The sequence below is a fragment of the Chiloscyllium punctatum genome, chromosome 5 (assembly GCF_047496795.1).
Source record: "Chiloscyllium punctatum isolate Juve2018m chromosome 5, sChiPun1.3, whole genome shotgun sequence".
NCBI classification, from domain to species: Eukaryota; Metazoa; Chordata; class Chondrichthyes; order Orectolobiformes; family Hemiscylliidae; genus Chiloscyllium; species Chiloscyllium punctatum.
The window spans coordinates 69716380-70004737 of NC_092743.1; the positions used below are offsets into that span (position 1 = coordinate 69716380).

Genomic DNA, 288358 nt, shown 5'->3' on the forward strand with positions numbered 1-288358 from the left:
CTGGGCAAACCTAAAGCTGGACTTAACTACTAAAGGGAATTGACAGAGTACTTTGTGCTCTGTTTCAGAGAAATGGCTCATTTCTGCTTCAGCTGACTGTGTTTTGCAACCTGTGGAATGCTCAGTCTACTGGATGGACTGCATGGCGTACTCTGGTAAGGCAAAGGATGGAAGGGTCTGCCTCCTGGTCAACAGTTCTTGGTGCTTGATGACCTGACAGTTACTGCTTTGAGGACATAGACTATCTAAAGGTGAAGTGCTGTCCCTTTTACCTGCCACAGAGTTTACTCCTATCCTGACAGTTTACATCCCACCCCATGCAAATTGAAGAGCACATTTGATAAAATATATACCACTACACATATCCTTGAGACTTAATATTCTGAAGCCTTGTTCATCATAGCTGGTGACTTCAATCAGGCCAACCTGTGCTACCAAGATGGCACCAAGATGTCTTCTGTCCCATCTGAGGCCCAAACACGCTGGACTATTGCTACGCAACCAAAGACATCTACTGCTCCATTCCCTGCCTGCACTTTGGTAAATCAGACAGTAAGGCTGTGTTCCAACTCCCAGCTCACAAGCAGAAACTGAAGCATGAAGATCCACTACAGAATGTCATTCAATGCTGGAGTTAATGGACAAGCTCCTACCTGACTTGGAGTTGGTAGAATAGTGCATATTCAGGTACTCAGGCGCCAACCTAAATGAGTGGGCGTCTACCATCACAGACTACAACAATAAACATGTAGAGGACTGCGAGCCAAAGACATTAACCCCAGTATTCCCCAAACAGAAACCATAGATGAATCAGAAGATCTAATCCCTAGTGAAGTCCAGGTCTAAGGTGTTCAAGTCAGGTGGCTCTGATCTATACAGGAAATCTAAGTACAATTTCATAAAACCATCAAGGACACCAACAGACAAGATTAGACCAGAGTCCCAGAATAACCACATGAACACAAATTGACTGGGGCAAGGCTTACATGATTTAATGGGCTACAAAGAATCATTGACAATAATACATCCCCCTTCCTGCTGAGCTTGATGCATTATATGCTCATTTTGAACAGAACATCAGTGAAATACAGTCATAGAGTCACAGAGATGTACAGCTTGGATACAAACCCTTCGGTCCAATTCGTCCATACCTACCCCAATCTAGTCCCATCTGCCAGCATTCAGCCAATATACCTTCAAATCCTTTTTATTCATATACCCATCCAGATGCCTTTTAAATGATGTAATTGTACCAACCTCCATGACTTCCTCTGGCAACTCATTCCATACACACATCACCCTCTGTGTGAAAAAGTTGCCCCTTAGGTCTCTTATATATCTTTCCTCTCTCACCCTAAACCTATGCCCTATAGTTCTGAACTCCCCCAACGCAGGAAATAGACCTTGTCAATTTATCCTATTAATGTCCCTCATGATTTTATAAACATCTATGAGGTCACCTCTCAGCCTCCGACGCTCTAAGGAAAACAACCCCAGACAATTCAACCTCTCCCAATAGCTCAAATCCTCCAACCCTAGTAGCACCCTTGTAAGTCTTTTCTAAACCCTTTCATGCTTCACAACATCCTTCCATTAGGAAGGAGACCACAATATTCCAAAAGTGGCCTAACCAATTTCCTGTACAGCTGCAACAAGGCCTCGCAACTCCTATACTCAATGCTCTGACCAATAAAGGAAAACATACCAAATGGCTTCTTCATTATCCTATCTACCTATGACTTCACTTTCAAGGAGCTATGAACCTGCACTCCAAGGTCTCTTTGTTCAGCAACACTCCCTAGAACCTTACCATTAAGTGTATAAGTCCTGCTAAAATTTGCTTTCCCAAAATGCAGCACCTCGCCTTTATCTAAATTAAACTCCACCTGCCACTCCTCAGCCCATTGGCCCATCTGATCAAGACCCCATTGTAATCTGAGATAACTTCTTTGCTTTCCACTACACCTCCAGTTTTGGTGTCATCTGCAAACTTACTAATTATACCTCTTATACTCACATCCAAATCATTTATATAAATGACGAAAAGTGGTAGACCCAGCACTGATCTTTGTGGCACTCCACTGGTCACAGGCCTCCAGTGTGAAAAATGACCTTCCACCACCACCCTCTGTCTTCTACCTTTGAGCCAGTTCTGTATCCAAATGGCTAGTTCCCCCTGTATTCCATGAGATCTAACCTTCCTAACCAGTCTCCCATGGTGAAACTTCTCAAATACCTTACTGAAGTCCATATCGATCACGTTTATCGCTCTGCCCTCATCAATCCTCTTTGTTACTTCTTCAAAAAATGTTACCTCCCCCAATAGCCTTGGATGCACCTGTACCCACAGTCACTGGCCTAGACATCTGACTGGCCTTCTTGAGGGTGAACCCATGGAAAGCAATTGGCCCAGATGGAATCTCTGGCCATGCACTTAGATCATGCATGGACCAGTGAGTGGAAGTATTTACAGACATTTTTATGATATGAGGTTTCCACCTGCTTCAAGAAGATCGCTATCATCCCAGTCCCAAAGAAAAACAGGCAACATGCCATAATGACTACTGCCTATTCATTATGAAGTGCTTTGAGAAGTTAATAATGGCAAACAACATCTCCAGCCTTACAGATTGCCTTGGTCTACTGCAATTTACTCATAGGCACAATAGGTCCAAGTCGGATGCCATCTATATGGCATTACATTCATCCTTGGAGCATCTGGCTAATAAGGACACCTACGTCAGATTCCTATTCATTGACTTTAGGTCTGTCTTCAACACAATAATTCTAACAAAACTCATCTACAAACTTAGAGACCTTTTCCCTGTTCTACACTCTGTAACTGGATTCTTAATTTCCTGACCAGCAGAATGCAATCAGCAAGGATACATGACAACTCCTTCTCCACAATAATCCTCAATCCACACTGATGCCTCGCAAGGCTGTGCACTCATTTGTATCCTGGAACATTAAGCTGCCAGTCTTGTCCGTCCCTGAACCATGTTTCTGTAATTGCTATGATATCCCAGTCCCAAGTTCCTAACCATGCTCTGAGTTCATCTGCCTTCCCTATTAAGCCTCTTGCATTGAAATAAATACAGTTTAATTTATCAGTCCTACCTTGTTCTCTGCTTTGTCCCTGCCTGCCCTGAGTGTTTGACTTGCCTTTTTCTCAACTGTACCAGTCTCAGATTGAAATCTTTCCTCACTAACTCCCTGGGTCCCACCCCTCCCCCTGGACCTTATTAGTTTAAATCCTCCTGAGCAGCTCTAACAAATCTCCCTGCCAGTATATTAATCCCCTTCCAATTTAGGTGCAATCTGTCCTTCTTGTGCAGGTCACTTCTACCCCAAAACAGGTTCCAATGATCCAAAAATGTGAATCCTTCTCCCATTTAACTAGCTTTTCAGCTATGCATTCATCTGTTCTATCCTTCTATTGCTGCCCTCACTAGCTCGTCGTACCAAGAGTAATCCAGATATTACTGCTCTCGAAGACCTCCTTTTTAAATTCCTGCTAACTCTCTGTAATCACCCTTCAGAATCTCAACCTTTTCCCTTCTTATGTCATTGGTTCCAATGTATACAATGACCTTCTTGCAGTCTTGGGCACAGCAGTTGACATACTAAACAGTGATTGATCTGAATAGGATGCTTTCCATGGTACATCTATAAAAATTGGTAAGGGTCATTGTAAACATGCCAAATTTCCTTATCTTTCTGAGGAAGTAGAGATGTTGTGTTTTTTCTTGTATACACTTAACAAGTTCCTCTCCATCTAAACCCTTCACACTGTGTCAGTCCCAGTCTATGTTTAGCAAGTTAAAATCCCGTACCATAACCACCCTATTATTCTTACAGGTAACTGAGATCTCCTTACAAATGTGTTTCTCAATTTCCCTCTGACTATTAGGGGATCTATAATACAATCCCAATAAGATGATCATCCCTTTCTTATATCTCAGTTCCACCCAAATAACTTCCATAGAAATATTTCCGGGAATATCCTCCCTCAGTACAGCTGTAATGTTATCCATTACCAAAAGTGCCACTCCGCCTCCTCTCTTACTTCCCTTTCTATCTTTCCTGTAGCATTTGTATCCTGGAACATTTTCTGATTCAGTACGTGGATGTACCTACTAGAGAAAGTGCAAAACTTGACCTACTCTTGGGAAATAAGGCAGGGCAGGTGACTGAGATGTCAGTGGGGGAGCACTTTGGGGCCAGCGACCATAATTCTATTAGTTTTTAAATAGTGATGGAAAAGGATAGACCAGATCTAAAAGTTGAAGTTCTAAGTTGGAGAAAGACCAATTTTGATGCTATTAGGCAAGAACTTTTAAAAGCTGATTGGGCACAGATGTTCGCAAGTAAAGGGACAGCTGGAAAATGGAAAGCCTTCAGAAATGTGATAACGAGAGTCCAGAGAAAGTATATTCCTGTCAGAGTGAAAGGAAAGGCTGGTAGGTATAGGGAATGCTGGATGACTAAAGAAATTGAGAGTTTGGTTAAGAAAAAGAAGGAAGCATATGTAAGGTATAGACAGGATAGATCGAACGAATCCTTAGAAGAATATAAAGACAATAGGAGTATACTTAAGAGAGAAATCAGGAGAGCAAAAAGGGAACATGAGATAGCTTTGGCAAATAGTGTTAAGGAGAATCTAAAGGGTTTTTACAAATACATTATTGACGAAAAGGTAATTAGGGAGAGAATAGGGCCCCTCAAAGATCAATTAGGTGACCTTTGTGTGGAGCCACAGGAGATGGGGGAGATTCTAAATGAGTATCTTAGGTATTTGCTGTGGAAAAGGACATGGAGATATAGAATGTAGGGAAATAGTTGGTCCATATTACAGAGAAGGAAGTGCTGGATATCTTGAAATGCATAAAAGTGGATAAATCCCCAGGACCTGATCATTTGTACCCTAGATCTCTGTGGGAAGCTAGGAAAGTGATTTCTGGCCCTCTTACTGAGATATTTGTATCATTGATAGTCACAGGTGAGGTGCCGGAAGACTGGAGGTTGGCTAACGTGGTGCAACTGTTTAAGAAGGGTGGTAAGGACAAGCCAGGGAACTATAGACTAGTGAGCCTGACATCGGTGGTGGGCAAGTTGTTGGAGGGAATCCTGAGGGATAGAATGTACATGTGTTTGGAAAGGCAAGGACTGATTCGGGATAGTCAACATGGCTTTGAGCATGGGAATCAAGTCTCACAAACTTGATTGAATTTTTTGAAGAAGTAACAAAGAAGATTGATGAGGGCAGAATGGTGGACGTGATCTATATGGACTTCAGTCAGGCATTCAACAAGGTTCCCCATGGGAGACTGGTTAGCAAGGTTAGATCTCTTGGAATACAGGGAGAACTAGCCATTTGGATACAGAACTGGCTCAAAGGTAGAAGGTGGTGGTGGAGGATTGTTTTTCAGAGTGGTGACCTGTGACCAATGAAGTGTCAGAAGGATCGGTGCTGGGTCCACTACTTTTCATCATTTATATGAATGATTTGGATGTGAGCATAAGAGGTATAGTTAGTAAGTTTGCAGATGACACAAAAATTGGAGGTGTGGTGGACAGCAAAGAAGATTATCTCAGATTACAGCGGGATCTTGATCAGATGGGCCAATGGGCTGAGAAGTGGCAGATGGAGTTTAATTCAGATAAATGTGAGGTTCTGTATTTTGGGAAAGCAAACCTTAGCATGACTTATACACTTAATGGTAAGGTCCTGGGGAGTGTTGCTGAGCAAAGAGACCTTGGAGTGCAGATTCATTGCTCCTTGAAAGTGGAGTCGCAGGTAGATAGGGTAGTAACGAAGGCGTTTGGTATGTTTTCCTTTATTTGCCAGAATATTGAGTACAGGAGCTGGGAAGTCATGTTGCGGCTGTACAGGATATTGGTTAGGCCACTGTTGGAATATTGCATTCAATTCTGGTCTCCTTCCTTTTGGGAAAGATGTTGTGAAACTTGAAAGGGTTCAGGAACGATTTACAAGGATGTTGCCAGGGTTGGAGGATTTGAGCCATTGGGAGAGTTTGAGTAGGTTAAGGCTGTTTTCCCAGAGTGTTAGAGACTGAGGGGGACTTTATAGAGGTTTACAAAATCATGAGGGACATGGATAGGGTAAATAGACAAGGTCTTTTCCCTGGGGTGGAGGAGTCCAGACTAGAGGGCAAAGGTTTAGGGTGAGGGGAAAGATTTAAAAGAGACCTAAGGGGCAGCTTTTTCACGCAGAGGGTGGTACATGTATGGAATGAGCTGCCGGAGGAAGTGGTGGAGGCTGGTACAATTGCAACATTTAAAAGGCATCTGGATGGGTATATGAATAGGAAGCGTTTGGAGGGCTATGGGCCAGGTGCTGGCAGTTGGGACTAGATTGGGTTGGGATATCTGGTTGGCATGGACGAGTTGGACCGAAGGGTCTGTTTCATGCTGTACATCTCTATGACTCTATGACTCTAAATTACAGAGGGTTGTGAGTGCAGTCCAGCCCATCCCCAAATCCACTACACACTTTAAAACTTTGTCAATCATGTTATAGTGAATGAAATGATGTCCCAGCAGAATGACCTCTATTATACCTAACTCCATTTAAAATTAATTCAATGTACAGGAAATGTTTCAGAGCTTGATGTCAGGCAATTTGTTGTAAGCAATCTTTATTTTATTTCTTAAAATTTTTCAGCAAAGTCAGGAGAGGTGAAGTAAGTGGTTAAGACATCACTTAATACTTAATACTCAATTATAGATTTTTTTTACATTTCCTTTATTTGGTTCAATCTAAGTTTTCAATCTTTAATAGTTTTGTAAGAACTTTTAGTATTTTGATTTAGTGCTATGTTTTCTAGCTTTTAATTGTTAACTTGTCATGAGTGTTCAAATTCCATCCCACAACGGAATGTTTTTAACATTCTAGGGATCAAATAATATTTTTCCAAAAATTTCCATGAATTATGAATCTCAGTTTGTTCATGTGTGAACACGTGTTAACCTCAGAGCTAGTTGTAAATTCAAAGATTTCATTTCAAACTAGTTTTTAACCATTGTTACAACTACTGCTAGAAGTAACAAGCATTTGTAAGTTAGAAATAAGCAAGAAAATTAGATGGGAATGTGCATGATCACAAATGTGGCTAAACGTCTGAAATTGTTTTTGAATTTATCATCTCAGTACAAAGCTTCAAATGCTTGAAGCATGTTTCATGAATTGGTATAGGAAATCAACTTCCACAGCATTTTCTATACTAGGTGTATCTTAACCTAATTTGATTTATGTGAAGTCAAGAAAGCCAAGGTAGATCTTTTCTCAAATATCCAGAAGAATGTTTTGGGCTAGTGTGTGTGGTGGCCTAGATGGGGAAAAGGACTTTCAGAACTGCATGGTCCATTACATATTTTCCCTTCTTTTAATCTGGGAAGACCATTCTGAATTTTGAAAGAATCTGGTGACGTAACCAGAACTAGAAATTAAAGTTTTGTCATGGAGAAAGTAAGACCTAAATAGAAACAGAAGATAATGCATCCATCAAAATGCAAGGTAGATGAAAATAAGATAAGAAACAGGAATAGGCCATTTGGCTCCCAGCCATTCATTAACATGATGGATGATCTTTCCCAGGCCTCAACTCTTTAAGTCAGATCATTATGGTGGTCACCACTCCTAAATTTCAAAAAAGCTATCTATCCCCTCTTGAAGTTCCAGTGGTCTAGCCTCACAACTCTCAGGAATTGAGAATTCCAGACATTCATTACCCTTTTTGATTATTAATTTGAGATTCCTGACCAGTGGAAACACATGGGTAGCATGGTGGCTCAGTGGTTAGCACTGCTGCCATGGAGAAAGTGAGGACTGCAGATGCTGGAGATCAGAGTTGAAAGTGGGGTGCTGGAAAAGCACAACAGGTCAGGCAGCATCTGAGAAGCAGGAGAAGCCCTAAATTAATTAATTCCTGATGAAGGGCTCTTGCCCGAAATGTTGATTCTCCTGCTCCTAGGCCGTTGCTTGACCTGCTGTGCTTTTCCAGAACCCGACTTACAGTACCATGGACCCAGATTGAATTCCAGTCTTTAGCAACTATCTCCAAGTATCTCTGTGGATTTCCTCCAGGTGGTCTGATGTCCTGTCACAGTCTGAAGATGTGCATGTTGGCCATGCTAAATTGTGTAGAGTGTCCAGGTGTATGCAGGCTAAGTGGATTACTCAATGGAAATGCAGAGTTACAAGGATAGGGTAGTGGGAGGAGATGCTCTTCGGAGGGTCGGCGTGGATTTGAGGGGCCAAATAACCTTTAGATTAGATTAGATTAGATTATTTACAGTGTGGAAACAGCCCTTCAGCCCAACAAGTCCACACCGACACGCCGAAGCGCAACCCACCCAGACCAATTGCCCTACATTTACCCCTGCACTTAACACTACGGGCAATTTAGCATGGCCAGTTCACCTGACCTGCACATTTTTGGACTGTGGGAGGAAACTGGAGCACCCAGAGGAAACCCATGCAGGCACGGGGAGAATGTGCAAACTCCACACAGTCAGTCGCCTGAGGTGTCTCTGGTGCTGTGAGGCAGCAGTGCTAACCATGTTGCCACCGTGCCGCCCTTCCACACTGTATGGATTCTATGATCATCTCAACATCTACCTGTCAGCCCCTTGAAATTTTGTAGGCTTTAATAAAATCATTCTTCATTCTAAACTAATAATGAATAAAGGCCACACAGTTTAATCATTCCTGAGATAAAGAGGTTAACTTATCTCAGGAATGAACTTAGTAAATTTCTTTTGAACTGCCTCTAATGAACCCATTGTAACAGCATGTGACTGCTCAAGTAAGATAAAATGGTTAAAATAAAAGCCAGAAATACAAGCACAGCAGCTGAAATAAACAGGGCAGAGATCTTGGCAAAAAGCAAGATATGCTGGGAATACCTCGGCCAAGAGGCACAAACAAAGACAATTCTACCTGGAGACAGGTCCTTGCAAAATTCAAGCCCAAACATTTGGAAACCACAAAGGCTCCAGAACACAATAGCAAGTGTAAAAGGGCAACTCAACACTTCTGAGCAAACAAATCACCACTAGATACAGTGGACAGACGTGCTTCAGTAAAACAAAAGAATAGGTGCATATTCTGGGCCAAAAACCAGACACCCAGTCCCCAAAGCAATCACATCAAGGTTCACTGTTAGCAAGTCATTCACAACATTTCAAGGTGATAAAACTAATTTACTTTATGTCCTGTTAGTTAAGTCCTTGGAAGATTCGAGAAGGTCAGCAGGAAAGTATAAGATACTGGATTAGTGGTGCTGGAAGAGCACAGCAGTTCAGGCAGCATCCAACGAGCAGCGAAATCAACGTTTCGGGCAAAAGCCCTTCATCAGGAATAAAGGAAGTGAGCCTGCAGCATGGAGAGATAAGCTAGAGGAGGGTGGGGGTGGGGAGAGAGTAGCATAGAGTACAATGGGTGAGTGGGGGAGGAGATGAAGGTGATAGGTCAAAGAGAAGAGGGTGGAGTGGATAGGTGGAAAAGAAGATAGGCAGGTCGGACAAGTCAAGGAGACAGTAACTGAGCTGCAAGTTTGAAACTAGGATGAGGTGGGGGAAGGGGAAATGAGGAAGCTGTTGAAGTCCACATTGATGCCCTGGGGTTGAAGTGTTCCGAGGCGGAAGATGAGGCGTTCTTCCTCCAGGCGTCTGGTGGTGAGGGAGCGGCGGTGAAGGAGGCCCAGGACCTCCATGTCCTCGGCAGAGTGGGAGGGGGAGTTGAAATGTTGGGCCACGGGGCGGTTTGGTTGATTGGTGCGGGTGTCTCGGAGATGTTCCCTAAAGCGCTCTGCTAGGAGGCGCCCAGTCTCCCCAATGTAGAGGAGACCACATCGGGAGCAACGGATACAATAAATGATATTGGTGGATGTGCAGGTGAAACTTTGATGGATGTGGAAGGCTCCTTTAGGGCCTTGGATAGAGGTGAGGGAGGAGGTGTGGGCACAGGTTTTACAGTTCATCTGCAGTCATTGTTTTTACCTAGGAAAGTATAAGAACCTGGCCCTGGCAGGACTCAAGATGGTAAAAACAATGACTCGAGGTGGCCTGCCTGGGGCTGGGAAACACAACGAAGACTAGAACAACTTGCTGTCCCACCAGAGTGAATAAAAAGGAGCAGACCAAGGAATTCAACGAACTGGCAAAAGCTCTGCGTCTCTGGGAAGTATTAGAAACAATTGAATGGTTCAAAGTAGAGTTTTTAAAAGTTTAATGGTTACCTTTGTTGTCTTCGAATAAAGTTATGACCTACTTCACTTACTGGTGACTCATGATATACAGACCTTTCCTTGATACACACACAGGTACCTCAGTAAATTAATTTAGTTTTTACTGGTCGAGGAGTCCATGGGGTCCTACAGGCACCCTGTCCTGGACTTCACCAGTATATCCTTTCTTAAATCTGGGGACAAAAATTGTCTACAGTTACAGTACTCCACGTGCAGTCTCTCAGAAATTCATTCACATTTAAATTGAGCAATAAACGCTAGAATTCTTTTTGACTTCTTAATTACTGTATATTCATGCTAAATTCTTGTGTTTTGTGCACAGGAATACCAAGATCCCACTGTGCTGCACTGTATTGAAGTTTCTCCATTTAAATAATGTTTGGATTTTGATTATTCATTTCGAAGTGTATGATCTGACACTTCACTGCATTAACTCCATTCGCCAGGCTTTTGCAAACTCAATCAACCTATCTATACAGAAAACAAAAAGAGAAAACGCTGAAAAATCTCAGCCGGTCTGGCAGCATCTGTAAGGAGAGAAAAGAGCTGACATTTTGAGTCTAACCTTTTGTCACAGCTTTGACAAAGGGTCAGTTAGACTTGAAAGCTCTTTTCTCTCCTTACAGATGCTGCCAGACCTGCTGAGATTTTCCAGCATTTTCTCTTTATGTTTTCGGATTCCAGCATCCACAGTAATTTGCTTTTATCTATCTGTACAGAATCTCATTACAACATGTCCTCTCACCTATTTTTGTATTGTACCAGCAAACTTGGATACTTAAAACTTCATCTGCCCCTCTAAATCATTAATTTTGAACATAAATAATTGAGCCTTGTGCACTCCAGGAGTTATATCTTTCCAATGTAAAAAAGGTCTATAAATTCTGATTCTTCTGAGTGTTATGAAAGTTAAAAAAATATATAGTGACATTTACCTGTAAAATCACTCTATTTCCCACGGCTGCACCATCACATTTATATGCATTGCATCAACTTATCTGTTGCTAGAATCCTCATTACTTTCTTCATCACCTCTAGACTTAATTAGATTAGAATCCGCACAGTATGAAAAAATGCCCTCCGGCCCAACAAGTCCACACCTACCCTCATGAAGAGCAACCCACCCTACATTTGCCCCTAACTAATGCATTTGACACTATGGGCAATTTAGAATGGCCATGGGCAGCATGGTGACTTTGTGGTTAGCACTGCTGCCTCGCAGCACCAGGGGGCCCAGGTTTGATTCCTACCTCAGGTGACTATCTGTGTGGAGTTTGCACATTCTCCCTGTGTCTGAGTGGGTTTCCTCCCACAATCCAAGGATGTGCTAATCAGGTGAATTGGCCATGTTAAATTGCCCATAGTGTTAGGTGCATTAGTCAGGGGTGAATATAGGGGTCAGGATGGGTTACTGTTCGGAGGGTTGGTGTAGACTTGTTGGGCTGAAGGGCCTGTTTCCATACTGGAGGGAAATCTAATCTAATTCACCCGACCTGCACATCTTTGGACTGTGGGAGGAAACCAGAATACCCAGAGGAAACCCACAGAAACACATGGAGAATGTGCAAACTCCACACTGGCAGTCACCTAAGGTAGGAATTGAACATGGGCCCCGGTGCTGTGAGGCAGCAGTGCTAACCACTGAACCACCATGCTGCCACAATTAATTCAATATACTCCTGGCTACCTCCTGCATTTGCTAGAAATATGCTTAAATATATATGTACCACTGCCTAATCAACTTCAGGTTTGTAATTAATAGATTTTTGTTGTCATTTGAAATTCACTGGAGGCTGCTGGACATTTCGATTTTCCAAAACAAATTTGTAATGATCGTTCTTGTGATATAATACATCACCTTGCTCCAAAAATGGTCTATGGACAGATGCAGCTTAGTGGGAGCACAACTGTAAGATGCTAAAATAACCACATAACAGAGCCAGTGTGATCTTGCTTAAATAAAATACTTGCTACCTATATTAGCTAATTAATGAGTAGAAGTACAACCAAAGTAACTTACGTGAACAACTCTATGCTTCAGTTCTCTGAGATGAACAAGCTGGATAGCAATTACATAAAGTTCATTCTTTAGGTTTATGAATAGCTTTAGGCATAAGTAAATGATCATAGACGGTTACCAAAAAAGAAAACTCTGTAAGTTAGTTTTGAAGTCCAACACTGAAATCTTTCTTGGGTGACAGAAACTGATCAGAGAAGGCAGCATGTGATGCAACAAGGAAAAGATGGTGAATGGTTAAGAGCATGAGGCATTTCAAAAGCTCAAGAGATTTGGGTAGGTGAATGACATGAAAAATAGCCTCTCCCAACCAATGAATCCTCAATTTTAATCATTTTTCCCTGGGTGACCATTCGATCAACTGCCTAAACCTTGAACTCTGGAATTCTGTCCCTAAATATTTCTGGTTCTCTGGATGTCTCTGTTCCTTTAAAGCACTCCATGAAAATGACCTGTTGAACAGTGATTTTGGTCAACTGTCCCAAGGTCACCATGTGTGGCTCAGAGGAAACTTTTACTTTATTTTCACTCCTGTGAATTTCTGTGAAATGTTTCCCTATGTAAGAGATGTTACTATAAAGGCAACTTATTGTTCAAAGAATCATATTTTCTAGTAAAATGTTACAATGTTAAAAATGAAAAGGTTTAATAAAGTGATACAGGATTGACTGAAGTGATACAGGATTAACACACTATTATGGTGCATATTGCACTTGGTTAAACAATTACCAATCTATGGAATGATATTTAGAGAAAAAATAGTGCATTAGAGTTGGCATTTCCATTTGGGAAGATTCAAGTAAACCGCCAGAATTTCAGGAGATCCAACAATGAATAATTAACATCTATTCTTTTTGATTTTAGTTTCATTGTAAAAGTGTATTGCAAAAAAAATGAAAATACATTAACTTCTTATAAACTATTGTTATATAATGCAAAATGTTTGGTTTTGTTCAATAATATTTGAAGATGTATATCAGTACCTGACTGTGAAAAGAAAAATGCACCCCAATACTGTGTCAAGAGCAAGATCACAAACTGGTATGCATTTAAAATCCCAGCAAAGAATAATGGGTTATGATATGTGATTAGCTATCACCCTGATTGAAATGCAAACAACACAACGTATTTCAGTGATCTCTGTATCCTGTCTTACGTATCGTTTTTATTCATATAGCATTCCAAAGATCAATAATTGTTTAAATAAAAGACTATGATAAACAAATTACAATATTTAACTTAGTGCCCTACAAATACCCTATGACTACTAGAATTGTATGTGTTGTGAGTGTTGCCAGCATTATGACACCATGCATTGCAATGTTACACCAAAAGCATGTGCCAGCATCATACATGATAAACACACCTGCATGTGTTTGAACCTAAGGCTTCTTTGAAAGACCAAGTGAAGTAGTCTAGTTAAAGCAGAAGCTGAAACTGGAGGATCTTTCACAGAAAATAATACAATGCTGGTCTGAGGCACTGGTACAGCATCTCTGCGACTGCTTGGAATCAATGGACTGGACCGTATTCAAGTACACAGTAAAAAACCTAAATGAGAACACCATCATACACTTCATTAGGAGATGTGTGGAGGACTGTGTGCCAAAGAAGTCAATCCAGGTGTTCCCCAACCAGAAAACTTGGATGGACCGGGAAATCCACAGCCTCACTGAAGCCAAGGCACGCAGCATTCATTTTGGACAACCTAGACTTATACAAAAAATCCAGATATGACCTCCTCAAAGCCATCAGAGATGCCAAGAGGCTGTACTGGACCAAGTTAGAGGACCAAACCAACGATACGGACACCCACTGCCTGTGGCAAGGCCTAAACAACATAATGGAATACAAAATCAAGCAGAGCGGACAAAAACCATCCCTCCCTGATGTGCTCAATGCTTTCTATACTCAGTTTGAGCAAAATGCCAGTGGCATGGTGTCACCTGGCACGACAGCCCCAGGCATACCTGTTACTTCAGTCACCGCTGCAGTTGTCAGATTGGTCTTCCTGGGAGTCAACCCAAGGAAAGTGACGGGTCCAGACAGAGTCCCCACCCATGCATTTAGGCCCTGTGCAGACCAGCTGTCAGACGTATTCACTGGCACCTTCAACCTCTCCACCCTACAAGCTGAGCTCCCGACCTGCTTCAAGAAGACTACATCATCTCAGTATCAAAGAAAGCACATGCAATGTGCCTTAATAACTACCGCCCAGTGTCTCTGACCTCCATAATCATGAAGAGCTTCGGCTAGAGGCCGCATCAACTTGAGCCTCCCAGTCTGCCTCAATGTTGTCTACTGATGTAACAAGTCCACAGTGGATGCCATTTTCTTAGCCCTGCATTCATCCCTAAAACATCTGGACAAGAACGTCAGACTCCTACTCATCGACTACAGCTCCGCCTTCAACAACATAATCCCCTCCAGACTGATCTCAAAACTTCGCGAATTATATCTTGGGCCAGCCCTCTGTAACTGGATCTTCAGCTTCCTGACCAATAGACCGCAATCAGTGAAAATAAACAACTACACCTCCTCCACAATAACCCTCAACACTGAAGCCTCCAAGGATGCATTCTCAGCCTCCTATTGTACTCCCTGTACATCCATGACTGTGTAGCCAAATTCTGAAAGAATGCCATCAACAAGTCGGATGACACCAACATTGTAGAATAGATTCCAAACAATGATGATTCAGAATACAAAAAGGAGAGAGAGGGCTTGATGTCATGGTGCAATGGTAACAACCACTCTCTCAGTGTTGACAAAACAAAATAACTGATTATTACTTTAGAAAGAGAGGAGGAGAATACACTGCCATTTACATCAATGGAGCAGAGGTTGAGAGAGTTGAGAGCGTCAAGTTCCTAGGATGACAATAACCGACAACCTGTTCTGGACTTCCCATATAATTGCAATGTCAAGAAGGCCCAACAATGCCTCTTCTTCCTCAGGAAATTTGTCATGTCCATATGGACCCTCACCAGATTTTACAGATGCGCCACAAAAAGCATACTATCTGAGTGCACAACAGCCTGGTACAGCAACTGCTCTGCCCAGGTCCATAAGAAATTACAGAAGGTAGTATGCATAACTCAGACCATCACAGAAGCCAACCTCCATCCATGGACTCCAACTACACTTCTCGCTGCCATGGAAAGGCTATCAATATCATCAAAGACACTTCTCACCCCAGTAATGATCTCCTACAACATCTTCAGTCAAGCAGAAGATACAGAGGCTTGAACATACACATCAGCAGGGTCAGGAACAACTTCTTCACTGCCATTATTAAACTGATGAATAGATCTCTCTAATTTCAAATAAATTTGGTCTTGTTAATGTTGATCTTCCTTTGCACATCTCCTGCACAGTGTAACCCATATGTGTCACTCTGTCCAAGCACCTTATGATCTGTATATCCTTGCTTACTATGAACTGCCTGTACTGCTTATAAATAAAGTTTTCATTGTACTTATTCAAATGAAAGACATTGGGTACTGTCTTCAGTCAGGTCACCACCCAACACCTGGAGGAAGAACGCCTAATCTTCCGCCTCTGAATCCTTCAACCCGAGGGCATCAATGTGGACTTCACCAGTTTCCTCATTTCCCTTCCCCCCCTCCATTATCCCAGTTCCAAACTTCCAGCTCAGCACCGCCCTCATGACCTGTTCCACCTGTGAATCTTCCTTCCCACCTGTCTGCTCCAAGCTCATCTCTGACCTATCACCTTTACCCCAACCTCCATCCACCTATTTCACTTTCAGCTACCTTCTCCCCAGCGCCACCCCTTGCCATTTATATCTCCACCCCTGACACTCCAAGCCTCATTCCTGATGAAGAGCTCTGGCCCTAACCGTCGATTTTCCTGCTCCTTGGATGCTGACTGATCTGCTGTGCTTTTCCAGCACCACACTCTCAACTCTGATCTCCAGCATCTGTAGACCTCACTGTCTCCTGGCTGGCACAGTCGGTCAAGAACAATGTCTGAAACCAATCCAGAGGCTTGGATGCAGTAATTCTGACACTTAGAACATAGAACATAGAACAATACAGCACAGTACAGTCTCTTCAGCCCATAATGCTGTGCTAAGCATTTATCTTAATCTAAGATCAACCTAACCTACACACCCCTCAATTTACTGCTGTCCATGTACTTGTCCAGCAGTCGCTTAAATGTCTCTAATGTCTCTGATCCTACTGAAGAGGGAGATGGCATGAGCAAGGTGACACTAGGCACATGGATACACAGGTTGGCTGCCGGATTATAATATGGAGAGAAACAGCAGAGCAGATACAGACACTGCCTGAGGCCATCAAAATGCCAGCATAATGCACTTGATTAGTTTAATGCGGGTGGGGGAGTGAATACACATGAGTAATGAACACTGTCCGCTGAAGTGTCTCAGTTCAGCCAACACGTTTGATAGAAATGCTAACAGCTTGATATAGACTCAATACGAAATGCTAATAGCCAGGACTGCAGTAATCATCCTTCTCAGGTGTAGCGATTAGCACCAATTACTACAGCAATGGATTTTCACGCAGACATTGAAACTGACAATATCTACACTAATACTGACAATGACCATGCGGAAATTAACAAAGGCTGCGCTGGGACTGACAAAGACTGTATCAAAACTATCAATGATTCTGCAATGATTGCCATAAAAAAAAAGTTACAAAGACAATAATCACATCACTGACCTATTATATCACAAGATGTATAAAAGTATCTTGACATGTGCTCCGGGTCGAGAGAAGACTTGCAGCTGACCCTTATGCTGTTGGTCTCTTTCTCTCCCCGGAGCTCTGGTATTTCCTTGTGCAATAAAATCTGTCGTTGAACCCCGACTCTGACTCCGAGACTGGTCATTTTTCCCAAAACAATCGGCACTGCGAGCAGGGTTCTTATTACTGGCTACAAAGGCTACGATCGGGGGGCAGGGTAAGAACCAATTTGTACCTGCAAATGTGAAGAGTCAGACCGGACCAGAGACACAGTTTAAAAGGTATACCGATTGTAATGTCTAATTTTTTATAGTACTGAGTTTAAATTTTTTTTAAGTGCACGTCTGTGGAGAATAAGTGCAACTGTATTAACTGCTGTAAGAATCTGCTGCTTGTGCTGAAACAGCCAGAGGACAAGGTAGTGCCTGTCTCAAAAGCCCTGCCCCAAACCAGTTGTTAAGAGGGGTGGCCCCCTCATTATGCGAAAGTTGGGGATTTGAAGTGGGAATTGAGGTGCCAAGGGCACCTGGACCTGTAAACCACAAGTGGCAAACTCAGGTATTACTGGACTCTGTAGGGGCGAACAATGTAGAGTCCAGTTAGAGTTTAAGTTAAAAATTGGGTGCTGTTTGAACTTATAACTTCGAATGTGGTGAGGAAGAGGAGCTGATCACTCTGACCAAGAGCCAAACCTCAGTGGAGCGCACGTTACCGAGTTCGGGAATGTGGACATTGTGAGTAACCATGATACTCTATCAGTCTGCAGTTGAACGACAGAGCTTGAATAGTCGCAGTGGCTGGGAGGGTAAAAAGTCCCATGGTAGAGAGCACACCAGGCTAGAGATACATTTCTCGAGCCTGTCAGAAGTTGTTGGGTCAAGTAGAGGTGGCCAGGAGGGTAGAGAAGTCCCACCAGTAGAGAGCACACCCTATTGAGCCAGCATTCCCAGCCGACTGATAGGTGTCGACTAGTACTGCTGGCCGGGAAGGTAGACAAGTCGCACCGGTAGAGAGTACACCTTGCTAGGAGTCTGCGACGGCTGTATGGATTGTGCTGGGGCAATATTATTGGCTGGTGGTAGAGAAGTCCCCATTGGTTAGGAACACTTTACTGTTGGTGGTATCCGGGGGTACACAATCTGCCAAATGGCAGACCAAAGTTTTAAAGGAGATACTGCAGGTTCCCTTGTTGAGAAATACAAAGCAGATAGAGAAGGGCTGACAAAGCAAATAAAGAAGAGTGGTTGGGATCCATCCCAGACATTTGCACAACCAAGAGAGTGTAGATGGATAAACAGTAATGAAATAAAGCTAAAAAGATAGGAATAATGTTAGTATACCAAATAGCAGGCCTAATTGAACAAGTGAGTGCCTCCACTAGTAGGTGAAGAAAGAAGAAAGTAGGTGAACAAGTTAAAGAGCTGGAAAACAGAATATAAGAGGTAGAGCAGGGAACAATGTAAAATACTGCAGCCACTGCAAAAGAACAGGATACATAGAAACAGTGTTCGAGAAAAGCATGGGGCACCCCCAAACACCACCCAGAATACCACGGAACCTCAAGGACCCCGAGGTCAGCAGAGCTGACAACCAGCTGCCCCCATTCGTGAGGGTAAGGGAGAGGGGAAAATTTGCGTGTCCGCAGTATTTGGAGGGAGGAAATGTGAAATGCAAGTGGACACAGGAGCTGCTATATTCATCACAAACCTACCCTTACCCCACACAAACAAAACGATTCACTTAACTGGGATAGGAGGGGATAAAACACCAGCTTACCTAAGCAAAACTACCCTCATAGAAATAAACAATATATATAAAACCCCATGAGATTTTATGTATGCCAAAATAACAAGGACACCATAATGGGCAATGATCTCATGAAAGAATATAATGTTTTAATTGACTGTTCAAAAGGGAAAGTGATTTGGCCTAAACAGATGGTTGGAAGACTGAGATTGGGAAACTTACACATCACCTTGAAACTGTTAAAGTGGCTACAGTCACCAGTAGGGATTGGAACCTTGAAAAGGGGGGATTCGGAGCCATCTGCACCTTCGTTTCCAGAGCATGGGCAGAAACAAGGTTGGACACAGGTCTAGTTAACATAGACCCGATAAAGGTACCCGTACCGGAGCATAAGCCCCATCAGCAATACCCAATAAAACCTAAAGCAGAAAAAACAGTTGTGGAAGTAGTGCAAGGACTAGTGAAACAGGAAATCCTGAAAGAAACCACAAGTACAACTAATTCCCCAACGTGGCCAGTAATAAAGCCTGATGGGAGCTACAGGCTCACCATGGATTATACAAGACTATATAAGGTCACCCCCAAATTGCATCGCATTGTAGTAGACCCCTCCACTATTTTAAATTGTTTGGCCCCTGAGCACGAGATTTTTACTGTTTTAGACATAGCCAACGGGTTCTGGTCTATCCCGTTACACCCTGAGTCCCAGAATAAATTCGCTTTTACAGTAAGGGACAGACTCGCCTGCCACAAGGGTTCCACAACAGCCCCACTATTTTTCACAGGGTGATGAGTGACATTCTGTAGAGAATAGATTTACCAGAGGGCAGCACTGCCTTCCAATATGTAGATGATATCCTAATTGCCTCAGGGTCTGAGTCAGGACACCAGGAAGCTTTATGTATAGTATTACAAGGATTGGCAACTGCAGGGTAAAAAGTTAGCCCCACAAAGGCACAGATTGGCAAAACACAAGTCTTAAACTGGGACACCTTATATTTCAGGGACTCAAAGAAATGCCAATGATCGCAAGAAGACAATCCAACAGATGCCACAACCTGCTACTGTCAGGGGAGTTGGAAAGGTTATAGGGCTATTCAACTACCGTCAGAGCTTTAGACCTGAGTTCGCAAAATTGGCTGAACTGATCCAGAGATTAAGTAAAGGAGGCAAGCCCACCTTGGAACCTGTAACCTGGGGGCCAGAACAGGAGGAGGCATACGTTGAGCATAAACCTCGACTCATATCGGCCCCCGAGCTAGGGTTGCTAGATCCCAACAAGGATTTCCACATCCACTTTAATAATGAGGGAGGATTTTACTCCGCAGTGGTCACCTAAGAGGTAGCAGGAGAACACCCATAGTAGGACTTATACACTTAATGATAAGGTCCTCGGGAGTGTTGCTGAACAAAGAGACCTTGGAGTGCAGGTTCATAGCTCCTTGAAAGTGAAGTCGCAGGTAGATAGGATAGTGAAGAAGGCGTTTGGTATGCTTTCCTTTATTGGTCAGAGTATTGAGCACAGGAGTTGGGAGGTCATGTTGCAGCTGTACAGGACATTGGTTAGGCCACTGTTGGAATATTGTGTACAATTCTGATCTCCTTGCTATTGGAAAGATGTTGTGAAACCTGAAAGGGTTCAGAAAAGATTTACAAGGATGTTGCCAGGGTTGGAGGATTTGAGCTATAGGGAGAGTCTGAATAGGCTGGGGCTGTTTTCCCTGGAGCGTCGGAGGCTGAGGGGTGACCTTATAGATGTTTACAAAATTATGAGGGGCATGGATAGGATAAATAGACAAAGTCTTTTCATTGGGGTTGGGGAATCCAGAACTAGAGGGCACAGGTTGAGGGTGAGAGGGGAAAGATATAAAAGAGATCTAAGGAGCAACTTTTTCACACAGAGGGTGGTGTGTTTATGGAATGAAATGCCAGAGGAAGTGGTGGAGGCTGATACAATTTCAACATTTAAGAGGTATTTGGATGGGTATATGAATAGGAAGGTTTGGAGGAATATGGGTCGGGTGCTGGCAGGTGGGACGAGATTGGATTGGGATATCTGGTCAGCATGGACGGGTTGGACCAAAGTGTCTGTTTCCATGCTGTACATCTCTATGACTCTATGACTGTCAGGAGCATGTCAGGATCTGTAATGTGATCTGCGCATCTTAGGCAATAATACCTCATAAGCTCTGAAAGCAATTAACACAGAACTGGCTGAACTCAGACTCTACACACAGCAGACACATTATGCGGCGGACTATCAATTAGCACAGCAAGGGGGAGTTTGCACAATTATTGGTGACAATTATATTACCCATGTTATTGATGCCTCTTATAATATTACAAAAGACATCAAAAATATCCGAGACCTGCTGAACAGTTCTCTACAGAGAGCTACAATTATAGACGACTGGCTAAATTGGTTGCGAGGTAAATTTTGGGAACCCTATTTGGTACATGGGAAAGTTCTCCTCATTGCACTCATGCTGGTATTCTGTGTGGGCCTTGGGTGTTTAGAGCCCTCCTGCATGACGCTACTGACAAGGACTGTGCCAGCAGCGAGTATCACCATGGAAAAGCCCCCAACAAAATTGGCATTCCATGATACGACTTGGGAGGAGGAGTTCCTAGAGAGACCTACCTCTACATGTAAATTAAGTGGTCTGCAGGAGAGCTCCAAAGTCACCTTGTTGACCAAAAAGGGGGGAGTGAAGAGGGAGATGGCACGGGGCAAGATGACACTAAGCATACGGACACACAAGATGGCTACTGAGCTATCACATAAGTTGGCTGCAGTATCACAATATAGAGAGAAACAGCAGAGCAGATACAGACACTATCTATGCCAGCACAATGCACTTGATTAGTTTAATGCAGGTGGGGGAAAGAATACACATGAATAATGAACACTGTCCGCTGAAGTGTCTAGGTCCAGCCAACACCTCTTATAGAAATGCTAACAGCTTGATACCGACTCAATACAAAATGCTGCAACAATCGTTCTTCCTGAGGCTCAGGGTCAAGAGAAGACTCACAGCTGACCTCTGTGCTGTTGGTGTCTTTCTCACCCCGGAGCTTCGGAATTTCTTTGTACAATAAACTCTGTCATTGAACCCCGGCTCTGACTCCAAGACTGGTGATTTTCCCCACAGCACTGCTACCACTGCTGGCAGTGCATTTTATGCACCCACCTCTCTCTGCACAAAGAACCTACCTCTAACATCTCCCTGATACCTTATGACACCTACTGACAGCCATTTCTGCCCTGGGGAAAAGTCTCTGGGTACCTACTCTATCTATGCCTTTCATTATCTTGTACGTCTCTATCAAGTCATCCCTCATTCCTGAAGAAGGGCTAATGCCCGAAACATCAATTCTCCTGCTCCTTGGATGCTGCCTGATCTGCTGTGCTTTTCCAGCAACACATTTTTCAGCTCTGATCTCCAGCATCTGCAGTCCTCATTTCCTCCATCTCTATCAAGTGACCTCTCTTCCTTCTTCTCTCCAGTGTTAAAAACCCAAGCTCACTCACCTTCTCTTCATAAGACAAGCCCTACAATCCAGGCCGCATCCTGCTAAATCTCCTCTACACCCTCTCTAAAACACTTAGATCCTTTCTATAATGAGGCAACATGAATTGAACGCAATATTCCAAGTGTGGCCTAACCAGGATTTGATAGAGCTGCAGCAAAACCTCACGGCTCTTAAACTCAATTCCCCCTGTTCATGAAAGCCTTCTTAACAACCCTATCAACTTGGCTGGCAACTTTGAGGGATCCATGTACGTGGATCCCAAGAACCCTGCTGTTCCTCCACACTGCCAAGAATTGTGCATTTAATTCTGTATTTAGCATTCAAATTCGACCTTCCAAAATGAATCACTTCATATTTATCCAGGTTGAACGCCATTTGCCACTTCTCAGCTCAGCTCTGCATCCTGTCAATATCTTGTTGTAGCCTGCAACAGCCCTCAACACTATCTACCATACCATCAACCTTTGTGTCACCGGTAAACTTACTAACCCATCCTTTGACTTCTTCATCCGAGTCATTTATAAAATCTACAAAGAGCAGAGGCCCAAGAACAGATCCCTGCAGGACACCACAGGTCACTGACCTCCAGGCAGAATACTTTCTATCCACTACCAATCGCTGACAGCCAATTCTGCATCCAGACAGCCAAATCTCCCTGCATTCCATAGTTCCTAACTTTTTGAATGAACCTACCATGGGGAACATCATCAAATGCCTAACTAAAATCCATATACAGCACATCCACCTTTCGACCTTCATCAACTTGTCACATGCTCAAAGAATTCAGTAAGGCTTGTGAGGCATGACCTGCCTCTCACAAAGCCATGCTGACTCTCGTTAATTAAACTATGTTTTTCCAAATCCTATCTCTCAGAATCCTTTCCAGTACCTTACTGACCACAGATGTAAGACTGACTGGTCTGTAATTTCCAGGTATTTCCCTATCCCTTTCTTGAACAGAGGAACAACATTCGCCTCCCTCCACTCATCTGGTATTACTCCTGAGGAGAGTGAGGATGTAAAGATCATCACCAGACACACAGCAATCTCATTCCTCACTTCCCGCAGTAACCTCAGATATATCTCGTCTGGCCCTGGGGACTTACCTATCTTGATGCTTCCCAGAATTTTCAACACATCCACTTTCTTAATATTTAATTCAAGCCTATTAACTTGGACCACAGTGTTTTCACGATCAACAAGATCCCTCGCTTTAGTGAATACTGAAACAAAATACTCATTTTGGGCCTCCCCTACCTTTTCAGACTCCAGGCACAAGTTCCCTCCACCACCACTGATTGGCCCAACCATCCGTCACTTACTCTTCATGTAAGTGTAGAATGCCTTTGGGTTTTCCTTAATCCTTTCCACCAAGGCTTTCTTGTGCCCTCCTTCACTCTCCTCAGTCCATTTTTGAGTTCTTTCCTAGCTACCCTGTAGTCCTCTAAAGCTGTGCCAGATACTTGCTATCTCAACCTTAAGTAAGCTTCCTTCTTCCTCAAGACAAGAAGGTCCTCTTTTCTTGTCATCCAAGGCTCCTTCACCTTACCGTTCCCTGCCTGCCTCAGTGAGACAAAGATATCCAAAGCTCACAATGAATGCTCCTTTAACAGCCTCTAGATTTCTGTTGTGCATTTCCCATAGAACAATTGTTCCCAATTTATATTCCATAGTTCCTGTCTAATAGCAGTATAAAATCCTCTCCCCAATTAAATACCTTCCCATACTCTCTGTTCCCATCCCTCTCCATGGCTATGGTAAAGATGAGACAGCTGTGGTCACTGTCACCAAAATGTTCTTCCACCGAGAGATCTGACACCTGGCTTGGCTTGTTGCCTAGCACCAAATCCAATATGGCCTCCCCCACGTCAGCTTATTTACATATTGAGTCAGGAATCCTTCCTTAACACACCTGATAAATTTGGCTCTATCCAAACCATCTGCACTAAGGAGTACCTGAGATGAGACTGCCTCCCTGTAATACCCCTCTATTACTCCTTCTGCCTCCCAAATGAGCCAAAGTTCATCCAGCTCCAGCTCCAGTTCCCTAAAGCTGTTTCCGAAGAGCTGGAGTTGTATGCACTTCCCACAGATGAAATCAATCAGAACTCTAGTGGTGACCCTTACCTCCCACATCCTACAGGAGGAGCATGCAACTGTCCTGACATCCATTCCCGTTGTATTGAATTCCCAGAGAGACTACTGAAAAAAAACTAATAATCTTACTGAATCAGTGCACAGAACCTTTTTTTTGGTTAGAGGAGGAGGATGGGTGGGCGACACTATCTAAGTAGTGTTTAGGGTAAAGCAACCAACAAAATGTATTACCTTACTTAGTCAGCAGCCCTATTTTTAAAGGACCAATTTACCTTGCTGTCAGCCCCCTGGTCCTTGCTGTCACTGCTCCCACTGCTGCTGCAAAAATGGAGGACCAATCAAGGTCAGGGTTCCATATTGTTACTGTTCAGGGAGTGAAAGTTGAGTTCATGTTGAGTCCTACAGATTCATTGAAACCAGATAAGAGATTAGTGGTAAGTCAATCAAGAGCTACATTGAGATCAATAAGGTGCCTAATTATGCAACAGTTGGGGCTGTCCTTTCAAGTTGGTCAGGAGTAGGCCATGGTCAGTCCTGAACAGTGAGAAGTGGCTGGATCTTAACTTTCTTTTGACAAAGTCTGAGTTGCATCAAATAATTTGAGAGATTTCAATATGAGGTCTAGTGGATTTTCTCACTATCTTGCCAAAGATGTCTCAGGGCTTATGCTCTGCCACTCCTGCTATTACATGCAACACCTTCACTTATTCACCCTCATTCTCCCAATCTCCCACAGCACTAACCCTTAATGTCCTCTGTGCTGTCTTGTACAGCTATGCAGTAGGCAATGTACACACTTGGATGAGCCTGTGACCAATGTTTTTCCCTTTAAAATCCCTAAAATTGGTGGTTGCTGCGGCCCCCTCCCCTACAGGGTGAGTGCTCACAGCCATTCTCATCCTCATTGTGCATTTTTGATTTGCATCATGATGGAAGGCAACAGTAACTACCCTCTGCCAGGGGTTTCCAGCACCAGCCTGGCTTACGAGGAAGCCCCCAAATATCCACATCCTCTTCCTAGTAGTTCATCTGCAAACTGCACTGGCCTCACACATCCCTAAGTCCTGTTGAGCACCTGTATCTGCCTGTCTTTCCCACCTAGCCCCTTGCAGACATGACCATGACCCATGTGGTTATACACTGATCACTCCTTGAAGCCAGGGTGCTACTACCTGCAGAAAATCCCACATTCAGCATTGCAACCTTCCTAGCCATGCTTTACCATATCTGTTGCTTGCAGGTCCTGCACCCCCTTCATAATTGTATATACGATTTCTGCTGAAAGGCTTAAATCCTGAGGAATGACCTCCCAAGGTTTAGGCCCATGTCAACAGTCACCATTTCCCCTTAACTAGAAGAAAGTGAGGTCTGCAGGTGCTGGAGATCAGAGTCGAGAATGTGTGGTGCTGGAAAAGCACAGCAGGTCATGCAACATCCGAGGAGCACAAGAATCGATGCTTCGGGCAGGAGCCCTTCATCAGGAATGAGGCTGGGAGTCTCCGGGGTGGAGAGATAAATGGGAGGGGGGTGGTGCTGGGGGGAAGGTAGCTGAGAATGCAATAGGTGGATGGAGATGGGGATAAAGATGATCGGTCGGAGAGGAGGGTGGAGTGAATAGGTGGGAAGGACGATTAGCAGGTAGGACAGGCCATGAGGATGGTGCTGAACTGGCAGGTTGGAACTGGGGTAAGATGGAGGGAGGGGAAATGAGGAAACTGGTGAAATCCACATTGATGCCCCGAGGCGGAAGATGAGGCATTCAACCCTTCAACCCCAGGGCATCAATGTAGACTTCAACAGTTTCTTCATTTCCCTTCCCTCCACCTTACCCTCGTTCCAAATTCCAGCTCAGCACCATCCTCATGACCTGTCCCACATGTCAATCTTCCTTTCCACCCATCCACTCCACCCTCCTCTTTGATCTATCACCTTTATCCCCACCTCCATCCACCTATTGCGCTCTCAGTGACTTTCCCCCCAGCCCCCCACTCCTTCCCATTTATCTCTCCCCCCTGAGACTCCCAGCCTCATTCCTGATGAAGGGCTCCTGCCCGAAACATCGATTCTCCTGCTCCTCAGATGCTGCCTGACCTGTTGTGCTTTTCCAAGACCACATATTTCCCCCTAACTGCCCACTCTTCCCTTTTTGCCTTGTTTTCTGTGAATGCACACATGGTTTGACCATGGTTCACTCCCTCGACTGATATGACTGGAAACCTCAGACAAGATACGCCCTAGTCCCCTAAAACTTTCTGACTGCATAAGGCCTACTCCCCCAGATTAGTTCCTTTTGGAATGAAATAGTTGATATTGATCCACATCCTGGCCTGTAGAGGCATTGATTCCCTGCCCAATAAAACTCTGACTCCCATGCTTGACTGTGATGAATCTCCTGAACTGTTATCAGAAACTGCCCTTTACTTACTTTGCTGGAACCCCCTTATTGACTGGCGCCTCCAAGAACTTCAGTGAGGACAACTCCCCTAAGGTTTTGGAATGTGGGTGCTTGCTCGATACAGCTACAATATGTTAATCACTTAAGCTTCTGACAATTGGAGCAGTTGTAAGATTGACGTAGTACACGGCCATTCAACAAGATGTGTGCTCCCTTGACTGAAGACTGCTTAGCAACAAAGCTATTGCCTAATGGTAGCATGGCACTAATCGGCAAGGCAAAGCCTGGATGCAGTCAGCATGCAAATAGGTGCTGAGTGCACAATGTGAAGGGCTGTGGAATGCAGCCTAGTCCAGTCCTTGAGCAGGGTGTCTGTAGGTGTGTGCAAAGAGGATGATCATGAGGGGTTACCAGATGATGGATGCTGATGGACAAGAAGGAGTGGTACGTGCGGCTTGTTCATGATGATCATGCCCTGGGTTTCTGTTTAGCCATAGGCAACATGGAAGTTGTTCAAACAATTGGCAAGCTGAATTTGCCAGGTGCACCCTGGTTTCCATGTTGGGTTTATCCCATTGTCCAGCATCTTTGCTGAGTTTAATGAGATGAGAGGCTAAATAATAATGAGGCAGTTGGTCTGTTTATAAGGTGTTTAATAAGCAATTATTAATTTCATTTGGCGACTTGCCTCTGCCTAGTGAGAAAAAGCATCTGCAAAAAGCATAAAAGTTGGCACTATTTGCTCCTAATGTGAATATGAACCTTGCCAGATTTCACATCTGATTCAGCCACTCAGGCCCCTATAAGATTCTGCCCAAGATATTATGTTATGGTGGTTGTTAGGAAAACAGTAGAAGAACTTTCATAGGCAGAATTCTAACATGGTATGGAGCCAAGGACAGATGGCCAATGTAACTTGTTTCTTTTAGCTGTGGTTACAATAGAAATCAAACAGTTAAGCGATAATGCAGAAGGGCAGTGCTTTTGTGAATGCAAGCTTCTACTTGCTTTGAAGTGTTAACCTTGCCACTTGTGTGTCCTCAGAAGCTTTCCATTTTGTTTTCACGTATGTTGAGGATAATTTATGGCTGGCAGTGATTGATCTAGTGCACAATTGGGTTTTTAAGTATAGTGCTGGCATCCCGTAGGGTCCTGGCAATGGTGAATACTTCCACTGCTGGCAAGTGCAAAACAGCATGGTGCCATACATATTGATATGAATAGAAGAGAATTGATTGAGAGAAGGTACCTGAGCTCACAGAATGAAAAATAACTCCATGATATTTCCTGAAATTGACACTCAGCTGATTTTTGGTAAAGTTCAGCCAGATGTGTCTTTTCCTTCATTCTATTATCTGTTAACTGCTTAAAATAGAGACATTGATAAACAAAGTACAACATATATCAACAGCAAAACTCTTGTGACCACTGAGAATGATATGCTCACAATTAACTTACTAGTCATGGATCTGCTGTGTAACATTCTAATTTATTTTGTTCCTGCCATGGTAATATTTTTGCTTACTGAAAAATTAGATTATCTCAATAGTGAATTGTTTTTATATAACATCTCTTGTATGATCAATGCGCTGTTTTTGGAAAAGCCTATCATTTTCATTGGTGTTGTTGGTGCTTTTAAGAGCCATGTCTCTGTGGAAAATCATCAAATCTGTGGGAAGAGAAACAGTATTAAGATGTCAGTGATTTTGTTGTAAGCTGCATGCTTACACATTCATGCACTAAAAGATCAAAACCCACACATGTCCCATTGTCCTCACACCAAATGATCACTCATGGACAGCCAATGAAGGACCTTCATGCAGCATGTTTCCAATGCCTGTACCCAAACTGCCAGTGAATCCCAGAAACTTCCATGGGCCCACACAAAGCCTAGGCCTTCTGAACTCACTGCTTGATCAAGCAATTGGTTCCACCTCCAGGCAAACTCTGAAAACTTGTGATATTGAAGTAGGCTCTGGGAAGGGGAAGCAGACATGTCACATCACCTCTAGTCAGGGACTCAAGTCAAAAGCTGTAGGAACAGGCTTGGAAGACCTGGGGAGTTTACAATCTTCTTAGCAGAGATCAGGAGGATTAGGCACAAGGTCCAGGAAGCAGGTAAGTAAAAACAATGATTGCAGATGCTGGAAACCAGATTCTGGATTAGTGGTGCTGGAAGAGCACAGCAGTTCAGGCAGCATCCAAGGAGCAGTAAAATCGACGTTTCGGGCAAAAGCCCTTCAACAGGAATAAAAGCAGAGATCCTGAAGGGTGGAGAGATAAGCTAGAAGAGGGTGGGGGTGGGGAGAACGTAGCATAGAGTACAATAGGTGAGTGGGGGAGGGGATGAAGGTGATAGGCCAGGGAGGAGGGTGGAGTGGATAGGTGGAAAAGAAGATAGGCAGGTAGGACAAGTCATGGGGACAGTGCTAAGCTGGAAGTTTGGAAATAGAGTGAGGTGGGGGAAGGGGAAATGAGGAAACTGATGAAGTCCACATTGATGCCCTGGGGTTGAAGTGTTCTGAGGCGGAAGATGAGACGTTCTTCCTCCAGGTGTCTGGTGGTGAGGGAGCGGTGGTGATGGAGGCCCAGGACCTCAGTGTCCTCGGCAGAGTGGGAGGGGCAGTTGAAATGTTGGGCTACAGGGCGGTTTGGTTGATTGGTGCAGGTGTTCCGGAGATGTTCCCTAAATAGCTCTGCTAGGAGGCATCTAATCTCCCCAATGCAGAGGAGACCGCATCAGGAGCAACGGATACAATAAATGATATTGATAGATGTGCAGGTAAAACTTGGATGGATGTGGAAGGCTCCTTTAGGGCCTTGGATGGAGGTGAGGGAGGAGGTGTGGGCGCAGGTTTTGCAATTCCTGCAGTGGCAGGGGAAGGTGCCAGGATGGGAGGGTGGGTTGTAGGGGGGCGTGGACCCGACCAGGTATCACGAGGGAATGGTCTTTGCGGAAAGCGGAAAGGGGTGGGGAGGGAAATATATCCCTGGTGAATGGGTCTTTTTGGAGGTGGCGGAAATGTCGGCGGATGATTTGGTTTATACGAAGGTTGGTAGGGTGTAAGGTGAGCACCAGCGGCGTTCTGTCCTTGTTACAGTTGGAGGGGTGGGGTCTGAGGGCGGAGGTGAGGGATGTGGATGAGATGCGTTGGAGGGCATCTTTAACCACGTGGGAAGGGAAATTGCGGTCTATAAAGAAGGAGGCTATCTGGTGTGTTCTGTTGGGTACAAAATACAGGAATCTGAAGTGCAAAGCAACTTGGGAGTTTCTTAAGGTTTCTCTTACAGTAAACCTGCAGGTTGAATTGGTAGTTAGGAAGGCAAATACAATGTTGTCATTCGAGGCTTTATAAGGCTCTGGTCAGACCACATCGAGTCATAGAGTCATAGAGATGTACAGCATGGAAACAGACCATTCGGTCCAAATCATCCATGCCGTCCAGATATTCTAAATTAATTTAGTCCCATTTGCCAGCATTTGGCCCATATCCCTCTAAACCCTTCCTATTCATATTACCCATCCAGATGCTTTTTAAATGTTGTAACTGTACCAGCCTGCACCACTTTCTTTGGAAGCTCATTCCATACATACACCACCCTCTGTGAGAAAAAGTTGCCCCTTAGGTCCTTTTAATTTTTTCCCCTCTCACCCTAAGTCTATGTCATCTAGTTCTACACTCCCCCACCCAGGAATAACAACTTGGCTATCTACCGTATCCATGCTCCTCATGATTTTATAAACCTCTATAAGGGCAGTCCTCAGCCTCTGACATTCCAGAGAAAACAGCCCTAGCCTATTCAGCATCTCCCAATAGCTCAAAACCTCCAACCCAGGCAACATCCTTGTAAATCCTTTCTGAACATTTATTATGAGCAATTTTGGGTTCAAGAGTGATGCATTGGCCTGGCAGCGTGTCCTGAGGGGGTTCACAAGAATGATCCCAGGAATGAAAGGCTTAACGTATGAGGAATGTTTGAAGACTTTGGGATTATACTTGATGGAGTTTAGAAGGATGAGGGGTCATCTGATTGAAACTTACAGAATTCTGAACAGCCTGGACAGAGTGGACATTGGGAATGTGTTTCCATTGGTAGGACAGATAAGGACCTGAGGCCACAGGCTTAGAATAAAAACCTTGTAGAACAGAGATAAGGAGGAACCTCTTTAGCCAAAGAGTAGTGAATCTGTGAAATTCATTGCCATAGAAAGTTATGGAGGCCGGGACATTGAGTATATTTAAAACAGGGAAGTTCTTCATTGCTAAGCAGATTAAAGGTTATGGGGAGAAAGCGGGAAAATGGAGTTGAGAAACCCATCAGCCATGATTGAATGGGGGAGCAGACTTGCTGGGCAAAATGGCCTAATTTCTGCTCCTATGCCTTATGGTCTTATGGTCTGTTTGGAAGATGTAAAGATTGCATTGCAATTTAAGTAACCAGTTAGTGCTGCAAGTTGGTATAACCATGAGTACTGGGTTCCAGCAATTGAGGCGAACAACGCAAAAGTAATGTAAGATTCTTTTATTTTCCTTTGTGTAAAGGGACAGAGATTAGATTACTTAGAGTGTGGAAACAGGCCCTTCGGCCCAACAAGTCCACACCGCCCCATACCCCTAACCTAACACTATGGGAAATTTTAGTATGGCCAATTCACCTGACCTGCACATCTTTGGATGTGTGGGAGGAAACCCACGCAGACACGGGGAGAATGTGCAAACTCCACACAGAGAGTCGCCTGAGGCAGGAATTGAACCCGGGTCTCTGGCGCTGTGAGGCAGCAGTGCTAACCACTGTGCCACCGTGCCGCCTGCCACATTTGAGGGATCATGGAGTAGTCTAGTGTTCCTGACATCTAGATCTGCAGGAAGTGTGACTGGCTGCAGCTCCTCACAGAATGTGTGGTTCTGTGGAGAAGCAGCTGCACACACCAAGGAGTGTACAGGGGCCAGAAGGTGTGATAGACAGTAGTTACAGGAAGGTAGTCAAACCACAGATTCAGTCAGGTAGATAAGTGACTGCTAGGAGAGGCAGGCAGGTAGTACAGGAATCTGATGTGGCTATTTCCCTTTTGAACAGTATACTGTTTGGATACTGTTGGAGGGGATAGTCTCTCGGGGGAGTGTAGCAGCAGCTGCCAGACCTGTGGCACCACAACTGGCTCTGCTGTAGAGTAGGGTTGGGCAAAATCCAAGTGAGCGATAATGATAGGAGACACGCTAGGGGTATAGTCAGACATTTCTGTGGCTATATTCTACCTGGTGCCATGGTCAAGGATGCCTCTGGCGGTTGCATGAAATTTTTAAGAGTGAGGGTGAGGAGCCAGAGGTTATTGTGCACATTGGTACCAATGACACAGTTAGAAAGAGGGATGTCATCCATGGAGTTAGTACAGGAAAGAAGCTGAAAAGCAGAAACTCAAGGGTAGTAATCTCTGAGTTACTACCAATGCCATATGCAGTGAGGCAAGGAATAGAAAAACAGAATAGACGTATGCGTGACTAAGGAGTTGGTGCAGGGTTTCAGGTTCATGGATCATTGGGACATCATCTGGGGCAGACATGACCTGTATAATAGTGACGGGTTGCATCTAAAGTGGAGATTAACTAATATCCTCACAGGGAGGTTTGCTAGTACCACTTTTGAGGGTTTAAACTGGAGTGGCAAAAAGCAGCAGGTCATCAAGTGGAGGGATTGAGAGGAAGGTAGACAATAGGACCAGTAAATCAGAAAGCAAGGACAGGCAAAGACACGTCAAGAACAGACACTAATGGGCTGAAGTGTGTTTATTTCAATGCAAGGCATATTATGGGTAAGGCAGATGAACTTAGAGCCTGGATCAGCACATGGGACTATGATGTTGTGGCCATCACAGAGACTTGATTGAGAGAGGGACAGGACTGGCTGTTCAACATTCCAGAGTTTTGTTGTTTTAGATGAGATAGAGAGGAAGCTAAAAGATGTGGAGGATTTGCATTACCGGTCAGGGACAGTGTCGCATCTGCACACAGAGACGACATACTGGAGGGCTCAACCACTGAAAGTAATATGGGTAAAGCTCAAAACTAAGATGGCACAATCACTCTGATAGGATTAAACTGTTGGCTCCCCAACAACCATTGAAATATTGAGGAGCAAATATGTTGTCAGATTATGGAGAGATGCAATAATAATAGGATTGGCACATCCCCAATATTGATTGAGACTCCCTTACAGCAAGAGGTTTAGATGGGACAGAATTTGTTCTATGCATCCACAAGAGTTATAGGCCAGTGAGCCTGACTTCTGTTGTGGGTAAAGTGTTGGAAAAGGTTGTAAGAGATAGGATTTATAATCATCTAGAGAGGAATAAGTTGAATTAGCGATAATCAACATGATTTTGTGAAGGGTAGGCTGTGCCTCACAAACCTTATTGAGTTCTTTGAGATGGTAACCAAAGAGGTGGATGAGGGTAAAGCAGTTGATGTGGTGTATGTGGATTTCAATAAGGCGTTTGATAAGGTTCTCCATGGTAGACTATTGCACAAAATATTAAGGCATGGGATTGAGGGTGATTTAATGGATTGGATCAGAAATTGGCTAGTTGAAAGAAGATAGTAGGTGGTGGTTGATGGGAAATGTTCATCCTAGAGTTCAGTTACTAGTGGTGAACCGCAAGGATCTGTTCTGGGACCACTGCTGTTTGTCATTTTTATAAATGACCTAGATGAGGGCATACAAGGATGGGTAGGTAAATTTGCAGATGACACTAAGATCGATAGAGTTGTGGATAGTGCTGAAGGATGTTGCAGGTTACAGGGACATGGATAAGCTGCAGACCTGGGCTGAGGAGTGAAAAATGGAGTTTAATGTGGAAAAGTGTGAGGTGATTCACTTTGACAGGAGCAACAGGAATGCAGAGTACTGGACTAATGGTAAGATTCTTGGTAGCGTAGATGAACAGAGAGATCTTGGTGTCCATGTACATACATTCCTCAAAGTTGTCACCCAGGTTGATAAGATTGTTAAGAAGGCATATGGTGTGTTAGCTTTTATTGGTAGAGAAATTGAGTTTTGGAGCCACGAGGTCATGCTGCAGCTGTACAAAATTCTGGTGTGGCCACACTTGGAGTATTGCATTAATTCCGGTCACCGCATTATAAGAAGGATGCGGAAGCTTTAGAAAGGGTGCAGATGAGATTTATTAGGATGTTGATCTTCTGAGAAAACGCTGAGGGACTTGAGGCTGTTCTCAGTCGAGAGAAGAACATTGAAAGGTGACTTAATTGAAACATATAAAATAATCAGCGGGTTAGATAAGGCAGACCGAGAGAACCTTTTTCCTTGGATGGTAATGGCTAGCATGAAGGGACATAGCTTTAAATTGAAGGGTGATGTATATAGGACAAATGTCAGAGCTAGTATCTTTACTCAGAGGATAGTAGGGGCATGGAATGCCCTGTCTGCAACAGTAGTAGACTTGCCAATTTTAAGGTCATTTAAATGGCCATTGGATAGACATGTGGATGAGAATGGAATAATGTAGGTTAGATGGACTTCAAATTGGTTCCGCAGGTCAGCGCAACATCGAGGGCTGAAGGGCCTGCAGTTGTCTACAGTGTTCTATGTTCTATGTTCCGTAAGGTTTAGAAAGCTAAAATTGTACAGGCCCTTTAAGGAATGTAAAGAAAGCAGGGAAGAATTCAATCAGTGAATTTGGAGAGCAAGAAGTGGCCATGAAATGTCCTTGGCAAGAGGGTTAAAGAGAATCCCAAGGCATCCTGTAGATGTGTTAATAACAAGTGGATAACTAGGGAGAAGGTAGGACTAGTCAAGGATAAAGGAAGAAACTTATGTTTGGAAGCAGACGATGTGGGTGAGACCCTAAATGAGTACTTTGAGTTGGTATTCGTGCAAGAGAAGGATATGGATGACAGTGAGGTTTGTGAGGAACATGCTAATACACTAGGTCATTTTGAGATCGAGAAAAAAGTGATGTTGAAACTCTTGAAGAGCATGAGATGGATAAGTCCCCAGGGTCAATGATATGTATCCCAGGTTATTGAGAGAGGCAAGAGAGGAGATTGCTGGGGCCTTAACAAACACCTTTGAATTTTAATTAGCTGCTGGAGACATCCCGGAGGTCTGACAAGTAACTAATATTGTTCCTCTATTCAAGAAGGGGAATAGGGATAATCGAGTAAACTATCAACCGGTGAGTCTCACATGAGTGGTTGGGAAGCTATTGGAGAGAATTCTTAGGGATAAGATTTATGGACATTTAGAACAGCATGGCCTAATTAGGGATAGTCAGCATGGCTTTCTGCAGGCCAGGTCATGCCTTAGTAACGTGATTGATTTTTGTTTTAAAGAGGTGAAGAAGGTGATCAATGAAGGTAGAGCAATGAATATTGTCTACATGGATTTTAGTAAGGCTTTCGAGAAGATCCTTCATAGTAGGTTCATCCAGAAGATTAAGACAATGGAATCCATGGTGTCTTGGCCATGTGGTTTCAGAATTGGCTTGCCCGTAGAAGGCAGAGTTTAGTTTTTCTCTGGCTGGGGTCTGTGAATAATGATGTTACACAGGGATCCGTACTTGGATCTCTGCTGTTTGGGACTTATATATATGATTGGATGAAAATGTAGGTAGATGGGTGAGTAAGTTTGCAAATGGTACAAAGAACGATGAAGTTGTGGATAGTGTAGAAGGTTGTCAAAAGATACAGCGGGATATAGATCTGTTGCAGATATGTCGGGGGGGCGGTGCAAGAAATGACATATACAGTTTAATCTGGGTAGGTGTGAGGTGCTGCATTTTGGGAGATTAAATGTTAAGGAAAAGTAAGCAGTTAATGACAGGACCCTGAACAGTATTGAGGTACAGAAGGATCTTGAGTTTCAAGCCAATAGCTCAAGTGGTTAGTGTGTTAAGGAAGGTATAAGGCATGCTTGTTTTTATTGGTTGGGGAATTAAGTACATTTAAGGTGAGAGAGAGAAATTTTAAAGATGTGATTGGCAAGTTTTTTACACAGAGAATGGTGGAATGCACTGCCCCAGGAATGGTAGTCGAAGTAGATGCATTAGGGGCATTTAAAAGACTTTCAGATAAGCACATGAGTATGCAAGGAATGAAGGGAAATGGAACAAGGGCAGACAGAAGGGATTACTTTAATTCGGCATCATATTCAGTGCAACATCGTGGGTTGATGGCCCATTCCTGTACTGTACAGTTGTATGTTCTACATTTTTCTGTGTTGTGATGCAGAATCAAACATTTATCAGAACAACAGTGGATTGCTCACAGAGAAGATCAGAGAATAGATAATACATGGAAACAGCTACTAATTAGGCAAGATATTGAAACATGCCATAGAATAGTGTATACAATAGTCAGAAGATCAACAGGATGAAGCTTCCGTTTCGCTCATGGATTAACCCTTTCATCTTTTTTACATTAGATACCACATGCTGTTCAAAAAACTAAATGGGAAAAACTTTGAAGGAAGATCTATACAGCTGGTTATAATTGTGATGGCAAATCCAGAATGTGGCCACCACTTCCTTGTTATGGTAGTCTAATGTCTTTCTAGCTATTTTTAGTGATGCATGAACTACAAACAAATTTCAGCAGAAGAGGCACTTATCTTAGGTAACAACAAATTCCATCTAGCTAATTATATATTAAGATTATATTAAGTTGATGATGACATGAGAAATACAACATATAATTGTCTCTAATTGTTACTGACTGGGAATGCCCCAAACTACCCAATGCTCAGTCTGGTGGCTGTGTGTAAACTCACATAACAGAATAGGTGGAGTTATATCTCAGCTCTTAGATTAACCCAATCACATCAATTTCCTTAGCCAACATTTCCCTCAAGATACTCCCTCCTTAGTTAACCCTTTATTCAATGATATAGTAAATTATTTCTTCTTTACTATTCTCTGACTTCAAAACTTCAAGCAAATTGCTGACGTGATAATTCTTCCAGCATGTGTTTATTTCAATCTTGGAAAATTGTTATCTCCTTAGCTTAATATTAATGATCTTGATGTTGCTTTTTCATTTATTTCTCCTCTGAATGATTCCTTGTCCTGTGAATCCCTTGAGGGGAGGATTTGGTTTATCATTGAGGTTGGTGGTGCATTAACTTATTCTAAGGAAATCTTAATGTTCCTTTCTACCTTGCACTCCCTACCAACCACATCAGGTTTGAGCCTCCCCACATTCCCATCTAATCCATTGAATCTTCATCTCTCAACTTTATTCCTGAGCCCAGGCCTACAGTTTAGATTAGATTAGATTAGATTACTTACAGCGTGGAAACAGGCCCTTCGGCCCAACAAGTCCACACCGACCCGCCGAAGCACAACCCACCCATACCACTACATTTACCCCTTACCTAACACTATGGGCAATTTAGCATGGCCAGTTCACCTGACCTGCACATTTTTGGATTGTGGGAGGAAACCGGAGCACCCGGAGGAAACCCACGCAGACGCGGGGAGAATATGCAAACTCCACACAGTCAGTCGCTTGAGGCGGGAATTGAACCCAGGTCTCTGGCGCTGTGAGGCAGCAGTGCTAACCACTGTGCCACCATGCCGCCAATAATGCCCATATTGTTCCCTCTTCAAAGCTGGGTTGTGGTAATTGTAGATGAGCCCCATCCTCCTGCTGTAACCCATGGCCTTCCATGGTCTGTCCTCTCACAACCTTATATGTTGAGTTTCCTTTGCATCCCAGCATGCTGTCTCTAATCTGTACAATCTTGACTTGCCCAACTACCTCGCCACAGCTGTTGCCACTGATAAACTCCCATGAATTTCAGTCCACAGACCCTCAGAACTCACTGTGCCTCCACTCTCAACTGAATTGAAATGGCAGTTCTGACTGATAATGAACCAGACTCCTGACTGACTTGATAGTAGCCCAGACTGGTTAGACTTGACCTGCAGGATTGACTGATGAGCCCCTTTAGGGAATTCAATCAAAAGTCTTCTCAAAGTCTGAAATTAAGCATATTACATCTATTGATTCCTGATGAAGGGCTTTTGTTCAAAACGTCAATTCTCCTGCTGCTCGGATGCTGTCTGACCTGTGCTTTTCCAGCACTACACTCTCAACTCTGATCTCCAGCATCTGCAGTACTCACTTTCGCCACATTACATCTATTGTCTCACCTTTACTAATTTTATTCGCAATATCCTAGAAAATCTGCAATAGGTTTATCAAACAGAATTTCCCATTCGCAGACTTATGCTGATGATGCCAATCAGGTCAATCTCGACCAAACGTCTATTTATTCAACACTTTACATAGTCCTTTTTCATTGTTTAATACTAGATCTAAAATAATGCATCCTCTATTTGGCTTCTCAACACACTGCACTAGAAAACCACCAGGAACCAGAAATTCATCCTCCACACCTTTCATGTTCAGTTGGTTCACACAGTCAATATGGAAATTGAAGTCACAAGTGCAGCCACAAATGGCTTGGGATAGAATATGTATACTGCTATAGAAAGATCCTCAACCAGGCAGAGATCTTAAAAGAAAAGAAGCCTACATCCCTGCTGAATGAGTATGACTTCCCAATAGTCAACACCCTTTTTCCAAATTGAGAAGAGGAATCAGGAAAGTTCTTAGATAGACACATAGGTAGTGAGTTTTAAGCCTTACTCAGTTAAGACCTGTGTGTCAGTACATCAGGAACTGAACAGTCACTCAAGGGTAGAAGAGTCCCAAAGAATTTCAGTCAGTTGGGGACCAACCCTGTTCCAGCATAACAGAACAGGAAAGCTTGGTAAACCTGACGTTCTAATACATTTGTGACTGCCACAAGAGGAATTCAAATGCAGATAAAACAGAATCAAACATAAAGCCCTGTCAACTGGCGAAGTCTACCAGAGAATACATCTGAGAACAGCTAAGAGAAATCAATTGAGAAGATGGCACTGGAAGCTTCTTAGTTGAAGCCTGCCAGGCTAGTGCACACTGGAATGAGAGTTAAGTTCCCAAATAACACCCTGATTAATGAACAATGTGAGAATGAAGTCACCCTGCACTGGGAAAGTTAAAAAGAACCCCCAAAGAATTAGCTGTGATAGGCCCCTCTAACAATCTATGACATGAGAAAATAATATGCCTACTATTGAGTCCCAACAAGTTAGCTTGTGTCAAGCAGGAATCTAGAACATGAACAATTAGATGATTGAATGTAACCAAGGTAGTTGGTTCTCCAAATTGTTCTACTCCCAAAACTTTATTGATCAACCAAGTAAAGGGAAGTAAAGGTCAACCAAATCATCTCCAAACCAAATCCATACATTGGGGATTGTCCAGACAAGGTAGGACACTCAGCCTTGTTTGGATAACTCCCATTGTGTGGGGTTTGTATTTACCTCAACCAGTGCAATATTTTAAAATGGTACTGCCAAGTCTCCACAGCTCCCAAACTGTTGTCACCCAGAATGGCCAATACCATTGTAAGTTCATGCCTATTGACTTTAAAAATGACTCAGAGATCTTTCAACAGTTGACAAACCAGGTAGTAGCTGGATTCCACAGTTGTGCAGACCACCAGATAGACTTGATCATTTCCAGTGACACCTAAGTAGCCACTAAAACCATGTAGAGGCAGTGTTCCATGGTCTGTAGAGGGCAAACCTTGTTGTGAACTTGATAATGAGTTTGCTAAGATCTAGGTGACTTACCTGTGATATATATTGGGCAGGGAGGCCAAATCCAAAGTAAGTCTCATTTGAGTTTTCTACATCCCCCCCCCCCCCCCCCCCCCCCCGCAGAAAAGGGAAATCATGCATTTTTAGGACATATGGGTTCCACCAAAAGGACCCGAGCAATGTTACTAGCAGATGCACTGAAAGAAAACACAGAGGTAGTGTGGACAGAAGCATGCTAAGCTGCCTTTATAAATTTAAAAGCCTTTCTGGTAAATAAGTCTTTGTTTGCTGCCCAGCCTTCAGTGAGCATTTTAGGGTGGCCATTGACATGAGAGGTCTAGAGGAAGAAGCCACCCTATTACAGGAAGCTGATTCAAAGTGATCAAAACCAGGCCTTTTTGTTAGAATTTGCTCCAGCAGCCCTTTAACGCAAACATCATCCACATTACGAGAATGAATACTGCTGTACTCTAGTTCCTCAAAATACAATGAGGGACTGACTGAGGGGTGGCATGGTGGCTCTGTGGTTAGCAGTGCTGTCTCACAGCACCCAGGTCCCAGGTTTGATTCCAGCCTCGGGTGACTGTCCGTGTGGAGTTTGCACATTCTCCCCATGCCTGTGTGGGTTTGCTCCGGTTTCCTCCCACAGTCCAAAAATGTGCAGGTCAGGTGAATTGGCCGTACTAAATTGCCCATAGGGATGGGTGCATTAGTCAGAGGGAAGTGTGTCTGGGTGGGTGACTCTTCAGAGGGTCGGTGTGGACTGGTTGGGCCAAAGGGCCTGTTTCCACATTGTAGGGAATCAAATCATTGGTTGTGTGCATGGTTTTCAAGTGTGAATGAGATAATGGATGTATGCTTCTGTATAAAGTCATTTTTTAAAAAAGCAATTCATTATATGAGGATGGAGAAGGTGTGTTGTATCCACCAGATATAATGACAGGCTGATTTTAAAGAAACTGTAACTTTTGTTTATTGTTAATAATGAACTTCCCTAAAATGAATTTTACAGGTCACATGATTTGCAGGTTATCTAGAAATCCACAAACATTCAGCAATAAAAGGGCGACCAAAGCATCATTCCTGTGAAAGTTAATGCCTATTTTTATGTCATTTCATTACAAGGGAAGCAGGATAAAAGGAAGCACAGACTTCTGGCTTCCAGTCATAAAGAGACTTCATTAATACTTCAAAACCTGCAGAGGTGTTAGTAGTCAACATTTAATTCCAAAAGTTAATATTGGATGTTGACCAGATGCGTTAACCTATTTGATTAATCCATGGACAACATACCATGACCAAAACTCCTCTGGTCTTTGAAGAGGTTAGTTGGACATTTCTGAACCATTGTCTCCGTCCCCTTTAGAAATCAGATCAGAGAGAATGCAAGGAACACGGGAGTCCTCTTAAAAGTTAAAGCTTCCTCAAAGTTTGATTTCAAGAGGACCCTTTGATTTGCTTGCAGAACAGATGTTTCCTGTACACCAACAAAATTACCAACAGTAAAGGAGCTCTGCCACAGCTTGTCCTCAGACAATTAGACTTGCCAGAACTTTATCTGCTGAGTGAAGAAGCATTTGCTGGACTCTGACATTCACATGAATTAACATTTACATTTGTGGTTTGATACTCACATTTGTGGTTTGATATTCATAGACGTCAAACTCCTTTCTTTCCTGTATCTTCCTTGTGTAAGAATATGTGTGAAGCTGCAAAGCAAATACCAGTTTTAAAATATGTGAATAAACAATTTAAACTTAAAGAGAATTTGTTGCAAAGTCATCTTTAAAATTGAGTAAACGAATGGGGTATTTGGCAAATGCACCACAGCTTTTTGTAAAGTAAGCCACTCTGCTCATGGGCAGCAGATAACGAAGATAGAAGAGTTCTTTTATCTCTCCCCATTCATAAAATAGAACATTCTGACCAGGCGTGGGAAATATTGCAATCTAGTATAGGAATGTTAACAGACAAATTCCATTAGGTATATACTGTTGAAAATCCGGAAGCATCTCCTTTGGATGAAATTCAAATAAATAATCCAAACTACAGGGCAGCCAGATTCAAGCATCTCCCCCCAACAATTGCAACAGACTCTTCTTTCTCTCGTTATTGGAGTTTGACCACAAAATAAGCATTGTTGGTATGAGAATTAATTACCAAAAGCCACAAACTTCAGATTCATGTCAATTCCATAACATTGAATTGCAGAAAAATGATTAAATCAGTTTTTCAACCTGAGATTATGGCATTTTGTGGCATGTTATTTTGTTTCAAATTTAGAAAGCATTAAAGGTGCCATTTAGAAATTAAAGACAACACACTGACCATCGTTTCACCCATACAAAATAAAGATTTAAAAAAAAACCTTGAAAATCATGGCATGAATTTGAAAGCTGGTCTCAGTAACTGCAATGTCTTAATCAATTATAGTGAAAATCCATATGGCATACTAATATCCTTCAGGAAAAACAGGTTTAAAAAAGCCAATTTGCGCATAGCGAGGCCCTATAAACAGCAATTAGATATGTGATTAGCTCATCTGTTTTGGTGATGAGACATGAGAGAGCAAATAGCAGTTGTTTTTGAAATGTACTTCAGAATTTTTCTTATCCACCAGAGAGGACAATTGGGGGGGTCTTCGACTCACATCACATCTGCAAGAAAATAACACCAATAGTGCAGAACTCCTTCATTATCTGTCAACCTTGATTATGTACAGAAATCTCTGGAGTGGAAATTGAACCCAAAACTCTCTGACTTCAACTGAGAGTGCTATCACTGAGCCAACCCTAACATATGTGGCCAGTGAATATTGCAAGCTTTGGCATATGAAGTATCTGTGCTGTAAATAACATTTTCTTTTATACCTTTATAAATGGACTATTAAATTTCTATCTTGTAATGCTTTGGAAAATTTTAAACTGAAAGTTTAACTTGCATTAGAAAACTGAGTTACAATGATTAATAACCTGACCTTGGAAGTGAACCAGTATTTGAATCTAGCCTGAATTTCAACAAACGGAGACATTGGAACATAGCATTCAACAACTGCCAGTTAGACTCTATGAAATAGTTTCAAAACAGTTTAACAGCAATTTAGCAATTTAATGTTTTTAGTCATCTTGGCTATGGCACCATTTTAAAGATTCACAATTCTCTGAACAAGCAATCCAGGATGGAGATTACAGGGAAGATGAACAACCATTCTGCTATAGCACCTCACCAAAACTGGAGTGCAGTACTGAAAAATAACAGTTCAATGATTTACCAGGTGAATTTTCTGAATTGTTCTCTGTTTTTGCAATTTGTGTGTAGCAATGTGGGATAGTGTACTCAGTCAAAAGGTGTGACTATCCAGGTTTGCAGCAAGCAACATATCTCCTGAGGCATGGCAGCATCTTGGTGACATCCAAATTTTTGTTCTTGCTGACTTCCCACCAGGCCCTTTGAAAATGGTCTTTTGGAGAAGATATTCAGGAGCTTTGTCAAAAGGACTGGCACCATACTTAATCTTTCTTGCCTTTTGGCAGGACAAATTGGTAAACAAAGATAGGCCAAAATTGATGGAGATATTCCAGACATTCAGGCTCTGGCCCTGGCAGAAGATGGAAGCCTGAAGTGGAATGGCATACTGAAAGGCTCCATCAGCTTGGTTTAGGCATCTGAATCCTATCTGTACTGGCTCAATACTCAAAATCCAGAACAGATTTTATACCTCTCTTCTGCTCTTCCCTTTATGTGTGTGTTATTGCAGCGTCCACCCTGACAGGGTTGTATGGAGTTGTCCTGAGAGCCGGCAGTTTGCTACAAACAATGATCTGTTTGAGGTTTGGCGGTTGTTTAAAGGCTCTCAGGACAACTCCATACAACCCTGTCACGGTGGACGCTGCAAGACGTGTCAGATTGTGAACATAGATACCACTATTACGCTTGGGAACACCTCCCACCTTGTACATGGCAGGTACTCATGTGACTCAGCCAACGTTGTCTATCTTATACGTTGCAGGCAAGGATGCCCGGAGGCATGGTACATTGGGGAAACCGAGCAAAGGCTACAACAACGAATGAATGGGCACCGCACAACAATCAACAGACAGGAGGGTCCCCTCCCAGTTGGGGAATACTTCAGTGGTCCAGGACATTCAGCCTCAGATCCAGGACATTCAGCCTCAGATCTTCGGGTGACCATCCTCCAAGGTGGATTTTGGGACAGGCAGCAGAGAAAAGTGGCCGAGCAGAGGCTGATAGCTAAGTTCGGTACCCACAGGGAGGGCCTCAACCGGGACCTTGGGTTCATGTCACATTACAGGTGATCACCATTGCACCACACACACACACACACACACACACAGATATTCCTACACACACACACACTCTCACATACACACGGACAGAGGTACACACAGATGCGCACACAAACACCCACACGCACCCTTATAGACACACACATTCCCACACTCACACATGCACCCCCTCACAGACTTAAGACACTCTGCAATCACTACACACACACACACACATACACACACACTTTCTCACAACCCCACCCCAGACAGACACACACACACACTCAGTCAAAGAATCACATGCACACATATATTTTGTGGGGTGAATTTGTACTTGCAGAGTTACATTGCACTTTGCTCAAAAACTGCATGCATTCATGTAGAACTTTGAGCTCAAAAACTGCATGAGTTTATGTAAAACTCTGTTATCTCACTTTTTAGATTAGAATCAATCTAAACATCAGGTCATAGACAGAGAACACAGGGGGCCAACACCTTCAACATATTGTCTAGCTATCACCATTGTTAACAGCTAACCTGAGAATGCAACTTTTAAGAAAAGGTTTTGTGACTTACACGTGAAAGAAGTGAAACTCTCACTGTATTCTAAGAGATGAAAGGCTTAACAATCAATTTTTCAATGTATAATTTCAGTTACATCACACTGCAAATTTTTGCTATAAATTCTGTGTTACGATCGAGCCCTCCACAATCACCTGATGAAGGAGCGTCGCTCCGAAAGCTAGTGTGCTTCCAATTAAACCTGTTGGACTATAACCTGGTGTTGTGTGATTTTTAACTTTGTACACCGCAGTCCAACACCGGCATCTCCAAATCTTGGTTGATGTTGGCAGCCTTTCTATGGCAGAGATGTATAAATGGAGTCCATGGATGGCAGGTTTGCTTCCATGATGGTCTGAGTTGGGCATGCCCCCTTTTGTAGTTTCTTATGGTCCTGGACAGAGCAGTTGTCATACCAGGCCGTTATGCACTAGATAGTACACTTTCTGTAAAATTTGGTGAGGGTCCTTATGGAAATGCCAAATTTCCTAAGTCTCCTGAGGAAGAAGCGACTTTGTTGTCCCTTCTTGACAATTGCATCTACATGGGAGGTTCAGGACAGATTGTTGGTCATCATCACTCTGAGGAACATGACACTCTCGACCATCTCTACGCTTGATGTAGATGGGGGCGTGTTGTCCTCATTTCTTCCTAAAATCAATGATTAGTTCTTTAGATTTGCCAAAATTGTGAGAGAGATTACTATCATTGCACCATGACACCAAATACTCCATCTCCTTCTTGTATTCTGACTCATCATTGTTTGATTTTTGGTCTGCAATGGTAGTGTTGTCAACAAACCTGCAGATGGCATTCTTACAGACTTTGGATACACTGTTGTGCGTATATGAGTTGTACAGTAGGGGGCTGAGAACACACCTTTTCAGGGTGCCAGTGGTGAGGGTTATCATGGAGGAGGGGCTGTTGTCTATCTTCATTGATTGCAGTCTGTGGGTCAGGAAGCTAAGGATCCAGTTGCAGAAGGCAGAGCCAAGACCCAGGGTTTCGGAGTTTTGAAATTAGTCTGGTAGGGATAATGGTGTTGAAGGTGTAACTATAGTATGAGTAGGTGCCTGATGTAGGTGTCCTTGTTGTTCAGATGTTCCAGAAGTGCAGGGTGAGGGAAATGATGTCTACTATGGACTTGTTTTACTGGTAGGCAAAGTTCAGGGGATTAATGCAGGCTGGGAGACTAGAGTTGTTGGTGGGCCATGACCAGCCTCTCGAAGCACTTCATGATAATGGAGGCCAGAGCTACTGGGTGGTAGCCATTGAGGCACATTGCATGAGACTAGGACTGGGATGATGGCAGTCAGCTTGAACCAGGTGGGGACTTCAGATTGTACTAAGGAAAGGTTGAAAATGTCAAAGAATACCTCCACCAGCTAGTCCACAAAGGATCTATGTGTACAGCCAGGGACTCTGTCTGGGCCCGTTGCTTTCCTCGGATTTACTCTCAGGAAGACTGATCTGATGTCTGCAGCAGTGATGAAGGGAATAGGTGCGTCCAGGACTGTTGGGGCAAGTGACACTATGCCACTGGCATTCTGCTTGAGCTGAGCATGGAAAGCATTGAGTGCATCAGGGAGGGATGTGTTTTTGTCTGCTAATTTGTTCTGCTTCATTTTGTATCCTGTTATATTGCATATGCCTTGCTACAGGCAGTGGATATCTATGTGGTTAATGTGGTCCTCTAACTTGGTCTGGTACTGCCTCTTGGCATTTCTAATGGCTTTGCGGAGGTCACATCTGGAATTCCTGTATAGATCTGGGTCAGCTGACTGAATGCCGCACTCCTGGTCTTCAGTAAGTTGATATTACAGTTGCTAGATGCAGATTATCGTGTACTGGGCTTTCTGACAAGAACAGAATTGATTGATTTTGTCAAATTTTTCTTTCTGATTGACATTCCATACCATTGTTTACCCTAGTGTTGTAAATATCTGAAAGACTAATTTATTCTGCATTGTTCAGCATCCATTTCCTGATCCATTGCACAAAGGAATCTCTAGTCATAGAGTCATAAAGATGTACAGCATGGAAACAGACTCTTCGGTCCAACTCGTCCATGCCAACCAGATATCCCAACCCAATCTAGTCCCACCTGCCCGGTCCATATCCCTCCAAACCCTTTCTATTCATATACCCATCCAAATGCCTGTTAAATGTTGCAATTGTACCAGCTTCCACCACATCCTCTGGCAGCTCATTCCATACACGTACCACCCTCTGCATGAAAAAGTTGCCCCTCTGGTCTCTTTTATATCTTTCCTCTCTCACCCTAAACCCCTCTCGTTCTGGACTCCCCGACCCCAGGGAAAAGACTTTGTCTATTTATCCTATCCATGCCCCTCATAATTTTGTAAACCTCTATAAGATCACCCCTCAGCTTCCGACGCTCCAGGGAAAACAGCCCCAGCCTGTTCAGCCTCTCCCTGTAGCTCAGATCCTCCAACCCTGGCAACATCCTTGCAAATCTTTTCTGAACCCTTTCAAGTTTTACAACATCATTCCAATAGGAAGGAGACCAGAATTGCACGCAATATTCCAACAGTGGCCTAACCAATGTCCTGTACAGCTGCAACATGACCTCCCAACTCCTATACTCAATACTCTGATCAATAAAGGAAAGCATACTAAACGCCTTCTTCACTATCCTATCTACCTGCGACTCCAGTTTCAAGAAGCTATGAACCTGCACTCTAAGGTCTCTTTGTTTAGCAACACTCCCTAGGACCTTACTATTAAGTGTATAAATCCTGCTAAGATTTGCTTTCCCAAAATGCAGCACCTCCCATTTATCTGAATTAAACTTCATCTGCCACTTCTCAGCTCATTGGCCCATATAGTCCAGATCCTGTTGTAATCGGAGGTAACCCTCTTCGCTGTCCACTACATCTCCAATTTTGGTGTCATCTGCAAACTTACTAATTGTCCCTCTTATGCTCGCATCCAAATCATTTATGTAAATGACAAAAAGTAGAGGACCCAGCACCGATCCTTGTGGCACTCCACTGGTCACAGACCTCCAGTCTGAAAAACAACCCTCCACCACCACGCTCTGTCTTCTACCTTTGAGCCAGTTCTGTATCCAAATGGTTAGTTGTCCTTGTATTCCGTGAGATCTAAACTTGTTAATCAGTCTCCCATGGGGAACCTTGTCGAACGCCTTGCTGAAGTCCATATGGATCACATCTACTGCTCTGCCCTCATCAATCTTCTTTGTTACTGCTTCAAAAAACTCAATCAAGTTTGTGAGACATGATTTCCCACGCACAAAGCCATGTTAACTATCCCAAATCAGTCCTATGTTCTATAATTTTTTTTACAGTAAGTAATATCTAAAAGCCCAGGTTTTCTGGGGTTCTTTGCGATTTCAATGGTTTAGATTATAAATCCAAGAAATTTTATCCTTAGTTTTTTCAAACTCTCTCATCTTATTCAATGCTTTACCAGCTTTTTGATACATCTTAATAATAGTTCTAACTTTTTGTTCATATTCTTCTTTTATGGTTACTTGTGTGTGTTTGTTGGTCATGTGACAAATTACCTACTGATGCTTTTGATGGGTTTGATATTGTTTCAGACAAAACCCCAGCATGAGTGCTATTCCAAAGAGTGAATCTTGAAGCAATAACCTCCAAAAGGTATAATAACAATAGTTAGCATTCTAGATGATTCATTCAGAGGCAATTGCCAGAGTCCACCTTTTGCATCCAGCTTAGTGAATAGAGTTGTCATAGCCAGTTTTGTTAGACTTTCATTCACTGAAGAAGGAGAAAGTGAGGACTGCAGATGCTGGAGATCAGAGTCAAGAATGGGGTGCTGCAGCATCCGATCAATTATCCTGCTCCTTGGATGCTTTCATTCACTGAGGCCTTTGGGTGAATCTCATGTTCCACTGTTTCTCCAGCTGAGTTATAGAGTCATAGCATCATACTGTATGGAAACAAATCCTTCAGTCCAGTTAGTCCACGCCTACAATGTTCCCATTCACTATATTTTTAGATTATTTACAGGCCCTTTGGCCCAACAAGTCCACACCGACCCGCCGAAAAGCAACCCAACCAGACCCATTCCCCTACATTTACCCTTTCACCTAACACAATTTAGCATGGCCAAATCACCTAACCTGCACATTCTTTGGACTGTGGGAGGAAACCGGAGGAAACCTCCGCAGACACGGGGAGAATGTGCAAACTCCACACACAGTCGCCCGAGGCAGGAATTGAACCCGGGTCTCTGGTACTGTGAGGCAGCAGTGCTAACCACTGTGTCACTATACCACCCATTTTGAGAGTATGCTATTCTGGTGTCTAGCTACAACAATTTTAGAAGATTTCACTTGTGGAAAGTAACGAGTCAGAATAAATGTCAGTTATGTTGGTTGGCTTTTCTTGGATCTCAAACATGAGTTGGAACAAATATTGGCATTGATAATCAGATTTTGATAGTTTTAAAAAATTCTAAAAGTTAAGTGTGTTAATTGGCTTTAAATTATCTATACCATGTAAAATGATGGCAACAAAATCCTTACTATCAGCTATGAGAAGTATTGAGAGAAAAGTACGTTGTTTCAGAATTTATTAAAATAGTTTATTAAACAACAAAAAATCCAAATTTCTGCAATAGTCATGTTGAAAGAAACCATCAAACAATGTTAACTCACTTGAATATTCCATGATATACAATGGATTTAGCAATGGCCATTGTTCACACCTGCCGTCCTGTAGCAGGTTTTCAGTGAGCAGAAGTTTTAATCACTGTTTCTGACACAAATGTGGTGAAAAGCAGTTGGCATGGGCTGCCTTGATTCCTGAACTGAATTCTGACATAATGTTCAATTTGAGACCTTTATAAATATCCTGAGGCTGAAAGATTGGGCTTTATAGTACAATTGATGGTCCATTTGTTCCCAGCAGACCTCCATGTATTGCCATTTGATGAATGATAATATAGGTCATGTGTGCTCCCAATTTATGCAGAATTAACAGATTGTTACAAGACTCAGCATTAAGACTGATATGTTGTCCAACTTGCTAATTTGAACATCACAGCCTGATTAAACAGTCACAGCTAAACAAAAGTTCAGCTGCTGGAATGACTCCCTTCACTGGTGCTTCAGCATTGCATTGTGAAGGAGCTCTCACAGTCTGTCAACTTCGAAAGGGAGTGGTGCTAGATTTCTACAAAGAGTTCAGTGGTGTTTGAAGATCTCTGAATAGAAAGCTTGTGATCACTTAGAGGGGCTATAATTGCAGGTTTCTGGGGCTGCATCACAACAGGGAGATGGACCACACACTGCAGAAAGGGGATTTTGTAGAGGCAGGTGGAGGGAGGTTCTCAGCAGAAATCTATGTCTGCTTAAGCTATTCACCTGTCTTAGCCAGGAGCAATGGATGAGGTGGTTACAATTCTCCAAGGAAGTGGTCACTGACTGGTGCAAATGTCTCCATGCGTAAGGGCAGTATTGTCAATGACCATCATGATCAACAGGTGCCTCAATTTCTATGCCTCAAGCTTCTTCTAGGCTGGAACCAATGACATAATCAACAATACTCTGTGCAATACGTCATTAGTATGATCACAAATATTCGATGCACAGGACAGCAAGCATCAATCTTTTCTGTCTGAACAGAGAGAAACAGGAGGAGTGGACATATTGCTGTGTCGTAGAAACATAGAAAATAGTCCATCCAGCCCTTCGAGCCTGCTATGCCATTCACTATGATCATGGCTGATCATCCAACTCAGCATTTATTCATTTCCCAAAACTGCTTTCATTCTTTCTCCCTAAGAACCAAATCTAATTCCACTTCGAAAATATTCAATATGTTCAAGATCGCAGAAATCCTTTTGAAGCACAGCACAATTGATTGCAACCACATGATTCAGTGAGTGTCACAAAGCAATTGGGAGAAGTACCAGAACTGAAAGCAATCCTCATCTATAATGCTCAATTGCTGTACTAACATGTAGACAGAGGCATGTCAGCAATTGTCCAATGTCACGATGTTTTGTACTTTTGTGTCAAAAAGTTATTGCCACCATATTTATGCCACTGTGATTAACCAGAGGTTTGTTGCTTGATGACAGAGATGAGTGCCTGGCCAATGTGGTTCACTTTTCAATTCTAGGTTGACCTGTAAGAGGTAGGATATTATTAAACTGGACAAGGTTCAGAAAAGATTTAGTAGGGTGTTGCTAGGAATAGAGGGCATGCAATATGAAAATGGACTGGAAAGACTGGGACATTTTTTACTGGAGTGTAGGAGATTGAGGGGTGACCTCATTAAGGTTTATAAAATCATGAGGATTTTTGATAAGGTTAATGACAAAGGTCTTTTCTCTAGTGTGGAGGGGTTCAAAACTAAGGGCATAATTTTAAGTTGAGAGGATAAAGATTTAAAAAGGATATGAAGGGCAACATTTTTGCACAGAAGGTGGTTTGTGTGTGGGAATAAGCTGCCAGAGGAAGTGATGGATGCAGGTACAGTTGCAATGTTTAAAAGACATTTGGATAAGTTTATGAATAGGAAAGATTTGGACAGATATAGGCCAAATAGAGGCAGGTCGGACTACTTTAGTTTGGAAACATGGTTAGCAGGGATTAGTTGGACTGAGGGGTTTGTTTCCATGCTGTATGATTCTATGACTCCATGACTGTATAACCTGACCATATATAATCAAGTAATGAAGTGCATGCTGTGTCCAGAAATGTCAAAATCCTGGGGGCTGCCTGGGTGATCTGTATAAATACAAGAACAGGTCAGACGTTGTGAATCCTGCTGTGTGTAACTCACCTCCTTATTTCCCAAAGCCTGTCCATCACATACAAGGCTGGATTTTAAGGAATACTCCCCACTTGCCTGATAAGTAAATCTCCAACAACAGTCAAGAGGTTTGACAGCATCCAGGACAAAACAGCTTGCTTGATTGGTACCAAATCCATGAACATCCATTCGCTCCATCAATGACTCTCAGTAGTGGCAGTGTGTACAATTCACAAGATACACTGCAGAGATCCACCAAGCCTCCTTAAACAGTACTTTCTAAACCTGTGATCACTACCATCTTGAAGGACAAAGTCAGAAAAATGTGAAAACTTGGAAATCTGCAAGTTTCTGTCCAAGACACTGTCTTCCTTCAGTGTTGCTGGGTCAAGATACTGGTACATCCTTCCTAACTGCGCAAAGATAACCAAATGGTCTGCAAGAGTTCAAGAAGGCAACTCCCCACAACCTTCTCAAGGCCAACCAGGAAAGAGCAATAAATGCTGGCACTGGCAGCACTGTCCAAATCCCAAGAATTTTAAATAAGTCCAAGTTCCCTAACACTATGGCTGGTAAGCAGAATGCTGCAATCACATCTATCAATATCAACACATTTCATATTAAATTTCTGTTCATTCTCTGTTATCAGTCAACTACTTTCAACTGTCATTGGTGTATACTTATGCTGTCTAGTAACCTACTGCCTTATATCATCACTGGTTCCTCTTAATACACGTATACTATACTACTTTAAAATTACTTACAAGCAGTTGAATGTCTATTTTAAGTACCAATGACTTCAGAACGTGAAATCTTACAGTGATGAACCCTGTGTCTCTGGTTCAAGTGTGGGTTCAGCCTGCTCTGTGGTGCTCTTCCTTCTCTTGGCCACGTTCACTTTATGTTTCACTTTAGGGTATGAAGTTGGGTTCTTGGCAAACTTCCAGAAGTTGGCATGTGTGAAGCTGATGTACAATGGTATAGAGACAGTTGAACCAGACTATATTAACATTTTTCTTTTTCATTCTCAAGACTTTTAGTGGTATATGACCCTCCTTCAAGTTCTCCGTCAGCCTGAAAGTACCTATTGAATCACCTAGAATGGAGAGATCCAAATGATGCTGCAAAAGATTGGAAACACTCATTAACAAATTGTGACATTTGTTCAAAACAAAAAAAAATGGTTTTCTGTGTGTCATTGTTAGAGAGGGTTTAATACCTTAGGGTGTGTTGATTTAACTTTTTTAATTACTCCTTAATCAAATCGGAATGATGACTATGCGAAAGACTGACCATTTGAACTAAAATAACACCACACTAATGAGGTACCATGGCTTAAATGTACAGGAGGAAGAAAGAAGTGATTATTTCTAAATTTGTCTGTGGATGTTGAAGTGATGCAATTGGAAAGAAAATTCTCAGATGAATATAGGGGACCTGGTCCCATACAGGTTGCTGAGTTCTGGCTAACTCTTGGAAATACCAAGCTGTTCAAGGTGAATCTTAGGGTAATAGAGATTTATGACCATAATTGCTGCATGAGTGAGAAACTACTACTTGAACATTCTAATCCCATTTTTCAGCCTTATATGCTTTGGCATTGCAAGCGCACATCTAAATACTTCTTAAATGTTTTGTGGGTTTCTGCCTCCCATATTCCCATCATTCTTTGAGTGGGTGATAGTTTTTTTCCTCACATCCTCTCTAAATCTCCTGTCCCTTATCTTAAATCTATAACCCTGCTCATAGATCCCTCCACCAAGGGGAAAAGTTCCTTCCGATCTACCCTACCCATGCCCCTCACCATAGATTCAGATGGCACATGACTCAATCATGTCCCATCTGAATCTCCTCTGCTCCAAGGCAAACAACCCTAGTCAATCTAATCTCTCTTCAAAACTAAAACTCGCCAAACCAGGGAGCATCCTGGTAAATCTCCTCTGCACCCTTCCAGTTCAATTACATTCCTCCTATAATGTGGATTCTAAAACTGCACATCATACTGCACACAGGTATGGCCTGACCTCCGTGCTCCAACAGAGCAGTTGTTTAACTCTAAGCCATGGCCAATAACAGCCTGTCCAGATGGAGAGCTCATGAAACCACCAACCTCTCATCATAAACTAAGAGGTCATCAATCATCTGCTGTTCAAAATGTTGCTGCTGGATGGGTTACTGGAACACATATTGTTTGCTCAACAAGACAGTATGTGTGAATTCACACAGAATCATAATACGCTTTTGAACTTCTTGGAGTTCTTGCAACTCTCTTACTGTTGTTGGCAAATATTGAATTGTTGAGGCTGTTTAGGTGAGGGTCCTTCTGTCCTTTTAATTTAATACTCACTTTAGACAATGAAAGGTGATATAACAAGTAAATCTTCTGCCTTATGCCCCTTATAATAAACTTATTGATGGATCACAGAGAGAAAAAAACACTTACAGCATGGAACATTCAGCTTGTCCACATGGGAGAGTTCAGCTAGGTTGTCATTTTACTGATGATTCGTCTTTCCGCATCTTCTGTGTTACTCATTATCCAACTGTAATGTCTGTTGTCTTCAGTCACAATCATTTACACATTAGCTGTGGATAAAGTAAACCAGTTCATTATCAACCACATCAGCTTGTATGTGCCTTCTTCAGATGATATTATTTTATGGCATCACAATCCCAGCCGAGAAGGAGGTCATTCAGTCCACTGTGTCGTACTGGCTCTGTTACCAGAGAAAAACTCCTGTCTTTTCCCCCCATATCCCTGCACAACATATCATTGTGAATAATTATCCAATAGCTTATTGGATGCCTCCGTTGAACCTGCCACCACCACATTGTCAGGCAGTGCATTCCATGCTCCAAATACTTATTATGTGAAAAAAGTTTTTTTTTCTCTGATCACTTCTTGCTTCTTTTGCAAATCAGTATAAATCCATGCCTTCTCAATTTTTTGTTTCCTTTTATGAGCAGGAACACTGCTATCTTTATGCTATCTATTCTATCCATGATTTTGAAAACACTTCAGCAAGTCTCCTCTCAACTCCCTTCTCTCCGAGGAGAATAGTTTCAACATCTTCAATCTACCCTCAAAACTGAAGTTTCTCAATCCTGGAACCATTCTTGTAAATTGCTTCTGCACACCCTCCCATGCATTCACATATTTTATATAATATGATGGCCTCAGTTGTATATAATTGAGATTTTACAAGTGTCTTGTGAAAATGTAACATCATCCCATGATCTTGTTATGACCTTATTAATCAAACTGAGAACACTGTATGCTTTTTTTAGCAATTACAGTCTTCAATAATCTGTGCACATATAGATCATTTGCTGCTACGCCCATTTTTGAATTAAACCCTCTTTTTTGTATTGTCTTTCTATCCTCTTTCAACCAAAGTCTATCATGTCACATGTCTTTGCAATGAACTTCATCTGTCATGTACTTACCCACTCCAACAACTTGTCAATGTCTTTTTGGAGAGTCACACTGTCTTCACAGTTACAGTCTTGCAAATTTCATGTTCTCCATAACATTTGAATTTTAAATACATCAGGAAAAGAAACAGTCCTAATATTAACTCCTGGGAACTCTACTATAAACCTTCCATTCACCACGACTCTCAATTTCCTATCAGCTAAGTTTATATCTGAATTGCTACTGATCATATATGCCATAACCTATAACTTTTATCAGATGTCTATTGTGTGGCATCATGTAAGACACCTTACAGAAGTTCACATATATCATATCAACAATGGCACTCTTATCATCCCTTTCTGTATCACTTCAAACAAACCGAGTAAGTTAGTCAAATATGATTTTACCTCTAGAAACCTGCGCTGAACAATCCACTTTTTGTATGCGAGTACTAATTTATCACGAATAGTCATTTCAAGAAGTTTTCCCACCACTGGAATTAAACTAACTGGTCTGTAATTACAGGGATTATCCTAGCAAGCCTTCTTGAACAAGGCTGTAATTTTTGAAATTCTCCAGTTATATGGCACTTCCCCTGAGTCTGGGGAAGACAGACGATTATGGCCAATGCCTCCACAATTTCTAACACAATGAACATTGACCAGTTCCTCCACTGGATTCTCCAGTCCATTTCTTAACTTCACACAATAATGGACAAAATCACAGTTCTTGGGTTTAGCAATCAAAGGTCAAACTTCTGGTGACTGATTTCCTCAAAAACTGCTTGATGCCATCAATTAAGTTTAATCACTTTCCCCATCTTTAGTTACAAAATCCAGCAATCTGATCTTAGTGCACTCCCCTCAATGGTTCAATGCTCAGTTTACCACTTCTATTTCTTGCACCAGCTCCTATTGGTTCATGTCCCTATTGTTTAGAATGTTCTGTTAGTCTGTCACCTTTCCTTTGCAACATTTCTTCTTGATGATTGCCCATCTATTGAGATAACATATAATTGCATACATATATATAAAATAAAGAACAATTATCAACAGTCATAGTAATATAACAAAAATTAGCTTAACTTCACTTACAATGCAAAAATGTAAAGCCTACCACTTTGACATTCAGGAACAATTATCATCTCCTTGATCTTGGGCAATGTGTGAATATCCTGAATAGAATGTCAGCATTGACATATTTTCCCTAGGTGATTGGAGGTGGGGATGAAGGTGATAGGTCAGAGAGGAGGGTGGAGCGGATAGGTGGGAAGGAAGATTGACAGATGGGCAGTCATGAGGATGGTGCTGAGCTGGAAGGTTGGAACTGGTGTAAGGTGGGGGGAGAGGAAATGAAGAAACTGGTGAAGTCCACATTGATGCCAAGGGATTGAACGGTTCCAAGATGGAAGATGAGGTGTTCTTCCTCTAGGTGTCGGATGTTAAGGGAGTAGTGAAGGAGGAGGCCCAAGACCTGCATGTCCTTGGCAGAGTAGGAGGGCGAGTTGAAATGTTTGGCCATGGAGCAGTGGGGTTTATTGGTGCGGGTGTCCTGGAGATATTCTCTGAAGCACTCTGCAAGTAGACAGCCAGTCTCCCCAATATAGAGGAGACCACATCGGGGGCAACGAATACAGTGAATGACATGTGGAAGTGCAGGTGATGGATGTGGAAGGGTCCTTTGGGGCCTTGGACATAGGTGGGAGGGGAGAGGTGTGAGTGCAGGTTTTGCAATTCCTGCGGTGGCAGGGGAAGGTGCCAGGAGGGGAGGGTGTGTTGTTGGGGGGGCATGCACTTGACCAGGTAGTCGCAGAGGGAACAGGTCCGTAAAGATGTTCACCTGCCTTCTACTTCTACTTCTACTGCCTTTCAAAGATATACAAAGCCAATACGCCAGGGGTGTCCCATCATATCAGGCAATGGGACCCTGTGTGAGAATCTCTCTGGTTATGTCAAAGGCATCTTGAAACCTATTGTACAGGGGATCCCAGCTTCTGCTGTGACACTACAGATTTCTTACTGAAACCAAGCACCCATGGGCCAATAAAACTGGGAACATTCGTTGTCACAATGGACATTTCAGCACTCAACACCAGCATCCCCCGCAATGACGGCATCGCGGCAACAGCCTCATTACTCAACACCAACAACTGCCAATCTCCAAACGCCGTCCTACAACTCATCAGCTTTATCTTCGATCACAATGTCTTCATCTTTGACAACCAGTTCTTCATCCAGACACATGGAACAGCCATGGGGACCACATTTGCACCCCAGTATGCCAACATCTTCATGCACAGGTTCAAATAAGGCTTCTTCTCTATGCAGGACCTCCAACCAACACTATACACCAGGTACATTGATGACATTTTCTTCCTCTGGACCCATGGCAAGGAGTTACTGATAAAACTACACAATGATATCAATAAGTTTCATTCCACCAACAAACTCACCATGGACTACTCTCTACTATCTATTTCATTCTTGGACATATGCATCATTCCTGAAGAAGGGTTTATGCCCAAAACGTCGATTCTTCTGCTCCTCGGATGCTGCCTGGCCTGCTGTGTTTTTCCAGTATGACATTTTTCAACTCTGGTACTCCAGCAGCTGCAGTCCTCACCTTTTCTCATATGCATCTCCATCAAGGATGGACACCTCAGCACCACACTCTACCACAAATCTACGGCTAACCTCACAATGTTACACTTTTCCAGGTTCCATCCAAAACACATGAAAACAGCCATCCCCTATGGACAAGCCCTATGCATACACTGGATCTATTCAGATGAAGAAGAATGTGATGGGTACCTGGAAGTACTCAACTCATCGACCACCAGTTCCGACATGCCACAGCAAGGAACTGTAATAACCTCCTCAGGAGACAGACATGTGCTGCAACCAACAGGATACCCCTCGTTGTTCAGTACTTCCCAGAAGCTGAAAAACCACGCCATGTTTTTCGGGGCCTGCAACACATTATCAGTGAGGATGTGTACCTTGCCAAGACCTTCCCCACACCTCCACTTCTCGCCTTTAAACAACCACCAAATCTCAAACAGATCATTGCTTGCAGCAAACTGCCCGGCTTTCAGGGCAACGCCATACAACCCTATCATAGTAGGTGCTGCAAGGTATGTCAGAGTGAGGACATGGATACCAGCATTACATGTGGCACACCTCCCACCATGTATGTGGCAGGTATACATGCGAGTCAACCGACGTTGTCTATCTCATACGCTGCAGGTAAGGATGCCCTGAGGCATGGTACATTGGTGAAACTGAGCAGAGGCTACGACAATGGATGAATTGGCACTGCACAATAATCCACAGACAGGAGTCTTCCCTCCCAGTTGGAGTACACTTCAACGGTCCAGGACCTTCAACCTCGGACCTTCGAGTGACCATCCTCCAAGGCAGTCTTTGGGACAGGCAGCAGTGAAAAGTGGCTGAGCAGAGGCTGATAGTGAAGTTTGGTACCCATCGGGAGGGCCTCAACTGGGAAGTAGGGTTCATGTCACACTACAGGTGGCCACCATTGCACTACACACACACGCACACACACACACAAAAGCACTCCAACACACACACACATACACAAACACAACGCGTGCACGCGTGCGCATACACACAGGCACTCATATGCACAGACGCACTCACACACACTCCTACAGACACACATGCTCCCACACCCACACATACACCCTCTCACAGACTTAGACCCCATTTACACTTACACACACTCATGTACACTCTCTTTCACAGACACTCACAACCCTCCACCACACACACACACACAAATATACATGCACACATTCACATACATGTTTTTGGAGTGAATTTGTGCTTGCAGAGTTACATTGTACTTTGCTCAAAAACTGTACGAATCCATGTAAAATTCTGTTAATTCATTTTTTAGATTAGAATCATTCTAAACATTATGGCACGGACAGCAGCACACAGGGTGCTAACACCTTCAACACATTATCTGGGCTGACACCAATTGTTAAAATCAACAAGGTAAAAACAATGACTGCAGATGCTGAAAAACAAATACTGGATTAGTGGTGCTGGAAGAGCACAGCAGTTCAGGCAGCATCCAACGAGCAGCGAAATCAACGTTTCGGGCAAAAGCCCTTCATCAGCAATAATTGTTAAATTCACCTGAGAATGTAACTTTTAAAAAAGGTTTTGTGATTTACATATGAAAAGTGTGTGGTCATTCTAACAGATGAGAGACTTAACAAATCATCAAGGTATTTTTCAATGTATAATTTCAGTTACATCACACTGTAAACTTTTGCTATAAATTCTGTGCCTTACAATTGTGTCCTCCACAACCACCTGATGAAGGAGCAGCGCTCTGAAAGCTAGTGCTTCCAATTAAACCTGTTGGACTATAACCTGGTGTTGTGTGATTTTTAACTTTATTTTTACACTACAGTTAAAATACTAGTCTTGGAGTTGTCATAGATGTTAAAATTTTACTGATTTGCCCAATTTTCCCTCATGCTTGAATTCAGGTTAAAAGAATATGTGAATCAAGAGTAGAAATATATAGGGGCCTAAATAACATGCGCTGTCATAGGAGGTGTAGTAGAATTGTGTGAGAAGTCCAACAATGTCTACCTTGACATGGGAACAATTTGCTGTATCTTTTAATTAAGTCACAGGTATCAAGGCAAGATTTGCACAAGGTAGTTATGAGTAGTTTATTAAGGAGGTTTATTGTTTGTTATTGACTGTGTTAACTAATCATCTCTTCTCATTAATAGATAACATAACACCAACTGTGAGCAAACTAGACAATGAAAATTTGAGACATGGAAGGCAAAGCAGATACAGCTCACTGCTGGCTGTGAACATTCATTTTGGCAACTATGCAAACGCGTCTCAGGGTTCAATTTGGATGAGAAGGGTGTTATTAGGGCAAGATTGCTAGTTAATGATGAGAACTTGGTAAGATGCAGCAAGAGCATAACATATCCTTAGCTTTGCTAATAGGGATTTACAGCTCAGGAGCTGGAGGGAATGTTGAAATTATATAAGATACTTGCTAGATTTCAGCTAGTGCTTCCAAATAAAACTGTTGGACTATAACCTGGTGTTGTGTGATTATTAACTCTGTACACTCCAATCCAACACCGGCACCTCCAAATCATAGATTGCAGATGGAGTACTATGTGCAGTTCTGGGTGCCACATGATAGGAAGGATGTGAATTCTTTGGATAGTGCAGAAGTGAATTTTAAAAATTAAAAATCCAGGGCTGAGAAATTTTAGTTATGAGAATAGATTGAAGAAGTTGAGACTGTTCCCCTAGGAGAGAAGGAAGTTGAAAAGAGACTCATTCAATGTTTTTAAGATCATGAGTAGGGTGGATCAAGGGGATAAGGATAAACTATTCTTGCTTGTAAAAAGGAACAAAAATGAGAGGGCACAGATGTAAAATTATTTGCAAAAGAAGAAAGCTTGATATCAGAAGAAAAGGTTTTGTACTCATTAGTACACTTAGAAGTATGGTGGAAACATTCAAGGTGATTGGGTGATTATCTGGATTAAAATAATCCAGCATCTAGGGGAGAAGCAGAAGATTGGCATTAGGTAATGATAAATATTAGAAGAGCTGGTGCAGATTCGATTGGCCGAATGTCCTCTTGCTGCATTGCAAATCTTCTATAATTTCCACATTCTACCGGATTTTCCCTCTGGGACAAATGTGAATATTTCTTTGGGGAAAGGCATGCCCCACACTTATTTGTACTGTCTCATATGATTGCACTGCCTACTATATATACTCAGTTAAAACTTACAAATGAATAATAGCCAGTTGTTCAAGCAACCACAGGACACAGTTATTTACATACATCATATGAGTCAGCGCCTCAGGAGAGGAGTGGAGGCTGAAATTAGGTGAGCCAAAATAATAAGTAATGCTTTGATTATATATATATGCAGCTGTTGTGTAGCAGAACTGTGATTCACTTTTTGTGTGAAGTTGTTCCATTAATCATGGAGAACTCAAAGTATGGCAGACATTAGGAAACTGTAATGATATCAGAAAGTACTGAAAATGGTAGGCAGGTCAGAATTGAAAGTTAAAATTTCATGTGTACTTTCTCTTTGAGACTAAAAAGATGTGGCTATATTAATACAACCAGAAATCTGAAGGAAAAGTATATGTGAAAATACAGACAACTCACTGAGAAATCATAAATATAATGGTGTTATAGAACCTTTAGTTGGGTTATTCAGGAGGGCTTCACAAGAGGTCATTGTCCACATTGGAACCAACGACATTAGAAGGGAAAAGGTTGAGATTCTGAAGGGAGATTACAGAGAGTTAGGCAGGAAGTAAAAAGGAGATCCTTGAGAGTAGTAATATCTGGATTACTCCTGGTGCTACGAGCTAGTGAGGGCAGGAATAGGATGATAGAGCAGATGAATGCATGACTGAGGAGCTGGTGTATGAGAGAAGGATTCACATTTTTGGATCATTGGAATCACTTTTGGGAAAGAAGTGACCTGTACAAGAAGGACGGATTGCACCTAAATTGGAAGGGGACTAATATACTGGAAGGGAGATTTACTACAGCTGCTCGGGAGGATTTAAACTAATAAGGTAGTGGGGTGGGACCCAGGGAGATAGTGAGGAAAGAGATCAATCTGAGACTGGTACAGTTGAGAACAGAAGCGAGTCAAACAGTCAGGGCAGGCAGGGACAAGATAGGACTAATAAATTAAACTGCATTTATTTCAATGCAAGCAGCCTAACAGGGAAGGCAAGTGAACACAGGGCATGGTTAGGAACATGGTACTGGGATATTATAGCAATTACAGAAACATGGCTAAGGAAGGACAGGTCTGGCTGCTTAATGTTCCAGGATACAAATGCTACAGGAAGGATAGAAAGGGAGGCAAGAGAGAAGGGGGAGTGGTGTTTTGGATAAGGGATAGCATTACAGCTGCATTGAGGGAGGTTATTCCCAGAAATATATACAGGGAAGTTATTTGGGTGGAACTGAGAAATAAGAAGGGGATGACCACCTTATTGGGATTGTATTATTGACATCCTAATAGTCAGAGGAAAATTAAGAAACACATTTGTAAGGAGATCTCAGCTATCTGTAAGAATAATAGGGTGGTTATGGTAGGGGATTTTAACTTTCCAAACATAGACTAGGACTGATATAGTGATAACGGTTTAGATGAAGAGGAATTTGTTAAGTGTGTACAAGAACATTTTCTGATTCAGTATGTGGATGTAGAGAAGGTGCAAAAATTGACCTACTCTTGGGAAATAAGGCAGGGCAGGCGACTAAGATGTCAGTGGGGGGGCATTTTGGAGCCAGTGACCATAACTCTATTGAATTTAAAATAGTGATAGAAAAAGATAGACCAGAACTAAGAGTTGAAGTTCGAAATTGGAGAAAGGCCAATTTTGACGGTATTAGGCAAGAACTTTCAAAAGCTGATTGGTGGCAAATGATCTCAGGTAAAGTGACGGCTGGAAAATGGGAAGCCTGCAGAAATGAGATAACGAGAATCCAGAGAAAGTATATTTCTGTTAGGGTGAAAGGAAAAGCTGGTAGGTATAGGGAATGCTGGATGACTTAAAGAAATTGAGGGTTTGGTTAAGAAAAAGAAGGTACAGATAGATCGAGTGAATTCTTAGAAGAGTATAAAGGCAGTAGGAGTATACTTAAGAGGGAAATCAGGACGGCAAAAAGGGGACATGAGGTAGCTTTGGCAAATAGAATTAAGGAGAATCTGAAGGATTTTTACACACACATTAACAACAAAAGGGTAACTAGGGAGAGAATAGGACCACTCAAAGATCAGCAAGGCGGCTTTTTTGTGGAGCCGCAGAAAATGGGGGAGATACTAAACAAGTATTTTGCATCAGTATTTTCTATGGAAAAGGACATGGAAGATATAGACTGTAGGGAAATAGATGGTGGCATCTTGCAGAATGTCCATATTACAGAGGAGGAAGTGCTGGATGTCTTGAAACGGGTGAAGGTGGATAAATCCCCAGGACCCGATCAGGTGTACCCTAGAACTCTGTGGGAAGCTAGAGAAGTGATTGCTGGGCCTCTTGCTGAGATATTTGTATCATCGATAGTCACAGGTGAGGTGCCAGAAGACTGAAGGTTGGCTAATGTGGTGACACTGTTTAAGAAGGGTGGTAAGGACAAGCTAGGAACTATAGACCTGTGTGTCTGGCGTTGGTGGTGGGCAAGTTGTTGGTGGGACAGGATGTAAATGTATTTGGAAAGTCAAGGACTGATTGCGGATAGTCAACATGGCTTTGTGCATGGTAAATCATGTCTCACAAACTTGATTGAGTTTTTTGAAGAAGTAACAAAGAGGATTGATGAGGGCAGAGCGGTAGATGTGATCTATATGGACTTCAGTAAGGCGTTTGACAAAATTCCCCATGGGAGCAAGGTTAGATCTCACGGAATACAAGGAGAACTAGCCAGTTGGATGCCAAACTGGCTCAAAGGTAGAAGACAGAGGGTGGTGGTGGAGGGTTGTTTTTCAGACTGGAGGCCTGTGACCAGTGGAGTGCCACAAGGATCGGTGCTGGGTCATTTATATAAATGATTTGGATGCGACCATAAGAGGGACAATTAGTAAGTTTGCAGATGACACCAATATTGGAGGTGTAGTGGACAGCAAAGAAGGTTACATCAGATTACAATGGGATCTTGATCAGATGGTCCAATGAGCTGAGAAGTGACAGATGGAGTTTAATTCAGATAAATGCGAGGTGCTGCATTTTGGGAAAGCAAATCTTAGCAGGACTTATACACTTAATGGTAAGGTCCTAGGGAGTGTTGCTGAACAAAGAGACCTTGGAGTGCAGGTCCTTGAAAGTGGAGTCACAGGTAGATAGGATAGTGAAGAAGGCTTTTGGTATGCTTTCCTTTATCGGTCAGAGTATTGAGTACAGGAGTTGGGAGGTCATGTTGCGGCTGTACAGGACATTAGTTAGACCACTGTTGGAATACTGCATGCAATTCTGGTCTCCTTCCTATCGGAAAGATGTTGTGAAACTTGAAAGGGTTCAGAAAAGATTTACATGAATGTTGCCAGGGTTGAAGGATTTGAGCTATAGGGAGAGGCTGAACAGGCTGGGGCTGTTTTCCCTGGAGCGTCGGAAGCTGAGGGGTGATCTTATAGAGGTTTACAAAATACTGAGGGGTATGGATAGGGTAAATAGACAAAGTCTTTTCCCTGGGGTTGGGGAGTCCAGAACTAGAGGCATAGGTTTAGGGTGAGAGGGGAAAGATATAAAAGAGACCTACGGGGCAACCCTTTTACGCAGAGGGTGGTACGTGTATGAAATGAGCTGCCAGAAGAATTGGTGGAGGCTGGTACAATTGCAACATTTCAAAAGCATTTGGATGGATTTATGAATTGGAAGGGTTTGGAGGGATACGGGCTGTGTGCTGGCAGGTGGGACTAAATTGGGTTGGGATATCTGGTCGGCATGGACAGGTTGGACCAAAGGGTCAGTTTCTGTGCTGTACATTTCTATGACTATATGACGCGATGGCAGAGATGTGGAGGAATTTCTTATTTCAGAAAATAGTCAATCTGTGAAAAGCTTTATCACAAAGAGATGTAGAAGCTGGATCATTTGGCATATTCAAGGCTGACATTGACATATTTTTAATCAGTGAAAGAATCAATAATTATGAGTCAAAAGCAAGAAAATGGAGTTACGGGTGGCACCAAAATTGAAGGTGTAGTGTACAGCAAAGAAGGTTACCTGAAAGTACAAAGGGCCAATGGGCTGAGAGGTGGCAAATGAAGTTTAATTTAGATAAATGTGAGCTGATGCCTTTTGGAAAGGCAAATCAGAACAGGATTTATACATTTAATGGTATGGTCCTGGGAAGTGTTGCTGAACAAAGAAACCTTGGTGGGCAGTTTCATAGTTCCTTGAAAGAGACAGATACAGCTCACTGTTGGCTGTGAACATTTATTTTGGTGACTATGCAAATGCGACTCAGGATTCAGGATAGTGAAGAAGGCATATGGTACGCTTGCCTTTATTGGTCAGTGCATTGAGTAAAGGAGTTTGGAGGTCATGTTGCTGCTGTACAGGACATTGGTTAGGCCACTTTTGGAATGTTGCATGCAATCCTGGCCTACCTGCTATAGGAAGGATATTGTGAAACCTGAAAGATTTAGAAGGATGGTTGCCGAGCTTGGAAGGTTTGAGCTATAGGGAGAAACTAAATAGGCTGGGGCTGTTTTCCCTGGAGTGTTGGAGGTTGAGCAGTGACCCTTAATAAGTTTATAAAATCTTGAGGGGCAAGGATAGGGTGGATAGCCAAGGTCTTTTTAACAGCGGGGAGAGTTGGTGTGTTGGTTGGGGGCAGGGGGGGTGGTAGGTTTGCTGGGGAATGGCGGGAGGGGTGGAGTTCAAAACTAGGGGCATAGCTTTAAGGTGAGAGGGCAAAGATTTAATAGGGACCTAAGGGGCAACTTGTTTACGCAGCGGGTAGTATGTGTATGAAATGAGCTGCCAGATAAAGTGGTGGAGTCTGGTTCAATTACAACATATAAAAGGCATCTGAATGGGTATATGAATAGGAATGGTTTTGACAGATATGGAGCAATTGCTGGCAAATGGGACTAGATTAATTTACAATATCTGATTGGCATGGATGAGTTGGACCACAGGGTCTGTTTTCACATTGTACAACTCCATGACTATGGCTCTATATCAATAATAATCTCATTGAATGTGGAGCAGAATCAATGGGCAGAATGGCCTTCTTCTGCTCCCACATCTAATGGGTATCCATAGTATCCATAGACATTGAAACCTCTGCAATCAGCAATAAGCCCCTTCAGGATCAGACCTCACTCCAATTCACCTGTCCCATTCCCGCATCCGTCTTACTATCAAGGATGGTCTTTGGAAGGTATATCAACATATTCATTTAGCATAGGCATCATACATCTCTACAGCCATCTCCTGGGGAGAGGCAAACCATGCCAATACATCTTGCTGTATGGTATTGTGCTGCTTCAGTGTCACACTTAAAATCATCGTGGAATCATAGAATCCCTACAGTGTAGAAGCAGACTGTTTGGCCCATTACGTCCACACTGATCCTTTAAAGAACATTCCACCTAGAACCTACCCCTGTAGACCAACCTGCATTTTCCTATGGCTAATCCACCATCTTGCACATCCCCAGACACCTTGGGCAATTTAGCAGGCCAGTCTACCTGAACTACACATTTTTGGACTGTGGGGTGAAATTGGTGCACCCGGAGGAAACCCATGCAGACATAGGGACAATGTACAAACTTATCGCAGACAGTCACCTGAGGGTGGAATCAGACCTGGTGTGAGTCAGCAATGTTAACCACTGAGCCACCATGCTGCCCCAAGTGACAGCAGTGTTCTTGTTAAACCTATTGCATTTGCAACAAGAAGTTGGCCATGTCTCAATCACTTACAGGAGTACACCTTTGTGAAGTTCGTGTGAACATCCATTAGGTAGGGTCGCCTATCACTGTTAGTCAAGAACAATTTCCCAAACCAGTGCAGGGGTCCATGCCCCTGCATTCCAAGTAGTGAGCTACAGTCAGTCCATTGTCCCCATAGCGGTTAGTCCAGGAAGGGGTGATGGTAGGAGGAGTTGGATGATTTGGTGTGGGGACCACAGTGGAAGAACTGTCATACTGGTGGGCAGATGGTTAGCACCGACTAGTCAGGTCACTTGAGGATGTGTACTGTGGTGTCTATCCATCGAAAATAATGAGGAAGACGAGAGGAGAGGGGTTAGTTGTGGGGGGCATGGTGGAAGGGATTCTTGTATGTTGGTGGCTTGGGTGAGGTTTTGAGAGAGAAGTGTGAAACCTGCAAGGTTGAAGAGATGGGTACCTAGAGATGGGAATGTGATATTTGGTAGTTTACTGGCACAGTGAGGCGAAGGCTACCGGCCACTGGCAGATACCACTTGTTGTCACCTTCTATTATGAAATAAGGGGAAGAAAATGGCGGAGCAAATTACAGCAGATGCTGGAATCTGTACTGAAAACAACAAATGCTGGAGATCACAGTGGATCAGGCAGCATCAATGGAAAGAGAAGCAAGCTAATGTTTCGAGTCTAAATGATACTTCATCAGAGCTGATGTGAAGTGTGGAGGAGGCAGCATTTGTGCTATATTTGGGGGAGCACTGCAGCATGCTTAGGACAGATAAGCAGACATGCGAGGTGGAAGGTTGAGTCCTGCTTGCATACAGACTGAAGGTGTTCTGCAAAGCAGCCACCCAGTCTATATTTGGTTTCTTCAATGTAGAATAAGGTACATTGGATACGGTGAATACAGCAAGTCAGGTAGCATCCAAGGAGCAGGACAATCAACGTTTTGGGAATGAGCCCTTCATCAGTAATATTGTGGGGGGGGGGGGGGGGGGAATGGACTGAGAGATAAATAAGAGGGTGGGGGTGGTCGTAGGAGTAAGGTAGCTGGGAAGGCAATAGGTAGATACACATGGGGGTTAATGGCGATAGGTCGGAGAGGAGGGTGGAGCAGATAGATGGGCAGGAAGATGGACAGGTGGGAAGGGTCAAGAGGGTGGTGCCGAGTTGGAGAGTTGGATCTGGGATGAGGTGAAGGGAGGGGAGATGAGGAAACTGCTGATGTCAATGTTGATGCCGCATGGTTGGAGGGTCCCAAGATGGAAGATGAGATGTTCTTCTGCCAGGCTTAGATTTGGCAGTGGAGGAGGCCCAGTACTTGCATATCCTTGACAGAGTGGGAGGGGAAGTTGAAGTGGTCGGCCACAGGGAAGTGGAGGTGTAGCATGTGTATGTCCCAGAGATTTCCCTGAAACTCCAGAGACAGTCTGTGCCCCCTACTTCAGCTTGACACCATATCCTAGCCCCCAGCCCTGCTGAGTTTTTACCACCTCACCCAGACCTCCCCATCACTGAGGAGGAACGATTAGTCCTCAGTAAAGATCTCACCTTCATCCCACTATGCTCCCAGGTCAATGAATTCTATATGCATTGCAACATCGAATTTTCTTCCACAGCCTCCAACTCTGCTCTTACCTTTTCAATCAGGACTCCCACCCACCCTCCAAGGACCTCTTCTCTTGCCTCCTGCATACTCCATCCTCTTGGACACCTCTTGATGTTACCCACCCTGAACTTTTTTATCTCCTACTGCTGCTGTGACATTGACTGCCTCAACCCGTCCATCCCTCTCACCCACTCCAACCTCTCACCCTCACAAAGCGCAGCCCTCCACTTCCTCCACTCCAACCCCAACCTCACCATTAAACCAGAGGACAAGGCAGGGTGGGGGCGCAGTGGTAGTTTGGCGCACTGACCTCTAAACCACTGAAGCCAGGTGCCAACTCACAGACACCTCCTCCTACTGCCCCCTCAACCAAGGCCTCACCTCCCATCACCAAACCATTATCTCCCAGACCATCGACAATCTCATCACCTCAGGGGATTCCAATCCACAGCCTCCAAACTCACAGTCCCGGAACCCCACACTGCTCTGTTCTACCTCTTACTCAAGATTCACAAACCTGATTGCATGGATCGACTATTTGTCTCTATTTGTTCCTGTCCCATCGAACTTATCTCCTCATATCTTGTTAATGTCCTGTCCCTCTTGGTTCAGGAACTCCCCATTTACGTTCAGGATACCACCCACATCCTCCACCTCCTCCATGGCTTTTGTTTCTCTGGCTCCCAATGCCTCATCATCACCATGGACATCCAGTCCTGGTACACATTGATCTGCCATCCCTCTGTTTCTTACTCTTCCACTGAACCACCAGTTCAATTGGCGGAACTGGTCCTCACCTTCAACAACTTCTTCTTCGAATCCTCCCACTTCCTTTAGACCAAGGGAGTAACCATGTGCACATGCAAGAGCCCCAATATGCCTGCTTCCTTGTTGGATACATGTGGAATAGGCCATCCTCCATAGTTACACAAGCAGCATCCCCCACCTTTTCCTCCACTACATTGATGACTATAACAGCACTACCTCGTGCTTCCACAAGGAGGTTGAACAGCTGATCAGCTTCACAAACACCTTCCCCCCCTGATCTCAAGCTCACCGAGACTATCTCAGACACCTCTCTTCCTGGATCTCTTCTCCTCCATCTCCGGCGACTGACTTAACACCGACCTTTACTTCAAATCCACCGACTCCCACAGCTGCCTGGACTACATCTCCTCCCATTCCCCCCTCCTGTAAAAATGCTCTCCCTTACTCCCAATTCCTCCATCTCTGCCATATCTGCTCCCAGGAAAAGCAATTCAACTCCTGGACATCCCAGATGGCCTCCTATTTTACCACAATTACCACAATTACCCCTCCAGTGCATCTCCTCCACTTCCCACACCTCCGCCCTTGAACCGCACCCTTTCAACTGCAACAAAGATAGAACCCCGTGGTCCTCACCGTCCGCCTCTCTAATCTCCAGATACCATACATTTTACTCTGCCATTTCCTTCACCTACAATCATACCCCACCACCAGAGATATATTTCCTTCCCCACCTCTACTGGCATTCCACAGAGACCATTCATTTGTTAGGTTCATGCCACCCACCAACCCGCCCTCCACTTCTGGAACCTTCCCTTGCCCTTGCCGCTGCAGGAGATGCAAAACTTGCACCCACATTTCCCTCCTCACTTCCGTCCAAGACCCCAAAGGAACCTTCTTCATCTGGCAGAGATTTTCCTGCACATTCAAGCACCTCAGCTACTGTGTCTGTTGTTCTTGATGTGGTCTCCTCTACATTGAGGAGACAGGATACCTACTCATGGAACGCTTCAAGGAACATCTCTGGTACACGCGCACCGACCTATCCCACCACCCTACAGCTGACACTTGAACTCTCCCTCCCATTCTGCCAAGAAGTGCAAGTCCTGGGCCTCCTCCACTGCCAAATCCATGCCACCTGATGCCTCATCTTCCGCCTTGGGAATCCTCCAACCTCACAGCATCAACATTGCCTTCATCAGTTTCCACATCTCCCCTCCCCCCACCACATCTCAGATTCAACCTTCCAACTTGGCATTGCCCTCTTGAACTGCCCTACCTGTCCATCTTCCTTCCCACTTATCCGCTTCACCCTCCCCTCTGATTTATCACCACCAATCCCACCTGTATCTACCGATTGCCTTCCCAGCTACCACACCCCCACCTTCCTATGTATCTCCCAGACTCCTCCTCCCCTCCCTCACCCACATTCCTGATGAAGGGCTTAGACCTGAAACAACATTTCTCCTGTTCCTTGAATGCTGCCTGACTGACTGTGTTTCTCTGAAAAGTGCCACACTTTTCAACTGTGATCGCTAGCATTTGCAGTCCTCCCTTTCTCCTACAGCAAATAAAGTACAAAAGATTGGAGGAAGTTCAGGTGAAATGCGGCATCACCTGGAATGACAGTTTAGTGTCTTGGATGGTGAGCAGGGAGGAGGTGAAGGGGTGGTGAATTGTAGAGTGCTGGAGAGAAAGGACTTTGATAGTTCAGATTAAATAATTGGAATGTGAGAATGGCAGAGCAATGGTGTGTCTAATGCAGACTTGAAAGAATAGGAAGTCCCATTAAGGTGGGGAGAGGAAAGGGAAGAAATGGGAGTTAGTTCACAATCTGAAGGTGTTGAACTCAATATTAAGTCCATAACATTGTAAAGTGCCAAGACTGAAGATGAAACGTTTACCTTCAGTTTGCACTGTGATTCACTGGAGCATGCAGCATGCTGAGAACAGACAAATGGGCATGCAAGGAGAATGCAGTGCTAAAATGACCAGTTATGAGAAGGTTGGGGTCATGCTTTCACACAGACTGGAGTGTTCTGCAACGCTGTCACCCAGCCTGCATTTGGTTTCTCCAATGGAGAGTAAGCCACATTGGATTCAGCGAATACAATACACAAGATTGGAGGAAGTTCAGGTGAAATGCTGTTTCATTTGGAAAGACAGTTTAGGCCCTTGGATGGTGAGAGGAAGGAGATGGAGGTGTAAGTAGTGCACCTTCTGCGGCTACCTGGGAAAGTGCCACAGGAACTGAGGGGTGATATTAATGGTCAATGAGTGGACTAAAGTGTCCTGGAGAGAACTATCCCTACAAAATGCAGATGAGGGAGTGAAGGAAAGACATATATTTGGTGGTGGCTTTATGCTGGAGTTGTCTGAAATGGCGGAGAATAATCCTTTGAATGTGGAGGCTAGTGGAATGAAAAGTCAGGACAAGGGGGACCCGATTGCACTGTTGTGAGTAATGAGAAAGGGCAAGGGTTGAAGCATGGAGTGATACTTCAGATGCAGTTGAGGGCCCTGTCCACTACAGTGGTGGGAAACCACAGTTATGGAAGCAGGTCATTTCCTTCACTCCCCTTGTCTGCATTTTGCAGGAATAATTCACCCTTGTCCATTCATTGATCATTAACATCACCCCTCCATTTCCCACGGCACTTTCCCATGTAGCTGAAGAAGGTGCACTACTTACACCTCCATCTCCTCCCTCTCACCATCCAAGGGCCTAAACTGTCTTTCCAAATAAAACAGCATTTCACCTGAACTTCCTCCAATCTTGTGTATTGTTTTTGCTGTACCCAATGTGGCTTACTCTCCACTGGAGAAACCAAATGCAGGCTGGGTGACTGCTTTGCAGAACACTCCAGTCTGTGCGAAAGCATGACCCCAACCTTCTCATAGCTGGTCATTTTAGCACCGCATTTTTCTTGCATGCCCATTTGCCTGTTCTCAGCATGCTGCATGCTCCAGTGAATCACAGTGCAAACTGAAGGTAAACATTTCATCTTCAGTTTTGGCACTTTACAATGTTCTGGACTTAATATTGAGTTCAACACCTTCAGATTGTGAACCAACTCCAATTTTTTCCCTTTCCTCTCACCCCCCTAATGGGACTTCCTATTCTTTCAAGTCTGCATTAGACACACCATTGCTCTGCCATTCTCACATTCCAATTATTTAATCTGAACTATCAACATCTTTTCTTCCCAGCACTCTACACTTCGCCACCCCAGTGCCCAACTATAGCGTGAATGCTGATCTCTCCACCATTTACGTTAGCTCTGATGAAGAGTCATCTAGACTTAAATGTTACATTGTGTTCTCTCCATGGATGCTGCCTGACCAGCTGTGATGTCCAGCATTTGTTGTCTTCCGGGAAGAAATGGCTGTGGCCAAATGAAAAAGGGCAGGGCATGTGAGTTGATGTGTCAGTGAGGAGGCTGCATTTGTTGCTGATGATTACGCTCATACAGGAAAGGAACATTGACCAGAAATCCATGCACTGGTCATGATACAGGCACAAAGGGTGCCTGCTCCCTGACTATCCTGCAACATGGATCATCTCTGGGTGTGACACAGTCGGTGCTGGTGAGCCCACTAAGAGTTCTCCTGTGGACATGGCCAACTGAATACTCAGGAATGTTGATCAGGGAGTACCTAAACTGTTGGACTGACCCAATGCAAGCACATTTTTGCCTCCCTTGATTTGAAATGATGTATTAGGTGCACAGCATAGTCCCACATCTATTGCAGCTCACTAGTGCCCATGAAATGAGGGCAGAGGGTGTAATGAAGCATCTGGGCTCTATACAGACACACAGATATCACATTGTTCAGGTCCCTGTTGGTTTGCCCCAATGTATTATTCTTGTTGTAGTCTGGAAGTATCTCACAACATTTTGGGGGGGATCTACTGAACCAGCAAGTGGCACTGAGGCCAGAGGAAATTAGTGAGAAGGATGTAATGGGGAACTGTGAGAGCAGAGATGGGATGGAAGGAAGTCTATGGGAATGGACAGGTGAAGGAGCTGTCAGAGAGGCTGCAGACACAGCAAAAGCTCAGCTCTTAAGATTTAGTCATTTTTGTCTTCAAGCTCACAACTTGACTTGGGATCTTGCCCCATCACCATCACCCACCCACTCCCGCCCCCCACACCCTTTTCAACTCTGATTTAAAGAGACTCAGCAACACTAAATGCAAACTTTGCAGGCCTCATGAAAATGAAAATGTAAATAAGTGAATTCCTAACTGGGTTGATAAAAACACATGTGTAATCACACAAGCTGGGGTAATACAATATCAGTAAGGTGATCAAATTATATATGGAAATGAACAATATCTTCAAACATAGAATCACCAGATTCAAATTTGTAATAATAATCTAGCTCATTAACAATAGAAACGTTTTAGTAGAAAACAATTGCTATGCATTCCAGTTAATTTTCAATCATTTCATTCTTCTACATTTTTGCATCCTTTTTGAATTTGAAAAGCACTTGTGTGTGGTTTGGTTTCACGTCTAAATATTGCTTAGATGTCTTTGGGTAACTTCTAGCGCATTCCTGGGCTCGGCTTTTGCCTTCACCAGGTAATTTTACCTGGTATGACAATGGTTCTGTTCTCTTTCAGGATGTCCCTTGGTGCTACATGCTTTGTAGACATTAGGAAATGCAGAGAAATCAGCTTCTGGATAGGTGGAACAAACTGTATGTGTTACGAAATTTGTTGGTGGGGTTTGTTAATTGTACAGTAATGTTGGCTGTACATTAAGCTTTAAATGTTGTTGATCTACCATTTCATGCAATGGTTGAGTTTTTTTTCTTGCTCAATATATACTTCTAAAGACTTTCACTACTGTATCATATATTGGCCTGAGCTGGACTGTATCCTTCAGTTTTGGTTATAATTGTAACTTCAGCCTTTTATTTGGTTTGTCCTTGTGAAACAGGAAGAGTATTCTGACATTCAGCTATGCAGGAAGTGAAATGCAAAATACTCATTGCCAAAACCAGCTTCTCTTCTAAGGGCGCTGTATTGCATTTTTCATGGACTTTCTTTTCATGAATAAGAAGCATATATCTTTTGGGAGCTTTGATAATTGTTGTCATCCAATCTATTCTTCACTAGGGATACTGACAATGGGCAGTGCTGTTTGTTGAAGCCAAATTTGTAACCTATCTAGTGTATGGTCACCTTCACATACTGTCATCAAAATCACCATTGCAGTTAATTTTTTTCCATCTGTTAATTTACTTGTTGACAGTTGGCAGATCAGTGTCATATTAATATGCTTCTGGTTCAAAAAAAAACTGGACACTTATTTGTTGGGTTAAGACTTCAATCATATTCTTTGTGAAACAACATGTAATAATCACAAAAATGTTCATTCAATCAAAATTTAGTTGCTCTCAAATTCAGATCCTCCTTGATGCTTTAATGGTGTGCCTTGAGACAGTTCACAATGTCCAAAATAATGGAGGATTAAACAAAAGGGATAGATAGCTTTTTGAGTACTAGATTACTTCTATCATTATCAGGATTGAGGTGGAACTCTGTTACTAGAATTTTAAAAAAACTCTCAGTCAAGTACAGAACTACTTTTAGAGGGATGGCAGCGAAGGCAGTGCAATGTTCCTCTTGCAAGATGTTTGAGGTGAAGGAAGCCATTAGCATCCCTGCTGATTACACTTGTGGGAAGTGCACCCATCTCCAGCTCCTCCAAGACCGTGTTAGGGAACTGGAGCTGGAGTTGGATGCACTACGGATCATTCGGGAGGCAGAGGTGGTCATAGATCAGAGCTTTAGGGAAGTAGTTACTCCGAATGTTATAGACAGATGGGTGACAGTGAGGGGGACTGGGAGGAAGCAGCCAGTGCAGGGACCCCCTGCGGTCGTTCCCCTCAATAACAAGTATACCGTTTTGGATACTTGTGGGGGGGACGATTTACCATGGGTAAGCAACGGGGTTCAGGCCTCTGACACGGAGCCTGTCCCCGTTGCTCAGAAGGGAAGGGCGGAGAAAGGTAGAACGATAGTTATTGGGGACTCAATAGTGAGGGGCACAGATAGGCGGTTTTGCGGGGGCGACAGAGATTCACGTTTGGTATGTTGCCTCCCAGGTGCAAGGGTACGTGATGTCTCTGATCGTGTTTTCCGGGTCCTTAAGGGGGAGGGAGAGCAGCCCCAGGTCGTGGTCCACATTGGCGCCAATGACATAGGTAGGAAGAGGGGTGAGGATATTAGGCAGGCTTTCAGGGAGCTAGGTTGGAAGCTCAGAGTTAGAACGAACAGAGTTGTTGTCTCTGGTCTGTTACCCGTGCCACGGGATAGAGAGTCGAGGAATAGGGAGAGAGAACAGTTAAATGCGTGGCTACAGGGATGGTGCAGGAGGGAGGGATTCCGGTTTCTGGACAATTGGGGTTCTTTCTGGGGAAGGTGGGGCCTCTATAAACAGGATGGTCTCCACCTGAACCTGAGGGGCACCAGTATCCTTGGGGGGAGGTTTGCTAGTGCTCTTTGGGAGGGTTTAAACTAACTCTGCAGGGGCATGGGAACCTGGACTGTAGCTTTAGGGTACAGGACCTGGAATGTAGGGAGGTTAGGAACAAGGCATCGATCTCGAAGGAGGGTGCCGGTAAACAGGAAGGTGGCTTGAAGTGTGTATACTTCAATGCCAGAAGTATAAGAAATAAGGTAGGTGAACTCGCAGCGTGGGTTGGTACCTGGGACTTCGATGTTGTGGCCATTACAGAGACATGGGTAGAACAAGGACAGGGATGGCTATTGCAGGTTCCAGGGTTTAAATGTTTTAGGAGGGTCAGAGGTGGGGGTAAAAGAGGGGGAAGTGTGGCATTGCTTGTCAAGGATAGTATTACAGCGGTGGAAAGGATGATGGAGGAAGACTTGCCATCTGAGGTAGTTTGGGCTGAGGTTAGAAATAGGAGAGGTGAGGTCACCCTGTTAGAAGTTTTCTACAGGCCTCCTAATAGTCCGAGAGACGTAGAGGAAAGTATTGCAAGGATGATTCAGGAGAAGAGTGAAAGTAGTAGGGTGGTTGTTATGGAGGACTTTAACTTCCCAGATATTGACTGGGAAAGCTATCGCTCGAGTTCCTTAGATGGGTCGGTGTTTGTCCAATGTGTGCAGGAGGGTTTCCTGACACAATATGTAGACAGACCAACAAGAGGTGAGGCCATACTGGATTTGGTTCTAGGTAATGAACCAGGCCAGGTGTTAGACTTGGAGGTAGGTGGGCACTTCGGGGACAGTGACCACAACTCAGTGACTTTTACTCTAGTGATGGAGAGGGATAAGTGTGCACTGCAGGGCAGGAGTTATAGCTGGGGGACAGGGAAATTATGATGCGGTGATGCATGACTTAGGATGTGTGGATTGGAAAAATAGGCTTCAAGGGAAGGACACAAATGATATGTGGAGCTTGTTCAAGGAGCAGCTATTGGGTGTCCTTGATAAGTATGTACCTGTCAGGCAGGGAGGAAAGGGTCTTGTGAGGGAGCCGTGGTTTAATAAGGAATTGGAATCCCTTGTAAAAGGGAAGAGGGCGGCCTATGTAAAGATGAGGCGTGAAGGTTCAGTTGGGGTGATTGAGAGTTATAAGGTAGCCAGGAAGGATCTGTAGAGAGAGCTAAGAGCAGCGAGAAGGGGACATGAAAAGTCCTTAGTTGGTAGGATTAGGGAAAACCCCAAGGCTTTCTATAGGTATGTCAGGAATAAAAGGATGACTAGGGTACGTATTGGTCCAGTCAAGGATAGTAATGGGAAGTTGTGCATGGAGGCAGAGGAGATTGGAGAGACACTAAATCAATACTTTTCGTCAGCATTCACTCAGGAACAGGACATTGTTGCTGATGTGAATATTGAGTCACAAGTGATTAGAATGGATGGCTTTGAGGTATGTAGGGAAGAGGTCCGGGGAATACTGGAAAGGGTGAAAATAGATAAGTCCCCTGGGCCTGATGGCATTTATCCTAGGATCCTCTGGGAAGCTAGGGAGGAGATAGCGGAGCCATTGGCCTTTATTTTTATGTCGTCATTGTCTACAGGAATAGTGCCAGAAGACTGGAGGATAGCGAAACTGATCCCCTTGTTCAAGAAGGGGAGTAGGGATAACCCTAGTAACTATTGGCCAGTGAGTCTCACTTCTGTTGTGGGCAAAGTCTTAGAGAGAATTGTAAGGGATAGGATTTATGAACAACTGGATAGGAATAATGTGATCAAGGAAAGTCAGCATGGTTTTGTGAAGGGCAGGTCATGCCTCACAAACCTTATTGAGTTCTTTGAGAAGGTGACCAAAGAAGTGTACGAGGGTAAAGCAGTAGATGTGGTGTATATGGATTTTAGCAAGGCGTCAATAAGGTACCCCATGGTAGGCTACTGCAAAAATTATGGAGGTATGGCATTGAGGGTGTATTAGAGGTTTGGATTCGGAATTGGCTGGCTGGAAGGAGACAGAGGGTAGTAGTTGATGGCAAAGGTTCATCTTGGAGTGCAGTTACTAGTGGTGTTCCACAAGGATCTGTTTTGGGACCATTGCTGTTTGTCATTTTTATAAATGACCTGGAGGAGGGGCTTGAAGGCTGGGTGAACAAGTTTGCGGATGATACAAAAGTCGGTGGAGTGGTGGACAGCGAAGAAGGATGTGGCAGGTTACAGCGGGATATAGATAAGTTGCACAGCTGGGCAGAAAGGTGGCAAATGGAGTTCAATGTAGCTAAGTGTGAAGTGATTCACTTTGGTAGGAGTAACAAGAAGATGGATTACTGGGCTAATGGTAGACTACTCGGTAGTGTGGATGAGCAGAGGGATCTTGGTGTCCATGTACAGAGATCTCTGAAAGTTGCCACCCAGGTAAATAGTGCTGTGAAGAAGGCATATGGAGTACTGGGCTTTATTGGTAGAGGAATTGAGTTCCGGAGTCCTGAGGTCATGTTGCAGTTGTATAAGACTCTGGTGCGGCCTTATCCGGAGTATTGTGTGCAGTTTTGGTCGCCATACTATAGGAAGGGTGTGGAGGCACTGGAACGGGTGCAGAGGAGGTTTACCAGGATGTTGCCTGGCATGGTAGGAAGATCGTATGAGGAAAGGCTGAGGCACTTGGGGCTTTTCTCATTAGAGAAGAGAAGGTTTAGGGGAGATTTGATAGATGTGTACAAGATGATTAGGGGTTTAGATAGGGTTGACAGTGAGAACCTTTTTCCGCGTATGGATTCAGCTGTTACTAAGGGACACAGCTTTAAATTAAGGGGAGGTTGGTATAGGACAGATGTTAGGGGTAGATTCTTTACTCAGCGGGTTGTGAGTTCATGGAATGCCCTGCCAGTATCAGTGATGGACTCTCCCTCTTTATGGTCATTCAAGAGGGCATTGGATAAGTATATGGAGGTTATTGGGCTAGTGTAGGTTAGGTAGGCTTCGGTCGGCGCAACATCCAGGGCCAAAGGGCCTGTACTGCACTGTATTTTTCTATATTCTATGTTCTATGTTCTACAGGAATACAGTGGAAAGTTTACAATGTCGTCTCTCATGGCTCTAACTTAGGTATAAAGTACCTAGGTACAACTCTTAGATATCAAAAGAGGAATAAAAAGAAAAGTTGCATTACCTTACATTGATTCATATTATAAATTAGAAATAAGACAGAGTTAAAAGGATGAACATTATAGTTAGATAAATAAATCACAGATGAAAATTATATCGCAGTAGCTCAGCATAGCAGCTTCCACGTCTGGTCTAATCGGTTTTGCAAGCAGCTGACTACCCATGTCAGACCCCACCAACTGTCCCTGTTCCACTCCAGGCCACCAGCCCACTTTGTTCTGGCTCTCAGCTCCTCCAATGTATGTTTTTTTAAAAATCAGAAAACAAAACCTTAAAGACTTAGAAAAAGAAAGAGAGGAAGAAGAAGGGGGGAGAACAAAAGTTGATGGATCAATTAACTCTGGGCTATGGAGCCAAAATGCTGCCTACTCCATCATCACCATCTTGAAAATGCAAGGGCAAAAGGGCACAGATACAAACTGTCTAAAACTTCTGGTAAATTCTAACAAAACATACGAGAAAGTTAAATCAGCATCTTTGATGACTGGACAGATCTGTAGGAGTCTAATTTTTAGCCTTGAGAGGATATTGTAGTTTATCAGAATCTGATGAGCATTTTCAGGGATGGCTGTTGTAACAAAGGAATCTATTTAGCAAGAAGGCTAGAGAATTAAGCCTGCAGCAATGGCTGCAGAGGGGAAGAAAGACATAGTCAATTCTGATGTGTAGCCAGGCAGACTGATACTTCAAACAATGACACTTAGGACTTTCGGTTCAAAGCAGAAGTTTGAACTTTCATGAACTGCACTTGAGCTCTCTCTACAGGTTCTTAGCAACATGGTAGCCCAAATCCCATTCATATATATGTCTCCATAACACTACTTTCAGTTCATCATAGAAATTTGAACCTTTCATTAACTGCTTTAGTTTGGGAAACTTGGTCAGCATTGTTGAGTTGGTCTGAAGGGTCTTTTTCTGTGTTGTATAACTCTATGAGCCTATCTGTAAGATAAAAGCCTGTAAAGGAAAACCTTTACTGAACTAGTTGTGCAAATCAAACCCAATAAATTACTACTCAATTAGTTTACCCTTCATCAGCAAATGTAATGGAAGATATAATTGACATAGGAAATAAGTAACTAGAGTAGGCCATTGAATCCATCAAGACTGCACTGTCACTCAATATGATTATGGTTGATCAAAAGCTTCAATGTCTTTTACCTACCCCATTCCCATAACACCGTACACAATTGATAGTCAAAAATGTATTGATTTTTTACATTAAATAAACTGAAAGACTGAGTTTCTACAGCTCTTGATGGTATAGAATTCCAGTAGTTTACAACTCTCTGAATAAAAAAACCTCTTTATCTGAGACCTAAGTGGCAACCCCCTTTTTTTGAAAAGTTGTTCCCTCTCGTACTTTCCCGAGCAGGCGCAACATCGTACCTGCTTCCACCCTGTCTATTCTTTAACAATTTTGTAAGTTGCCATGATAATACTTCTCATTCTTTGAAACTCTAGAGAACATAGCCCAGTTTTCCCGATCTCTTTTCAGAGAGGAATTTCACCGTAACAGGAACAAATCTGGTGCAACTTTGTGGTATTAATTACTCTGAAAATACATTTACTCAGCAATAAACTGTCCATTGGTGATCATTTGGGATTCCATAATGTAACTCATTTCCTTATTACAGCCTTGATACAAACATGAAGGATTGGTGAGAGTGCTATCATTGACATCAAAGTGGCATTTGACCAATTATGGTAACAATGAACCCTAGTAAAAATGAACTCAACGGAAAAACTCTCCACCGCAGTCACAGGTAGAGTGAACATGATAATTTTAGATACTGGAGGCTTTTATTTGAACTGCAAGACATCACCGCAAGAATTTCTCAGTAATGAATCAAACCCAACCATCTTCAAATAACACATCAATGATCAGATAAAGTCTATCATAAGGTCAGAAGTGAAGGTATTTGTTGTTGATTGCAATTTCAGTTCCTTTGGGAAACTAAAGCAATCTTTACCTGTTTTTAACAAGACCTGGACAATATTCAGGTTTGGGCAATTAAGTGAGAAATAAGATTCAAGTTGAGGCATTGGGTCTGGGTGGGATGCTCTTTGGAAAGTCAGTTTAGACCTGATCAGCCAAATGGCATCTTTCTGCTCTGGAGGGATTTTATGATTATTAGTGGCAATGCTGGTGAGTTTCACTGACTGGCATCTTGCATTCTCTTTGTTTTGTACTTGGAGTCTGGAGGGCTATATAATTAGGTCAAGTAATGGTATAGAGGAATCTCAATATCATAGAATTCCTACAGTGTAAAAGCAGGCCATTCAGCCCATACAGACCCGCCAAAGAGCAGCGCACCCCACTGGAACCCTGCATTCCCCATGGCTAATTCACATAAGCCTGCAATCTCTGGGGACTAGGGGCATTTTACCATGGCCAATCTACCTAACCTGCACATCTCTGGACCATGGAATGAAACCCACATGGGCAAAAAGGCAAATTTTCAAACCCCACACACCTGAGGCTGGAGTTGAACCTGGGTCGTTGGTACTGTGAGGCAGCAGTGCTAATCATTGAACCACCCATCTTTAGGTCAAGAGGGCCCATGCCTGATCTTCCAACCTACCAACAATCAAAGCCTTTAAATGGCCAATTATTGAGCACTTAAGAGCCTCATCCTGCTGCTGCTAGCGTTAACCCAGCTACAAGTGGACCTGTCATCATGTGGTATAAAGTGCAGCTGAAACCACCTTGTCACCTCCGTGGGGGATGAATGTGTATTCCATCAATTACACTGAAGGCCTGAATGAGGTGTTAAATATTAGAAAGGGGTCATCGCTCATATTTCTTCACTGTGATAATCCTTCGTTGATTACTCAGGGAACTACTTCGATTTGTCATCCAAGAATGAATAAGAACTTTAACAGTTTCTGGTTTAACTTATATAATACTCTGAACAATAGGTTACAAAATTTAGGGCTTTAAATGATGATAAATTAACTTGGTAATGGGTTTGAGAAGTTGGAATAGATTCTTCCTGAATGTAGAATTAAACATTCAAACAAATCCACATGTTTGTCAAGGTTTCATATTTTCTTTAGTTCTTAATTATAGATTCTGCATCAACTTTAAATCAAGAGGCAACAGAATCATAGCCCCAGAAGTTTGACCTACTCAGCCTGTAATACTGTCAGCAACTTGAATGTGTTAATTTCCAACATAATGGGAAAGTTAAAGTACAGTTCTGGTTTTGAGATTTGTGAGTGTTGGTGCAGTCATATCCTGGAAGCAAATGGAGAACGTGCCATCATACTCTTGATTACATTGAATTAGATAGAACATATAGAGCAGAAACAAGTCAATGGGCTTACTTAATGCATGCAAACATCTCATTTGGCACCATCCCCCTTTCCTCATCCAATTTAAACAGTGTAGATCACCAATCCATCTGTTTTCTGTGCCATCTACCTTACTCTAAAATGCATCTATACTCTTTACCTTGCCAATTTAACCACCTGCTGGGTGGTGGAAAGGCTTTAGAAGCTAAGAAACAAGTTACTCATTGCAGAATTCTCAAGGTCTGCCTCGCTCTGATAGCCATATCATCATTTTGCCTTCAACACTATAATTCCAAGCAAATTAACCTCTACATTCTGATAGCTCGGTCTTGGCACTTCCCTCCGTAACTAGATCCTTAAACATCCTGATTCACAGACCATAATCAGTGAGAATAGGCAACAAAACCTTATCCACCATAATCCTTGACACTGGTGCCCCGCAAGATTGCATACTCAATTCTCTACTAAGCTCCTTATACATTCATGAGCATGTGACTAAATTCCCCCCCTCTCCATTTACAGGTTTGCTGACAACACCACCATTGTCGAGCGGATCTCAAACTACACTGAGACAGAATACAGGAAAGAGATTGAGTTCTCAGCATCATGGTATAAAGACAAAAATCTCTCCATCAAAGTCAGTGAACGAAGGAGCTGGTCATTGACTTCAGGAATTGGAGTGGAGGACAAGTCTGCATCAACGGTACTGTGGCAGAGATGGTTGAGAGCATCAAGTTCCTGGGAGTGATGATCACTAACAATGAGTCCTGGTCCACCCATGTCAGCACAACAGACAAGAAAACACAACAACAGTTTCTATAAGTATATAAAATGAAAAACAGTGGATAAGCTAAACATTTCTCCTTTAGAGGATGAGAAGAGAAATTTAATAATGAGAAATGAGGGATTTGAGGCATTGAACTGGTATTTTGTGTCAGTCTTCACAGTGGAAGAAACAAATAACATGCCGATAATTGAAGACAAGAACGCTGTGTCAGGTGAAAACCTAGAAACAATCATTATCATTCAAGAGGGAGTGTTGGGCAAGTTAATGGTTCTAAAGATAGACAAGTCTCCTGGTCATGATTGAATGCATCCCAGGATTCTGGGTTGGTTCTACAATTAGAAAACAGCAAATGGGATGCCACTGTTTCAAAAGAGAAGTGGACAAAAGGCAGGTAACTATAGGCCTATTAGTTTAGCTTCTGTAGTGGGAATGATGCTTGAATCTATCATAAAGGAAGAAAGAACTAGACATCTGAATGGAAATGTCTAGTAGATGTAGCAGGTGTTCATGAAAGGCAGATCATTAGATTAGATTACTTACAGTGTGGAAACAGGCCCTTCGGCCCAACAAGTCCACACTGATCCGCAACCCACCCAGACCCATTCCCCCTACACCTCACACTACGGGCAATTTAGCATGGCCAATTCACCTAACCTGCACATTTTGGACTGTGGGAGAAAATGGGAGCACCCGGAAGAAACCCACACAGGCACAGGGAGAATGTGCAAACTCCTCAGTTACCTGAGGCAGGAATTGAACCTGGGTCTTTGGCGTTGTGAGACAGCAGTGCTAACCACTGTGCCACCGTGCCGCCCATCATGTTTATCTGATTTACAGAAGTTATTTGAGGACATTATGAACATGATGGACAATGGGGAACCAGTGGATGTGGTGTTCTGGATTTCAAGAGGCAAGGTGCAGAATGTACAAAAGGCTGCTGCATAAGATAAAGTTACATGGTATTACAAGTAATTTATTAGCATGGATAGAAGATAGAAGATTGGTTCACGAACAGAAAGCAAACATAATTGGGGATAAATAAGTGTTTTTCTGGTTAGCAATCAATGGCTACTGGTGTGCCTCAGGAATCGGTGTTGGGACCATAATTGTTTACAATTTATGTAGATGATATGGAGTTGGAGACCAAGTGCAGTGTGTCAATATTCTCAGATGACATCAATATGAGTGGTAGAACAAAGTGTGCAGAGGACACTGAAAGCTTGCAGAAGGATATAGATAGGTTGAGTGAGTGGGCAAGGGTCCTACTATGGTGTACAATATTGGTAAATGTGAGGTAATCCATTTTGGTAGGACAACAAAATCGACTATTATTTAACTGATAAAAAATTGCAGCTTGCTGATGTACAGAGGGACCTGAGTGTCATTGTGTGTAAAATACAAGTTGGCCTGCAGGTGGAACGGGTAATTAAGAAGGCAAATTGAATATTGTCCTTGATTGCTAGAGGGATGGAGTTTAAAAATAGAGAGGTTTTGCTGCAGCTGTATAGGGCCCAGGTGAGGCCACATCTGGAGTACTGTGGACAGTTTTGGTATCCTTACTCAAGAAAGGATATTTCAGTACTGGAGAGGTGCGGAGAAGGTTCATTAGGTTGATTCTGGAGATGAGAGGGATGGCTTGTGGGGAGAGATTGAGTAGAAGTGTAGCTATACTCATTCAAATTCAGAAGAATGAGGGGGCATCTTATAGAAACATATAAAATGATGTAGGGAATATGTAAGATAGAAGCAAAGAGATTGTTTCCACAAGAGAGTGAAATTAGAACAAAGGGGCATAGCTTCAAAATAAAGGGGAACAGATTTAGGACTGTATTGAGAAGGAACTTCTTCACCCAAATGGTTATGAGTTTGTGAAAGTCCCTGTCCAGTAAAGAGTTGAGGCTACCTTGTTGAATATTTTCAAGGCAAAGATAGATTGATTTTTGAACAGTAAAGGAATTAGGAGTTATGAAGAGTGGGTGGGAAAGTGGACCCGAGTCCATGAAAAGATCAGCCAGGATCTTATTGAATGGCAGAGGAAGCTTCATGGACCAGATGACCTACTCCTGCTTCTATTTGTTATGTAACAACATTGCTGCATCCTCAGGAGAGTATGAAAATTCAGCATGTCCACAATGACATTTACCAATTTTTATAGCTGCACCGTGGAAAACATTTTATCCGGATGCATCACTGTGTGATTTGGCAATTTCTTTTCCCAAGACTAGATGAAACTACAGAGAGTCAAGAACACAGCCTAGTCTATCTCACAAACCAGCTTTCCATCCATTGACTCCATCCATATTTGCCATTGCCTCGGGAAAGCAACCAACATAACCAAAGACTCCTCCCACACCGGTTACACTCTTCCATCAGGCAGGAGATATAAATTTTGTATACACGTCCAAATAGATTCAAAAAGGGCTTCTTCCCCACTGTTATTAGACTTCCGAATAGACTTCTCAAATTTTAAATTTAGTATTGATCATGGTCCTTGTGGCACCTTCTCTGCAGCTATAATGTTGTATTCTCTGTTCTTTTTTACTAAAACAAAACTCTTCACTGTATCTATGTACATGGATAATAAATAATAATAAATCAATAATAAATCAATAATTTATAATAAATCAAATAGCATCACGTGTTCTGATGTATTTGAGTTTGTTGTCAATAGTAAGCCTTGACAACATCCCTTTTGTGCTACTTAAGATTTGTCTTCCACAACTAGACACACACAAATTAAAGAGCTCCTGTACGTTCACAACACAGGCAACCATCCCCAAAAAAGTGAAAGTTGGTATATCCTATCCATACAAAAAAAATCTACCGTGGACAGTTATCCCACCAGTAGACCAGTTTAAGTTCCATCAGGACCATAAGTTTCTGAGATCATTAGATCTTTGGTCAAAAAATTGTCAAAGACCTAAACTCAAAAGAATGAGAGTGAATAGCTGTGTGATCAAAGGATTTGACCGAATATGGTATCAAGGAACTCAGGCGAAACTGGCAAATCACTATCCAAGAACTACGTGGGTAGGTTATTTAATAAAGTGTTTACTCTACTAATTAGGATCAGGCAAGCACAGAAGGAATGGTGAGTGTTCAGAAGTTTAAAGAGATTGGGCAGATAATGTAGGAAACCGCTGAGGCAATCTTGCTTACTAAGCAGTTTTGATTTTGGTTACTTGGGAAAGGATTAGTTCCTCTGAGGCATGTAGCAGGAATTTACTATGGGGAGGTTTGTTGGGGGTTATTTAAACTAGCTTTCCAGGAGCATGCAAACTGAAGGCAGAATTCAGGAAGAATAAAAACAATTTGGTTATGGGAAGTAGAAAATCTGTAAATGAAAGAGGAATTCATTAGAAACAAATCTGAGAATGAATCATGTGATGCATGCAATCTGAATGAATGCAGCATTTACAATAAAGTAGGTGTATTGATGGTACTTGGAGATGTCAGAGGGAATGGCTTAATTGCCATTTTGGAGATAACGCTTAAGGATGACCAAAACGTGAACTGAGTATTAGAAGTATTGGACAAATGGATAAAGGAGGTGAGGCAGTGCTGATATTAAAGTACAGGATCAATGTAATGGCAAGAAAGGCTCTTTGATCCAAAGTACAAAAAATTAGAATCTGAATGGATATATCTGAGAAACATCAAAGGGCAGCAGATATTAGTGGAATTGGCTTATAATGACCAAAGAGTGGTGGAAATGCAGAGCATGGTACATATCAGGAAATTGGAAATGTATGTTACAAGGAGAATGCAGAAACCATTGGTGGCTTTGATCTATTTATGGTCTAGGTAAATGCATTGAGTATAAGTGCTGTTAGTTTTCATGTTGTCTATTGGACTTAAAGAATAAAATTGTCAGTTTTTAGTTTAAGTAGTGACCTCTGGGATAATTATTTGCCTCTCAAAATTTAACAAGGTGAGCTTCTCTCTGTGTCGGGTTTAAATTAGCAGAGGGATTTACAATGTGTCAGAACACCTTGGATTCATGTCACACTACAAATGACCCCACTGCACTATACATTATCACACAAAGACAAACATGCACACTCTTACATACTCACACACTCACGCAGACCCTCTCTATTACACATACTCTCTGTCAGACACACAGATACACACCCCAAGGGACGCACACATGCAAACACGCACTCTCACAAGCACTTGCTTTCTCTCGCTCACACATGCACATGCGCACACATAAGTCTATGTGGTAAATTTGCATTTGTAGAATTGTAATTACAGATACATTCTATTTTGTTCAAAAGCACAGAGTTTGCAGGCAGTCAATGCATGTGACATTTTATAAACTCCTGTCTTGGAAATAGAACCAGTCTGACTCAAGATAGGGATACAGACAAACCCTAACCTCACACCTTTAATGCATTGTCCGAGCTGAGATGTCACTTTTTAAAATAAAACCTTGTTATCTCAAGAATCTTATTTGAAAGAAGCTCTGGGATTTATATATTAATGAAATCTAATGCAACCCACTTTAAAAAATGAAAGACTTGGAATATTGCATGCAATTCTGGTCTCCTTCCTATCAGAAAGATATTCTGGTCTCCTCCCTATCAGCAAGATGTTCTGGTCTCCTTCCTATCAGAAAGATGTTGTGAAACTTGAAAGGGTTCAGGTTTTCCTTTTGGAGATTCATGCTGACTCTTCAAAAACCACCTGTTTTTTTCCATGCGACTACTATTTCTATCCCCCACAGTTCTTTCTAGAAGCTTTCACACCATTGAAGCTAAAATGACTAATCTGCAATTGGCTAGCTATTGTTACAGGCTTTTGTTTTAAAACAAGAACATAATGTCTGCACTTTTCTGACCTTTTGCACTTCACCCTTCCTACTTAAGTCTTTTGGCTGTCCACCATGACCACGAAGAATGTCCTACAATAACTTCACAATATCCTTGATGTTGGTACCAGGGAAGCAACATGCCATACTGAAATCATGGCTGTGGATCCAGAAACATCTCATATCATCATTGCTGTTCCTTCATACTTCCTCTCCTCAAATACATAAGCTATTCCTTGTGCCAGAATCTTGATATGAGTACATTTCTATGAGGATCCAATACCCTCATCAACTTCTAAAATTCCTACGTAACCTGCCTGCTTCTATTGAACTGTCTAGAGGAAATCCATTTCCTTTTTGCCTCCAGGCCTTTAAGTTGTGCAATAACCACTTCACTGAGTATGTGATCCGTTAACTCTCAACCTCATGTTTATACCATAGTGATGCCAACTACTGCCTGAGCTCTGAAATTTGGAGACCAAGTTTTTACAGCTGGCAGCAGTTCTTGAACATGGGGTTTTCTAGGATTTTGCTATGACTTCTATTACACACACTAATGGCCATACATTCTAACAAACAAGCAGAATTGCCATATCCTAAAATCATTTCCCTTACATTAACTTTCCTCAGCCTTCGATTACTTGTGTTACTCTTGGTTGCAGGTGCGCCCACTTGGACCAGTCTGCTTTTCCAGGGTATAGTATAAGTGCACTGAAGGTTGCCAGGATTGTGGCGATGCCTTCTTGAAAGTGCTGAAGTCTGACATGTGAATGTGCGTGCAGTTATTACTCTGATCTCCATTTTGTCTGTGGTCAACATTGACCTCATGGAGAAAGTGGTGAGTTGAACCCTCCAAGAGCGATTCTGCTTTCCCTGTCATTTTCCCAATGGATAGTTTTTATGGCAGATTTTGGAAGCTCATAGCCCATAGTGAGTTGGGCTATTAACATTGTGTTCTAAGAAAAAGAGACAGTGTCAGTTGCTCTCTGGCAAGAATCTCACTTCAGAAAATGGGCAAAATGATCTCAATGTTCAGGATCTTATCTGGTCCTACCACTTACCTCACCATAGCCCTCGCTCTTCAGAAATGGTAAGATTTCACCCACCAAATTTTTATGCTATAATTAAGGTCCTGCACTAATTAATTAAGGACTGATGAAAATATGGAACTGAAAAAAACATTAAATTTAATTTTAAAAAATGAATGGAAAGAACAATGGAACTGAAAATTGACAACTCACCCAACACGTAGAAAGAGATGCCGAGAGTTGCTGAATGAATTGATGATCAGTTTTAACAATTCTAGTAATGCTATAAAATCCCTGCAGATTAGAAGGTGTAAACATGACCTGATTATTTAACAAAGGGGGAACAGAGACATTAGGGAACTACTGACTAGTTATTCTGATGTCACTAGCAGGGAAATTATCAGAATTTTTGTAAAAGATGCGATTACTAGATATTTAGAAAATAATAGTCCAATTAGAAAGATACAAAATGGATATATGAAAGGGAAATCATATTGATGAACCTGATATTTTTTTGTGAGTGTCATTAGCAGAATGATAGTGGGGGAGACAGTAAATATGGTGTATTTGCCTTTTCAGAAGGTTTTTCATAATCTTCCACTCAAGAAGTTAGTAAATTAAATGAAAGATGCAGGATTGGGGATAATACACTAGCATGGACTGATTATCCAGGCAGGCAAAAAAGAGGAAGCAGGAATAAATGGGTCATTCTCAGTTTGATAGGCTGTGACCAACACGTTGCTAAGGAGTGCTTCCACCTGAGATGTTCACAGTCTGTATAAATGATTTAAATGTGGAAATCAATTCTTCATATTTCCAAGCTTGCAGAGGTCACTTGGTGAGAATTATGCAAAAATCATTCAGTGAAATTTAGAAAGCTAAATTAATAGACAAAACCATAGTAGATGCAATACAATGTCAAAAAGTGAGACTTTGGTCAGAGAAATAAAGGCATACAGTACTATTTAAATGATGAAATGTTGGCCAATGGAATTTAGTTGTCCTTATTCAGAAATCATTGAAAGCTTGCATTCAGATGTAGCAAACATATCAAAAGGCAAATTGTCTGTCTACTCTTACAGTAAAAAGCATTTGAGTAAAGGAGCAAAGAAATCTGATTTGATTTGATTTGATTGATTTTTATCATATGTATTTAAGTACAATAAAAGTTTTGTTTTGTGAGCAGTACAGCCAGATCATAACAATGAAGGACATACAGATCATAGGGTGCTCAGACAGAGCAAGGTGTATAAGATTAAGACTGCACAGAAGGTGCACAATAGCAAGGTTAGATTACATTTGAAATTAGAGAGGTCTATTCAGCAGTCTAATAACAGCAGAGAAGAACCTGTTGGTAAATGTATTCAAGATTCTATTTTTTTGCCTGGTGGAAATGGTTGGTAGAGAGCATTACCAGGTTGCAAGGGTCTTTGATGATGTTGGAAGCCTTTCTGTGGCTAAGGAGAAGTGTAAATTGAGTCCATGGATGGGGGAGGTGGGGTGGGGTTTGGCTTCCATGCTGGTCTGGGCTGTGCACACAACCTTCTGTAGTTTCTTATGGTGCTGGGCAGATCAGTTGCTGTACCATGCCATTATGCATCCAAATATAACATTTTCCAGGGTGCATCTGTAAAGTTGGTGAGGATTCTTATAAATATGCTGAATTTTCTCAGCCTCTTGAGGAATTATTGACGAATCAAGAAGGGGCATTACTGTCCTTCTTGACCATTGCATCTATGTAGAATGTCTAGGGTAGATTGTTGGTTATCACCACTCCTAGAAACTTGGCATGTTTGACCCTCTCCACCCATGCTCCATTTATGTAGACAGAGGCATGTCCTCCTCCTTCCAGAAGTCAAGGATCAGTTCTTTTGATTTGCTGACATTAAGACAGAGATTGTTATCATTGCATCATGACACCCAGCACTCTATCTCCTTTATGTATTTTGACTCATCATTGTCTAATATCTGGAATAAAATGGCATTGCCGTCAGCAAACTTGTAGATGGCGCTCGTATGGAATTTGGCCACACAGTTGCAAGTGTGCAGAGAGTACAGTAGGGGGCTGAGAATGCATCCTTGCAGGGTGCCAGTGTTGAGGATTATCATGTAGGAGATCCTGTTGTCTATCTTAACTGAGTGCGGTCTGTGGGTCATGACGCTAAGGATCCAGTTGCAGACCTAGAACCAGGACCTAGTTCTCGGAGTTTTGACATTAGTTTGGTGGGGATTATAGTGTTGAAGGTGGAGCTGTGGTTGCTAAGTAGGAGCCTGAAATAAGTATCCATATTATCCAGATGTTCCACAAATAAGTGTAGGGTTGAGGAAATGGCATCTGCTATGATTCGTTTTCACTGATAAACAAATTGCACGTGATCAAGGCAGGCTGTGAGGCTAGAGTTAATGTGGGCCATGACTAATTCCTTGAAGCACTTCATGATTATAAAGGTCAGAGTCACTGGGCAGCAGTTATTGAGACATGTTGCATATGATTTCTTTGGTGCTGGGATGATGGCAGTCTTCTTGAAGAAAGTGGGGACTTCAGATTGTAGCAAGCAGCGGTTGAAGATTTCAGGGAATACTTCCGCCAGCTGGTCCACACAGAATCTGTGTGCCCAGCTGGGGACTCCACATGGCCAGTCGGGTTTACTTCAAGAAGACCCAATCTGATATCTGCAGCTGTGACGGAGGGAACAGAGCTGTTGGGGCAGGTGACACTGGCATTGTGCTCGAACCAGGCTTAGAAAGTATTGAGCATATCAGGGAGGGAGGTATTTTTGTTCACTATTTTGTTCTGCTTCATTTTGTAACCTGTTATGTTGTGTAGGCATTGCCACAGGCTGTGGGTGTCCGTGTGGGTAATTTGGGTTTCCAACTTGGTTGGTACCGCCTCTTGGCATCTCTAATGCCCATGTGGTGGTCTTATCTGGATTTCCTGTGTTGTTTCATTTTGCTTCAGTTGGAAAGAGTACTGGTTAGATTATGTATTGTATAGATTATTCTCCTACAATGCGCATTTGTCAATGCAATTTGGCTGTAATGTGATTGGGGAATTGGGGAATGATGTTTTTTAAAAACATGGACTCCCATTGGCTATTGCGTGATTCCATCCCTGGTTACCTTATGTCCACTCTAGGTGTTTACTTTAGGTCAAGTAAAAGAGGTTGAATGATAGGAAAAGACTATCAGGAAACAGATTGCAGCTACTGAGGGGGATATTGGAAGGCTTTAATATTAAAAATGCTATTGACATCACTGTGGAGGCCTAGGGTGCTGTCAGTAAGGACTGCTTCCTTGCAGTTTGGCGGAAGCTTAGCCCAGATTTTCTTCATAATTTTAAAGGCTTTGAGCCATCAGAGGTGCTTCCAAAAATCAAAGAGCATTGTGTCACTCTTGCAAATCAAGTTGCACTTGAAGAAGTGGAGACTGATCTACAACAACTTGCTGCTTTGAAGGAATTGAAGCTCAAGTTGAAGACATTATGATGGGACAGTTGATGAACAGTGGAGGACTTTCAAAGTACTCAGCAAAAGTATACCAGTGAAAAGAAAGGACTGTAGGAAAAGAGGTAATCTGCCATGGATGTCTAAGGCAAAAAGGGAGGCTATCAAACTGAAAGAGAATGCATACGAAGTGGCCAAGATCAGTGGGAATGAAGTTTGGGAAAGCTATAAAGGTCAATAGATCCATGAGAAAAGCTGTAAAGAAAAGTAAGTTAGATAATGAGAATAAACTAGCTCAGAATATAAGGACAGATAGCAATAGTTTCTCGAAATATATAAAATGAAAAAGAGTGGCTGAAGTAAACATTGGTCCTTTAGAGGATGAGAAGGGGGATTTAGTAATGGGATATGAGGAAATGGGTGAGGCATTTTGTGTCAGTCTCCGCAGTGGAGGACACAAATAGCGTGCCAGTAATTGACAAAGAGATGAAGGTAGGTGAAGTCCTGGAAACGACCATTATCATGAAAGAGGTAGTGTTGGGCAAGCTAATGTAGCTAAGAGTAGACAAGTCTCTTGGTCCTGATGGAATGCATCCAGGCTACTAAAGGAGATGGCAGGAGAAATAGCAAATACACTCATGGTAATTTTCCAAAATTCATAGGACCATGGGACAGTTCCAGCAGATTGGAAAACAGCAAATGTAATGCCACTGTTTAAAACAGGTGATAGACAAAAGATGGGTAATTATAGACCAATTATAGTTTAACTTCTGTGGTGGGTAAAATGCTTGAGGCGATTATCAAAGAAGAAATAACATAGCATCTGGATAGAAATTGGTCTGTTGGACAGATGCAGCATGGGTTCATGAAGGACAGATCATGCTCAACCAATCTACTGGAATTCTATGAAGACATTGCTAGCACGGTGGTAGAGGAGACCCAGTAAATGTAGCATACTTTGACTTCCAAAAGCATTCAACAAGGTGCCACACAAAAGGCTGCTGCTCACGATAAAGATGCATTAAGGGCAATGTATTAGCATGGATAGAGGATTGGTTAAGTAATAGGAAGCAAAGAGTGGGATAAATTAGTGCTTTTCTGCTTGGCAATCAGTGACTAGTGGTGTGCCTTAGGGACTGTAATTATTCACCATTTACAGAGATGAATTGGAGTGAAGAACGACGTGTAGTGTGTCAAGGTTTGTGGATGACACTAAGATAAGTGGCAGAGCAAAGTGTACAGAGGACTGTGAAACTTTGCAAAAGGACAAAGATAGTGTAAGTGAGTGGGCAAAGGTCTGGCAGATGAAGTACAATGTTGATAAATGTGAAGTTATCCATTTTGGTAGGAATAACTGTAAAAAGGACTATTACTTGAATGGTAAAAATTTACAGCATGCTGCTGTGCAGAGGGACCTGGGTATCTTTGCATGAATCATGAAAGGTTGGTCTGCAGGTGCAACAGATAATTAAGAAGGCAAATGGAATTTTGTCCTTCATTGCTAAAGGGACTGAGTTTAAAAGCAGGGAGGTTATCTTGCAGCTGTACAGGGTCCTAGTGAGGCCACACCTGGAGTACTGCGTGCAGTTTTGGTCTCCTTACTTGAGAAAGGATGTATTGGCACTGGAAGTGTGCAGAGGAAGTTCACTGGGTTGATTCCAGAGTTGAGGGGGTTGGTTTATGAGGAGAGACTGACTAGACTGGGATTATATTCATTGGAATTTAGAAAAATGAGGGGGGCATTTACAGAAACATATAAAATATAAGATAGAAACACTGACAGGTGAAACTAGAACAAGAGGGCACAGCCACAAAATTAGAGGGAGCAAATTTAGGACTGAATTGAGAAGGAACTTCTTCACCCAGAGGGTTGTGAATCTATGGAATTCCCTGCCCAGTGAAGTAGTTGAGGCTTTGTCAGTTAATGCTTTCAAAGCTAAGATTGTTCCCCTCAAGAACAAGTATACCGTTTTGGATACTTGTGGGGGGGACGACTTACCAGGGGTAAGTGACGGGGCTCAGGCCTCTGGCACGGAGCCTGTCCCCGCTACTCAGAAGGGAAGGGTGGAGAAGAGCAGAGCAATAATAATTGGGGACTCGATAGTTCGGGGCACAGATAGGCGGTTTTGTGGGAACGAGAGAGACTCACGTTTGGTATGTTGCCTCCCAGGTGCAAGGGTACGTGATGTCTCTGATCGTGTTTTCCGGGTCCCTAAGGGGGAGGGGGAGCAGCCTGAAGTCGTGGTCCATATTGGCACCAATGACATAGGTAGGAGGAGTGCTGAGGATGTTAGACAGGCTTTTAGGGAGCTAGGTTGGAAGCTCAGAGTTAGAACGAACAGAGTTGTTGTCTCTGGTTTGTTACCCATGCCACGTGATAGAGAGTCAAGGAATAGGGAGAGAGAACAGTTAAATGCGTGGCTACAGGGATGGTGCAGGAGGGAGGGATTTCGGTACTTGGATAACTGGGGTTCTTTCTGGGGAAGGTGGGACCTCTATAAACAGGATGGTCTGCACCTGAACCTGAGGGGCACCAGTATCCTTGGGGGGAGGTTTGCTAGTGCTCTTGTGGGGGGTTTAAACTAACTCTGCAGGGGCATGGGAACCCAGACTGTAGCTTTAGGGTGCAGGACCTGGAGTGTAGGGAGGTTAGGAATATGGCATCAATCTTAAAGGAGGGTGCCTGTAAACAGAAGAGTGGCTTGAAGTGTGTATACTTTAATGCCAGAAGTATACGAAATAAGGTAGGTGAACTTGCAGCGTGGGTTGGTACCTGGGACTTCGATGTTGTGGCTATTACGGAGACATGGCTAGATCAGGGACAGGATTGGCTGTTGCAGGTTCCAGGGTTCAAATGTTTTAGTAGGGTCAGAGGTGGGGGTAAAAGAGGGGGGTGTGTGGCTTTGCTTGTCAAAGATAGTATTACAACGGTGGAAAGGAAGATGGACGAAGATTTGCCATCTGAGGTAGTTTGGGTTGAGGTTAGGAATAGGAGAGGTGAGGTCACCCTGTTAGGAGTCTTTTATAGGCCTCCTAATAGTCCTAGAATCATTGAAGAAAGGATTGCGAAGATGATTCAGGAGAAGAGTGACAGTAATAGGGTGATTGTTATGGGAGACTTTAACTTTCCTGATATTGATTGGGAAAGCTATAGCTCAAGTTCGTTAGATGGGTCAGTGTTTGTGCAATCTGTGCAGGAGAGTTTCCTGACACAATATGTAGATAAGCCAACAAGAGGTGAGGCCATACTGGATTTGGTTCTGGGTAACGAACCAGGCCAGTTATTAGAACTAGAGGTAGGTGAGCACTTTGGGGACAGTGACCACAATTCGGTGATTTTTACTCTAGCGATGGAGAGGGATAAGTGTGTACTACAGGGCAAGAGTTATAGCTGGGGGCAGGGAAATTATGATGCGTTGAGGCATGACTTAGGATGTGTGGATTGGAAAAGTAGATTCCAAGGCAAGAGCGTAATTGATATGTGGAACTTGTTCAAGGAGCAACTATTGAGCGTCCTTGATAAGTACGTACCTATCAGGCAGGGAGGAAAGGGTCGTGTGAGGGAGCCGTGGTTTAATAAGGAGTTGGAATCCCTTGTTAAATGGAAGAGGGCGGCCTTTGTAAAGATGAGGCGTGAAGGTTCAATAGGGGCGATTGAGAGTTATAAGGTGGCCCGGAAGGACCTGAAGAGAGAGCTAAGAGCAGCAAGGAGGGGACATGAAAGGTCCTTAGTTGGTAGGATTAGGGAAAACCCTAAGGCTTTCTATAGGTATGTTAGGAATAAAAGAATGACTAGGGAAGGAATAGGTCCAATCAAGGATAGTAATGGGAAGTTGCGTGTGGAGGCTGAAGAGATTGGGGAGGCACTGAATGAATACTTTTCGTCAGTATTCACTCAGGAACAGGACATTGTTGTCGATATGAATACTGAAGCACGAATAAGTAGAATGGATGGCTTTGAGATATGTAGAGAAGAGGTGTTGGAAATTCTGGCAAGGGTGAAAATAGATAAGTCCCCTGGGCCTGATGGCATTTATCCTAGGATTCTCTGGGAAGCAAGGGAGGAGATTGCAGAGCCATTGGCCTTGATTTTTGTGTCCTCTTTGTTTACAGGAGTAGTGCCAGAGGACTGGAGGCTAGCAAACGTGGTTCCCTTGTTCAAGAAGGGGAGTAGGGATAATCCTAGTAACTATAGGCCAGTGAGTCTCACTTCTGTTGTGGGCAACGTCTTAGAGAGAATTGTAAGGGATAGGATTTATGCACATCTGGATAAGAATAATGTGATCAAGGATAGTCAGCATGGTTTTGTGAAGGGCAGGTCATGCCTCACAAACCTTATTGAATTCTTTGAGAAGGTGACTAAGGAGGTAGATGAGGGGAAAGCGGTAGATGTGGTATATATGGATTTTAGTAAGGCATTTGATAAGGTCCCCCTTGGTAGGCTACTGCAGAAAATACAGAGATATGGCATTGAGGGTGAGTTGGAGGTTTGGATTAGGAATTGGCTGGCTGGAAGAAGACAGAGGGTACTAGTTGATGGCAAAGGTTCATCTTGGAGTGCCGTCACTAGCGGTGTTCCGCAAGGATCTGTTTTGGGACCATTGCTGTTTGTCATTTTTATAAATGACCTGGAGGATGGGTTAGAAGGTTGGGTGAGCAAGTTTGCGAATGATACAAAAGTCAGAGGAGTTGTAGACAGTGAGGAAGGATATGGCAGGTTACAACGGGATATAGAGAAGCTGCAGAGCTGGTCCGAAAGGTGGCAAATGGAGTTCAATGTAGCTAAGTGTGAAGTCATTCACTTTGGTAGGAGTAATAAAAAGATGGGGTACTGGGCTAATGGTCGGATACTTGGTAGTGTGGAAGAGCAGAGGGATCTTGGTGTCCATGTACACAGATCTCTGAAAGTTGCCACCCAGGTAAATAGTGCAGTGAAGAAGGCATATGGCGTACTGGCTTTTATTGGTAGAGGAATTGAGTTCCAGAGTCCTGAGGTCATGCTGCAGTTGTATAAGACTCTGGTGCGGCCGCATCTGGAGTATTGTGTGCAGTTTTGGTCGCCATACTATAGGAAGGATGTGGAGGCACTGGAACGGGTGCAGAGGAAGTTTACCAGGATGTTGCCTGGTATGGTAGGAAGATCCTATGAGGAAAGGCTGAGGCACTTGGGGTTGTTTTCATTGGAGAAAAGAAGGTTTAGGGGTGACTTGATAGAGGTGTACAAGATAATTAGGGGGTTAGATAGGGTTGACAGTGAGAACCTTTTTCCACGTATGGAGTCAGCTATTACAAGGGGGCATAGCTTTAAATTAAGGGGGGGTAGATATAGGACTGATGTTAGGGGTAGGTTCTTCACTCAGCGAGTCGTAAGTTCATGGAATGCCCTGCCAGTAGCAGTAGTGGACTCTCCCTCTTTATGGGTATTTAAGCGGGCATTGGATAGGTATATGGAGGATAGTGGGTTAGTGTAGGTTAGGTGGGCTTTGATCGGCGCAACATCGAGGGCCGAAGGGCCTGTACTGCGCTGTATTCTTCTATGTTCTATTGATAATGTTTTGAACAAGAAAAGAATTAAGGTTTATAGTGAGAGGGCAGGTAAGTGGAGCTGAAGCCACAAAAAGATCAGCCATGGTCTTAATAAATAGTGGAGCAGGCTCAAAGGGCCAGATGGACTACACCTGCTCCTAGTTTTATGTTCTTATGATGAAGCAAAGTTTAGCAGCACTACAAGAACATTCCACTTCTCTTTGGTCTTCTATCCTGAGGGAAGTTGAGAAGCAGTTGCAGCTTTTAGAAGACAATGACTGCAATGCAGAATGCAGCAAGACAGCAGTTCATGGCATAAAGTCTCATCTGGCTTGTGATTAGCTTCTTCATGAAAAAAGAAAGATGGCAAAGCAGCAAAAACTAAATGCCATTTTTAAGTCAACCCCCAAGAGATAGTCTGAGGACAATGAACCAGGGCCATTCACTTCTGGACTAGATATTTTCTTTTGTCATAACCCTGCACCGAGAATTGCACCTGAAAGTAACGCTGATGCTGATGATGACCCTCAGCCCCTGTCTTAATACAGTACTATAACTCAGCAAACTCAGAAACCCCTTAAAATGTTAAATTTTTTGTATTATTTAATTAAAATATATGATTTTAACAATTGCTTAGACTGTGCTATTATTTGTGTTAAGCTGACTACTATTTTTGTTTTGTTCATTGCTGATATCTTTGGTGGTTTGCCCCCCAACCCTATTTTTCCCAAAGCTCCCATTATTTCTATTGTGCGATTTTCTATAACATGAGGTCGCATGAGAACACAACTACCGCGTTACAGCAGAATGGACTGTATGCAGTTTTTGACTCATTGCCTGAGGAAGACTATACTTGCAATAGAGGGAATGCAGCAGAAATTTTCTGCACAGGATTAGTCATTAGGTAAGTTCAAGGTGGAGATTCAAGACAGAGCAGACTCAAATGATTGAATGGTCTACTTCTGCTCCTATGTTCCCATGAAGGCAATTTAAATCAGAGGAAATATTGGTTGGAATCATACCTAGCACAAAGGAAGATGGTTGGTATTTTTGGAGGCTAATCATTTTAGATCCTCGACACTATTATAAGAATTCTTCAAGATAATGGAAACATCTCCAACTACTTCATCAATAACTTTCCTTTTGTCATAAAGCCAGAAGTGGGAATGTTCATTGATGATTGTACAGTATTCAGTATTGCTCACAATTCATTAGATGCAGAGGTGACCTAACCTATGTATTGCAAGAGGATTGTCCTGTTAAGTGTAAGACAATATTTATGTTGCATGTATGCCAGGGAGTGACAACTTCCTTTGGTATTTAATGTCATTAGTGGAGCTGGATCGACAAACACCATCAACATCCAAAAGAAGCTGAATAATCAGAACAAAGCAGTTACTATCCACCATCTTCAACAGTCACTCCCTCCACCACTGGCAAGGACAATATGCATGGCACCAACTCATGAGACCTCCTTCCATGACACCTTCGAAACCCATGGCCCTATGCAACAAAGAAGGACAACTAGTGTGGGGGCAGATGCTTGGCAATGCACCACCACCTGCAATTTCCCCTCCAAACTCCATATCATTCTGACTTGCGACTGTACTGCCATTCTTTGCACTTCTGCTGGGTGAAAATCCTGCCACACTCTTCCCATCAGCATTGTGGGTGTACCTACTGACTCCACTGAATCTAGACTCCACTGAATCTAGAAGTTTTGAAAGTTAAAACATTTTAAGGTTTGATATTAGTCATTGTCACTGTGCAACAATTTAAATATCACAATCCATGGGCAGCATCAAACTTAAATCTGGTAAACGCCAAATAATATTCATGTCACACAGATATCCAAAAGTAGCTATGTCTAACAACAACTGCATAATTATTTATCCCTGAATATTGAAATATATCACTATTGATTACATAGTGATCAATATGTAATCACTATTGATTACATATAGTAATCAATGCAGCCATGCAGACTATAGCACCATCTTCTCAGACAATTGAATATGGACAATATATTTTGACCCTGTAATCAATAGTGATATATTTCAATATTCAGGGATAAATAATTATGCAGTTGTTGTTAGACATAGCTACTTTTGGATATCTGTGTGACATGGATATTATTTGGCGTTTACCAGATTTAAGTTTGATGCTGCCCATGGATTGTGATATTTAAACTGTTGCACAGTGACAATGACTAATATCAAACCTTAAAATGTTTTAACTTTCAAAACTTCTAGATTTAGTGGAGTCTTGTTACGGAAATTTGTTTTCCAATGCTGAATGTAATAAGGTATTTTGTACTGGTTAATCAGAATCAATTGTATCCACTGTCATGTGAAAGTAGAAGATAAAAATATTGGATTAAGTTTTTTTTTGTAGCTTTAGCTGAATCATATTCCAAGAATCTGGATAGCATTAAGATTGCTAACTTTGAGGCTGAAAATCTTGAAAGAACTGGTCACATAGAGAATTACACTCGAGCACAAATTGTATTGTGGAGGCCAGACCATCTGTAAAAGATCTAAGGCAAACAGAATGCCAATACCCTGTCAAAGAAACATTCCAAATAACCTATTGTGTGACAAAGGATCACGGCATCTGGTCATGATTATGTTATATAATTTCTTTAGTTTGAAACTGCAGACACCATATTCCATTGTGATTACGTTACTTGTTGTGATATTTACTTTCCTTTATAATCGAGCAGCTCGGAAACATTTCCACTTACAAAAACCATTTAGTTTGATGAGAAACTTACAGAAGCACATCAATACAATTGACAATCCAGTTTAGTTTTGAAAGTAATGCTTAAAGAAATAAAATCAAGAAGATTACATTGGGCAGAGTGTGCAGGAAGTCATCCTCACCATGATGCAGCCTAGGAGCAGTGTGCAACAATCTCCATTACTGTAATGCAGACTGGGAGAGCTGACTTGCATGAGAACGGCAATCATGATGGGAGATAAAAATCAACAACTGAGAGCTCCTTCAAACTGTTTCCATCTGTTAGAGACAAAGTGTGAAGTCACAGGAAAGCACTTAGGTGATTGGATTAGATGGGTATTTCTCCAATGCCGTTATGGAATACAGAACCATTCAAATGGAGGGAGATAAGTGAAGTGTACAGGTAATAAGCGATGATATAGTTAGATGGATACTGTTCTCTGCAGTAAAAATAGTCATGAAAACTGTGTTGCCTACCTAGCATTTTCTGTATCTCAGCTAAACTTTGAAATTGGCTAAAGGCTGCCACTTTCAGATCTATAAAGTGCTCAATGTACCTCTTGGAAAGTCTTAGAAACTCTAAGTATCTTCATAATGTTAACAGATTAAACAAACATGCAATGAATACAAGATTATTGTCACCAACAAGATAATATTATCAAGCCATAAATGGACAACTTTGCATATGAACTTCAGTGCCAAGTATGTAGGTTGCCTTTTCCATTATTGGCTGATTGAATTAAATAACATATAGCTCTGATTATTCATAACAGTAAGAGAACAGGCCATATTCAATTGGACTGAACTTGCAAAGACAAGATGCCAACTGTTGGTTATGAATCTGCAATTGAGCAACATGTTAAAATACATTGATATTACACTAACAATTGATTTAAGATAATCAGATGCACTCATTTGGAAACTCATTTACTCACTAGAAGCAATGTAATTACATGGATGCTCAACTCTGCTGACAAAATGAATATTATCAAAACTTGCACAAGTTTTGAATTATCCAGAAGCATAGCAAACCTTTTTGCTCATTGCTTTCTCTGTGATCAACATCTTGATCAATCAGAGTTGATTGGCAACAAATCAGCACCATCCTTCTGTAATATGAATTGGTATGACTGTTTGAAATTTGGTATTCATATTATAATATTGATGAGTGGAGATGAAAGGTATCAGCAATCAATCTCTCTCTCCACAGAAATCTTACAAATATTTATCTTTTTAGGGTGGCACGGTGGCTCAGTGGTTAGCACTGCTGCCTCATAGTGCCAGGGACCTGGGTTAAATTCCAGCTTTGGGCGACTGTCTGTGTGGAGTTTGCACATTCTCCCTGTGTCTATGTGGGTTTCCTCCAGATGCTCCGGTTTCCTCCCACAATCTAAAGATGTGCAGGTAAGGTGGATTGGTTATGCTAAATTGCCCATCATGTTAGGTGCATTAGTCAGAGGGAAATGGGTCTGGGTGGGTTACTCTTCAAAGGGTCGGTATGTACTTGTTGGGCCAAATGTTTCCACCCTGTAGAGAATCTAATCTAATATCACAAGCACACTTTCAGCTTTATTAATAAAACTGCACTATTTAAATTCATTAATATTTTTGACTAAATTAAAAACTATATAAACCATTATGTAGTGTCAAATAAATAAGACTTTTTGAAAAAGGAGTACAACAGGAATATGATTACCCTATATAATCTATCCTGTAAGGTACATTTTATCAAGCATGAACATTAAACACACTAAGGATCCATGTTAACAGTAATGACTGGGCAGGAACCCTGAACACTTTAAAGCCTGTATCAGCCTCAGGAGCAGACGATAGATTATAAACAGATTATTATGCACAGAATAAAAGAAAGACCTAAGGGGAAAGATTTATGTTTATTGTACAAGAATGAAATGGAAGCAATATATGAGGATAGCAAATGTGGCTCCCTTGTTCAAGAAGGGGAGTAGGGATAACCCTAGTAACTATAGGCCCATCTGCTCAAATTCTATTTATTAACCTCCTGCATGTAATGTTAAGAAAATTTCTGAAGATCCAAAGAAATCACATCAATTGATTTTTCCTTGTCAATGCTACAAGTACCATCCTCAATAAACCCAATAAGTTTGTCTTTTCATAAATCCATGTTGACTATCCCTCAATTTCACCATTCTCCTCTATATGTCCAATTAACTCATTCTTTATAATGGATTTATAATAGATTGTGAAGTTATCAGGTCTGTAGTTATTCATTATCCCTCTTGTAATAGTTGCTACTTTTCAGTCTGCAGGAATCTTTCCATAAGTCATGAAATTTTGAAAGATAACCACTAAGGCATTCACTGTCTCTTTGGCTAGTTCCTTAAAAAGGCTGGAATTATCTGGTCTAAGCTGCAATCCAGCTAACGTTTCAAGTACTATCTCTGATCATTTCTAATTTCTCCTTCGTAAGTCCTTTGGTAACCTACACTTTCTGGAAGATTTTCTGTATCTTCTGTGAGGACAGATGCAAAGGAACAGTTTAGTTTCTCTGCCCTATCCCAGTTTTCCATTATAAATTTCACTTTCCCTCTGCCTTCCCTGTTAATTTTTGATTGGATTTGATTATTTTTTTGTCACATGTTTTGAGATACAATGAAAAGTATTGTATTGCATGCTAACCGAACAAATTATACCTTACTTAAGTACATCAGGGTAATAGAAGACAATGCAGAATAGAGAATTACAGCTATAGAAAAGGTGCAGAGAATGATCAAATCTAATATATTAGAGGTCCATTCATAAGTCTGATAATAGCATGGAAGAACTGTTTTTAAGATCTGGCGGTAAATATTTTCAAACTTTTGCATCTTCTGCCCGATGGAAGAAGGTGAAAGAGAGCATAGCCAGGGTGGGAGGAGTCTTTAATCATGTGAGCTACTTTCCAACAATGTAGATGGAAACAATGGAAGCAAGGTTGGTTTTCTTGGTGGACTGGACTGTGTTTACGATGCTCTGTAATTTCTTGCGGTCTTGGGCAGGCCAGTTGCCATATCAAGCTGGGATGCATTTTGTATGATGCATCTGCAAAACCTTGTAACAATCTCTGTAGACATGTTAAATTTCCTTAACGGTGTGAGGAATTAGATGTGCTGGTGTGCTTTCTAGACTGTATCAGGATAGATTGTTGGTGATATTTACTCCTCAGAACTTGAAGCTCTCAACCACCTCCACCTTTGCACTATTGATACAGACAGGGGCATGTCCTCCACCAAGCTTCCTGAGGGTGATGACCAGTCCCTTCATTTTGCTGACATTGAGAGAGAGATTGTTGTCTTTACACCTTGCCACTAAGCCTTCTTTCTCCTTCCTATACTCTTGTCATTGTGATATATAGGTGCGTGATATATAGGTATGTGATATATAGATTTGTGGTATATAAGTGAGTGATATTTAGGTGTGTGATTTATAGATGGTAAATATCACCTATTTTAGCATTTGATGTTAATCTAGTGACTTTTGGATGTTGGTCAATTTTTGTGAAACAGTCTTAAAAATGACTCGGCCAGTCTTTCCAGTATTCTACTTTTTAACTAGTTTCTGTCAGACTGCATGGAGCCCTGTCATGTTAATGGAAGTTTGTTTATGCTGTAGAGATTTGTGACGAGAGAAAACAAACTTTAAGCCATAAGCTTAGCAGAAGCTAGGATGAGCAAGTTTTTCTTTTACCTTAGTTTAAAAATTTGTGAGTGTAATTCAAAGGAGACAAAGGAAAATGAGTTTGTTCAGAACAGTAAAGGAAATAAGTTACCAAAGTGCAAGTGCGTAGTTTATAAAAATTTCAGGCCAGGAGTGTTTGGTTAGGGTGTATTGGTTATTCAAAGCTGAGAAAGTCTCGGATCTCAGTTAGACCATATAAAACCATAAGATATAGGAGCAGAAGTAGGCCATTTGGCCCATTGAGTCTGCTCCATGATTCTATCATGGCTGATATGTTTCTCAACCTCATCTTCCTGCCTTTCCCTGTAATCTGTGATTGCCTTACCAATCAAGAACCTTTGTATTTCTGTCTTAAGTACATTAAAAAAAACTTAGCCTCCATAGTCCTCTGCAGCATTGAGTTTTAGAGGTTCACCACCCTCTGGCTGAAGAAAGTCCTCCACATCTCATTTCTCAAGATTGTACCTTCATTTTGAGGCTGTGTCCTCTGGTCCTAGTCTCACCTACTAGTGAAAACACCTTCTCCATATCCGCCCTATCCAGGCTTCTCAGTATTTTGCAGGCTTTAATGAGATTCTCCCCCCGCACCCCCCCTCAATCCTTCTATACGTGACTGAATTCAGATCCAGAGTTCTGAACCACTCCTCATATGACAAGCCCTTCATCCCTTGGATCATTCTTGTCAACTTCCTCTGGACCCCCCAATGTCAACACACCCTTCCTTAGATGTAGGGCCCAAATGTAGTATGACTGCATTTATTGTGTGTCAATTGATTCAGGTACCCACTTATTCTCCTTTACTGTTTACATATAACTGGTGTGGGGATTTCTGATAGCTTTTTAGTATTTACATTATTCGAACAGAGTTACACTCTTGACAAAGCATTGGCAATTACATTGTTTCCTGATAATGTGAAGAAACTTTGAGTGCTATGGTGCTAAGATCAAACTGCATTGAAACTTGTTGTTTTTGTTTATTATATTTTTTCCCAAGTGTATAAAGGTTTATGGTCAATCTACACCAGTGTTTCTCTGTAGCCAGGGAACGTTTACTTCAAAATATATCAGCCAGTAACAATCCCAGGGTTTCCTTTTCTCACTGTCAAGTATCTCTTTTGGCATTGATTTAACTTTTTGGAAAATGATCCCACTGGCTTCTCCATGGCTGCTTATCTTCTTGTACATTGTACCCATCCCAAATCACTAATGTCAATAGCCACCTTGAAAAGTTTATTGAATAAAAATTGTCCACAATTTCTCAAAAGCTGTCTGGCATTCCCTTGTCCACATTACCTTGGCTCTGCTTTACAGGAAATCTGTCAGTAGAGCAGCAAAGAAACTGAAGTTTGTTAAAGACAAATAATAAAACTAACACGTTCTTTGAAAAGTCATTGTTTCCCATTTAGTTGTAGGGAATTCCACTAATTAATGCACTTATTCTGATCTTTGTATCGCTTCCGTTTGCCCTACTATTTGAACCTTTACAAATTTAATTTTGACAAGGTACATTACCAAATTAGTCATGGAGTCATAAGGTCATAGAATTATATAGCACAGAATCAGATCCTTCAAACCAACTCGTCCATGCTGACTAGCTATCCTAAGCATAACTAGTCCCATTTGCCAACATTTGGCCCATATCCTTCAAAAGGCTTCACATACCTGTCCAGATGCCATTTAAATGTTATAGTTATACCAGCCTCATTCCATATACACACCATCCTCTGCGTAAAAAAATACTGTTTTTAAATCTTTCCCCTCTGATCTTAAACCTATGCACTCTGGAGAAAAGGCCATGTCTATTTACCCAATCCAGATCCTTCATGATTTTATGAACCTCCATAAGATCACCCCTCAGCCTCTGACACTCCAGAGAAAATAGTTGAGAGTGTGGTGCTGGAAAAGCACAGCAGGTAAGGCAGCATCCGAGGAGCAGGAGAATCTTCAACAGGAATTGTGCTTATGCCTGAAACGTCAATTCTCGTGCTCCTCGGATGCTGCCTGACCTGCTGTGCTTTTCCAGCATTACACTCTCGACTCTGCATCTGCAGTCCTCACTTTCTCCCATTCCAGAGAAAATAGCCTCAGTCTATTCAGCCTCTCCCTATACCTCAAACCCTTGAACCTTGGCAAACTCCTTGCAAATCTTTACTGATTTCTTTCAAGTTTCAAGCTTCCTATAGGAGACCAGACTTGCATTCAGTCTTCTAACAGTTACCCAACCAATGTCCTGTACAGCCACAACATGACCTCCTAACTCCTATGCTCAATTCACTGACCAATAAAGGCAAGCATACCAAATACCTTCTTCACTATCCTTTCCACGTGCAACTCCACTTTCAAGAAACTATGAACCTGCACTCCAAGATCTCTTTGTTCAGCAACACTCTCCAGAACCTTGTCATTAAGTGTATAAGTCCTGCCCTGATTTGCCTTTCTAAAATACAGAACCTCACAGTTATCTAAATTAATCTGCACCTGCTAGTCCACGGCCCATTGGCCATTCTGTTCAAGATCCCATTGTACTCTAAGGTAATCTTCTCTGTTATCCACCGCACCTTCAATTTTGGTGTCATCTGCAAACATACTAATCATACCTCCTATGTTCACATCCAAATTATTTATATAAATGATGAAAAGCAATGGACCCTGTGAGATAATGTTCAAATAATGACCAAAATCAGTAAGCAGCGAAAATAGCCTCTTTATTCAGCAACTGCAGTAGCACAAGTTCGAGGTGGCAATAGAATTCCAAAATATAGTTTTTACAGTAGCCTCTTTATACACAGTTTTTACAGATATTAGAATTCCATTACTGTGGTGTTGCACAGCTTTATCTATTGTACACAAAGCTTTGAGACAGGAGATGGGTTAAACATCTGTGAAATGGGGCTGTTACTTCTGATGAAATAAAGAGTGTCTATCCGATCTGCTTGCATAACAAAGAGGTATTAGTCCTTTTGCCTTTTAAGTTAGTGAATGTTAGAAAAGTACTAGGCTTATATCGACTAAATAAGTTAGAAATTATATCTGTACTTAATAAGCGAATAAAGGATATTAAACATAGCTGATTTGTGAGATTTGTTTACTATTTGCCAGTGTGAGTTTCATTCATTCATGCAATTTTACATAAGTGCTGTTTTGTCAATTAAGGGGACAGGAGCTCTCTTAAAAGGTCTTCAACAATTACATACTAATTGGGATTTGGAGGAGTCATTGTTTGACTGGGGTGGACAAAGTTAAAAATCATACAACACCAAGTTTTGTCCAAAAGGATTATTTGGAGACACTGGTTTTGAAGTGCTGCTTCTTCTTTAGGTGGTTGTCGTAATTAGGGAAACTGTTTGATGTTTTGTAATCTATTCAGGTCCAAGAGAAAGTTGGTAAGGGCTGATTAATATTATAATATTTAGTGGAGACTTGATGGGGATGGTATTATTTATGATACTGACACCTATTCAGGGGTAGCTTTTGATGTAGAAATAAACCTGGTAAGGGTTAAAGGTGAATGGGTTGAAAGGGATGTTTAATTTTAGTTTAATTGTAATAATAAAATATACTACAGAACTCCAGTTTTATGAATGAATGAATTAAACAATGTTATGGTAAGGAGTTATGAATGAATGAAATGGGAATGCAGTGTTATTAAATATAGGTGCTTATGAGTGGGTTAATAAAGAGTTATGAATGAATAAATGTAAAATGCTTGTAAGTAGGTTAGTAAAGAGACCTATGATACAATATCTCACACAAGGAACAGGAGAATCGACATTTTGGGCACAAGCCCTTCGTCAGGCTTATGCCCGAAACGTCGATTCTCCTGCTCCTTGGATGCTGCCTGACCTGCTGCGCTTTTCCAGCAACACATTTTGAGCTCTGATCTCCAGCATCTGCAGTCCTCACTTTCTCCTACAATATCTCACAATCCAGTAGTGCTCCTTATGGCACATTGCTGGTCACAGGCCTCCAGTCTGAAAAGCAAGCCTCCATTATTGCCGTCTGTCTTCTCCCTTCGAGCCAGTTCTGTATCCAGTCTAAAGTGGTCACATTCCTTGAAGTCTGGCACTCCAACTGGAACTCAATCAGTAGACACATTGAACTGGACCCCACATACAAACCACTCAGCTCCAGAACTGGAAGTACCAACAGACAGAGACATATAAATACCAAGCGGGACAGACCTCTAAAACCTTATCAAAGATACATAGATGATAGCACCTGGCAAGATGACTAAACACTTGCAGAAAAACACACTAGCTCAACTGATGAATCCATGACTTCAATTTTGTAATCGTACCAGCCTCCACCACTTCCTCTGGCAACTCTTTCCATATATGCACCACGCTCTGAGCGAGATGTTGCTCCTTCAGTTCCTTTTATATCTTTCCCCTCTCACCCTAAACCTATGCCCTCTAGTTCCCCAACCACAGGGAAAAGACCTTGTCTGTTTATCTTATCCATGCCCCTCATGATTTTGTAAATGTCCCTCAGCCTCTGACACTCCAGGAAAAGCAGCCCCAGCCTATTCAGCCTCTCCTTACACTCAAAACCTCCAATGCTGGTAACATTTCAATAGAATTATTCCAAAAGTAATCTAACCACTGTCCTGTACAGCCACAATGTGACCTCCAAACTGTTATACTTTCAAGGAACTATGAACATGCACTCCAAGGTCTCTATTCAGTAGCACTCTCCAAGACCTTACCATTGCATTTGTAAGTCCTGCCCTGATTTGCCTTTCGAAAATTCTGCACCTCACATTATATAAATTAAACTCCATCTGCCACTCCTCGGCCCATTGGCCGATCTGATCAAGATCCTGTTGTAATCTGATGTAACCTTCTTCACTATCCACTACACCTCTAATTGTAGTGTCATCTGCAAAACTTACTAACTATACCTCCTATGTTAACATCCAAATCATTTATATCAATGACGAAAAGCAGTGGAACAAGCATCAATCCCTGTGACACACCATTGGTCACAGGCCTCCAGTCTGAAAATTAACTCTCCACTATCAACATCTGTTTTCTACCTTTGAGCCAGTTCTGTATCCAAATGGCTAGTTCTCCCTGTATTCCATGTGATCTAACCTTGCCAACCAGTCTATCATGAGGAAACTTGTCAAAAGCCTTACCGAAGCCCTCATTGATCATGTCCACCACTCTGCCTTCATCAATCTTCTTTGTTACTTCTTCAAAAAACTCAATCAAGTTTGCTAGACATGATTTCCCACCCATGAAGCCGTGCTGACTATTCCTAATCAGACCTTGCCTTTCCAAATAAATGTAAATCCTGTCCTTCAGGATTTCCTTCAATGGCTTGCCCACCACCGTTGTCAGGCTCACCAGTCTATAGGTCCCTGGCTTTTCATTACCACCTTTTTAAATAATGGCACCATATTTGCCAACCTCCAGTCTTCAACTATAATTTCCTAAACTAAGCTACCAGTTGATCTTCTTAAATTTTGACATATACCAATATATCAACAGGGTAAACTGCTCATTTCAAAAAACTGCTTACCACTTTATTAATCAATGTCTGGGAAGTTACTGAAGAATATTTTAACTGGAATGGCTTCATTTAGCACTGGAAAAGAGCTCTGGTGTGACAAAGGCTGATATTTCTTCAGTCATGATTTTAAAGAAATTGTAAGTATCTCTTTACCAAATCTGCTTTAGTAAGAAATATAGCACAACAGCTTTATCAACAAGGAGACAGTGAGGTCTGTAGATGCTGAAGATCAGAGTTGAGAGTGTATTGCTGGAAAAGCGCAGCAGGTCAGGCAGCATCCGAGGAGCAGGAAGGGTAGCAGCCCAAAACATTGATTTTCCTGCTCCTCGGATGCTGCCTGTCCTGCTGTGCTTTTCCAGCAACACACTCTCAAATTTATCAACAAGTAATCCAAATTTTGAACTGGGCAGGAGACTGCCTTTGTTAGTGCATTGAACTTTCTGTAGTCTAAGCTGAATTGGATTGAACCATTAAGTTTAGATACTAACATGACTACCATGTTATGTTGGGTTCAATTAAATGGTTTTCCAGTGTGTATAAGATTTCTGCTTTCATCTGGGCCTAATTTGCTGGACCAAAGTAATAAACAACACAGACACACACACACACACACGCACACATACACATATACGTTTATGGGGTGAATTTGTACTTGCAGAGTTACATTGTATTTTGCTCAAAAACTGCATGAATCCATCAGTCTAAACATTATGGCACAGACAACAGCACACAGGGGGCTAACACCTTCAATAGATTATCTGGGCTGACACTAATTGTGGGTGGCACAGTGGTCAGCACTGCTACCTCACAGTGCCAGAGACCCGGGTTCAATTCCCGCCTCAGGCAACTGACTGTGTGGAGTTTGCACATTCTCCCCATGTCTGTGTGGGTTTCCTCTGGGTGCTCTGGTTTCCTCCCACAGTCCAAAGATGTGCAGGTCAGGTGAATTGGCCATGCTAAATTGTCTGTAGTGTTAGGTAAGGGGAAAATGCAGGGATGTTGGTGGGTCGGTGTGGACTTGTTGGGCTGAAGGGCCTGTTTCCACACTGTAAAGTAATCTAATCTAATTGTTAAAGTTCACCTGAGAATGTAACTTTTTAAAGTGATTTAGATATGAAAGAAGTGAAACTAACATGGGCATTTGAACAGATGAGAGACTTAACAAACAATCAAGGTATTTTTCAATGTATAATTTCAGTTACACCACACTGTAAACTTTTGCCACAAATTCTGTGTCTTACAATTGTGTCCTCCACAACCACCTGATGAAGGAGCGGCGCTCCGAAAGCTAGTGCTTCCAATTAAACCTGTTGGACTATAACCTGGTGTTGTGTGATTTTTAACTTTGTACACCCCAGTCCAACACCGGCATCTCCAAATCATGACACCTAACTTGCGCCTTGTGGATAATGGACAGACTTTGAAGAGTCAGAGGTGAGTTACATGTTACAGAATTCCCTGAACTCGTTATTGCAGCCACACTATTAACTAGTCTGTTACAGTTCAATTTTTGGTCAATGGTAATCCTGCAGATTATTGATCATTGAATATTCTGTGATAGCAATGTCAATAGATATTAGGGAGAGATAGTTAGAGCCTCCCTTGTTGGAGATATAATTGCTTGGTACTTGTGTGGAGCAGGACTACTCTATGAGGAAAGCTTGATTCGACTTAATCTGTACTCATTAGAATTTGGACGAATAAGATGGGATCTGATTGAAATACATAAAATTCTAACTGCAGTGGACAGACTGGATGCAGGCAAGTTATTTTCCCTCATTAGGAATGGACCAGGGGACACATTCTCAAGAGACATGGTAAACCATTTAAGACTGAGATGAAGAAAAATGTCTTCTCTCACAATGTGTTCTCCTCTACATTGGGGAAAGGAAGCATAGACTGGGCAATTGGTTTGCAGAACATCTACATTCTTCCCTCTAAGATACCCTGAGCTTCCACTTGTCTGCCACTTTAACATACTATTCCTTGGCCAATACCTCTGTCGCACTCTTGTTGCAGTGCTCCAGTGAAGCTCAGCGCAAGCTGGGAGAACAATACCATATTTTCTGCTTGGCGACCCTGCTGCCCTCCAGATTCAATTTCGAGTTCTATAACTTTAGACAATAGACAATAGACAATAGATGCAGGAGTAGGCCATTCTGCCCTTCGAGCCTGCACCGCCATTCAATATGATCATGGCTGATCATTCCTAATCAGTATCCTGTTCCAGCCTTATCTCCATACCCCTTGACTCCACTATCTTTAAGAGCTCTATCCAATTCTTTCTTAAAAGAATCCAGAGACTGGGCCTCCACTGCCCTCTGGGGCAGAGCATTCCACACAGCCACCACTCTCTGGGTGAAGTAGTTTCTCCTCATCTCTGTCCTAAATGGTCTACCCCGTATTTTTAAGTTGTGTCCTCTGGTTCGGCACTCCCCCATCAACGGAAATATGTTCCCTCCTGCCAGAGTGTCCAGTCCTTTCATAAGCCTATATGTTTCAATCAGATCCCCTCTCAGTCTTCTAAACTCAAGGGTATACAAGCCCAGTCGCTTCAGTCTTTCCGTGTAAGGCAATCCTGCCATTCCAGGAATTGACCTCGTGAACCTACGCTGCACTCCCTCAATAGCCAGAATGTCTTTCCTCAAATTTGGAGACCAGAACTGTACACAGTACTCCAGGTGTGGTCTCACCAGGGCCCTGTACAGCTGCAGAAGCACCTCTTTGCTTCTATACTCAATCCCTCTTGTTATGAAGGCCAGCATGCTATTAGCCTTCTTCACGACCTGCTGTACCTGCATGCTTGCCTTCATTGACTGGTGGACAAGAACACCCAGATCTCTCTGAACAGCCCCTTTACCTAATTTGATACCATTGAGGTAGTAATCTGCCTTCCTGTTCTTGCCACCAAAGTGGATAACCAGACATTTATCCACATTAAACTGCATCTGCCATGCATCTGCCCACTCACCTAACTTGTCCAGGTCACCCTGTAATCCCCTAACATCCTCATCACATTTCACCCTACCACCTAGCTTTGTATCATCAGCAAATTTGCTAATGTTATTGCTGATACCATCTTCTAGATCATTTACATATATTGTAAAAAGCTGCGGTCCCAGCACGGATCCCTGCGGTACCCCACTGGTCACTGCCTGCCATTCCGAAATGGAACCGTTAATCACTACCCTTTGTTTCCTATTAGCCAACCAATTCTCTATCCAATCTAGTACTTTGCCCCCAACCCTGTGCGCCCTAATTTTACTCACTAACCTCTTGTGTGGGACTTTATCAAAAGCTTTCTGAAAGTCCAGGTACACTACATCCACTGGATCTCCCTCGTCCATCTTCCGAGTTACATCCTCAAAAAATTCAAGAAAATTAGTCAAGCATGATTTCCCCTTCATAAATCCATGCTGACTCTGTCCTATCCTGTTACTATTTTAGGGCCTGAACTCTCCCATTTCCTTGCCCCCTACCCACATACAAAGCCTTGTTATCATATAGTCTGCCATTACATGTTGCCTATTGTTAGCCACCAACAGTCTCCGTTAACAGCTATTCACCCTCATAGCCAGATTGTTATCCACTCATTTGTCAATCCAACTGTTCTTCTCTCTGTTTGGGCTTTATGCCCACCCATCATGTACTCCTTACTCACTCTCTCCACCTTGTCTTTTTTAGTAAACCAACATTTTCTTAGCTACCATCAGTTCTGAGGGTCACTGACCCAAAAGTTAACTCTGATTTCTCTTCACAGATGCTGCCAGACCTGCTGAGCTTTTCTAGTAACTTCTGTTTTTGTTTCTGATAAATCCCTGGGCCCCGATCATGTGGGAACTTTGTGGGAAGCTAGGGAATGATTGCTGGGCCCTTTCCTGAGATATCTCTATGATCAATAGCCACGTGAGCTATCAGAGGACAGGATGGTGTCTGATGTGATGCCGTTATTTAAGGAAGCTGGTGAGGAAAAGCAATGGAACAGTAGATTGGTGAGCCCAATGTCAATGTTGTTGAAAGCGATTCTGAGGGACAGGACTTACATATATCTGGAAAAGCAAAGACTTAATATAGACCAGCAACATGTCTTTGTGTATGGAAAATCAGTCCCACTTATTGAATGAGTTATTTTGAAGAAATGACAAGGAAGATTGATGAAGGCAGAGTGGTGGACATGATCTATATGGATTTCAGCAATGCAGTCAACAAAGTTCTGCATTGTAGACTGGTTAGCAAGGTTATTTCACATGGAATCCAGGGAAAGCTAGCTATTTGGATATAAAGTTGGCTTGAAAGTAGGAGATACAAGGTCGTCGCGGAGTGTTGTTTTTTGGACTGTATGCCTGTGACAAGCAGTGGGCTGCAAAGATCAGTGCTGAATTCACTGCTTTTTGTCATTTATGTCAATAATTTGTATTTTAAAAAATTATTTATTCATTTTTTGGGATGTGGGTGTCGCTGGCTGGCCTGTATTTATTGCCGGAGAAGGTGGTGGTGAACTGCCTTCTTGAACCGCTGCAGTCCATCTGTTGAAGGTTGACCCACAATGCTGGAAGGAAATTCCAGGATTTTGAACCAGTGACAGTGAAGGAACCGTGATACATTTCCATGTCAGGATGGTGAATGACTTGGAGTAGAACTAGCAGGTGGTGATGTTCTCATATATCTGCTACCCTTGTTCTTCTAGATGGAAGTGTTAATGAATTTGGAAGGTACTGTCTGAGCATCTTTGGTGAATTTCTGCAGTGCATCTTGTAGATAGTATACACTGCTGTTACTGAGCATCAGTGGTTGAGGGAATGGATGCTTGTGGATGTGATGTCAATCAAACAGGCTGCTTTGCCCTAGGAGAAAGTGAGGACTGCAGATACTGGTTATCAGAGTCAAGAGTGTGGTACTGGAAAAGTACAGCATGTCAGGAAGCATCCTAAGAGCAGATGAATTGACGTTTCGGGAAGGGCTTATGCCCAAAACCTCGATTCTCCTGCTTCTTAGATGCTGCCTGACCTGTGGTGCTTTTCCAGGACCACATTCACGGGCTGCTTTCTCCTGGATGGTGTCAAGCTTTTTGAGTGTCAGTGTGCCTTTAGACAGTGGACAGGCTTTCAGGAGGTAAAAACAATGACTGCCGATGCTGGTAAGCAAATACTGGATTAGTGGTGCTGGAAGAGCACAGCAGTTCAGGCAGCATCCAATGAGCAGCGAAATCGACGTTTCGGGCAAAAGCCCTTCATCAGGAATAAAGGCAGTGAGCCTGAAGCATGGAGAGATAAGCTAGAGGAGGGTGGGGGTGGGGAGAGAGTAGCATAGAGTACAATGGGTGAGTGGGGGAGGAGATGAAGGTGATAGGTCAAGGAGGAGAGGGTGGAGTGGATAGGTGGAAAAGGAGATAGGCAGGTCGGACAAGTCCGGACAAGTCAAGGAGACAGTGCTGAGCTGGAAGTTTGAAACTAGGATGAGGTGGGGGAAGGGGAAATGAGGAAGCTGTTGAAGTCCACATTGATACCCTGGGGTTGAAGTGTTCCGAGCGGAAGATGAGGCGTTCTTCCTCTAGGCATCTGGTGGTGAGGGAGCGGCGGTGAAGGAGGCCAAGGACCTCCATGTCCTAAGCAGAGTGGGAGGGGGAGTTGAAATGTTGGTCCACGGGGTGGTTTGGTTGATTGGTGTGGGTGTCTCGGAGATGTTCCCTAAAGCGCTCTGCTAGGAGGCGCCCAGTCTCCCCAATGTAGAGGAGACCACATCAGGAGCAACGGATACAATAAATGATATTAGTGGATGTGCAGGTAAAACTTTGATGGATGTGGAAGGCTCCTTTAGGGCCTTGGATAGAGGTGAGGGAGGAGGTGTGGGCACAGGTTTTGCAGTTCCTGCAGTGGCAGGGGAAAGTGCCAGAATGGGAGGGTGGGTCGTAGGGGGGTGTGGACCTGACCAGGTAGTCGCAGAGGGAACGGTCTTTGCGGAAGGTGGAAAGGGGTGGGGAGGGAAATATATCCCTGGTGGTGGGGTCTTTTTGGAGGTGGCGGAAATGTCGGCGGATGATTTGGTTTATGCGAAGGTTTGTAGGGTGGAAGGTGAGCACCAGGGGCGTTCTGTCCTTGTTACGGTTGGAGGGGTGGGGTTTGAGGGCAGAGGTGCGGGATGTGGACGAGATGCATTGGAGGGCATCTTTAACCACGTGGGAAGGGAAATTGCGGTCTCTAAAGAAGGAGGCCATCTGGTGTGTTCTATGGTGGAACTGGTCCTCCTGGGAGCGTATTCCCAATTTCTCCGGAGGCGGAGAAATTGGGAATACGGGATGGCATTTTTGCAAGAGATAGGGTGGGAAGAGGTGTAATCCAGGTAGCTGTGGGAGTCGGTGGGTTTGTAAAAAATGTCAGTTTCAAGTCGGTCGTCACTAATGGAGATGGAGAGGTCCAGGAAGGGGAGCGAGGTGTCAGAGATGGTCCAGGTAAATTTAAGGTCAGGGTGGAATGTGTTGGTGAAGTTGATGAATTGCTCAACCTCCTCGCGGGAGCACGAGGTGGCGCCAATGCAGTCATCAATGTAGCGGAGGAAGAGGTGGGGAGTGGTGCCGGTGTAATTACGGAAGATCAACTGTTCTACATAGCCAACAAAGAGACAGGCATAGCTGGGGCCCATACGTGTGCCCATGGCTACGCCTTTGGTCTGGAGGAAGTGGGAGGATTCAAAGGTGAAATTGTTAAGGGTGAGGACCAGTTCGGCCAAATGAATGAGAGTGTCAGTGGAAGGGTACTGTTGGGGACGTCTGGAGAGGAAAAAACGGAGGGCTTGGAGGCCCTGGTCATGGCGGATGGAGGTGTAGAGGGATTGGATATCCATGGTGAAGATGAGGCGTTGGGAGCCGGGGAAACGGAAGTCTTGGAGGAGGTGGAGGGCGTGGGTGGTGTCTCGAACGTATGTGCTTTCAGGAGTCTGGAAGTGAGTTACTCGCTGCAGTATTCCTAGCCTCTGAGCTGCTCCTGTAATGCATCTGTAATGCTGGGGACCACTGGAGAAGCCAAGATGGGTCATCCACTCAGCACTTCTAGCTGAAGTGGTTTCTGGTCAATGATAACGCCCAGGAGGTTGATCATGGGAGATTCAGTGATGTAACACCATTGAATGTCAAGGGGCATTAGTGAGATTGTCTCTTATTAGTGATGGTCATAGCCCGGTATTTGTGTGTTATGAATGTTGCTTGCCAAGCCTGTCAGAATGTTACTCGTCAGCCAAGCCTGGATATTGTCCAAACCTTGTAGTATTTGGACATGGACTGGTTCAGTGTCTGAAGAGTCATGAATGGTGCTAAACATTATGCTATAATTGGCAAACATCCCCATTCTGACCTTACAATGAAGGGCAGGCCATTGATGAATCAGCAGTAGATGATTGAGACTAAGACTCTACACTGAGGAACTCTTGCAGAGATGTCCTGAAGGTGAGGTGACTGACCTTCAACATCCATGACCATCTTTCTATGTGTCAGATATGACTCTAATCACTGGAGAGTTGCCTCCTAATACCCATTGATTCCAGTTTTGCTCGGGCTCCTTGAAGCCAACTCAGTTGAATGCAGTCTTGATGTCAAGGGCTGTCACTCTCATCTCACCTCTGGAATTCAGCTCTTTTGTCCATGTTTGAACCAAGGTTGTACTGAGGTCAGGAGCTAAATGACCCTGGCAGAACCCAAACTGGGCATCACTAAGCAGGTAATGTGTGATAGCACTGTAGATGACATCTTCCATCACTTTACTGATGATCGACAGTATGTTGCTGGGATGGTAACTGGCTGGGTTGGATTTGTCTTTCTTTTTATGTATAGGGCATACTTGAGCAATTTTACACATTGTTAGGTAAATGCCAGGACTGTAACTGTACTGGAGCAGCTTGGCTAGGGGAGCAATAAGTTCTGGAGCACAAGTCTTTAGTACTATTTGCGGGATGTTGTCAGGGCTGATAGCCATTGCAGTATCTAGTGCCTCCAACCCTTTCTTGGTAGTACATGGAGTGAGTTGAATTGGCTAAATACTATAGTCTGTAATGCTGGGAATGACTGGAAGAGGGCCAAGATGGATCATCCAGTCAGCATTTCTGGCTGAACATTGCTGTGAAAGTTTCAGCCTTATCTTTTGCACTAAAGAGCTGGGCTCCTCCATCATTGAGGATGGGGATATATGAGTATAAGAAGAATGGTTATAAGTTTGCAGATGACACCAAAACTGATGGTGTAGTGGAGGGTGAAAAAAGGTTATTTCAGATTACAACAGGGCCTTATTTTAAAGGCAGATATGAAGTGGATATTCCAGGTGTGATGCAGCTGGTCAAAGCACTTGGCTTTAAGCAAAACAGAATTTATTTAAAGACAACAGTTGAAACATGAACAAAAGAAAACAGAATTTAGAATAACTTAATTATTGGAAAACCAAATCAACCCTGATACAGCAATTTAACTAAGGAACTGTTCCAATCCAGTAGCATCCCATAAGTAACATCCCTTAGCAAAAAGGAAAGTTGAAGCACAGATTCTTACAAACAAGAGGAAACAATATCTGAAGAGATTTCAGAGAGAAAGTCAGTTAGGAATCATTCACTGAAGCTGCAAACTTTCATGGACTTTAGCACCTTGTGACTGTCACAGCTAAACCAAACTAGAAAAAAACCTGAACTGGGAGAACTGGCCACTACCCTGCCATTGTTAAACTTGGCTCTTTGTAGACACCCCAGCACCTCTGCCTTTATGACCTCTCAAAAAAACCCAAGGATAAAATAACCTTGTTAAAGTGACAGTAGCTCAATCTTTGAGTATGTTTAAGCTAGAGATTGATAGATTTCTGATTATCAGTAACATAAAGAGTTATGGGGCTGATAGATAAAAGACATTGAAGTGTTTGATCAGCCATTATATTAAACGGTAGTACAGGCTGAGTTAACTGAATGGCTTGCTCCTATTTCAATGTGACAATGTTCCCTGCTTGCTCTCTGCAATATCAATTTAGCTAGTCCTGCTGTCTGGCCCTTTCATTATAGCCCTGCAATGTGTTTCCCTTTAGGTACTTATTAAATTTCCTTCTGAAAGCTTCAATTGATTCTGCTTTCAACATCCTTTCACACAGTGCATTCTGATTGTAACCGCTTATTGTGTAAATAAACTCATCCTGCAATGAGCAGTGGTTCTTTTGCCAATAGCTTTAAATCTTTGTCCTCTTGTCCTTGTCCATTTCTCCCGCTCTTCTTTGTTTGGCCCTTACATCGGTTTGAACAGCTCTATCTGTCCTGGAGGTAACATAAACACATTTTTCAACATAGCTGCTGACAGAATGACCATGCTGTCAGTTCTTTTTTTGATGTGGTGTGTAACAGAAAGATGACAATGAGGCTAGATTGTGATATATTTTTCATAACAGCATTGAATTAAAACTTCAAAAGTAGATTGTGACACTTTTTTTAATGCATTCATTAATTTGGAATGAAATCTTAAATTTGGCCATCACAATGGAAACAGCGGAAAGAAAAAGTTGCAAATTGCATGGGAATTCTTTTCCTTAGGCAACAGAGGTGGTGCACCAGATTTCAGGAAACTTGAGACCGTAGCAATGAAGTGCACAGATTGAGAAACCGAAATTTAGATGTTACCATTGAAATGGTTTCCATCAATGCATCTTCCCTCCTGGTTAAAGTGGTACATCTCTTGGAAAGTCAATCATATTGAAATGGCTTGAAGTGAAATACAACCTCAAATTACAGTCAATCTTCAGATTAAGGTTGTGATAGATTTAAAGCCGGTTTAAAAACCTGGAGGTTGTTATTATCAAGCAGGAAAATACAGAGTTGCACTTAATCAAAAGGAGAGAAAACAAAGTGTTAATAATTTTGAAGATATAATCCCAGCATCCACATCAGAAATAAAAAGGTTAGGATTCATAACTTACTTTCACCATTGATCCAGCTGCACTTGTATTTGTTATCTTGGAAACAAAATACAAGAAATTCCTCAGTCACATTCTCTGATAAAAATTGACTAGTTAAACAGCATTAAATCCAGTTTTTCCAGTATTGAATCAACTTATTGTTAAGGTGATATAACTAGTTAGTTGTCGTGAGTAGGAAGTGCCTTCCCAGGAGAAGTAATTGGCTAAAGAAGCCAGGACTAAATTGGGCTGAGTTATTTTCAATGGAGATCACTAATAGTGAGTAGGTTCTAAATGAATATAAAATGTTCCTTAAGAAAATTACAAAATCATGTATTTAAATGCTGAAGTTATGATAAAGGCAATGCACAACTAATATTTCATAAGACTAGGCAAATGTCTGTCAGAGAAATTAGTAAAACACCCACATGGATGTGATTTTCCATAAAGTGGTTAATTATGTTATGAATAACAGGCCTCAAGACAAGCTGTTGAGAAATGATCAACCAAAAATTTCTTTTCAATTTAGCATCAAGTAGAAAAAATCTATGACAATGAGTATACGTTGAGTACCTTGAAGTGGAAGAGGAAATGTGTGTTGTTTGTTCAATAGCTATCTCAAGAGGGTAAATGTTGAAATTATGCCACAGAACAAAAATTATTGAGGTTTTGAAATGTCATTTTGAAATTTATGGGTAGAGGTATTGGTATTAGGCAGTGACCTAGCATTTAGCCATAAAATATTAAATATTTTTGAGAAAAAAGAGACAATACAGTTCAAAATTCATAAATTGCCACATTAAATGACAGTTTAGAAATATGCATACAGAATGTGAAGAGATCTTTGCAGATGTGTTTGCTAATTACTATGGGTGGATTCTTCTGCTCTTGCCGATGGGAGTTGGAGGTGGGAAATGCATATGTGAGGAGATGACATTGCTGAACTCCATTGCTTTCAGCTCCACTAAACCGATGTTCTAGATGGGAAGCTTCATGGTTGACCCACCCATTGCCAATTGAGACACTTAAATGGCCAATTAATGAACATTTTTAGTCCAGCTGCAGCTGGTAGAGAAATTCTAAAGACTCACAACTCTCCAAGTAATAACATTTCTCCTAATCTTGGACCTAAATAGTATCCTCCCTATCTTTACATTGTGTCCCCTGCTTCCCCAACCATTGAAAAAGTAGTCACCTACATGGAACATGAGAAGCAACTGGAAATCAAGTGCAAACTAGTCTCACTTGCAGCCTGCCTATGATGAATAATAACTCATTAAGGATGAAGGAATATTTTGCTGTGACCATTTAATATGACACTGAGATGCAAGAAATTGTTCTGTAGTTTTTGCAAGGAGTGAAAACTGGATGTAGCATGAGAAAAAATGAAGAAAGGAGACATTGAAGTGAGACTGTTCAAAACACATTCATTTCCCGCCTTCAAACATGTCCCCATCTGCCCCTCAGTCCTTCAAAATCGCACATTAATGTTGTATGTTATAGTACTCATGACCAGTTTGTGGTTCTGGTCAAACGTTGCCACCAATCTTGCTTTCTATACAATTTAAGAGCCCATTTATTTAGTAGTATTAAAGAAAAGACAAGTCTAAACAAGTCTGATAAGTCTGAACAAGATGAGATTGTTTTAACAGATAGCAACAGGTACAAGTTACATGGTTTGTTAGTAATTATCATTAAGACAATTAAAATCCAAAGATAACACCTCTAATACCATTGAGAGCTGGAGTTAGATTCCACAATACTCCACATAAAACTGTATCATCTCATGAGACTAGATGGAGCCTACTACATTCTTCAGCAGTAACCATTTCTAAACCATTTCCTTATGCAACAGTTCTGTTGCTGCAGAAGGATATTATTTGATGAAGTCTTCTTAAATCTTCAACTTCGTCCCCAAACATCTGAGCAGTCACAGCAGAGTAGCCACTCTAGATAATGGTGTTATCCTTTCAGTTTTCAAACTCATTTTTATGCAACATAAGCATTATTTTAAAGTTCAATTCTCCATTTTTATAAATTTTACATGCTGGTTGTCAAATGAACTTCGGGGTTTCAATGACTGGCAGAATAAACATTAAATATGAACAATGGGTGCTCGTAAAAGGGATGAATTATTGAATATAAAAGTGTTTTATACAGTGGTCTGGTTCATGTGGTTTAGATTCTGCACTGGATACTGTTCTGCCTCTGTTTGGCTTGGATCATTCCCACATTGACAGGCAATAGGATCTCTGTTGTTGATTTTGGAATTGGGAACCAATTGTAATAGCTACACATTTGAGGATAATACAAAGTTATGTGGAAATATGTGTGAAGGGAAGACATAAAATGATTTCAAGAGTATTTGTGCAGGCTTAGTGAATGAGCAAGTATATGGCAGATATAGTATGTGGAAAAATGTGAGGCCATGCACTTTGATACGAGAAATAGATGTGCAAATTATTTCATAAATGGTGATTCAGTTGGAAGCTTTGGATATACAAAGCAACCTAGGTGTCCTTATCCATAAAACAATGAAGGCAAACGCGTCAGTACAGCAAACTATTAAGAAGGCTGGTGAAATGTTAGCCCTTATCACAAAAGGATTTAAGTATTCAAGTACTCAGTTGCTTCAATTGTAAAAGATTTTAGTTAGATCGCAGCTGGAGTACTGTGCGCAGTTTTGGTCTCCTCATATCAGAGAAAATATTATTGCCACAGAGAGAATGCAGTTAAGTATCATCAGATTTGTTCCTGTGATAATAGAACACAACATCAGCACAAAGACCTGAGGAATCTTTTATCATCTCCACAAATACAAGGAGGATGGAAGTAGCAGAGTGAAATGAAAGCAAGTAGGTAAAGATGAGAAGGGACAGTTGGAAATGATCCAAGATGTCCTCCTCAGGGTAGAAAGAAGGTAGTGTGGGTGAAAGTAATGCCCAAAGAACTAATGCTTTCTTTGTCTCAATGTGATGCAGATTGCAGGAGAATTTGTATAGGCAGTCACCTCAAAGATACAAACCCTGACTGAGAGGGGAACAGGCCAAATTGGAATTCTAACTGCAGCTGTGAGTTTAAGTATAAACACTGCTGTGAGTATGGAGGAGTTAAATATGATCCGTGAGATTTATAAGCAATTCTTCCAAAAGGAAAAATAATTCCTTATTTCTCAAAGTAAGTAACTTAAATTGTTAGTTTTACTAATGGATATAGGAGTCACTCAAATTTTTTTGCTGGTTAAAGGCATACCTTTTCCCACTGGAGAATGTGTTGAAAGCCAAGATTTTAATGGATGCGTTAACTCTCACCTAACCCTATCACAGGGAAAATAACTGTACATTTGTATACATTTGTAATGTAACCTTATGTCTAAAATGCTTCTTAGAGGGGGTGTCTGCAGTTTGCCTGCTGACAGAATCAATCTATTCCCAGACAAAGTTTTGGCAAATGTTAAGTTAGAAACTTGTCTAGCTGACACAGAAATGTCAAGTGAGGTCAAGGACACATAACACTGCAGAAAATGTTTCCAAGAATTTTTGCTTCATGTGCAAGTAGTGGAGCAATGGCTAAACAAGTTCTGTCATTGGAGGTCAAATTGGAACCACAGGCAGATATTTGGTTATCTGAAACTTTTGGATTTGAATAAACCATAGAAAATGTTCAGCAAGTCTTTTCTGATTGCTGCTCAGCAAGCTAATCCAGAAATAAACCAAGTAGCATTGTTGATTCAAATTAAAGCTGAAGACGAAAGGGTTTTGGTATAGAGTCAATCGCCAGAGACTTTTCCCCAGGGCAGGATTGAGTGGTATGAGGAGTCATAGTTTGAAGATATTAGGAGGAAGGTATAAAGGAGACGTCAGAGGTAGGTTCTTTATGCAGAGAGTTGTGAGTGCATGGAATGTGTTTCCAGCTGTGGTGGTGGAAGCAGAGTCACTAGGGACATTTAAGTGACTGCTGAACATTGCACATGGATAGCAGTGAGTTGAGGGGTGCGTAAGTTAAGTTATTATATTTTACATTAGGATTAAACCTCAGCACTGGACTTTAATATGTTCTATGTTCTATGCAACTGTTTTAAAAATTGGGATTCTGATGAGGAACTAGAGGATCCCCTGTAGTTCTATGGGTAAGAGTTGGTTCTGATAACAATGTCACCAAAAGTCATCAGGAAACATCAAAAATAATCAAATAAATTATGTAATGACATCGGGAAGTCCAGCAGGCCTAAGCACACAGAAGTTGATATTTTACTGAGGGTTTGAAAAAGGATGTGGCACAGTTTTGTAAAACACTATGTTTTTGTAAAACAGGCTATGAATATGCCTTACATCTTTTTCTTTACCTTCAAGGTGAAGATGACCATGTTTATCATCTGGACAATTTGGGAGCCTTTCAGTGGCTATGCAATGGTTTTCTGAGGCTGATCTGTAGCTGGAAGAATCTGCTATATTAGGACAGAATGTCACAGAGATTGATTTTTTAAAATGAGTTGCTGGTATGGGGCGTCCCCTCTCAGCAGTTTTGATATGGATTTTTTAAAAATATCCTATTCAGAGATCTTGTGATACATCTCTGGAGCAGGTGGGACTTGAATCCAAACCTCTGGACCTCAGAGTCTCTGATGTATGCTTGTTTCCGAAAGTGGCTTGCTCAGTTGTATCAGATGCAAGATCCTGGGCAATCTCCTCCCAGGATTCAAAGTTGATATCAAAACTCACAAGTTCAGCATTCAGAGTACCTTTTGATCACCATACGTGTGCAGACTTAAATACTACATAGAAAACATTCTAAAAAACTTTAGAATACCAGAAAGCATTTTTCATTATTTCTATAATTTATTCCATAAATTGCTCTGTAGTATTCCAGTCTTTGCATTATCTACATTATTTGCAACATTTTACATGAGTGCCAGAACCATTGGTAATTCATAATAGCTACAAGATATGACTCCAAAGCATAGTTTGAGCTTAAATTCTCAATGTGCAGTACATTGCAAAAGAACTTTAGAACTAAAATAACATACCAATATTGTTTGTTACTTTTTGTAAGGAATAATGATTATTTTACACTCCTATTGAAGGTGAATTGCATTGCATTCAAGATCAGTGCAAATAATGAAAACAAGTCTAAGCAAAATTGTAGAGTTAAATACAATAACATAAATTGTCATAAAACAAAATCAGCACAACATCATCTTAGCTGATTCCAAATTGCAAAAAAAGGTCAAATTTAAAATACAATAATCAAACACTGACTACCAGCTGTGAGGAATGTTTTAAATTAGCAGCATGAAGACAAGTCACTGAAAAGGGATAAACCATTGACATCAACTGGGGAGTGTATAAAGAGAACATGTCTTCATGCATTAAACTTTTACTATGGTAACTACTGTGCCTTAATTTCAGTTGATCTAAAGAAGCTTTGAGAATCTCATAAATCTCTTTACTACACAAGGAAGAATGGAAGAATGATTTATATTTCCATAATTTTACCACTCTCTCTAATTCGAATACTGCTGTTTATTTGGCACTTCTGTTAAAATAACTGCTGACACTGGAACTTCACAGCCTTGATCTACTGCTGGCATGTTTTAAGCCACAACAATAAAATGAGAACCTATAAAGGCTACCACTTCATATCACAGAGATTTTCTGTAATTGATTACAATAGCTCATCAGTGCAGATCATTAAATACAAAGTATTTCAATAAATAATTGGTTTATTTGAATTCTATGTGATAATATTATAAATCAAGATATGTTTAATTAACATGAAAAGTGGAATGTTTTTGCACAAATATGAAAATAAAAAGCATTTAGTACTTTAATAAACAATGCTGTAAACCAAAACAACATCAGCGATAATTCAAATCCATCTTGGGAAATTCTCAAGGCACTTCCTAGGCAAATCACATTTCCATCTTCAATGATTTGGTCTGCAAGAAAATGAAAATCAGCAATTTAGGGTGTACCACTATTTACATATTTTTAATCGCGTAACCTGTGCATGCATTTATTGCATTGCCTTTTTTTAGAAAGTAACTTAGTATAAAATGTTAACTTAGTTGGGATCTCTGAACACAGTGCTGGTGGGATTTCAGAGCTAGCCATCTTGCTATTCAGAGTTGGAAACCAATTGGAGATGAAACTGGATCATCTAGTAACTAATATATTTTGCCAATATTTCCTATGCTATAATTCCATTGTGTTTTTCTTTTTTCTATTCACATGCCCTTTTTTAATGTTTCCTCTGCCATGTTTTTTCATCATCTACAATACTTGCAAATTCTTTTGTTTGTTTTATTTCTTTCCATCATCTTCCCCTCGAGCTTCTGTATTATCTAAGAGCTTTATTGGAGAACAATTTATTGGTCAATTAATTCATAAACCTTCTGTGACAAGAGTACTGACTATTCTCTTTTCATCAAATTCATGGAGTCAGAGAGATGCATAGCATGGAAACAGACCCTTCAATAAACTCGGCAGAAGTGGGTACTGCAGATGCTGGAGATCAGAGTGATGAAGGGCTTTTGCCCGAAACGTCAATTTTACCTGCTCCTCAGATGCTGCCCGACCTGCTGTGCATTTCTAGCACCACTCTAATCTTGACTCTTCAATAAACTCATCCATTATGACCAGATATCCTAAACTAATCCAATCCCATTTGTCAGCACTTGACCCATATCCTTCTAAACCCTTTCTATTCATGTACCATCCATATGTCTATTAAATGTAGTAATTACACCAGCCTCCACCACTTCCTCTGGCAGCTCATTCTGTACATGCACCACCCTCTTTGTGAAAAAGTTGCCCCTTTGGTCCCCTTTTAAATCTTTCTCCTCTCATTCTTCCTTTCCATACTATATTCCAACTAACTGTTCTGGTAAGGAACTTAAGTGGGTAGATGGAATTGAGATACTGATCAAACAGATTATATCAATCAACTAATCCAATGGCCTTCATTAAAGTAGAGACTTATATCTGATATAATAGAAGTATTGAAAATTATGGAGGATGGACCAGAGTAGAAAGGAACTAATGAATATAAACTGGATTTGCACAGGAAGGCAGCAAAGATTGGGTCACAAGCTAATAATGACACCCAAGTCTGAATGTCTGAGGGTTACTGGATATTAGAAATGTAAGAACAGAAGTAGGTCATTCAGGACTTGAGCCTGCATTGCCATTCAATGAGACCTTGGGTGATCTGTGGCATAACTCCATTTGGGCCAATATCCCTTGTTTTGATTGCTTAATAAAAGTTTTGTCAATTTCAAATTTAAACTTAACTGTTGATTTAGTATTGGCTGCTGTTTAAGGAAGAGATTTCCAAATCTCCACTACTCTTTGCATGTAGAAGTGTTTTCTAACATCTCTTTTGAATGGCCTGGTCCTAATTCCCAGACTATGCCCCCAGGTTCTACAATTTTCAACTAGTGGAAATAATTTGTCTTTATCTGCCCTGTTTTATTCCCTGTTTATATCCTTAAAAACCTTAATGAGATCATTAAATGACCTTCTAAATTCTTGATAATAAAAGCTTGATTTGTCTAATCTCTCTTCATAACTTAACTCCTGAAGTCCAGGTATAATCCTTTTAAACCTGCGCCAAGCTCTTCCCTGGGCCAAAAAACATTCTTCCTAAGGTATGTTATACAGATCTGCTCACAGAACTCGAAATGGGTCTAATTATGGTTTTGTATAACTGCAGCATAATGTCTGTATTCTTATATTCCAGCCTTTAAATATGAATGCCAGCATTCCTTTAACTTTCATGACTATTTTCACATCTGTTTGTGGCATCTTAAAGAGATATGCACCTGAACCCTCAAATCTCATTTGCGATCCACTGAATTTAACTTTGTGCCTTCTAAAAATACCCTGATCTATAGGCTTCTAGAAGTACATATAAACTTACCTCTGTCCACCACCTCTGTTACCACTTCAAAAAATTCAATGAGACTTTTTAGGCATAACCTACCCTTCATGAATCCATGCTGACTCTCCCTAATTAACTGAAATTTTATGAGGAGATCAGTTCCTTATCTTTGATTATGGACTCCAACAATTTCACCAACCAGAGATGTCAGGCTAACTGGTCTGTATTCCCTGGTTTCATGCTGTCAACATTCTTAAAGAGAAAAATGAAATGAACAAATTTCTAATCCCCTGAGGTACAACTCCTAAATCCAGGGAACTCTGAAAGATTATAGTTAGGACATATTTGTCTTTAGGTCTCATAAGTGTAAAACAAATGAGCTGCATATTGTTCTCAGGATCACCATTCACGGTCATCACAAAATCTGCGAGCTTTGGTATTAGGTGAGTTCATAGATAAGCTCTGAGTAAACAGAAAAAAGTGAGAGAAGAGAGATATTGGTTGTCAGTTCTTTGAATGGTCATAAATTTACCTTTGAGAAAAATATATTTAAAATTGCTCGTAACTTTGAAATCATTGACATGCTGTTTGCAGTCCTGTGTTTATTCCTCAAGATTTAATTTCTGCAAACTTTTTCAGTTCTACTATTGTTTGCTCAGTAACACCATAGACAGAAACATCTCAATTCAGGGCCAGGGGAAAAAACATTAGAGAAACTCATACTACTAATATAACCATGCTTGTTGCAGCGTCATTTTTAGGGTGTGGCTTTTTTTCTATTACACGACTATACATTATTTTTGCAATATTATCATAGACTTTTTTTGTAATCTGGAAAATCATAGTTACATCATTGCAATTCCGTGAGAACACAGGAAGATAAGATTTATTCATATAAAACCTTGACCAGAATTTTCCTCAGAGCTGTAATCACCACGGTAGCCTTCCCAGGGGTGGTGTGGAAACCTTATTTTCAAGCATGTCTTTCCTAATCACTGCCAAGAAAAGACATGTCCAAAGCAAATGTGTAACATAATGGTCTGATAGCCTCTGTTGTGCAGCTACTAGAAATTATTTGGAAAATACCTTCAAAAGATTGCAGAGAGTTAACGACACAGAAATAAGACTGTTCAGTCCATCCAATTTATGTTACACACATACTTCTTTCCACTTTGCCTCAGGTAAGCCTTCATTAAATCAACCAACTGCCAAATGTTGTAAATGTGCTAAATGTTGTTAACTCTTTTAAAATTACCAGCAATAACTCATTGCTTCCAATTAAAACAAGATAATAGAGGGAAAATCCTTAAAGCAATCCTTAAATCATAATGCTGCACTAACTGAGGATCATTGTTTATGTTGCTGACAGTAGGCCAAAGTTATGCATTGGCAACTGCAATGGTCATATCTTTTAGCATGGTTGTACTGAATAAAGCTGAAATTACTAACATATTATTAATCACTGAGGTTCAGGGCAGAGAGATGCTCTCAAAACACCTCCTGCTCTCAAAACACCTCCTGCTTTGCATTTCCTCTGTTCTTTTACCCCACCATTGAGAAGTCAAAAAGGAATGAATACCATTGTCTGGGACCAACCACTTTGTGTACTAAACCTACTTCAAATCTATTGTCATGTAGTATCTTAAGTATGCTAATAACTTGTTCAATCACACATCCAATAGGAACATGGTACTGCTGCAATTCATTGGTCAGATTTATCATGGGTGTTTTTCTTCAAGTTTGAAGTAACATAATGTATCCTTGGTTTCTTTACAGCCAATTCTATTAACATGTGCAGGTTCAGGATGCCAGTGGGATTGATCTGCCTAAGCATAAAAGCAACATGGCAGCTTCCCAGGAATTTTTTTATGTACCTGTATAAAGGGAAAGGCACTTTTTTTCCCAAAATTGACTCGCTGCTCTTGTTGAAAGCTAGTCAGAGACACAAACCAGTGCACTGCATCATTTGAACTGGTGCTATCACAAAGTTCAAATAATGGGTTATGTGGGAAAATAAACTTTTAAGTACTGTGGGTGCTTTCATGAGACCTGGATGTATCTCCAGCATACCCTTGGAAGGGTCCAAAGGTTAAAAAGTTGGAGATGTTGCAGATTTTGACAAACATTGGTAATGTGTGTCAAGTCCAGCAGGGAGTAGGTCTTTTTCTATATGGCTGCTCACCATCTAACATTGTGCCTTTGGAAGCACTGTTGTTTTAACAAATCAAAAGAACTTAAGCCTTGACTTTTGAACTGTTGGTTGTGAATATGGATAGTGCCTCCTGTGAGCTTCAGCTCTCTGTTCTTTACTGCTGCAAACGTCTCAAGAGCAACTGATGCTGTTGCTGCTGTGTCTAGTGTTGATCCTATTGCTCTTCACTGAGGGTTCAAATTAGGCTCTTAAGTAGCTGAGGAAGTACACCCACTTTGCTGTGATTCAGAAAACCTCATGAACTACAGAAAGTAAGCTCTCCAAAAATATTGAATAAACTGTTAACACCTATTGGCAATGAAAGCAATGGCAAGTACTGAAATATTTAGTGTACTATGAAAATGCATTCAAATCAATCCCTCATTTGCTGCTGCATTCTCACCTTGCTTTCAACAATGTGTTTTAAGAAAGTTGGGATGCCATGTGAAATTTACATTTATGTTAAAATGTCATTCCAATTAAGCAACTCCCTTGTTAATAAATAATTTTACTAGCGATCTTTGAGAAGACTTGTTGCTCAGGTTGATGATATGGTATAAGTTAGCTCGCTGAGCTTGAAGACGTTTTGTCACCATATTAGGTAACATCATCAGTGAGAGGCTCCAGTGAAGAGCTGGTGGAACTTCTATTTATAGGTCTTGGTTTCTTAAGGTGGGTGACGTCATTTCCAGTTCTTTTTTCCAAGGTAAAGTAAATGGGGTCTAAATCGATGTGTTTATTGATGGAGTTCCAGTCAGAATGCCAGGCCTCTATGAATTGTTGTGTGTGTCTTTGTTCGCTTGTCCTATGATGTGTTCATTGTCCCAGGCAAAGTGGTGTCCTTCTTTGTCTGTATGTATGGAAACTAGTGATAGTGGGTTGTGTCTTTTGGTGGCTAGTTGGTGTTTTTGTATCCTTTTCTTGCATGGCATTTTGTAAATTACACTAATTTTGCTGGTAGTATTTTATTCTTCCAAGGTGATTACAAACAGCCTGACACAATCAAGTCAAGAGTGTAACTTGGGGTGTTGAAACCTGATTCCCAGTGTTTTCTTTGGACTTAACTTCCCACCATTCCCAAACCAATTACTTCAAAGTTAACATTCTGCAATGCCTACAGAACTCTGCTCACAGTGTTCTGCCTACAGTGTTCTGATATAGGGAGAAGTAGTATATCAAAATCTTCTATGTTGTTACATATTTTTCTCTCATGGTTCCCTGCTCAGTGATTTGTCTGCTTGATCCTCTTCTGCTCTTCTGCTCAGTAACTCTTGGAATATTAGATTGCAGAGTGAATTTGGATATGAGCACATTACAAAATGTGTGCACTGCAATCCTTGCCTTCTAAATGTGTAGGTTCTTTTGGGAGTTTACATGGTCCAGTTTGTAGCAATCTTCAGGTCAAATGAAAAGAGTCATACAGAGTAAACAAGATGTAGTGTATTGGATCCATGCAATTACTTACTTGTTGCAAAAGTATGCTACGTGGAGAGGGGAGGGATGGCATTTTCTATTTTGCATGAGTGTAGGAATGAGCATGTTGGATGGTCACTAGCACAGTGTTCACACTGATGAGGTAACTCACTAAACAAAGGCAAAGAAAACAATACAGCACAGGAAAAAAGCCCTTCAGCCCACCAAGCCTGCTCCAATTTCTAATCCTTACTTAGACCCACTACTTATTGCCTATGCACTGTATCTATCCCTCGGTTCACCTCACATGTATGGGTCAATCAAGATATACATTAAGCATTGCTAATGTGCCTGCTTCCACCACCTCTACTAGCAGTGCATTCCAGGCACTCACCACCCTGTGTATGAAAACTTCTCCCTGCACCTCTCCCTTAAATATTCCCCTTCTCACCTTGAACCTTTGCACTGTTGTAGTTGACCTTTCCAACCTTGGAAAAAAAAAGACTGACTATCCATCCTATCTGCACCTCTCACAATTTTGTTAAGTTCTATCAGGTTGGTCCTCAGCCTCCATTTTTCCAGTCATTCAAGTTTATCCAACCTTTCTCCATAACTGTAACCCTCCAGACCAGGCAACATCCTGATAAACCTTCTCTGCCCCCTCTCCAAGGCATCCACGAACTTCAGGTAGTGTGGCGACCAGAACTGCACACAATATTTCCCATGTAAACTATGGATGTTTCAGGTGGCTCACCATGTCACCTGCTAATCTGCTCATGAAGAGCTAACAAATAAACTAAGGTTGCTGAGTCATAAGCATTGACACTATGATCAGATCTCAGAAATTGTCAACTAATCAGAGCTAACAGATTCTTAGTCCTAATGACTGCTATTCATGGTTGACTTTTCTTATGATCTATTAATGCACTGCTTAGTTTGAAGGGTGAGGGCTGTGGACAGGATGGAAGGGGGGAAGTCAAAGAAGTCAAAGGTTTTCAAAGGTCAACCATTTTCCTTGCATTGTGCCTTGAATTGCCTTTCACCTGCTGTCATTCACCCCCAACTCTGACATTACTATCCCTGTATGCCCTCTGCACTGCCCAATCAATTGCTGAGCTACTTACATTCATGTCTTGTAATACCTGCCACCTTCTCATTCTAGGTGGAAAAAAGAAACTTGGATGTAAGAACTGCTAAGAGTGCTAGTGAGATGAGTAGGGTAGATGAGAGATATGAAGAGCATTTTTTATCAAAAGGGAGACCACGTCCTTCTTGTTCAAATGACACTACTAAGCTCATACAATTTTAAGGGTCATAGGAGCTACTCAAACTCTTCTGTGGAGAAATATATAATCTTTCCTCCAGAGAATGTATTGTAGAGGCAGTAGATGGAAGTGGAAAGTATATATCAGTTCCATTGTATAAATTAAAATTAGAATGTGACTTGCTGTGCAGAACAGTGACAACACAATGGTTGTTAAGAAATCACCCATGGATGGAGTTGACTTACTCCTAGGAACTGATTTGGCTGGAGTGAAGGTTATAGCTAAATCTGTATCCATGGTAAGTTTGAATGATAAGAGATGGCATAGTTACAGGAATGCATTCCAAATATATTTCCATGGCTCATGTTGACCCAAGTAATGGCCTAATCATATTATTATTGGACTATTATTCAAGAGACCCAGGTAATGTTCTCGAAACCTGGGTTTGAATCTCACCATGGTAGATGATGAAATTTGAATTTAATAAATATCTGGAATTAAGAGTTTAATGATGGCCATGAATATATTGTTAATTGTAAAAAAAAAACCATTTGGTTCACTCATGTCCTTAAGGGAAGGAAACTGCCATCCTTAACTGGTCTGGCCTACATTTGACTCCAGACACACAGCAATGTGGGTTGACTCTTAACTGCCTTCTGGGCAATTAGGAATGGGCAATAAATGCTGGCCAGGCCAGCAAAGTCCTCATCCATGAATGAATTTAAAAAATCAGAGATTGAAACAATGCCATAAGCAGATACTAGAATTAGGTTTTGAGATTGTTGAGTTGCCTGCTGAGCTGGTCAGCTGTTCACAGACATTTTGTCACTATTCAAGGTAACATCATCAACATCATCAGTGAAGCTCCAGTGAAGCCAGATACTAGAATTGTTGAAACTATTTTTAAGGATGGGGATAATTTGCAAAAACTGTTTCGTCTGTCTTTGTTAACTGGGGTTTAGAAAGCAGATCCAGAGTTAGCAGGTTAACATTGTCAGCTTACATTAAGGCTGAGACTGGAAGAGATCCAGAGTGTTGATTAATGAAAAACAGGCTTCTACTGAGGAAGTGGGACACCCTTACTGACCTGATGAGGAATGGATAGTTGTTTATCAGATAGTGGTACTGCCCAAATATCCTAGGAAGACATTTCAAAGAGCACATGAAATTCCTATGGCAAACTAATTTGGAATACAATCATTTTACATGGCCAAACGTTCCTAAGTGCACTTTTGGAAAACATGCCATTCATAGCAGGTAGTGGTATGACATTATGACTGGATCTCAGAAACTGTTAACTAATCAGAACCAGCAGTTTCTTAGTCCTAATGTCTGCCATTTGTGGTTTACTTTTCTTATGATCTATTAACCCACTGCTTAACTTGAAGGGTAAGGTTTGTGGATAGGGTGAAGAAAGCATTTGATATGTTTAACATATGATCAAAGTAACAACTTTAATATCCATGCCATACTTGAAAAACTGTTCAATCAAGTGTTAGTGGATTGTATAGGACCATTACAAAATAAAACACAACATTAGTCTATCCTAACAGTTATGGTTGACAGTTATGGTTGACAATTTGATTCCCAGAAGCTATTCTGATAACAGCGACTACATCTAATGTAATAATGGTAGGATTAATTCCATTTTTAAAATATATACCAACTCATTACAACTGTATTAGAACATTTACTTTAGGTCTAAATTTTTTCAGGACAAAAGCAGCAATCTGAATGTGAACCAGTTGAACTACACTGTCTGTCATCTGCAAACACGGAATTTTACTGCGTTACAGTTAGTCTCTGAATAAATTATGTTGTCACAAATACATGATTAGGCAAAAGAGTAGATTTCTGGTTCTTTGTTACCAGAGATTCCCTGATTGAATCTGCTAGACTTAGTCCATTTCATTTGATCTATGGTCATAAGTTGTTTGTTAGAATTGATTCATGAGAAATTCTCAAGGCAAAGAGATGACTCTTCCATGTTGAAAGATCTGTCTACATATCTAGAGAGTCATTCTAGAGTGACACTAGTGCTTATCCTTCATGGAAAGTACTGATCTAGTCCGTATCCAAAATAAAATATAGTAAATTTACAACCTTTCAGAGTTTTTCAAATTAACACCCCCAATAACTCTGAATATTCCAGCAGCTTTGCCCATCACTGGGATTCCAGGTTTACTGGGTTTACATGACAGAATCAGGGAATTTCAACACTTATAGCTAAGATCATAGTATACATATATACTTACGTGGCAATATTCAGTGTTGTGCACACAATGGGCTCATAGCTAATCTTGTTAGCAACCTTGCACATCTTTTATAGTCTGAAACAAAACACAGCATGAAATTTTAATTACTTAGACAGCAATTACTTATATGAACAATTTTATTCAAAATCTAGTGGAATTCTTGAACATTTTTAATCAGTTGCTAAAATTTAATGTAAAACTGAACCTGGTCCAGAAAGCTAAGAAGTTATGAATAATCTTCAATATTGTTTTTTTGTCATCTAATATTTTGCGTCCAATTCCAGACACCACATTTTAGGAAGAGAATAAAGGCTTTAGAAAGGGTGTAGAAAAATTTCCAAGAATATTCCAGATATGAGGGATGTCAGTTACAAGTATGGTCATCTTTGTTGAGAATTGAAAGTTGTGAGGAAATTTAAACAAAATGTTCAAACTCATGAGGAATTTAGATAAAATACACGAGGAGATACTTTTCCTATTTGCAGAGTGTTTAAGCACCAGAGAATGGACATCAATTTGAAGTGCTTTACAAAGAACCTGAAACAACATGAAGAAAAACATTTTTATATAACAAATGGTTATAGTCTAAAATGCTGTATCAGAAAGGGTTGTGGAGTCAAAGTAAATGGGGCTTTTCAAAGGGTATTGAATAAATAATTAAGCACGTGAAAGAAAAAAATGCATGTTAATAGGAAGAGACTGAGAATTTTTAGTTGAACAAACTATCTTGAACATAAAGTCACCATAGTCCTACTAGACCACAGGGCTGCTCACTAAGGTCACTACACCTCAGGTGAGGGGAAAAGTTGAAGATAATCCCTTAGTAACTTCAGCCAGTCTGGGAATTGAATCCATGCTATTGGCATCATTCTACCTTACAAACTAGTTGTCCAGCCATCTAAGAGAAAGTGAGGACTACAGATGCTAAAGATCAGAGTCGAGAGAGTAGTGCTGGAAATACACAGCTGGTCAGGCAGCATCTGACAAGGAGAATTGATGTTTCGGGCAACAGCCCTTCATCAGGAATGAGGCTAAGCTAACTGACCCTCTAAATTAATGAACAGAATACAAAACAGAATATTTTTTAAAATTAATGTCAATGGGTTAAGGCCTTTTAAATTTGAAAACAAGATATTTATGTAATTACTTTCATATGCTCAGAATGTCCCAGATTGTTTTTTAAATGAAGTAATTTTTCAGTGTGGTTATTATTATAATATTAAATAGGCAAAAGTTCTTTTTCAAAGACCATGAAGGAAATGCAACTTACACCTTATTTCCAGCAGAAATTATATGATGCACACAAAGGTGTCAGCCTGAAGTCCAATCTAAAATCATGAAACTTGAGAATTTTGTCATTTATATAAATGATTTGGACGTGAACATAGGAGGCAGATGACACTAAAATTGCTGGTGTAGTGGACAGTGTAGAAGATTACTCATATCACTATGAGACCTTGATCAGATGGACCTATGGGCATCTGGATGGATATATGAATGAGAAGGGTTTAGAAGGATATGGGCCAAATGCTGGCAAATGGGACTAGATTAATTCAGGATATCTGGTCAGCATGGGTGAGTGGACAGAAGGGTCTGTTTCCATGCTGTATATCTCTATGGCTCAATAACTGAACACTCATGTGTAGTACAACTTGTTATTGAAACCTGACAAATTCCAGCCAGTTCTGTCTTCATCTGTCTGGTAGGTCTTCAGATGGGAGGAAAAGAATTGGCAAAGGGAGTCTGGCGTTGGTTAAAGTATTTTGAAATGCCAGATGGAGCACTCTTACTCTTTCTGGCTCCACACAAAAGAAAGCATAAGTATGATCCAAACATCTTAAAATGACCTTCTCAGTCACTTTAAGGTTAGTGGGTTAGGATACTGAAAATCTGAATAGGGTATGTACAATTCATGCGCTGCCCGAGTGTTAACTAATATCAATTAGAGTCATAGAGATGTACAGCATGGGAACAGACCCTTTGGTCCAACCCGTCCATGCCGACCAGATATCCCAACCCAATCTAGTCCCACCTGCCAGCACCCGGCCCATATTCCTCCAAACTCTTTCTATTCATATACCCATCCAAATGTTCCAATTGTACAGCCTCCACCACTTCCCCTGGCAGTTCATTCCATACACATACCACCCTCTGTGTGAAAAGGTTGCCCCGTAGTTCTCTTTTATATATTTTCCCTCTCACTCCAAACCTATATCCTCTAGTTCTGGATTGCCTGATCCCAGGGAAAAGACTTTGTCTATTTATCCCATCCATGCCCCTCATTATTTTGTAAACCTCTATAAGGTCATCCCTCAGCCTCTGACGCTCCAGGGAAAACAGCCCCAGCCTGTTTAGCCTCTCCCTATAACTCAATCCTCCAACTCTGGCAACATCCTTGTAAATCTTTTCTGAACCCTTTCAAGTTTCACAACATCTTTCCGATAGGAAGGGGACCAGAATTGCATGCAATATTCTGACAGTGGCCTAACCAATGTCCTGTACAGCCACAACATGACCTCCCAACTACTGTACTCAATACTCTGACCAACAAAAGAAAGCATACCAAACGCCTTCTTCACTATCCTTTCTACCTGCGACTCCACTTTCAAAGAGCTATGACCATGTACTCCAAGGTCTGTTTGTTCAGTAACACTCCCAAGGACATTACCATTAAATGTATAAGTCCTGCTAAGATTTGCTTTCCTGAAATGCAGCACCTCAGATTTATCTGAATTAAACTCCATCTGCCACTTCTCAGCCCATTGGCCCATCTGGTCAAGATCCTGTTGTAATCTGAGGTAACCCTCTTCGCTGTCCACTACCCCTCCAATTTTGGTGTCATCTGCAAACTTACTAACTGTACCTCTTACGCTCACATCCAAATCATTTACGTAAATGACAAAAATTAGAGGACCCAGCACCGATCCTTGTGGCACTCCACTGATCACAGGCTTCCAGTCTGAAAAACTACCCTCCGTCTTCTACCTTTGAGCCAGTTCTGTATCTAAATGGTTAGTTCTCCCTGTATTCCATGAGATCTAACCTTACTAATCAGTCTCCCATGGGGAACCTTGTCAAATGCCATACTGAAGTCTATATAGATCACATCTACCACTCTGCCCTCATCAATCCTCTTTGTTATTTCCTCAAAAAACTGAAATCACGTTTGTGAGACATGATTTCCCGTGCACAAAGCCATGTTGACTATCCCAAATCAGTCCTTGCCTTTCCAACTCCATGTATATACTGTCCCTCAGGATTCCTTCCAACAACTTGCCCACCACCGACATCAGGCTCACTGGTCTATAGTTCCCTGACTTGTCTTTACAGCCCTTCTTAAGCAGTGGCACCACGTTAGCCACCCTCCAGTTTTCCGGCACCTCACCTGTGACTATCAATGATACAGGTATCTCAGCAAGAGTTCCAGCAATTACTTCTCTAGCTTCCCAGAGTTCTAGGGTACACCTGATCAGGTCCTGGGGATTTATCCACCTTTACCCGTTTCAAGACATCCAGCACTTCCTCCTCTGTAATATGAACATTTTGCAAGATGTCCATATTACAGAGCTGTCCATCTATTTCCCTACTGTCTAAATCTTCCATATACTTTTCCATAGTAAATACTAATGCAAAATACTCATTTAGTATCTCCCCCATATTCTGCGGCTCGACACAAAGGCCGCCTTGCTGATCTTTGAGGGGCCCTATTCTCTCCCTATTGATCCTTTTGTCCTTAATGTATTTGTAAAAACTCATTGGATTCTCCTTAACTCTATTTGCCAAAGCTACCTCATGTCACCTTTTTGCCCTCCTGATTTCTCTCTTAAGTATCCTCCTACTTCCTTTATACTCTTCTAAGGATTCACTCAATCTATCCTGTCCTTACATATGCTTCCTTCTTTTTCTTAACCAAACCCTCAATTTCTTTAGTCTTCCAGCATTCCCTATATCTACCAGCCTTTCCTTTCACCCTGATAGGAATATACTTTCTTTGGATTCTCGTTATCTCATTTCTGAAGGCTTCCCATTTTCCAGTCGTCCCTTTACCTGCAAACATCTGCCTTCAATCAGTTTTCGAAAGTTCTTGCCTTCTACATCTTTGGTTTAGAACTTCAATTTTTAGATCTGGGTCTTGGGTCCTACATTCTCATTTTTTGGATTCCAAATGCCTAGTTCAAACAAACACCTTGCAGCCTCAAAGGTTGTCAGCTCCCAATTTGCTACCCAATGTATTTCTAGAAGTGAGTGAGCAAGGATGAACAATGACCAGAAATTAAAGAACCAAGAAAGTATCACACAGAGTCTCCAACCAACATTAACAGATCATAAGTTAGAACTCATTCAGTTGTTTAGACTTTTTTTTAATTGCAAACTCTTACTGCAAAACAGATAAAATGCCAATGACACAAGTTGAGGAAAATACGCAACTCCACACCCTGAAGCATTATTACTTAATGAGTTAGATTGTATGATGGACCAATAAATCTGGGTTTTGACATTATGTGGCAGAATCCATATGAAGAAAGCATGCATCATGGTAAATTTAGCAAAGCACAAGACAATTTAAAGGTTCTGCCCCATATCTGCAGACACATAAGGAAGGAGAACAGAGTAGCATCGTCAGGCAGTGAAAAACTCTGGATTAAGGCTCGGTCTCTTCACAGCAATGGATTCAAATAAAAATCCAAATCACTTCTGTCCCAGAATCATGTCATAACATGCCTGAAAAGTAATTTAAAAGGCAGGAGATGAATTCCGTATGGGATATTCAGTTTGTTGATCAGATTTTTCTTATCAACATGTTCAAGTATGTCTGGAGTAGGATGAGATTTGGACCCTGGTTTTCGAGTCCAAAGGTAGAAGCACCACGACTACACTATGGAGGCCCAGAATGTTTTGTATTCTGTTAAATAGCAAGAAAAGTTTTTTTTTAAATTGCATTTACCAGAACTGTTTCACATTGACAATGGCACCCAGATGTTATGTTGGCGTTTTGCTATAGTACTGCTTGACAACCAGCATTTAGTCATTACTGCAGACTGAAACAAGTTATAGTGTCTGTTTGTTTCAGTTTATCGTGGGAAAAGCAGGCATAAGATCATTGACTATGTCCTTGTATGGTAAAAACAATGACTGCAGATGCTGGAAACCAGATTCTGGATTAGTGGTGCTGGAAGAGCACAGCAGTTCAGGCAGCATCCAAGTAGCTTCGAAATCAACGTTTCAGGCAAAAGCCCTTCAATTGATGAAGGGCTTTTGCCCAAAACGTCGATTTCGAAGCTACTTGGATGCTGCCTGAACTGCTCTGCTCCTCCAGCACCACTAATCCAGAATATGTCCTTGTATGATCCTTCCATTTGTATTTGAATCATACAAAGCTATAGAACAAGAGACTGTTTGGTACATCATGTGCAGTCCATTCTTGCAAAATCTATCCAACTGTTCATACTATCCAAAGCATTGTTTGTTTCCCCTTATACCAGGTAAAAAAAAAACTGTGCACTCTGACTAAAATAAACCTAAGAACTGCAAATGCTGGAAATCTGAAACAAAACAGAAGTTACTTGAGAAATTCAGCTGATCTGAAGAACTGCCCCTGGACTTGAAACATTAAGTTTTCTCTCAAAAGATACTGCAAGACATGATGAGCTTCACCAGTGATTTCTGCATTTGCTTCTGCTCTCTGACTTCTGACTGTTGCAGGGATTTCTAATGTTAGAAATCAGCACATTCCAAAGATTAGAAGCAAAAATGATTCCAAACACAGCCAGTACTCTTTTGAAACTATTTGGTTTAAACCATTCCTTTCAAAGTGTAATGATATTGTAACTAATTGAAACTGGAATAATGTGACAGCATGTCTACTTTATACAATAATTTTGACAAACCATAATGACAATACAAAGGAGAATTCATTTGCAATGTACAACTTTGCATGTAAAGTGGGAGGAGGACATATCAATTTTTAAAAATTATACAAGGACATTGTCCCTTCACAAAATGGAATCTAATAGGTCAAATGAGTTCCTTTGTGATTTCTGTTCAGACACGGACAATATACCGGGGACATTACTTAAAAATGAAAACAGAATTCCGAGGTACTGACTGCCCCTCACCATTTCAATGAGAAGGATTTTGAAAATAATGACTTTTGAGACTTGCAGACCCCATGAAGCTGAAACTTCAATGAAGTCATTCAGTGAGGATGATTATAACTGCAAAGCTAATTAAATGTCAAGCATCCAATCACTGTGTTTCAATAACATTGATTCCAAACGACCGTGCGGACTAAGGCCTGTGCCAGAGTGAAACTTTAACAGCCTTGAGTATCCTATTCATTGTTGATAAAGGCCGGGTGGAAATTCTCTCAGGTTGAAGCAATGTTCCCTCGAGTATATAATGGAGAGAAGGTCAATAGTGAATCACACAGGTGTGCCTTCTATCTCCCAGGTGATCGCTCTAGCCCTTGTATACATGGCTGTATGAATGAGGGGCAAACATGTCTATAGCTCACTGGGAGGGTTTGCATGATAGAAGACAGAAGATAGAACATAGAACAGCACAGCACAGTTCAAGTCCTTCAGTCCACGATGTTGTGCCGAGCATTTATCTTAATCTAAGATCAACCAACCCTAAATACCCCTCAATTTACTGCTGGGTCCATGTGCATTTTTAGCAGTTGCTTAAATGTCCCTAATGTCTCTGACTCTATTGCCACCACTAACAGTGCACTCCACGTACCCACCACTCTCTGCATAAAGAACCTGCATCTGACATATCCCCATACCTTCCTCCAGTCACCTTAAAATTATGACTCCTAGTGACAGCCATTCCTGTCCTGGGAAAAGACTCTGGCTATCTACTCTACCTTTGTCTCTCATTACCTTGTACATCTCTATCAAATCACCTCTCTTCCTTCTTCTCTCCAGTGTGAAAAGCCCTAGCTCACTCAAACTCTCTTCATAAGACAAGCCCTTCAATCCAGACAGCATCCTGGTAAATCTCCTCTGCACCATCTCTAAAGCATCTACATCCTTTCTATAATGAGGAAACCAGAACTGGACACAATGTTCTAGGTGTAGTCTAACCAGTGTTTTATAGAGCTGCAGCAAAACCTCATGGTTCTCAAACTCAATCCCCCTGTTAATGAAAGCCAAACCACCATATGCCATCTTAACAACCCCATCAACTTGGGTGGCAACTTTGAGGGATCTATGTACGTGGACCCCATGATCCCACTGTTTCTCCACACTACCAAGAATTCTGTCTTTAACCCTGTATTCAGCATTCAAATTTGACCTTTCAAAATGAATCACTTCACATTTATCCAGGTTGAATTCTCTCTGCCACTTCTCAGCCCAGCTCTGCATCCAGTCAACGTCTTGTTGTAGCCTGCAACAGCCCTCAACACTATCTACAACACCAGCGACCTTTGTGTCATCGGCAAACTTACTAACCCACCCTTCTACTTCTTCATCCAAGTTATTTATAAGAACTACAAAGAGCAGAGGCCCAAGAACAGATCCCTGCAGCACAGCATTGGTCACCGACCTCCAGGCAGAATACTTTCCACCCACTACCATTCACTGTCTTCTTTTGGCCAGCCAATTCTGTATTCAGACAGCCAAATTTCCCTGTATTCCATACCTCCTAACTTTCTGAATGAGCCTACTATGGGGAACTTATCAAATGCCTTATTGAAATCCATATATTCCATATCCATCGCTCGATCTTCGTCATCTCATCTCATCATGTCCTCAAAGAACTCAATAAGGCTTGTGAGGCGTGACCTATCGCTCACAAAATCATGCTGACTATTTTTCATCAAACTATATTTTTCCAATCGCCATAAATCATATCTCTCAGAATCCTTTCCAGTACATTGCTTACCACAGATGTAAGACTGACTGGTCTGTAATTCCCAGAGATTTCCCTATTCCCTTCCTTGAACAGAAGAACAACATTCACCTCTTTCCGATCAGTCGTTACTACTCCTATGGAGAGTGTAGATGCACTGATCATCACCAGAGGCGCAGTAATCTCATTCCTCACCACCCTTAGTAACCTTGAATATATCGATCTGGCCTTGGGGACTTATCTATCTTGATGCTTCCCAAAGTTTCCAGCACATCTTCTTTCTTACTATCAATCTGTTCAAACCTATTAACTTGGTCCACATTGAAATATGTGAAATTCAAGATTTGACCAGATGTCCCATTGACAAAAGTGTTCAGGGTTAGACCGATAGCTGCAAAGTATATGCTAAACAAATTAATCCCTGCAATTTATTCACAGCTCACCTCATGCATTTTTGAGGGTCAGTCACATCAACTCAGCATATTTATGAGTTTGGGGCAGCTGAGTACTAGACAAAGGTAGCCCAGTGTTACATGCAGCAAAAGCCACAGCACCAAGATGCATCAGCCTCAGAGAAATGATAACAGCATGGACACTACCTGATGGGTTGGCATTTACAAGCCAGAAATTCACAACTTATGCCCAAAATACATTTCTGCACAAGGTACGGTGGTCAGAAATGCCATTGTTGATGATCTGGCACCATAAATCTGGCACCAATTTTACAACAATGTGTCAAGCATTGGTCTTGAATGCTTATTAAGCAACAGATAACAATGGTATCCTCACTGGATAGCTACGACACTCAGGTTTCCACATCAACCACACCGCCCTGTGGCCCAACATTTCAACTCTCCCTCCCACTCTGCCGAGGACATGGAGGTCCTAGGCCTCCTTCACTGCTGCTCCCTCACCACCAGACGCCTGGAGGAAGAACGCCTCATCTTCAGCCTCGGAACACTTCAACCCTAGGGCATCAATGTGGACTTCAACAGTTTCCTCATTTCCCCTTCTCCCACCTCACCACAGTTCCCAACTTCCAGCTCAGCACTGTCCCCATGACTTGTCCTACCTGCCTATCTTCTTTTCCACCGCTCCACTCCACCCTCCCCCCCCCCCGACCTATCATCTTCATCCCCTCCCCCACTCACCTATTGTACTCTATGCTACTTTCTCCCCACCCCCACCCTCCTCTCACTTATCTCTCCACACTTCAGGCTCTCTGCCTGTATTCCTGATGAAGGGCTTTTGCCCGAAACGTCAATTTTACTGCTCCCTGGATGCTGCCTGAACTTCTGTGCTCTTCCAGCACCACTCTAATCCAGAATCTCCACATCACTGCAGACTCTGCCCCAGACCTGCACGGCAATTCTTCTGCCTCTCCTCAAAGAAGTGGAGATTTTTATGACAGGTTAACTCCCTCCTGTTGTGACTGTTCTTCTCCATTGTCTGAGCTGAGATGTGTCACCTTTTTCTATAAAACCTTAAGTTATCTTGAGGATGTAACTTGAAAGAAGTTCTGGGATTTACAAACTTACTTATTAATCACTTGAAACCTTCAGCACTATTCTAAGTGATTAAAGGCTTAACAGAAATCTAGGTTCGCATCAGTTGTATGACACTTTGATCCTTTACCATAAATTCTGTGTCCTATGATCCTGCCCCACTAGCTATTTGTTGAAGGTGCCGTGCTCCAAAAGCTTGTCCTTCCAAATAAACCTGTTGGATTATAACCTGGTGTTGAGTGATTTTTAACATGAAGTACAAATAGTCTATCCAATACCTCCTTTTTTCTGCCTCACGAGGACTCAGTTAGTAATTCTCTCCACGATAAAAGCAGATGCAAAGTATTCCTTTTGCATTAGCAATGCCTTCTGCTTCCATGTTTTAAAAGCTGTTTTTGAACCCTAATAACGCCACTTCTTTTGCCACTGTTTTACTATTTATAAGTGAATGAAAGACTTTGAAATTCATTTTTACATTAGTTGCTACTTTATTTTCATACACATTCTTTGCTTCTCTTATTGGCTTTTCCAATACACCACTGTACCTTCTATTTTGAGCCTAGTCATTGACTGCACCTTTTTAAGCACATTGTTTCTTCCTTATCATAATTTTATACATTTTTATTATCCAAATGGCTCTGGATTTATTTGCCCTACCTTTCCCATGTAAGGGATTATGTCTTCAAGCTGCCAGAGAAATATCCATTGGCTGATTGAGGCTACCATGGCTGATCTACCTCAATTAATCTTTTCTGTACTTTCTCGGTGTGCCTTAATGGTCTTTGGCTTCACAAATCTATTAATTTCTATATTGAACATGCTTGAGTAGGGAACGCCAAAGATTCATCACTTAAGCTCTACGCAATTGCAGCAAGACATCTTTACTCTTGTACTCAAGTTCCCATGAAATGGATGCCAATATGTTGCTTCTCTTCTTAATTGCTTGCTTGCAGCTGCCTACTAGGCATACGTACGAGTGACACATCGACAAGGATACCTAAACCCTTATATTACATACAACTCCCAAACTCTTAACATTTAAGAAATATTCTGATTTTCTGTTTTATGTGGGCAAATAATTGACTTTACACTCATTCACATTGTATTCCATTTTTCATTTTCTAATCCATTTACATACCCTCCTTGCATGCTTCTCGCAATTTAGGTTTCCACTCAGTTTGGTATTATTAGCAAATTTGAAAACATTAAAATTGGCCTTATAATGATTATGTTATTAATAGACAAATCTGACCTTAGAATGAAATCTAGCTCCATACATAACTTTCTTTTTGATTTGTGATCGTTCATTGAAACACAAATACACTGTTGTTGAGTCTGTTTTAGCAATGAGACATATGTTTATTATGCAAAAGAAATGAAGATTAAATTGAATAAACCAACCTATTTACATATATCACACAGTTTTGAACATTTTGAAACACATTGTGAAATGCAATTACATTCATCCCAAAAAATTCTGTTATAGTATTCAAACACCAAAACGAATTCTCTTCTTTATCACACAAAGGGTTTAACTTTGCTATGACTGCAATTCCCAGTTTGGTGTGTATGGTTGCCCCTTCCTTGAGTCTTCATGCAATTGAGCTGAAGTTTCTCAGCTTCAAATAATGCCTTCATAGTTTTAACCAAACACTTTTAATCTGGAACTTTCAAACTAAATTGCATACACACATGTAGCCCATTTCTTAACAATTCTAAGTCAGCTCCTTTTTCAGGAGCAGTTGCTTTACAAATGCAGCTTCAGCAAAGATTTTTGAGAAATCTCCAAACTGAAAGCCAAAAACCTTTTTCAAGCTATATGTCTATTTCCTGATCAAAATTTTTTAAAAATCACTGATCTCCTAAATTGAAAGCTTAATGCACAGCCATTTACTTTGTTTGATGGCAAAACCTCTCCCATTGACAACAAAACCCAATAACTCACCAGAAACTCTTTCTCATTGTTAAAAAGAAATCACTATAGCTACAATTAGTCATGAGATCCCTTCAAGCAAACAGAACATCCAGATGCCAACATCACAAATCCAAACTAGATAAATTATGTTGAAATGTATATAAATTGCATACCTTACCTCAAATTCCCCACATTGAAATGCAGTCACAAAGAGCTATACAATTCATCTGTGCTGACCAGATAAATCTAGTCCCATTTGCCAGTATTTGGCCCATATCCCTCTAGACCTTTCCTATTCAAGTATCTATCCAGATGCCTTTTAAATATTGTAATTGTGCCAGCCTCCACCATTTCTTCTGGCAGCTCATTCCATACATACACTACCCTCTGCATGAAAAATGTTGCTACCTTAAGTCCTTTTTAAGTCTTTCCTTTCTTACCTTAAACCTAAGCCCTCTAGTTTTGCATTCCCCCAGCCAGGGAAAAAGACCTTGTCTATTCAACCCATCCAAGCCCTTCATGATTTTATAAACCTCTAAAAAGTAATCCCACAGCCTCTGCTGCTCCAGAGAAAATACTCACAGCCTAATCAGGCTCTCCCTATGGCTCAAACCCTCCAGCCTTGGCAACATCTCTGTAAATCTTTCCTGTACTATTTCAAGTTTCACACGATCCTTCCTATAGCAGGGAGACCAGAATTACACGCAGTAATCCAAAAGTGGCCTAACCAATGTCATACAGCCACAACCTGACCTCCCAACTTCTTTATTCAATACACTGACAACGAAGACAAGCATACTAAACAGCTTCTACACTATCCTATTTATGTGGGACTTCACTTTCAAGGAACTATGAGCCTGCACTCTAAGCTCTCTTTGTTCAGTAACACTCCACAGGAGCTTACCATTAAGTGTATAAGTCCTGCTCTAATTTGTCTTTCCAAAATGCAGGACCTCACATTTATCTAAATTAATCGCCATCTGCCACTCTTCAGCCCATTGGCCCATCTGATCAAGGTCCCATTGTTCTCTGAAGTAACATTCTTTGCTGTCCACTACACTCCAATTTTGGTGTCATTTGCAAACTTGCTAAGCATATCTCAAATGTTCATGTCCAAATCATTTACATACCTAATGAAAAGCAGTGCACTCAGTACCGATCTTTGATGCACACAGGCCTCTATTCTGAAAAGCACCCCTCCAACACCACCCTGTGACTTCTAGCTTTGAGCCAGTTCTGTATCCAAATGGCCAATTCCCTCTGTATTCCATGTGATCTAACCATGCCAACCAGTCTACCATGAGGTACCTAATAGAATGCCTTGATGAAGTCCATTTAGATCACATCCAGTGCTCTGCCCTCATCAATCCTCTTCGGTACTTCTTCAAAAAACTCAATCAGGATAGTGAAACACGATTTCCCACCCACAAAGCCATGCTGACTATCCCTAATCAGTCCTTGCCTTTCTGAATACATGTAAATCCTGTCCCTTAGGATTCAATCCAACAATTTGCCCAATGATGTCAGGCTCACCCATCTATAGATCCCTGGCTTTTCCTTACTACCTTTCTTAAATAGTGGCACCATGTTTGCCAACCTCCAGTCTTCTAGCACTTCATCTGTGGTTATTGAGGATACGAATATCTCAGCAAAGGTCCTTGCAATCACTTCCCTAGCTTCCCACAGAGTTCTAGGGTACACCTGATCAGATACAAGGGATTTACCACTTTGATGCATTTTAAGATGTCCAGCACCCCTTCCTCAGTAATATGAACATTTTTCAAGATGTCACTATTTATTTTCCCACATTCTATATCCTTCTCCACTGATGCAAAATAGTCGCTTGGTATCTCTCCATCTCCTGCTGTTCCACACATAGGTGACCTTGTAAATCTTTAAGGGGCACAATTCTCTCCCGTGTTACTGTTTTGTCCTTAAATATTTGTAGAATCCCTTTGGAATCTCTTTAATCCTATTTGCCAAAGCTATCTCATGTTCCCTTTTTGCCATCTTGATTTCCCTCTTATGCATAGTCCTGCTGCCTTTACACTCTTCTAGGGATTCACTCGATCCCTGCTATCTATACCTGGCATATGGTTCCTTCTTATCCTTGACCAAAACCTCAACCTCTCTCATCATATTGCATTTCCTAAATTGTGTATATAGATTGTGAACAGTTGTGAACAAAGTATTGACGCTTGCAATCCCCTTAAGTGCTTACCATTATGAGAATGATCTATTTATTACTACTTTCTGTTTTCTGTTAGCCAATTCTCATTTATATTGGTGTACTTCCCCCATCCTATATTCTCACTAACTTTATGAAAAGCCTTCTGAAAATCCAAAAGTGGTGCATCCACTGATTCTCCATTGTCTATGCTAAAAGTAGCACCCTCAAAAGGTTCAGCAAGTCGATCAATATCATTTCTCTTGCATATATTCATGCTAACTATGCACAACTTTGGCATTTTCTTTCTAAAATATTCTGTTTTGAATACTTTCCCTATGACTGTCATCAAGTTAACAGGTTTGATGTCCTCCACTCATCCTCTTCCTCCCTTCTTAAATAATGAGGTTACATTCATTAACTTGTACTGTTAGAATCGATAGAATTATGAATGATTATTATCAACCCATTCTTTATCACTCTAGCTACTTTCATCAACTCTTTTGGTCCTGGAGATATATTAACACATAATTCAGCTAATTCTTCAAGTAAAGCTTCTTTGATAAAACTAATTTCCAATTAAACAAATCTGTATATAATGGTAATTAAATCATATGCATTTATCTGAAACCGTGAATTAAAAATCAACTTGAGCAATTAGATTGGGTACCTTTAATACAGTCTTTTTATGTTTTTCTCTATTGTGATTCTTTTTGATGCTTACTTTTGTTTCATGCATTTTTTCTGCCTACAATCCTTTGACTTCCTTTGAATAGTTTATCTTTCCTTGAATCTGAGCTGTCTTTTACAACTCCCTGCCAAACTGTTTAAATGCTCCCCGGCACCACTAGCAAATCTCCTGGTGAGGATATTAGTTCTGATCCTAGTAAGATGCAGCTGATTGTACAGGCCACAGTTCTCCCAAACCAGTGCCAATGCCAAAGGAATCTGCTGCTATCCCTTCACCAGCCACACATTCAAGCACAACTTTCTGCTTCGATGCTCACTAGCATGTGACAAAGAATAATCCTGATGTTATTGCTTTGGAGATTTGCTTTTCAATGTATTTTTCAGAGCCTCATTCTCTTCCTACCCAAGTCATTGGTCCCAACTAGATCAACCTCTGGCTACTCACATTTCACAGAAGAATGTCCTGCAGCCAGGGCTTGTGTGTTCCTTAAAATGAAAGCAATGTTGTCTTTTTCTTAACTTTTGTCCCTGTATCTTTGCTGCCTTTGTTACATTTTGCTGGTGAGTCTTCCAATACTTTGTTTTGTTCCCTTTTCATAGTTTATATTGGTTTTGACTGTATAACATGTGCAATTTACATCAAGTTTACATGAATGCAAATCACCTTATTTAAATATATAAAAAGATATGTTCATTCATCCACAAAGTAAAATGTACATTTCACAAATGTATTCATTTTGTCAGAAATCAGACCTCACTATTGTAATACATAAGGGTAAAAACATTTGACATTGATTTGAGTGCATGAACAGTGAATAAGTTCATATCATATTCACCTCTCTACAATTAACTGCAATTTTTTTGAAAGTGCTTCACTTATGAAAGTAGGTCAAATATTGTTACTCCATCTGGAGGACATCTTCTTTAAGGTACCTCAGCTGCCAAAGAAAACAATGTGCCAAATGTGTACTATTAATATTGGCAATAGTGTCTACCCTTAAGGTGTGGTGTTTGAATGTCTGGGCTAATTAGAAATAAAGTGAGCAATTATGGGATCTCAAAACCTGAGACTTCAAAAAATGTTGGCATCCCCCAAAAGCTCACAAACCATTGAAAACAAAGCAAAGGAAGAAAATAGTGCCAAAACTGAGTTACATTCCAGTTAATCAGAAACCACTGCAAATGTAATAAATATTTAATCAACGCCAAAAAGAACTGAAGGCGGTTTTGTAAAAGTTGAAGGCTTCTCTGAAGCTAATTGTGATCAAAGCTTAAATACAATTTCAAACATTTAAGTTTCACTCTGAAAATAACCACTTCATTCAACTGAATTTTCTTTAAAAACACATCTGTTGTAACCACCCATGTTTATTGTTTATGCTTTAATGTTTATTTGCTCCTGTAGGTTTTGGAGTATTTCAGTTTTATACATTAGCATGCCCTTACATTTTACAATAAATAATGATGAGCAGATTATAGAAGTTAACCTCTTAGATATTTAGTAAGACCACCTGCTGTAGCATCCATGTACAGCAAAATGGTACTTCACCACAAAAAACTTACTCAATAAAGGTTGAAATTCCCATCTATTAAAACTGGTGAATGATCCTTTTCCTGTGAATGCAAGCAACCTACCCAGTCAAATATTTTATAATTAATGTAATCAGTCATATTTATTTAGGTTTTTTCCATTAGTGTTTTGCACTTTCGCAGAATCCTACATTGATTCTTGGATAATTGCGAAAATGTCAAATGGTTTAAATCAAATGAGAGCTTGGACCAAGGAGAAGGATCTAGTGTAGAGGACCACAGCAAAAAATAAATATAAAGAGTATAAAAACTATGTACTTCAAATGCTGGAGACCTAAAATAAAAGCAGAACGTGTTAGATAAACTCAGCATCTACTCTTTAAGTCCAATCAAGTTTGGAACTCTGAGGAACAGCTATACTGAACTCGAAAGGTGAACTCTGTTTCTCTCTCCTGCCAGTTCTGCTGAATTCCTCCACAACTTTCTGTATAATTGTAAAGGGCTTAATTTCAATCATTTATGGATCAAATAGCGACAATATTGCGTGGCTCTCGCGGTGCGTTCGTGATTCAGAGGCCACACCACATAAGAAGTTTTAGACCTTCGTGTCTATCAATAATTAATATCCCATTGAGCTGTAGAACTTAGTCTCAACCCTAAATTGGTTTTCTTCAAACTGGCAAGTTACCTTTTTTATGCCTAAGGTATGCTGAGGCTCTGGGATGAATTTCAATGAGTAGAAGGTAGAGTGAGGGAGGTGCCCTGGTAAATAGTATTGACTTAATCCAAAACAGATTATCTGGTTGTCAACAAATTGTTTGCAAAGCCTGGCTGTGAATAAATTAGTTTTTGTTCATTGACAATTAGGAATAACAATGCGCCAACAGTAGTCAATTGATTAGATTAGATTAGATTCCCTACATATGGAAACAGGCCCTTCGGCCCAACAAGTCCACACCGACCTTCTGAAGAGTAACCCACCCAGACTCATTCTCCTACCCTATATTTACCCCTGACTAATGCACCTAACCTGATTGGGCAATTTAGCATGGTCAATTCACCTGACCTGTACATCTTTGAATTGGCCCTGACATTTGGTCCGGCCTCAGGACATTGGCTTTTGATGTTTTTTTCCAAAAATTGCTTCCAAAACAATTTCCTGCAAACTTTCTTTAACAGGGGTCTTATTTCATAAGTATGCCTGATTACAAATATAAAGTTTAATTGGGGTACTGTGTATGATGGGAGTAATAGTGGTTTCTAACTCTAATTTTTGCCCAAAACATCTATTTTCCTGCTCCTTGGATGCTACCTGACCTGTTGTGCTTATCCAGTACCACACTCTTGACTCTAATTCCAGTTAATTGATTGTCTGATGATGCTGAATATTTTTCTAACAAAAATACAATCAGGCTTCTGAATCAAATCTAAAAATCAAGAAGGCATTAGATCTTTATTTCAAAGTTGTATATTAGAATGTAAAAGTGCGAGTAGATTCCAGATCCCACTCTTGTTTCTGTCAGTATACAGTACCTCAAGTTTACTTTTCAAGGTTCACTGTTCACCACTTGTAAATACATAAGCCATACTTGCAAACAAGGACTCTTTTCAAGTAAATTTGTTGTTTGTCAGTTATACAAATGACTTGGGTGAAAATATAGGAAGCATGGTTAGTAAGTCTACAGATGACACTAAAGTTGGTGGCATAGTGGACAGAGAAGAAGGTTATCTAAAGTACAGTGAGATCTTGATTAGCTAGGCCAATGGAATAGAGTTTAGTTTAGATAAATGTGAGGTGCTACATTTTGATAAGACAAACCAAGGCAGGATTTAACACAGTTAATAGTAGCCGTCTGTGGAATGGTATCGAACAGAGAAACCTAGGGATTTGGGTACATAGTTCCTTGAAAGCGGTATCACAAATAGACAGAGTGGTCAAAAAAGCATTTGGCATGATTGCCTTCATTGGTTGGAGCACTGAGTATAGAAGTTGGGCTGTTATGTTGCAGCCATACAGGACATTGGTGAGGCCATTTTTGGAATACTGTGTATAGTTTTGGATACCATAGCATACGATGAATATTGTTGAATTGGTGAGGGTGCAGAAAAGATATGCAAGGATATTACCAGGACCAGAGAGTTTGAGTTAAAAGGATAAGCTGGGACTTTTTTCCATCGATCTTAGGAGATTGAAGCATGACCTTATATAAGTTTATAAAATCATGAGGTGTATAGCTAAGATGAAGAGCAAGGGTCTTTTCCCTAGTCATAGAGTCATGCAGTCATACAGCACAGAAACAGATCTTTGGTCCAACTATACTGAACATAATTCCAGACTAAACTATTCCCACCTGCCTGTACCCGGCCTATATTACTTCAAACTTTTCATATTCATGTATTTATCCAATGTTGTAATTGTGCCCACAACCACTACTTCTTCAGGAAGTTCATTTCACATGTGAACCATCCTGATGTAAATCATTTGTCACTCATGACTTCTTAAAAAATCTCTCCTCTCACCTTAAACATTTACTCCCTAGTCTTGAAATTCCACATCCTAGGGGAAAAAAAACAACCATTAACTCTGTCTATACCTCTCACATTATTTTATAAACTTCTATAAGGTTGCATCCCAACCTCCTACGCTCCAGTGAAAAAAGTCCCAGCCTATCCAGCCTTTTTTCATAACTGAAACATTCCATACCCTGCAACATCCTGGAAAATCTCTTCTGAAGTCTTTCCAGCTTGATGATATCGTTCCATAACTGGGTGACCAGAACTGCACACAGTATTGCAGAAGAGGCCTCACTAATGTTCTGTTCAACCTCAATATGACTTTCTAACTCCACTTAAACAAGCTGGATGTTTAAAAAGGAAATTGAAGGGGTAGTTAGAACAAGAGAAGTCAAGAAAGACAACTGTATCAAGGAGGCAGAAAACTGGAAAAGGCATCATGCTGTAAAGTTGAGTAAAATAAGGGTTGAGGGGAAGGGTGAGAGCAGTAACAAATTTAAAATTCTATATATGAATGCACGAAGCATTAGACACAAGGTGGATGAGCTTGAGGCTCTTTTGGAAATTGGCAGATACGATATTGTGGGGATAACTGAGACGTGGCTTCATGGGGACAGGGCCTGGGAAATGAATATTCAAGGCTACACGTGCTATCGTAAGGACAGACTGACGGGCAGAGGGGGTGGGGTGGCCTTGTTGGTAAGGGATGATATTCAGTCCCTTGCGCGGGGGGACCTAGAGTCAGGGGATGTAGAGTCAGTGTGGATAGAGCTTTGAAACACTAAGGGTAAAAAGACCCTCATGGGAGTCATCGACAGGCCCCCAAACAGTAGTCTGGATGTCGGATGTAAGTTGAATCAGGAGCTGAAATTGGCTTGTCGCAAAGATGTTACTACAGTTGTTATGGGGGATTTTAACATGCAGGTAGACTGGGAGAATCAGGATGGTATCGGGCCTCAAGAAAGAGACTTTGTGGAGTGCCTCAGAGATGGATTTTTAGAGCAGCTGGTGCTGGAGCTGACCAGGGATAAGGCGATTCTGGATCTGGTATTGTGTAACGAACCAGAATTGGTCAGTGACCTCGAAGTGAAGGAGCCATTGGGAAGTAGTGACCATAATACAATAAGCTTCAATCTGCAATTTGAGAGGGAGTGGGTACAATCAGAAGTGACAATATTTCAGTTGAATAAAGGGAAATATGGAGCTATGAGGGAGCAACTGGCCAAAGTTCAATGGTGCAATACCTTAACAGGGAAGACCGTGGAGGAACAATGGCGGATATTTCTGTGTATAATGCAGAAGTTGCAGGATCAGTTCATTCCTAAAAGGAAGAAAGATCCCAGGAGGAGACATGGGTGGCCGTGGCTGACGAGGGAAGTAAAGAAACATATAATGTTAAAAGAGAAAAAGTATAACTTAGTGAAGATAAGTGGGAAAACTGAGGACTGGGAAGCTTTTAAAGAACAACAGAGGATTAGTAAGAAGGAAATACGCAGAGAAAAAATGAGGTACGAAGGTAAACTGGCCAAGAATATAAAGGAGGATAGTAAAAGCTTTTTTAGGTATGTCCAAGGCAAAAAAATGGTTAGGACAAAAATTGGACCCTTGAAGACAGAAGCAGGGGAATATATTACTGGGAACAAAGAAATGGCAGAGGAATTAAATGGGTACTTCAGATCTGTGTTCACTGGGGAAGACACAAGCAATCTCCCTGAGGTAACAGTGGCTGAAGGACCTGAATTTAAGGGAATTTATATTTGCCAGGATTTGGTGTTGGAGAGACTGTTAGGTCTGAAGGTTGATAAGTCTCCGGGACCTGATGGCCTGCATCCCAGGGTACTGAAGGAGGTGGCTCGGGAAATCGTGGATGCGCTGGTGATTATTTTCCAGAGTTCAATAGAATCGGGGTCGGTTCCTGAGGATTGGAGGGCGGCTAATGTTGTGCCACTTTTTAAGAAGGGTGGGCGGGAGAAAGCAGGAAATTATAGACCAGTTAGTCTGACCTCAGTGGTGGGAAAGATGCTGGAGTGTATTATAAAGGATGAAATTACGGCACACCTGGATAATAGTAACAGGATAGGACAGAGTCAGCATGGATTTATGAAGGGGAAATCATGCTTGACTAATCTTCTTGAATTTTTTGAGGATGTAACTCGGAAGATGGACGAGGGAGATCCAGTGGATGTAGTGTACCTGGACTTTCAGAAAGCTTTCGATAAAGTCCCACACAAGAGGTTAGTGAGTAAAATTAGGGCGCACGGTATTGGGGGCAAAGTACTAGATTGGATAGAGAATTGGTTGGCTAATAGGAAACAAAGGGTAGTGATTAACGGTTCCATTTCGGAATGGCAGGCAGTGACCAGTGGGGTACCGCAGGGATCCGTGCTGGGACCGCAGCTTTTTACAATATATGTAAATGATATAGAAGATGGTATCAGCAATAACATTAGCAAATTTGCTGATGATGCAAAGCTGGGTGGTAGGGTGAAATGTGATGAGGATGTTAGGAGATTACAGGGTGACCTGGACAAGTTAGGTGAGTGGGCAGATGCATGGCAGATGCAGTTTAATGTGGATAAATGTCTGGTTATCCACTTTGGTGGCAAGAACAGGAAGGCAGATTACTACCTCAATGGTATCAAATTAGGTAAAGGGGCTGTTCAGAGAGATCTGGGTGTTCTTGTCCACCAGTCAATGAAGGCAAGCATGCAGGTACAGCAGGTCGTGAAGAAGGCTAATAGCATGCTGGCCTTCATAACAAGAGGAATTGAGTATAGAAGCAAAGAGGTGCTTCTGCAGCTGTACAGGGCCCTGGTGAGACCACACCTGGAGTACTGTGTACAGTTCTGGTCTCCAAATTTGAGGAAAGACATTCTGGCTATTGAGGGAGTGCAGCGTAGGTTCACGAGGTCAATTCCTGGAATGGCAGGATTGCCTTACACGGAAAGACTGAAGCGACTGGGCTTGTATACCCTTGAGTTTAGAAGACTGAGAGGGGATCTGATTGAAATGTATAGGATTATGAAAGGATTGGACACTCTGGCAGGTGGAAACATATTTCCGCTGATGGGGGAGTGCCGAACCAGAGGACACAACTTAAAAATACGGGGTAGACCATTTAGGACAGAGATGAGGAGAAACTACTTCACCCAGAGAGTGGTGGCTGTGTGGAATGCTCTGCCCCAGAGGGCAGTGGAGGCCCAGTCTCTGGATTCATTTAAGAAAGAATTGGATAGAGCTCTTAAAGATAGTGGAGTCAAGGGTTATGGAGATAAGGCTGGAACAGGATACTGATTGGGAATGATCAGCCATGATCATATTGAATGGCGGTGCAGGCTCGAAGGGCTGAATGGCCTACTCCTGCATCTATTGTCTATTGTCTATTGTCTATTGTCTATAAGTGATAAATGCAAGCATTCCAAATGCCGCTTTAACCAACCCACCTATATGTGACGCAAACTTCAAAGATTTATATACCTGAACCATGGTGGGGGAATTCAAAACTCAAAGGCATAGTTTTAAGATGAGAGTGGAATAGTTTAAAAGGGACCTGAAGAGCAACATTTTCTCATAGAGGGTGGTACATACAGAGAATGAACTTCCAGAGGAAGTGGCAGATATGGGTAAAGTTAAAACATTTATAAGACATTTGATAGATACATGAAGAGGAAAGGTTTAGAGGGATGTGGGCTAAACATAGGCAAAGAGCACTAGTTTAGCTTGGGAAACCTAGTCAGCATGGGCAAGTTAGGCGGAGGGGTCTGTTTCTGTATTGTCTGACCCTATGGCTCAATAACCTCAATATAAAACTCATGTTTTCCATCTGTTGAGATTAACACAAATGAGACAAAATAAAGTATAGTGACTGGTGTAAGTTCAAACTAAAAGTCCGAAGAACCAACAGAAGTAGGTTGTTAGATTGAGGGTAAGCTGCTAGATCAAAGAGAAAACAACATTTAGAACCACTACCAGCAGTTGTTTCTGGGACACAGTTGAGATGAATGTCACATTCTTAGAGTCAGGGATCACAGGGTGTTTGAGGATGAGAGCAATATTGCTTTTCCTGGTTTCACAAAAAAAATTTAATCATCTCTTCATCAGCCATATGAAGAATTTTTAGTCCTGTCTTTGATCATCAAGTCATTGTTGTAAAGGAGTCCTTGAAATAGTCTTTACAACACTCATTAGTATCTTAGAGGTTTAACGCTGATGTTAGACATACACTCAAGAGGCCTCTTGAAGGGACATATGAATTTAGTAGTGGAACCAGCACATGTGGAGAGTGAATGCAGAATTGTTAAATTAAAAAGGGAGGCAATGGCCTAGTGGTATTATCACTAGATTATTCATCCAGAAGCTTAGCTAAGGCCCCAGGGACCTGAGTTCAATTCCTGCATGGTAGAATTTGCACTCAATAAAGAATCTGGAATCAATGATGATTGTGAAACCATTGCTGATTATTAGGGAAAATCCATCTGGAATACTAATGTCCTTTAGGGAGAGAAATCTACCATCCTTACAAGGTCCAGCCTACATATGACTCCAGACCCACAGCAATGTGGTTGACTCTTAAATGCCGTCTGGGTAATTAGGGGTGGGCAATAAATGCTGGTCTAGCCAGAGATACCCATATCCCATGAGTGAATGTAAAAAGAAATTGGCAAGCTCTACAGCCACTTAACACTCGACAAGTAAACACAATGCTTGTCAACAGCTACAAGTCTCTGCTGGTACATTATATTTTATTCAGTCTTTTCTTCCTAGTAACTATATATTTATGCAAGAATGATAGATCATGTTTTTAGATGTATTTTCCTTTATGCCTTATATTTCGCACTGGAGCATGTTCCTTTTCACTTGTATTCAATAATACAAGATGCAGAAGGACAGATGCAGCTGGCACTCCAGCTTATACTAATCTCATTATTGACTCAGACTAAGCCATTGGGATGCATTTAGTGCAATTCTTTAGTATAAAACGGCTGAATTACAGCAACTGAATATGTAGTAGGATGCACAATAACATATTATTAGATCTTATATTCAAATTAACTCAAACCGTGCTCACAGTTACAGAGACCTGTTGCCATACACAGCTGCAGATATACTGAGGCTGCTACATTTCAGTGTGCTGCAAGAGTGATTCCAATGTAAGGTAGAAGGGGATGGGGAGAAAGAGTCAGGGTTTGCAATTCTTTTTCCAAATTCATTTCCGAGATGCGAGTAGTGCTGGCAAGGCCAGCATTTATTTCCCTATTTGTAATTAGCCTTGGGAATGTGATAGCTTCTTGAACTACTGCAGTCCTTCTGGTGTATATATATATATATATATAAAACTACAGAAACACAAGTGAGGGAGGTCCAATGTTTGGAAACAGCAGTAGTGATGGAAGTGTGATAAAGATCCAAGTCAAGAAGGTGTAGATAAACCCAAGGATACACCTCACCAAGGACAATGTTTCAGCTACCATCACCATTAATGAGATCTACAGGGTATATTTGATCTAGTGTGGTTAAAAAAAAACTTGCTGGGAAAATTAACAAAAGGTTCTTGCATTGAACAGAAGTAGTTTATCCTAACAGTTTATTGTCGATGATGTTAACAGTTAGTTGAAGGTTATATTTGTATGGTGGATCCCATATGAGGCAGCTAAATTAAAACTACACCACAGCTCACCATACCGCATGTACAATTAAACAGAGTCTGCATCTCACTATGGGTTAGGTTTGCTGCCCCATCCCACCTTAAGTGTAGGGATCTACAAGGCCTGCTTTATCTAGTCTAGGTAAAGAATAAACAGTTACTGGTATAACTAGACAAGGCTCTTGAAATGAGCATATTAATAAATGCTAGTAATGAGTTACAGGCCAAACTGATGATAAACATTGCTACAGAGCCTAGGATGAACACTCACTTGTTAGTTCTTACCCCTCTAAGATCCTAAGCTATTCTGCTCACAAGTCCATTCGACATCATCATTATGGTGCTTAAGATGTTCCATATGGTAAACTTTTTCAGACCCTTACATCCATATACAACAGTGTCTGACTCTGAGAGGAACTTGCAGTCAGTGATGTTCCCATAAATCTCTAGTCATCGCCCTTCTATTTGATAGAGTAGCAATTTTGGAATGTATTAGTTGCTCAATTACATCTTACAGATATTTAGATGCTGCAGCTTGTAGTATGATTCTGGATCCAGTGAATGTTTGATGTGATCAGTGGGATGCCAATTAAACAGGCTGCATTATCCTAGATGATTTGAATTTCTTGAAGTATCTGGAGCTGCACTCACCCAAAATGTGGTGAATATTCCATCAGACTCCTGACATGCGTCTTATAGGTAGTTTTTGGTAGGCCAACAAGTGAGTCACTCACCAGAGATTTCCCAGCCTCTGATGTACTCTTGTAGCTGTAGTATTTTTACGACTGATCCAGTTCAGTGTCTGGTCCCTGTTAATTCCCGGTTGTTGATGGAGGCATTCAGCTTTGGTAATGGTAATGATAATGATAAACATACCTGCCTGTTTCCCATAATCCTTGACTCCTTCAATGACCTAACCTCCATGGTTTTCTGGGAGGAGAATTCAATACCCTTTGGATAGGAAAAGGTGAAGTCACTATAGTCTTATAGCCTATGGGGTGACTTTTTCATTAAGGAGAGATGACTGGTGGCAGTTTAACCTGAGGGTCACTCCATCTCAGGCAAGCTGCTTCGGTTGAGAAGGAACGTCATTCATGGTAACCTCAGCCAGTGCAGGATCTGAACCTAACTTGTTGGCAATAATCTGTAATGCAACCAGTCATCCAGCCAACTGAGTTAACTGACTCCACACATCCTAATGATCCTCTGAGAGAAAAAAATACTTTCGTCATCTTCACCCTAAAAGGGAGATTTCTTATTTTTAAACATTTTCTTTAGTTTCAATCTCCCTCAACATCACTTACACAATTTTTGGCTCTCATTCTTTTACACTCCAACAAATATAGACTCAAGCTGTTCAACTTGTCTTCACAAGTTAAATTCTTATAACAGGACTGAGTAGAGTAAACAGTCTAATGTGTTCAAAACTGTACACAGCATTTCAGATATGGTCTCAATAATGCCCGCTATAACTGCAGAAGTACTTCCATATTTTGATACTCCAATCCAGTTGCAATAAACACCAACATTTCAATAATCTTCCTCATCCCTTGCAGTACATGCTTACCAACATTTTGTGATTCACATATCAGGGCACCCAGACATCCCTGTACTATTTTTTTTGTAAACTTTCCCCATTTAAGTAATACACTACTTTTCCAATGCTCCTGCCAAAATCAATAAGTTCACTTTTCTCACATCATTCTCCATGTGCCAAATATTTGCCCACACATTAACAAAACAATGCTTCTGATCTTTACTGCCTCTTGACAACTTGCTTTTCTGCATGTCTTGGTGTTAATGGAAAAGTTAGCAAACATACAATTGGTTCCTTCACCTACTTTAATGATATAGATAGTAAATAGTTGATACCACTGCAGTAATTCCTTTGACACTCCATAGTTATAGCTTGTCAGTCCAAAAAGGACCAATTTATTCCCACTGTCTGCTTCTAGTTAACTAAGTTATCCTTAATCCATGCTATATGAAACCCTTGTTATTTTGTTCAGTAACTTCTTTATGACACCATATCAGATGCCCTTTGGAAATCCAAGTACTCAAGATCTATATATAAACATTATCCTTTATCACATTGCTTGTTAATTCCTCAAAGGATAATACTGATTCTTATGATTTCTCCAATCTTTGGTTAACTGGCCTATAATTTCTTGCTTTCTTCTCCCTCCTGTTTTGGATAATGGTGTTACATTTGCTATTTTCCAATCTGCTGAGACCCTTTCAGAATCTAAACACTTTTGAAATATCATAACCAATTTCTCTATTATCTCTGCATATACCTCCTTTAAGACCCTGGGACACAGACCATCAGGTCCTAAGGACTTATTTCATTTTACATCAAATAGTTTTCTCTGTTCTTTGTCTCTGCCAATGGTGATTGTTTTAACTTCCTCCCCATGCTTTGTCATTTGATTTTTTTAGAGTATTTTCAGAAGCTTTCTAATCTTTGCAGTGTAGATAGATACAAAATACTTATTCAATGTTTCTGCCATTTCCTTGCTTTTCAGTATGCAAACTAAGAAGCAGCTCCCACTCTTGCTGCTCAAGGCAGAGTGCTTAATATGGAAATATTCCAGCATGCACGGACCCACAGCATGTTTTTTTTTCTCAAGTCAGTGGCAACTGTGTTGAATGGGTCATGTGAGCTAAACAGATGACTAGTAGATTAGATTACTTACAGTGTGGAAACAGGCCCTTCGGCCCAACAAGTCCACACCGCCCCGCCGAAGCGCAACCCACCCATACCCCTGCATCTACCCCTTACCTAACACTACAGGCAATTTAGCATGGCCAATTCACCTGACCTGCACATCTTTGGACTGTGGGAGGAAACCGGAGCACCCGGAGGAAACCCACGCAGACACGGGGAGAACGTGCAAACTCCACACATCAGTCGCCTGAGGCGGGAAATGAACCCGGGTCTCTGGCGCTGTGAGGCAGCAGTGCTAACCACTGTGTCCTGAAATCCATTGCTGCCCTTCTTTGTATTTACATCATTTCTATATCCTGTGTCATCTGTAAACTTTGAAATTAAATTTTGTATTCCCAAGACTATGTTATTAATATATATTAAAGAGTAGCACCCCTAGGAACACCACTGTATGCTTTCGTCCAATCTGAAAGCTTATTGTTCACTGCTAAACTCTACTTCCCATCCTTTCGTCAATATTGTGCAATAAGGGGCTTTAGTTTTGTTCACACCATTCTGAAGTACTTTAAATACCTTTTAAAACTTCATATACGCAACTGTACTATCCACTGACACTTTTCAAAGAATTCAATCAAAATACATTTCCAAATGTTTGTAAATTTTCACTCAGATAATGATTAGAAATGCTTCTCTAATACTGTGTTTGGCTGATGAGCCTGCAGTTGCCAGATTTATCCTTCTCCCCTTTTTGAAATGGGATATAACGTTTGCAATCTTGCAATCAGCTGGAATTACTCTGTGTTTGGGAAGATTGGAGGATTATGGCAGAGTCCATAATCTTCTTCTATTCCCCTTTTCACTTAAGCATCTCCAATTGTCCTTCTTCTCGCTTGATGCTTGCTATTTTGTCTCAATATAAACCTTTCATCTTTACTGTCAATGTCATATTCAGTAAGATGTTTATTAACTTTTAGTGTAAGACACAATCAAATAGATTCTTATATGCAATAAAACAGACGCTACTGCTTGGTTTATTCTTAAACATTCATTGAAGTTTTCTTGTACGTTGTGATCCAACTCCAGGTTTAAATACAGAATGAATTGGACTAATTCAGCTTCAAAATGTCATTATTTACCAATTTTTATAGATGCACCGTAGAAAGCATTCTATTCAGATACTCACATCTTGCTATGGCAATGGGTCTGCCCAAGAACACAAGAAATTATGGAGAGTTGTGACAGCAGCCCAGTCCACCATGAAAACCAGCCTTCCTTCCATTGACTCCGTCTACATTTCCTGCTGCAGTGGTTATAACAAGGTTAGCCAGGTGGACCTCATAGAATATGAGTTTCCTGATTAGGAATGTTAACCCGAGGACTGGCTGACAGGTATAAACAGGAATATCATAAGTTCTGTTCACTCTGAGAGATAGCTCTGAGGAAACTGGACCAGTGTCAAGAACTGTGCACCTATAAATAAAGGGTGTCTTAGTGACAGGATATCAACCTCTCCTCGAAAAAAATGCTCTTGAAGAAATTTGCTCACAACAGTCATTTGCTGAGTGGCAATAGGCATTTCAGACATCATGGCATTATTTGGGAAGCTTGACTTGTCTGATCCTGCCATCAAAGACTTGTATGTGTAAAGAATGCATTATTTTTTCTGGGCAAATGACATTGGGGCAGATGAAAAGAAACAAGTAATTCTCCAAACAGCATGTGAGCCTGCAGCTTTTTCAGTTATTAGGAACCTAATTTCACTGAGGCACCAGATACTAAACACTTTCAAGGGTTGGTGGATTTAGTTAAGGAATATTATGACCCCAAGCATCCTCCAATTCTGAGACTCTACCGGGTTTACTCAGCAGTTCAAGAACCAGAGGAATCCACGTCAGGATATTTGACGAGGTTAAGAATGCCTGGCAGAGGTATGCGACTTTGGTTTAACCCTTAATGTGATGCTGAGAGATCATTTGGTACGTGGGATTAATAATGTAACCATGTAAAAGTGCCTACTACCTGAAGCCCAACTGGACTTTAAACAAACACTTCATCTGGCTTTGTCATTAGAAAATGCAGCTAGTGGAGCAAATTAGTTACAGGGTATGCTGGTGGAAGTAAATACCTTGGCTGGGCCAACTAAGCTTAGGGGACACCATTTGAGTGAAGGCTATGCATAACCTCATTTTGGACACATCCTGAACCAAGGGATCTCAGAGATCCTCAGCTCATTGCAACACCCAACACCCCAAAACAAAGCCAAGCCTCGGCCAACAGCTAACAGTTTCTTCACGATTTAGGCCGGCGAGCCAATGTACTTGCTGCCAGGATGTGGACTAAAGACAGCAGAAGTGTTCCACTAGACTTGAATTGAGTGTGAGAACTCATAGGCCAATATCCAGGCAAGTGCACACTCTGGAAAGCCTATCTACATTTGGTTGTAATAGTTAAATTAATTAACGACAACCATAGAGTCATAGAGATGCACAGCACGGAAACAGACCCTTCGGTCCAACCCATCCATGCTGACTAGATATCCTGACCTAATGTAGTCCCATTTGCCAGCTCTTGGCCCATATCCCTTTAAATCCTTCTTATTCATATATCCATCCAAATGCCTTTTAAATGCTGCAATTATACCAGCTGCCACCACTTCCTCTGGCAACTCATTCCATACATAATCAGAACCAATCAAAATAAACACCTAGTTAAATGGTCACCCAGTTCTAATGGAGGTTGGTATTAGCACAGTTGTATCAGTGATTGTGGAACCAGTCTTTAACTATACCGGAGAACCTTTACAAATTAAGGTTACAATTTCGGTCCCGATCTCGTATCAGAGGCAGCTGGTTCAGTTACCACTGATTGTAGTAAATGACTCGGGCCTAAGCCTGATGGCAAGAAATTTGTTGAGAAATGTTTACTTGATTGGCTGAACATATTTCAATTGGAAAATGGCTACCTGAGTGAAGCCCTTATTAAATACTCAAAGGTTTTTCAGGAAAGTCAAGGGATTATCAAAGGAGCCAAGGCCACCTTGCATGTTGACCAAAAATAAATTCCACAATTCTGCAAGGCAAAAGTATAGGCAGAAATCAGTAATCTGGAAAGCGATGGAATCATCCAACCAGTAACAGTTTGCGGAATGGGCAGCACCGGTCATATGGATTGGGAAGCCCAAGGCCTTTGTGGAGATTTTAAACAAACAATAAACTGCTTCTCGCAGCTGGATAAATACCCAACCACTTGCATAATGGACTTAAAAGTTAAATTGGTGGGGAGCTGTCCTTCAATAATCCAGGTATTAACCATGCATACCTGCAATTGTGGTTAGATGAGGATTCCCAGAAGTATACTCTAATTATCCACAATGGTTTGTACCAATATATGAGGCTGTCATTTTGGGTGTCATCCACCTGTGCCATTTTTCAGTTGACGATGGAAAACATTTAACAAGATCTACCCCAGGTTCCCATTGATCTCGATGACGTGTTAACAACAGGGAAGACAAATAAAGAGTACTTACAGAACATGGACTTGGTCCTTACACATTTCTTAAAGGTGGATGTACACCTTGAATGAAAAAATATATGTTCCATTTACACCAAGTGACGCACTTGGGATTTGGAGTTGACAAGACTGGGTCACACACATTGGAAGATAACGTGAAGGTGATCAAAGGTGTCCCGGCTCCCACGTTTATACCAGAGGTTAGGTCTTTCCTTAAGTTGGTGAAGTGTTAGAGAAAGTTCATACGTAACCTGGCCTCCATCCTGGCACCCTTACATCTGCTATTGAAAAAAGGTTAGCCTTGAAAATAGACTCGTAACCAAGATGTAAAATTTAACGAAGTGAAGAAGCAGCTAACAATGTTTACGGTGTTGGCACACTATGATCTTAAGTGAGATCTGGTCCTGCGTCCCCATAAGGTATTGGGGTAGTGTTGGCTCATAGCTAATAAAGGAAAGGAATGCCCAATAGTGTGTGCTTACTGGACTTTGGTTGATGCAGAGTACAAATACACACAGATAAAGAAGGATGTTTAACGATCATCTTTGGTGTGATTAAGCTCCACTAATATCTTTACAAATGTAAATTTGTAATAGTAACAGACCACAATCCTTGCTAGAGCTACTCAAAACGGAAAAGGTCATGCTGCCCATAGCTTCAGGTTGAATTCAGTACTGGGCTCTCTTTCTAAGTGCATACAATAACAAGTTTGAACATCATCCCAGAGTCCAAGTGGAAAAAGTGGATGCCTTCCACGTCCACATGCATCATTGGTGTGCCACCACTGGAAGAGTCCATAATAGTTTTAAACTTTCTGGACACCCTCCAGTCACTGCTGACAGTATCAGACTGTGGACGCAAACAGATCCAGTCCTGGAAAAACTAAAACAACTGGTGGTGATGGAGGAAACAAAAGGACCATCACAACTAGAATTGGAACCTTTCTGGATCTGGTGAGACCAGAAGACTGGTCACAACAGAAGACTGCATTTTATTATGGGGAGCAAGAGTGATTGTCCCAAGCAAAGGTTGCTGACAGATACTGGCTAAATTCCACCAGTGTCAGCCAGGGGTATCCAACATGAAAATATTGATGATTAAAAATTATGTCTGGTAGCCAGGATTGAATACAGACATAGCCACACTGGTGGGGCAGCATCTAGAGTGCTAACAAAAACAAAACTTACCACTATGTACTCCCCCACATTCATGGGAATTGACTAGTAAACTCTCAACTTGGTTACATGTCAGCCATGTCAGCCCTTTCTTCGGCTCAATGTTCTTAGTCATTGTGAATGACCGTTCAAAGCCATTGAACACATTAAAAACATTCATTAACCAAACATGGGGACAATGACAGAAAAGCTGCAAGTATCTTCTGCAATACATGGACAGCCAGAAGTGTTGGTCAGAGATAACGGGCCATCATTCACCAGCAGAGAATTTGTGTATTTCCTAAAGTCGAATGGCATTTGGCAAACAAGGACAGTTCCACACTATCCATCATCCAAAGGTCTGGCAGAAAAAGCAATCCAATCTTTCATGATAGACTTAAAGACACAGCATAAACCTAAAGACACCTCTAAGCGAGAGAGACAGTTTACTTCAGTGGACGTAAGTTTCCAAAACCATGGAACTGTAGGGAAATGGTATGGAAGACGTAAGGTCAGGTCCCGTGATGTACAAATTTCAGGTAGGGGAGGCTGTCCTGAACAATCATGTGGACCACATGAAAGCTGCAAACTCACAAACGGGACAGGAGGTAAACATACCCAGCCACTCAGAACAGCTGGTAAGGCTTTTGAAACCGATCAGTATTCCCCTGTCTCTTGTCAAAGAAACCTTGGAGTCTAAGATCGACACTACAGATGTCAAAGCCTAAAGAAGATTTTTTTAATAGTTATTCTGGGTGCAGGAGGCTGGCTACATTCAAGAATACAGCACCTATATCAGACACTAAGTCATAGGAACCGGATCCGGTGCAAAAACTCTCCAGGAGAGGCTATAAGAAAAGCAACAGGCCTATGTTCCCACACCTGGTGGGGGAGAGATGTAGTGATTGTAAAGAAGAAAGCCAAGTTGACCTCATAGAATATTAGTTCGCTGATTGGGGCTGTTAACCTGGCCCAATCAGAGAGCCCTGGCTGACAAAAATGAACAGGAGAGTCAGAAGCCAGCCATGTGTAAATAAAGTATGATTGGTGACATAATACCAGCCTCTGTGGAGCTATTTCATCCATTGTCTTGGGAAAGCAGCCAACACAATCAAAGTTACCTCCCACCCTGGTTATACTCTCTTCCACCTTCTTCCATCATGTAGAAGATACAAACGTTTGAAAACACATTTCACCAGATTCAAGAACAGCTTCTTTCCTGCTGTGTCAGACTTATGAACCAACCTCTCATATATTAAAGTTGATCTTTCTCTGCACTTTCTCCGTAGCTGTAACATTATATTCTGCATTCTGTTCTATTACTATGATGTACTTATGTAAGGTATGATTTGTCTGGATAGCACACAAAACAATACTTTTCACTGTATATCAAAACATGTGACAGTAATAAATCAAATCAAATTTGTTCCAATTAAGATTGTTAGAACCACTTCAATGATATAATTATTTGTCTGAAGAATATATAAGTATTAAAAAAAATGTGGGATGGATTTGCACTAAGTGTGGGGGCCGGTACCTTCAGTGATGACAGAACACCAGTATCTACCAACAGAAAACCCAGAAGATCAAGTCCTGATTGAATATTTGTGTGCTGTCAGATTGGCTTCTCAGCCTATCAGGTGCTTTACTACTGAGTTCTCATCACCACCTGAAGCTGTTGGCCAATCAGAGGCTGGTATCCACTAAGAGCTGGCATCACTGGGGACCCAGGCAGTGGGTCATGAAGAGCTACACTGGAATAAAGATGCTTTCTCATTTGATTTGAGTTGATTTGATTTATTGTAGTCCATAAGACCATAAGACCATAAGACATAGGAGTGGAAGTAAGGCCATTCGGCCCATCGAGTCCACTCCGCCATTCAATCATGGCTGATGCGCATTTCAGCTCCACTTGCCAGCGTTCTCCCCGTAGCCCTTAATTCCTCTAGACAACAAGAACCTATCAATCTCGGCCTTGAAGACATTTAGCGTCCCGGCTTCCACTGCACTCCGTGGCAATGAATTCCACAGGCCCACCACTCTCTGGCTGAAGAAATGTCTCCGCATTTCCGTTCTGAAATGACCCCCTCTAATTCTAAGGCTGTGTCCACGGGTCCTAGTCTCCTCGCCTAACAGAAACAATTTTCTAGCATCCACCTTTTCAAAGCCATGTATTATTTTGTACGTCTCTATTAGATCTCCCCTTAATCTTCTAAACTCCAACGAATACAATCCCAGTATCCTCAGCCGTTCCTCATATGCTAGACCTGTCATTCCAGGGATCATCCGTGTGAATCTCCGCTGGACACGTTCCAGTGCCAGTATGTCCTTCCTGAGGTGTGGGGACCAAAACTGGACGCAGTACTCCAAATGGGGCCTAACCAGAGCTTTATAAAGTCTTAGTAGTACATCTCTGCTTTTATATTCCAACCCTCTTGAGATAAGAGACAACATTGCATTCGCTTTCTTAATCACAGACTCAACCTGCATGTTTACCTTTAGAGAATCCTCGACTAGCACTCCCAGATCCCTTTGTGCACCTGGAACTAACAATGAAAACCTTTGTTTGCAAGCAGTACATAGTAAGCAAGGGCATACAGATCATAGGGTGCTTAGACAGAGTGAGGCATACAGGCTAGACTGTACAGAAGGTGTGTGAAGCAAGATCAACATTATAAAGAACATGATTAGTGACTTTTACAGACTTAGAATTTAGGTTTAAAAGTATGGAACAGTTATAAGAAATTTTAGAATAAGATCTGCTGGAGGGAGCTCACAAGGAGTCACTCAGTTTTAGTGCCTTATGCTCCCAGATGTCATTTTATTTTGGTGGGGTTTGCAGGGTGGACATTTCCAAAGGGACAAAATAAATTGCCTAACGTTTGTTTTAAATAGGTGACTCCTCATTTTTATGCAATGAACTCTAGTTCTTGATTCTCCCACAAAAGGAAGTGTTTGTGTCCCCATCTACTCTGTCAAGATCCCCATAGGATCTTATACATTACTATCAAGTCACCTCTTATTCTTGGAAACTTCAGCAGATACAAGTTTAGTCTGTCTGACTTCCAAATAGACAACCCCCTATTCCATATATCAGTCTTACAAGATTTCTCTGAACTGTGTGCAATGCATTTACATACTTCATTAAAAAGGTGGTTAATCCTGCACACCTGACTCCAAATACATTCCCAGCAACATCCTACATAATAGAAGCAAAACCTCTCTACTTCTATATTTAATCCCTTTCTTAATAAATCATAACATTCTATTGGTTTTCTTAATGACTTGCTATACCTGGACACTAACCTTCTGCAATCCCTGGATGAGGATATTTGTATTTTTCTGCGTGCTAGAGGTCTGCAATTTCTCACTATTTAGGTATCATGCGTATTCTTTATTTTTCCGGCAAAAATGGATAAGTTCACATTTTCCCACATTGTGCTGAGTTTGAAAGATTTTTGCCTTATTCATTTTCAATATATTTTTATAATTTCCTTATTTTACTTTTAAATCTACTTTCCTGCTTATCTTTATGTCATTGTTTCTGTCCCAACATCTAAGTCATTGAGATCAATTTTAAATGATTGAGATTCCAGCACCAATCCTTGGAAAACACTATTTGCTACATCTTGTCAATATGAAAAAGGCCCATTTATACCAATTACTGCTTCCTGTTAGCTAGCCACCTTCCACCCATGCCACAATGATACTCCCTATACCATGAGCTTTTATTTTCTTTTGATCTGACACCTAATCAAATTCTTTCTGGAACAGTACAATACAATCACCAATTCCCTTTTATCCATTTCATGTGTTACCTCCTCAAATGCATTCTATAGATTGTTGACAGCTTCACAAATTCATTTTGAGTAACTTGAACTTATCCAAGTACCTTGTTATAATAAGGGAGAGAGAGAGAGAGAGAGAGAGAGAGAGAGAGACATAGATGAGTTGAACATGTGGCTACAGGGATGGTGCAGGAGGGAGGGTTTGGAATACCTGGATAATTAGGGCAAATTCTGGGGTAGGTGGAACATCTACAAACAGAATGGTCTTCACCCGTACCAGAGGGATACCAATGTCCTGGGGGGGGGGGGGGGGGGAATTTGCTAATGATATTCAGGAGGGTTTAAAGTAATTCAGCAGGGGAATGGGAACCTAAATTATAGTTCCAGTGTTCAGGAGATTGAGAGTACGGAGGTCAGAAATATGGTTTCAAGGCTGCAAGAGTTCACCGGCAAACAGGAAGGTGGTTTGAAGTGTGTCTATTTCAATGCCAGATGCATCCGGAATAAGGTGGGTGAACTTGCAGCATGGATTGATACCTGGGACTTTGAGGAGACATGGATAGAGCACGTACAGGAATAGTTGTTGCAGGTTCCGGTATTTAGATGTTTCAGTAAGAATAGAGAAGATGGTAAAAGAGAGGGAGGTGTGGCATTGTTAGTCAAGAATAGAATTACGGTAACAGAAAGGATGTTTGAGGACTCGTCTACTTAGGTAGTATGCACTGAGGTGAGCAACAGGAAAGGAAAGGTCACTCTGTTGGGAATTTTCTATAGGCCTCATAATAGTTTCAGAGATGTAGAGGAAAGGATAACAAAGATAATTCTGGATAGGAGTGAGAGTAGTAGGTTAGTCATTATGAGGGATTTAAACTTTCCAAATATTGCCTGGAAATACTCTGGTTTGAGTACTTTAGATGGGTCGTTTTTGTCCAATCTGTGCAGGAGGATTTCCTGACACAGTATGTAACCCTATGTAGACAAGCCAACAAGGGGAGAGGCCACATTGGATTTGGTACTGGGTAATGAACCTGGCCAAGTGTTAGATTTGGAGGTAGGTGAGCACTTTGGTAATAGTGTCCACAATTTGGTTATGTTTACTTTATTGATTGAAAGGGATAGGTATATACCACAGGGCAAAAGTTATAGCTGGAGGAAAGGCAATTATGATGCAATTAGGCAAGAGTTAGGATGCATAGGATGGGGAAGGAAACTGCAGAGGGATGGGCACAATTGAAATGTGGACTTATTCAAAGAACAGCTACTACGTGAATTTGACAAGTATGTACCTGTCAGGCAGGGAGAAAGTGGTCGATTGAGGAAGATGTCGTTTGCTAAAGGAGTTGGATCTCTTCTCAAGAGGAAGAAGAAGGCTTATGATAGGCTGAGACATGAAGGCTCAGTTGGGGCACTTGAGAGTTACAAGTTAGCCAGGGAAGACCTAAAGAGAGAGCTAAGAAAAGCAAGGAGGGGACATGAGAAGTCATTGGCAGGTAAGGTCACGGACAAACTCTAAGGCTTTCTATAAGTATATCAGGAATAAATTAATGACTAGAGAAAGATTCGGGCCATTCAAGGATAGTAGTGGGAAGTTGTTACATGCAACTGCATGTTAGAAATGTAACATAAAATTGCAAGTCTAGACAGCTTATTACCACGCTGCTTCTGAAGTCACCATTTCCATGTATAAAGAGGTATTAAAAGGGAGTCAAAAAGTGTAACGCTGCAAAAACACAGCCAGTCAAGCGCCATCCAAGGAGCAGGAGAGTCAATGTTTTGAGCATAAGCTCTACATCAGGAAGAGCTTATGCTCGAAACATCGACACCCCTGCTCCTTTATGCTGCCTGACCAGCTGTGCTTTTCCAGCACCGTATTTTTTACTCTGTTCTCCAGTATCTGCAGTCCTCACTTTCTCCCTATTAAAAGGAAGTGCTGAGTGCCATCTTTCAATTCTCAAGGAAATCCATCAATCCCAAAAAGGGTGACTTGGTAGCTGTAGCAAGACAATTCTTTTTGCTTTGATATCACTGGACCCCACTCATTCATTAAATAGAATGACAAGTTTTCTTACCATGCACCATGGTCCAAAATCTCACCACACTTCCAACTGTTTAGACTTTGCCCCTTCTAGCATGAAACCTCTTGAAGCTCCAAGCTCCCATGTTACAGGATCCCTCCTGTTCTTGTATGTCTCCTGCTGGATGCATCACTTGATTGCTGCCAACTTAGAAATTTCCGGCAGCTGCTCACTGCCATCAATAGTTTTTTATGTTGTTATAATAAAAATTGACCTATATTGCCCTGGAAAGACTGATCCCAATAGAAGTTTCCAGAAGTTTCCAGGCGTCAGGCGGTGAAGGAATGGCAGTGGAGGCAGCCCAGGACCTGCATGTCCTTGGCAGAGTGGGAGGGGGAGTTGAAATGTTGGGCCACGGGGCGGTTGGATTGATTGGTCCAGGTGTCCTGGAGATGTTCCCTGAAGCGCTCTGCGAGAAGGCATCCAGTATCCCCAATGCAGAGGAGCAACGGATCCAATAAATTACATTGGTGGATGTGCAGGTGAAACTTTGATGGATGTGGAAGGCTCTTTTGGGGCCTTGGATGGAGATGAGGGAGGTGGTGTGGGCACAGGTTTTGCAATTCCTGCAGTGGCAGGGGAAGGTGGCAGGAGGAGAGGGTGGGTTGTTGGGTGGAGGGGGGGGGGGGGGAGGCGTGGACCTGACCAGGTAGTCACGGAGGGAACGGTCTTTGCGGAAAGCAGAAAGGGGTGGGGAGTGAAATATATTCCCTGGTGGTGGGGTCCGTTTGGAGGTGACAGAAATGTCAGCGGATGATGTGGTTTATGCGAAGGTTCAAAGCTGAGGACCAGGAGGATTCTGTCCTTGTTATGGTTGGAGGGGTGGGGTTTGAGGGTGGAGGTGCGGGATGTGGATGAGATGCATCAGAGGGCATCTTCTACCACATGGGAAGGAAACTTGCGGTCTTTAAAGAAGGAGGCTATCTGGTGTGTTCTGTGGTTGTAAGTGCCATGTTATTAAGGGAAAGAAGCAAAAGAACACAAAGGTGATGTGGAGGATCATGACGATGATGACATTTGTTTTCTACTAGGCAAAGGGATGAAGGGACAAAAAAAGGGTGAAAATGTACACAGCTATGATTTATACAAAATCAAAATATTACTGATGCTGAAAATTTGAAATAAAAACAGAAACGGTTGAAAAACCTGTCAAACTCAGCAAGTCTTGACAGTATCTGAGGTGACAGAAACAGACTTATCACCTTGAATCCAATGTACTCTTGTACAGTTTTGGTCCCCATATGTAAGAAAGGGTGTGCTGGCATTAGAGGTAAAAACAATGACTGCAGATGCTGGAAGGGCATTTGCCTGAAACGTCGATTTTGAAGCTCCTTGGATACTGCCTGAACTGCTGTGCTCTTCCAGCACCACTAATCCAGAGTATGCTGGCATTAGAGACAATTCAAAAGAGATTTACTAGGTTAATTCCTGGGATGAAGGGGTTGACTTCTCAATGATGGTTAAACAGGGTAAGCATATATGTATTCAGTTTAGAAAAATGAGGAATGATCTTATTGAAACATATAAGATTCTGAAGGTGTTGACAGGATAGATTTTGAGAAGATGTTTCCACCAGTGAAGGAATCTCAAACTAGGGGACATACTGACAGAATGAGGAGACATTTATTTAAAATGGAGACTAGATTACTTACAATGTGGAAACAGGCCCTTTAGCCCAACAAGTCCACACCAACCCTCCAAAGAGAAACCCACCCATACCCAAGGCCAATTCAACTAACCTGCACATTTTTGGACTGTGGGAGGAAACCCACACAGACATGGGGAGAATGTACCAACTCCACATAGTCAGTTGCCTGAGGTGGGAATTGAACCCAGGTCTCTAGCAATGTGAGGCAGCAGTGCCACCATGCTACCCATGCAAAGGGATATCATCTCCCAGAGGATAGTAAATGTCTGGTAATCTTGATCCCAGAGAGTTGTGAAGGCGACACCACTGGAAGTATACAAAGAAAAGATAGATTTTTGAAATATCTTTGAGTTGAGGGCTATGATAAGTTCACATGAAAGAAAAGGTTGACCTGGAACAGATCATTCATGATCTTGTTGAATGGCAGGACAGGCTTGAAAGCTTCAATTGCTTACTTCTGTTTCCGTTCGTACATTCTTACTCTCATTATAATACAAACCTCAGCACTTAGGAACTGGGCGATCAGTTCTTACAACTTCCTTTGTATATTATTTTATGATACATTACACAAATTAGTCATCATTATTTAACCAATGTGTGGTTTGTTAATGTCTCCCACTACCAATGATTGGATGAAATATACTGAATACAATATAGTACTGCTGTCAGAATACTTCTGATATATAATGAGTGTTCTTTACATTTTGAGCATCAATTACACCTAATAGTTTTCACCATCCTCTTTCATTGTATGCTGAAAACTGTTTTTCCTTAGCAACTGACCATTTTCTAGATTTTATACACTTAAATCCCAGGCAGTCATGAGATTACAAATCCAGGTCCAAATTTCCAACATATCCTCCCAAAGTGGAGCAAAAGTTTACAAAATATGTCTGTATATTTAATATTCTTTGGATTAAAGTTGTTTTCTATTTAAAATATGGAAGCGTTGTACTTGAACAACTTTGGTTGACTCTAGTACACAAAATGACAATTAGCTCAACACGTCAGTACTAAAAATAAACATATGATTCTCAATAGACTATCACCAGACAATTTTGACCATCATTTGAGAATATAATTGAACGCACATAAATCTTGAAAGCAGATGAAGTAAATACAGGTTAAGTCTCTGTCCAAATTTTGATCAGTAACCAAATAGTGTTATAATATCCAAAGCTATTGATCAAAGTTATTACTAACATTGCAGTTGAATCCTCTGATATTTAAAGTCAGAAGCTCAACTTTAATTCAGTGTAAGGAAGGAACAGCAGAATATCAGAGTTCCTGAAGTGAGGTCTTGGATATTTTTCCAACATTAAAAACACTCACAAAGAAAATTCACTGAAAGATCACTGGGACCCACAAGAAGTACCCAACAAAATAAGTTCGGAATGGGAACTTGGGAGGAGGAACAGAAATGTTCATTTTCATGAGTGCAAGAAAAACGTAGGAGATGAGACGCCCATTGTAATCTTTTGAGACAAGAATGGGCTCTCTTTTTAGTGGTTGTAAAAATATATAATTATTCCTGTGGGCTTCATGTGGCCTTGTTTTCAATGTTACCATTTTTGACTGGCAGCTTTGAGACTTTGTGGCATTTAGTCAATTCAGCTGATAAAATAGTATACATGCCTGATGACACTACTGAATCATGACTTTGCTAGTTAAATTAGGATCCTGCCCACCAAAGCCAATGGTATTTCCGTGCCTAATGTCAGACTGGTGAACATGCTGGAGAATATCATAGAATTGCAGCAGCAGGGGTTTAACATTTCCAAATAGTTCTGAAGGCAGTTGAAAACAGCAGTCAATCTTATCTTTAAAAAGTTAAGTTGGAACAAATTATTTATTTAGGAGCAGACTATAACATGCATTCCGTGACATCTGCAAATAATATTCTGTTGCCTACTAATCATTAGTTGTTGATTAATATCCAAATGTATCAGCTTTTCGTTGACATTTAGTTACTCTTTAGCCAAATACAATTTTTCATCAAATTAGTATTTCAATGTAAGTTCATAATGGTACTTTACAAAGCTTTAAAATAAAGAAGACAATCCATTCATAAGCTTTCGATAAATAAAGAGTTTAGTACTCACAAGCTGGTGTAGAGCAGTCCCTTGTGTTATAGTAGAGGCGGAGAAACTGCTTACTGCATTCGGATGAGAATGAGATTGGCCCTGCTTGATAATTAGGAAAAGGTTTATTAGACTAGCTCAGTCACAGGAAAATGTGTTAGTTTAATGCATCATGATTAATTTAGCGCAATATATTGACTATATTCCTACCTGCAAAATGCTTTATGAACTTTTCTTTTGTATTGGGGACTCTATGGACAACCTCTGTGAAAGAAAATTAAAAGATGATCACATTGCTAATCCTTATACTCTTTTCTGGATGATAATTATAATATATTTTGTACAAGTATACATTGATGTAAAAAATCCATGACACATATTTTCATTATCTCAAAAATCAAATGTACAATTTTGAAAACAAAAGTAATTGTATTTTACACAGACCCTCTTACCTTGAGGCTGCTATCCTAGACCTATTATTTAAAGAGACACCATTCAAATAAGGAGTCTGATTTACAAAATAGAAATTTTAAATGCTGGAAATCTAAAGTGAAAAGTATTTTTAAAAATCTATTTGTACTGACAGACAGTTTCACCAAAAATGTTAACTTGTCTTCTTATTAAAAGATAGTGGATTACCTGCATAGTTACAACATTTTCTATATTTTATTCTTCATTATTTGTCGTATCTTTAAATATTCATTGTATGCCTGAGATTTTCCTCCTGGCTATGGACATATGAGTAAGGTGCTGTTAATTTAATGAATATTTTATTTTGGTTACCCAATCTATCCCTAATGTTGGAGCAAATTCATTGAGATACACTCTCTATCTTACTGATGAAAACAAAGAAATTCTAATGAACGCTAGAGTACATGAAAAACATGAACAGCAATTGCCTTCTCCAACCATTCCTTTCCATGAACTCACACATCCAATGGAAAGAAGTTAACAAATAGATATGACATTTCACTAGGTTTTTGAGATCAGCAATATTCTATTGATTTTCATATCAGAAACAAATATATAAAAACAAATAATTTAACTAGGTGGGATTTGAATGCCATTGTGTGCATTTCATTATATTGAAGAGGGGAAGGTGTTATTAGTTCATAAGATGCAAGGGAAAAAAAATTGATATTTTTTTAAGTACTCTGCAAAGTTCTTCAACTTTGCTTTCTAGCAAAGGGATACTTGTAGCATCATTACATACATATAGGAAACAGTCAATAACCACCATTGTCGTTTTCACAATTTCAGTCTGTCTGAAGTGACAATTGATGCAGTATCATTTCTGTTCATTTGCATATATCCTGATCCAAAATACAATTATGACAGATGCATAGAACATTCATAAATATTTAGTTTGCCAATACTGATGCAAAGTCGCAAAATTTTAAAGGTATAGATTTTGAAATCATCACAACCATCCAGATGTTGGCATCATCTGTAGAAGCCTTTAGTAAATAACTTCAGAAGCAAATGGAATAGAGATCAATGATTGCCTACTGGACTTCAAATTTTACATAGTCTTGGACCATTTTTGCTTGATTTTTAGTTTTTGTTTCTACAGGTCATACAGAGGACAAAATCTTAGAAGCAAATTACTGCAGATGCTGAAATCTGTACTGAAAACAAAAAATGCTGGTGATCACAGCAGGTCAGGCAGTATCCATCGAGTGACAGCAAACTAACTTTTGAGTCTAGATGACTCTTCATCAGAGTCTTCATCAGTCATCAAAACGTTTGCTCGCTCTCTCTCTCTCCCCATGGATGCTGCCTGATTCATTGTGATCTTCATCTTTTGTTCTCAAAAAAGCCAACTTACTATTCTTAATTGAGTCAATAGAGGGCAGTATTGTTGCAAATTTCAAGGTATTGATAAATATGATCATCAGTTCAAGTATAGTGTATTTGGAAAAATTGATTAATTTGGAAAATTGTTTTTTTTAAATCCAGAGATGTCCAGGTTAGATGGATTGGCCATGTTAAATTGCCCCTACTGTCTAGGTGGATTAGCCATGGGAAATGGAGGATTGCAGTGTTAGGGCAGTGGGGCTTGGGTTTGGGTGGGATGCTCTTCGGATAGTTAGTGTGGACTCGATGGACTGAATGGCCTGCAACTATGATCCTGTGCAATGTAGAACTTCTCTTGTAGTACAGCCCCAGCCTGGTTGTGTCAGAGCGGACAAGTGGGACTATTTTCGTTCGGAATTATGTTTGGCATGGCAGTTGAACTGAAGGGTCTGTTTTCATGCAGTATGACTCTATGACTCTATGTGGTGCTCATACCCAATTCAATATCTTCATTTCAAAGTATTTTATGTGGGCACAAGTAGAGAGGGAATAACTAGGTTTTCAACAGGCAACTTTATCTTCATCTGCCTCCTCTTTGTATCCCGAATAAAAGGCAACAGAACAAAAGTGCCCAGTATTGCTGTTTCACTATGAGAAAAGAGGACAATTTTGTGCATTACAGACCCCACCAATCATCCCTTGCAACCTCCATCCAAGTTCAAGAATTTCATATTTAAACACTTGTTGAGACCAAATTATTTAATACATACCACCAATTTTCTTAAATATGCATCGTTTCATTAAAATAATAGATCAAATATGACAATACAATATCATTACTTTTGTTGCAACTAAGCTTGATGTTAGTTTGTACAATTAATCTGTGAGTTCAAATTACAGTGCCAGCATACAGCAAGATCTCTACTTTGTGGCATTTGTGAATTCTACACTGTCCACTACAGGAAAGTCCTATTCTTAAGTTAGTAAAACTGATTGGAAAATTTGTTTGCTCAGGGACAAGCAGAATTCCCACATTTCTGAATCAGGGCTGCAAAATGGGGTAAAATCTGGTTCTGCCACTATTCCACATTTTTATTATTTTTCATGAATCCAGCAAAACATGCTAAAATGCCTCTGTTGGATATACTGGAGTCCCTTTGGGGTGTTTTGACACAAAGAATCATTGAAAACAGGACATTTGTGAAGTTTCAGTAACTGAATTTGAAAATTAAATTTAACCCAAGTTCCCATTTAACATATGATGTTGAAGCAATAATAACAAATCCAAGCTCAAAATGTGACACTTGTTTAATTGTTGTTTTGCTTTACTATAAGCTTGAATTTATTACTACTGTATGTTGTTAGTAATTTTATTTTCCAGATTACACTATATGAATGATAAACTGTACCAACTGTTAAATGCCCAATCACAACATGTCCATTTGAAACAGGGCAATTCCTACTTTGTAACTGTTCAGAATTTACATTGTCTGACTTTCAAATCATCTCCTGTCATGATCACAAGCAGACCACTGAGGTGCACCCAGATGAAATAATTTGTCCTGTAGACATGGAGCACATGACCCTGCCGTGGATCTACACTGCTTCACATGCTAAACAAGGACAGCTTTCATTGCATTTGTTTTGTTTTGACAAAGGAGCGCACATACTTTTACAATACATTTGACCTGTTTTAAGATGCACAAAAACATGGACATCAAAACTAACAAAAAAGATGGTTGTTTTGTTCAGTCAGTTGTTTGTAAGTTACTACTTCTAGCGAAATGTATTAATACATATTGGCACTGATGTATGAATTGTACAGACGAAAAACATCATCTGATTTCAGATCAGTCACGACCTGACGGATAGAACCGTAAGGCATGAGTTGTGCTCTTACAGTACAACTACAATTATTTATTTCAAATTGCAGAAACAATAACTGACTCATCCTGACGTGTTTTAATACCATTCCTAATGCGCAGAGTGCCTGCGGTTAAATGTTTGACCCTATTGTTATAAATGGAATGGTCCAAACACCTCCACGTACTCAAACATGATAACCCGGGATTAAAGTCTTAGTGTTGAGAAGAGAACACCGCGTCTAACCGACATACGAACAATCACTCACCTTACCCTTTCAGCTCTTACCTATTGGTTTGTCCAACCTCGGGACAAAAGCGGCTTTTTCTTTCGTGAAGTGCCTGTAGTCTTGGTCCAAGGCATATAAAGTGCTGTATCGTTTGGCTATTTGTCTGTCCCCGTGATTGCTGTCTCTCACGCCTTGTAAAATGAGAGCTAGAGGTGATTGTCTCGGTTTCTGCCTCGGTTCTGCTCTGGTTTCACAGTGACCCACAGTGACCAACAAAAGCAAGATGCCCAGCGAGGTGTGCCATTTCCTTTGGCCCATCTCTAGATAAAAGAGAGGTCGAGAGAAGATTAACATTTGTTTTAGGAGCTTTTTGGAATGAAAGGACAATCAGGAATTCTCTCCTAATCCTGTCAGACAGCCTGCTGAATGAGACAGTGTTGCCCAGGGGTGGCTAAAGTCAGAGTGGGAGTACCAGAGCACAAAGTGAACGCTTTTTTTTTACATAAGACTGCTTAAACCAAATCTAACCCTTCTCATCACGGGATGAGGTGGTGTCACAAGGACAACTCAATCTCCACATTCCTGAGTTTTTATCCGGTTCTACATCATGCGAGCTGTTGCTCTGACCCTCCCCGTAACACTTGTTTCGTTCCAGATTTAATATCTGGTGAGCTCACATTTATAGACATGGATTAAGAAAGGTACTGCCAAAGCAGCACATTGAAATCCAGGATTTAGTTCTTTGCACGCATCATTGGATCGATCCATTTAACTAACTGGACACGCGAAATTTATACGGGAAATCAGAGTGTAACTTTCAATATTTACGCGTTGACTAAGGTGAGTGTGCATCCCTGTGTTTAACTGTTCTTATGCCAATAGAACATTTCTTTCCAAAATCATACGTTACATGATCCGGCGCAAAGTATGATAAACATTTAAATTGAAAGTCAAAGTTTTTCAAATTTTTTTTAAAAAGTCAGCTAGCCGAGCATTTCAACCTTTCTTGCTATAAACTACATATCGCAAGCTCACCTGAATATCAAAGACTGAAGTCTTGGGCTTTAGTCAACTTTCTTCCGAAGAAGAATAAAATGACCCCAAAAGGTGTCCCAGTATTTTCAAATAACTCGCTTGCGCTAAGTAGATCAAACTGAAATGCACAATGTTCTGCATTCATCCATCCACAGACCAGGCTTATATACACGAAGCAAGTGTTAGTTCAATATGATACTATCGACCTTAGGTGGGTGGCAGGCAATGAAAACATCTCCTGGTAATCTCCCTTCAGAAGTTCCCGCTGGCGCGCATCCTTTTTCTCCCGGTAGGCTGGCATTGAGGGTCATCAATTAGGATCGATCTGAAGTCTTCTGCAAATTGAGATTTCCCCAAGAGCAGGAAATGCCTGTCGAGTTACTTGCAAATCTGATCAAGCGCGGCTGTGCCGTGTCGTGCAAGGATTATGTTCACAATTTTGGGATTCCCTTAAAGCTGCTGACGTCAGAGCTGTCTGGTGGAGCCTGCAGTGCCTTCAGCAATTTTAAACATGAGACCAATCTGCAAATAACAAAAGAAGGGCTCACTAAATAAGTCAAGGAATTATGAACTAGGTCTGTACTTAATTTAAAACGCTCTGGGGAATCCTTGTTAAATTACAATTGACTTCAAGTTTACAACTTTATTAGAAGAAATTCCTCCATTAATGTCAGTCTCCCAACAGTGTGTGCTAATACAAATAAAAACATTCAGCCCAATGAATGATATCAGTCAGCTTCTGAGATTCCACGTCTTCTGTAAATTTGTCTTGCAAGCATTTATAAATGTTACTGGTGGAAATTAGTTTGTCAATGGTTTGAAAAAAAACAATAGTGAGTCACTGCTTCTCAACTGCACAGTTTTCAGTTCCACTGAATAACAAATTCATCTCAAGGAATATAATTAGGGAGCATTCCTGCAAACCTGAAAAAAAAAGGAGGGACAAGGATAGAAATATAATGGGTCCAATTTGTGATGCTGGCAGGGCCAGGACCTCAGTCTAAGTGGGTATTGAAATATCACCCTCCTGGAAATTTGGCTAGATTTTCATCTTTGAGGCTGGTATCTTGAGGCAGGATATTCCGCACTCCCACACCCAGCTCTTGAAATTTTGCCCTAAATGCCATAGCTTTCATTCTGGGGTAAGGCATGTTGAGATTGAGCTGGATGTCTTCTGCTACATCTGCTGAAGTTGAGCCAGCTCAAAGACTGGTATCTGGTTTTCACACCATTTCTATGGCCCTGAGCTGCTGAAATGATAGTCCTCCTTACGAAAAACCCTGGAAACCATTCAGTGGTAGAGATGGGCCTAAATAAAGAGAATGGTATTTCACACCTAGACCTAAACTAGAGCGCTGCCATGCACACCATTATTTATGAGGCTCTGGAAGTTGCAAGAGTCCCAAGGTTTTGTGGGAGAAGAAGTAGGATGTTTTATGTGAGTACAACTTGTAAATGTTAGCCAACAGTAATTCATGCTGCAAGAGACAGCTCATCATGGGCCTCCCATTGGAAAGTTCAGACTATGAAGTCTGCTTGTTGTGCATGAGTAAAGAGTATCTGCACAGCAGTCAACCACTGTTAGCAAAGATTCACCACGTCCAGCCATATTGGTGGCTGAATCTTAGTAGTGTCAGTGGGCAACAATATGCTACAATGTATAATATGAGGTGGATGTTAGCAGAACTAAACTGCACCCTTATCATCCATCATCACCTAAGCCACATTGCTAAAGCCCTCATCAATGCTGCATGGTTCTGTGACTATGGATGCCTTTGCAAACTTGTAGGACCAGTACCCTTAGGCATATCCACATTGGGTCCCAGACTCGAGAGGCTGTCAGCCATACTCCTGAACACTTAGCAGTCAGGCAGGTAAGCAGTCTGTGTCCCATTCCACCAAGAGAACGCAAAAAACACAATGTAAGTATGTGTGCAAGTGCATGGTCGCACAGCGTGGCAAGTAATGATAGGTTCACATTAATGTAATGTCTCACAGTGCATATATACATATATCTTCATGCCTCAACAATGCATTTAATAATTTAAAGAATTCATGTATTGTTCTATAATTACTGAGTCACACATAAATTTACTAGGTGAACATAAAATTGCATGTCCTTAAAAGTGGCAATGAAGATTGCAACCTGATGTCTACCTCTCAGTCATGTAACACTGTGACCAGACATAATCATCAAAGGAAGGTCAGGTCCTCATTAGTATTCCAGTTCTATTAGTAGTCTGCTCTCATATGTGGACATTTTAAGCTCTTCGACCATTTAATTTCCATCCATAAAAGTCTTTGAGGAGGTTGTGCTGTGGCCTCATGGTGGCCTTGTGAACAATCTACCTTGAAGTACCTTTCAGGCTTGGCCCTCAGTAGATAACCCATTGGTCAGCAGCATCATCATCATCAGCTGTGCCTCAGTCTGCAAATTATGTCCAATCAGGCTTATTAATTTAGGGTGTAGGTTTGCTCGCTTGATATCCAGATGTTTCATTACCTGGCTAGGTAACATCATCAGGGGTGACCTCCAAGTGAAGCGAAGCTGTTGCCTCCTGCTTTCTATTTATATCTTTCTCCTGGATGGGGTTCCTGGGGTTTGTGGTGATGTCATTTCCTGTTCGTTTTCTGAAGGGTTGATAGATGGTATCTAGATCTATGTGTTTGTTTATGGCGTTGTGGTTGGAGTACCAGGCCTCTAGGAATTCTCTGGCATGTCTTTGCTTAGCCTGTCTCAGGATAGATGTGTTGTCCCAGTTAAAATGGTGGTTTTTTCATCCATGTGTAGGGCTACGAGGGAGAGAGGGTCGTGTCTTTTTGTGGCTAGCTGGTGTTCGTGTATCCTGGTGACTAACTTTCTTCCTGTTTGTCCTACGTAGTGTTTGTGGCAGTCCTTGCATGGAATTTTGTAGATGGCGTTGGTTTTGTCCATGGGTTGTACTGGGTCTTTTAAGTTTTAGTTTTTGTTTGAGAGTGTTGGTGGGTTTGTGTGCTACTAGGATTCCGAGGGGTCTTAGTAGTCTGGCTGTCATTTCTGAGACTTCTTTGATGTATGGTAAGGTGGTTAGGGTTTCTGGCTGTGTTAGGTCTGCTTGTCGTGGTTTGTTCCTGAGGAATCTGCGAACCACCTATACAACGTATTCAAGAAGAACGGATACTCAAAAAATACAGTCCACAGATGAACAAAGGTGAGTGAATGGAGTTGAGTCACAGATCAGGCATGATATCACTCGGTGATGATGGAAAAGTCTGTAGGAAGTATCTGGCCTATTCCTGTTTCCATACATTAAAGTGAGGCAGAAGTAATTTTTCACCTTGTTTCATTTCATCTTCCACCATTAACACTGGCAATATTAAAGGTACGAAGGATGCTAACTACTGTTGGAGTAGGCCTGAAATCAAAGTTAGGTAATAAATATCAATTTGCAGCAATACTTTTTGTCCCACATAACTTTGTGCTTGACAGCAAGGTGTGGACGTTAGGTATAGGCAAGGTTGGTATGGTGACTTTTTTTTCTCTGTTATTTCCCTTTGCATAACTAGACTCACATTCTTTTAAGTCCCTGTGTTATTTAGTAGAAATAAGAAGAATGAGAAAGAACTTTGGTTGCCAGGGAAGTTGAACAACATCATATGAGCAGCACCCTTATCCAGCATTATACACATCCAGTATAACCATCTGGAACTTACTGCAAACTGACCATCTCATTCATAAGGAGAGGTAGTGATAGTATTGTCCAGTGTGTTGCAGGATGACCATTGCCAAAGCAAGAATGGTATAGGATGTGACAATTTCCTTTAATGTTTTTGTCTCAGGCTGTTTTCAGATGGAACATCAACAATATCACTCATACTGCAATGGATCATACTGTAAAACACATAGCTAATGCCTGATTCCTGAAAGTAAGCAAGTGCATGATTTTCCCTACCAATAAAAGTAAATAACAGAGGAGACCATGGACTAAATTTTCCCATATTTTGGTTAAATGTCAATTTTGGCGAGTTTCTCACATAATTCACCACTGCTCACTTTATTTCGTATATAGCCCACCTCACAATACTGTTCCAGCTCAATCTTGCATTGAGCAGAGGCAAAAGAATGGGTGCTGGGATCTATCAACATTCATATTATATATATCTCAGCTGTGCAACAGTTCAAATCTTGCAAGTCATAAGTTGCCTTTCTCTTTGTGTTGCTGAACATTTGGAATGGTCATGTCTGTGAGAGTCAAATTGGCACTCTGCTCAGTCAACAGAGATCTGGAGATTTCAGTGGACAGGGTAGAACAGAGGTGTGCAATCTATTTTCTGACAGAGGAGACAATGATGCCAGAAGCAAAGTAACCATGAGGTGTCTGTGGTCCTGAGGAATACGAAACAAAACTGCAAGAAGGTTAATGACCTGTTGTGCTCTACAAGTGCAAATGCCACTATCTTGCTTCTGCTACCTCATTTTTAATCCATCTCTGCTACTGCACCCACATTCCACCTAGACTCATGGTCCACCACCCTCACTATGCATGAAGCATTTTCCCTCAATTCCCTCCATACTATGAATCGTACATGTCCTCTGCACTTTCAACGGACTCATCCAGGACATTTCATCACCTTTCCTACAAGTGGCCCATACTAAGAGCTCTTCCAGCCACGTTCATCTCACTCAATTGCTTCCTTTGTCTAAATATAGGATAAAATGGGCCACAATAGGGGTGAGTAAGCAAAAACAGTTCACAGGCGACTGACATTCATTTCATCACTCTATGTAAGGAGAAGATCCTTGAATTAGAGGGAGGTAATTGAGACTGCTCACATGAGTGTTCAAGCAACCAAGTAAACTTTATTGTGCTGTGCTTCACTACCTTGTCTCCCATTACCAACACAGAGAATACATTCTTAAGCTGCTCAAGATTCCACCTTATTGTATAGTCATTCCCTCTTGTCTTCTACAACCAGAAACGGCATCCACACAGCCTCCACATACCAGAGACCAGCTCCTTGGTAATCAACTCCTCCTCTACCTCTGAAGAAGACTCAGATCTTTTAGAGGAAGTGCTAGCAAAGCTGTCAATGCATCTTCCTTTAGCTCAGGTAGTGTTGCCATAGTGGGTGCTGCAGTAGGCTTGGAAAAGCATTCTGCTAAGCACATCGATGTCACCTCCCCACAGCTTGCCAAGGAAGAGAAGCCCTAGCACCTCAGAAGACTTCTGGAATTAAGGCCTCTGCTCAGCCCCAAGCAGGGGATGACTCTGTGGTGTTGACTATTAATAACTGCACTCAAAAGCATGAACAGACACATGACCAAGAGGCAGGTTTGTCGAAGATGCTCACTAAATTGAATCAATTTACTATCTGAAGGAGTGCTACACTCTCCGTGTAACATCATGGCATGACTTATTGCAATTGTTGAATGCAGAAACATCAGATGTTGTGGAACCTTCAAACAATTGCTAATGTTAATTTTTATTAAACACAGGAAAAGCAAAGAAAGAAAAGCAAACAAAAAGTTACATTTGCTTTTGGGACTAAGCAGGGATTGCTTGCCTTTGGAGTAGCTACAAATAGAAATGTTGATAATTGCGAGCAGGAGTAGGCCATTCCGGTTTTTAAGTCTGCTCTGTCATTTAATATAATCATAACCGATCATTCAACTCAGTAGCTGCTCCTGCTTTCTCCCATACCCTTTGATCCCTCTAACCCTATGACTTCAACTTGTAAACATTCAATGTTTTGTTTTTGTAGCTTAGAATTCCAAAGCTTTCTGGTTGAAAAAAGTTTTGTCTCCATGCAAAAGTGGCCCACCCTGTATCCTTAGACTGTGACCCAGAGATCGAGAACATCCCTCCCCCACATACCCTCATGAGCTTTCAGAGTGTTGCTCCTTCATCAGGTGACAGCGTCAGACCCACTTCAACTGATGAGGGAGCAGTGCTTTGATAGTTGGTGATTGTTAATAAAACTGTTGGATTATAACCTGATGTCATGTGACCTCTGATTTTGCCAATCCCAGTCCCACACCAGCAACTCCACACCATTTACCCTGTCTACTCCTATTAGAACTTGCCAGGCTTCTATGAGACCCCAGCATTCCTTTAAATTCTGGTGAATACAGCTTCTCTTCATACACTAGGCCTTCCATTCCAAGTCAGTCAGATAAGTCTTCGTTGTATTTCCTCCATGGATGGAACACCCTTCTTCAGATAAGGAGACCAAAATTGCACTCAATACTCCCAGGTGTGGTCTCACCAATGTCTGTACAATTGCAGATACACATTGCTGCTCCTGTTCTTGAGTTCCCGATTTACCAAAGGCCAACATATCATTTACTTTCTTCACATCTGCTCCATCTGCATATTTATTTTCAGCAACTGGTGTACAAGGGAATCCAGGTCACATTGCACCTCTCTCTTTCTCTCCATTCAGGTAATAATTTTACTTTTATATTCACTGATGGAATGTGAACATCGCTGGCTGGGCCAATGTTTATTGCCCATTCGTGGTTAACTTTGAGAAGATGGTAATGACCTGCCTTCTTGAAATATTGCTTTTGGTAGATCCATGTAACCGTTAAGAAGGGAATTCCAGGATTTTGGCATAATGATATTGAAAGAATGGCAATATATTTCAAAGTCAGGATGATTTTGAGGGGAACTTCTAGGTGGTGTTGTTCCTATTGATCGGCTGCACTTATTTTAAGTGGTAGTGGTCATGGGTTTGAATCTTTGGTGAATTTCTGTAGTGCATCTTGTAGATAGTACATACTGTATCAGTGGGTGAATGACTGCATGTTTATGTGGATGTGGAGCCAATCATGCCATAATTGGAGCCCAATTCCACAGAGAGAATAAAACAAATGGCGGCACGGTGGCTCAGTAGTTAGCACTGCTGCCTCACAGCACCAGAATCTCAGGTTCAATTCCAGCCTCTAGTGATTGTCTGTGTGGAGTTTGCATGTTCTCCACATGTCTGCGTGGGTTTCCTCTGGGTGCTCTGGTTTCCTCCCAAGGTCCAAAGATGTGCAAGTCAAGTCAGTTGACCAAGCTAAGTTGCCCCATAGTGTTAGGTCAATTAGTCAGCGGGAAATGGGTCTGGGTGGGTTACTTTTCGGAGGGTCGGTGTGGACTGGTTGGGCCGAAGGGCCTATTTCCATACTGTAGGGAATCTAATCTAAACTTATTAAAAAAAGAGTGACTTGGTAACAGGTTACCTGGTTCTGTGGAGGCATGGGAGAAAATTGCTGGGACTTTGACATTAATTTTCAAATCCTCTCTGGCCACAGAAAGAAGACTTGAGTATAACTAATATGGTACAATGAAAAGAAAAGCTTATTCCATAAACTCTGAGTGTGCTTACAGCCATTTTTCAATTTTATTGTGCTGTTAATAACTGGATGGAGATGGAAGGCTTTCAAGAGAGTGACCTGCAGATGCTGGCTGTTAATTCTAGGTACCCCACCCCAGCTTGCTCGTTCCATTCTGCAGTACAGTCCCAGTCAATCACATTAAACTTTCGGCCTCACCACATCATATTCTCATCTAACCCATTTTTGTAATTATTCTTTTCTCCAAAATACCCATGAACCCTCGGCTTACGGCTCACGAAGCCCAGCATCATGATACACTGTCTCCTCATCAAAGCCAGGATGGTGGTGAATATCAATGGCAACTCCCTCCAAAATATTCTGTATGCATTCATGCTGTATCATCTCCCACCCTTATATGCAGAATTGCTCCCTTCTACAGCGATTGTCCCTTCTGCATCTCAGCATGCTGCCTCTACACTTGACTTCCCAAATTTCTCCAACAAAGTAATATGCTGAATAACCTCTTTAACATTCAGTGCACAAATCCCAGGACTGACTGTGGTCCTTGCCATGGACTGAGTTTGGAGAACAATCCCAACCTGAGAGTGAACCAGACCCCTGCACAATGTCCGTGTAATTCCTAAACAGACCACCTATTGGTAATCCTTGGATGAGCTGGTCTGATGAGCTCATGTCCACTTTCCTGAACTTTCCTAACAACCCTTGATTCTCTTACTGATCAAGAATCTATACATCTCAACCTAAAGTATAATTGAAGAAACAAACCCCACAACTCTCTATGGCAAGCAGTCCCAAAGATTCATAACCATCTGAGAGAAGAAATTTCTCCTCAGCTGATTCTTAAACTGCTGTCTTTTAATTCTGAGACTATACCCTCTGGTCCTAGACTTTCCTATATGACGAATTATGCTCTCATCATTTACTCTGTCAAGCCCCTGAAACATCCTATAGTTTTCAATGAGATCACTTTCATTCTTCTAAATTCCAGTGAGAAGATGCCCAACCTGTTTCACCTCAGCTCATAAGACAATCTCTCCACGCCAGGAAATATCCTCATGGACTTCCTCTGAACTAAAACTGCCAACAGTACTTTAGATGAGGTCTTACCAGTACTTCATACAGTTGCAGTAAGACTTCCCTATTCTTATACTCCAACCCCCTGGAAACAAAGGGGAATATTCTATTTGCCTTCCTAATTACATTCTACAGCTGTATGCTAACTTTTTATGTTTCATGCACAAGTGCCTCCAAGTTCCTTTGTGGTTGTAGGTTTCTGCAGCTTGTCTATATTTAAATAATTCTGGATTAGTGGTGCTGGAAGAGCACAGCAGTTCAGGCAGCATCCAACGAGCAGCGAAATCGACGTTTCGGGCAAGACCCCTTCATCAGGATTTGGTTTCCAGCATCTGCAGTTATTGTTTTACCTCTATATTTAAATAATACTCCTTTCTTTCATTCTTCCTTTGAAAATGAACAACTTCACATTTTCCCACATTATACTTAATTTGCCAATATTTTGCCCACTTATGTAACGTATCAATGTCTCTAGAACATAGAACATAGAACAGTACAGCACAGTATAGGCCCTTTGGCCCACGATGTTGTGCCAAACATTTGTCTTAATCTAAGATCAACCTAACCTGTATACCTTCAATTTACTGCCATCCATATGCTTGTCCAGCAGTCGCTTAAATGTCCCTAATGTCTCTGACTGTACTACCATTGCTGGCAGTGCATTTCATGCACCCACTAATCTCTGCTTAAAGAACATCTCCCTGGCATCTCCCCTATACCTTCCTCCAATTACCTTTAAAATTATGAGCCCCCATGACAGCCATTCCTACCCTGGGGAGAAGTCTCTGGTTATCTACTCTATCTATGCCTCTCATTACCTTGTACACCTCTATCAAGTCACCTCTCTTCCTCCTTCTCTCCAGTGTGAAAAGCCCTAGCTCACTCAAACTCTCTTCATAATACATGCCCTCCAATTCAGGCAGCTTGTAAATCTCTCTGCACCCTCTCTAAAACATCTACATTCTTTCTATAATGAAGTGGCAGAACTGTCACAATATGCCAAGTGTGGTCTAAGCAGGGTTTTACAGAACTGCAGCAAAACCTAGCTACTCTTAAACACAATCCCCTGTTAATGAAAGCCAAAATACCATATGCCTTCTTAACAGTGCTATCAACCTTATCTCTCTGTAAACAGTTTGTATCACTCTTGCAACCTGCCTTTCCATCTATTTTACAGTGCAGTCACTTCCTTCTTTCAAGTCGTTAATATATATGTTGTAAACAATTGTATTCCCAATACTGCTCACTCTGGAACCCCACTGATCATGGGTTACCAATCAGAAAAAAAAACCCCTTTACCCCATTTGCTGTTTCCTGCCCATTAGCTAACTCTCTATCCATGCCAATATGCTACCTCAAACAACCTGGGCTTTTAGGAGCTAACATTTTGTGAGATACTTGTTGAATGCCTTCTGGAAGACCAAATACAACACATCTACTGGTTCCCTTCTATCCATTCTGAATAGGGATGTCACATATGCAGATTTCCAAACCTCCAGTACTTCTCCAGAATCCAAGGATTTTAGGAAAATGACAAACGATGCACCTACAATTTCTGTAGTTAATTCTTTTCAGCTACTAGGATGCCAGCCATCTAGACTGGAGGACTTATCTGCCTTTAACCTCATTAGTTTGTCTAATATAATATTTCTAGTGATGGCAAGGGGACTTAATTCCTTCCTTGTATCCTTTCACATTAATGTAATGTTCGAAGTATCTACCATTGTAAAGGCAGATGCAAAATATCTGTTTAACTCCTCTGCCATTTCCTTGTTCCCATAGCTGTCTCCTCATATTCATTTCCTAAGGGGCTATTTTCACTTTGACATGTTTCTTTCTTTTCACATATTTAAAGAAGCTCTTATTGTCTATTTTTAAATTCCTTAGTAGCTTTCCCTCATAATTTATTTTCTCTGTCTTTATTGTCCTTTTAGTCCTCATTTGCTGGATTCTGAACTTATTCCTGTCTTTGGGATTATCACTGAATTTTGCATCCTCAGGTGTTTTTTCTTTCAACTTAACACTCTCCTTAACCTCATTGGTTAGCCATGGTTGGTTTATCCTTCACTGAGGATCTTTCCTACCTGGATCTATTTTTGCTGTGAATCATGGATTACCTTCTTCAATGTCTTCTACTACTTAACATACTGTCATTTCTGTTAAGCTATCTGTTCAGTTGACTTTAGCTAACTCTATCCCCATTATATTGTAATTCACTTTATTTAAGTTAAACACAGATGTTTCTGATCCAAGATCTTTATTCTCAAAACGAATATTAAATTTGATTATGTTATGATCACTAATCCTAGGGGATCTTTCTCAGTGAGGTCATTTCTTAGACCTGCCTCATTATCCATAGTGCTCTATGAAAATATCCCAAATGCACTCTATGAACTTGTTGCCATAGTTACCCTTTCCAATTTGATTAAGCCTATCAACACAGAAATTGAAGTTACTCATAATTATTGCTCTATTATTTTGCATGCTCCTATTATTTGTTGATTTATAGCTTTCCCCACAGAGTGGCTACAGTACTTCTACCAATGTCTCCTTTCCCTTGCTATTTCTTACCTCCAGCCAAATAAACTTTACATCATCTGAGCCACAAAAATGTTACAACATTTCAAATGACGTTGGCTATTCTGTCACCAGAAGGTTTCAGACTTGAAATATGAGGAGGAGATGGGAATATAGAATTCGAAGCACAATATAATCAGTCGTAATCTCATTGATTGGCAGAGAAGACACAGATTTAGGGAGGTTTAAAAAAAGTAAAAAACAAACTGTGGATGCTGGAAATCAAAAACAAAAACAGAATTGCTGGAAACCCTGAACAGGTCTGGCACTATCTGTGTTTAGAAATCAGTTTTAACATTTTGGGTCCAATGGAAGGATGAATCTTGAGTTGGAATCATGTGGTCTGAGTCTGAGCTGGGGACAGTTACTGAGGAAATGATGTGGATGTGGAAATGAATTTAAGCAAATACTTTGACATAGACCAGGATCGACAACAAAATTAATGATGGCAAACAACAAAAAAGATGGGACAGACATCCTATTGGAGAGAGGAGTAGAACTTCTTCAAGATGGGCATGCCTGGAAGAGATGTGGTCGTGAACTAAATACTAAATAAAAAACCGAAAGAACTAGAAATCAGGAACAAAAACAGAAATTTCTGGCAAACCTCATCTGTGCAGAGAAATCAAAGTTTTGCATTTGTTTTCTTTTTGATCTCTCTTAAGACACTGGTACATGCCCATCAATCCCCAATTCTCTATTGCTCCTATTCTCTGTTAATAACCAGTTCTCACGACATTTATTTAATTTTCCCTAAAATTCTCCCTACAGCTAGCTCCTTATTCTGAGGGACAATGTTGTAGACATTTTTAGAGGGTGGAAGAAGTGTTTGGAAAGAAGCCTTCTAAATCAAAGTCAATTTTCCAAATTAAAATTTCACAATCTTGTCCAAATAGAAGTGTTATCCCTTCCATTAATCTAATCATTCTATTAATGCAAATTAAAACTTGCATTCCTGAAGAAGGGACAGCGTAATGGCACAATAGCCAGTACTGTTGCTCATAGCACCAGTGACCTGATGTATATAATCTATGACTCTATGGCTCTAAAAACAGAAGTTGCTGGACAAACTGAGCAGGTCTAACAACATTTGTGAAGAGAAAAGCAGAGTTAATGTTTTGAGTCCAGTGATCCTTTTTTAGAACTGATAATGGATAAGAATATATGGCATTTATGCTGGTTACAGGGGGTGGGGAGGAAAAGGAGTAACTGAACTTGTAGAGAAGGAGCTAAGAGTGAGGAGAAAAATGGGAGGCAAACAAAGGGGTTTTTGAGAGCAAGCTAGGATAGAAGAGAAGCTAGATAGGTGAAAATGGAATAGTAGGTGAAAATGGACTAGCTGTACTGAAAACAACTCATTTCATCACAGGGCTTGGTGCATTCCCAATTGAAATGTTGCTAAGCTTGGTGTTGAGTTCTTGCAGCTGTAAGGTTCCCAAGTGGAGGATGAGGTATTATTCATTCAGCTTGTGTTGAGCCTCACAGGAGCACTGCAGTAGGCCTGATACAGACATTTAGTGCTGAGGAGTGGGAAGTGAAATAATTTATTAAGAAAAACAGAAATAGGTAGTATAAAATAAAATATATAATTCTAAAGTGATGGAAAAATTTGGGGCAAATATATACAAATTGTTAATGATGCAGGACAGGTTGTGAAAATAGTTAATAAGGCATGCAGGATTCCAGGTTTTTTAAACAAAGTGCAAAAGTAAGGAGGTTAAGCCTCTTTGGTGCATTGTGTTTAGGAGGGATGTGAAGACATCAGTGATCACACATAAACGATTTATGAGAATTATTCCAGGGTGAGGGGTATCAATTTTGTGTGCGTAGATTAAAAAATAGCGGCTGTTCACTTTGGTAAAAAGAAATCCTGAGATGAGATTAGATACAAGTGTTCAGAATCATGATGTGCTTGGTCCAAGTATATATAGAGAAACTATCCCCACTGGCAGAAAGGTACTTAAAATATCCTTTATTGTTACAAGTACTCAACTACTGAAGTACAGTATAGGAATACAGTAAAAAGTTTACAACGTTGCCCCATATGGTGCCATCTTAGGTACAAAGTACCTGGGTACAGATATTAGATACAATGTACAGAAATAAAGGGAACAAAGAAAGGAAAAAATGTTACATTACTTACAGTAGTTCATAGTATAACTAACTGATTTAAGGACAATGGCAAATAAAAGGCAACATGAGGAAAGAAACATTCTATGCAGCAAGTGGTCTGGGAGTATTATGGATGCAAGGGTTCCAGTCATGGTTTTCAAAGGGAATTATATAATTATCTGAAGGTTAAAAAAGAATTGTAGGGCCCCAGCAAAGAGGCAGGAGAATGGAACTAACTGAGTTTCTTTTGTAGGGAGACAACAGAATGATTTTCTTCCTTGCTACAACCTTCCCATTCTTCCAAATTGTTGTGTAATTTGGTCTGAATGAATAAATCTTCCACCAAAATGCTATAAGGCATATTCTTGAGAAAGGATCAGTATGTTAACAAAAATTATAAACATCTCTAGCTGACATTTGAAAGCTCTGAATAATATCCCATTTATGCTGCAGTCTCAGACTGATGAAGCAAGTGTTGCAGCTACAAAGGTTACAGAAGTTATGACAGAGAGGCATGGAGCAGCGTGAAGCAGGTGTATGGAAAATGCATACTTCTCTTCTTCATTCTCATAGTCATATCTCAAAAATTGGAAGCAAAGAAAAACTAATAGATTATAAAAATGAATGTCTTTCGGATTAAAGACATTAAGAAAGAACATGTCTATGTGGCATTGCAGAAAGATGCCAGGATAATCAAAATAGGTGCCTAGTCATTAATTTAGCACTGTCAAGATTTTACCAACCTTATCATTTCTAAAGGCAACAGTTAATTCAGTGCTTGGGGTTCTATGCCTTGTCCTGAATAGAGGTGAGGGGTTTCAAAAAGCTGTATAAAACACCTTTATACATATTTTAAATGCTGTGGAAGAGCACTGGACAATAACTAATAAATGAAGTTTGTTTCAGAGAAATGCAATCTACTATATGGATTTAAAATAGGACACATATATGTACTTCATTCAACCTGCCAAGGAATAAATCAAATAGCAGAATTGAACTGATTCCTTGTCCATCGTGTCTGAGTAGTGACAGACAATAATGAACAATGTCAATACAGCCATGGTTTATAATGCCAAATCTGTTTACTTAAATCTCCAAAAGTCTTGCTGAAGATATACAGTTCATAGATGGGTTATTCCTAAATGACTGTATTCTAGTTTGAATATTGTGACATAAGAGGGGCATGTAAGTCAGGAAAAGCAGTGCAGAGAAAAACAATGAAGTGGTTCCATGTTGTAAAAGAAATGAGCCCTGCAAAATATCTGTTGAACCAGGAGTATTCAGCCTCAGATATTGGAATATTAGAGGCAAACCTAAAAGGTACATGAAGGGAATTTTTTTTCTAATTATCTTCCCCTAATGCGACACTTTATGTATTGGAAGTGTTCATCATGCCTACATAACCATAAATAGCCACCTATAAATTTTAATTAAGTCCACTAAATTATATGACCTCTCCATTCAATTTGAGTTGCCAGAGTAGATAATCACAAAATAGTTTTTCATTACCATCAGGGCAGTAGGAGTAAGAAACATTTTAAAGTTTATGAAGGATAAAATTAGGTCAATGAATATGTCTTTACACAAGGAATACTCCATAGCTGGAATAAGTCACTGGGAAAAGACTCTGACCCCCAAAATTGTAAGCCAGCGATCTGAGTACTAATGCTAATTTTATGACAATGCTAAAACTCTGGTACTGATCTTGATGGTGTTTTTGGGATTAGTGTAATGTCCTCTAATTTGCTTAGATTTGCAAGATGGCCATCAGTTACATCTCCCGGACAGATCAAAGAAGAAATGTCAGACAATGGAGGAGTGCTTCATCAGCCCTGGAAGAATTTTCCAAAGATTCACTGCAGTCTTTTTTGTAAGATGTCCTCATAAAATCTAGCTGGAGGATATGTCGTCCTTGTGTCTGGCCACTTCTACCTACACAAAGCGGCAAGGCAAAGGAGCACTGATGTTTAGAGTTCCCACTCTACTCAACATCTCTCACAACAATAACCCCATCCTGCTGGCTATATTTTGTGTAGATAAAGACTCCTTATTAGCAGATCAATTGAGTCACCTTGGTATTATGTCACTTTTTATCCACCACTTGGTATTATCCACCATATGTCACTTTTAGCCTAATCTCTGGCTATACAAGCACCAAACTCTTTGTAACTTGGATAACCCACTAAAATAGAAACCAAAACAGGAATTCCAAACATTTCATAGCTTAAACAAAAGTTGGATAAGGCTATGAGCATCAAGTGGCTCAATCCTACTGGCTAAAACATTAACGTTCAACCAGGTAATGAAGGGAAGAAGAAAGTTGAATCCCATGGCTAAGTAGATGGATAAAAAGCCATTAAATAGTTACCTTGATGTGGGAAGATTCTTCTTGCTTGGAAAGTAGAGGCAACTTCAAGGGAAAAGCCAAGAAAATCAGTTTTCAAAATAAGATTACAATTGTGAGATGATGGAGATGAAAATAATGTCTAGCAAGGTGTTGGTGGAATTTACTGACAAAATTGTTTAAGATCAAAATGTATTTCATTATCCTAGATTGCAGTGAGGACATACAAAACTACCCTTGAACAATTTCAGGAAACCTACCCAGTCTTGATCATTCCACAGTTTAATCTGAATTTCTTTCTAGTTCCTCACAAGATCCAGTCTAATATGTCAGTGAATTATACAGTTCATAAAATGATTAAATTCTGAATTTATGCCACTTCAGTAGCTGGAACCTCCTCAAGAACACATCTTAAAACATTCCATCACAGTTTATGCTAGTTTCTTCACATTGGGACTATGAAGAATTTCTTCTTTCCCTGTAATGTGCACTGCTTCCTTCAAATACTGAATCTGAAAATTTAATAAGAATATCAAAATGTGTTATCACTTTTCACAAAGGGAACAATAGACAGTGTGATATAAAAGGGTCAAATAATTCTAATGGAACTATTCAAAAGTATCAATGTGAAGGGTGCCATCTGCTGGGCTCATTCACATAAAGGACCATGAACCGGAGGCCACATTCAGCAAGTTTCAGAAACAGTGGTGTCCTCACAGCCAAAAATACATCTATGATAAGACATTTGAGGCTGCAAGCATGTGCTGACCATCTAGGCGATAGGATAGCATTTAATAATGGTCTCTTTCATTCATCTATTTAAACAGCTGGCAACAGGAGAAGATGGCACTAACAGTGGATGGCTTGCATCCAGGACACATTAAAGACATGAGCTATTTTTAAAAACATAAAAATAGAGAAGATTTTCAGAGTAAGAAGAGGTTATTTGACCCACCATGTTCATGAGAGCTAGAGAAGAGTTATACAGAGTTAGGACCATAAGACAATGAGACATAGGAGCAGATGTAGGCCATTTGACCTGTTAGGTCTCCTCCACCATTCAGTGAGGTCATGACTGATCTGATAATTCTCAATTCCACTTCTCTGCCCTATTTCTATAACCCTTGATTTCCTCAATGATTAAAAATCTTGAATATATTTAATGACCCAGCATTGATAGTTCTCTGTTGTAATGAATTCCATAGATCCACCACCTTCTGATAGAAGACATTCCTCTTCACCGACTGTCTGTGTGGGTTTGCATGTTCTCCTTGCGTTTGCATGGATTTCCTCTGGATGCTCCAGTTTCCTCCCATAGTCCAAAGATGTACAGTTTTGATAGATTAGCCATGGGAATGCAAGATTACAGGAGTAGGATAAGGTGTGGATCTGGTGGGATCCTCTTCAGCGGGTTGGTGTGCACTTGATGGACTGAATGAGCTGCTTAAACATTGTAGGTGCTCCATGATTCTATGATTCATTGGTGACCCTTTATTCTGATTCTTTTCCAGAAACTAAGGATTGCCTGATTAGAAAAACTGGTTCAGAGCTAATGGAAAGACAGCAGGATTGCTGTGAGCAAGTCCAATGTGCCATTTTCTCTCAGTACCTGCATGGTGTCTGCTGGATAGATAGATTAAAATATGTTCTCCAAATTTTGTATCAGGCTGTATCTCTTCCAAAAAGGCAAACAATCTCTCCACATTCACCTTGTCAAATATCCTAAGAATCTTATATGTTTCAATCATGTTGTTTCTTATGTTTCTAAACTCCAATGGGTACAAGCTCAACCTACTCAATTGCTCCTACATAGAACATAGAACATGAAACAGTACAGCGCAATATAGGCTCATCAGAAAATTCCTCCATATCAAAGATGAACCCAGTGAACTGTCTCCAATGTCAGAATATGTTTTTGTAAATAACATTAAAAATCACACAACAGATTATTGTCCAGCAGGTTTATTTGGAAGCACTAGCCTTCAGAATGTTGTTCCTTCATCAGGTAGTTATGGAGTAGGACCATAAGACACAGAATTTATAGCAAAAGATTACGGTGTCATGCAACTGAAATGATTTATTGAACAAATCTAGATTGTTGCAAAGCCTTTTAGAATGGGTTGCAGGTTTTGGTTTATTAATATGTAAATTGCAGAACTTTTTTTAAGTCACATTCTTGAGATAACTTAAGGTTTTATAAAAAAAAGGTGACATCTCAGCTCAGACAAAGCATTAAAGGTGTGAGGTTCGAGTCTGTCTGTATCCCAATCTTGAGTCAGACTGATTCTATTCCCAGAGTGCAATTTACAAAATATTACATGGATTGACTGCCTGCATTGACTGCCTGCAGATTGTGCATTTTTAAGCAAAATAGAATGTATAATTCTGCAATTACAAATTCACCCCATAGATTTATATGTGGGTGTGTGCATGAGAGAGAGAGAGAGAGGGAGAGAGAGAGAGAGTGCATATAAGTGTGTGAGAGAGTGTGTTTGCATGTGTGCAGGCTTGGTAAAGTGTGTGTATATAAGTGTGATGGAATATAAGTCTGTGAGTGGGTGGGTGTGTGAGTGTGGGTGTTATATGTATGTGTGTTTGAGAGATATATATATGTGTGTGTGTGTGTGTGTCTAAGAGAGTATATAGTGTAGTAGGGCCATCTGTAGTGTGACATGAACCAAATGTCCTGGCTGAGGCCACCATCATGGGTATTGAACTTAGCTATCAGCCTCTGCTTGGCCACTTTGTATTGTTGGCTGTCCCGAAGTCTGCCTTTGAGAATGGTCACCGAAGAGCCCAGGCTGAATGTCCCTGACCACTGAAATGTTTCCCTGACTGGGAAGAAACATCCATGTCTGGTGATTGTTGCGCAGTGTCCATTCATCTGTTGTCGTAGTGTCTGCTTTGTCTAGCCAATGTGCAATGACTCGGGGCATCCTTGCCTGCAGCGTATGAGATAGACAATGTTGGCCACATCACATTAGTGCCCGCTGCGTACATGGTGGGTGGTGTCTGCATGTGTAATAGTAGTATCTGTGTTCACACTTGATGCAGCTAGCGGTGGTTGCCATGACAGGGTTGAACAGTGATATGGATGATGTTGTCCTGAAGGCTGGGCAGTTTGCTGCAAACAATGGTCTGTATAAGGTTTGGCGGTTGTTTAAAAGCGAGAAGTGGAGGCGTAGGAAAGGTCTTGGCAATGTGCTCATCCTCGTCAATAATGTGCTGCACGCTGCAAAGAACATGGTGTAATTTTTTGACTCCCAGGAAGTACTGGACAACAAAGGGTACCCTATTAGTTAGAACCCAAATCTGTCTCCTGAGGAGGTAATTACTGTTTCTCACTGTGGCACAACAGAACTGACTATCGATGAGTTGAGCATCATAACCTGTTCTTAGGAGGACATCCTTGAGCACCTTCAGGTATCTGTCACGTTCCTCCTCATCTGAACAGATCCTGTGTGTGCATCGGACTTGTCCATAGGGAATGGCTATTTTAGTATGTTCAGGGTGGAAGCTAGAGAAGTGTAACATCGTGAGGTTATCCGTAGGTTTGCGGTAGTGAGGTACTGAGGTTCCCATCCTTGGTGGAAATGCATATGTTCAAGAAAGAGACAGATACTAAAGAACAGTCTATAGTAAGTCTGATAGTGGGATGAAACTCATTAATATCACTGTGTAGTTGTTTCAGTGACTCCTCGCTATGGGTCCAGAGGAAGAAAATGTCATCAATCTACCTGGTGTATGGTGTTGGTTGGAGGTCCTGTGCAGCACAGAAGTCTTTCTCGGAACTGTGCATGAAATGTTTGGCATACTTGGGTGCAAATTTTGTCCCCATGCTTATTCCGTGTGTCTGGATGAAGAACTGGTTGTCAAAGGTGAAAACATTGCTGTCAAGGATGAAGTGGATGAGTTGTAGGACGGTGTTCGGAGATTGGCAGTTGTTGGTTTTGAGTACTGAGGCTGTTGCCACGATGCTGTCATTGTGGGGAATGCTGGTCTAGAGTACTGAAATGTTCATTGTGACAAGAAATGTTGCTGGTTCGACTAGTCTGTTGGTGCTGAGTTTCTGTAAGAAATCTGTAGTGTCATGATAGAAGCTGGGGATCCCCTGTACAATGGGTTTCAAGATGCCTTTGTTATAGCGAGAGAGGTTCTTACACAGAATGAGACATCCAGGTGTGTTGGCTTTGTTTATCTTTGGAAAGCAGTAGAAGTCCCCTTCGCGAGAAGGGAATGAGAGTGTGTAGAGAACTCCGAAGGACTGGATCAAAAGACTTGATCAATGTGTTTAGTTCATGGGTGGTGCTGTTTGGTCAGATCGGCCGGTAGTTGCCTGGTTATTCAGTTATTGGTACACTTCCTTGCAGTAGTCCATTCTGTTCTGAATGACGATGGTTCCTCCTTTATCTGCTGGTTTGATGACAATGTTGCAATTGGTTTTGAGAGAATGGGTGGCGTTGCATTGTGATCGGGTGATGTTTTCCTCTACCTTGTGGATGCAGCTGATGAATCTGGCACTTACACATTTCCTGACAGTTTGAGCATACGTGTCAAGCCCAGGGCAATAGCTCTCCCAAAGGGGTCCAAATCAACTCCTTCTTGGTCACTCCTCAATGGATTTCTCAGATGACTGTTCAGGTTTGACGGTTGGTTCATTGGGATCACTACAGATATCTTGGAGAATTCCTGGAGTCTCATTCTTCTGAAGAACTCCTCACACCTTTAATGCATTGTCTGAGCTGAGATGTCACATTTTTAAAAATAAAACCTTAAGTTATCTCGTAAATGTGACTTAAAAGAAGTTCTGGGATTTACATATTACTGAATTGAAACTTGCAACCCATTTTAAAAGATGAAAGACTTAATGACAATCAAGGTTTGTTCAATATACCACTTCGGTTACATGACAATGATCTTTTGTTATAAATTCTGTGTCTTATGGTCCTGCTCCACAACTACCTGATGAAGGAACAGTGCTCTGAAAGCTAGTGCTTCCAAAAAGACCTGCTGGACTATAACCTGGTGTTGTGTGATTTTTAACTTTGTCCACCCCGGTCCAACACCAGCATCTCCACATCATTCCTTAGACAAGGTAACCAAGACTGTTCACTATATTCCATCTGTGGTTTGACTAGTGGCTTTTATAGTTTTAGCAAGACTTCCATAATTCTAGAGTCAAACAGTGTGGTGCTGGAAAAGCAGAGCCTATCAAGCATTCCCAGCTGTCTTTCCCCCAGCTCCACCCCCCTACCATTTATCTCTCAGCTCTCTTCTGCCCCCCACATTCATGATGAAGAGCTTATGCTCGAAACATCAACTCTCCTGCTTCTTGGTCGCTGCCTGACTGGCTGTGAATTTCTAGCCCCACACTTTTTGATCCTGATCTCCAGCATCTGCAGGCCTCACTTTCTCCTCCCTATTTTCATACTTTTTGAAATAAGGGCCAAAATTTCAGTTGTTTTCTGACTGAACTTGAATGCTAGCTTTTGGAGATGTGTGCACAAGGACTCACAAAAACTGTGATAAAATATATTTATTCTAACTTAATTTGAATTGGGAATGATAGCTTCCCAATGTTAGCTTCTCAATTACCTCAAAATTAATATAGTCTGAGGAATTATTTAAAATTAAATATTTCTACTTATTCTTGGCCAGTTTTAAACTTCCAACTCAATTGACTATTTCAATTGCAAATGTTTTACTTTTTTACATCAAATATGCATTTTCCTCTTTGTTGCCAACCAATGTGCTTATATAATTAATCCAGTGATGAAATGTGAATAAACACAATATAATATTCCGAGCGCAGGAAATGTTAATAAATAATAGAGAAGGATGACTTTAAGGTACTTATCTATCTTTACTACTCTCACATCAAATCAAATGTGTGAAAAAATGCATGTATGTTGATAAAAGTGGTTTGTTTTCTCCACCCATCCCTGCCAAATGATACAAACTGGCTATGTACACCTAAACAACAATTTATATTTGTGTAGCTCCTGTAATATAATAAAGCATCCAAAGTTTCTTTATACATGTATTATAAAATAAAGTATAACACTAATTCACGTAAGGAAATATGAGATCAAATGACCTAAAGTGTGGTCAGAAATGTAAGTTTTACGCAATATCTTAATAGATGAAGTGAGGCGGAGAGATGGAGAGGTGGGGATTAAAGGCAATTAAAGGCTTTGCAATAAATGAAGTCAGAGAGTCATTTCGCATAGAAATGACCCACCATGTCTATATTGACCAACAAACACCAAACTATACTAATCTCATTTATCTGCACTTGGTCCATAACCTACTATGACCTGGCATTTTAAGTTCTTGTAGAACAGCAATGAGAATTGTGGGAACACCACAGTCTAGAATTAGAAGAATACATATCTCGTAGAAAATTGTTGGCTGGAGGAAATTACAGAGAGGGGGAAGGGCAACCCATGGAGTGATTTGAGAACAAGAGTAAGAATTTTATCACCAAAATGTTCCTCGATCAGACTGGTTATAGGTCAACAAGCACAGTGTAGAGGACAGCGAAGAGGTTTACCTCAGAATACAACAAGACCTTGATCAGATGGGAAAATGGGCTGGGGAGTGGCAGATGGAGTTTAATTTAGATAATTGTGAGGTGCTGCATTTTGGTAGGGCAAATCAAGGCAGGATTTGTACATTTAATTGTAAGATCCTGGGGAGCGTTGCCGAACAAAGAGACCTTAGGTCATAGTTGTTTGAAAGAGGAGTCCCAGATAGGTTGGATAGTGAAAGAGGCATTTGGTACGCTTACTTTTATTGGTCAGTGCATTGAGTATAGGAATTTGACTGTCATGTTGGTGCAGTACAGGGCATTGGCAAGGTCACTTTGGAATACTGTATTCAGTTCTGGTCTCCCTGCTATAGGAAAGATGCTGTGAAATTTACAAGTGTTGGAGAAAGTGAGGACTGCAGATGCTGGGGATCAGAGCTTAAGAATGTGTTGCTCGAAAAGCGCAGCAGGTCAGGCAGCATCAAAGGAGAAGGAGAATTGACGTTTCGGGCATAAGTGTTGCCAGGGTTGTAGGGTTTAAGCTATAGGGAGATGCTGAATAGGCTGGGGCTATTTTCCCTGGAGCAACCGACACTGAAGTGTGACATTATAGAAGTTTCTAAAACCATGACCGAGCATGGAAAGGGTTAATAGCCAACGTCTTTTCCCCAGGGTAGGGGTGTCCAACTCAAGACTGCATAGGTTTAAAGGGACCAAAAAGGGTAAGTTTTTCATGCAGAGGGTGTTACGTGTATGGAATGAATTGCCAGAGCAAATAGTGAAGGCTGGTACAGTTACAACAGTTAAAAGTCATCTGGATGGGTATATGAATAGGAAGAGCTTAGAGGGACATGGGTCAAATGCTGAAAGATGGAACTAGATTAATTTAGGATGTCTGATCAGCATGGACGAGTTGGACTGAACAGTTTGTTTTGTTGCTGTACATCTCTATCACTCTATGACAGGGATAAGAGAAATAGGATTTGATACGAATTAAGCCAAATGTAGCAAAGTTTTAGATGGCCTCAAGTTTATAGTGGGTATAGTGTGGGAGACCAGCCAGATGATTGTTCACACATTCAAGTCTAATGGTAACCAAAGGATGTGTGCTGCAATAGGAGTAAAGTCAGGGACATTACAGAGATGGTCTTAATAGTGGCACAAGTATGAGGTCAGGAGCTTATATGGGTGTCAAATGTGTAAGCAAGTTGCGAACTAATTGATTCAATCTCAAATTGTTGTATATACATAGAAAATGGAGTTTGGATTTGGGACTGAAAATTATGGCTTAATTCTTCTGAATATTTAAGTGGAGGAAGTTGCAACTCATCCAGTACTGGATATCAGGCATGTAGTCTGATGATTTAGCAACAGTAGAGGGCTTGAGAGTGGTACTGGAGAGGTAGAACTGTGTGGCATTAACCTACTTGCAAAGATTAACCCTGTGCTTTCAGGAGATGTGACCAAAGGGCAGTATGTGGATAAGAAGTAGGAAGACTGGTGATAGGTCCTTGGGGGATACAAACTTTGAATACCAGGAAAGGTAAAAATGGTACATTGTCATTGACTGTTTGTCCAGGAGTGTTAATCCCATGTCACTTGTTGCTGCAGTAACTGCTTTTGTTCCATTTCTGTTCTTGAGATAATAGATAGGTCTGGGACTGAAAGATCATCTGCTGTCTGTGAAGATATGAGTTATATCTTCCTGATTGGGCATCTACAATACAGGAACAGCATCTCCAGTTGATTGTATGTGACAGTGCTTGTGGCAGTATATCTGGTCATTTACTTTTTGCTTGATTAAGATGAAATCTGCTCTGTACAGGTCTCAAGTTGCTACTTGGGCTGTCTCTCGTTGAGAGCATTGAAGGTTTGGACCCTGATTGGCTCTCCAATGCTCAACTTTGATAATGGTTTGATAGTTTTGTCATAATTAAATTTGACTTGTTGCATTTTGTCATGTAGACATATCACTACTTCTGGCTTGGAAGATTAGTCTGGATGCAGTGTGACATTAACTGTAGATTACTTTGCATGCCTTCCAAAGTTGTGTTTCTCCTCTCAAGGATTGCCTCTTTGTATGCATCTATGTCAGATTTACTTAATCTTTTTATGATTCCTTTGGCAATTTTCACTGCTGCCTCAGCCTCTCTATTTGGAGGATAATGTAAAGATGATGTAAACTGTTTGTAAAAGAAACCACATAGTCTCTTTTTTTGGGACTGAAAATGAAACAGCTGTTAATGTTATAATTGAAATAGGTGAGTTTTGTCACTTGAGGCTGAGTGGCACCAAGTTTCTTTTGAATAAGGTAATTCAACCTGACAACAACTATCTTGTTAAGCATCAAAATGTTAACAAATTGTAAACGTCAAGAGCTGCAAAGGAGAAGAAACATTCAGAGCCTGCAAACACGGAGAATCCACTTCTCCCTCTTCCTGTCTACCTCTCTTCATATGAGAAAAAATAGAAAACCAAGAAAGCATAAAAGAAAGAATTTTAACAAGAAAAGACATAAATCAACCCGATTAATGATTGAATTGAAGAACACCTGTCATTCTTTTGATAACAGAATGTCATTCTTTTTATTCAGCCATGGAATGTGGGCCTTGAGAAAGTGATGATAGACTGCAGAAAACAGTTCATGTGATGTGGGTAGACCCATAATGACATTAGGGAGGGAATTCCAGGATTTTCACCTAAGTCCAGTGAAGGAACAGCGATATATTTCCAATGCAGGATATTGAGTTGGTTGGGGGGCAGCTTGCAGGTGTGCCCATATCTTTCTAGATAGCAGTGGGGTGGGTTTGGAAGGTGCTATCTGAGGATCTTTGGTGAATTTCTGCAGAATATCTTTTTGATAATGCCCCTGCTGCTATTATGCATCAGTGGAGGAATGGCTGAATGTTTATTGATGTGTGCCAACCCTTCAGACTTTGTCTTGGATAGTGTCATGCGTCTTCAATTTTTTTGGAGCTGCCCTCTTTCAGACAAGTGAGAACTATTCCATCACACTCCTGGATTATTTCTTGTAGCTGGTAGAAAGCTTTGTGGAAGAGATGAGTTACTGATTGCAGAAATGTTCTGGAGCTGCAATGGCTGAACTCCAACAATCAGGACCACCTTCCTATGTACTAGGTATGAATCTAACCACGAGAAAGATTTCCTTCTGATTCCCATTTTGCACATTTTGCTAAGGCTTTGATGTCACACTGAGTCAAATGTGACCTTGATGTCAATAGCTGTCACTCTCACCTCTGGAATTCAGCTCTTTGGTCCATCATTGTACAGACCAAAAGGAATGCAAGAAAATAACTTTCCACTTTGTTGATTGGACTTCCAATCTTCAAAATTTTGTCCAACCTATACATATTCTTTTTCCATCTGTGGTATACAACTTTATTATTCTATAATGTGCTAAATTGTTTATCTTTTGTCTGTCTTAATCATGATTTTGTGTGTGTGTGTGTGTATCTATCTGCGTATTTGCAGTTTTTGAAGAGTATAATTTAAGTCCCACAAATTAAATATAATTTGTTTTTGCTGCTCTTGTTAAAGGGAAGTGTCTTGCAGCAAATGGAGCTATTGACAATACCTTACATAAATTGTCTTACAGTCAGAACAATTGGTCAGTTTTGGTACCTCAGTGAGGTTTCATAAATATATTCTAATCATCCTGTTCAGAGATGCTATTATGCAACTCTAGAGCAGGATGGGACTCCAACTCAGGTGTCCTGACTCAAAGTTATAGACAATATCACTGTGCCACAACATGCCCACAGTGGGCTTTTATGTCTTTGTATGTTCTGTGTTAAATTCTGGAACAGTAGGGCACGATTTTCAGTGCAAATGGTCAGGCAGCAATTGAATTCTTCTGTGAACTGAGGGCCATTGTCACTCATCACAATGTCTGGAATGCCAGAACAACTGAAATGGCTTTCAGGCATTTTACTGTTTCAGAACAGTTTGACTGGCAGTGTGTAAAGTTCTAGGGCAAAAGCCATCTGTAATATTGTCAGAACATTGTCAGGTCCCATAAATGTTGCAATATTCAGTGCATCCAGCCATTTCATAATATCAAATGGAATGAATTGAATTGGCTGAAGACTGGCATCTCTGAATGGGGATCTCTGAAGGAGACTCCATCGATCATCCACTCAGCATTGTTGGCTAATGGTTGTTACAAATACTTTTGTCTTATGTTCTCATTGATGTGTCTGATCCCCCATTATTTAAGGTGGGAGTGTTTGCGGAGGCTCCTTTTCCAGTGTGTTTTTCGCTTACTCACCAGCATACATGATCAAAAGTTGGTCCTGGTGTTCAATGAGAACTTACATCTTCAGTTATGAGGATAGATTGAAGAAATTGGGACTGTTCTCAAAGGATAAAAGAATGCTGAGAATAGGTCTATTCTCAATATCATAGTTTGGCTGGATGTATTAGATAGGGAAAAACTGTTCTGACTCACAAAAGGAACAAGAATGATAGGGCATGCTTTAAAGAGATGTGTAAAAGAATGAAGGGTGATGTGAGAAAAATACTTTAACAGATCAAGGAGCTAAGGTATGGAGTGCAGTGTCTGGAAATGTGGTGGGAGCAGATTCAATTGAGGCAATCATGAGAGCATTGGCTGATTATTGAATAGAAATACTATGCAAGGGGAGGGAAGAAAGGAAGAGGCTGGCATAAGGTAACACTGCTTCCTCAAAGACCTAGTGCTGGTTCGAATAGCGTTGTTCTGCACCATAACAATTCTGTGAAGCTGAAATGACTGATGCCTTGTCCTCTTTCCCAGAGCACAATCAGCCTACTCTTTCAAGAAATTGCAGAACAAAAACATTTTGAGTAGAGCCAAAGGGAAATGTCTAATGGACCATATTTTGTGATTTTGAACTGAGGCAAAATCTGTCTCTATATTTTCAAATGTCAGAATCAATTTGGATTTGTCAATGTTTTGGAAACTGTGTCACATTCTTTCAATTCATATGGTTAGCTGACAAAAGAACAATATACTTTGATTAAAACAGTTCTTCCACAATTTGAGTTGTCTTGTTCATCTTTCAGTTCCTGGTTAATAATGTTAAGAAATTAAAAATTTCTTGAGTATTGCCAATTAATAGGTAGTATTTATTTGCATTATTCAAAAAGCATTGCAAGCATTCTGCAAGAGTGACACTTTAAAAGGTGATACTTCAAGGTGTTTTAGTCTTTTTTTATTTGTTTAATGCGGCAATTCACAATATATTTAAAAGGATTCTGCATATTATTTAATCTATCCCCAGATATGAGCAAGTTCAGATCATTTCAAAATGAAAAACGCAGTGCAATGTGGACTAGAAAATATCTATTGCATGATTTTAAGCACTTTGGATATGTGGGTGGCCTTTTGCTTGCATTAGATTTGTTTAAGTCTTCGATATTTAACAGATTAACCTCCTCTCATTTATTTCATAAACCTGAATTATTTTTTCCAAACGAAAGCCATGAAGTGAATTATTATTATGCAGTGGGAAACGATAAGATGAATATGAAAGTTAGGGATCCTCTGAACACAATGATACATAGACTTCAGTTGTAGCTAGTTTCTACTGGTTGAGTTAAGATGCGGGTACAAACTGTCATTAGCTCTCTCACTAAGTGCTTACTTTGGGCAAAATAGGATAAACAATAGATTCACCTTTTGGGCAATTCCTCAGAAATTATTAAGTGTAGACTAACTTCTTACTTAATAATAGCATTCTGAAGTGAATTGGAATGATAAAAGCAGACAGCTTCCTGCATGATGGAAATAAGTTTGTCTTTTTTGGATTTGAAACAAGTGTGAAATTAATTTATTTATTCTACATGCTATTTAAATTGACATAACTGTAAGCTGATACCTCAGCTTTAAAAATGTAATTCTTCATAACAGCAAACATCTTGTGCCAACAGAAGGCTAGCTGATGGATAGTTCTGAGTTATGTTGCCTTTTATAGTCTGTGTGATATAATTCTTGAAATGCTTCTTTGGCTGGAGTTCACTTTCACATTTTCAACACATTGCAATAGACAGGATTTAACTGCAAGGTTAAAATTCTAAACTTCAACAGTCATTCAACCTTACATCATGGGAACTCTTTAGCTTTTGTACTAAAAATGGGATTAAAATGCTGAGGACTGATGTGTTTAGGAGCATAGCTACAAGAGTAGGCCATTCAATCTGCCAAGCTTACTCTGCCATTTAATAGCAGATTGAATATTTCAAAGTCTTTCCCAAACATTATCCCCACAATCCTTTATGCTATTGGTGTTGAGAAATATATTGATCTCTACTTTAAAACTATTCTACTCTACAGAAAAATTGCACTGCCACAGCCCTCCAGGATAGAGATTCACAGTCCTCAGATAAAATGATTTCTCTGCGTCTCGGAGTAAAATCACATAGAGTCATAGAGTCGTAGAGATGTACAGCATGGAAACAGACCCTTCAGTCCAACCCGTCCATGCTGACCAGATATCCCAACCCAATCTAGTCCCACCTGCCAGCGCCCGGCCCATATCCCTCCAAACCCTTCTTATTCATATACCCATCCAAATGCCTCTTAAATGTTGCAATTGTACCATCCTCCACCACATCGTCTGGCAGCTCATTCCATACACGTACCACCCTCTGGCGTGAAAAACTTGCCCTTTAGGTCTCTTTTATATCTTTCCCCTCTCACCCTAAACCTATGCCCTCTAGTTCTGGACTCCCCGACCCCAGAAAAAGACTTTGTCTATTTATCCCATCCATGCCCCTCATAATTTTGTAAACCTCTATAAGGTCACCCCTCAGCCTACGACGCTCCAGGGAAAACAGCCCCAGCCTGTTCAGCCTCTCCCTGTAGCTCAGATCCTCCAACCATGGCAACATCCTTGTAAATCTTTTCTGAACCCTTTAAAGTTTCACAACATCTTTCCGAAAGGAAGGAGACCAGAATTGCCCACAATATTCCAACAGTGGCCTAACCAAATGTCCTATACAGCCACAACATGACCTCCCAACTCCTGTACTCAATACTCTGACCAATAAAGGAAGGCATATCAAACATCTTCTTCACTATCCTATCTACCTGCGACTCCACTTTCAAGGAGCTCTGACCCTGCACTCCAAGGTCTCTTTGTTCAGCAACACTCCCAAAGACCTTACCATTAAGTGTATAAGTCCTACTAAGATTTGCTTTCCCAAAATGCAGCACCTCGCATTTATCTGAATTAAACTCCATCTGCCACTTCTCAGCCCATTGGCCCATCTGGTCCAGATCCTGTTGTAATCTGAGGTAACCCTCTTCGCTGTCCACTACATCTCCAATTTTGGTGTCATCTGCAAACTTACTAACTGTACCTCTTATGCTCGCATTCAAAACATTAACGTAAATGACAAAAAGTAGAGGACCCAGCACCGATCCTTGTGCCACTCCACTGGTCACAGGCCTCCAGTCTGAAAAACAACCCTCCACCACCACCCTCTGTCTTCTACCTTTGAGCCAGTTCTGTATCCAAATGGCTAGTTCTCCCTGTATTCCATGAGATCTAACCTTGCTAATCAGTCTCCCATGGAGAACCTTGTCGAATGCCTTACTGAAGTCTATATAGATCACATCTACTGCTCTGCCCTCATCAATCTTCTTTGTTGTTTCTTCAAAAAACTCAATCAAGTTTGTGAGACATGATTTCCCATGCACAAAGCCATGTTGACTATCCCGAATCACTCCTTGCCTTTCCAAATACATGTACGTCCTGTCCCTCAGGATTCCCTCCAACAACTTGCCCATCACCGAGGTCAGGCTGACCGGTCTATAGTTCCCTGGCTTGTCTTTACCGCCCTTCTTAAGCAGTGGCACCACGTTTGCCAACCTCCAGTCTTCCGGCACCTCACCTATGACTATCGATGATACAAATATCTCAGCAAGGGGCCCAGCAATCACTTCTCTAGCTTCCCACAGAGTTCTCGGGTACACCTGATCAGGTCCTGGGGATTTATCCACTTTTAACCGTTTCAAGACATCCAGCACTTCCTCCTCTGTAATCTGGACATTTTGTAAGATGTCACCATCTATTTCCCTACAGTATATATCTTCCATATCCTTTTCCACAGTAAATACTGATGCAAAATATTCATTTAGTATCTCCCCCATTTTCTGTGGCTCCACACAAAGACCGCCTTGCTGATCTTTGACAGGCCCTATTCTCTCCCTGGTTACCCTTTTGTCCTTAATATATTTGTAAAACCCCTTTGGATTCTCCTTAATTCTATTTGCCAAAGCTATCTCATGTCCCCGTTTTGCCCTCCTGATTTCCCTCTTAAGTATACTCCTACTTCCTTTATACGTTTCTAAAGATTCACTCGATCTATCCTGAGTGTACCTGACATAGGTTTCCTTCTTTTTCTTAACTAAACCCTCAATTTCGTTAGTCATCCAGCATTCCCTATACCTACCAGCCTTCCCTTTTACCTGACAGGAATATACTTTCTCTGGATTCTTGTTCTCTCATTTCTGAAGGCTTCCCATTTTCCAGTCGTCCCTTTACCCGTGAACACCTGCCTCCAATCAGCTTTTGAAAGTTCTTGCCTAATACCGTCAACATTGGCCTTTCTCCAATTTAGAACTTCAACTTTTAGATCTGGTCTATCCTTTTCCATCACTATTTTAAAACAAATAGAATTATGGTCACTGGACCCAAAGTGCTCCCACACTGACACCTCAGTCACCTGCCCTGTCTTATTTCCCAAGAGTAGGTCAACCTTTGCACCTTCTCTAGTAGGTACATCCACATACTGAATCAGAAAATTGTCTTGTCCATCTAAACCTTTAACACTATGGCAGTACCAGTCTATGTTTGGAAAGTTAAAATCACCAACCATAACTACCTATTATTCTTACAGATAGCTGAGATCTCCTTACAAGTTTGTTTCTCAATTTCCCTCTGACTATTGGGGGGTCTATAATACAATCCCAATAAGGTGATCATCCCTTTCTTATTTCTCAGTTCCACCCAAATAACTTCCCTGGATGTATTTCCGGGAATATCCTCCCTCAGCACAGCTGTAATGCTATCCCTTATCAAAAATGCTACTCCCCCTCCTCTTTTGCCTCCCTTCTATCCTTCCTGTAGCATTTGTATCCTGGAACATTAAGCTGCCAGTCCTGCCCATCCCTGAGCCATGTTTCCGTAATTGCTATGATATCCCAGTCCCATGTTCCTAACCATGCCCTGAGTTCATCTGCCTTCCCTGTTAGGCCCCTTGCATTGAAATAAATGCAGTTTAATTTATTAGTCCTACCTTGTCCCTGCTTGCCCTGACTGTTTGACTCACTTCTGTTCTCAGCTGTACCCATCTCAGATCGATCTCTTTCCTCACTATCTCCCTGGGTCCCACCCCCCCACTAACGAGTTTAAATCCTCCCCAGCGGTTCTAGCAAATTTCCCTGCCAGTATATTAGTCCCTTTCCAATTTAGGTGCAATCCGTCCTTCTTGTACAGGCCACTACTACCCCAAAAGAGATTTCAATGATCCAAAAATGTGAATCCTTCTCCCATACACCAGCTCCTGAGCTATGCATTCATCTCCTCTATCCTCCTATTCCTGCCCTCACTAACTCGTAGCACTGGGAGTAATCCAGAAATTACTCGAGGACCTCCTTTTTAAATGTCTACCAAACTCTCTGTCGTCTCCCTTCAGAGTCTCAACCTTTTCCCTTCCAATGTCATTGGTTCCAAAATGGACAATGACCTCCTGCTGGCCCCTCTCCCCCGTGAGAACATTCTGCACCCTCTCTGAGACATCCTTGATCCTGGCACCAGGAAACAACACTTCATTCTGCTTTTTCTCTGCTGGTCACAGAAATGTCTGTCTGTACCTCTGACTATAGCATCCCCTAGCACAATTGATCTCTTGGAAGCCAACGTACCTCTCGTTGCATTAGAGCCAGTCTCAATACCAGAAACTTGGCTGTCTGTGCTACGCTCCCCTGAGAATCCATCACCCCATACATTTTCCAAAACAGCACACCTGTTTGAAATGGGTATATCCACAAAAGACTCCTGCTCTAGCTGCCTACCTCTCTTACTCTTCCTGGAATTAACCCATCTATGTGACTGTATCTGAGACTTTCCCCCCTTCCTATAACTGCCATACTGTTGCTGTTGCAAATTCCTCATCGCTTCTATCTGTCTCTCCAACCGATCCACTCAATCTGATAAGATTCGCATCCAACAGATATAATCCACAGTAACGTTAAACTCTCTTTAAACTCCTGCATCTGACAAGAAGTACATATCACCGCAAAGGCCATTTTTGCTCCTTCACAATCTACAGACCCAGAAAATAACACCGTCTTATTCCTCTACAAACACTGCCCCAGGTTAAATTAATAACTATGGCTTATATTTTAAGTTTAATCAAGAGACTTATCTCAAAAAACATATATAATCGAGAAAGAATCCACTGTACTCACTACTGCAGCCTTTCTATTGGACAGACTTAAAACAACAATTAACTTATCTGATTCTGTGCTGTGAACTTTGCCCAACAGTTCCTCCAAGATTAGTTGTGAATTTCACTGTTTGTTAATTTTCCCAGATGCACTCCGATTTGCCTTATTATTAAGTTGTGTTTCCTGGTTCTGTGCTCCCCATCCAAGGAAAATATCTTACCTACACCTATCTTGTCTATTCCTTTAAGTATTTTGTAAACGTCAATGAGACTACCTCTCATCTTTCAAAACTCAAGAAAAGACAAACCTAATTTGCGCAATTTCTGTTTATAGGACAGTCATGTCATGCTGAGAACAAGTCAAGCAAGCCTTGGACTGCAATTGTTGTATCGCAATATTATCTTGCCTGAGGTGAGAAGATCAACATTGCACACATTCACGAGGTTGGTCCAACTAAACTTTGACATAATTGAGCCAAGACTTCATTACATCTATACATCAGATCCTCCTGTGACAGAAGCCAACAGTCCATTAATCTTCCTTATAGTTTGCCTTCATTGACAAGGATGCCCAGTTCCCTTTGCACATTTACATTTTCCAACTTCTTACTATTTAATAAATGCTCTGTGCAAATCTGTTTTTCCTACCCAGGTGAATAACTTCACATTTCTCCACATTGTATTCCATCTGCCATGTTGTTGCCAGTCACCAAGCCTGTAGATATCCTCCTGAAATTACTTTATATCTTCCTCACAATACACATTCCTGCTTAGCTACGTATCAACTGAAAATTTGGAATTAGTACATATTTACCCATGTCCAAATTATTGATATTTACTTGAACAGCAGGGCTTATGTACTAATCCTTACTGATCCAGTAGTCACAGCCTACTGGTGGAAGAATCAATCACTTATTCCCATTCCTGAAGAAGGGCTTGTGCCCGAAACGTCGATTCTCCTGCTCCTTGGATGCTGCCTGACCTGCTGCGCTTTTCCAGCAACATATTTTCAGCTCTGATCTCCAGCATCTGCAGTCCTCATTTATTCCCATTCTCTATCTTCTATCCGTGAGCCAATACCAGTGCATTACTTCCTATCCCATGTGAATGAATATTTTCAAACAACCTTCTGTTGGGTACCATTGTCGTACAACTTGATAACTTGACAGAAGACTCAGGAAGCAAGAGAATTTAATTAAATTGAATTAGCTTTATTGTCACATGTACTCAAATGAGTGCAGTCAAAAGTTTATAATTTGCTTCTTAGAGGGCCAGCTTAGGTACAACTGTACTTGAGTATTATCCTTAGTTACAGAAAAGAGAAATGATGAAAAACATTTACATTCCAGCTACACAGCATTGCCTTGGGTCAGAAAGAATCAAGAAGCAAAGTTAAGGAAGCAAACATCACAGTCTCTCTCACTCCAAAGGCTGTCTGCAGCAGGCAAATGCAGAGGACCTCCACATGGTCTAACCACTGCCTGCTCCCATGCTTTGAGTTGGGCCTTTATCCCCAGGCCCACATTGGACTGCTGTTGCTACACTCCCACACCAGGTCACTAGCCCGCTCTGCACTGTGCCATTGATTGCTGGCATTCCCACATCGGCTGCTGGCATCCCCGCTTCGGAGACGAGGTGTTGGAGGCTGGGGTCGGATATCCGAGGCTGAGAGGATGGAGGAGAGAGGAAGGGAGAAAATGAAAAAGAAGAAAAAGAATGGACAGAAGGGAGGATCACCGGCTGAAGAATCCTACTTTGCCATCATCTTACAATCATTTATCATCATGCATATGCAAGAAGAGCTAATCTTATTGCCACACAGTGTAAAACAACTTTCATAGGTTATAGACACCTCCAAGCTTTATTCAAACTATTACAACAAAATATATTCTTATTTTCATGTTGCTTCATCTGGTTGTTTTATATTATCTGCTGTTTTCTCCCAATTTACATAGGTATTTTACCCAAGGCAGCTGATAGTACAACTCATAAATTACCATCCTTGTATGCCTGTATAATTTTGTTGTTACCCAACCTTTGAGCATCTGTAATTTCCATTTGTTTTTAATGTTCTTAACAAAATGACTGAAAATGTTTCCCTTACCTAACTATAACTGATTTAACCATTAAAGGGGCCTTATCAGAAGTATTCTCAAAAATGCAAGATATTACATCCATCAATTCTCTTTAACCAGTTTTGTTAGAACATCCACAAAACATTCCAACAAGTTCATCAAACATGATTTCCCATTCACAAATCCATGCTGACTATGCCCAATCATATCATTTTATCCAAGTGTCCATTCATCATGTCCTTTCAAACAGGTTACTGATGAATGTCTAACAAGTCTATAGTTGTCTGCTTTGCTCTCTAGCTCTTTTCTCCAATACTGGAGTGATACCACTCCCTTTCAATTCACAGGAATCATTCCAGAATCTATGGAATTTTGGAAAATGATCAGCAATGCATTGACTGTCTCTATAGTCACCCACTTCAACACTCTGGAATGTAGAGGGTCAGCTCATGGGTATTTATTAACTTACAGTCCTACAATTTCTCCAGTATAACCTTCTTAATATTAATGCCTTCAGTTCCTTGTTCTCCCTAGCCACTTGGATCTATAATTCTGTGGGAGCTCTTGTGTTTTCCACAGTAAAAATAGACATTAAGTAACCATTTAGCTTCTCTCCAATTTCTCTATGCCCCTTTATAAATTTTTCTGACTCTGCGTGTAATAGACTCACATTTGTCTTAGCCATCTTTTTCCTTTTACATACCTCAAGAAGGTTTTATTGTCAAGTTTAATGCTTTTTGTTAACTTACAGTTACATTTTATTCTTCATTGTTTTATCTGGATTACTCTCTGGATTACTCTGCATGCTGTGGGTGGCATGGTGACTCAGTGGTTAGTAATATTGCCTCACAGTGCCATGGGACCTGGGTTCAATTCCAGACTCGGGTGCCTTTTTGTGTGGAGTTAGCATATTCTCCCTGTGTCTGCATGGGTTTCCTCCTAGTGCTCCAGTTTCCTCCCACATTCTAAAGATGTTCAGCTTAGGTGAATTGGCCGTAGATTGCCCAGAGTATTCAGTGGCATGTAGGTTTGGTGCATTAGCCAGGGGTAAATGATGAGTAACAGAGTAGGGGAAATGGGTCTGGGTGGGTTACTCTTCAAAAGTCTGTGTGGACTTGTTGGGCCGAGTAGTCTGTTTCCACACTGATCCTATGACAACTGGGGCAAGGACTTAATTGACACAGGATCAGTAAATACTAGTACTGGGGAAGAAGGGACCTGTTCCAGTGGTCTTCATCTGAATTGTGCTGGGACCAGAGTCCTAGTGAATCACATAACTAGGGCTGTAAACAGGGCTTTAAATTAAATGGGGGGTGGGGGGGGAATAGTTGGAATCAGTTAGAGGGGAAATTAGAAAGCCTAAATTAAAGGAGGAGGTAAGAGTGCAGGTTAGCAATGTGGCGGATGGTGACCAGATAATAAAGGTGAGGGACAGGAAGGTGAACGTCTTTATGCACCAAGGAATTATAAAAAGGAGGGAAATTTACCAGTGGAACAAACTTAAAAGCTTTGTATCTAAATGCACAAAGCATTCCAAATAAAGTGGTTGAATTAATCGCATAGATAGATGTAAATGGGTATGATATAATTGGGTTACGGTGACTTGGCTGCAGGGATGGGGACTGAATGTCCTGGGTATGCAATATCTAGGGGGGACAGGCAAAAAGAAAAAGGTGGGAGAGTGGCATTGATGGTCAAAGAGGAAATTAACACAATAGTGACAAAAGATATTAGCTCTGACAATAAGGAGTCTGTATGGGTTGAATTGAGAAATACCAAGGATCAAAAAAACATTAGTTGGTGTCAAACATAGATCCCCAAAGTGGAGTGGCAATGTTGGGAATGGCATTGAACAGGAAATTAGACATGCATGTGATACAGAAATATCAGTGATCATGGGTGATTTGAATCTGCACATAGATTGGGCAAATGAAATTAGTCGCGTTGCCTTAGAGGAAGAATTCCTGGAGTGTGGATGGGATTGTTTACTTGACCAAAATGCAGAGGAACCAACTGGAGAGCAGGCCATCTCAGACTGGATACTGTGTAATGAGAAGGGAATCATCATCAAACTAGTGTGTAAGACCCTTGGGGATGAGCAACCATAACAATGAAGGTATGAGGAATGAGTTGGCCTTGATAGGTTAGGGAGAGTTATCTTAAAAGAATGACATGTATAGATAATGGCAAACATTCAAGAAACGCATGGTGGAACTGCAACAACCGTTTATTCCTGTCCTGCACAAAATCAAAATAGGTAAGAGGATCAATCCATGGATTATAAAGGAAATTAGAGATAGCATCAGGTTCAAGGAAGAAGCATACAGATTGGCCAAGAAAAACAATTGGTCTGAGGCTTGGAAGCAGTTTAGAATTCGTCAAAGAAGGATGAAGGCATGGATTAAAAAGAGGAAAATACAGTATAAAAGTAAGCTTGCAGGGAACATAAAGACTGACACGAAGAGTTTCTGTAGGTCCGTGAAGAGAAAGAGGTTAGTTTAGACAAATGTAGGTCCCCTACAGACAGAAAAGGGAGTAAGTATAATAGAGGACAAAGAAATGGCTGAGCATCTGAATACATACATTGATACTGTCTTCACAAAAGAGGACACAAATCAGATACCAGAAGTGTTGGAGAATGCAAGATGTAATGAGAGGGAAGAACTGAGGGAGATCAATATTAGTAGAGAAATGGTGCTGGGAAAATTGAGGGATTGAAGATGGATAAATTCCCAGGGCCTGATATTCTACATTTCAAAGTACTTAAGGAAATGAGTCTCAAAATAATGGATGTACTTGTGGTCATCTTCCAGGATTCTATAGAGTCTGGAAGAGTCCCTGCAGATTGGAGGGTAGCCAATGTTACTCCACTATTGAATAATGGAGGTAGAGAGAAACCAGGGAATTATAGACTAGTGAGCCTAACGTAGGTAGTGGGGATAATTCTTGAATCCATTATCAAGGGTTTTATAGGGGAGCATTTAGAAAGCAGTGGCAAAATCAGAGTCAGCATGGATTTATGAATGTTAAATCATACATGACAAATCTGTTGGAATTCTTTGAAGATGTAACTAGTATAGGTGACAAGGGGGAGCCAGTCGATGTGATATATTTGGACATTCAGAAAGCATTTGACAAAGCTCCGCAGAAGAGTTTATTGTACAAGATTGAAGGGCATGGAATTAAGATGGATTTGATTAAGATGTCTATTGAGATGGATAGAAAACTGATTGGCAGGGAGGAAACAAAGAATAGGAATTAATGGGCTCATTGCAAATTAACAGACAGTAATTAGTGAGGTGCCACAGGAATCATTGCTAGGACCCTAGCTATTCACAATATATATTAATGATTTGGATGAGGAAACAAAATGTAACATCTCAAAGTTTGCAGCTGATACCAGGTTGAGTGGGAGGGTGAACTGTGATGAGGATGCAGAGATCCTTCAGCACGATCCGGACAGGTTGGGTGAGTGGGCAAATCAATGGCAGATGCAGTATAATTTGGATAAGTATGAGGATATTCACTTTACAAGCAAAAACGAGAAGGCAGATTACTAGCTGAATGGCTGTAAGATGGAAGAGGGGAGTGTGCAGCAGGACTTGGAGTCCTTGTGTACCAGTAACTTAAGGTAAACATGCAGGTGCAGCAGGCAGTAAAAAAGGCAAATGCTATGTTGGCCTTCATTGCGAGAGGTCTTGAATACAGGAGCAGGGATGTGCCATTGCAGATATACAGAGCCTTAGTGAGGCCACACCTAGAATATTGTGCGCAGTTTTGGTCTCCTTTTCTGAGGAAAGATGCTCTTGCTCTCAAGGGAGTGCAGTGAAGGTTTGCCAGACTGATCCCGGAGATGGTGGGACTGACGTATGAAGAAAGATTGACTGGTTTAGGATTAGTTTTACTGGAGTCGAGACAAGTCAGGGGAGTCTTATAGAGAGTTATAAGATTCTAACAGGACTAGACAGGGTAGATGCAGGGAGGATGTTCCCAATGGTGGGTGCGTCCAGAACCAGTGGTCACAGTCTGACCAGAATGGAACATTTAGGACAGAGATAAGGAGACATTTCTTCACCCAAAGCATGGTGAGCCTGTGGAATATATTACCACAGGATGCATTGAATGCCAAAACTTTGTATGTATTCAAAAGGTGGTTAGATATAGCACTTGTGGTGAATACAATCTAAGGTTATGGGGACAAAGCAGAATTAGACCCTTGGATATCGAGGGAAGTTGTGAATTTAGCCAAAAGGGAAAATAGAAGCATGTGTACGGCTTAGGAAGCTAAAATCAGAAGCTTAGGAATATATTAGAAAAACAAAAAGGGGCCATGAAATGATCCTGACAAATCAGATTAAAGAGAATCCAAAGGCATTCCGTAGATACATTAAAAACAAGTGGATAACTAGGGAGAAGGTAGGACCACTCAAGGATAAAGGAAGGAACTTGTGCTTGGAGTTAGAGGATGTGGGTGTGATCCCAAATGTGTATTTTGCATTGGTATCAACCCAGCAAAAAGATATCAAGGATAATGAGATTTGTGTGGACAATGCTAATATGCTCAGGCATTTTGAGATCAAGAAAGGAGTGGTATGGTCTCTCTTGAAGAGCATTAATGTTGCTAAGTCCCTAGGGCCCAATGATATCTACCCCTGATTATTGAGGGAAGCAAGAGAGGAGATTGCTGGGACCTTGACTACAATCTTTGTATCCTTGCTAGCTACTGGAAAGGTCTCAGAGGATTGCCAAGTAGCTAATGCTTTTCATCTAGTCAAGAAGGGAAATAGATAATTAAGTAAACTACAGACCCCTGAGTCTCACATCCATGATTGGGAAGCTATTGGAGGGAATTCTTAGGGATAAGATTGATGTGTATTTGGAAAAGCATGGCCTAATTAGGGACAGCCAGTATGGCTTTGTGCAGGCCAGGTCATGGCTTATTAACTTGATTGAATTTTTTGAGGAAATGTCAAAGGTGATCAATGAGGGTAGTGCAGAGGATGTTGCTTACATGGATTTTAGTAAGGCTTTTGACAAGGTCCCTCATGTTAGGCTCATCCAGAAGATTAAGATGCATGGGATCCACGGTGACATGTCCACACAGATTCAGGACTGGCTTGCCCATAGACAGCAGAACTTAGTGGTGCAAGGGTATTTTTCAGGCTGGAAGTCCATGTCTAATGGCGTTCCGTACTGGGACCTCAACTGTTTGTGAAAAATATATAAATGACTTGAATGAAAATGTAAATGGGTGGGTGATTATATTTGCAAATGATACAGAGATCGACGGACTTGTGGATAGTGTAGAAGGTTGTCAAAACATACGATGAGATCTAAATCAGTTGCAGATGCGGGCAGAAAATTAGCAGATGGAGTTTAACTCAGCTAAATGTGAGGTGCTGTACTTTGGGAGATTAAATGTTAATGAGAAGTATACAGTTAATGGCAGGACTCTTGTAGTTCAAGTCTCCCTGAAAGTGGCCACGCAGGTAGATACTTGAAAAATATGGTGCTGGAAAAACACAGCAGGCCGAGGAGCAGGAGAATCGACGTTTCGGGCATAAGCCCTTCTTCAGGAATGAGGCTGGTGTGTCAGGCGGGCTGAGATAAAAGGCGGGGAGGGAGGGAATTTGGGGGAGGGGCGCTGGGAATATGATAGATGGAAGGAGGTGAGGGTGAGGGTGATAGGCCAGAGAGGGGGTGGGAGCAGAGAGGTCGGGAAGAAGATTGCAGGTCAAGAGGGTGGTGCTGAATCCGGGGGTTGGGACTGAGATAAGGTGGGGGGAGGGGAAATGAAGAAGTTGGAGAAATCTACAGTCATCCCGTGTGGTTGGAGGGTTCCTAGGCGGAAGATGAGGCGCTTTTCCTCCAGGCGTCATGTGGTCAGGGTCTGGCGATGGAGGAGGCCAAGGACCTGCATGTCATAGGCAGAGTGGGAGGGGGAGTAAAGTTTTACTACAAATCAGCTGACTCCCACAGCTACCTAGATTACATCTCCTCCCACCCTGCCCCCTGTAAAAAGCTATCCCATATTCCCAACTCCTTCGCCTCCGCCGCATCTGCTCCCAGGAGGACCAATTCCACTACTGAACAACCCAAATGGCCTCCTTCTTCAAAGACCGCAATTTCCCCTTGGACGTGGTCAATGATGCTATCCACCACATTTCCTCCACTTCCCGCACCTCTGCCCTTGAACCCGACCCCTCCAATCGCCACCAGGACAGAACCCCACTGGTCCTCACCTTCCACCCCACCAACCTCCGGATATATTATATCATCCTCCGTCATTTCCGCCACCTCCAAACAGACTCCACCACTAGAGATATATTACCCTTCCCACCCCTATCAGCGTTCCGGAGAGACCACTCCCTCTGTGACTCCCTCGTCAGGTCCACACCCCCCACCAACCCAACCACCACTCCCGGCACCTTCCCCTGCAACCGCAAGAAGTGCAAAACTTGCACCCACACCTCCCCCCTCACCTCCGTCCAAGGCCCCAAGGGATCCTTCCATATCCATCGCAAATTCACCTGCACCTCCACACACATCATTTACTGTATCCGTTGCACCCGATGTGGTCTCCTCTACATTGGGGAGACAGGCCGCCTACTTGCGGAACGTTTCAGGGAACACCTCTGGGACACCCGCACCAACCAACCCAACCGTCCCGTGGCTGAACACTTTAACTCCCCCTCCCACTCCACCAAGGACATGCAGGTCCTTGGCCTCCTCCATCGCCAGACCCTGACCACACGACGCCCGGAGGAAAAACGCCTCATCTTCCGCCTAGGAACCCTCCAACCACACAGGATGAATGTAGATTTCTCCAGCTTCCTCATTTCCCCTCCCCCCACCTTTCTCAGTCCCAACCCCCGGATTCAGCACCGCCCTCTTGTCCTGCAATCTTCTTCCCAACCTCTCCGCCCCTAACCCCTCTCCAGCCTGTCACCCTCACCCTCACCTCCTTCCACCTATCGTATTCCCAGCGCCCCTCCCCCAAATTCCCTCCCCCCTATCTTTTATCTCAGCCCGCCTGGCACACCAGCTTCATTCCTGAAAAAGGGCTTATGCCCGAAACGTTGACTCTCCTGCTCCTCGGATGCTGCCTGGCCTGCTGTGTTTTTCCAGCACCACATTTTTTAACTCTGGTCTCCAGCATCTGCAGTCCTCACTTTCTCCACGCAGGTAGATAGGTGGGTAAAGAAGGTCTATGTCATGCTTGCCCTTATTAGTCGGGGAATTGAGTACAATAGTCAGGATATCATGTTGTAGCTTTATAAGATTTTGGTTTGGCCACACTTAGAGTATTGCATTCAATTCTGGTCAGCACGTTACAGGAAGGATGTGGAGACTATGAGAGGATGTAGAAGAGGTTTATCATGATGCTGCCTGGATTAGAGAGTATGAACTGTAAGGAGAGATCAGAAAAACTTGAGTTGTTTTCTCTTGAGCGGCAGAGGCTGAGGGGAGACTTGATAGAAATGTATAAAATTATAAGATGCATAGATGGGGTTTGAGAGTCAGAATTTTTTCCCCCAGAATTGAAATGTCTAATACCAGGGCACATGCATTTAAGATGAGAGGGGGAAGGTTCAAAGGAGACACGAGGGGCAAGTTTTTTTACACAGACCATGTAGAAATCTGGAATGTACTGCCAGGGGTGATGGTGGGGGCAGATATGATAAGGGTGTTTAAGGGGTTTTAGATAAGCACGTGAATATGCAAGGAATGGAGGAATGGACAAAGGGCAGGCAGAAGGGATTTGTTACATTTGGCATCTTGTTCAGCACAACATCATGAGCCGAACATTTCCTGTGCTGTACTGTTCTATGTTCTACATTCTAAAATTAATAATTAGATTAGATTAGATTACTTACAGTGCGGAAACAGGCCCTTCGGCCCAACAAGTCCACACCGCCCCGCCGAAGCGTAACCCACCCATACCCATACATCTACATCTACATCTACCCCTTACCTAACACTACGGGCAATTTAGCATGGCCAATTCACCCTAACCTGCACATCTTTGGACTGTGGGAGGAAACCGGAGCACCCGGAGGAAACCCACGCAGACACGGGGAGAACATGCAAACTCCACACAGTCAGTCGCCTGAGGGGGGAATTGTGAGGCAGCAGTGCTAACCACTGTGCCACCATGCCGCCCACCAAAATTACAAGATGCATCGATAGGGTTTGAGAGTCAGAATTTTAATTTTAGTCCTATTTTAATAAATAATATCTAATAGCCTGCCTTCTAGTCAACCTCTTAACATTCTGTTCTTGAAAATTATCTCTAAGATATTCTAGAAACATGTCCACCATAGCTGTAGTACTCAATTGGTTTACCCAGTCGGTATACAGAATTAGGTCACCCACGATTACTCTGTTACTCATGCTACAAGCATCACTCATCTCCTGATTAATACGATGCTGCACAATATTTAGTGGCCCTTAAATAACTCCAGCCAATATCTGCTGCCCCTTGCTATTTCCTAACTCCACCCAAACAGATTCCGTACAGTTCTTCTGATCAGAGATTCTCCCTTGGTAAGGTAATGATTCCATCTCTTATTATCAGTGCAATTCAACATCATTTTCCTTCTTGTCTGTGCTTCCTAAATAGGCAAAAGTGAGGATTGCAGATGCTGGAAACCAGAGTCTAGATTAGAGCGGTGCTGGAAAAGCACAGCAGGTCAGGCAGCATCCTTCTCCTGAAAACAGGACCCCATTTCAATGAATTAAGAATGAAGGCAGGACCTCAAGAGCAGTAATCTCAGGATAACTCCCAATGCTTCCACGTGCTAGAAAGCAGAAGAACAGGATAATCAATTGGACACATGGCTAGGGAATTGGTGAAGGAAGAAGGAGATTAGATATCTGAGGCATTGAAACTAGTTCTAGGCAGGTGGGCCTGTATAAATTGGACAGGTTATGTCTCAACAGGTCAAAGACTGATGTTCTCGCCAGGAGATTTGCTAGTGTTGTTGGGGTTGGATTAAATTAGTTTGTCATGAGGACTGATCCAACTTGGAAGGAAGTAAAGTTGGTAATAGGAAATCAGAAAGCTGCTAGACTAGAAGAAAGGAGAAATAAATCTAAATATCGACAATGTGTTGAAAATTGAGTAATGTCAGAAATACAAAATGCACAGCACTTGAATGCACTTAGCATTTGCAACAAGACAGATGATTGAAAACAACAACTAGCAGTACATGATTGTCATTGCTGGAACATGGCTACATTATGCCCAGGGCTGTTTTCAGGATCTCTCTGATTACCTATTGTAATGACCAATTAAGTTATAACTTAAGTAACCAGTGAGTGCTGCTAGTTGGTATATGTGCCTGCTCAGGTGAATACTGGGCTTCAGTGAGTAAGGCAAGCAAGGTAAAGAGAAGGTAAGAATCTTTTATCTTTCTCAGTGTAAAGAGATATAGATGGCAGTTAGGGCAGTGGTGTGCTCCTGCCACATGTGGGAGATCAGGGGACAGTCCAGTATCCCTGATGACAATGTCTGCAAAAACTGTCATCAGCTGCAGCTCCTCACAGATTGTCTTGTTCAGTTGCAGTGGCAGTAAGACACACTAAGGAGCAGACAAGACTAGTTACAGGGAGGTGGACACACCACAGGTTCAATCAGGTAAATGGGTGACTGCCAGGAGAGGCTAGCAGGTAGTGCAGGAATCTCCTGTGGTTGTTCCCCTCTCTAACAGGTATACCATTTGGACACTGTTTGGGGGGGGGCGGGGAATAGCCCCTCAGGGGAGTATAACAGCAGCAGCCAGGGACATGTGGTTCCACAACTGAATCAGCTGTAGTGCAGGATCAGGCAAGATCCAAGCGAGCAATAGTGGTAGGAGACTAACTACTCAGGGGCATGGTGAGGTGTTTCTGTGGCCGTATTCGAGACTCCAGGTTGGTGTGTTGCCTCCCTCGTGCCAGGCATCTCTGCATCAAATTCTTAAAAGGGAGAGTTAGTAGCCAGAGGACATTGTGCACATTGGTACAAACAACATGGATGGAATGAGGGATGAGGTCCTGTGGAGTGAGAACAAGGAGTTAGGAAACAGACTGAAAGGCAGGATCTCGAAGGTAGTAATCGCAGTGAGGCATGCCAGCGAGGCAAGGAATAGAAAGATAAGACACATGAATGCATGGTTAAGGGGCTAGTGCAGCGGGCAGGGTTTCAGGTTCTTGGATCATTGGGACCTCTTCTGGGGCAAGGGTGACCTGTACAAGTGGGACGGGTTGCACCTAAACTGGAGGGGAACCAATATCCTCGCAGGGAGATTCACTAGTGCTACCCGGGAGGGTTTAACTTAGAGTGGCAGGGACTGGGAACCAGAACACAGGTCAGCAAATGGAGGGATTGAAGGGAAGGTAGATGTTAGGATCAGTAAGACAGAAAGAAAGGACAGGCAGAGACAGATAAATGAACACCATCGTAGGAATGGGCTGAAGTATGCTTATTTCAATGCAAGGAGTATTATAGGTAAGGTAGATGAGCTTATCACCCAGATCAGTACATGGGACTATGATGTTGTGGCCATTCTAGTGATTTGGTTGAGAGAGAGACAGGACTGGATGTTCAATGTTCCAGGGTTTTGTTGTTTTAGACAAGATAGAGCTGTAGGTAAAAGAGGTAGAGGAGTTACATTACTAATCAGGGAGACAATTACATCTGCATTCTGACAGGACATACTGGAGGGCTCATCTGCTGAGGTAATATGGGTAGAGCTCAAAATTTGGATGGGTACAATCACTCTTAAACTATAGCTATGAATAAGGATAAGTCAGTACCTTGCAGGAAGGTACTAAATTTGGGGGAGGGGAAATATGTCAGTATTAGATAGGAGTTAGTGAGTGTTAACTAAGAGGAGCAATTATCAGGCAAGTCTATATTTGACATGTGGGAATTGTTTAAAGACCTGTTGATGAGATTTCAGGAGTGGCATGTTCCAGGAAGGAGGAAGGACAATGATGACAAGGTAAAGGATATTTGGATAATGAAGGAGGTTGTGAATTTAGTCAAAAGGAAGTAAAGAAGCATCTGTAAGGTTTAGGAATCTAAAATCTGACAGGCCCCATGAGGAATATAAAGAAAGCAGGAAAGAACTCAAGCAGGGAATTAGGAGAGCAAAAACAGGCCATAAATGACCTTGGTAAGCAGGGTTCAAGAGAATCCAAGGCATTCCACAGATACATTAAAAACAAAAGGATAATTAGGAAGAAACTAGGACCACTCTAGGATAAAGGAGAGAACTTGTGCTTGGAGACAGAGAATGTGGCACAGTGGCACAGTGGTTAGCACTGCTGCCTCACAGCGCTGGAGACCCGGGTTCAATTCCTGCCTCAGGCGACTGACTGTGTGGAGTTTGCATGTTCTCCCCGTGTCTGCGTGGGTTTCCTCCGGGTGCTCCGGTTTCCTCCCACAGTCCAAAGATGTGCAGGTCAGGTGAATTGGCCATGCTAAATTGCCCGTAGTGTTAGGTAAGGGGTAGATGTAGATGTAGATGTAGGGGTATGGGTGGGTTACGCTTCGGCGGGGCGGTGTGGACTTGTTGGGCCGAAGGGCCTGTTTCCACACTGTAAGTAATCTAATCTAATCCTAAATGAGTACTTTGCGTCGATATTCATCCAGGAGAAGGAAATGAAGGTTAGTGAAATTTCTGTGGAGTGTGTTAATCTGCTGGGACATTTTGAGATCAAGAAAGATGGAGTGTTGGGTCTTTTGAAGAGCATTAAAGTGGATAAGTCCCCAGGGCCCAATGGTATCTACCCCAGCTTATTGAGAGAGAGAGGAGAGGAGATTGCTGGGGCATGGGATTGACCAAGATTCTTGTTTTCTTGCAAGCCACTGGTGAGAATTCTTACAAATAGGATTGACACACAGTTGGAAAATCATTGCCTAATTAGGGACAGTCAGCATGCAGGGCAGGTCATATCTCATTAACCTGACTGAATGCTTCAAGGAGGGTACAAAGGTGATCAAGGAGTGAATGTTGTTTACGTGGATTTTTGTAAGGCTTTGAGAAAATTCTGTTAGACACTTGGTGACACCCTTGAACCTGACACCAGGGAGGCAATATATCATCCTGGAGTTGAGCTTAAAACATCAGAAAAGTGTATCTGATCAACTGAGCCCCCTTTGGTGCCATAGATTTGTCTCTGACTGCACTCCTCTAAAGAACTATTGCCGTCACTAATTTCTAAAGTAGAATATCGATGAACAATCAGGTGGATTCTTGTGCTGCCTGTATGGTTTTCTTAGACTGCCTGGTGGTCAGCCATTTCCTCTCTGTTTATATGCTTCTAATCTGAAGTCAGACCAATTTATGATACACATTATACACATTGTCCTCTATCTCATAATTCACAATAGTCTCTACAGCTGCTGCCCAAGTCCTGAAACCTGGAGCTCAAGGTTTTGAAGCTGAGGACACTTCCTGCAGATACTTTGCTTGATTGCAATACAAGCATGTCAGTTCCAACTTACTTTCAATATACAATTGATATGAATGAAATTCACATTACAGGACAGTACAGTGAATTGTGAAAAACAAAGATTATAACCTAAGGAAAATAAAGGACTGTGGGTGCTGAAGATTTGAAGCAAAAACAGAAATTGCTGGAGAAGAGCAGGTCAAGTTGCATTTGTGAAAGGAAGGCAGGGTTGACCCCCTCAGGAGAAGGGCTCACTGGACATGAACTCTGCTTTTTCGCTACAGATTCTGCCAGACATGCTGCTCTCTCCAGCAATTTCTGGTTTTTATAATGTAACATTTATTTGATACAATTCTATAGCCAATTGATGATGAATCAACCTTTTAAATTTTAAATCTTATCTCTATGACTCTATGACTTGTCATTATGCTGGAAACATAATGCTTAACGATGCCAAATGTAAATGCTGAAAAAATGTCTCAAATTCCTTGTTGTCATATGCCAATGTCTGTAGTTAATATGATTGGATGTGATGAAAAGATCTAAAAAGTGGAAAAATCTATGACTCAAGAATTTGTTTGTGAATAAATATCTTGAAAAGTCCATTTACACCAAGAAACAATAACTTGTATCCATATAGGATATATTATGAGTGAAATCCTACACTTTCCTTTCTGAAATATAATGGTGATTGGTAATTATGGATTAAGTAAAAAACCTTCTACTGCTTTTCTGTAATAACTATTTGAGGCTTTTCCTCCTCAGAATGTAAGAATTGTTAGCTCATGAAAGAACAAGGTTCAGGTAGTTTGCCTTTGCATAATACAATGATAATGGAATTGTTCAGTATCATCATCAATTACATCAATTACTAAATTCACAACAAAGCCAGACATGAGATGAGGAAAATGTCAGTAATGGAAAGGCTTCAGAACGGTGGGGAAGACATTTGTTTGTACAGGGTCACTTTGAGTGGAACTATACTAAGAACACAATTCACCAGGAATACTTTGACATAGTGCTACAAGCAAATTACTCCTCTAGAGACCCCAAGTTACCCCCTTTTCAAATAATTCTTTAGTTGATCGGTTGACTGATTAATTAACAAAAAAAATTCAAAAGAGAAAGTACTTCATCTTTCAGTAATGTCAACATGTTTTTAAATGCAGTCATATTTTGAATAAAATGAGATACGTTTGATAATTAAAAAGAAGCTACAGGCCTGCTTTTAACCTGACCCACCTAGCAGACATGAGTGAATAAGTTGTCAAAAGTGTGAAACTACACTCTGGCAACTTGCTACTTTTATTTTTTACTCAGCTTTATGAAGGTGACTTTGAACAAAATCGGTGGGTGCTCATTAATATGTTCAAATTGGGGCTTCAAAGAAAATACTTGGACGCAGGCACAAATTTAATGAAAATAAATTCTGCTCACTGGATAGTCTGGTTAGTAAACCTTAGTGATCTTTGCTTCACAAACTGACTGTTCTAAATCATATTTAAAAGACTATTTATCTGCAACTACTCAATTCAATAAGATTATATGAATAATATACAGTGCATTTGCATGGTTGAGCTTCCAATTTATTTTGTTTATCTGTGCTGATTAATCACACATTTTATATCTTTGCTTCTTTTGTGCAGATGGGCAAATAGTTGAAAGATGAGGAGCAACTACAACCCCAGCAACTAAGAAAACATTGACGGGGTGAAATAACCACACACAAGGCTGGTATCCTGTCACCAAATCACCCTTTATTTACTGGTGTACAGTACACTGCTCGGAATCAGTTTCCTGAATTGAGGAGATTCCAAATCTCCACGTTTTTTTTATTTCCCGCCCCCGCACCCTTACTGCCAGAGAGTGGTAGTGCTATCTCCAGATCATATTGGACAGCCAGAGATTTCCTGATTGGCCCAGGCTAACAACCCTAATCAGGGATCTTGTTGTCAATGAGATTCAGCTGGTTCCAATTACTGACAGGGTTTTAAAAACTTTTTTGTGTATTTCTGAGGAGAATTAAAGGAGAAACTGCTGATTTGGAGCCTTGCTTTGGCTTGTGCTATCAAAGATTCTACATACTTTAACATTTTCACCACAGATAACTTCCAAGTCATGATAGTGGACTTTCTTATTATTCATATTGATAGTGGACTTGTAGGAAGTGGGCATCACTGACTGGCTAGCTTCATTCACAGCTTCCTGCTTACAGTGCACAATTGCATTAAACTTGTCACCAAAATCTTGCTTGTCAAAGAAAACACATACAGTAAATTTCTGATGTGCGTGATCTACACCAAACAGCAGAACAAAAGAGCTCTGGGATTTGTAGCAGTTGCTGTTGATGCCAAGAATATAATGTACTGTACCCATGTAGCTATCAGAACAATAGAAAATGAGTCACACATTCTGTGAACAAGAAAGACCTCCAATGTAATCATGCAAGTATAATCCAAGTGTGTGCCATAATGCCTTCAATCCATCCCTCCATATTTTATCCACTGAGGATGGAAGCTAGGTAAGGACAGAGATACTGTCCACAGCTGAATGATGAAGTATCCTACATGTTCCCATTTAGCCTGAGCAATAATATCACCAGGTCCATCATAGAGTATACCATTGGAACTTTGAAGTAATGGGTTTGGACTTTAAATCAGAAAGAGATTGGTATATATTAGACAAAGTTAAAAATCACACAACACCAGGTTATAGTCCAACGGGTTTTATTGGAAGCACACTAGCTTTCAGATTGACGTTCCTTCATCAGGTGATGGTGGAGGGCTCGATCGTAACACAGAATTTATAGATTCTGTATTACGATCGAACCCTCCACTATCACCTGATGAAGGAGCGTCGCTCCGAAAGCTTGTGTGCTTCCAATTAAACCTGTTGGACTATAACCTGTTGTTGTGATTTTTTTACTTTGTACACCCCAGTCCAACACTGGCATCTCCAAATCAGGTATATATTGGAAGCAGTGATGTAATGATAATATGACAATGAATGATTAAAACTTTGGGCACATGGGTTTGGATTCCATGGCTGATGGTGAAATTTGAATTTAATAAATATGTGGAATTAAAAGCTGCTCCTAAGGTGGCTGTGAAACCTATGTCAATTGTTATAAACACCCATTTAGCTAATTAATGTGCTTCAGGGAAGGAAATCTGCCATCCTTGCCTGGTCCGGACTACTTGTGACTCCAGACTCACAGCAATGTGATTGTTACCTGCCTCTGAAATTGGCAAGCGAGCCACTCAGTCATATCAAACCTCTACCAAGTCTAAACAAAGAAATTGAACTGGATGAATGACCCGGCATCAACCTCGACACATACACAACAAGTGACATTCACAGCCTACTTCTCACAAACTTCGGATGAGGTATGTCTCACATACTTTTGGCTGACAGAAATATACTCATGAAGTCATAACTTATATTCACCACTCTCACAATCTCTGGGTTTGATCCATCCCACTAGCAGGACACACTTACTAGAATCGTAAGATAGTAATAAATACCTGAAATGGTGTTAGTCTGGGAGTCCTCATCATTGACACCAAATGCCATGATATCTCACAGCATCAGATTAAATGTGGGCAGAGAAGTCTCCTGCTGATTATCACATACTGCTTACATACTCACATAACCTCTGTTGATGAATTCTCCATGTGACCGATGGCATGCCATAAGGATCGGTACTGGGCCTTCTACTTTTTGTCATTTACATAAATGATTTGGATGTGAGTATAAAAGGTACCGTTAGTATGTTTGCAGATGACACCAAAATTGGAGATGTGGTAGACAGCGAAGAGGGTTACCTCAGATTTCAATAGGATTTTGATCAGATGGGCCAATGGGCTGAGAAGTGGCAGATGGAGTTTAATTCAGATAAATGCGAGTTGCTGCTTTTGTGGAAAGCAAATCTTAGCAGGACTTATTGGTAAGCTCCTAGAGAGTGTTGCTGAACAAAGAGACCTTGGAGTGCAGGTTCATAGTTCCTTGAAAGTGGAGTCGCAGGGAGATAGGATAGTGAAGAAGGCGTTTGGTATGCTTTCCTTTATTGGTCAGAGTATTGAGTACAGGAGTTGGGAGATCATGTTGCGGCTGTACAGGACATTGGTTAGGCCACTGTTGGAATATTGCGTGCAATTCTGACCTCCTTCCTATCAGAAAAATGTTGTGAAACTTGAAAGGGTTTAGAAAAGATTTACAAGGATGTTGCCAGGGTTGGAGGATTTGAGCTATAGGGAGGGGCTGAACAGACTGGGGCTGTTTTCCCTGGAGCGTCGTAGGCTGAGGGGTGACCTTATAGAGGTTTACAAAATTATGAGGGGCATGGATCGGGTAAATAGGCAAAGTCTTTTCCCTGGGGTTGGGGAGTCCAGAACTAGAGGGCATAAGTTGAAGGTGAGAGGGGAAAGATATAAATGAGACCTAAGAGGCAAGGTTTTCACATAGAGGGTGGTACGTGTATGGAATGTGCTGCCAGAGGAAGTGGTGGAGGCTGGTACAATTGCAACATTTAAGAGGCAGTTGGATGGGTATATAAATAGGAAGGGTTTGGAGGGATATGGGTCAGCTGCTGGCAGGTGGGACTAGATTGGGTCGGGGTATCTGGTCGGCATGGACGAGTTGGACCGAAGAGTCTGTTTCCATGCTGTACATCTCTCTGACTCTATAACCTGGAGTAAACATTGCCAACTACACTCTGGTTGGGTACTTCAACACCATCATCAAAAGGGGCTTGACAGTAACAATACTGACCAATCTTGCTGAGTCCTAAATTACATGATTGATTGACTGGATCTGTGGAGGGTGGTGAAGAAACGAACATGGGGTGAAGATCTAGTTGTCATTTTGAATCATCTAATATCAACATCCTGCAGAATATCATTGACTAGAAGCTGAACTGTATCAACCTTATAAATACTGAAGCTACAGGAACAGGTCAAGTGCAAGAGATTCTGTAGAGGATAACTCACTCCTGTCTACCCAATGCAGGTCCACCATCTACAAATCACAATAAGGAGTGTGATAGAATCCTCTCTTCCTGCCTGGATGAGTGTACATCCAACAACACTAAAGAGATTTGACTCCATCCAGGATAAAGCAATCCTTTTCTCTGACACCCGATCCATCACCTTCAACATTCATTCCCTTTGTCACTGATGTACACTGGGAACAGTATGTAGCCTCCACAAGATACATTGCAGCAACTCATCCAGTCTCCTTTAACAGTACCTTCCAAACCTGTGATTACTACCACCTAGAAGGTTAGGGGGAGAAGATTTGTTTGAAAACCATCACCTGTAACTTCTCTTCCAAGTCACACCATTCTGACTTGGGTTTATATCACTGTTCCTTCACTGTGGTTAGGTCAAAATTTGGGAACTGCCTTCCTATCAGTGCCATGGGTGTGCCTGTACTCCGAAGACTGGCAATTCAAGAAGGAAGCTCATTACCAATCTCTCTTTGTACAGATTTTTTTAAAAGTTGGATCAAAGCAAGTGATAATCTTCAGGAGACTGCTAACAGTGACCTGAAGGATTGGTACCAATAATTAGGGACATGATGATGGTGGCAATGCTAAGCTACTTGAAGTGATCACAGTTATGGAATGGAGGAAAGGTCCAGGGCAGGGAAGCTCATAATATCTTCTAAGACCGGGACGAATATTTGCTTTTCTTGTTGCTCAAGGAAGTATAGAAAAACTGCTTTAAACTTATCTTGCTGGACAACCTTTGCCCTTGATTGAACATCCATCAGGTTTGCTTGGGAAGGAAACAAACACTGCTCTTCATTCAGACTTCAAGCCAAAAAAATTATTGAAACACTGATCTGCATAATTAGTGAACACTCCATCCATTTGGGTAGATGGCCTTGCTCATGTTCAATTTAAAATTGCAGTCATGCAGAAATAATCTGTTGAAATTCCTGTCTCCAAAGTGAAGGTTATGTTAGCTGTTTTGTGACAAGGTGGTAATGTGGTGAAAAGGTGGTGGGAACTACGGTTCTATCTAGATTTGAATACCTTGATAGTTCTGGAGACTTCTTACAGCATGGGTCAGCCAAAGAACACTACCTGAATTAATGAGATGGAGGAATGTTTGCTCCTTGATCTTCTTGTCAGACTATCAAAGTTTTTCCCATAATACTCCTTCCCAAATTTTTTTGATGCCTAGTGTCGTTTTGGTAGTCCTCCTGGTTCTGGATATACAGAATTTCCATTCTCATCATGACCTCCTCTGTTAAAACGTCCCACAAAACCTCAGAAAATCTCATGTAATTTTAACCACTCCACCATGAGAGGATCAGGCGGGCAATTAAAAGCCTAATGTCATGAGACATGGTCACCAACAGAACTCACAGGTGACTGTTGTCATTTTCACAGAGGCAGTTTACAACACATCTCGAATCCTACATTCGGGAGGTGGGACCTCTCATTAAAACACAGTTCCATTATGCAATCAGGAGGCCAAGGTGACACTGCAATACCCATCAGTCACTCAAACATATTAATAGACACGATGTGTTCTTACTCCTGGGATAAAAGGCAAGGATTTAATCATGGGAGAGAAGCAGCAATCAATTCTAACGATGCCTCTGCAACCTGCTTTCCTGCATCTAATGATGGATGTCTAAGAGCAGAATAATGAGCAAGTCCTCAATCTCCTTCCACATTAGGTGGCTAAAAATCAGGACTGTAGAGCCGAAAGGGAACAAAGCGTTTTGGAGCAGCTTTTTCAAATAGTAAAAACATAATCAAAAAGATTCGAACAATTATGAGGAGACCCCAATAAATCTGATCCATCACCTTAAAAAGACTACAGACAGTAGTATTGATTTATATTCTTTAAGATGCTCAAATAAAACAAACATAATTAGCTGGTTCAAAAAAAGAACCATCCCTTAAGAGACTAAATCTTGAAAGAACAACTATAATTCTAAATTAATATATCATTCCCAGAATTGATAATGCATCGCAGCATGTGCAGATCCCACATGTGGTGAAAAGACGTTGAACATACCTCGGAACACTGCATGGGACACTAGATGTGAACTTGCTGCTTGGACCTTTTGATGACCATCTTGGTCAGATCCAGGAGGAGAGTCATGAGGACATTCTTCAATCTGTCTGACTCTCTTCGCACCAGATCAGGAGCGTGGGACTGACGTGCAAAACTGATCTTGAAGAGAAAACCTGAAAAATAACTGAAATAAAAGTTGCAACCGCACACAACATATATACATATGGAAGACAGAATGAGAAATAAAAACCTCGGGTCTCGAACATACTTGGGAGACTCCAGTCGATTTTCTGATCCATCACCTTAACCATCCAACCAGATCAAAGGGCAAAGTCTTTCTTTGTACTTTTTTCAAAAACTGATCGAAACAAATTTACTGAGTAAACAAGCCAACCAGTGGTACCTCCTTAATGAGGCATGGTATCCAAAATCCAATCCTGATAAGAAACTTAGATTTAAATTTTATTTCAGGGGGAAATGTTGCATTCTCACCTCCATGCAGCCTGACAATTGTAAAAGGCCTGGAATGTGACAGTGGACACTGATCTCTTCCTTTTTATCTACTTATGGTGCATAATCAATCAGGGGCTTAATCTACATCACCTTCACAATGGTAATATAATTAACAGACATGAACATGCCCTGCCATAATATTCTAGCCCCCATTCTTCTCTGTTGATTTCCAAGAACTTCCTCCCATAAATGGGACAGTTTCCACCTGCAGACATCTACCCCTGGCATTTTAACCAAGCAGCTGGACAGACTGTAAATTGGCTGGCTGTCAAGCAGGGAGTAAATAATAATATCATGTTGTTAAATTTGTCAGCAGTACATATTCCCAGGATTTCTATGTTTCACCCGCACCACTACACTCAGCTTTGCCTTGCCCAGAAATCTCAAGGTTCAAAGGTTGTAACTGACTTGGGGTTAAAATGGTACCTGTTGTGCAGAATTGTCAAAACCTTCACAAATTTGATAGCATTTCATATACAGATAATGTATTTTATCAGTGTTTGGTCCCAACAAATCCAACCTTTTTGATTCTAAATATTGAGCAGAATATCTGGATTTTACTCAATGCATGGCAAGAGTCTAGGAAGCTCAGAGGAATAAATGGATTTGTGGATTTGTCCACAGATACCTGAAGGTGGCATGACAGAGTCAAGGTTTTGAGTCTGGTATGACTTCTTCTGTATACCAGTATTAGTTGAGTACTGAATGTTATTTGACCAAGAGGGCAGGGACTGAAGGAGAATGGGCAAAGTTTACAGTTTAACACCTCATCCAGACAGCAGCCTATCCATCAATGCTTTTCTGGAGCGTTAAATTTAGAATTTAAATCTCTTAATTGGAATTTGAACCCACAACCTTCAGACTTGAAGACAGACTAATTGTACCACGGTTTGAACTAGGATTCAAACCTGGGACACTTTAGATCTATATAATCAGGCCACTTGATATAATTAGAAAAAGGGAGGACTGCATGTCGAAGACCGGAGTCGAGAGTGTGGTGCTGGAAAAGCACAGCTGGTCAGGCAGCATCTGAAGAGCAGGAGAATCGAAGTTTCAAACATAAGGCCTTCATCAGGAATGCAGAAATGGCAGAGGATGATGCAATGTATGCGGAGGTTGGTGGGGTGGAAGGGTTCTGTCTTTGTTGCATTGGGAGGGTTCAAGGGCGGATGTGTAGGAAGTGGAGGATATGCACTGGAGGGCATCATCGACCACCACGTGGGAAGGGAAATTGCAATCTTTGAAGAAGGAGGCCATCTGGGATTTTCTCAGGTGGAATTGGTCATTCTGGGAACAGATGCGGCAGAGGCGGAGGAACTGGGAATAAGGAATGGCGATTTTTCCAGGAGGCAGAGTGGGAGGAGATGTAGTCAAGGTAGCTGTGGGAATTGGTGGGTTTGTAGTAGATGTCCGTGGTTGGTCAGTTCTTGGAAATGGAGATGGAGAGGTCCAGGAAGGGGTGGTAAGTGTCCGAGATGATCCAAGTGAATTTGAAGTTGGGTGTGAGTGAAGTTGATGAACTGATGAAGGGATTATGCCCAAAGCGTGGATTCTCCTGCTTCTCCAATGCTTTTCCAGCACCACACTCTCAACACTTGATATAACTGGACACTGTGGGCTCCCTACAATAAAAGAAGTCTCTCGACACCTGGACACACATCATCATCTTCAGGCAAGTCTTGCATTTATACACATGCAGGTTCAGTTATACCATTTAAAAGACATTTGGACAGGTACACGAATAGGAAGGTTTAGAAGGGTATGGGCCAAACATAGGCAAATAGAACTAGTTTAGTTTGGGAAGTCTGGTTGGACAGAAATGTGCCGATTGACTCTGATAGGTTAATACGTATGACATGCATAGTTGCTGTGTTGTTTACAGTTTGAGTCACCATACTATAGGAAGGATGTGATTGTAGTGGAGGGGGTACAAAAGAAATTCACCAGGATGTTGCCTAAGATGGACCATTTCAGCTATGAAGAGAGGTGAGATAGGCTTGGATGTTTTCTTTTGAGTGAGAAGGTTGAGGGTGAACCTGAAAAAGCCATATACAATTATGAAGGTATGAACAGGATGAATAGAAAACAGCTGTTCCCTGAGATAAAGGGAGAATTATAAGGGGGCATAATTTTAAAATGAAAGGCAGAAGGTTCAGAGGTAATTTGAGGAAATTTTTTTTCACGTGGTAGGTGTCTGGAATGCATTGCCTGGAAGGGTGGTTGAAGGAGGAAACCTCACAACCTTTAAAAAGTACTTCAATAAGCAATTGCATAACATTTGAGGCTATGGGTCCAGTGTGCGAAAGTGTAGGTAGTAGTACATTTTTGCAGCTACAGACTTGATAGATTGAAGGCCCTCTTCTGTGCTTTCTGATTCATTGACAGGTAATTTGGATTTTTGTTACTATTTAAGGGACTTTTCCACCAGTGGAATCAGGGAATCCATACAGTGCTGCAGCAAGCCAAACAAGAGTCACAGAGTCATAGAGATGTACAGCATGGAAACAGACCCTTCAGTCCAACTTGTCCATGCCGACCAGATATCTCGACCCAATTTAGTCGCACCTGCCAGCACCTAGCCCATATCCCTCCAAACCCTTCCTATTCATATACCCATCCAGATGCCTTTCATATGTTGCAATTGTACCAGCCTCCACCACTTCCTCTGGCAGCTTATTCCATGCATATATTACCCTCTGCATGAAAAACTTGCCCCTCAGGTCTTTTTTATATCCTTCGCCTCTCACCCTAAACCCAAACCCGCTAGTTCTGAGAATCCTCTACCCCAGGGAAAAAAAAATGTCTATTTATCCTATCTATGCCCGTCTTGATTTTATAAGCCTCTCTTGTGTCACCCCTCAGCCTCATCCAGGAAAAACAGCCCCAGCCTATTCAACCTCTCCCTATAGCTCAAATCCTCCAACCCTGACAACATCCTTGTCAATCTTTTCTGAACCCTTGCAATTTTCACAACATCTTCCCAATAGGAAGGAGACCAGAATTGCCCGCAATATTCCAACAGTGGCCCAACCAAATGTCCTATACAGCCACAACATGACCTCCCAACTCCTGTACTCAATACTCTGACCAATAAAGGAAGGCATATCAAACATCTTCACTATCCTATCTACCTGCGACTCCACTTTCAAGGAACTATGAACCTGCACTCCAAGGTCTCTTTGTTCAACAGCACTCCCTAGGACGTTACCATTAACTGTATAAGCCCTGCTAAGATTTGCTTTCCAAAATGCAGCACCTTGAATTTATCTAAATTAAACTCCATCTGCCACTCCTCAGCCCATTCGCCCATCTGATCAAGATCCCGTTGTAAGCTGAAGTAACCTTCTTTGCTGTACACTGCACCTCCAATTTTGGTGTCATCTGCAAACTAACTATACCTCTTTTGCTCTCATCCAAATCATTTATATAAATGATGAAAAGTAGTGGACCCAGCATCAATCTTTCTGGAACTCCACTGGTTACAAGCCTCCAGTCTGAAAAGCAACCTGCACCACCACCCTCTGTATTCAACCTTGAGCCAGTTCTGTATCCAAATGGCTAGTTCTCCCTGTATTCCATGAGATCTAACCTTGATAACTAGTCTCCCATGGGGAAGCTTATTGTACGCCTTACTGAGGTCCATATAGATCACATCTACCACTCTGCCCTCATCAATCCTCTTTATTACTTTTTCAAAAAACTCAATCAAGTTTGTGAGACATGATTTCCTACACACAAAGCCATGTTGACTATCCATAATCAGTCCTTGCCTTTCCAAATACATGTACATTCCATCCTTCAGGATTCCCTCCAACAACTTGCCCACCACCGACATCAGGCTCACTGGTCTATAAACCTTCTTAAAACGTGGCACCACATTAGCCAATCTCTAGTCTTCCGGCACCTCACCTGTGACTATTGATGATACAAATATTTCAGCAAGAGGGCCAGCAATCACTTCTCTAGCTTCCCACAGAGTTCTAGGGTACACCTGATCAGGTCCTGGGGATTTATCCAATGTTATGCATTTCAAGACACCCAGCACTTCCTCCTCTGTAATATGGACATTTTTCAAGATGTCACCTTCTAGTTCCCTACATTCTATATATTCTATGTCCTTTTCCACCGTAAATACTGATGCAAAATACTCGTTTAGTATCTCCCCCATCTCCTGCGGCTCCACACAAAGGCCACCTTGCTGATCTTTGAGGGGACCTATTCTCTCCCTTGTTACCCTTTTGTCCTTAATGTATTTGTAAAAAACATTTGGATTCTCCTTAACTCTATTTGCCAAAGCTATCTCATGTCCCCTTTTTGCCCTACTGATTTCTCTCTTAAGTGTACTTCTACTGCCTTTCTACTCTTTTCAGGATTCATTCGATCTATCCTGTCTATACCTGACATATGCTTCCTTCATTTTCTTAATCAAACCCTCATCTTCTTTAGTCATCCAGCATTCCCTAAACCTACCAGCCTTTTCTTTCACCCAAATATACTGTCTCTGGACTGTTGGTATCTCATTTCTGAAGACTTCCCATTTTCCAGCCGTCCTTTTACCTGCAAACATCTGCACCCAATCAGCTTTTGAAAGTTCTTGCCTCATACCGCCAAAATTGGCCTTTCTCCAATTTAGAACTTCAACTTTTATATCTGGTTTATCCTTTTCCATCACTATTTTAAATCTAATAGAATTATGGTCGCTGGCCCCAAAGTGCTTCCCCACTGACACCTCAGTCACCTGCCCTGCTTTATTTCCCAAGAGTAGGTCAAGTATGCTTTCCTTTAATGGTCAGAGTATTGAGTACAGGAATTGGGATGTCATGTTGAGGTTGTACAGGACATTGGTTAGGCCACTGTTAGAATATTGCATGCAATTCTGGTCTCCTTCCTTTTGGAAAAATGTTGTGAAATTTGAAAGGGTTCAGAAAAGATTTACAAGGATGTTGCCAGGGTTGGAGGATTTGAGCTATAGGGAGAGGCTGAACAGGCTGGGGCTGTTTTCTCTGGAGCATTGGAGGTTGAGGGATGACCTTATAGAGGCATGGATAGGGTAAATAGGCAAAGTCTTTTCCCTGGGGTGGGGGAGTCCAGAACTAGAGGTCATAGGTTTAGGGTGAGAGGGGAAAGATATAAAAGAGACTTATGGGGCAACATTTTCACACAGAGGGTGGTACGTGTATGGAATGAGCTGTCAGAGGAAGTGGTGGAGGCTGGTACAATTGCAACATTTAAGAGGCCTTTGGATGGGTACATGAATAGGAAGGGTTTGGAGGTATATGGGCCGGGTGCTGGAAGGTCGGACTAGATTGGGTTGGGATATATGGTTGGCTTGGATGGGTTGGACCGAAGGGTCTGTTCCCATGCTGTACATCTCTATGACTCTAAGTTTTGCATCTTCTCTCGTCGGTACATCCACATACTGAATCAGAAAATTTTCTTGTACACATTTAACAGGTTCCTCTCCATTTCAACTTCTAACACTATGGCAGTCCCAGTCTATGTTTGGAAAGTTAAAATCCCCTACCATAACCACCCTATTTTTCTTACAGATAACTGAGATCTCATTATAAATTTGTTTCTCAATTTCCCTCTGACTATTAGGGGTTCTATAAAACAATCCCAATAAGGTGATCATCCTTTTCTTATTTTCAGTTCCACCCAAATAACTTCCCTGGATGTATTTCCGGGAATATCCTCCCTCAGTACAGCTGTAATATTATCCCTCTCTGTCCTTCCTGTAGCATTTGTATCCTGGAACATTAAGCTGCCAGTCTTGTCCAGCCCTGAACCATGTTTCTGTAATTGCTACGATATCCCAGTCCAATGTTCCTAACCATGCCCTGAGTTCATCTGCCTTCCCTGTTAGACCCCTTGTATTGAAATAAATGCAGTTTAATTTATCAGTCCTAAATCCACCCATCACGTCCATGCCAGTTCTCCGAAGAGCATCCCACCCGACCCACCTTATCCCTGTAACCCCACATTTCCCCAGGCTAATCCACCTGACCTGCATATCCCTGGACTTTATGGACAATTTAGTATGGCTAATCGACCTAACCTGCACATTTTTGAGCAGTAGAGGAAACTGGCACACCCAAGGGAAACCCACACAGACATGGGGAGAATGGGCAAACTCCAAAGTGGCCTGAGGGTGGAATTGAACCTGAGATTCTGGCACTGTGAAGCAACAGTGCTAATCACTGAGCCACCCTGTCATTCAATTGGCTTCAGATAAACAGCCTAGCAGTTTATTGAATCCACCATTTACACAAAGAATTTAATTCAGTACATAGTAATTTGCTGCCCAATACAGCAATTGTTAAAGTGTACAACAAAGAAAAGTATGTTAAGAGGTGTTCTACTACAATTTAATAGGTGATTGTTCAGACTAGAGCCTGGAATTCTTACATGGAAAGAATTAGAAGTTACAGTTATTAGGCTCTTATATAATAATAATATTAATTGTTGAAAAGTAAGAAGGGCACTGCAGATTTTTCTCATTGGAATGTAAGTCAGCTAAAACTTCTTCCTGAGTAGAGCTAAATTGACCCACATAAAGCCTCCAGTTATAATACTATGGTCTCTATTCATAAAGCTTATGCTGATCTGTAAAAATAGGTTTCTGCAAATTTCACTCATTTACCTACAAACAGCAGAGATGTTGATAAGATGTAGAAAAAAATGTGTAACAAATTAAATACAATAATCTGAGCTGAGCATTGTACATTAATTAAAGCGTGCATGGTCCTCTTTGAATATCCAGATCAGGCTCCAATAACATTATTAAAGCTCTAATCTGTGATTTCAACTTGAAGCCTGAGAGGGGTAAACAGTCATGCCTTTCCCACCAAATCAAATCTGTTGAAAGATAGATTGAGAGCAAGATGATGCTCTGCAAGGTAAGTTTAAAATTTTTAACGTTTCCTTAAGACTCAAAGAAAATGTCCTTTGGCTTCGATGATGATTTGAACTAGGTCAACCAGGTGGGCTTCAAAGATATGAGTTCTCTGATTGGAGCTGTTAACCTGGTCTAATCGGGGGGTCCTGGCTGACAGATATAAACAGGAGTATCAGAGGTTCTGCTCACTCTATGAGCCAGCTTTGAACTAGCTGGGTCAGTCTCATGTAAATGCACGTGTAAATAAAGGAAATGACAGATACCTGCTCATGGAGAGTTGTTTCAGTGGCAATGGAAGTGGGATTAATGATGTGACCATGCAAAAACACCTACTAACTGAAGCCCAACTGGACTTCAAACAAGTGCTAAACTAGCTTTGTTATCAGAAAATATAGCAAGGGTATTCCAATGGAAATGGACATCCTTGCCAGGCTGACTGAGCCTGGGGAATAATATCTGAGTGAAGGCAATTGCATAGCCTCACTCAGGACATATCCTGAACAGAGGGACTCTAGGTCAACACACAGCAAAACCCCAAAACAAAGCCAAGCCATGATCAAACAGTTAAAGGTTTCTCAAGGATCTGGGTTGGCAATGCATTGTAGTTGCTGCCGATATGCAAACCTGAGACAGCAAAAGAGTCCCAATAGATTTGAATTGAATAAGAGAACTTTTCGGCCAGTATCCAGAAGAGTGCTCATTCTGGAAAATCCACCTACAGCTGCCTTGGAATAGTTAAATTGCTTATGAACATACAAGTCATAACCAATCACAAATAAACATTTGATTAAATGGTCACCGAGTTCTAACGGAGGTCAATATCAGCATGACTGTATCACCGATTGTGGAACAAGTCTATGCCAAAGTTCACTCTGGACTCCAACCCTTAAGTTTGCATAAGACTTCAGCCAGGCTGAGAATCTGTACTGGAGAGCATTTACAGATTAAGGGTACAACTTCAGTTCTGGTGTTTTACGAGAAGCAGCTGGTTCAGATACCAGTAATGGTAGTAAAAGACACAGACCCAAGCTTGATGGGGTGAAATTGGTTGAGAGAAATTCAACTTGATTGATTCTACATTTTTTGATTAGAAAATGTGCCTGAGTAAAGTCTTAATTAAATGTCTGGACATTTTTCTGGAAAGTCTAGTGTCTATGAAAGGGGTCAATGCCATGTTACATGTTGACCAAGAGCAGTTCCGCAATTCTGCAAGGCTCGCCCAGTGCCATTTGCCTTCTGGCAAAAGTCGAGGCAGAAGTCAGGAGGCTGGAAAGCAAAGGAATCTTCAAACCAGTATAATTTGCAGACTGGGCAGCACTGGTCGTACCAATTGGTTGGTTCGCCTTTGTGGGAATTTGAAACAAATGGTAATGCACTTTTTTGCAGCTCAATAAATACCCAATTCCTCACATAGAGACCTTATATGGTACAATTAATACCAGTAAGGGTTTGTACCAATATATGAGACTGTCTTTTGGAGTAGCATCAGCCTGTGTCATTTACCATGGGACAATGGAGAACAGTTTGCAAGGTCTACCTCAGCTTGCCATTTATCTGGATGATGTGCTAATAACTAGGATCACCAATAAAGACTATTTAGAGAACTTGGGCATATGCTTCAACATTTTTCCAAGGTGGGTGTATGCCTGAGGAGGGAAAAATGTATGTTCTAGGCACCCCAAGTTGACAAGACTGGAAAGATAAAATGAGGGTGATCAAAGGTGCCCCAGCTCCCACACCTGTACTGGAGCATAGGTCCTTCCTTGGGCTGGTGAATTATTATGGAAAATTCATATGTAAACTGGCCTCCATCCTGGCACCCTTACATCTGCCATTGAAAAATGGACAGCCTTGGAAATAGTCTTGTAGCCAAGATGTAGCCTTTAGAGAAGTGTGGATGCAGCTCTCATCATCCACAGTGCTGGCATATTATGATTCAAAGTAAGATCTGGCCCTGACATGTGATGGCTCCCTATACAATATTCTACCACTACCTTTATGGACGTATATTTATATTAGTAACTTACCACAAACTTCTATTTTGGGCTACATGAAGAGGACAAGATCACATGACCCATAACTTCAGGTAGAATTCAGTGGTGAGCTCTCAATCTGAGTGTATATAATTAGAAGTTGAAACAAAGTGTGGGAGGCCAAGTGGCAAATGCAGATGCAGTACCAGTGGTACTGCCATTAGAAGAGTCTGTTCTGATTTTAAACTTTCTGGACACTCTTCTGGTTACCACGGACAATATCAGATGTTGGATGCAGACAGATCCCATCTAGGCAAAACTGAAACAACTGGTGGTGATGAAGGAAACAAAAGGGCCAACAAGACGAGATCACCATACAGGATGGCATATTATACTGGGGAGCAAGAGTGATTGTCCTGAGCAAAGGTTGCCACCAGAGACTGGTTGAATTCAACCAGAGTCATCCAGGGGTTTCCAAGATGAAGATTTTGGCAAGAAGTTAGGTCTGTTGGTCAGGATTGGATGCCAACATAGCTGCAGTGGTGGGGCAGTGCTCAGAGTGCCAACAAGGAAAAACATTGCTGCCAGCAGCACCCTCACACTCGTGGTACTAGCTGGGTAAACCCAGGACTTAATTATACATTGATTATGCCAGTCCTTTTATGGGCTCTATGTATTTAGTCATTGTGGATGCCTATTCAAAATGGTTGGTCATGCATAGAGTTCATTTGTCAAGCATGGCAACAACAATTGAAAAGCTGTAAGCAATGTACAGACCCCACAGGTGTTAGTCACAGACAACAGGCCATCATTTACCAGCAAAGAATTTGAGTATTTCTTAAAGTTGAATGGCATTTGACATGTTCGGACAGCTCCATACCAACCATAGGAAAAAGTCCAGACATTGAAGACAGGCTTAAAGAAACAGCCTACAGCTTCACTTGATACCAAACTGTCCCAGTTCTTGTTTGATTATTTGACAACCTCTCACGCTATTACAGGGACAGCTTCAGCAGAGTTGCTAAAGGGGAGAAGACTCCACATCAGGTTAAACCTGACCTTCCCGGACCTGGGTGGTAGGGTGTGAAAAAGCTGGACACAAGATTCCACTAAATGAGAGAAGCAGTTTACTTCAGGGGATGAATTTTGGTCTCAAAACCACAGAAATGGTCCTGCATGGCTAAGAAGCATAGTTGATGCAAGGCCAGGTCCAGTGACATGTAAACTTGGGGTAGGAGAGGTGGTTCTGAACAAGCATATGGACCACATGAAAGCTGCAACCTTGCAAACGGGGCAGGAGCAAAACATACCCGGCCTCTCTGCTCTAACAATGTCTTACCTGTTCTATCCTATTTGACCATATCACACAAGCTCAACTCCTTGTCAGTGTACCTTCATTGTTCTCCCCACCTCTGCAGTTCTCCTGTGAGTGCATCACTTGTGTGTGTGTCTGGGCACATGGCCTTTGTATTCTAACTTCTTGTTGGTATTGCTTCTAAATCAAGAATCACCAAGTTAGGTGGAATTAGAATTAGAATTAACTTTATTGTTACAGGTACTCAAATGAGTACAGTTAAAAGCATACAAATCACCACTTATGGCACCTGTACAAAGGTCCCTCCGCACAACTTTCTCAATTATAGTTCTTGGAAAAATACAGAAATAAAAATGTCCACCATTGGAGAGTTTAGGAATAAAATTATATAATGGAGAAAAAAATATTCAGAGCAAAGGTCTTCTGACCCAGTCCATGCTGGCACTAGCCTCCATTGCGCATTGGTCTGGATTCCAGAACGTGCTTGGCTTCATCTCAGGGTTCATGAGGTATTACCTTGAGATCAGAAGGCTAAGCCAAGGTCATGCCAGGCTGATAGACTGCCATGTCCCGACTGAAGACTACCACACTAGGTTGCTGAGAAATTGCCTCACTGGGGTTAGAAGAGGTTATTCTGGGCTGAGTGGCTGGGCCATCCGACTGCCATGCCAGACCAAGAGACCATCACACTGAGCCAGGAGGCCATCAGGTTTGGCCTGTGGTAAGGCCAGAATATCCGAGAACGAGAGTTCTGAGGCAGCGAGGTTGGAGGCTGGGAGGTCAGAAGCCAGGAGTTCTGAGGCCAGGAGATTGGAGGTCAGAAGCTGGGAGGTCCGAGGCCGAGAACAGAGAAGAGAAGGAATAGAAAGACAAAAGAGAAAATAGAGGAAATGACGGAACCGATGAGCTCTGGCTGAAGCATACTACTCCCCCGCCATCATGGTTTATTATTGCTATATATTGAAAGTATTCTTTACTGTTCAAGAGAATTATAATTGATCTCACTACAATTGGTACAAATTCTTAAAGGTCATTTTCAAGCATTCTTAAAACCAATTAAATATTCCGCAGATGTCTCAAAGAAATGCTAAGTATTATTTTCTGGAAGGCTTCAGGACATCCACATCGAGAGAGTGAGAGCAAATCCGTGGAACGGTTCAGGGAACATCTGTGGTCCGTATGCATCAACCAACCTCACCTCCCTGTGGCCATCCATTTCAACTCTCCCGATGACATATCCATTCTGGGCCTCCTCCACCACATAAATAAGGCCACCCACAAACTTGAGGAAGAACACCCCCCTGCCTCAGGACCCTACAACCACATAGCCTCAACATTGAATTCACCAGTTTCCAAATCTCCCCTCCTCCTTTTCAAAGCTACTGCTGGACAACTCTTTCAATACAGACCTCCATCCATTGAACATCATGTGTAACCATAAGCAGCTGCCAGATGGAGCAAAAATGCATTTTGCATCTATACAGAGGGATTCACAAAGTGGATTCAGTGGGGATATCCTCTCCACTATCTTTCTCCCTTGATACCAAACTGTCCCAGTTCTTGTTTGATTATTGGATGACCTCTCATGCTACTACAGGGACAGCTTCAGCGAGTGGTTCCACAGCAAAGTGAAGGGAATGTGCTTAACAATGGAACTCATCAGATTGTAATGTGTATTTATAATGTCTGTGGTGCCCACTGAGGTATCTGTTGGTGATGTATTTCAGGGATCAGTGTTGCTGATGTTTCCATTGAGGCTTTCGTACTCTTACCCTTTAAGGTCAAGGAAGGAGTTCCTCTGCAGCCAATAGCTTCTCCACAGTCGTTGGCTTCTGGAATCTGGAAATCAAAAGATAGAAGTCGTTGTTAGTGGTTGGGAGTGGTCAATGTTTAGAGTATAGCAATCGCTGTCAGCACACATGGGTACAAGGGCTGTCTGCCATTGTTTCAGCAGATTTTTGCTGAGTAGCAAGTTGTTCTAGGAATGACACCTTGTATGATGGGAAAACAATTGGATATAGAAGGTGCCTTGGGGGTGTGGTAGATAACTAATAAGGTATGTTTAGTAACAATGAGTGAGAAAAATTGCTAGACTTTGTGGCAAGAAACCCTCCAAAGAAATCAACTCAATATTAGTAAAGAAAAACAACAGAATCACCACAGAATAAACATTTTGAATCTGATCTGATCTTCTTCAGAATAGAATATTGACAGGTTTACTCCAGGCATTGGTCTGTATTATTGCAAGTATAAAGTTGAATACCAGCTGGATATTTAAGGAGTAGGAACTTCTTCTGTTGCGGTATCTCTTTGAGTTGTAACCAGAATAACAGGTCAGAAGTTGCAGCATTGGTGTAAAGGTAGATGCAACAAGCAGAGAGACTGTGAGGAAGGGTTGGCTAAAATGCCAAGAGGATGGGAGTCCAGGCAGAAAGGCAGAAGGAAGCAATGCAGACAACAGAGGAAAAGAAAAAAAAAGTAAAATTGAGTGACAGAATCATATGCAAAAGACAGGGAGATTGCTAGATTCTAAAGAGACAATGAGTATAAGGGCTCTTTATATGAATGTCCGTAGTATTCAAAATAAAGTCCATGAATTTATTGTTCAAATCAGTACAAATTAGTTGCTATTACAGAAACGTGATTGCAGGGTGGTGACAACTGGGAATTATAAATTTCCAAGGTTATCAGAAAATTAGTAAAGATAGGCAGGAAGGTTAGGGAGGAGGGGGTCACACTCTTAATTATGGATGAGATTAGGGCAATAGGGAGAGACAATATAGGATCTAAGGAGCAAAATGATGAATCCATTTGGTTTGAGGTCAGGAATAATAAGGGGAAGAAGTCACTAGTGGGAGTAGTTTGTAGGTCACCCAATAATAATGTTATAGCAGCACAGGCGATCAATTAAGAAATATCTGACGCATGTAAGAATGGAACAGCAGTAATCGTGGGGGACATTAACATGCACATTGATTGGCCAAATCAAGGTCAGTGGAGGCAGTTTTGAAGAGGAGTTCATAGAGCTCATCCGTGATAACTTTCTTGAACAGCATGTTACTGAACCTGCAAGGGAGCGTGCAATCCTAGATCTGGTCCTGTGAAATAAGACATGTAAAATTAATGATTTCGTAGTTATGGATTCTTTTGAAAAGAGTGATCACAGTATGATCGAATTTCAGATTTAATTGGATGAAATAGTATCATCTAAAATCAAGATGTTACGATTCAACAAGGGAGAGTATAATGGGATGAGAAAGGAGTTGGCGAAATTAGAGTGGGATCACAAGGTATATGGTGAAACAGTCGAGGAACAGTCGAGGACTTGCAAAGAGATTCTTCACACTGCTCAAGGAAAGTATATACTGTTCAAAAACAAGGATAGCATGGGTAGGGAGAGCCAGCCTTGGACAACCAAGGAAATAAGGGAATGCATTGCTGAAAATGTGTTGCTGGAAAAGCGCAGCAGGTCAGGCAGCATCCAAGGAGCAGGAGAATTGACGTTTCGGGCATGAGCCCTTCTTCAGGAATGAGGAAAGTGTGCCAAGCAGGCTAAGATAAAAGGTAGGGAGGAGGGACGTGGGGGAGCGTGTTGGAAATGCAATAGGTTGAAGGAGGTTAAGGTGAGGGTGATAGGCCAGAGTGGGGGTGGGGGCGGAGAGGTCAGGAAGAAGATTGAAGGTTAGGAAGATGGTGCTGAGTTCGAGGGTTGGGACTAAGACAAGGTGGGGGGAGGGGAAATGAGGAAACTGGAGAAATCTGAGTTCATCCCTTGTGGTTGGAGGGTTCCTAGGCAGAAGATGTGGGCGGCACGGTGGCACAGTGGTTAGCACTGCTGCCTCACAGCGCCTGAGACCCGGGTTCAATTCCTGCCTCGGGCGACTGACTGTGTGGAGTTTGCACGTTCTCCCCGTGTCTGCGTGGGTTTCCTCCGGGTGCTCCGGTTTCCTCCCACAGTCCAAATTTGTGCAGGCCAGGTGAATTGGCAATGCTAAATTGCCCATAGTGTTAGGTAAGGGGTAAATGTAGATGTAGGGGTATGGGTGGGTTACGCTTCGGCGGGACGGTGTGGACTTGTTGGGCCGAAGGGCCTGTTTCCACACTGTAAGTAATCTAATCTAATCTAATCTAATCTAAAGATGAGGCGCTCTTCCTCCAACCGTCGTGTTGCTATGGTCTGGCAATGGAGAAGTCCAAGGATCTGCATGTCCTTGGTGGAGTGGGAGGGGGAGTTGAAGTGTTGAGCCATGGGGTGGTTGGGTTGGTTGGTCCAGGTGTCCCAGAGGTGTTCTCTGAAATGTTCCCCAGTAGGTGGCCTGTCTCCCCAATATAGACGGGACCACATCGGGTGCAGCGAATGCAGTAAATGATGTGTGTGGAGGTGCAGGTGAATTTGTGGCAGATATGGAAGGATCCCTTGGGATCTTGGAGGGAAGTAAGGGGGGAGGTGTGGCCACAAGTTCTGCATTTCTTGCGGTTGCAGGGGAAGGTGCCGGGAGTAAAGGTTGGGTTGGTGGGGGATGTGGACCTGACAAGGGAGTCACGGAGGGAGTGGTCTTTTCAGAACACTGATAGGAGAGGGGAGGGAAATATATCCCTGGTGGTGGGGTCCGTTTGGAGGTGGTGGAAATGACGACGGATGATATGATGTATATGGAGGTTGGTGGGGTGGTAGGTGAGGACCAGTGGGGTCTGTCCTGGTGGCGATTGGAGGGGCGGGGCTCAAGGGCAGAGGAGCGGGAAGTGGAGGAGATGTGGTGGAGAGCATCGTCAATCATGTCTGGGTGGAAATTGCGGTCTTTGAAGAAGGAGGCCATCTGGGTTGTACGATATTCGAACTGGTCCTCCTGGGAGCAGATGCAGTGGAGATGAAGGAATTGGGAATATGGGATGGCATATTTACAGGGGGCAGGGTGGGAGGAGGTGTAGTCTAGGTAGCTGTGGGAGTTGGTCAGTTTATAGTAAATGTCCGTGTTGATTCGGTTGTCCGAGATAGAAAGGGAGAGGTCTAGGAAAGGGAGGGAGGAGTCTGAGACGGTCCAGGTAAATTTGAGGTCGGGCTGGAAGGTGTTGGTGAAGTGGATAAACTGTTCAACGTCCTCGTGGGAGTACGAGGTAGCACTGATACAGTCATCGATGTAGCGGAGGAAAAGGTGGGGGGTGGTGCCCAGTGTAGCTGCGGAAGATGGACTGTTCCACATATCCTATGAAGAGGCAGGCATGGTGCCAATGGCTACTCCTTTGGTTTGGAGGAAGTGGGAGGATTGGAAAGAGAGAGGACCAGTTCAGTTAGTCGAAAGAGAATGTCAGTGGAAGGGAACTGGTTGGTACGGCGGGAAAGGAAGAGACGGAGGGCTTTGAGTCCTTCGTGATGGGGGATGGAGGTGTACAGGGACTAGATGTCCATGGTGAAGATAAGGCGTTGGGGACCAGGGAAGCGAAAATGATGGAGGAGGTGGTGGAGGTCGTGGGTGGTGTCCAGAATGTAGGTGGGGAGTTCTTGGACTAAGGGGGACAGGACCGTGTCGAGGTATGCAGAGATGTGTTCGGTGGGGCAGGAGCAGGTTGAGACAATGGGTCGGCCGGGGCAGTCAGGTTTGTGGATTTTGGGCAGGAGGTAGAAACGGGCGGTGCGGGGTTGTGGGACTATGAGGTTGGAGGCAGTGGATGGGAGATCCCTTGAGGTGATGAGGTTATGGATGGTCTGGGAGATGATGGTTTGGTGGTGGGAGGTGGGGTCATGGTCAAGGGGGCAGTAGGAGGAGGTGTCTGCGAGCTGGCGTTTAGCCTCAGCGGTGTAAAGGTCGGTGCGCCAAACAACTACCGCGCCTCCCTTGTCTGCCGGTTTGATAGTGAAGTTGGGGTTGGAATGGAGGGAGTGGAGGGCTGCACATTCCGAGGGTGAGAGGTTGGAGTGGGTGAGAGGGGTGGAGAGGTTGAGGTGGTTAATGTCGCGGTGGTAGTTGGCTATGAAGAGATCGAGGGCAGGTAAGAGGGCAGCACGGGGTGTCCAGGTGGATGGGGTGTGTTGGAGGCGCCTCAACCTGTCCACCCCTCTCACCCACTCCAACCTCTCACCCTCGGAAGGTCCAGCCCTCCACTCCCTCCGTTCCAACCCAACCGCACTATTAAACCGGCAGACAAGGGAGGCGCGGTAGAAGTTTGGCGCTCCGACCTTTACACCGCTGACGCTAAACGCCAACTCGCGGACACCACCTCCTAGTGCCCTCTTGACCATGACCCCACCTCCCACCACCAAACCATCATCTCCCAGACCATCCATAACCTCATCACCTCAAGGGATCTCCCATCCACCGCCTCCAACCTCATAGTCCCACAACCCCGCACCGCCCGTTTCTACCTCCTGCCCAAAATCCACAAACCTGACTGCCCCGGCCGACCCATTGTCTCAGCCTGCTCCTGCCCCACCGAACACATCTCTGCATACCTCGACATGCCTGTCCCCCTTAGTCCAAGAACTCCCCACCTACATTCGGGACACCACCCACGCCCTCCACCACCTCCTCCATCATTTTCGCTTCCCTGGTCCCCAACACCTTATCTTCACCATGGACATCCAGTCCCTGTACACCTCCATCCCCCATCACGAAGGACTCAAAGCCCTCCATCTCTTCCTTTACCGGCGTACCAACCAGTACCCTTCCACTGACACCCTCCTTCGACTGACTGAACTGGTCCTCACGCTGAACAACTTCTCTTTCCAATCCTCCCACTTCCTCCAAACCAAAGGAGTAGCCATGGGCACCCGCATGCGCCCCAGCTATACCTGCCTCTTCGTAGGATATGTGGAACAGTCCATCTTCCGCAGCTACACTGGCCCCACCCCCACCTTTTCCTCCGCTACATCGATGACTGTATCGGTGCTACCTCGTGCTCCCACGAGGAGGTTGAAAAGTTCATCCACTTTACCAACATCTTCCACCCTGACCTCAAATTTACCTGGACTGTCTCAGACTCCTCCCTCCCTTTCCTAAACCTCTCCCTTTCTATCTCGGGCGACCGAATCAACACGGACATTTACTATAAACCGACCAACTCCCACAGCTACCTAGACTACACCTCCTCCCACCCTGCCCCCTGTAAAAACACCATCCCATATTCTCAATTCCTTCGTCTCCGCCGCATTGCTCCCAGGGGGACTAGTTCCAAAACCATACAACCCAGATGGCCTCCTTCTTCAAAGATCGCAATTTCCCCCAGACATGATTGACGATGCTCTCCACTGGATCTCCTCCACTTTCTGCTCCTCCGCCCTTGATCCCCGCCCCTCCAATCGCCACCAGGACAGAACCCCACTGGTCCTCACCTACCACCCCACCAACCTCCAAATATATCGTATCATCCGTCGTCATTTCCGCCACCTCCAAACAGACCCCACCACCAGGGATATATTTCCCTCCCCACCCCTATCAGTGTTCTGAAAAGACCACTCCCTCCGTGACTCCCTCGTCAGGTCCACATCCCCCACCAACCCAACCTCTAGTCCCGGCAGCTTCCCCTGCAACTGCAAGAAATGCAGAACTTGTGGCCACACCTCCCCCCTTACTTCCCTCCAAGATCCCAAGGGATCCTTCCATATCTGCCACAAATTCACCTGCACCTCCACACACATCATTTACTGCATTCGCTGCACCCGATGTGGCCCCGTCTATATTGGGGAGACAGGCCACCTACTGGGGAACATTTCAGAGAACACCTCTGGGACACCTGGACCAACCAACCCAACCACCCCATGGCTCAACACTTCAACTCCCCCTCCCACTCCACCAAGGACATGCAGGTCCTTGGACTCCTCCATCGCCAGACCATAGCAACATGACGGCTGGAGGAAGAGCGCCTCATCTTCCGCCTAGGAACTCTCCAACCACAAGGGTTGAACTCAGATTTCTCCAGTTTTCTCATTTCCCCTCCCCCCACCTTGTCTCAGTCCCAACCCTCGAACTCAGCACCACCTTCCTAACCTTCAATCTTCTTCCTGACCTCTCCGCCCCCACCCCCACTCTGGCCAATCACCCTCACCTTAACCTCCTTCAACCTAATGCATTTCCAACGCCCTCCCCCAAGTCCCTCCTCCCTACCTTTTATCTTAGCCTGCTTGGCACACTTTCCTCATTCCTGAAGAAGGGCTCATGCCCAAAACATCGATTCTCCTGCTCCTTGGATGCTGCCTGACCTGCTGCACTTTTCCAGCAACACATTTTCAGCTCTGATCTCCAGCATCTGCAGTCCTCACTTTCTCCAATAAGGGAATGCATCCAATGAAAAGCACAGGCTAACAAAGTAGCCAAGAGTAGTGGGAACAGGAAGATTTGGGAAACTTTAAAAAGCAACGAAGAACCACGAAGAAAGCAATAAAGAGAGGAAAGATAGATTATGAATGCAAAATAGCACAGTGTATAAAACCAGGTAGGAAAAGTTTGTATGAATATATAAAATGGAAAAGGGTGGCTAAAGTAGAAGTAGATCCTTTCCAGGATGAGAAAGGTGAATTAATATTGGGTAATGCTGAAACAGCTTTGTGTCAGTCTTCACAGTGATGTGTCTAACATGCCAAAGAATGATGTTAAGGATACGTTGGGAGGTGAGGACCTCAATTCAATTGTTATCATTAAAGCGGTAGTGTTGAGCAAATTTCCGGGGCTAAAGGTAGATAAGTCCCCTGGTCCTGATGGAATGCATCCCAGAGTGCTGAAAGAGATGGGACAAGTTATAATAGATGCGTTAGTGGTAAGTTACCAAAATTAACTGTATTCTGGGCAGGTCCCAACGGTGTGTAAGACAGTGAATGCCACGTTGCTGTTTAAAAAAGGGTGCAGGCAAAAAACTATAGACCAGTTAGCTTAACCTCTGTAGTTGGGAAAATGCTGGAGGCTATCATTAAAGAAGAAATAGTGAAACATCTGGATGGAAAGGGCTCCATCAGGCCGACACAGCATGGATTCAGGAAGGTAAGGTCGCGTTTGACAAACTTACTGGAGTTCTTTGAGGATGTAACAAGCGTGATGGATGGATGGATGGAGGGAAACAGTTGAATGTCATATATTTGGATTTCCAGAAGGCTTTCGATAAGGTGCTGCATAAAAGACTCATCCATAAGATAAGAATGCATGGAATTTCAGGCAATGTACTAGTATGGTTAGGGGACTGGTTAACCAATAGAAGGCAGAGAGTCGGGATAAATGGGTGTTTCCCTGGTTGGAGAACAGTGGTGAGCAGGGTGCCATAGGAGTTAGGGTTGGGCCTGGCATTGTTCATGATATATATAAATAATTTGGAAGGAAGCCAAATGTAGCATATTCAAGTTTGCTGATGATACTAAATTGAGTGGAAAGGCAAACGGTGCAGAGGATGTAAAGAGTCTGCAGAGAAATGTGGATCGGTTAAGTGATAGACAAGGGTCTGGCAGATGGAGCATAATGTTGGTAAATGTCAGGTTATACCCTTTGGAAGTAAAACTAATAGCTCAGAGTATTGTTTAAATGGTGAAAGGTTGCAGCATGTTGTTAGACAGAAGGACTTGGGTGTTTTGGCGTATGAATTGCTGAAAGTTGATTTGCAAGTGCAACAGGTAATCAGGAAGGCAACAGAATATTGGCTTTCATTGCTAAAGGGATTGAAGTTAAGAGCAACGAAGGTCTGCTGCAATTCTGCAAGGTGTTGGTAAGACCATAGCTGGAGTATTGTGCGCAGTTCTGGACTCCTTACTTGACGAGGGATATACAGGCTTTGGAGGCGGTTCAGAGGAGATTCACCAGTTTGCTCCCAGAGATGAGGGGGTTTCCCTATGTAGAGAGGTTGTGCCACCTGGGACTGTACTCACTGAAATTTAGAAGATTGAGAGAGGATCTTATAGAAATGCATAAAATAATGAAAGGGACAGATAAGGTAGAGGCAGGCAAGTTGTTTCTGCTGGTAGATTAGACAAGGACTAGGGGTCATAGCCTTAAGATTGGGGGAGTAGATTTTGGACAGAGATGAGGAGGAACTGCTCTTCTCAAAGAGTAGTGAATCTATGGAATTTTCTGCCCAAGGAAACAGTAGAGGTAGCTTCATTAAATATATTCCAGACACAATTGGCTGGATCTTTGCATAGTAGGGGAATTAAGGGTTATGGGGATAATAAAGATAAGAGAAGCTGAGGTGATGGATAGATCAGCCATGATCTTAATGAATGGTGGAGCAGGCTCGACAAACCAAATGGCCTACTCCTGCTTCTATTACTCTGAAACAATTCAATAAATAAGCTCAGTGGCATTTTACAATATTAGGAAGCCTACAGTATTAGGAATCCTTGTGAAGGAATGCACTCGCTCCTCCTGGCTGTATCAAGGAGATTGAAAAGCAGTTCATTCTCTTTCCAATGTGAGTCTTAGTGACTTGCCTCATGCAACAATAGACAGCAAACTGATATGTTGCAAGTCTTTTCCACCTCTGGATGGCCCTCAAAACATTAAAGACCATAAGAATCACCTTGCTCTATTGGTAATACAGTCCACCAATCATGCTGCGGTCATGGCAGTAACAGATGATAGGCTTTAATGAAATATACTGAAGCCCAAGCAACACACAACCTAACATTCCCTGAGATTCAAGCAGGAGAATTACTTCCTCAATTGCTTATGTGAATGTAATCTCCTGATTAGAGATCTTTTTCCTTAGCTCCTATCAGTTTTTCTTGAACTGCATCACCTCTTGTCTTTCTTATACAACAGGAGAACACACATAGCATATGCACTAAAGACCTCATGAAGACAGCATCCAGTGTGATTCCAACCAGACATGGTTGTGAGTGCAACAGGAGGTCCTCTAAGGCTTATTAGAATTGCTACACCCTAAGAAATGTGTGCTATAAATCTGAATGTTGTGCTCATACACTTTGTTCAAGTTCTTCTCTAACGAACCAAGAACTGAAGCTAAAGTAAATTATCCACACACTAATTTTGTATTATAACCATGGCCAATTAAAGAAAATATAAATAACTTAGTCAGATTTATATTTCATTACAGAATATGAAGCATGGTACCAGAAGAATGCTGACCACTCTCTATGCCTTTTGCCCTTGATTCTGTTGCCTCTGTCTGATTTCCTCTGCGTGTATTTGCCACCTAGGCTTCTTACTGCTACATACATTCTGCTCATTTGTTTTTTTTTAATGTCATCAAGTTCATCATTTAATGGCATTGCACTTCAACAGCATTAGCTTCTGAATATTTTAACAAAGGTGTGAAATTGGTTTATCTTAAAAAAGCTTAATTTTTCTGTTAAAATAGAAAATGGTTCATGAAGGTAGCTCACCAGCACTTCTCAAGGGCAACTAAGAATTTGCAATAAATGGTGACTCAGCCATTAACACCCATATTGGATGAATAAATAACAATAAGCACTGACAGAAATTTCCACCCTTAAATATTATAATAACATTATATAATTTGCAAGAAGTATTTGCCAGTTATAGTATTATGAAGCTCAAATACCTAAATAGAGATCTATATATAAGTCAAGTAAACTATTTTTGCCCTGATTCCCTCTCGTGACAATGCCTCCAGCAAATGACTTCTAAATATTGCATAAGAATCAATGGAAAAGTTGGTAAATAGATGTTTAATAGACAAAAATATTTTTTGCTGAATTGAGAGCATGAAAAACAATCTTCTCATAAGCTAGATAAGTGTATCAAATGATCTCAGAGAATTATACTATAGTGGAATTATACTCTCCAATTTAATTAGGAATTAGGATATAGGGACTACAGTTTTCAACTAACCCAAGCCAGTATATCAAATTCTTGCAGCCTGCTTATTCTCATGTTTACAAAATGGAGTTAGCATGACTCATGGATTCCATCAGCAGGGGTCCAGAATCACAAATACCAGACTGAACCACTTGAACAGGGATATTGTTATTGCATGTAACACTTATGAAAACAGCTGCTAACTGCCAAAGCCACATGGAAGATACGCAAACAGCACTGTAAAAAATTATAAGCTTTGATAACTTTTTCTAGAAATGCTCCCAAAACGCAGGGGTCCAATCCAGTCTGTAGATCATTGGAGACTGAACAGACCATGAAAGGTGTGCATTGGGAGCCCTCAAACATCTCAAACACAGATTACTATTACAATTCTAAAGGGAAGTTTGTGCTGATAACCAACTGCACTATTTCAAGAGGTATACTAAAAATGCAAAAAATGTATTTTATCACCAAAATAGTTAATTTGCTTCTCTTTTGTGCTGCTATCATGTTTGTTTAATAGACACAAAATAACTCATTTATTATAAGCAAACCTATACTTAAAAAAGTGATGAAATTGGTTAACTAAACTACTCTGTATAATTAAAATATATCCACTTGATCCCATGACACACAAAACAATACAGCTCTGATAGGTGATGTGTGTTTTCTAAAAAGGAAAAACAGCACAGATGGCCAAAAGTCCAAACTCATAAAATATGATGTCTTCTCACAGTCCTATTGATTTCTACTCTGCAAGATTGAAATGCCAACAGGCTGTAGAATCATTGAGACTTTTGAGTCAGAAGAGAGTTCAGATGCAACAAGTTAATAATTATGAAATCTAATCTTATCAATTTCCCATAGTTTTTCAGCCAAAAGAGAGATTTAACAGCACAATAATTATGCAACTCACTATGTTATGTTCTCCTTCCTGATAAAATTCCCCACAGCTGAGAAACCCAGTGCTTGGAGATAGTGAAGACTGCAGAATAAACCTTAAGCTTCTCAAAAACTAGACAATAACATGGACTGTTGGATCCTCTGCTTCAAGACAGATTGAGTTCACAGATGTACTGGCCATCTTCCTTCCTATCCATTTAGATGGAACTGATACAACTACATTCGATTCTTCAGTAGTCAATTAGCACAGTATTTTGCTGGATCTTCTATCCAGCCAATTGGACAATGACAATATAACAACCTTAGATATCAAGTTGATTGTTACTGGCCAGCCATTAGACAGGGATATCACCACAGACAGTCCATAGACAAGCCCATTTCTAGTCTGGGGTTCAGACATGGTCAATCAGGTAGTTGGTACAATACAAGTCCAAGGATCCTTGCTACTGCCATCCTGGTATTTGGAACACAGTTAGTCTTTGCAGTCAAGGAAAAACAATTTCAGGTCTTGCAGATTGGTTTATTGAGGTGTTCGCACAAACTTGGTCCAGGACAGCCCTCAATCTTTATGGCTGGCTGCCACATGAGTCGAGGGGTAGACCATGGTTTGAGAGGGGAATGGGTTAGGGACAGACTGTGGTCTGTGAGAGGAATGAGTTAGGGGCAGACCATGGTCTGTGAGAGGAATCGGTTAGGGACAGACCACAGTCTGTGAGGGGAATGGATTAGGGACAGACCATGGTCTGTGAGGAGAACGGGTTAGGTACAGACCATGGTCTGTGAGGGGAATGGGTTAGGGGCAGACTACAGTCTGTGAGGGGAATGGGTAATATATAAACCAAGTGCACTTTGGTGTCAGCCTATGGCATGATCGAGGCTGCAGCCGGGCACAAATCATTACTTTGTTGAGGGACTGGTCACAGCTTTTATGAATCAGGATCATGATCTCTCTGAGCTTGATATCGGAAGAATGCAGGCCAGCACACTCAACAGCCATGAAATCAAGGTTAAAGCTAGCATTACATTGGTAATGTAAAGGGACTGAAATAAAACAACAGCAGAATGAAGGGACATGGAGACCTCAGGGATCATAAGCTAGGACAAATGTTCGGCACAACATCGTGGGCCGAAGGGCCTGTTCTGTGCTGTATTGTTCTATGTTCCATGTTCTATAACGCAAGAGGAAACATAATTAATAGGGTCCATTTCATGTGTCACTGGTAGACTGTGCAAGTCAGCTATGCAAACACAATGGTGGGTACCTTACCATTGATCTCAAAATCAACGGTACACTAAAGTCCCAATCTGGAAAATGGCATCCTCCAAAAACAGTCTTTTTTCCAAGACGCACAATGTTTGTGAAGTACAGGGCTACTGCATTATGCAGTGATTAAACAATGCAATACATCCATCTTCAATTCACATTTACTGTGAAATTCCACCATTCCATATTAATGCTCTTATAACGTAGTCACTTGGAGTGCATTTAAGAAGCACCTGGATGAATACTTGAATAGGAAGGGGATAGAAGGACACAGATCCTCTAAGTGAAGACATTTTTAGGACGGAAGGGCAAAGGTGTCAGTGCAGGCTTGGACGGCTGAAGGGCTTTTTTCTATGTTGTATTGTTCTTTGTCCTTTGTTCTTTGTTCTTGTTTTGTGCCCACTGATTGCAGTCTTGCAATCTCTGAGATCAAATATACTCCTGCTTCCTTCAAAGCCTTCTTAATCGCAATCTCATTTTCCCAATTGGCCAAGAACTACAAACCAACATATTACAGCTGTCATATCCTCATATATACAGTAAAATTGCTCAGAATAGTTCGTGAGGTAAATGTGGGGATATTGTTGTGAGTGGAAGAAGCTGCCAAAGCCAACAAAACATGAACACTTTGTTGGGTCACCTGACACGAAGTGAGGATACATAGCTTTAAACTCTTTATGAGAGCATTACACTTGATTTTGTACATGGCTAGATACTACCCCGCGTGAGGGCATAATATTCAGCTTAACTGCAAAGGATTCTAGAGCTCACGTATGTCATCAACAATATTTATGGAGCTTATGTTAAATTTCTCAAAGGTCTGTTTCAATTTAAAGAAGAAAAGCCGTAGCAATCCAGTTCTGGCAGTGCTGCCGTTACAAAGAAGCTGAAGCAGGAGACAGCACAAAGACTATTTCCGAGCTGCACACTACAATCTTCATTAGCTCCACACAGATAAGCAGCAGGACAACATTCACCAAAGAGGTGGAGAGTTCTGATGTGGAAATAAATATAAAGATTTTGGTGCAACTCTCTGTAAATGACAAAGGTGTTGTGCAAAGGAAGGCGGGAGGGAGGTTGGTTGGTGGTGGTGGTGGGGGATGGTGGTGGGGTGGTGGTGACAGGAAGTGTCATTGTCTTACACCAATGCCAGTCCCTGGATAAGGAATTGCTGTCATAATGACACTGGCAATCCCAATGTGGTAACTTTAAAGTTACAATTAGAGGGTTGGGTCTGGGTGGGATGCTTTTTGGATGGTCAGTGTAAACTCAAAGGCCCAAATGGCCTGTTTCCAGACTGTAGGGATGCTATGATTCCATGATTCTGAACCTTTTGCTATTTAGGAGATATTCTACCTTTCGGCTCTCTTAATTAAAATGACTGCTTTCAAGCCTGGGCCAAATTTTCCAAGAACTATCAATTTTATGCCAATTGCCTTTTTGTACAATTAGAGCACTCCTAATTTCTGACTGGAGATTCCAGGGCCTCTGCTGCAGAGCTGTATTTCAATTCAGACAGGTCTCTTGCAGTGTAGAACAGTTAGGAAAAGGTAAACCACATGTTCTTTGTCAGCTGATATACTCGGAAATTTAAGAATACGGCATCGCAAACTGCCACATTGACAGTTGCCAACAAAGGATAAATACATGTGGCATGTGTGAAAGTTGGGTGCCTGGTGGGTAGGGCGTAGGCCTGATGGTAAGTGCCAGATAAGATTAGATTAGATTACTTACAGAGTGGAAACAGGCCCTTCGGCCCAACAAGTCCACACCGCCCCGCCGAAGCGCAACCCACCCATACCCCTACATCTACCCCTTACCTAACACTATGGGCAATTCAGCATGGCCAATTCACCTGATCTGCACATCTTTGGACTGTGGGAGGAAACCGGAGCACCCGGAGGAAACCCACGCAGACACGGGGAGAATGTGCAAACTCCACACAGTCAGTCGCCTGAGGCGGGAATTGAACCCAGGTCTCTGGCGCTGTGAGGCAGCAGTGCTAACCACTGTGCCACCGTCAGAGTGTAAGATGTCAAGTGGGTCAGGAGGAGAGCTTCATGTCAGTCAGACTGAGTGGGGAATATAAGGCCCTGAAATGAACGGTGAGTTGAGTTCCTGGGAGGAGTAGCAATGAAGGAGTAGGGTAGGGGGGCAGATGCATTAGCGGTTGCAGGGGTGTCTCTCCTCAGTGGAGGAACTGATTTGGGTTCCGGGATGGCAGAGTGGTTTTGGAATTTCAGGAATTTGGAAGATATTGCTAACAGTGTCTACATTGTGCTTTATGTGTTAGTGAAGATCTGTTCAAGCAGTATATGGGCAGAACTATGTAAAACCTGCCTGGCCATGTCTGCATTGCTAATTAATGGGTAAAAGCAAAGAAGAGCCTGATCAGAACCTTCAGTGACAGCTAGTACTTGCTTGCCATGAAGGGCTTGTACCAAGTAAAGTCAAAGATTTAAGACAAATGGTGCCATTAAGATAGAAGCCCTATAGAGAAACCTTAGATAATGAACATGCACAAAAACATTTTGTCACCAAATATTCTAACTTTTCCAATAAATATCATCACTGAGAATTCTCCTAAAGAAAGATATACTGTATGTATGTCTGGCATAGGAACATAACATACATTTCAGTCTCCCAAACAAGTGCTGTTAGTAGAAAACTGCATTCTTCAGTATTCTGATGAAAGTAAGTCGACAATCTTGAAGTTCAAAGAAAGGGTGGGCAAAGTGTATCATGAAAGATGGTAAACCAATTGTATTTAGATCTAAAACTCAAACATAAGCACAATCCAATTATTCCAACAGACTGTGCACACTCACTCTAGCATTTATAAGCAATTTATTGTGGAAAGAGATCACAAATAACTGGAAATTATTTCCATAAATCATTGACAAGTGCACTACATAGACTACAATGGCTGCCAGTAAAACTACAGAAGTATAACATCTGTTACAAACAGGTACCAAAATGGTTACCTCAAAAATCAATTTAGTTCATCAAACTTTATCAAGGATGCAGACATTCCACTCGATCAACAAGTCAACAGCATATACATTGAAGTGGGAGGATGTGCTCAAGATTGATCTGCTGAATTTTAATCAGTATAAATGCAACCAGCTTCAATCAGAAAGAACTGATGATCCACAACCGAAGGCACCATGGAAGGTTATCACTGAAGAATGGTCAGACACATTGAAAGAGGTGAAAAATAATCTCAGATGCTTTTGATTTCCGGAGGTGAGCTTGATCTCTCCTTCAAAGGAAAACAAGCGCTTGGCCCTGAACCTCTTTCTCAGGACATTGTGTCTCAATTACACCAAGGGCATATGTGCGTGAAGAAGATGTGATGACCAGATATGTTTACTGGTCAAAGATCAATGGTGACATCAAAATATTGGTAAGGATGTGTGAAGCATGCTAGAGCCATCAGCCACGGCAATTCAGAGAATATTTACATCCTCATGAGATTCTGTCAGTATTTCTCCAAATTTCCAATTATCAGAGAGGTAAAGAACACTTCAAATGAATCCATAGCAGTCATAATGATTGCCATATAAAGACACTTTTTAAAAATCTTTCTGTTTTTGATTGTAGACTGAACTGGGGAAAGATTTGTTTTAAATACCAATGATTGTAGAAAGGATTACTGCACATTTTAAAAGCATGTTACTGACACTCATTGCAAATATCACTTATACTGCTCTTTGATCAAGCAGTCAAAGAGGTTTAGCTGCAGACAAGCTGGAATTGGGCATGATGTACAAAATCAGATTTGACTATCAACAAGTAGCTGAATGGTCCATGCGATAGTTGATGACAAAAGTCTTCTGTTTGCAACAACGATATAATGAGCTCCCATGTGGCCAAACAGTGATCAGGTGTGAATGTTTGTTTGGTCAGAAGCCCTCAGACATCTGAAAACGAAAGTGCTGTCCTTTTCCTGGTGCATGAGTCACAAAAGCAAACTGGCTTTCTTCAGGCTTTGATTGGTTTATACTGCAGAGTTAAATCTCAGAGTAAAGGACAAAACCCTCTGCACCTCAGAATTATGCACTTGTTCTCCAGTTAACTAATACTCTCATTTTTTCAGTTTTCCTGCCAAAGTGACCAACTTCACATATTCACATATTATACTTCAACTGCCAGATTTTTACCCACTCGCTTAAACTATTTTTGTCTTTTTGCAAACCCCTGATGGCCTTTTTCACAACATGCTTTCTTACCTATCTTTGTGTTGTCTGCTAACTTAACTACCATACCTTCACTGCCCTAGACTACATCAGTGACATAATGGTTAAAAGGTAAAGACTCCAGCACAGACCTCTGTGAGACTTGTTACATACCCACAAATCAGACAAGACATGCAGCTATGCATGACAGTTAATATCAATGGTTCATCATCATTCAGTTCACTAATGGTCTTCAAGGAAGAAAATCTGCCATCCTTGTCCAGTGGACTACACATAATTCCAGACCCACAGCAATGTGGTTGATCCTTAACTCCCCTGTTGACTTAGTTAAGAATTCATAATTCATATCCTTATAATTCAGAGGTGAATTTGAAACAAAGTGACAATTCATTTATAGCAGCCATGGAGAATGATGAAGTAGAACATACAAGTATTATAAACATTGCAGTTTTGAGTATGGAACAAGAACAAGCATTACTTAAATACCTACAGTACATAGTAGAAAAAACACAATTGCAAAAATTAAATGATCATATAATATGCCGCCTTAAAGAGATACCAGCCATTGTATTAATTATATTTTACTCTGAACAAAAAAGTATTGTTAAGACAAGAATTCAGTGAGATAAGAAGCAACCTTTGGACTAATGTTGACTCCTAAATTTTCACCGATTTGCACTCCATTCACACCAGAAAGTGCAAATTGATAAAATTTGTACTTTACCACTCACCTCTAACATATTATATCTGGAATTTAGGTGTATTATGTCCAAGTTCCACTAAAAGAAACATTTATCATTGATCTCAGGACTTGACCTAGTATACTTTCAGTATTTATTAACAAGGTGCTGCTCAAAGGTCAGTTACTTTTAAGTTGTTACCTTTGCTGACCTCTGTCAGATCTTTCAAATGCAACTGATGAATTGAATGCTGTCCCACTCGATTCATTTATATTTTTCCTATTTCAGTTCTTGATATTTAGGAATGCACAGAAGGAAAGATAAAATTACAGACAATGCCAAAAAATAACCAGTGAAACTATTTATATCAACATCAATGTAGGATTAATAATTGTAGCTCATGATTACTGGCTAAATATATCCAGTTAAAAGATTCTCCCAATTTCTGAATGCTTTTATAGTTGCAATGTTTGCAGAGGAAACAGTGCACCATTGTTTGCCTCTGCGGATGGTGAATTAAGACAGTTAAATAGAATATAACCCATCTTAGATATCTCTGTTTTAGGGACATTTCTTTGTCTTGATGTTCACATGAGAATATGCTATTTAAGGCTTTTATTCAAAGGATAGTTAACTTTCTAAGGAAAATGTTGAGTGTTTAGTTAGTCGAGCTAGGACAATTTATGGATCCCTTGGTAGGTTTTAACAATATCACACACTTATTATAAATTAAGGAAGTGTACACAGCTTTGTGCAAATAGGATTAACTTGACCAGAAACATAATGATTCTTCATTCAAGTCATTGTCATGTGATCTCATACATCAACACAATGAGAGGAGTTACTGCACTCTCCCAAATATTACCCCTTTGAAATCCTTCCAATACAGGTATCATCTCAGACACTGAAAGCCATATATCACTTCTTTATAAGTGTTTTTGTCTTCACAGTGTGCAACGTTTATGTAATTTTTGAAGTGGCTTAAACTGGTGGTAATTGCCTCTAAATACTGAAAACAACACAAGTGCAGAATGCTCTCAAAGGGGAGAGGGACCAGCAGGAGGTCATTGTACACATTGGAACTAACAACATAAGAAGCGAAAAGGATGAGATTCTGAAGGGAGGATATAAAAAATTAAGCAGGAATTTTAAAAAGAGGTCCTTGAGGGTAATAATGTCTGGATTACTCCCGGTGCTACAAGCTAGTGAGGATAGGAATAGGAGGATAGAGCAGATGGATGTGTGGCTGAGGAGCTGGTGCAGGGGAGAAGGGTTCACACGTTTGGCTCACTGGAATCTCTTCTGGGGTCGAAGTGACCTGTACAAGGAGGACAGATTGCACCTAAATTGGAAGTGGACTAATATACTGGCAGGGAGATTTGCTAGAGCTGCTAGGGAGGATTTGAACTAGCAAGGTTGGGGGATGGGTGGGGGTGGTGGTGTGGGGAGAAGGGGGTTTGGGGGGGCACGGTGTGGGGGAGCTCAGGGGAATAGTGAAGAAACAGCTCAATCTAGTACTGGTACTATTGGGAAATGGAGCGAGTCAAACACTGAGGGCAGGGAAGGACAAAGCAGAGAATGATCGGTGCAACATCGAGGGCCAAAGGGCCTGTACTGCGTTGTATTGTTCTATGTTCTATAACAAGGTAGGACTGATAAATTAAACTGCATTTATTTCAATGCAATAGGCCTAACAGGAAGCCACATCAACCCAGGGCATGGTTAGGAATGTGGGACTGGGATATCATAGCAATTACAGAAACATGGCTTAGGGATGGACAGAGCTGAAAATGTGTTGCTGGAAAAGTGCAGCAGGTCAGGCAGCATCCAAGAAACAGGAGAATCGACGTTTCGGGCATAAGCACTTCTTCAGGCTTATGCCCGAAACGTCGATTCTCCTGTTCCTTGGATGCTGCCTGACCTGCTGCGCTTTTCCAGCAACACATTTTCAGCTCTGATCTCCAGCATCTGCAGTTCTCACTTTCTCCTCAGGGGTGGACAGGACTGGCAGCTTAATGTTCCAGGATACAAATGTCACAGAAAGGATAGAAAGAAGGTCAAGAGAAAAGGGGGAGTGGCGATTTTGGTAATGGATAGCACTACTGCTGTATCTAGGGGGGATATTCCTGGAAATATATCCAGGAAAGTTATTTGGGTGGAACTGAGAAATAAGAAAAGGATGATCATCTTATTAGGAATGTATTATAGGCCCCCGAATAGTCAGCGGGAAATTGAGAAACACAATTATAAGGAAGTATCAGTCATCTGCAAGGATAATAGGGTGGTTATGGTCGGGAATTTTAACTTTCCAAACATACACTGGGACGGCCATAGTGTTCAGGCTTTAGATAGACAAGAATTTATAAGTGCGTACAAGAAAATTTTCTGATTCAGTATGTGGATGTACCTACTAGAGAAGATGCAAACTCTTGGGAAATAAGGCAGGGAAGATGACTGAGGTGTCAGTGGGGGAGCACTTTGGGGCCAGCGACCATATTTCTATTAGTTTTAAAACAATGATGGAAAAGGATAGACTGAATCTAAAAGTTGAAGTTCTAAATTGGAGGAAGGCTAATTTGACAGTATTAGGCAAGAACTTTCAAAAGCTAATTGGGAGCAGATGTTTGCAGGTAAAGGGATGGTTAGAAAATAGGAAGCCATCAGAAATGAGATAATGAGAGTCCAGTATATTCTTGTTGGGGTGAAACAAAAGGCTGGTATATGTAGGGAAAGCTGTAAGGGTCCAAATTGCATTTGAGAAATTAAATGCCCTCAGAAAACCAACTGTAGACTCTTCCATCCATCTGAGCTAGTTCCCTTTTTCCGAAAAACTCAGTCAGTCTGGCAGCATCTATGGAGAAATAAATAGAGTAATGTTTTGAGTCTGATATGACTATTATTCAGTTTTCAGGTTTCTAACCTTCCTTTTCTCTTCCAAAATCTTAAGCATGTTGCAGTTTCCCAAATGTACACCAATTTTTCACAATAACCTAACGCAGTTTGATGAATGTTCATGACATTATTATTTGAAAACTTGGGTTCTAATGCAGATAGAACCATGAAATGTCTAATGTTTGGTTCACATTTGTATATTGTTAAGAAGACAAGGTTTTATTTTAATTTTGGAATTCACTGAGTGGTGTGTGGGTGCGTGGAAAGCATTTAAATTAGGTTTTTAAAATACCCTGAGGTTTCTTTCATAAAGAAACAAGTCATTGAAGGAGAATTGGACTGTAAGAGCATAAGTCCAGCTTATCAGGATCTAGAACAGTTGGGGCAGGAGTAAAAAGGTCATGAATGGTTTAAAGTCAGTAAGATAAAAGTTCAGAATCAGAAAGCTTTGAACGAGATTTTAAGGAATAACACTGCTTCAAATAGTTTTCATACAGTCTTATGTAATTCATTTCGCCCCTTTTGTAAGTAATGACCTTTGGTGTTCTTTCATTAAAAGTAAATTAGCAACTGCTAATGTGTAAATATGTTTAGCGGTTGACTATTATGATAAGCATGTTTCAAAAGTAAATCTTATGATCTATCAACACTCATTTTACTCTAGAATTTGAATTGTTCAGTATTGCCAACAGCTGCAATAATTTCAAAGTGAAGACTGTTGGCAATATAGAAACTCAATAAATTAGATTAGATTCCCTAGAGTGTGGAAACAGGCCCTTCAGCCCAACAAGTCCACACCAACCCTCCGAAGAGTAGCCCACCCAGACCTATTTCCCTCTGACTAATGAAGCTAACACCATGGGCAATTTAGCATGGCAAATTCACCTGACCTGCACATCTTTGGATTGTGGGAGAAAACCAGAGCACCCGGAGGAAACCCATGCAGACACAAGGAGAATGTGCAAACTCCACACAGACAGTCGCCCGAGGCTGGAATCGAACCTGGGTCCCTGGCGTTGTGAGGCAACAGTGCTAACTACTGAGCCACCGTGCAACCCCCTAAAAGTCAACACCAACCCACCCCCCTACACTATATTTACCCCCAACAAATGCAGCTAACACAATGGGCAATTTAGCATGGCCAATTCACCCATCTGCACATCTTTGGATTGTGGGAGGAAACCCACACAGACACGTGGAGAATGTGCAAACTCCGCACAGACAGTCATCTGAGGCAGGAATCAAACCCAAGTCCCTGGCACTGTGAGGCAGCTGTGCTAACCACTTGAGCCACTGTGCCAGAGAACAGTTTCAAAGAACCATTTAGCAAGGTCTTAATCGATTGCATAGAATCAGTATCTTTTAACAATGTGGATATTTCAGCAAGATTCCTTGAATCAATGCCATTGGCTAAAATTACAGCAAATATAGCAGTGAAAAATATCAATTAAATGTTTCTTAGGAAATATTGATTATGCCAAAGAAATACAATCAGATTATGATTTATTTTTATCTCATAAACATTCAAAGGAGTAGAGAATATTTTGGAAATGAAAAAAGTTAAATCGTCAAATTATCACCTACAATTGTAAGGAACTTTGGAAAGATAGTAAAAACTTCAAAGACCATGATTTCGAGCTTGCTGTCAAAAATATCCCGACATCTCTGAATGGGTTAATTAGAATTTCATTCTTTTGAATTGATGTGTGGACCTGAAGTGAAAGAACCTCTTAAATTAATTTTAAAAACTTAGGTTCCAATCTATGTGCTAATTTTCTTTAAAAAATGTAACCAAAACATGAGCGTTAGCAAAAAACATGTCTGAAAGTTAGAGCAGACAAAAATATCTAGCTCAGATTTTGGTGCTGAATATATGCTATTACTGTTTCTTTAACTGTCAGAAAAGCCCATGTGGTTTGCTAATGTCCTCTAAGGAAGGAAATGTGCCATGCTTGCCTGGTCCAGGCTACTTGTGATTTCAGATCCATCACAATGTGGTTGTATCTAAATTCTCCTCTGAAATAGTCCAGGAAGCCACTCAGTTAAAGGGCAACTAGCTTAAAACAACAAATGCTGGATGAGTCAGTGAAGCTTGGTCAGACCACAAACTTTAGTATTACGGTAAAAACAATGACTGCAGATGCTGGAAACCAGATTCTGGATTAGTGGTGCTGGAAGATCACAGCAGTTCAGGCAGCATCCAGGTAGCTTCGAAATCAACATTTCGGGCAAAAGGCCTCCATTCCTGATGAAGGGCTTTTGCCCGAAACATTGATTTCGAAGCTCCTCGGATGCTGCCTGAATTGCTGTGCTCTTCCAGCACCACTAATCCAGAACTTTAGTATTGTGTCCAGTTTAGATCTCTGAGACACAAGAAGCAGCACTGAAAAATCACATGTTGATCAGTGGTGTCAGTGTTTTAGTTATGAAGAAAATTGACATTTCAGCATTAAAGGGAAGTAGCTGAGACCCAATCTTAGCAAACCGTACAAGTTAGTTTACTTCATGGAAAGGTAAATCTGGAAAATACCGTAAAGCTAAATTGTGAGTTTATGGAATGCAGTTTAAAATGAATAAAAGACAAATTTAGGGCATGTAGTAGGACGACTGTTTACACTAATTTCTGGATGAGGTGGTGGAGTCCTAGAAACATTTTGGGAAGCCGGTTAGCTCAATTAGCTGGACAGCTAGGTCAATTGGCTGGCTGTCTAGATTGCCATACAGAGTGATACTAACCATGCAGGATCAATTCCTACACTAGTTGGGGTTAGCACGAAGGACTCAACATCAATCCTCACCTGAGGTGTGGTGACCCTCAGGTTAAATCACCATTAATTGTCGCTCTAATGAGGGAGTGGCCCTATGGTCATCTTTGGAACTGTGGAGGCAAAATTCCTGGAAGGATTTAAGAAAAATTGAATGGTGCAACAGAGGATGTTCCTGGATGGGTGATCTAAAGTAAGTGAAATATTTTGTTTCACCATGAGTTCGGTACTATATCTGTAAGGGATATGGTTATGATAACATTGCTGTACCATAGCATGTGACCTGACAGCATACAAGTCACATAGTTCATCTTAATTCAGGATCAGTTGAGGTATGACATGTTACTGAAAACATTCCGCTCTTCATGGTAAACTACAGACTTAGAATCATAGAGTTGTACAGCAGGGAAACAGCCTTTTTGGTCCAACTCGTGCATGCCAACCAAATATCTTAAATTAATCTAGACCCATTTTCCAGCATTTGGCCCATATTTTTCTAAACCCTTCCTATTCAAATACTCATCCAGATGCCTCTTAAATGTTGTAAATGTAACAGCCTCCACCATTGCCTCTGGCAGCTCATACTATACACGTATCATCCTCTGCATGAAAAACTTGCCCCTTAGGTCTGTTTTAAATCTTTCCCCTACCCTGGCAAAAATACTTTGGCAATTCACTCTATTCATAGCCCCCATGATTTTATACACCTCTATAAGGCTACCCCTCAACCTCTGACGCTCCAGGGAAAATAGCCGTACCTATTCAACCTCTCCCTATAGCTCAAGCCTTCCAACATTGGCAATATTTTTGTAAATCCTTTCTGCACCTTTGTAGGTTTAACAACATCCTTCCTATAGCTGGGACACCAGAACTGAATGCAATATTCCAAAGGTGGCCTAACCAATGTCCTGTAAATGCTAACTTAATGTTAGCATTCAGAACTATGTATTAAAGAAGTATCTGAGAAGATTAGTTCATTTTGGCAACTCAGAGACAAAGGGGATAATGAGGACCACAGATGCTGGAGTTCAGAGACGAGATTGTGATACTGGAAAAGCACAGCAGATTAGGCAACTCCCAAGGACCAGGAGATATTTCCTGATGAACGGCTTATGCTCAAAACGTTGATTCTCCTGCTCTTCAGATGCTGCCTGACCTGCTGTGTTTTTCCAGCAGCACACTTTCCACACAGAGACAAAGTTGATCAATTGCAATTTTCAAGATCCACACTCAGTCAATATGGCATGTAATATCAAATCAATTATCAAAAAGTGCTGAGCAACGAAGCAAGATTTTTCATACAGCATTGCTGCATTTTCATGCAATACCAGTGGTGAAGGTTTTACCATCCTCAGCACAACTTATGCTCAGAAAGGCAAGTCTGAATGACCTTGCCCAGCATCCAATTGTCTAATCATTCGGAGACACAGGACGTTTTCAAAGACAGAAGAGAATAAAAGAGATGCATGATGAGAAAGCGGGTTCAGAGCCATCAAAACTGCACAATTGCAGATAACGTGCATTAGAAATACACAAAGCAGTAAAGATTTCTAAACACGCAACCAGCCCAGATCAGACAAGGTCATTACTGATCATGATGCTACATCAGTTCAAACCAATACACAGTACATCAATTGTGTGCAAAGAGAGTGGGGAAGAACACGCCAGTGATGATGATTGTATTTTGATGTTGAGTGACCGCAACCAGCATTAAAATAATTACTTGGATGGATATATGAACGGAAAATGGGACGAGGTCAGATTGGGATATCTGGTCAGTGCAAATGAGTTAGACTGAAGGGTATGTTTCTATGCTGCATGACTCTATGACTCTGTGACCAAGTTGTTAATCATTTGCTAAACAAGCTTATTAAACAATTACAACAGAGAGCATCACACATTTCTATAGACAGGTATACAATCACCAGATCAGAATGAAATATCAAATGGCAAAGTATTATGTTGAAGCTGGAAAATTTCATCTTTGCTTCACCTGTTGGTATAATTATACTATTCATAAGAAATGTACATCCACATTGACCTGCCTGGAATAAGTGTTCAGGGGTTATCAAGAGCAGGCAGGAAAGTGGAGTTGAGGCTGAGATGAGATTAGCCATGATTGTATCAAATGGCAGAGCTGGCTCAAGGGGCTGAATTACCTACTTCTGCTACTAGTTCTTCTTTGTTATCTTTGTAAGATCTGACATGCTGCACCATGTCTTATCATCAGTATGTCAATATGCCTTTAAGAGACATACTCATTGCATCACCACTGCATCATAGCATGTTGGCCAACCTATATAAATGTCTCATACATCATCTTATCCCAGGATCACTTGAAATAAAACATTGTACCAGAAGCATGCTGCTGTTTCTTGTAAAATATGAACTTAATTTTAACATGGACACTTCTGTGCCTGGAAGGTAATGTTTGTACAAACTACTTGACTTAATACTTGTAGAATTATTTTCAGAATTGTGGACTAACAAAGTAGAGATATTCCAAAAATGATTATTCTGATCTCCAACATTGCTTAAAATACAAAGTCAACCATACATTTGATAAATCTTGGAATTTCCCTTTCTGCAGTTCTCCTTAGCTTGTTATTTATTTTTCTGCCTTTTACTCGGTTCGTTGTCTCATTCCTACGTGATTAAAACTGTACAACTTTTTGAAATTTATTAGGTTTAGGCAAGTGAATGTGAACCTAAGTATCATGAAGGAAGTGAAACATTCAATTGTAGTGGAGATACAGTTATTTACCACATTTTGGCAAGTTACTGCTAAACCTATCTTTACAAACATAATGAATCAGTTGGGTTGGAACGCCATCAGTGACATCTTTCAGTTAATGGATTGTAAGTAGTAAGTACTTGTCTATTACATATTCTGTGGTTATTTTTATTCATAGCATCAGAATAATAGAATATTAGAACCCCTACACTGCAGAAGCAAGCTATTTGGCCTATTGAGTCCATATCAACACCACCCCCCCCCCCCACCCGAAGAGCGTTCAACCCAGAACTACCCCCCCCCCCCCCCCCCCCCCCCCACCACCCCCACCCTATCCCTGAAACCTTGAATTTCCCATAGCTAATCCACCTATCCTACACATCCATAGACACTATGGGCAATTTAGCATGGTTAACCTGCACATTTTTGGACTATGAGAGGAAACTGGAGCACCCAGAGGAAACCCACACCGCACATGCAATCTCCACACAGCCAGTTCAGATGTGTAGTTTAAGTAAATCCAACATTGGATCTAAACAGGATGCGAAATATTAGTTACTTTCATTTATTTCTCTTTAAATTTAGGACAGCATGGTGGCTCAGTGGTTAGCACTGCTGCCTCACAGCGCCAGGGCCCAGGTTTGATTCCAGCCTCGGGTGACTCTCTGTGTGGAGTTTGCACATTCTCCCCGTGTCTGCGTGGGTTTCCTCTGGGTGCTCCTGTTTCCTCCAACAATCCAAAGATGTGCGGGTCAGATGAACTGGCCATGCTAAATTGTCCATAGTGTTAGGTGCATTAGTCAGAGGGAAATGAGTCTGGGCGGCTTACCCTTCAGAGGATTGGTGTGGACCTGTTGGGCCGAAGATCCTGTTTCCATGCTGTAGGGAATCTAATCTAAAACTATTGTTAGATGTTAGTTTTCATCCGATTAATATTTGGTTTTCAATCTATACATTTAATAAAATCGGATCTTTGATTTCTTTGTAAATGTGCTAATAGTTTACTATTACAACTACGTTGAAGCATACTGTCACAAAGAGGTTTCTTTTTTCAATTAAAGCTCATGGAATGTCAGATATAATTGAACAAATAAAGACAGTTCACTAAGATATCTGAAAAGGTATTTAAAACAAGCATCAGACCACATGGTATGTTTGTCAACCTATTACATTATGCCACAAAGCTTCAGCACCACTAACAGGTCTTCACAAAAAAGCTTCACTTTTCAGGAAATAAAGCAAGGCAGCTGGCTGCTTTGATACAGCTCCAGAAGTGTACAGCAATAACAATCAATTTTTTTCCAGGCAATAATCAAAGGATCAAATACTAAAACAGACAACTGAAAACTGGTAAAAACAGTCTTGTTATATCTTCAATATAAATTTGAAAGTAATCATGTACAATTGATATTTTCACTTACTCATGATTTTGTTTTGTAAGTTTTCTTTATATTGTACTTTGGTGTGGCTTGTACTTAATGTGCAAATTTTGCACAGACAGTGGCAACTTCAAACTTAGCTCACTGTGTTTGTTAGGGCTGGTGACTAGCTCTAATGTTTTGATCTTAAAATATCCAATAAGTTTCTTATATAAAGATCAGTTAGAAATGGTCCTGTAAGCTGCTAATCAATCATCAAAGTAGCTATTCCCAATCTTCACTTCTTTCGGGACTACTCTCTAAAATTTCTTTGTTGTAAGAGTGTGAGACCAGGAAGAAAACTGGGAGTAATGAATCAAACAAATCTTTCAGACTTCAACTACAAAACAGAGAAATTATAATAACACAGAAAGTGCTGAAAACATTTAATGGAAAGTACTTTAAAAGAATTGATCTTTGAGTGTGGGCTCTTGCCTGCCAAAAATGTATACTGAAATTGGAATTCAGATGCAGAGTCTGCTGATTTCATGTGGAATGAAAAATGTATCAGAGTCAGAGAAGTCTATAAGTAGCACTCTACAATGAAAGTGAACTTACAAAATCTACCCTTGAATTTCTAAGTATACCTTTATCTCTTTTTTGGGGAGAAAGTGAGGACTGCAGTTGCTGGAGATCAGAGCTGAAAATGTGTTGCTGGGAAAACACAGCAGGTCAGGCAGCATCCAAGGAGCAGGAGAATTGATGTTTCGGGCACGAGCCCTTCTTCAGGAATCTGTGAGAGATTGGAATGGGTGAGAGGGGTGAGAGGTTGAGGTGGTTAATGTCGTGGCGGCAGTTGGCTATGAAGAGATCGAGGGCAGGTAAGAGGCCAGCACGGGGTGTCCAGGTGGGTGGGGTGTGTTGGAGGCGGGAGAAGGGGTCGTCAGAGGGTGGGCGAGTATCCTGGTTGAAGAAGTAGGCGCGGAGGCGAAGGCAGCGGAAGAATTGTTCGATGTCTCGCCGCGTGTTGAACTCGTTAATCCGAGAGCGTAGGGGGATGAAGGTGAGGCCTCTGCTGAGGACTGATCTTTCATCCTCAGAGAGGGGTAGTTCTGGAGGGATGGTGAAAACATGGCAGGGCTAGGAGCTAGGACCTGGTGTGAGGCTGGAGCTGGGAGTGGGGGCGAGGTTAGGCGTGGGGGCGGTAATCGGGGCGGGAACGGAGATCGGGGCGGGGGTGGGGTTCGGCGTGCGAACGGAGATCGGCATGGGAGCAGGGTTAGGCCAGCGGACGGAGATTGGCGTGGGGGGCGGGGTTAGGCGTGTGGATGGAGATCGGCGTGGGGGTGGGGTTAGGCGTGGTGACAGAGATTGGCATGGGGGCGGAGACGCATGCGGCGTGGTTGCTGTGCAGGTGAGTGATGTCACTGGGGCCAGAAGTAGCTGCAGCGACTGCAACCCAGGGGGCGGATGTGGCTGTGGCAACGGCAGAAACGGTGTTGTTCCCGATAGTCGTGGATCCCGCGGAGGTCGCGAATCTGTTGGCGATGGTCTTCCTGGCCATCTCTTTTTGCCAGGATTGGATGCAGATATAGGCGTGTTGGTGGGGCAGTACCCAGAGTGCCAACAAGGACAAAAATTCCCACCAGCAGCTCCCCCACACTCATGGAAATGGTCGGATAAACCCTGGACTTGATTACACATTGAGAATGCCAGTCCTTTCATAGGCTCAATGTTCTTAGTCATCGTGGACACGCATTCAAAGTGGTTAGACATGCATAGGGTTCATTCACAAGCATGGGGACAATAATAGAAAAGCTGCAAACAAATATCTTTTGCAATACACAGGCTCCTGGAAGTGTTGGTCACAGACAATGAGCCATCATATAGCAGCAAGTAATTCAAGTATTTCCTAAGGTCAAATGTTATTTGGCATATAAGGACAGCTCCATACCATCTATCGTCCAATGGTCAAATGGAAAGAGCAATCCAAACATTAAAGGCAGGCTAAAAGAATCAGTCTACAGCTTCACTCGATAACAAGCAGTTCACGTTCTTATTTGATTATTTGATCACCCCTCATATAAACAGCAAGGATAGCTCCAGCAGAGTTGCCAATGGGAGAAAACTCTACACCAGATTAAATTTGATCTTCCCCGACCTGGGGAGAGGGTGAAACAGCATTGGAAATGCCAATGCTGGACACAAGAATCCTCTAAGAGAAGAGGCAGTTTACTTCAGTGGACGAAGTTTAATGCCAAAACATGGAACTGGCCCTGCACAGTTAAGAGGAATGGTAAAATGTAAGGCCAGGACGAGTGACATATAAAGTTCCATAGGTGAGTCAGTCCTGGACAATCATGTGGACCACATAAAAGCTGCAAATTCACAAACAGGACAGAATCAAAACATATCCGGACCCCTCAGATCAGCCAGAAAAGCAACTGGAATCTGTGGCTTCCCCCATCGATCTAGTGTCAAAGAAACCTTGGAGTCTGAGATGGACATGGCGGATGTTACAGCCTCAACATCTTTACCACCTGAAGAAAAGGATAAATTTCTTCCCAGACTCTCAAGTCGCAAGAGGCGGGCAACGGTCCATTTCTCACCCATTGTATCCGAGGCTGAGATAAAGAACCTGGTGCGAAAACACCCCAGGAGAGGCTACAAGAGAAAGAACAGGTCTACGACCCAGGATTTGGAGGGATATAGTGATTATAACAAGGTCAGTCAAGTGGACCTTCATAGAATATGAGTTCCCTGATTGGGCTTGTTAATCTGGTCTAATCAGGGAGCCCTAACATAAAACAACAGTGTCAGAGGTTCTGTTCTGTTCTCTCTAAGAGTTGGCTCTGAGGAAGCTGGACCAGTGTCAAATACTACACAAGCATAAATAAAAGGTGATTTGGTGAAGGGATACTCGCCTCTGTGGAGTTATTTCAGTTAGGACGATTAAAAATAGCAAATATCCTCTAAGAGAAGAGGCAGTTTAAATCTTTGTACCTTAATGTACATTAAGAATAAAGTGGACAAATTGGAAGTGCAATTCAAGATAAATGGATAGCCATTATGGAGAGATGGTTACAAGGAGGTCAGCATTGGAAACAAAATTTTGTATCCTCTTTCCAACCTGCCTTTCAACCTATTTTTGTGTCGTCTGCAAATTTGGCTGCAGTATCTTCATTTCCTTTCTCCAAGTCATTAATATATTGTGGTCCTAGCACTGATGTCTGTGGAACTTCCCTGGAAAAAGAACCCCTCTCCCCACTTGCTGTTTCCTGCCCATTAGCCAATAGTGTCTCTATGCCAATATACTACCTCCAAAGCTCTGATCTGACAATTTAATTCTTTGTGAGGTACTTTCTCAAAAGCCTTCTATAAGTTCAAACACAACACATCTATTGATTATCCTCTAACGTCTGCAATTGAGACTTCCTCAAGAAATTCAAATAAATTAGTCAGACAAGATTTCTCTTTCATGCAACTATGGTGATTTGATTTGGTTATGATTTTCCAACTGTGCTATTATTACTTCCTGATTGATTTGAATGTTCTTCTAATAATAGATGCTAGGTTAATCCGTCTATAATTATCCACTTTTGCCTCCCTCACATTTTGAATAAGGGTGTCACAATAGCAGTTTTCCAACTCTCTGGTACTTCTCCAGGATACAAGGATTTTCAGAAAATTACAATCAATTAATCCATTATCTCTGTAGGCACTTCTTTTAGGATCCCAGGATACAGCCTTCAGGGCCGAGAGATCTATCTGCCTTTATCTCCATTAACTAATCTAACACCACTTCTCTAATGATGGTGATGGCACTTAATTCCTCCCCTATATTCTTTAGTACTAATGGGATATTGTAAGTTTCTTTCACCATAAAGACAGATGCAAAATATCTGTTTAACTCCTCAATTATTTCCTAGTTCCCCATATCTATCTCTCCATATTCATTTCAAAGGGACTTCTGTTCACTTATATGCTTGATCTTTCAACTTTATACTCTCCTTAACTTTCTTGGTTAGCCATGCCTATGGATGCCTGGAAGGGGATTATAGCTTGTTAAACAGCTTATCACTGACATAACTTACCTCATTAATACAGCACTTCCTATTTTACTAAATGCACTGGACACTCGAGTGTTCAGAATTTTTGATTTGGAAGTTTGAGCAGGAAACAGTCAACTTCAATTTGCTGCTTGCTCTGAAGAATTTTCAATTTGGATATTGGGTACCAACTTCTCAGAGCATGTCTACCGGCCACTGATCCCACATCCGCAGACATTGGCACCTGACATATGCCAAGCTCTATGAACACTAAATGACATATCGCCAATCTACTTATACTATTCTTCTGTACCTTGGACAATTAGCTTTTTTTTTAATCCCTCAGCCAGAGATAGCAGGCTCATAGTACTGCTGTGTTTCCATGTCATTTAGTGCAGACACAAAGCCAAGAAGTTTTTTCATGATCATCTGCACGCTCATGGAATTTTGGCACACTAAAGACAGTCTCTGATTACAGTCCACAGACTCTGAAATGGTCTGTTAGCTATTCAGCGCAGTTAGAGTTAGGATAATCTCCACATACTGATAAGGAACCAAATGTTGGTTCCTACCACTCATCTTGACCCCTCCTACCCCACCGGGGAATGTTTTCTTTCTGGAATGAAAAAGAAGCAGGTATTAAGACAAATGCTGTGGATGGCACAGCAGCTACTTTTGGTGTAGATAGGGAGGTGTCCCAAGCAAGTGAGTAGATAGTGTAGAGGGCATGTGATGTTAGCGGTGTGAGTATTGGACTAGACAACAGTGAGCGAGGTAAGCTGTTTTAGACAATAGTGAGAGTGGTAGTTCATGAGCTTTGTTGGGAGCTGGGTACAATTTTAGAGGTAGACTGAATGTGAGGTTTCAGATGAGGATGGAGCTACATACAATGAGAGAGTGGAGAAAGTCATTGACCTCCTTCCTATCGTGCTGTACGTTCTCCCAGATGGCTGAGATTGCACTAACCTGAGACTATTGCTGGTCTTGGGAGAAGAAGTCTTGCATCTGCATCATTTGTTCCAGTGGGACTTCCTGGTCTCTGCCCAGAAGTTGGGGATGGGGTGTGGGGGGATGCAAATTTCTCATCTTTGTCATGTCTGAGGCAAAGGGCATACAGGGCAGCTCTGCATAGTCAGTGCTTGTCTGGGTGCACTATCGTCTTTTAAAGATGGCACTGGGCCAGGGATGCCAGTCAATTCCAGCACATCCTGGCAGTTGTGAGTTGCACTGGGAATTGCATATGGTAAGATTGGAATAGATTCAAAGGAGAGGGGGCCTTAGGGGCAAGGAAGATCATTAATAAGGCACATTTAACATCATAAGGTAGGGAAACCCCCAGTCTTTGCAACAAAAAACTTTCAAAAAAACCTGATATGGTTAACACTGAACTGAAAAAAAAACCATAATATTCAGCTCTATGTTTTTGACTTGAACTTACAGATAACTGAATTCTCCTACATTATTTCAATTACTCCAATTGATAATGATCTTAGATAAAAAAGTAATGTTACTAATGTACCAGCCAGACCATAGGGCAGATTAGAAAGAGACGACTGGTGGTGTTTTAACCTGAGGGTCACCATGCCTCAGCCAAGGGGAGAGATTGAGAGAAAAAGAGTCATTCATGCTATCCGCATTGGTGTGGAAAAGTAGATGATGGGTGAAATACTAAATGCCCCACAGGAGGCTGCTAAATAAGATAAGAGCCCATGGTGTTAGGGGCAAGATACTAGCATGGATAGAGGATTAGCTGACTGGCAGAGGGCAGGGAGTTCCAAAAAAGCTGCCTTTTTCAGAATAAAGTTAAAAATCATGCAACACCAGGTTATAGTCCAACAGGTTTATTTGGAAGCACTAGGTTTCGGAGTGCTGCTCCTTCATCAAGCAGCTGTGCACAGTCCACCCCAGTCCAACACTGGCTCCTCCACATCATTTTTTCAGGAAGGCAGCTGATGACAAGTGGAGTAGTGCAGGCTCCATGTTAGGACCATAATTATTCATGTTATACATTAACGACTTAGACAAAAGAACCAAGGGCATTATTGCTAAGTTGGCAGATAATACAAAGATAGTTTGAGGGAAAAGGTATGTTGAGGATACATGGAGGTGATAGAAGGACTTGGACAGACTAGGAGAGTGGTCAAAGAAATGGCAGATGGAATAGAATGCTGGAAAGTGTGAGGTTATGCATTTTAGTAGGAAGAATAGAGACATAGACTATTTTCTAAATGGGGAAATGCTTCGGAAATCTGAAGCACAAAGGGACTGCAGAGTCCTAGTTCAGGATTCTCTTAAGGTTAACATGCAGTTTCAGTTTGCAGTTAGGAAGGCAAATGCAATGTTCATAGAATCCCTACACTGTGGAAACATGCCCTTCAGCCCAACAAGGTCACTTTGACCCTCCAAAGAGTAACCCATCCAGACCCATTCCCCAACCCTATTGTCCTGTATTCACCCCTGACTAATGCACCTAGCCTACACATCCCTGAACACTATGGGCAATTTAGCGTGGCCAAATCACTTAACCTGCACATCTTTGGATTGAGGGAGAAAGCCAGAAGACCCGGGGGAAACCCACAAAGACACTGGGAGAACGTTCTAATTCCAGATAGTCACCTGAGGTTGGAATTGAACCCAGGTCCCTGGCGCTATGAGGCAGCAGTGCTAACCACTGATCAACTGTTCCACCCCACATTCACATCCATTTCAAGTGGGCTAGAATACTAGAGCAGGAATGCACTGCTGAATCTAACCAGACTGATTTTGGAATATTGTGAGCAGTTTTGGGCCTTGTACTTAAAAGAAGGATGTGCTGGTGTTGAAGGGTTTCCAGAGGAGGTGTAAGAATGATCTTGGGAATGAAGGCCTAGTCCTACGAGGAGCAGTTGAGGATTCTGAGTATGTGTTCAATGGAGTTTAGAAAGATGAGGCAAGATCTCATTGAACCTTATCGAATACCGATAGATCTGGAGAGAGTAGACATGGAGAAGACATTTCCACTGGTAGGATAAACTAAGGCACAGCGTCAGAGTGGAAGGACGACCCTTTAGAATTGAGATGAGGAGGAATTTCTTCAGTCAGCAGATACTGAATCTGTGTAGCTCATTGCCACTGAAGTCTATGGAGGCCAAGTTATTGTGTGTGTTTAAGATAGAGACAGTTAGGTTCTTGATTAGGAAGATGATCAAGAGTTATCAAGAAATCAAGATGACAGGAGAATGGGATTAAGGAACATATCAGTCATGTTCGAATGGCAGAGCAGACTGAATGTGTCATATGACCCAATTCTGCTCCTGTATCTTCTGTCTTTTGGCATAGTTTTAAAATTATTTGCAAAAAAAGCAAAGGTGCTATGTCAAAGACACAGAAAATGCTGGAGAAATTCGGTAGGTCTGGCAGCATCTGGGTAGAAAGAAAAAGAGTTAACTGAAATTCTGAAGAAAAGTCATATTAGATGCAAAACATTAACTTGGTTTCTCTCTCTACAGATGCCGCCAGACTTGTTGAGTTTCTTCTGCATTTTCTGTGCTTGTTTCAGATTTGCAGCATTCATGGAGTTTTATTATTATGTGATCTGAGAAAAACTTATATACTCAGCAACTAGTTAGGATATGGAATTCACTCCTGGAAGCATAGTTGAGGTAAATTTAATTGAATCATTCAAGAGGGCACTGGATAATTATTTAGATTTAAAAATACAATGGTATGGGGGCTTCTAAATAATGTTAGTCATTGAATCGCCAGTTCAGGCACAATGGGTTGAGTGGTTTCCTTCTGTATCGTAAGCCAGTCTATGATTCTGTGACTCTGTGATTCTGAGAAGGCAAAATGTTTTAATGCGATGTTGTGGAAAACACAGCAAACTACCAGAAATTTACCAAGCATGCGTTAAAAATCATTATTGGTCCTCACCAAAGCCATCTGAATAGGAAAACTGTTGTTTAAGAATATCAAAAATCTGCTCGTTTTCGTGGCTCTCATTGTGTTGTTATCCTCACATGGCAGAAGTTAGCTTGTTTCTTGGAGAAGTCACTGCAATACTTCTTGAAGCCTCAAGGACAGCAGGAAAATGGATGATGTCTTAGGATATGTTTAAAGGGTTAATGTTGAGAGTGCCATAAGCAACATCCAATGTGATGATGCCATATGGACTTGGGCAGAGGGGATCAGCTTCAAATCTTGAAGAGGTATAACTGGACATCAAGATCTCCCTCATGGTTTTAGTAACAAAATACATCATATGAATATAACTTGTACCTAGTTTGCTATCTTACAATAAGCAATATCCTTGTTGAAGACAATAGCCTCCTCTTACTAGGCTATTTGGAGATTGTCATTTACTTCACTAGATCCAACAGGTCCTGTAGATCTCTACCAAAAAAGGGGATGGTAGCAGCAAATCTATCAAATAGATGTTACACTATGATGAGCATTGGTAAGGATTCGTCCCGCAACAACTTTGACCTTGTCAGCCTCTCTCGGTGGCATCCTCAGTCTAATGTGTAATTGAAAATGTTACTGAAAGATATGGTACATTTCGGTGATAACGTCTTTGATAAATTCTGCTCATGACCTCAGTGGCATTGCTCTTGGTTAAGGTAGAGGTGGAAGTTAGGTTGAAAACACCTCTGCATGGACTTTATGTTTACCTCCTGTGCAAAACTTTGATTCATTGTAGCCTTTGGTTGAACTCTCTTTCATATTGCAGGATCAGAGAAAATGCAACTGTAACCTCTTAATTTTTTTCATACTTTGCATCAACAGGACATCACATTCCTGCTGTTCCAATGAAGATGGTGTGGTGAGTTAATGCATTTAACAACAAGAATTGTAAAATCTATCAACTCACCACAATACCTCCAGAAGCATGATGCAAAACATCTACAAGTCATTCAATAGCAGAAGTAAGTCAAAAGCATCTCACCAGCAAGTTGAATGGCTGGCCTTTTCGGTAAGACTGGTGGGGTTGTGTGGGGTTGTGATACTTGTCAGCTCAGCACGCGTTCAACTGCATACACTGGACCGCGCACTCAGTTTCTAAACCTCCATCAAATCAGCCAGAACAGCTGATCAATTCTGTCTGTTTCAAGCTGCAACAGTAATAGGATAATGCTTCCCTAGCCTCCCACAAATATCTGTGATTCATTTCATCAAGTCCCAGGAATTTATCTACCTTAATGTGTTTCGAGACTTCCAGCACCTCCTCTTCTGTAATGGGGACTCTCTTCAAGACATCGCTATTTATTTCCCCAAGTTCCTTAGCAATAAATACTGATGTGAAGTATTTATTTCAGATCTCAACCATCACTTGTGGCTTCACACATAGATGTCCTTGTTGATTTTTAAGAGGTCCTATTCTCTCCCTAGTTAGTCTTGTGCCCATCATATACTTGTGGAATCTCTTTGGATTCTCCTTTAACAAAGCCATCTCTTGTCCCCCTTTTAGCACTTCTGATTTCGCTTTTAAGTGTATTATGACATCCTCTACCCTCCCCAAGGTGTTCACTTGATCCCAGCTATCAATACATGTCATATGTCTCTTTCTCTTTCTTGACCAGGACGACAATAAATCTAGTTTCTAGGAGAAGGGTTCCTGACTCTTGTCAGCTTTACCCTTTACACTAACAGGAATATGCTGGCCCTGAACCCTCATTAGCTTACTGTTGAAAGGCTCTCATTTACCAGACATTCTTTTGCCTGCAAACAGCTTCTTCCAATCATCATTTTCAAGTTTCTTCTAAGGCCATCAAAATTGTCCTTGCCCTAATTTCGAACTTGTGGACCAGACCTAACCTTTTCCACAACTAGTTTAAAACTAATGGAAATATTGTTGCTGCTCCTAAAATGCACCCCTGCAAACACTTTTGTCACTTGCCCTGCCTTAGTTTCCATGGGAGGTCACGTTTGGCCCTGTTTCTAATAGAGCCATCTACATGCTGTGTAAGAAATTCTTCCTGAACACAGAACAAATTTCTCTCTATCCAAGTCTTAACACGATGGCAGTCCCAGTCAATGTTAAGAAAATTAAAATCTCCTCCAATTACAACCCTATTACTCTTGCAGCTATCTACAATCTATTTACATATTTGATCCTCAACCTCCCAATGACTATTGGGGCCCCTGTAGTACAATGCTATCAAAGTGATCTCCCCCTTTTTATTTCTCATTTCTAGCCATATAGACTCAGTGGACAAACTCTTAAGAATGTACTGCCATGCTGTTCGGTAACTCCCCTCTTCACTTACCTCCCCTTCTACCCTTCCTATCGCATCTGTACTCCGGAACATTAAGTTGCCAGTCCCTGCCCATCCCTCAGCCACATTTCTGTAATAGCTATAATATCCCAGTCCCATGTACACATCCATGCTCTCAGTTTATTTGTCTTACCTCTTAGGCCTCTTGCATTGAAATGAAAGCAGTTTAACCCAGACTTCTCTTGCTTTCTGCCATACTTTTGCCTGCCCTGTCTAGTACTAGGATTACCAACCTGCCTTAATATAGAACATAGAACATTACAGTGCAGTACAGGCCCTTCGGCCCTCAATGTTGTGCCGACCTGTCAGATCAATCTGAAGCCTATCTAAACTACACTATTCCGTTCTCGTACATATGCCTATCCAATGACCATTTAAATGTCCTTAAAGTTGGAGAGTGCATTCCACGCCCTCACTATTTTCTGAGTAAAGAAACTACCTCTGACATCTGTCTCATATCTATCACCTGTCAATATAAAGCTATGTCCCCTTGTGCTAGTCATTGCCATCCAAAGAAAAAAGGCTCTCACTGTCCAACCTACCTAACCCTCTGAGTATCTAATATGTCTCAATTAAGTCACATCTCAACCTTCTTATCTCTAGCGAGTACAGCCTCAAGTCCCTCAGCCCTTTACTTGTAAAGCCTTCCCTCCATACCTAGCAACATCAAAGCAAATCTCCTCCTAACCCTTTCCAAAGCTTCCATATTCTTCTGATAATGTGGTGACCAGAGCAGTACACCATACTCTTAGTGCGGCTGCACCAGAGTTTTGTACAGCTGCAGCATGATCTCATGGTTCCAAACCTCAATCCCTCTACCAAGAAAAGCTAACACACCATATGCCTTCTTAACAATCCTATCAACCTGGTGGCAACTTTCAAAGATCTATGTACCTGGCCACTGAGATCTCTCTGCTCATCTATACTACCAAGAATCTTACCTTAACCCAGTACTCTGCATTCCGGTTGCTCCTTCCAAACTGAATCACTTAACATTTTTCTTCATTTAGCTCCATTTGCCACCTCTCAGCCCAGGTCTGCAGCTTATCTATGTCTTTCTGTAACCTAAAACATCCTTCATCACTATCCACAACTCTACCGACCTTAATGTCATTTGAAAATTTACTAACCCATCCTTTCATGCCCTCATCCAAAACATTTATAAAAATGATAAAAATGATAAACAACGGTGGATCCAAAACAGATCCTTGTGGTGCATACTAGTAACTGAGCTCCAGGATGAAAATTTCCCTCTGTCCTCTTTCAGCTAGCCAATTTCTGATCCAAATCACGAAATTACCGTCAATCCCTTGCCTCTGCATTTTGTGTAATAGCCTAACATGGGGAACCTTATCAAATGCCTTACTGAAATCCATATACATCACTTCAACTGTTTTATACACATCCACCTGTTTTGTCACCTTCTCAAAAAACTCAATAAGGTTTGCGAGGCATGACCTACCCTTCACAAAACCGAGGTGACTATCCCTAATTAACTTCCTACTTTCCAGATGATTATAAATCCTCTCTTATAACCCTTTCCAACACTTTTCCCACAACTAAAGTAAGCCTCACTGGTCCATAATTACCAGGGTTGTTTCTACTCCCCTTCTTGAATAAGGGGACAACATTTGCTATCCTCCAGTCAACTGACACTATTCCTGTAGACAATGACGACATAAAGGTCAAAGCCATAGGCTCTGCAATCTTCTCCCTGGCTTCCCAGAGAATCCTAGGATAAATCCCATCAGGCCCACGGGACTTATCTATTTTCACACATGCCAGAATTGTTAACACCTGCTCCTTGTGAACCTCAATCCTGTCTAGTAGCCTGCATCTCAGCATTCTCTCTCGACAAGATTTGCTTCCCCTATCTCCTCTAACTCCATGCACAACTTCCCACTACTGTCCTTGATTGACCTTAAACTTACTCCAGCCATTCTTTAATTCCTCATATACCAATAGAAAGCTTTAGGGTTTTCCTTCGTTCTACCTGCCAATGACTTCTCATGTCCCCTCCTGGCTCTTCTTAGCACTCTCTTTAGGTCTTTACTGGCTAACTGACTCAACTGCCCTAACTGAGCCATTTCATCTAATCCTAACATAAGTCTTCTTCTTCCTCTTGACAAGAGATTCAATTTCCTCAGTAAACCATGACTCCCTGCACTCGACAACTTCTTCCCTGCCTGACAGGTATGTACTTATCAAGGACCCGCAGTAGCTGCTCCTTGAATAATCTCCACATATCAAGTGTGCCTGCAGTTTCCTTGCCCATCCTATGCATCCTAAACCTTGCCTAATTGCATCATAATTGCTTTTCTGCCAGCTATAACTCTTGTCCTGCGGTATATACCTATCCCTTTCCATCACTAAAGTAAACATAACTGAATTGTGGTCACTATCACCAAAGTGCTCACCTACATCCAAATCTAATACCTGGCAGGGTTCATTACCCAGTACCAAATCTAATGTGGCCTCGCTCCTTGTTAGCCTGTCTACATACCATGTCAGGAAACCCTTCTGCACACATTAGATAAAAACTGACCCATCTAATGTACTTGAACAATAGTATTCTCAGTCAATATTTGGAAAATTAAAGACCCCCATAACAACTATCCTGTCACTCTCACTCCTATCGAGGATTGTCTTTGTTATCCTATCCTGTACATCTCTGGAACTATCTCAGCCCATATTACTTCAGTAGACATGTCCTTAAATGTCCTTTCTGTAACTGTATACTGTCCTTCACTAACAGTGCCACATGACCCTCTCTTTTACCATTTTCTCTGTTCTTACTGAAACATCTAAATCCTGGAATCTGGAACAACCATTTTTGCCCCTGCCCTATCCATGTGTCTGAAATGGCCACAACATTGAAGTCCCAGGTACCAACACATGCTGCAAGTTCACCCACCTTATTCCAGACGCTCCTGGCCTTGAAGCAGACACACTTGAAACCAATTTCTTGCTTGCCGGTGCCTTCTTGCGATCTTTAAACCTTAGTTCTAACCTCACTACTCTCAACCTCCTGTATACTCTAACTAAAATTTAGGTTCCCAACCCCTTGCTGGATTAGTTTAAACCCACCTAAAGAGGATTAGATAATCCGCACCCCCGACCCCCCCCCCCCCCCCCCCCAAACAGGATATTGATACCCTTCTGCTTGAGGTGAAGACCATCTTGTTTGTTGAGGTCCCACCTATCCCAGAAAGTGCCCCAAATATCCATGAATCCAAAACCCCCCCTCCTGCATCACCGCTGTAGCCACATGTTCAACTCCTCTCTGTCCCTATTTCTTACCCTACTAGCACATGGCATGGGCAACAAACTAGTGATAACAACTCTGTTTGTTCTAGCTCTAAGCTTCCACCTAGCTCCCTGAATTTCTGCCTTAAATCCCCATCTCTCTTCCTACCTACATCGTTGGTGCCTGTGTGGACCACGACATGGGGCTGCTCCCCCTCCCCATCAAGGATCGTGAAAACACGATAAGAGACATCACAAACCCTGGCACCTGGGAGGCAACACACCAACTGTGAGACTCTCTTGTTCCTACAGAATCTCCTATCTGTTCCCCTAACTATGGCAGTCCCCAATGGCAAATGCTCTGCTCCTCTTCCCCCTTTCCTTCTGAGCAACAGGGACAGATTCTATGCCAGAGCCTGTACCCCATGGCTTACCCCTGGTAAGTCATGCCCCCAACAGTATCCAAAACGCTATGCTTCTTGTTGAAGGGGACGGGCACAAGAGATCCCTGCACTGCCTGCCAGTTCTCTTTCCGTCCCCTGACTGTAACCCATCTACTTTCTTCTTTTACATGAGGTGTGACTACCTCCCTATAACTCCTCTCAATAACCCCCTCCACCTCCCAAATGATTTGAAGTTCATCCAACACCAGCTTCAGTTCCCTAATGCAGTTTCGAGGAACTGGAGTTGGGTGCACTTCCCACAGACAAAGTCAGCAGGAACCATTACTTCCCACATTCTGCAGGAGGCACATTCAACTGTCCTAACCTCCATTCCCACCATTTTAAATTCCCAACAAGACTACTGAAAAACTAAAAAAAACTAAAATATAAAAAAATTATTGTTAACTGTTAACTTGTTCTCATTAACTTTTGTACTGTTCTCAGCCCTACTGCTTTGCATCCCATATCCCTGCCAGACTAGCTTAAACCCTCACGAATGGCTCTAGCGAATCTCCTAGTCAGGATATTGGTGCCCCTTCAGTTCCAATACCTCATCCCTCTTGTCAAGTCACCTCTACCCCAGAAGAGATTCCAATAATCCAAGTGTCTGAATCCCTGTCCCCTTCACTAGCTGTCAAGTCACAAATTGGTCTACCAAATCCTCCTAATCATGCTCTCGCTAACAGGTGGCACCAAAAGTAGTTCAGGAATTACCCCCTTGAAGTTCTGCATTTTAGCCTTCTGCTTAATTCCCTGCGATCACTCTTCAAGACCTCACCCCTTTTCTGAGGAAGTTTCACTCAACCAGAAACAGTAACTCTGATTTCTCTCCACAGATGCTGCCAGATCTGCTGAGCTTTTCCAATAATTTCTGTTTTTATGTCTCAATTATCATCCTCTGCTTCCTGCTACTTAGCCAATTGTGGATCCAATTAGCTAAATTTTCTTGGATCCCATGGGTTCTGACCTTTGTTTTCAGTCATCTACGTGGGACCTTATAAAAAGCCTTGCTGATGTCCAGATAGACTACATAAAATACATTGCCTTCATCTACAGACCTGGTCACCTCTTCAAGAAATTAAATCAAGTTGGTCAGATATGATGTTCCCTTGTGCTGACTGTTCTTTACCTCATCTTCCATCCTACTAACCTCCATACACATCGCATCATCCTCCACTATTTCCACCACTTACAAACGGACCCCACCACCAGAAATATATTTCCCTCCCACCCCTATCTGCTTTCCATAAAGACCATTCCCTCTGCGACTGCCTGGTAAGGTCCACACCCCCTAACAACTCACCATCCCTTCCTGGCACCTTCCCCACCACTGCAGGAATGGCAAAACCTGTGCCAATACCACCCCCCCTCACCTGCGTTCAAAGCCCCAAAAGGAGCCTTCTACATCCATCAAAAGTTTCACTTGCACCTCCACACATGTCGTTTACTGTATCCATTGCTCCTGATGCAGTCTCCTCTAAGACTGGCCGCCAACTCACACAGCGCTTCAGAGAACATCTCTGGGATTCCCGCAACAGTCAACCCCACTGCTACATGGCCGAACATTTCAACTCTCCCTCCCGCTCTGCCGAGGACATGCAGGTCCTAGGCCTTGTCCACCACCACTCCCTTACCACCCGACGTCTGGAGGAAGAATGCCTCAGCTTCCACCTAGGGACCCTTCAATCCTATGGCATCAATGTGGATTTCACCAGTTTCCTCATTTCCCCTCCCCCACCTTACCCCAGTTCCAACCTTTCAGCT

At 41.7% G+C, this 288358-nt stretch overlaps 1 protein-coding gene and 1 long non-coding RNA gene across 6 annotated transcripts; one reads left to right on the top strand and one right to left on the bottom strand.

Annotated features, from left to right (window-relative positions):
* Positions 1 to 123562: 123562 nt before the first annotated feature.
* alkal1 (ALK and LTK ligand 1) lies at positions 123563 to 179809 on the bottom strand. 4 transcript variants are annotated; one of them, XM_072570517.1, is made up of 6 exons: positions 179388 to 179809; positions 178412 to 178672; positions 174674 to 174727; positions 174485 to 174568; positions 133718 to 133792; positions 123563 to 124650 (listed from the first exon to the last, which is right to left on the bottom strand). In XM_072570517.1, the coding sequence occupies exons 2-5, from the start codon at positions 178668 to 178670 to the stop codon at positions 133728 to 133730; spliced, it is 462 nt and encodes a 153-aa protein (XP_072426618.1). In that variant the 5' UTR covers positions 178671 to 178672; positions 179388 to 179809; the 3' UTR covers positions 123563 to 124650; positions 133718 to 133727. The 4 variants fall into 4 exon arrangements, with proteins under 4 accessions (XP_072426618.1, XP_072426616.1, XP_072426614.1 ...); XM_072570515.1 differs by lacking the exon at positions 179388 to 179809 and adding an exon at positions 178881 to 178991 and having other exon boundaries at positions 174485 to 174565; XM_072570513.1 differs by lacking the exon at positions 179388 to 179809 and adding an exon at positions 178881 to 178991.
* On the top strand, positions 179079 to 228362 carry LOC140477148 (uncharacterized). Of its 2 annotated transcripts, none has more exons than XR_011960655.1 (3): positions 179079 to 179192; positions 212137 to 212246; positions 227968 to 228362. It is a non-coding gene; the product is annotated as an uncharacterized lncRNA (long non-coding RNA). The 2 variants fall into 2 exon arrangements; XR_011960656.1 differs by having other exon boundaries at positions 212137 to 212214.
* The last annotated feature ends 59996 nt before the right edge of the window (positions 228363 to 288358 follow it).

What these genes read in the sequence shown, in the direction of transcription:
- alkal1 (XM_072570513.1), bottom strand. Translation starts at nt 178,932, where the DNA reads ATGTGGAGATTGAGTTGTCCTTGTGACACCACCTCATCCCGTGATGAG. An exon ending in GTTCATAAAGCATTTTGCAG is followed by an intron (nt 174,569 to 174,673) that starts GTAGGAATATAG and finishes CTAATTATCAAG; the next exon opens with CAGGGCCAATCTCATTCTCA. An exon ending in GGACTGCTCTACACCAGCTT is followed by an intron (nt 133,793 to 174,484) that starts GTGAGTACTAAA and finishes GTTTTGTTTCAG; the next exon opens with ACTATAAAAGATGTGCAAGG.